At 37.0% G+C, this 257,760-nt stretch overlaps 43 protein-coding genes, 1 long non-coding RNA gene, 1 other non-coding gene and 1 pseudogene across 72 annotated transcripts in view; 23 read left to right on the forward strand and 23 right to left on the reverse strand.

The window, feature by feature from the left end:
• The first annotated feature begins 16,730 nt into the window (after positions 1-16,730).
• On the forward strand, positions 16,731-21,144 carry LOC103342122 (uncharacterized). The gene is made up of 8 exons (XM_008245703.2): positions 16,731-17,115; positions 17,948-18,445; positions 19,236-19,401; positions 19,550-19,847; positions 19,992-20,064; positions 20,135-20,225; positions 20,370-20,449; positions 20,717-21,144. The coding sequence occupies exons 1-8, from the start codon at positions 17,035-17,037 to the stop codon at positions 20,966-20,968; spliced, it is 1,539 nt and encodes a 512-aa protein (XP_008243925.2). The 5' UTR covers positions 16,731-17,034; the 3' UTR covers positions 20,969-21,144.
• A 471-nt stretch (positions 21,145-21,615) lies between these two features.
• LOC103342121 (putative catabolite repression protein creC) lies at positions 21,616-27,438 on the reverse strand. Its single transcript, XM_008245702.2, has 11 exons — positions 26,808-27,438; positions 26,008-26,322; positions 25,828-25,936; positions 25,651-25,744; positions 24,794-24,881; positions 24,603-24,686; positions 23,775-23,871; positions 23,583-23,670; positions 23,302-23,407; positions 23,125-23,217; positions 21,616-22,344 (listed from the first exon to the last, which is right to left on the reverse strand). The coding sequence occupies exons 1-11, from the start codon at positions 26,973-26,975 to the stop codon at positions 21,946-21,948; spliced, it is 1,641 nt and encodes a 546-aa protein (XP_008243924.2). The 5' UTR covers positions 26,976-27,438; the 3' UTR covers positions 21,616-21,945.
• Positions 27,439-28,969: 1,531 nt separating this feature from the next.
• Positions 28,970-29,949, forward strand: LOC103342120 (fasciclin-like arabinogalactan protein 11). Its single transcript, XM_008245701.2, has one exon. It carries the CDS (start codon positions 29,066-29,068, stop codon positions 29,801-29,803), a length of 738 nt encoding a protein of 245 aa, XP_008243923.1. The 5' UTR covers positions 28,970-29,065; the 3' UTR covers positions 29,804-29,949.
• Positions 29,950-30,361: 412 nt separating this feature from the next.
• On the reverse strand, positions 30,362-34,895 carry P58IPK (DnaJ P58IPK-like protein). Its single transcript, XM_008245700.3, has 9 exons — positions 34,646-34,895; positions 33,638-33,803; positions 32,726-32,927; positions 32,388-32,548; positions 32,213-32,306; positions 31,802-32,014; positions 31,600-31,680; positions 31,156-31,374; positions 30,362-31,003 (listed from the first exon to the last, which is right to left on the reverse strand). The coding sequence occupies exons 1-9, from the start codon at positions 34,770-34,772 to the stop codon at positions 30,794-30,796; spliced, it is 1,473 nt and encodes a 490-aa protein (XP_008243922.2). The 5' UTR covers positions 34,773-34,895; the 3' UTR covers positions 30,362-30,793.
• A 2,854-nt stretch (positions 34,896-37,749) lies between these two features.
• Positions 37,750-40,621, reverse strand: JKD (C2H2-like zinc finger protein). The gene is made up of 3 exons (XM_008245698.3): positions 40,072-40,621; positions 39,533-39,929; positions 37,750-39,345 (listed from the first exon to the last, which is right to left on the reverse strand). Exons 1-3 carry the CDS (start codon positions 40,223-40,225, stop codon positions 38,268-38,270), a joined length of 1,629 nt encoding a protein of 542 aa, XP_008243920.2. The 5' UTR covers positions 40,226-40,621; the 3' UTR covers positions 37,750-38,267.
• Positions 40,622-47,327: 6,706 nt separating this feature from the next.
• On the forward strand, positions 47,328-49,321 carry LOC103342117 (NAC transcription factor 29-like). Its single transcript, XM_008245697.2, has 3 exons — positions 47,328-47,465; positions 47,613-48,145; positions 48,397-49,321. Exons 2-3 carry the CDS (start codon positions 47,681-47,683, stop codon positions 49,000-49,002), a joined length of 1,071 nt encoding a protein of 356 aa, XP_008243919.2. The 5' UTR covers positions 47,328-47,465; positions 47,613-47,680; the 3' UTR covers positions 49,003-49,321.
• A 236-nt stretch (positions 49,322-49,557) lies between these two features.
• LOC103342116 (syntaxin-71-like) lies at positions 49,558-52,163 on the reverse strand. Of its 2 annotated transcripts, XM_008245696.3 has the most exons (9): positions 51,818-52,163; positions 51,493-51,618; positions 51,041-51,203; positions 50,834-50,919; positions 50,628-50,696; positions 50,500-50,544; positions 50,343-50,405; positions 50,145-50,221; positions 49,558-49,891 (listed from the first exon to the last, which is right to left on the reverse strand). In XM_008245696.3, the coding sequence occupies exons 1-9, from the start codon at positions 51,971-51,973 to the stop codon at positions 49,876-49,878; spliced, it is 801 nt and encodes a 266-aa protein (XP_008243918.2). In that variant the 5' UTR covers positions 51,974-52,163; the 3' UTR covers positions 49,558-49,875. The 2 variants fall into 2 exon arrangements, with proteins under 2 accessions (XP_008243918.2, XP_088900020.1); XM_089043894.1 differs by lacking the exon at positions 49,558-49,891 and having other exon boundaries at positions 50,141-50,221.
• A 2,972-nt stretch (positions 52,164-55,135) lies between these two features.
• On the forward strand, positions 55,136-62,581 carry LOC103342115 (RING/U-box superfamily protein). Of its 7 annotated transcripts, XM_089055093.1 has the most exons (8): positions 55,188-55,258; positions 59,091-59,127; positions 59,226-60,179; positions 60,340-61,100; positions 61,178-61,584; positions 61,747-61,845; positions 61,933-62,070; positions 62,205-62,581. In XM_089055093.1, the coding sequence occupies exons 4-8, from the start codon at positions 60,884-60,886 to the stop codon at positions 62,346-62,348; spliced, it is 1,005 nt and encodes a 334-aa protein (XP_088911219.1). In that variant the 5' UTR covers positions 55,188-55,258; positions 59,091-59,127; positions 59,226-60,179; positions 60,340-60,883; the 3' UTR covers positions 62,349-62,581. The 7 variants fall into 7 exon arrangements, with proteins under 7 accessions (XP_008243911.2, XP_008243916.2, XP_088911219.1 ...); XM_008245689.3 differs by lacking the exon at positions 59,091-59,127 and having other exon boundaries at positions 55,136-55,258; positions 60,011-60,179; XM_008245694.3 differs by lacking the exon at positions 59,091-59,127 and having other exon boundaries at positions 55,136-55,258; positions 60,011-60,179; positions 60,343-61,100.
• Positions 62,582-63,371: 790 nt separating this feature from the next.
• Positions 63,372-65,404, forward strand: LOC107881829 (polyubiquitin). Its single transcript, XM_016796701.2, has one exon. It carries the CDS (start codon positions 63,613-63,615, stop codon positions 65,215-65,217), a length of 1,605 nt encoding a protein of 534 aa, XP_016652187.2. The 5' UTR covers positions 63,372-63,612; the 3' UTR covers positions 65,218-65,404.
• A 3,057-nt stretch (positions 65,405-68,461) lies between these two features.
• Positions 68,462-72,320, reverse strand: LOC103342111 (MLO-like protein 6). 3 transcript variants are annotated; one of them, XM_008245679.3, is made up of 14 exons: positions 72,003-72,292; positions 71,603-71,905; positions 71,166-71,282; positions 71,024-71,084; positions 70,750-70,838; positions 70,553-70,627; positions 70,361-70,455; positions 70,163-70,212; positions 69,887-69,927; positions 69,595-69,768; positions 69,460-69,495; positions 69,302-69,369; positions 69,148-69,208; positions 68,462-69,059 (listed from the first exon to the last, which is right to left on the reverse strand). In XM_008245679.3, exons 1-14 carry the CDS (start codon positions 72,123-72,125, stop codon positions 68,613-68,615), a joined length of 1,740 nt encoding a protein of 579 aa, XP_008243901.2. In that variant the 5' UTR covers positions 72,126-72,292; the 3' UTR covers positions 68,462-68,612. The 3 variants fall into 3 exon arrangements, with proteins under 3 accessions (XP_008243901.2, XP_088911129.1, XP_088911098.1); XM_089054972.1 differs by lacking the exons at positions 68,462-69,059; positions 69,148-69,208 and having other exon boundaries at positions 69,298-69,369; positions 72,003-72,320; XM_089055003.1 differs by lacking the exons at positions 71,024-71,084; positions 71,166-71,282; positions 71,603-71,905; positions 72,003-72,292 and having other exon boundaries at positions 70,750-70,957.
• An 8,931-nt stretch (positions 72,321-81,251) lies between these two features.
• On the reverse strand, positions 81,252-81,323 carry TRNAP-AGG (transfer RNA proline (anticodon AGG)). The gene has a single exon. It is a non-coding gene; the product is annotated as a tRNA-Pro (tRNA).
• Positions 81,324-82,971: 1,648 nt separating this feature from the next.
• On the forward strand, positions 82,972-86,270 carry LOC103342260 (MLO-like protein 3). The gene is made up of 15 exons (XM_089054316.1): positions 82,972-83,150; positions 83,281-83,338; positions 83,434-83,684; positions 83,781-83,897; positions 84,001-84,070; positions 84,156-84,244; positions 84,358-84,432; positions 84,539-84,630; positions 84,724-84,773; positions 84,850-84,890; positions 84,967-85,137; positions 85,237-85,272; positions 85,387-85,454; positions 85,593-85,653; positions 85,784-86,270. The coding sequence occupies exons 1-15, from the start codon at positions 83,028-83,030 to the stop codon at positions 86,072-86,074; spliced, it is 1,593 nt and encodes a 530-aa protein (XP_088910442.1). The 5' UTR covers positions 82,972-83,027; the 3' UTR covers positions 86,075-86,270.
• Positions 86,271-87,736: 1,466 nt separating this feature from the next.
• On the forward strand, positions 87,737-91,630 carry LOC103337996 (MLO-like protein 3). The gene is given in 17 exon segments (XM_089054311.1): positions 87,737-88,061; positions 88,177-88,234; positions 88,311-88,417; positions 88,420-88,557; positions 88,559-88,597; positions 88,686-88,802; positions 88,913-88,973; positions 89,535-89,623; positions 89,731-89,805; positions 89,889-89,977; positions 90,071-90,120; positions 90,229-90,269; positions 90,354-90,527; positions 90,630-90,665; positions 90,756-90,823; positions 90,931-90,991; positions 91,128-91,630. Coding segments are annotated over 17 exon segments (1,629 nt in total). The 5' UTR covers positions 87,737-87,932; the 3' UTR covers positions 91,425-91,630.
• A 505-nt stretch (positions 91,631-92,135) lies between these two features.
• Positions 92,136-93,545, forward strand: LOC103337975 (uncharacterized). The gene is made up of 2 exons (XM_008241149.3): positions 92,136-92,486; positions 92,765-93,545. Exons 1-2 carry the CDS (start codon positions 92,217-92,219, stop codon positions 93,389-93,391), a joined length of 897 nt encoding a protein of 298 aa, XP_008239371.2. The 5' UTR covers positions 92,136-92,216; the 3' UTR covers positions 93,392-93,545.
• Positions 93,546-97,808: 4,263 nt separating this feature from the next.
• On the forward strand, positions 97,809-100,296 carry LOC103337963 (Peroxidase superfamily protein). Its single transcript, XM_008241139.2, has 5 exons — positions 97,809-97,961; positions 98,135-98,283; positions 98,394-98,582; positions 98,981-99,146; positions 99,812-100,296. Exons 1-5 carry the CDS (start codon positions 97,883-97,885, stop codon positions 100,216-100,218), a joined length of 990 nt encoding a protein of 329 aa, XP_008239361.2. The 5' UTR covers positions 97,809-97,882; the 3' UTR covers positions 100,219-100,296.
• Positions 100,297-103,579: 3,283 nt separating this feature from the next.
• Positions 103,580-106,051, forward strand: LOC103337953 (Concanavalin A-like lectin protein kinase family protein). The gene is given in 2 exon segments (XM_008241131.2): positions 103,580-104,965; positions 104,968-106,051. Coding segments are annotated over 2 exon segments (2,148 nt in total). The 5' UTR covers positions 103,580-103,725; the 3' UTR covers positions 105,876-106,051.
• Positions 106,052-108,286: 2,235 nt separating this feature from the next.
• LOC103337943 (DNA-binding protein S1FA-like) lies at positions 108,287-110,452 on the forward strand. Its single transcript, XM_008241120.3, has 2 exons — positions 108,287-108,450; positions 110,041-110,452. Exons 1-2 carry the CDS (start codon positions 108,397-108,399, stop codon positions 110,236-110,238), a joined length of 252 nt encoding a protein of 83 aa, XP_008239342.1. The 5' UTR covers positions 108,287-108,396; the 3' UTR covers positions 110,239-110,452.
• Positions 110,453-111,083: 631 nt separating this feature from the next.
• On the reverse strand, positions 111,084-114,734 carry LOC103337934 (protein IQ-DOMAIN 2). The gene is made up of 6 exons (XM_089043849.1): positions 114,485-114,734; positions 113,618-113,720; positions 113,200-113,523; positions 112,844-113,065; positions 112,328-112,447; positions 111,084-112,142 (listed from the first exon to the last, which is right to left on the reverse strand). Exons 2-6 carry the CDS (start codon positions 113,690-113,692, stop codon positions 111,447-111,449), a joined length of 1,437 nt encoding a protein of 478 aa, XP_088899975.1. The 5' UTR covers positions 113,693-113,720; positions 114,485-114,734; the 3' UTR covers positions 111,084-111,446.
• A 3,268-nt stretch (positions 114,735-118,002) lies between these two features.
• Positions 118,003-119,497, forward strand: LOC148921039 (uncharacterized). Its single transcript, XR_016122158.1, has 2 exons — positions 118,003-118,431; positions 119,284-119,497. It is a non-coding gene; the product is annotated as an uncharacterized LOC148921039 (long non-coding RNA).
• Positions 119,018-121,778, reverse strand: IRX9 (Nucleotide-diphospho-sugar transferases superfamily protein). Its single transcript, XM_008241096.3, has 3 exons — positions 120,852-121,778; positions 120,051-120,279; positions 119,018-119,395 (listed from the first exon to the last, which is right to left on the reverse strand). Exons 1-3 carry the CDS (start codon positions 121,553-121,555, stop codon positions 119,243-119,245), a joined length of 1,086 nt encoding a protein of 361 aa, XP_008239318.2. The 5' UTR covers positions 121,556-121,778; the 3' UTR covers positions 119,018-119,242.
• A 929-nt stretch (positions 121,779-122,707) lies between these two features.
• Positions 122,708-125,265, forward strand: LOC103338061 (Tetratricopeptide repeat (TPR)-like superfamily protein). Its single transcript, XM_008241247.3, has one exon. It carries the CDS (start codon positions 122,843-122,845, stop codon positions 125,120-125,122), a length of 2,280 nt encoding a protein of 759 aa, XP_008239469.3. The 5' UTR covers positions 122,708-122,842; the 3' UTR covers positions 125,123-125,265.
• A 215-nt stretch (positions 125,266-125,480) lies between these two features.
• LOC103337914 (P-loop containing nucleoside triphosphate hydrolases superfamily protein) lies at positions 125,481-129,958 on the reverse strand. The gene is given in 13 exon segments (XM_008241085.3): positions 125,481-126,007; positions 126,520-126,670; positions 127,103-127,225; positions 127,698-127,788; positions 127,866-128,060; positions 128,259-128,401; positions 128,403-128,492; positions 128,571-128,651; positions 128,848-128,944; positions 129,144-129,235; positions 129,331-129,452; positions 129,541-129,679; positions 129,767-129,958. Coding segments are annotated over 13 exon segments (1,737 nt in total). The 5' UTR covers positions 129,848-129,958; the 3' UTR covers positions 125,481-125,675.
• A 375-nt stretch (positions 129,959-130,333) lies between these two features.
• LOC103337903 (importin subunit alpha-9) lies at positions 130,334-135,235 on the reverse strand. Its single transcript, XM_008241077.3, has 11 exons — positions 135,051-135,235; positions 134,404-134,623; positions 134,036-134,189; positions 133,576-133,678; positions 133,117-133,301; positions 132,695-132,774; positions 132,421-132,571; positions 131,632-131,713; positions 131,452-131,510; positions 131,058-131,372; positions 130,334-130,781 (listed from the first exon to the last, which is right to left on the reverse strand). Exons 1-11 carry the CDS (start codon positions 135,103-135,105, stop codon positions 130,617-130,619), a joined length of 1,569 nt encoding a protein of 522 aa, XP_008239299.2. The 5' UTR covers positions 135,106-135,235; the 3' UTR covers positions 130,334-130,616.
• Positions 135,236-136,576: 1,341 nt separating this feature from the next.
• Positions 136,577-139,798, forward strand: LPPGAMMA (Phosphatidic acid phosphatase (PAP2) family protein). Its single transcript, XM_008241066.2, has 2 exons — positions 136,577-137,544; positions 139,498-139,798. Exon 1 carries the CDS (start codon positions 136,857-136,859, stop codon positions 137,523-137,525), a length of 669 nt encoding a protein of 222 aa, XP_008239288.1. The 5' UTR covers positions 136,577-136,856; the 3' UTR covers positions 137,526-137,544; positions 139,498-139,798.
• A 1,030-nt stretch (positions 139,799-140,828) lies between these two features.
• Positions 140,829-144,193, forward strand: LOC103338051 (POLAR LOCALIZATION DURING ASYMMETRIC DIVISION AND protein). Its single transcript, XM_089043850.1, has 4 exons — positions 140,829-141,410; positions 142,472-142,932; positions 143,404-143,644; positions 143,763-144,193. Exons 1-4 carry the CDS (start codon positions 140,960-140,962, stop codon positions 143,870-143,872), a joined length of 1,263 nt encoding a protein of 420 aa, XP_088899976.1. The 5' UTR covers positions 140,829-140,959; the 3' UTR covers positions 143,873-144,193.
• A 1,220-nt stretch (positions 144,194-145,413) lies between these two features.
• On the forward strand, positions 145,414-146,836 carry LOC103337883 (protamine P1 family protein). The gene has a single exon (XM_008241056.3). It carries the CDS (start codon positions 145,626-145,628, stop codon positions 146,616-146,618), a length of 993 nt encoding a protein of 330 aa, XP_008239278.2. The 5' UTR covers positions 145,414-145,625; the 3' UTR covers positions 146,619-146,836.
• Positions 146,837-150,202: 3,366 nt separating this feature from the next.
• On the forward strand, positions 150,203-151,198 carry LOC103337865 (uncharacterized). Of its 2 annotated transcripts, none has more exons than XM_008241046.3 (3): positions 150,203-150,436; positions 150,544-150,716; positions 150,872-151,198. In XM_008241046.3, the coding sequence occupies exons 1-3, from the start codon at positions 150,313-150,315 to the stop codon at positions 150,890-150,892; spliced, it is 318 nt and encodes a 105-aa protein (XP_008239268.2). In that variant the 5' UTR covers positions 150,203-150,312; the 3' UTR covers positions 150,893-151,198. The 2 variants fall into 2 exon arrangements, with proteins under 2 accessions (XP_008239268.2, XP_008239260.2); XM_008241038.3 differs by having other exon boundaries at positions 150,227-150,436; positions 150,541-150,716.
• A 1,035-nt stretch (positions 151,199-152,233) lies between these two features.
• Positions 152,234-152,848, reverse strand: LOC148921040 (uncharacterized). The gene has a single exon (XM_089047780.1). The coding sequence runs from the start codon at positions 152,846-152,848 to the stop codon at positions 152,234-152,236; it is 615 nt and encodes a 204-aa protein (XP_088903906.1).
• A 3,503-nt stretch (positions 152,849-156,351) lies between these two features.
• On the forward strand, positions 156,352-158,839 carry LOC103337856 (PLAC8 family protein). Its single transcript, XM_008241026.3, has 3 exons — positions 156,352-156,809; positions 157,817-158,019; positions 158,385-158,839. Exons 1-3 carry the CDS (start codon positions 156,497-156,499, stop codon positions 158,622-158,624), a joined length of 756 nt encoding a protein of 251 aa, XP_008239248.3. The 5' UTR covers positions 156,352-156,496; the 3' UTR covers positions 158,625-158,839.
• Positions 158,840-163,318: 4,479 nt separating this feature from the next.
• Positions 163,319-165,794, forward strand: LOC103337846 (mitochondrial import inner membrane translocase subunit TIM14-1-like). Its single transcript, XM_008241014.2, has 3 exons — positions 163,319-163,541; positions 164,111-164,289; positions 165,268-165,794. Exons 1-3 carry the CDS (start codon positions 163,539-163,541, stop codon positions 165,422-165,424), a joined length of 339 nt encoding a protein of 112 aa, XP_008239236.1. The 5' UTR covers positions 163,319-163,538; the 3' UTR covers positions 165,425-165,794.
• Positions 165,795-165,948: 154 nt separating this feature from the next.
• On the reverse strand, positions 165,949-170,000 carry LOC103337822 (alpha/beta-Hydrolases superfamily protein). Of its 3 annotated transcripts, none has more exons than XM_008241004.3 (7): positions 169,817-170,000; positions 169,086-169,515; positions 168,162-168,353; positions 167,793-168,032; positions 167,377-167,594; positions 166,857-167,111; positions 165,949-166,736 (listed from the first exon to the last, which is right to left on the reverse strand). In XM_008241004.3, the coding sequence occupies exons 2-7, from the start codon at positions 169,495-169,497 to the stop codon at positions 166,506-166,508; spliced, it is 1,548 nt and encodes a 515-aa protein (XP_008239226.2). In that variant the 5' UTR covers positions 169,498-169,515; positions 169,817-170,000; the 3' UTR covers positions 165,949-166,505. The 3 variants fall into 3 exon arrangements, with proteins under 3 accessions (XP_008239226.2, XP_008239210.2, XP_088908458.1); XM_008240988.3 differs by having other exon boundaries at positions 169,086-169,502; positions 169,817-169,999; XM_089052332.1 differs by lacking the exon at positions 169,817-170,000 and having other exon boundaries at positions 169,086-169,692.
• A 1,789-nt stretch (positions 170,001-171,789) lies between these two features.
• On the reverse strand, positions 171,790-172,747 carry LOC103338041 (uncharacterized). The gene has a single exon (XM_008241223.2). It carries the CDS (start codon positions 172,734-172,736, stop codon positions 171,798-171,800), a length of 939 nt encoding a protein of 312 aa, XP_008239445.2. The 5' UTR covers positions 172,737-172,747; the 3' UTR covers positions 171,790-171,797.
• Positions 172,748-172,989: 242 nt separating this feature from the next.
• Positions 172,990-173,465, forward strand: LOC103338031 (low temperature-induced protein lt101.2 pseudogene; annotated as a pseudogene).
• Positions 173,466-176,250: 2,785 nt separating this feature from the next.
• RIP2 (ROP interactive partner 3) lies at positions 176,251-180,815 on the forward strand. Of its 12 annotated transcripts, none has more exons than XM_089045999.1 (4): positions 176,251-176,648; positions 177,773-177,886; positions 178,523-178,706; positions 178,914-180,815. In XM_089045999.1, the coding sequence occupies exons 2-4, from the start codon at positions 177,867-177,869 to the stop codon at positions 180,549-180,551; spliced, it is 1,842 nt and encodes a 613-aa protein (XP_088902125.1). In that variant the 5' UTR covers positions 176,251-176,648; positions 177,773-177,866; the 3' UTR covers positions 180,552-180,815. The 12 variants fall into 12 exon arrangements, with proteins under 12 accessions (XP_088902125.1, XP_088902152.1, XP_088902133.1 ...); XM_089046026.1 differs by having other exon boundaries at positions 178,920-180,815; XM_089046007.1 differs by having other exon boundaries at positions 176,294-176,648; positions 177,813-177,886.
• A 209-nt stretch (positions 180,816-181,024) lies between these two features.
• Positions 181,025-185,550, reverse strand: LOC103337803 (uncharacterized). The gene is made up of 8 exons (XM_008240972.2): positions 185,290-185,550; positions 184,580-184,777; positions 184,206-184,466; positions 183,740-183,774; positions 183,567-183,659; positions 183,174-183,324; positions 182,408-183,060; positions 181,025-182,180 (listed from the first exon to the last, which is right to left on the reverse strand). The coding sequence occupies exons 1-8, from the start codon at positions 185,417-185,419 to the stop codon at positions 181,464-181,466; spliced, it is 2,238 nt and encodes a 745-aa protein (XP_008239194.2). The 5' UTR covers positions 185,420-185,550; the 3' UTR covers positions 181,025-181,463.
• Positions 185,551-186,289: 739 nt separating this feature from the next.
• LOC103337797 (PWWP domain-containing protein 5) lies at positions 186,290-189,887 on the reverse strand. The gene is made up of 2 exons (XM_008240962.2): positions 189,610-189,887; positions 186,290-189,492 (listed from the first exon to the last, which is right to left on the reverse strand). Exon 2 carries the CDS (start codon positions 189,460-189,462, stop codon positions 186,559-186,561), a length of 2,904 nt encoding a protein of 967 aa, XP_008239184.2. The 5' UTR covers positions 189,463-189,492; positions 189,610-189,887; the 3' UTR covers positions 186,290-186,558.
• A 1,072-nt stretch (positions 189,888-190,959) lies between these two features.
• Positions 190,960-196,373, forward strand: MCM8 (minichromosome maintenance 8). The gene is made up of 16 exons (XM_008241204.2): positions 190,960-191,296; positions 191,481-191,739; positions 191,840-192,062; positions 192,145-192,308; positions 192,458-192,715; positions 193,045-193,140; positions 193,237-193,389; positions 193,684-193,754; positions 193,836-193,954; positions 194,297-194,426; positions 194,888-194,939; positions 195,084-195,240; positions 195,379-195,553; positions 195,627-195,797; positions 195,879-195,992; positions 196,128-196,373. The coding sequence occupies exons 1-16, from the start codon at positions 191,111-191,113 to the stop codon at positions 196,179-196,181; spliced, it is 2,382 nt and encodes a 793-aa protein (XP_008239426.2). The 5' UTR covers positions 190,960-191,110; the 3' UTR covers positions 196,182-196,373.
• HCF152 (Tetratricopeptide repeat (TPR)-like superfamily protein) lies at positions 196,283-198,932 on the reverse strand. Its single transcript, XM_008240955.2, has one exon. The coding sequence runs from the start codon at positions 198,744-198,746 to the stop codon at positions 196,515-196,517; it is 2,232 nt and encodes a 743-aa protein (XP_008239177.2). The 5' UTR covers positions 198,747-198,932; the 3' UTR covers positions 196,283-196,514.
• An 801-nt stretch (positions 198,933-199,733) lies between these two features.
• On the reverse strand, positions 199,734-207,743 carry UPL4 (ubiquitin-protein ligase 4). Its single transcript, XM_008240949.2, is given in 18 exon segments — positions 199,734-200,193; positions 200,292-200,375; positions 200,472-200,492; positions 200,494-200,601; positions 200,701-200,769; positions 200,850-200,930; positions 201,041-201,145; positions 201,234-201,461; positions 201,567-202,799; positions 203,319-204,495; positions 204,591-204,712; positions 204,789-204,941; positions 205,358-205,519; positions 205,610-205,768; positions 205,853-205,969; positions 206,090-206,200; positions 206,314-206,988; positions 207,501-207,743. Coding segments are annotated over 17 exon segments (4,629 nt in total). The 5' UTR covers positions 206,947-206,988; positions 207,501-207,743; the 3' UTR covers positions 199,734-200,127.
• A 2,040-nt stretch (positions 207,744-209,783) lies between these two features.
• LOC103338011 (nuclear transcription factor Y subunit B-10) lies at positions 209,784-212,567 on the reverse strand. The gene is made up of 7 exons (XM_089043984.1): positions 212,416-212,567; positions 212,063-212,287; positions 211,834-211,963; positions 211,594-211,599; positions 211,407-211,481; positions 211,266-211,316; positions 209,784-210,147 (listed from the first exon to the last, which is right to left on the reverse strand). The coding sequence occupies exons 2-7, from the start codon at positions 212,278-212,280 to the stop codon at positions 210,109-210,111; spliced, it is 519 nt and encodes a 172-aa protein (XP_088900110.1). The 5' UTR covers positions 212,281-212,287; positions 212,416-212,567; the 3' UTR covers positions 209,784-210,108.
• Positions 212,568-213,413: 846 nt separating this feature from the next.
• Positions 213,414-220,262, reverse strand: LOC103337765 (Leucine-rich repeat protein kinase family protein). The gene is made up of 15 exons (XM_008240941.2): positions 219,738-220,262; positions 218,862-219,390; positions 218,160-218,665; positions 217,878-218,010; positions 217,703-217,774; positions 217,519-217,587; positions 217,373-217,444; positions 216,552-216,617; positions 216,095-216,249; positions 215,750-215,997; positions 215,233-215,359; positions 215,095-215,163; positions 214,796-214,982; positions 214,213-214,348; positions 213,414-213,936 (listed from the first exon to the last, which is right to left on the reverse strand). Exons 1-15 carry the CDS (start codon positions 219,802-219,804, stop codon positions 213,604-213,606), a joined length of 2,769 nt encoding a protein of 922 aa, XP_008239163.2. The 5' UTR covers positions 219,805-220,262; the 3' UTR covers positions 213,414-213,603.
• Positions 220,263-225,520: 5,258 nt separating this feature from the next.
• LOC103337755 (laccase-15-like) lies at positions 225,521-227,961 on the reverse strand. Its single transcript, XM_008240929.3, has 5 exons — positions 227,798-227,961; positions 227,466-227,617; positions 227,136-227,380; positions 225,980-227,053; positions 225,521-225,882 (listed from the first exon to the last, which is right to left on the reverse strand). The coding sequence occupies exons 1-5, from the start codon at positions 227,897-227,899 to the stop codon at positions 225,752-225,754; spliced, it is 1,704 nt and encodes a 567-aa protein (XP_008239151.2). The 5' UTR covers positions 227,900-227,961; the 3' UTR covers positions 225,521-225,751.
• A 5,359-nt stretch (positions 227,962-233,320) lies between these two features.
• On the reverse strand, positions 233,321-235,616 carry APX2 (ascorbate peroxidase 2). The gene is made up of 10 exons (XM_008240917.3): positions 235,480-235,616; positions 235,279-235,406; positions 234,998-235,172; positions 234,827-234,892; positions 234,319-234,367; positions 234,154-234,236; positions 233,976-234,055; positions 233,786-233,888; positions 233,605-233,663; positions 233,321-233,509 (listed from the first exon to the last, which is right to left on the reverse strand). The coding sequence occupies exons 2-10, from the start codon at positions 235,395-235,397 to the stop codon at positions 233,491-233,493; spliced, it is 753 nt and encodes a 250-aa protein (XP_008239139.2). The 5' UTR covers positions 235,398-235,406; positions 235,480-235,616; the 3' UTR covers positions 233,321-233,490.
• A 975-nt stretch (positions 235,617-236,591) lies between these two features.
• Positions 236,592-242,303, forward strand: LOC103337728 (uncharacterized). Of its 4 annotated transcripts, none has more exons than XM_008240901.3 (14): positions 236,592-236,723; positions 236,868-236,967; positions 237,300-237,427; positions 237,513-237,654; positions 237,807-237,916; positions 238,211-238,294; positions 238,373-238,421; positions 238,514-238,605; positions 238,768-238,906; positions 239,125-239,198; positions 239,278-240,155; positions 240,452-240,568; positions 240,648-241,665; positions 242,027-242,303. In XM_008240901.3, exons 2-13 carry the CDS (start codon positions 236,875-236,877, stop codon positions 241,178-241,180), a joined length of 2,439 nt encoding a protein of 812 aa, XP_008239123.2. In that variant the 5' UTR covers positions 236,592-236,723; positions 236,868-236,874; the 3' UTR covers positions 241,181-241,665; positions 242,027-242,303. The 4 variants fall into 4 exon arrangements, with proteins under 4 accessions (XP_008239123.2, XP_088901336.1, XP_088901339.1 ...); XM_089045210.1 differs by having other exon boundaries at positions 240,458-240,568; XM_089045213.1 differs by having other exon boundaries at positions 236,595-236,723; positions 237,300-237,431.
• A 5,071-nt stretch (positions 242,304-247,374) lies between these two features.
• LOC103337713 (APETALA2-like protein 3) lies at positions 247,375-250,921 on the reverse strand. Of its 2 annotated transcripts, XM_008240886.2 has the most exons (10): positions 250,112-250,921; positions 249,990-250,015; positions 249,836-249,866; positions 249,614-249,701; positions 249,378-249,523; positions 249,087-249,131; positions 248,880-248,983; positions 248,591-248,727; positions 248,356-248,472; positions 247,375-247,986 (listed from the first exon to the last, which is right to left on the reverse strand). In XM_008240886.2, exons 1-10 carry the CDS (start codon positions 250,585-250,587, stop codon positions 247,732-247,734), a joined length of 1,425 nt encoding a protein of 474 aa, XP_008239108.1. In that variant the 5' UTR covers positions 250,588-250,921; the 3' UTR covers positions 247,375-247,731. The 2 variants fall into 2 exon arrangements, with proteins under 2 accessions (XP_008239108.1, XP_008239114.1); XM_008240892.2 differs by lacking the exon at positions 249,087-249,131.
• A 5,755-nt stretch (positions 250,922-256,676) lies between these two features.
• Positions 256,677-257,760, reverse strand: part of LOC103338002 (protein NUCLEAR FUSION DEFECTIVE 4-like) — a 1,726-nt gene continuing 642 nt past the window's right edge. The window contains exon 1 of the mRNA XM_089054657.1: positions 256,677-257,760. This exon is cut by the window's right edge and continues 642 nt beyond it. Within this exon, the coding sequence (XP_088910783.1) occupies positions 256,812-257,760 (949 nt within the window). The 3' untranslated portion in view covers positions 256,677-256,811.

Consider the following 257,760-nt stretch of genomic DNA (forward strand, 5'->3'; position numbering starts at 1 on the left):
AAGAAATATCCCCTTCATCTCATCCCACATCTATCCTACAGAACAACAAAAGAGAAACTTTTTTTTTTCTTTTTCCACTTTTGCAACTCCAGCGAGAGGAATCTAATACCATAAATTGATCAAGGCACCCATGTGCCTTCTCCCTCAATCCTCTGCTCCCATTTCTTACAATTTAGCGGCGCAACAAGTCGGCTCCACCATTGTAATTTGTCACAGAGCTCAATGAGTGCCGCAACCTTGGCCATCAAAGTCGGAGAATTCATATTTGAATGAAGCCGCTGTCGTTGTCATCTCTTCGACGGCAACTGGTTGTCTTTCAACGCCGCTGTCATTTGGTTGTACAGGGAGGGAAGAAGAAGAAGAAGAAGAAGAAAAAGGGAAACGAAAACTCCATTATGAAAAAATCACATTTACCCTTCATATTCTCCTCACATGACTAAAACTCATAGAAAATGTAACGGTGAACCAATTCACTAAATAATAAAGCGTTGGTGGACCATTTGAATGAATAATTTAGTTGAGAGACCAAAATGCAACTCAGGTATGAGTTTGAGGATCATTTGAGTAAATAACTCATATAATGATATATAGTAGACATTGCTTGTCTCTTTTTGTGTTAGGAGACATTTCTCTTCTTGCAAATCATAATTTAATACATATACAGTAAAAATTTACATACATATATCAAACCGTGATTGACAGGAAAGTAGAAATTCCTACTTACAAAAGAAAAATATCATTTTTACTATATTATATATTCGGTAATTTTTACTATATTATATATCTTCAGCTTTCAAAGTGGGCTCGACAGGTAGCCAGACACTCCTACAACATTATTATTCACCTTAAACCATAATTCACTACAAGAAAAATGTTTATGAATGGCCATCAAGTTGGTCACAAAAAGTAAAGATTTTGGTCACTTAATATAATTAGTGTCCAAAAATTGGTGGTCACTTGAAGCTTGTCACAAATTCTATTCAGTTGCCAACTCCAAATATTGGTCACTAAAACGCAAACAATTAGTGACTACCTCTATTAGTCACTACTATTAGTGACCGCAAATTTCATCACTAACTCTCTGTTTGGATGATGGAAAATAACTCGGAATTTAGCTAAAAGTTGGGAATTTAAGAGGATAAATTGACAATTCCCTTGTTTGGCAACTTAAGCGTGGAATTTATTAAATGACACGTGAAAAAATCGTGGAAATTGGGGCATCAAATTCCCAAGTTTAATTTCCACCAAAATATGCGTCATTTCACAATTTCCATAGTGTCATTTACAAAATTATGTCATTTACAAAATTCGACATATATAAATCCAAACACTGAAATTTTCAATTGCCAGAAATTGAAATGATGGAGATCTAAATTCCGTCATTTTAGAATTCTATGTAATTTTCAATTCCTTCATCCAAACAGAGGGTAAAGGCTTTTAATTTAGTCACTAAAACATGCAATTTGGTCACTAAAACGTGATCACGTGCCCATATTGTTTGGTCACTAAATGTCCGTAGAACAATTGGAGACTAATTAGGTCCATTTACTCTTTATTGACACTATAAACTCACATCTATTTTTTTTTTCTTCATAAATAGTCTACTAAAGATAAAATCATGATACCCAACACAATGTGTATCATATATCATTCCAAAAACTATATAGGTATCAACATTCCTCCAACAAATTCACAAGATATACACCTCTCAAATACAAACTCTAAAAATAAATTGATAAATGTATTTCAACCAGCACATCTCTTGCTCAATATCTCGTGTTTGACCACACCTTCTTTGACTACTTCCTGAACCTGCATGAAAAAATTGAAGTAATTTAGACCATCAGAACACACAAATAAGAGAGAGTCTAAACCCAGTTCTACAATGTCCAGCAATGGAATATATGAGAAGATTAAGCATTGTACATGAAAAATAACATGTGTTAAGTAAAAGGTTCACAATCCCAAATTTCCCTAAACTTGAATGAAATCAATAATGACTTTTAATTCTTATGAGTGCGTTGTCTTATAAAAGGTTCAACATCCTAAATTGGCTTTTGCTAGTTAAAAAATATTAAAATGTGTTAGGTAAAAGTCAACCACAAGAGTCTAGCGGTCGAAATGCAATTACATACACAACACAATGCAAAGAAAAGAACCTGAAACAAGAGTGCTTTTCTAATCATCAAATTAGCACAACTTGCACTAATTACTCAAGCCAAAGCTAACAATCAACCTTATGTTCTGCATCCTGAATTAGTAAAAGTTTATCCATTGTTGAGAAGGGCCCTCTTGATGCTTTGCTATGTATTAATGCTTATGAGCGCATTCCAACAAACACAACCAAATACAATGAACCTTTTGCTCAAACCCTTCTCTATTGTCTACCGTACACATATTTATGCTAAATATGAGGATCAAATCACTAATCTGCACTAAAAGTGTGCACCTGGATCCGCTAACAGATATTCCGTGTATGGATGGCCAATGGTGAAAACAAAAATATAGAATCTGCATACCATCAAAGATAATTAAGACTTTAGTTAAGCATAAAAACAATATGATGAACAAACCTTAAAAAACCTTCGACTTCCCATAGTTGAGCTAAAAAGGGGACTGGATGAAAGGCATGTTGAAAAGAAACATATAATAAGAACAAAATAGGAGAAGAAACTGAAAGAACAAAATAGTATTAACATAACTCTTAAGATGATATTTCCTGATCAAATAACTATTTCACATCCACTACTAATTGATCATTTGACAATTTCATATTCCAAAAAATGACAGAATTTCATAGCAATTCAGCACATCAAGCATAATTTCCATAATTCAATATCAAAATTCATTTGAAAGAACCCAACTTGACCCATGTAGTTGCTCAACTTCTTAACCTCACACGCTCAAGAGATGATATTAAACGGACAAAAGATGGCTGCCTATACCACACACAGCATTAGATTTTTTTTTTAAAAAAAACAACTATAGTATAGCCGGCCGGCTATACTTTTTTTGACACGTGAGCCACTAGGCGTTATGCTGCTAACGTTTTTTTTGTCTCTGACAAATAGTATAGCCGCGCGGCTGAGCTCTTTAAAAAAAATCGTATTGCCGGGCGGCTATATTGGTTTTTTTTAATTTAAAAAAATATTATAGCCACACGACTATACTTATTTGACACGTAGCGCCTAATTTCTAGGGAGCCCTCTTTTTTTTTAAAAAACCCGTATAGCCGCTCGGCTATACTTATTTTGACACATGACCCCTAATCGCTAGTGAGCCCCTTTTGAAAAAAAAACTTGGGATAGCTGTACTGGGTTTTAATTTTTAATTTTTTTAAAAAATAAATAGTATAGCTGTATATATATATATATATTATATAAAGTGGGATCCTTTTTTCTTTTATATTTTTTCCCCTATTTTCGTTTATCGATAAGAGTAGTTTAGAGCGTTATCCATTACTATTAGAGTAATGCTACACTTATTACATTTTTATCCCACATTTCTATACCACATGATGTGACATGTCCATATTATGTGTCACATCAATTGAATCAATGAAGTGTATTTTAATTAAGACAATTAGAAAAACAAATACTAGAATAAATCATAAAAGAAAAAGAAATTAAATAATTTTAATTGATGTGGCTGTCCACAGCAGCTGCCACATAAGATTGTATAAGGATGTGGTAGACAAATGTGGTAAGAGTAGTATTATTCTTACTATTATACCATTACCCGAGTTTCTATTGTCCCCTTTTAATTTTTTACTTTTCCAGAGTTATTATCCGTATAAAAAATTTAGTAGTTTCACATTTAATACTCTATTATACACGTTCGTAAATATTTTTCAATAATACATCCTCGTTTTGTTCACATCTTAAAGACTTAGTAAAATTCATGAAGAATTAGTGACTCAACTCATAGATTTGGTCACTGGTTTGACACTAGTTGTGACCACTCATGATTTGTTCACTACTGACCTTTTTTTGTTGCAGTAATTTACATCCCCAACAGAAGAGAACTAATCCACCAACTGGTAAGAAAATCAATGTGAAGTGAGATATTGGTATCCCTATACTCGAGGTCATGTGTGCGAATACCGCTGCACCAATATCACTTGCATTTTAAAATAAAAAATAAAAAATAAAAAAACCAAAGGCCTTCATTGTTGAACCTTCAAGCCCATACATATTACTTCTTTAGGCTTAGAATTCATGCTACGGGCTGAGAGTCGTTTATTACTGCCCATTACTGAGACTGAGGTCAGGAAAAGAAGTAGGAAGAAAGAGACTCAAAGTTGAAAGCTTGAATGGCGTGCCTTGTTGTATCCATGACCCTCTCTGTACCTCTCTCAGCTTCACATCACAAAGGTAAGTTCACATTACCAAACTTGTCGTCAACAAAAAAAACCCTAGCTTTTATCCTTTAGCTGCTGAAACAATCTTAGAAAACTTGGGATTTGAAAGCAGGAGTGGGCATATGCTTCAGGAACAGGTTTTCTTCTTCAGTCTCTTTTCTCAATTGCCAATTATGCTTACTGTTATACTTATGTGATTAGTTTTCATAAGATATTAAAAATCGCCGGCCTAGGCGGCCTGGGCGGATCGGGTCTATTTTTCCATTTTCCCAATCGTTTTTTCCCAAGTAGCAAAAATATGAGCATTATTAGAGATCAATTGCATAATAGCATTAGGCTGAGGATGTATTTGAATTACTAGAACCTCTCAAGGTTCGAAATCGTATGTCAGGTTGGGGTGTTCCAACATGAGTCCAGTCAGTGTGAAGGATAACTTCAGCTCAAGTTTGCTGATTTTTCAGCAAGTTAGAATCTCTTCAAGGTACTAACAAGTTCCCTTTCCTTTGGATAATATATCTCATGAGTATAACAGATCATGAAAGAAAAGAAAAAAACTTAAAAAGGCATTCCATTTTTCATGGTAAACAGAGTAAGCCTCTCGAGATGCTAGAGTCATATTTTCATGGAACTCTCAACCATATTGTTCCTGCTTGCTCTGTTATTTTAATTGTATATGGCTGAATAGTGTGTTCAGTTTCTCTTCTGTTACATGACGTCTATTCGACTGAATCTTTAAGAGTCTTTCTTTGTTGAGTTGCTGCTGCCATCATTTTAAATAACAAATAGCCAGTCACAAACAATGTATTCCAAGGAATTTTTTGAGATTGGTAGTGCTATGTCAGTTCACTTCTGTCAAAGGAAGAACTCCGAAAGTCCCACTCCCCTGCACATGAGCCATATATCACTAATCAGCTTTGTGGCGGATAGGGTAACCTGGCTTTTGCTTAACCAGCTAAATATTTTTTTTATGGAATGTTTGTAGAATTTGCTTCATGCTGCAAAGATGGAAGTGGATAAAATCATGCTCACGGATGCAACACTTCTGTTCCCTCCTGGGCGGGTACGATGCCGTTCAAGCTTCTAGCCCTTCAAGCTCAGAATTTGGTCATTAATTTTAAATATCAAAGACAACTTCATTGGAAAGTTTCTCTAAAGAATCGAAATACTTAACCCATTTTAGGTTTGAGTATTAGGATTTGGTTGGAGAGTGCTAGGGTTATAGGAGCAGCAAGCATTTAATGAAATTTATGAGTTGGAAGAGAAGTTGGTCATTTCGTATCTAGTGAGATAGAGCCCAACCGAAAGATAAGAACAATAATATGGCCCTTACTGAAGTTCATCATGCTAGGTAGAGTTTGGATTTTGGATCGTGGTTCAACTTTTTGATCTCTCTCTCTCTCTCTCTCTCTCTCTCTCATTGGCTGCTTTGCGTAGTGAAAATCAGGTGTACAAAGTTGTTGGCTGCTCAAGTAGAATTGTTTACACATTGACATTAAATTGTTGGGATGGGGGGAGGGGGGTGTTTGTTGTTAGACGATACTAATAAACCTTCTTTCATGTACGCTCATTTCCAGATACCTGAGGAGCACTCTCTCTCGTCAGAGTTCTAAACATACCATTTCAGAGCTCGTTGAATTCCTTAACGCAATAGATTCTTGGGAATAAATGCAAAATCAATTAGTTCAAGAGGATAAATTAAAGCTAAGGACAAGTGATTAAGATGGTCTCCAAAAACTAATCACAAAAAGGTTCAAAAAACTCGTGATTAAGAAGGTTTAATGAGTCTAGTCCCATTATTGTTAAGTTCATCAAACATGAGTTAGAACACTCGTCCATTTTAATACAATATGTCTTAACTCGTCAATAACCGAACAAGATAATATCTGAATCATAGGACATAAACAACCCTCCTTTCCCCCTCCCCACATAGTTGGGGAATTTTTATTTTAGTTTCAGTTCTCAAACAGTCAGCTCCTTGGAAGTAAAGTGATCACCAAATCTTCAATCCTTGAGTGCATGAAAGGTGAAGCTAAATCTTGGCTTTGCTTTTTTCATGCGTGGGCTCTATACATAACTAAAGCTTAGCTAAGCCCTAGCTAACAATACTCATTTGGCACTCACGAAGTGGGAGGGACCCAAATCAACCCAAGCCAAGACTACGTGTACGGTCGATTTTCATTGTTCTTGCACTCACAATTTACACATATACTTTTAGATTGACAAAGGTTCTCCAGTTCACTTCTGAAAGTGCTATTCCTGAGTTGTGGTGATCACTAAGTAGCTTAGCTGTTGACAATGACATGCATTAAGATTTGGGTGTTTTTCATTTGAGATTGACATATACTGCCAAAGTGACATGGGTTCGAATCTGAGACCACTAACATGCAAATCAAGGTCTTTTTTTATCAAACTAGATCTCGTTAGCTATGGAAATATTTATTAGGAAACCAAATTTGCTATAAGATTTTGACGTCCTTGTCAAGGCCTGGCCAGCACTGGCAACAAAATTCTGATCTTTTGGACAAAAGGAGAAAGGTGGAAAACAAGATTCAATACATTCTTATATATATATATATATATATATATATAGAGAGAGAGAGAGAGAGAGAGAGAGAGAGAGAGAGAGAGAGAGAGATCCCTCAAATAAGCTTAGTTTAGGGACACCTCTTGTAGGGCCCACTCCGGATTGCATTTCACTAATCCAAACCGTCTATTTTGTAGATACTCATTCAAAGATCATTTCTACAAAAAATCACTTAAATTCGATATCATTTGACTATTCAATTGAGTTATTGAAAATTTAGTACTTTCTTAAAGCACCGTGTTCATTGATTTTGTAGGATACAATTGGATGTCGAAACGGTTTCTGATTTGTCTAATTTTTTGTAAGGATAATCTATGAATGAATACCTAAAAAATAAATTGTTTGGATCATTGGAAAAAAAAATAGTAGGTACTAGCGTTCTCAAATAATTTGAGGATCCTCAATAGAAGGGCTGATATATATATATATATATATATATATATATAAAACGACTTTGATGCTGCTGTGGCCATAGTGCCACATTAAAACATTCTAAGATAAACCACAGCCATTATTTCAAAGAATCTTTTTTTTTTGTACGTTGACTTCCACACGACATAAAATAACAAGAGGATCTAATCCTATAGCAACTGAGCTTTCAAGTTAAAATATATATATAGAGTAATGCTACACTTACCACATTTATATCTTATATTTATACTTATGTGGCAGATGAAGTGACAATCACATCAATTAAAAAGTGTCAATAAATCATAAAAGATAAGAAAACTTTAAATTAATTTTAATTGATGTGTTGTTCACCTTATCTGCCACATAAGATGTAATGATACAAACGCTGTAAAGTAGATTATTCATATATATATATAGGGAGTGGATCCGTGGCACCATATTTTTGACACAAGTTTTGACCCAATTTTTGGGCCATTAGATTACTTTATTTTTAATGGTTGAGATTAAATCTAACATGACAAATAGTTTTAATGTTTTAAATAAACAATCATTAATTTTATTCTCTCTCATAAAATAAAATAAAATAAATTTCTCTCTCCTCCCTTTTTTATTGAAAACTAATTTTACTTCCAATTTTAAATATTAAAAAAATGTTCTGAACCCATTTTCTCCAACCTTTCGCATCCCTCTCTATCTTCAATGACTCCTCCACCATCATCATCACCCACACCCTGCATTTACTCCTCTTTTTCTCTTTAATCAACCAGCCCACACAATCAATTTGTTTTTCAATTTAAAATTTTACAAAGTATTTTCACCCATGTTCTTCCTCCTCTCTCTCTCTCCCCCATTCCTCTTGCAGTCCCCAAAAAAAAAACAGTTTGTTCTTCTTTTATTTATGGTGTTTCATCACTTCCTCTTCAGTCACTTCTTTAACACCCACATATCATATATTGATTTCTTCTTCTTTTTGTCTTTTGCTTAATATATTTAACTGAAAAGGTGAAAAATGATAATACTTTATGATAATGGAATGACATGAGAGATTCCTTAGATCTGGAGAAGAAATCAATACATGGTGCGATTTTTCTCCCCAAAACCGCACCTTCACTGTTCTCTGACAGGACCCAAGCTCTCTCTCAGCTTCACCTTTCCAAATTTTCCAAAACTGCCCAAGAGATAATAAAATTTGAAGAAAAAAAGAGGAAGAGATTCCCCAAAAGTATATTGTTCCCCCACAAAACCGAAGCCAACCCAATATTTCTCAACTCCACCATTTACAAATTTTCCAGATTTCTCCAATAATTATACCTCACTAAAATTAAAACTGAGAGATCAATACCAAGAGTGGGTTATGAAGGATTACTGATTGAAGAGAAAAATAGGAATGCAGGAGTGTGTGGATGATGATGATGGAGTGACTAAAGTGAAGAAAGAGAGAGATGAATGGAAGAAATTTGGGAGGAAAATGACAGTCAGTTCTTCCACCTCTTAGACATTATAAAAAAAAGTGAAAGGAAGAAATTTGGGAGGAAAATGAAAATGATATGAAACCACAATGCAAATATTAATTAAGAAGCTGGTTTGGGGACGAGAGAGAGAGAGAGAGAGAGAGAGAGAGAGAGAGAGAGAGAGAGAGAGAGAGAGAGAGAGAGAGAGAGGCGTCAATTCTCTGTAGAAGAAAGAGAGAAAATTAATTAATTAAAGATAATTAATGAGAAGAGAGAGAATGAATTCTTAATTAATAAGGTATCAGAATTTTAATCACAATGTATAAATATTAATTAACGAGAAAAATATTATTTTTCCATGTCATGTTTAATCTCAACCATTAAAAGTGGAGTAATCTAATGGCCCAAAAATTGTGTCAAAACTTGTGTAAAAAATATGGTGTCATGGATCCGCCCCCATATATATATAGAGATTTTCTATTTAAACCCCACACTTCTCTTAGTTCACCCAATGTTCTAAGTTCACCCCAATTTTTAATTTAAATTTTCACAATTTCTAAGAAAACCCCACTATCTTCCCAAACTACCCTTAAATACACCCCAAACTAAAAAAATAAAAACTAAAAGAGATTTTCTATTTAAATCCCACAATTTTCTTTGTTCTCAGTAAAAAAACACAAACAAATGAAACCCCAAATCTGAAATTTAATATTTCCTAGAAAAAGAAAACAACTTTACCTTTCTCCAAGAACTGTAACTGGAATTCTAACACTTGGGTATTGTTGAGTTGAGAGAGAGAGAGAGAGAGAGAGAGAGAGAGAGAGAGAGATTGAAAACAGGAAGTTGGAAGGAGGTTTTTAAAACTTAATATAAAGAGTGGTGGGGTGTGTGGGGGTGTGTGTATAGATGTACTAGGGTTAATTATTAAGTTGGATGATCTTTTTTGTCTTTTTACACAATAATAAAACTTACAGCTTAATGATTTAAGTATTGGGGTGAACAAAGAGAAGTGCGGGGTTTAAATAGAAAATCTATATATATATATATATATATATAGTTGATGATACTTGGAGTAATCTAATCCCAATAATTACATTGATTATGATTAATAAGGTTCAAATATTGGCATAAAAAGATAAAGGCTCAGCTTCTTACTTTTTGCATCACCACCATATATATAATTCAGTGGAAGAATATGTGGCAGCATTTTCGTGAAAAAATTATGTCTTTAAAAGGCTACTCTAGATACTCACCTTTTGGTCTAATGATTAATTAGTCATTTCTTTTGTTTGATTAGGTTTCGAGCTCAAATCTTATGAATGATATTTTGGTACTTATTTTTCCCGGATACATGATGTAATAATCTAAATTACCCTTGGGTGCAAAGGAACAGACTCATTATCCTGTCCAACACGCGGCTATACTTATTTTGACACTTGGCGCCTAATCGCTAGGGTCACCCGCTATACACTGTTTTATTAATATTTCTTATAAAATAGTATATCCGGGTGGCTATACCTTTTTTTACACGTGGTCAACTAGGCGCTATGTGGCTAACTTTTTTTTTCATAAGTAGTCTAGCCGTGCGGCTATACTGGATTTTTTAATAAAAAAATGTTAATAAAAATTTAATACTATATATATATTTTTTAATAAATAGTATAGCTGACCGGCTATACTACATATATATATATATATATTGGGATCCTTTTTTTCTTTAAATTTTTTTTTGGATATTTTCGTTTATTGATACGAGTAGTTTAGAGCGTTATCCATTACTATTAGGCGCTTATTACCTGAGTTTCTATTGTCCACTTTTAATTTTTCCTTTTCTTACCCGTATAAAAAATTTAGCACTTTCACGTTTAATAATCTATTATACACGTATGTGCTTATTTTTCAATAATACATCATTGTTCTGTACACGTCTTAAAGACTCGGTAAAATTTACATTTTCTTTAAAAAGCAAACGTACAATACTCTTATTGTACATGTACGTACGTATTTCTCATGTTTAATACACATATGTTTTACAAAATTTTCAATAAAACACATAAAATTAATGTATTATATCAATAATTCTCACATATTATTGAATAAAAATAATATATATATTTAAATATTATGTAGTGGCCAATTGATATCTCCTTTGGATATGTTGAAATACTAACAAATTAATATCTATAATGCAACTAGGAGGTTCCTTTATTCTTAATTTTTTTAAAAAATTAAATAGTATAGGCAACTGGCTGTACTAGTTTTTAATTTCTTTTTTTTAAATAGTATAGCCGCGTGGCTATACTTATTTTGGAACATGGCGCCTAATTGCTAGGGAGCCCTTTTTTTAAATTTTTTTTTAATTTAAAAGTGTAGCCGCGCAGCAATTCTCGATATTTATTTTTTTAAAAAATAGTATAGCCGCGTGGTTAATAGTGGCCGATTAATATCTCCTTTGGTTATGTTGAAACTAACAAATTTATATCTATAATGCAACTAGGAGGTTCCTTTGTTCTTAATTTTATTAATTAAATAGTATAGCCGCTCGACTGCACTCCTTTTAATTATTTTTTAAATAGTATAGCCGAGCGGCTATACAAATTTTGGCATGTGGCCCTTAATTGCTAGGGAGCCCTTTTTTTTTAATTTTTTTCCAAAATGTGTAGCCACGCGGCGATACTCGGTTATTTATTTATTTTTTAAAATAGTATAGCAGCTCAGTTATACTTATTTTGAAACGTGGACGCCTAATCACTATACGGTCCTCTTTTTTAAAAAAAAACTAAATAGTATAGCGTCACAGCTATACTCGATTTTATTAATATTTCTTATAAAATAGTATAGCCGAACGGCTATACGTTTTTTAATTAGGCGCTACGTGGCTAACTTTTTTCATAAATAGTATAGCCGCACAGCTATACTCGTTTTTAAAAAAAAAAATATTATGTTTAAAAAAAATATTATACTATCTAGTTTTTATTTTTATTTCTTATAAATAAATAGTATAGCCAAGTGGCGATACTTTATATATATATATATAATGGGATCCTTTTTTTCTTTTAAATTTTTTCCCCGATTTTTGTTTATCGAATAGAGTAGTTTAAAGCATTATTCCTTACTATTAGGCTCCTACTATCTTAGTTTTTATTGTCCCCTTTTAATTTTTTACTTTTCTAGAATTATTACCGATATAAAGAATTAAGCATTTTCACGTTTAATACTCTATTATACATCCCTAATAGAAGACAACTAATCCACCAACTGGTAAGAAAATCAATGCGAAGTGAGATATTGGTATCCCTACACCCAAGGTCATGTGTACGAATCCCCTCCACCAATATCGCTTGTATTAAAATAAAATATAAAAAATCAAAGGCCTTCATTGTTGAACCTTCAGGCCCATACTTACTTCTTCTTTAGGCTTAGAATTCATGCTACGGGCTGAGAGTCGTTTATTACTGCCCGGTACTGAGACTGAGCTCAAGAAAGGAAGTAGGAAGAAAGAGACTCGAAGTTGAAAGCTTGAATGGCGTGCCTTGTTGTGTCCATGACCCTCTCTGTACCTCTCTCAGCTTCACATTGCTTCACAAAGGTAAGTTCACATTTACCAAACTTGTCGTCAACCAAACCAACCCTAGCTTTTATCCTTTAGCTGCTGAAACAATCTTAGAAAACTTGGGATTTGAAAACAAGAGTGGGAAAATGCTTCAGGAACAGGTTTTCTTCTTCGATCTCTTTTCTCAATTGCCAGTTATGCTTACTGTTATACATGGATATGATTAGTTTTCATAAGATATTAAAAATATGAGCATTAGAGATCAATTGCATAGCATGAGGCTAATGTATCTAAGTATAACAGTAAGCATAACTGATAACCTCGGAGCTAGGCGCATTAGAGATCAATTTGCATATTAAAATTCACCCGCCTGGCGCTAGGCGGCCTGGGCGCAAACATTTGTGAAAAATTATATATCATAAGGCTAGATGATTAAGTTCAGGATTTCACAAAATTTAATCTGATAACCTTTTAGTTTCATTTTCCAATCTGCTTTTCTTCCTGGCTAATGTATATGCAGGCAAGAAAATACAAGTTTCTTTCACACAAGGATCTCAAGCACATCAACAGAAAACTGAAATCTTGTTGGGGTTTTAATTCACATGACGAGTATGCTATTCCTTATCTAGAAATAGTCACGTTTAATCTGGTGCCCTTTTGTTTTGTATTAATGCCAAACTCTGACTGATTTTCAGAGGTAAGAAGCTGAAAGGTGAAGCTAAATCTTGGCTTTGCCTTTTTCATGTGTGGGCTCTATGCACAATTAAAGCTTAGCTAAGCCCTAGCTAGCAATACCCATTTGGCACTCACGAAGTGGGCGGGACCCAAATCAACCCAAGCCAAGACTACGTGTACCGTCGATTTTCATTGTTCTTGCACTCACAATTTACAAATATACTTTGAGATTGACAAAGGTTCTCCAGTTCACTTCTGAAAGTGCTATTTCTGAGTTGTGGTGGTCACTAAGTAGCTTAGTTGTTGACATGCATTAAGATTTGGTGCTTTTCATTTGAGATCGATATATACTGCCAAAGTGTCATGGGGTTCGAATATGAGATCACTGTATACAAATTAAGGTCATTTTCCACTGAACTAGACCCCATTGGCTATGAAAAGATGGATTAGGCTAAACCAAATTTGCTATAAGATTGACGTCCTTGTCAAGGCATGGCCAGCACTAGCAACAAAATTATGATCTTTTGGACAAAAGAAGAAAGGTGGAAAATAAGCTTTCAATACATTCTTATAAATAAATTGAATATAAAAGTTGATATAGATCCAAATTCTCATTTAGGAGTTCGGTTTAATCTTCGGATTTGATAACTTTGATATCAGTCTTTTGACTTTTGTGCCAAATAGGATTACATTCCTTTTTAAATATTGTATGATGTAATCTTTTGATTTTTATATTTTTAAAATCATTTTTTGTTCCAATATTGCCCACTATCTTAGATTACTTACCTTAATGAGATAATTAGCCAATATTATATTTCTTTCCTTATCCAATTTACCCTTTAGCACATAAAACGTAAGAAATAATGAAGTTATTAACTGCAACAAATTTTTATGGTGGTTTGATAATAAATTACTAAATTTATGGTAAGTAAAGCACCTAATTAGGAAGATTTCTTTTTTCTTTTTTTTTCTTTTTTTTAATATTTAAATGTTGTACATTGACATAAGAAAGAAATAATGGAGTGAGTTTAGTGCTCAAGGGAAGCCAAACACTCGTTAAAATAGATGAGAAAATAATGGAGATTCAGAGTTGTGGTTCATCCCAAGGCACAAATGACCCGCTGAAGCATGGTCTAATATCCATTTGCTATGCAGTCATAGTATCGACTTTTTCTTCTTCTATTATTATTATTATTATTATTATTATTTTATATTGAATATATGCTCAACTTTGAATCAGGTTCAGTCATTTTGTTCTTTATAGTTGTTCTTTTAAGTATAGTATACCTGAGATATAGGTAATATATTTTTTATATTATATTTTTCTTCATATTATATATATATATATCTAAATTATAGGTAAAATATTCCTTTAACAAAAAAAAAAAAAAAGTTATTAATTGACTTGTGTTTTTACATACATGAGATATAGGTACCACACATTTTTGCCTTTTTGTTTATGATTCTAAGTTATAGGTAACATACGATTTATCACTTATCTTTTTATGTACCAGAGATATAGGTAGCATATACTGTTCGACTTATGTTTTTATGAACCTAAGTTATAGGTAATTTAACATTCTGCTTGTTTATTTTTCCACCTTACTTATAGGTAAGATGTTTTGTGGTTTGTTCAGCCTATGATGTAGATATATTATCCCATGGTATAGATATATTGTCCTATTGTCCATCTCATAGGTATAATATGTAGGTCTTACTTTTATTGATTAAATGGTATATATTAGGTAAATATTATCAAGGAAGGAATTCAAAATTCAATTACAAGGAAATTATGCATTAAATTTAGATTTTCAATATGTTTTTCTTATTTACCTCAAAGGGTAAAATCGACACAACAAAAAAAGTAAATAAAGTCAAAGGACTTACATCTAAAACTAAAAATGCGTGGACTAAATCCAATACCAGGTAATCGTTTTGGACCTAAATCTAAGAACCCCTAAATTGAACGACTCTGATGTTGTGGCCATAGTGCCACATTAAAACATTCTAAGATAAACCACAGCCATTATTTCAAAGAATCTTTTTTTTTGTTCGTTGACTTCCACACGACATAAAATAAAGAATATCTAATCCTGTAGCAACTGAGCTTTCAACTTTATTTTCTATATAATATATATATAGTTGATGATACTTGGAGTAATCTAATCCCAATAATTACAATGACTATGATTAATAAGGTTGAACTATTGGCATAAAGAGATAAAGGCTCAGCTTCTTGCTTTTTGCATCACTACCGTATACATAATTCAGTGGAAGAATATGTGGCAGCATTTTCGTGAACAAATTGTGTCTTTAAAAGGCTACCCTACGATATTGACCTTTTGGTCTAATGATTAATTAGTCATTTCTTTTGTTTGATTTGGTTTCGGGCTCAAATCTTATGAATGATATTTTGGTATTTATTTTTCTTGGATACATGATGTGATAATCTAAATTACTCTAAATTATTCTAATATAAGGGAAAATGATTCGAACTTGGATGAAGGGAATAGACTCACTACCCTATCCAACTCGCCTAACCTACATATGCTATTTTTTTGGAATATTTAGACTACAAAAGGCTTATCTGCTTCTTCATTCTTTCTAATGTACATTACCCCAATGCCTACCTATAAGTGAATTTTCTGAGACTAAATTATTATTCCCTAAACCCTTATTCAAATGCTGGATTGGTTTGCTAATAGTCATTACTAAACAAAAACTATTTTTCCAAGTTATATATATATATATGGAATGATCTCAAAGACGTTGGCCGGCAGTTTCCTGAAAAATCATTTTGTTTTTCGTATTTGTTTTTCTTGGGACAGGTTATGAAAGAATGAAGGCAATCTCAATAATATACATACGAGAAAGAGGAAACGTGTATGCCAAGCAAAAAAAAAACCTTATGAATGTGACATTTTAACTCATTCATTTCAACATTAATTTTTTATGATCCGATCACAATACCGCCCTTGCTAATTTTAGAATATCCAACGTGATTATTGTCTAAGATTGCTGCCCAGCTTCAAGATATTTTTGGAACATTTGAGTGAAAACACCTGAGAGTTCAAACCTCGGCGGCTGCACATTGTTTTTCAATTACCACCCTTTTTTCTTCCTCCGAACAACACTATCTTGAAATTCTATTAAATTATTTATTAAAAAAAATAAGATAAGAACTTTTGTCATATTGTGAGATGTGACAATTAGGAAATGATATAGATGTCATCAGTGTCATTCAATTTTCACTTTGTTAAAGAAAGTTTTGAGTAAATCTGATAAACGACAATTGTTGAGTTTCTAAAATGAAATTCCCTAACCAAACTAAACTAAAAGAGTTCTATATCTATATTTAAATGCTTAGTTGTTAAGTAGAAGTTTATCTAACTGATTTGAAAGGATTTTGATTCTAAACTACATTGGAATCCTTTCAAGCTAAACAAGGAGATTTCAGTTATTTGAATCAAGTAAAAAGGGAATTCCTAAGTTTAGTTTTCAAATTTTGTAACGTTCCTGTTAAAAACCGCTTCAAAATTGACCGTCTGATAACATAACGCGGAGACATTATTTTCTTTATTATGCTAAAAATAGGTTATATTTGTTTGTCACCGCAAACTGCAAAGCCCCAACACGTGCTAAAAAGCTAAAACCCTTTTAAGCTTTTATACTCTGTCGCCGATGCAGCCGAACCATCTTTCCGATCCCCTGTTGCAAAATCTGTGGGCCCTTTGAATTGAAAGAAACACAAATCCGTTTTGGCATTTGCTTTGCTTTTCTTGAGCCTTGAGAGAGCTCCATGAGTCTGACTGTGAGCTGCCTCCTTCTCCTTCACTCTTCTCTCTCTCATCTGCCACTTGTCCATATATCTCTCTGCCTTTTCAGCTCCTCTGCACTGTCTCCCTGGTGGGTTTTGGTGGTTTTTGCAGGACCAAGAGCAGAGCTTTCTCAGAATTCATTTACGTGAAGAAAATTAAGCGGCCTTTGCTGGGACCGAGCTATGGCAACTGGAGAAGAAACCGTTGCTAAAGAAAATGATGGTGGCATTTCCACCAACAAAGCTGGCCCTTCAATCCAAAAGGTACCTCATTTTCGCTTCCTTGTTGAAAAATCTATGATGGGTTGTTCTGATATGTTTATTTCCTGCTCCATTTCATTACTTGTGGAATCAATTCATCTTGCCATATAATGTTTGTGATTATCTCTATGTTTGTGTTTAAAAACTCAAACTTGAAGTTTTTTTTTATAATTAACTGGGTGAACTATAGTTGATATGTCATACTCATATTCAGCTATGCAATTGTTGGTTTTAGTGCACAGCCAAGACAAAGTGCTGAAAGATATCAATTGATTTAGGGCTCCATAATCTGTCAACAACCATAATATCAATCTTCAGTTGATATTTGTATTAATATGAAATTCAAGTTAGAAGCTTCCAATTCCTTTTAGAACTAGTCAGGATTTATACTACTATTGTTTTCATTCTGTATTTCTTCTGTTTCTTTTTTTTGTTTTTTGTTTTTTGTTTTTTTTTATATATTTATAATTTTATTTTATTTTATTTTTTTGACAAAAGAACTTACTGCTGATTTTGGCTTAAAATTATATATTTTCATGTTGCTCTGAACAAAGGACAAATCACATGATTATGTTCTTTCATAAATCTGCTTCAATATGTATCCCCTTTGGTCTTTCCTTTATGCTGGCTTTGTCCCCAATCTGCCATACCTATGCAAGTGAAGTGAAATTGACTTGAGCTAGTTCTTCAATATTCATTTCTTATTTTTCCGTTCATCATAGATGTGCTTGTCTGAGATTGTTGTATAACTGGCATGATCTGGAAAAGATAATGTGAATGTAAATTGCGTATTTTTGCTGATCCTGGATGATTTTCTTTTGCTCTTCTTTTGCAGGGTGGAGACGCCGCTGAGATAATTGAAGAAGCTCCTCCTGGTCAACCATGGAGACGACAGAACCTCATCTTACAGATACCTTCAAGAAGTCTTGAGGATGCCACAGAAGATTTTGTGAGAATAAACATGCCCCCAACGCCGAGTCTCACTCCCAAAAGAGTAAACTTCTCCCCATTACCCAGCCCTAGTTTAGCCAAAATCAGTGGGTCCCCAGGGCCCTCATTATCAAAAGCTAAATCAACCATAAAAAGCCTCCTTCCAAAACTAAGTTTCAAACATCGGAACACTACTTCAGAGATTCAGAAGGCTGCCACTCTAGCCCTGGGAGGCTTACCTGCAGGGACACGTGAGAAGCCTTTAATTTCAAGGACATGGTCCTTTACAAAGCTTTTGACTCCTAGAATGAAAAATGCATCATCCTTGCCTGTAACTCCAATTGCTCACTCAAATCCAGAGTCTATGCATGGAGGGAACACAATTGATGTGCTCGGTTCTGTTGTGAGTGTCTATCACTTGTTAGCTTGAGAATAATTAATGCATCGAGAAGAATTTAAGTTGACCATATTGCATGTTTATATAATAAAGAAAATCTCAGATACGATCTGGGGGTCCTTTAAACTTACTGTGTAGTGTTCGATTTTATTTAAGGATCATTTAACTGATTATATTATCTACAATGGAGAGGAAATTGCTTTAGATTTATCGTATATCTGTGTAAAGTTTTGCTTATTTTGGCAATTCTACTTGCTAGTAGCGCTCTACAGAGCATTAGCAAAATTCCAAGATAAGTTTAAATCTAGATGATTTCCTCAATGTCACATGTACTGGTGGCAGTGCACCCACCCTCCTTGTGAAGGGTTCTTGGACTTTCCCCGTTAATTTCCTGTACCGATTCTACCGAACATATTACTTCTTGGACCAAAAAGATAACCTTTTCTCCTTGGTTCTTTACAACTTCTTGGAGAATAAATGAGAGGGGAGTTCATCACAATGGAGGATAGATTAGTTTTAGCAGCCCAGTTTTCTGTTGGTGCACCATGTATTTTTTTTTAAAAGCAAAAGCTATGTTCCTATTATTTCCTCTATCAATTTGAGTTCCACAGTGAGTTGTCCTGCTCTTTCATGTTATGATCCAAAAGTTTGTCACTTTTTAAATTATCTACATGAGGTGCTTCTCTTTGATCTTTCATCTGAGTCTAATAATATGTCTATTTTTTGCTTGCAGTTCAATTTTATTAGTATTGAGTATTTGTACCATTATTTTTTGTTTCAATTCCTGACTTTGCAGAAAGGAGAGGCCCAACTACCCATTCATCGTTCACAATCAGTCCCTGTGATTAATAAAGATGGAAGTATATATTTAAGTGGTGTCATTCGTGTAATTCCCACCACACCACAAATGCCTGAGAGGGCTGTCACGACAACTTCAAGCACATCCCCAGTAACTGACACTGGTAAATTTTGCGTTTTAATTGTCTTTTTCCACATCCACCAAAAAACCTCTCCTATCCCTGTGGGAGTACCAGTTGTCTGTATTTTCAGATTCTAGCTACCTTAACTTGTGATAACCAACCTATGCCTTATCTTAGTCTTGCGGTTCAGATGGAAGTGATGATGGCGGTGAAGATATTGCTGTAGAAGAAGCTGTTTGTCGAATTTGCTTAGTTGAACTAGGTGAAGGTGCTGAAACCCTCAAGATGGAGTGCAGTTGTAAAGGTGACCTTGCTCTTGCCCACCAAGAATGTGCTGTCAAATGGTTCAGCATTAAAGGTAATAAAACATGTGATGTATGCAAGCAAGAGGTTCAGAACCTACCCGTCACACTTTTACGAATTCAAAATGTTCAGACCCTTAATTCTCGAGCACGTAGAGCACAGCAGACTGAGGTTACTCAATATAGGCAAGTGATATTTTAACTGTTATAATGCACAGGAAAGGGAAATTTCTGTGCTCACTATGTCTGTTGTGTATGGTCTTATTATTTAATATGTTCAACACCACCTTCTAGGATGGGATAATTAATAATTAATGCAAAAATTTCCAGGGTTTGGCAGGATGTTCCCATCCTTGTCATAGTCAGCATGCTTGCTTACTTCTGTTTTCTTGAGCAGCTTCTGGTAAGTCATGCAAATTCTATGTTCTTTTTCTTTCTTAGCCTTTCAGTTTCTAAGTAAATCAAATGGACAGGTGGGCAAAATGGGATCGGGTGCAATTGCTCTCTCTCTTCCTTTTTCCTGCATATTGGGTCTTTTGGCATCCATGACATCAACCACAATGGGTAGGCTACGCTTGAAATTACTTATCTAGAAATATTTTCAAATTCATGAATTCATTGATTTTCTTGCGACTAAGAAGAAAAAAAAAAGAAAAAAAAAAGAATTCAATGTCTTTCTACTATACTGACTTAGAAATTCGTCCACAGTGAGAAGAAAATTTGTCTGGGTTTATGCAACTACTCAGTTTACACTGGTGGTTCTCTCAGCACATGTACTCTATTCATTGGTAAGAGTTTCTCAGCTACTCAAGTAGTGATAGGATTTGTGAAGTAACTGCTCTGCTACTCCATTCATGAAAATGTGATGATTCTCCTTGGTGAAAAAGTTTTCCTCTGTTTTGGGTTACAAAATGCTTAGAACGAGCAACTGCTGATCAATAATCTTATTGTCAAGTGAAAATCCACTAAATCTGTGATGAGGCTTTAAGTGTTGAATATTGGTGTTCACCTTCGTATCCATAACAGTATCTTATATGTTCTTGTTGGGTCTCCAGCTTCACATGCATGCAGTTCTGTCTGTTCTCCTTGCCACTTTTATGGGGTTTGGAGTTACAATGTGTGGAAATTCTATTATTGTTGAGGCTTTTAGATGGAGAGAAAGATGGCTTTTTCAGTCAAATCGACAGCGTGGTTCTCGGGGGGTGACGCAGCCGAATCAATCACCAGAGAATGCACAAGAAGCGCAAACGAATCCTCAACAGCTTGAAAATGAAACTCAAGTTGCAGAAGCTATTCATGGCAGCTGACTTCTGTACTTTAACATGCATTAAAACCATAGTTGCATACTAGGAGGGGCTGTAAATAAATATAGAACATGTTAAGAGTAGTTGTATATAAACTATTTCGCATGTATAGCTTGGCTTTAGAAAAGTTCAAATGACAACCCGTGGTGAAGCTTTTGGCTTCCTTGTATGCATGCGTATATATAGTGTTCTAGTGAGGACTCAACTTGAGAGCCAGATTGTTCGACTCATCCTTGATCCTTCAATATGGTCTAATGATCAAAATTGTTCGGATTTTAGGTCTTCCTTCCGGATAATCCTTTTTTCTTAGGTCAAGGGAGTTTCACTAAAACACCCAAAATGGAGGTTGAAATTATAAAAAAACCAAGCACCGAAAACACTTTATAAACACACCCAAAACTCATCATTACACACACTAAAAACTCATTTATAAACACACCCAAAAAGTTGACTTTGGAGTTGATTTTGGGTGTGTTTCTATGTTTAAATAGTGCTTTGGTTTTTTTATAAATACATGTCAAAGATTGGGTTTATTTATAAATTTGTAAAAAAAATTAAAACTAATCCAACAAATGGTTCATAGAAAGGGTAAGAATGCATTAAGGGCTGTAAAATAAATTACTACTCAACCGCACTGCTGGGACGAAACAGATCTCAAGGGAGCAACATCATATCATTCCTGTAGGTCAGTAAATATATTCTAGCAAAAGCCGTTTTGTACTTACAAATGGGGGTTTTTCTCCCTCCCAGCCTCTTACTGCCTTCAATGACATTTTTGTCTATACAATAGAATCAGTTGGTTGCATGGCAATGCCGGTCAGATTACGCTTACAAAGTGCTATTTCTGGAAAAACCAACTGGATGACAAAAGAAAATTGGCTACACAGGCAAATGGAACTGTAACCCAATGGGGAAAAAATGTCGAAAAAAAAATGTCGAAGCTTGTTTTGCATTTGTGTCTTGAATTGATGAGAGTCTGGTCATTGCTTGTAACTGGAACTACCAACCTTGCCTGAGGATAAAGGCTTCTCCTTCAAACTGGTGCTTAACATGGTTTCAGAGTTGTTTGATTGGCTTTCTGAAACCCCGGGTCTCATCCAAACTTTTATATGCCCTTCTCGGCAGACAGTGAGAACGGATTCTTGAGTAAACATCAAGCCAGAGAGGGGTTCAGTGTGTACACGGTGAGCAACCAGTGGTGAGATTTTTGGAACATCTCGCATGATTGGAGCAGGCTGAAGAGTACCCACTGGAAGTGCATTGTCCCAATGAGATGACTGGCTTCCAGCACTGTAAGTTGGGGAGCCACCAGGAGGGCATCGCCGCAATGGCACCACAATCTCATCCATTTCCAGGTCCCACAGAAGCAACTGGGTGTCCTGCACTCAAATGGATAAGTATAATGAAACAAATAAATATCATATGGTTTTGAACTTGGAAACTATTTTCCAATTAAATAACTAGTATTTTCAAAACTTTCGCTGTCTCATTTCCTTTCCCTATCTCCAATCTATATATACATTTTTAACTACTATGTTTTTATCCACCTGCAAAAAATATCCGCAATTGTAAAAGTAAAAGGGAGCAAAAGACAACCTACAAGTTAACTTTACTCTCTCTGTCCTTACCCATGTGTGGTGGACCATGGGTCAGAACTAACAATGAATTATCAAATACTTCATTTTCAACTCAAACCATTTTCCTTTCTAAATAAAACTTGCACCATATATCTCTGCTGTGGCGATTGGTCTGCATTACAGGACTGATCATCTCAGTTGTTGGCTAATTACTCAAATATTTTCTTTTCATAATCCTTTTAAGTAAACTACAGAAAGGGTAAAGGAAGAATACTGAGATAAGTTCATAACTTCTCTCAAATGCACTCATTTCAAATCACTATAATTTTTTACGTTGATTGTAAATCTTAGCATACCTTTGTAGGTTCACCAGTAATAGCTCATATTAAACTTTCTATTGAAAACTTCAAATGTCAAATATATGTAATGAATAAATAAAAGCAGAATTTTGGTAAGACGAGAGCCAAGAAACAATAAAAATTTAGAGAAGGAAATTACAATGGAATTATGGCATTTTTATACATGAGATATCTGATTATAAAAACCCAAAAATTGAAGACAAGACCAATATTTTTCTGATACCTGACCGACGGAACCAAACCGGTACATGACAGTCTCCCCCATACCATCTGAATTTGGTGATGACCAATATGAATCAAAAGCCACTCCACTGACCTGCCAACATCATCCAGTAAGAACTTAGTAAAACAGCCACAATCAAGTAATTATAGCAACCACGATGCTATTTAAGAAAACTACCCAAGAGTTGTGGCCCTCTCCCCATGCTACAACTTTCCGATCTTCCATGCTCCAAACTTGAACTAAATCATCTTCACCTCCTGTCAGTATGTATTTTCCATCCATGCTGTTTAGCAGCATTTTGTAATCAATCATACTATCATCTCAGAAGTATAATAATATCTTAATGCAAAAAGAGCCAAATACTACAGGAGTTTAAATTTAAAGGTAATCTACAAGATCGGAAGAATATTACAAACACCAGCAGCAAGCTTCAATGAAAAACCAATAAAGATGCACACCTCCAAGCACAACACAAGAGAGCACCGTAGTAACTTTTGCCGCCACATATAAGTTGCTCTTTTGAGTAGTCAAAAACGCGTAGATAACCTGCATTCGGTAATTAAATTTGCATCATATAATTTGCAAACGATAAAACCAACAGAAAAAGAGAGCAACTACACAATCCAAACAATACTATAGTGACATTATACCATCTCTTCCAACAGTTGCTAAAAAGGCCCCATCAGTTGAGAAAGCAATACTATTAATTGAACCATGGCAGATATGCCATCTGGCAATTGGGTTACTCTGCACAAGCAAAATAGGAAGTCAACATAAAATTGTAGGTGGAGAAGGAACCAGAAATTGAAATTCAGGTTGTCAGATGCACATATCTCCCTTCTAATTATCTGACATTTATCATAGTCATTTGGTTGATGCAAATTCAGTATTCAGCTAATTAACCACAGTGACATTCCAGTATAGCGCAAACCTGTAAGACCTCAACCAGATTACCTCAACAAATATATAAGGATTTACTAGAGGCCAGATCCGTAAAGATGCCTTGAAGAAATAAAGAATATTCAAAGGACAACTGATGCTTCGCTGCTCGACATTGCACAAGGGGGAACGGGCTTCTTCAAAGACATAATGATAACTTAAATAAACTAATAGACGGTTCAGACAACTTAACAAATGAGAATATTGTTGGTAAAACAGACTAGCGGATTGAAGATTGAGTCTCACAAGTCACAAGTCAGAAATAATCCCTGTATTAGACTAGGAATCTACACTTCAGAAAATTACCCAAACACAGCACCTAAAAAGACTTACATCTAAAATAGGATACAAACTGAGTATCAGAATAACAGCATAGTGTCTTATTCACTGTCAAAAGTGCCAACTAAATTCACCATAGTGACATAGCAGCAGCATGTACCCCTTACCTAATTTATAGACAAACTTGATGAGCCACTTTCAGAAAGAAAATAGCTACAAGGGAAACAAAGTTAGAAAAGGAAATAAACATAACTCAATACCTTACTGTAACGTGCATGTGCAACAGAAAATTGAGCTTGATCTTTGATAACAGGGAATGAAGAATCGCCTGCCCCATCTTTGCTCTAGAAAAAAACAAAGATACATAAAATACACTCAATTACTTAGTATGCAATCATGGAATACAAAATTTAAGCCAGCGAAAAGTGTTTTTAAGATAAAAGGGGCTTGCCTTTTCATATACATATAGATTCCCATCAGCGTGAGCAACAACAAAAGCACCATCACCACCAGGAACCCATGCAATACTGGTACAACGGCTGTGGAAAACAAGTATTAATCAAAGTACCCCACAGAATTGTACAAAAAAAGTCAAAACAGACAGAAGGCTCTCGAATGATGCCCATTGAGGAAATGACAAACACAAGCTAAAAATCAAGTATTGACAATTGCAAAATAGTCAAGTTACAGGGACTAAGTTTTCTGTTTGCTCACAGGAACGGGTGTAGCAACAGTTCAGTTAGCTCCCACGTAGCAGTTTATAAACCAAAGGTCCAAAGTGTACAATAAGGCATCAAAAGGGCACTGGTCAAACATCTAAAGAAACATAAGGTTCTGGAAACCAGAAGCTCCAGAATACACAATAAACTTCTGATCATCGCTGAAGTGAAGGAAAAACGAATTAGCCCTTTCAAGAATGATGAAACAAGACATTTACCCATCAACTTGCAGCCATATAGTAGAGAGGAAACTATACTGGCCAATTTGAAGCCTACTAATCCAGAACAAGACTAACATTCACAGCCACTTCTAGTGTTCTTTATTACTTTTTCGGCGGTTAAGAAACATTCTAGCCTCCACAGAAGCGAACTAAAAAAGTTAAATATATCAACACATACTGCATCAACTTATACTAAGCTTTTGACATACGGACAGAACCATGACTGGGTGAAACTTTTATACAGAACAACTTCTAATCTGCCTCTAATGTCACACAGAGAATCATCTTTGAGATAAAGAACCCTTTTGAAGTACATAAATTACAAACAAGTGGAAAAAAAGAAAAAAGAGATAGAGAGTTAATCTTGCCTGCTACTAACAGAGCCATCTTTGTTATAATGCTGAGCACCGACAAGCTTCTTTCCAACATCCTGCAATTGCTGTCTGAGTGACACTGAGTAGACTACAAAAGTACACATACAACAATTCAAAACATTGAACTTCAAAAACAAGATTGCGATTTCAAATTCAAACAAACATTTGTACCGTCGCCAGAATTCAACCCAATAATCAAATCATGACCATCCTTCGCGTCTTGATCAAATGCGTGGCACACAGGGTTTGAATTACTGAAATGTATAGACTTTACCGGATCCTACATGCAACAAGAAACGTATCATAAACCAATCTCAGCGCCTAAACCAACAAATGGAACTTCAAAAATACCTTGTCTTGAGAATTCAAATCACTAATGAAGATTGCATCCCCCACATTGAAGATCAAGAAAGTCCCTTTCCCATCAAAATTTGAAGTAGAAGTCGAACTACTTGAACTGGAAGCCACCAAAGACCCAACTCTACTACTCGCACTGACACTCTTACTCCCTCCATTCCCTCCAACAAAGCTAAGTGCCCGGCTCCCATTACCACCACCCAACAACCTTGCTGCAGCCGAACGTACACCACTGCCAGTGCTGAAGCTTGAAGATGGTGCAGTCGGGGTTGATGGAGCAGGCTTGTCTTTAAGATGTGCTAATGTCACCTGATAACCAACGACCCACAAGGCTCTTAATTCAGATATCAATATTTTCTTTTAAAGGCTTGTAGAGTAAATTAACCATACAAAAAAAGTACTATCATACAGGTACCCCAGTAGATGGACCTGAATATTCCATAAGTTCACTTATAATCATCCAAAACTGCACTAAGAAATTACATTTCAAGACAAAGTAGAAAAAGGGATAAATGGTTTCAAATACTGGGTCTTGAAACACCTCATATTTCCAGCATTAACATTTCTTTTAACACTTCAGTTAGAAAATCAAACACTCAGAACAAAACCCAGACAATAAAAATCCAATTTTCAATTCTTCTATCATACGGGTTATAACCATTGAGAAAAACCCTAACAAAAACAGAAAGCTATAAATAACAAAAAACATCTTCACAAAAATACCCAAAAATGGCTACGACACAGTGAAGTCCCGAAATGGATAATGAAGGAAATTAATAGCAGAAATTGAGTACCTGAGTGACGGTTTTGCCATGAGCGTAGTGAAGGAGACCCGAAGGGTGGGTTTTCTCGTAGTGAAGCTTGTACCTTCCCTCTGGGGTCTTGAAATAGGTCTTGAGACCCGGTGACTGAGCGTTGCTCGACGAAGTCGTTGACATCATACCGTTGGAAGTATTGATCATGGTGGCGATTACAATAGACCTTGAAGCATACGATCATGACCCCTAGGGTTTAAAATGCTTCTCCTTTCTTCTTCTTTTGAGTTCGAAATTGATATAGAAAGGTGGGTTTTTGCTCTGTTCGTGTTATTGTGCTCTGTCTTTCTGTTGTGGGTCTTCAATGGGATCAAACGGACTGTCTGGTTTGCGGCTTATGGGAACGTTGTGAGGAAAGTGTTTGATGGTAAATTTTTAACGGTTGGAGATTTGACGTTGTGCTGCCAGTCAACGCAGTGAACGGTTGGGATCAAAGATCTTTTTTTTACTTATTTTCTTTCCACTGAAACTTCAGATAGTGAAGAGAAGCGAAGCTATGAACCAGCAAATGACAATAACAGGAGCAGATTTGATTTCAACTGGGAAAAGGGGTTGGTTTGTTCACTTTGAGACTTTCCTAATTAAAAAAAAACAAAAAACAAAATTGGGTCTGCAGACTGCAATCAAAATTGTGTCTTTTAGATATTCTGTGATATATTCTTCTGTGGTACCCAATGTAGGCTTCATATCATTATGGAATCTATATAAGAAAGACTAATGCTAGAAATACCAAAATAAAATAAGTGTTTAGATTTCAGTTGACGTATACGTATTATCAATCTTATTCACTTTTAATAAATTAGTTACTTATATGTACTGGTTATCTTTTTTGAATCGTGATAATGTTTTATTTGTTCATTTTAAGTTGAACTTCAATCAGTTCTAACAAGAAAAATAACCATGTCACTTGCTACAACATTTGGTAACTCCTAGGAAAATTTTGTTGAATCTTGCATTATTGTATTTGGTAATTAGAATTTCAGAAAAGGTTTGGGAAATACTGGAATTATTTTTAGAAGAGAAGGGAGAATTGTTGCATTGCAATTTGCAAATTTTGCATCCATTGTGAATGCAAGGATGGCCCCTTGGGTTTTGCAAGTACATAAAGGGCTAGCCTGTTTTCGAAAAAGTTCAACATGAATCTGTCTGGGCCAAGTTTGAAAAGTATCAACAAGCTTAACAAAAGAGATTTACAACTAGGGTCCACTTGGAATATAGACCAGCCCAATTTGCTCCAAAACTTGACCAAATTTGGATCTCAAGCCCGCTTTGATATCATAATATAACATTAGTAAAATACGCAACAAACATAGTTGAAAAAGTTCTTGATTATAGAATTAATAGAGGACCCATTGGTGGTTATTGGATCTAATCTTGATATTGAAAGGATGTAACACATCAGAGGAAATGGTTGAAAATGATTGCCTGCTGAACTGTTTTTCTTCAGTTTGCTTAAAGAGGATACTTAAATTTCCAAGGGCCATGCTAAAAATGATTATGATATCAGTAATTAGTAATTAAGGTGAATATAGATGCTTATTGTCTGTTAATGAGAGTTTAATATCATCTAATCCTTCATTTACATGCATGTACCTCAAAGAGGTCATTTCATAGTTGGAGTTTCAAATTCTAGACTTAACCCTTGTTTAGTTGTTAATTAATTTGTCTCACATGTTATTTGAGCCAAGACAAATGCTTAGATCAGATTATGCTGGTAGTCAGAAAATTTACTGTTATCATGGAATTGTTCATGGCAGTGACACTTCCCCTTCCCTTTGAATCTTATATCGATTTCAAGGGTCACCAAGAATCAAAGAATTGCAGAAACTGGTCCCATCCTAACTGCTTATTATGAAAACTTGAACTTCAAGCTTTCTCTTTTGAAGTTGCACCAAACAGGAAGCAAAAAACCTTCATCATTCTCACTTATTGTACCCCACTCCCTTCAATCACATATCCAGCTATTTTTTCCTGCCCCACTAAGCAAAACTCAATCTCTCCTTCACTGGTCCTCTTACTTACCAAGAAAAAGATGCACATTGGCTTCAGATGACATTGTCTTGCTACCTTAAAATGACTCCCTTTCACCTAACTTCCCATTCTCTTTTAGTCACACCCACACAATATATACCCTCACTCCTCTCCAACCTTAGCCCATCTCCTCCGCCTTCTTCTCTTTCTGATCAAAACCCACCAAGCCAAAAACATAAAAATCTCCCCCAAAAAAGAAAAAAAGGATGGCAGTCTTATCTTTCTTTACATTCTTCACTTTGATCATCTTCCTCCACGCAGCCACAGTTTCTGCTCAGTCTCCAGCAGCAGCTCCTGCACCATCAGCAACCAATGTGACTGCTGTTCTTGAGAAGGCTGGTCAATTCACCACCTTGATTAAGCTACTTAAAAGCACCAGGATGGCTGACCAAATCGACACACAGCTCAGCACCTCAAACCAGGGCATCACCCTCTTTGCACCAACTGATAATGCCTTTTCCAGCCTCAAATCTGGCACGCTAAACTCCATTTCAGAACAGCAAAAGCTGGCGCTTATGCAATTTCACGTCCTGCCGAATTTCTATTCGGTCTCACAGTTTCAAACTGTCTCCAACCCTTTGCATACACAAGCTGGAAATAGCAATGATGGCCAGTTCCCATTAAATGTGACCACAGCAGGGAACCAAGTGAACATAACAACAGGGGTTGTCAATGCAACTGTGGCTAATACCATATTTACTGACAATCAGCTAGCTGTGTATGAGGTGGACCAGGTGCTCCTTCCTTTGAACATTTTTGGCCCAGCAGCACCGGCTCCTGCGCCATCTGCACCCAAAAAAAGTGTCAAAGGTGCTGATGCCCCTTCAGGGTCATCGGACACCGGCAGTACCCCGGATGCATCTGCTGCAATGGGGCTGAAACACCATGGAATGGTAGCAGTATCCAATGGGGTAGCAGCAATTCTTGCAGCAGTTTTCTTGTGATGTTGAGATGTTGAGTTGAATTGCTGTGGTCATCTGAACTTTTGTTTGGTTTTGTTTTGTTTTGTTTTGTTTTCTGTATTTCTGCTAAGAATTTTGTACAACTGTTATGATTTGAAATTAAATTGGACATTGTTCTTTTGAATAAACTCCTCCTCTCAACCCTATGCGTTCATGGATGTCTCCCTGGAGTTGCAGTAAGGAAAGCCATGCATCTTCATCCTAATGATTGTTATGCAGTAAAACTGTTGTAACTAGAAATAACATTTTCTGCTTCATCATAAGATATATAAAAAACTGAGGAATTCGATGCCACTAAACAGACATAGGGAAAGAGCAGCATAGCTTATAAGAGCAAACATCATTAGATTTTACAGCAATAGGGGATCAATCTATATTATTGATTGACTGCCTCCATTTTGTTGCTGCTAGCAAATTCTACTATTTTTGCTTTTGGATCTTCTTAATCATTCACACAGAGATTGTCCAGAGATTAATAAAAACTATATAATTTTGAGTTGCGCTAACAAATTAGGTGACAAAAAGTGACATCATAAAACGATTCGCGAACATATGCTGTGGTATAAACTAATCATCCAATAAAATACACTTTTCTGAGTATATACTAAATCTTTTGGTATTGAAAAAATTCACTAAATAAATTCAACTGCTATCCAGAACCATGCAGGTTCAAGTCTGATGAGAACCCATTATCGAAAAGGGTACATGCAACATATACAGATATGGTCTCACCAACTTCGTTTAATCAACTAATACAAGTTGTTCTAGACTCGTGATGTTCCGCGTAGCAAGTCTCAATGGAAAAAAAAATCCATGTAACAACTATGAAGCCCTTTTGGGGTGGCCGAAGTATATCCCACCAAAAACCTGTCATCTATTAGTAAAACTGCTTTGGTGCTCCCCTAGAATGACACAGTTTATAGCTCTCTTTTGTGCAAGCATGGGGAGAGGAGCCCCATTCTTTACTGGAAATCAAAACTGAAAGTCAAATCCACCAGGAAAGCCTCCTCCAAATCCACCACCGCCACCGCCAGGGAAGCCCCCTTCGAAAGTAAATGTAAATTGTTGTGAGCCACCACCAAAAGGGTTAAAACCGCCGCCGCCGCCGCCGCCGCCCATTCCTATATCTTCAATATCTTCACCTCTATCATATTTTGTACGTTTGTCTTCATCTCCGAGAACCTGTAAAGGATTATACAAGGGTAAGACGGAACCAAAAAGTCCACATATAAGATTCCTTTATTGCAGCAAATAAGTGGAAAATCTAGTAAAGGTTAAAGCTCAATAGGAAAGGAAAGGAAGATTAAAAAGAGCTTCAGAGAAAATATTCAGACCTCATATGCAGCAGCAATTTCTCTGAACTTTTCCTCTGCTTCTTGTCTATTCTCAACATTTTTATCTGGATGCCACTGCAAAGCAAGCTTCTTGTAGGCTTTTTTAATCTCTGAAATAGATGCAGTCTTTGAAACTCCCAAAATCTTGTACCAGTCTTTACGTTTGCTCATCTTTAAGGCTTTCTCAGCCTTCATCAATGCTTCTCGAATATTCATATCCTGCACAATAAGAAAACAATTAATCCGAGAAATTTATCAACATTACATTAATGGACGCAAGTGCACAGACACTCATGCACACACCCGAAGTTATGGTCGTATAGTGCACTTAACACACAGTTACATTGATATAATATTGTTAATGGTATACCTATCCACAGAACAAGACATAAAATACTTGGCTTCTAATCCAGCAGCTGCAACAGAGTAAACATAATGGCTAACCTGAGGTGATCGCTGAGCTGCTGATTTGAGATCTTCCACAGCTCCCTCCCAATCCTCTGTCAGAAGTTTAGCTTCACCCCTCTGTAAACAAAAAATTTAGTAAATAAACTTGAGGACAGCCATATTTTACACTAAATAATACACTAATATTAAATTCTATAAATGCTGAGGAAAACAGGGTATAACAGAAGCACCAGCAAACCTGAACTAAAGCTTCAAGAAGCTCCTCATCAATTTTAAGTGCTTCATTGCAACTGCTTAAAGCATCCTTTCCCCTGCCAAGCTTGACTAAGGCTTTACACAAGCCAAGATGAAGATGTACATTATGAGCAAGATGATTAGGGTCCAATGCTAGGGCTGCCTTAAATTCCTCTACTGCAAGGCGCAGCTTGCCCTTATTTACATTATCCTCTGCCTGCATAAAGAAAAATTGTCTGAAAGAGATCACCACATGATGCATAACATGGTAATGGTTCACGCAGGCTCTAAAGAAAGCCAACTTATGAAATAGTTTCACTACCATTGCCAAACTTCTCGACATGCCCTAGCCATTAGGGAAGAAGAGGAAAAGTTAAACAAAAAGAAAAATCAAAAAACAATTGTTAGGACTTACACTTTTAGTCTTCTTGAGTAAGTTTTTCAGTCCGAAATACGCTTTCTTCAGTTCACCATGCTCTGGATCTAGGCGGAGACCCTTTTGGTAATGCCTAAAGAAATTGTATATATTCATTTTACTCTAACCAAATTATAAAGAAATTACTCAAAATTTAACAGGGTGCTAATCAAACCTCTGAGCAACATCATGATCAGCTAAATAGTAGTAGGCACGGCCACGGAGTAATAATGCCTCCAGATTATCCTCATCTTCTTTGAGAATGTACCCAGCCTCAGCAATGACACCAGAATAGTCTTTAGTTGCTAACAACAATCTCACCTTCAGCAGTTTGGCCTACAAGAAACAACGTGCTCATGAGTATGAGGTCACTAAAGTATTGAATTTATAAGATCCTTAATACCAACTCTCTACAATCAGCAAAAGAGCTGTTTGGGTATGATGTATAACTACATGGAACTGAAATCAAACAAATGATAACGACCAAAATGGAAAGGAAATAGAATTGATTACCTTTGAGCATGCTGGAGAGAAAACCAGTACAACTTTTTCAACGTACTCCAAAGATTTCGCATAGTCGCCTGATTCAGAGAGAGTCAAAGCTGTCTCCAGAGCATTCTGAGACTGAATTAATTGCGAAAGCTCCTTTTCTGCAACTGATTCCCGTGGTTTTAGCTCCAAAAACTTTTTGTAGCTCTTCTCTGATTCCTCATATCTACATCAGCCAAAAAGCGCCTGAATCATATAATTTTCCAATCAGAAATTGGAAAGGAAAGGGAGAAGATAGGATTTTGAAAAGGTTCTGAAATCAATAAAAGCTATGTAAGTTATTGATATTTATTTTTTTCTGCCACTGTCTGTCTCAACTTACACCTAATGAAAAGATACAAAGGATAAAAGTTGAATCGACCATTGAGTTAAGCTCAAGATCAACAATTTTAGTCTAATCATCAGTATTTTGGCAGCTGACTAGCTGTAGCCCAGTTGTAAAATGCATGAACGACTATGGACAAAAGCCCATGGTTCAGTTGCTTTTGAGCACACACAGACATGATTTGGATGCTGCACTTTGGAAGCTTTGAGACAATGGGCCTCGGGACCATACTAATTATATCAAAGTAGATCGCAATGATAACAGCAATGGAGTACAACCACAGCAATTGGAAAAGAAAAGGGTTTTTTTTAATAATAAGGAACAATATAAGTTGGGGAAAAGTGGAGCTATAGATGTTAAAGGAATGGATGGATCAATCTTAGAAATAAAAACTTCTCATTAACATTCTTATTTTCACTGAAGATTTAAATAGAAAATGATAAATGCTGAAACATTCTTTAAAACAAACTAAATATACTCCGTTTCCTGAGAATGGTAATTATTTAAAAATTAACAATTCTGGTAAAGAAGTAACATAATCATAGAAGTACCTGCATATATGGCGAAGAACGGATGCACGATGGTAATATGCTTCTGAAAGTGTTGGATCTGCCTCTATAGCAGCATTAAGATCATTAAGTGCCTCACTATATCGCTTCACCTTTATACTCTGTGAAACCCTCTCAAACAATTCAGCTGCATTGCCTGGTTTGCCATCTGCACATGCGAGATTCACGTTATGTAAGCCATTATCAACACACGTACGTACCAAGCCACGTATAGAAACCTAACAAACAAAAAACATAGCAGGCTTGGCATCTGTGTAGTCACGGAATATTCAAACTAACATGCCAACTCCATACGAATCAATATTGTATACTTATTAAGACAACCATTCCTCTAGACTTCCATTTTCCCGATTTTCTACTAAAACTGTAGAATCGGGGAGTTAATTCCTTTTTTCTCCACCAATATAATTACCATTTCCATTATGTGAAAAAAAATAATTCTTAAAAGTGAATATTCCTACTGTTAAACATGTTGCTCTAACCCTTATTCAACCGTAGTATACTTAATTTAGGGTACTGCACTCATTTACATACAAAACTTCTTATCAACCTAATACGGGCCAAAAGAGGATCATAAACAAACAGAGCAATACCCTTCTAAAAGGGCTACACATAGTACAAGGTTCGTTCCCATCCCATGTATAAACATTGATTCTTTGATTGATATGGCTATGCTGCAATCTAGTTAAAGCCCAGAATGCAAAATTGACAAATACAAAACCACCATGTACTCTCTCTAGTACAATGGCTACCTACAGAGCCATTGAAGAATACAAGCGCAATGAATGCAAATATAGTTTAATTTTCACTAAAGCCCAGAACACTGCTAACCCTAAACAACCACAAAGCAAGGATCTTTCAAATTTGGCGCAACAAATAAGACCACCCAACTGAAAAAAAAAGTGCGGAATTTAACATGAAGCATTAGATCAATGAATAAATTCAAACAAAAGGCATGAAGATAAAGATCAAAGAGTGAGTGAAACAGACCTAGAGCTGAAACCAGAGGTTGAAGAAGGAGGAGCTGGCAGACAAAGACGAAATGCAGTATGAACCCCGTGTACATCAAGCCTCTCCAGGCCACCATATCCATGGCGAATGAGCAACTCCAAACCATCACCCTCTCTCTCTCTCTCTCTATCTCTCTCTATCTATCCCTCAATTCTGAAACAAAGTTTGAGCATAAATGTTATTTATGTGTATTTTGTGAACAAAATGATTTAATGTTAATACCAACATAAATTTGCCGAACTTGCGTTTAATAGTAAGCAAGAGGAAGAGAGGTGTATTCGTTCCACGTTACTAGGGCCTATCGCTTAGCTCCACGTGGATTTTCCTCCTTCGACTAACCGAGAGTTCTGTTGGCACCAGTCATGACCTGCCACGTCATCAAGAGGTACAAGTCCATTCTTCTTCGAAATTGCAAAGCCCAAAATTTGGTGGAGTTTAAACACAACCCTCATAGGCAAAAGCCCATATAGAAATCTTATTGGGCATATTTAAGGCCTCAATCATTTCTTAAATCTAATCAAGTCAATGTTTCCAACAAGTAACCTGAGACATACATGAGTTTAACGGGTGTATGGAGTGTAGTGTACTTCACTCCGCCCCAACATGAATTGCTAGACCTGTCTCTCACTTGAAACAGTCACTATGACTATTATTAGACTGTTAATCGAGATTATAAACCATCTGTAAGAGAATACTATTGGTATTAGAAGTGTAATGGATGAGAAGGACGGTGTTGTTAGCTTCACCGCCAAAGGGCAAAGTAAGTAATTTGATCATTTTGGTCTTAAAAGAGGAAAAAGAATCTCTATGTTCTTAGAATAACATGTTACATGTTCACCACGCATAAAGGAAATACTGGCATTATTTAATATTTATACATGTTCACGAATCAAGAAGTTGTTTTATAAGTTTGTGCTCAAAACTTGTTTCATAGCTCAAAACATGTTATAAAAGTAATAGAATGTTTACTTGAAATCAACAACTCGAACTTGAAAAGGGAAAAGCTCTCGACCCAGGTCTTAAAAAGCTGGTCATGACAAGTACCAATAAAAAGGTCAAACTCATTACACGATAAAGTTGTGAGATTGTTTTTAAAAATCGTTTTATTTTTGTGTTGGTGCAAATTTGCAGGACCATTGGGTTTGGGGGATTAAAAGTTGCAGCATTCTAAACAAACTGCTCTTTCCATCTCCCTAGTCCCTACTACGACTAGGGCTCTACCCCAAATTATTAAACAAAAGAAACAAAGATAGGGGAAAGTCAAAGGTCTTGTTTTGGTACACCAGTGCCCTGCAACGGTTTCATAGATAGGCCAACACTAGTGCCCTATGAAAGGACCTTTACCTGAAAATAAGGGTCACCGTTCACTCACTCACTCACTCAGTCTTTTCATCTCACCCGAAACAATATTGTCTGAGGAAACATTTCTTCGTATCGTCAACATTTCTGTTTTGGTGTTTTGAGTTTTTAAATTTTCCATGGCAGATGATACGATGAGATGGGGAATATCAAACAGGTTTGGTTTTTGGGACATCAACGACATTTTCATGATGCTTTTTCCGAGGATCCCACTTTGGAACCTAAAATATTCTCATCTATTATTTAATTTCCAAGGTTGCTGTTAAGTATATACACTTTCTCTTATATGTGCACGTCCGGATATTATTACCGTATAAATGTCAAGTATTTTTTATTATCCCTTTTAGTATGTGTACAGTAATAATGTTATAGAAGAACTGGTTAACTATGTATCTAAATTTCTCATATACATATTGGAAAGTTTTAATAAAAATATTATAAATAAATTAAATAAACGAACACCAACAAGATAGGAAACTAGTTTTGTAATGGCTGAAAAGTGAGACCTAAAGTCAAGCTCTCTTGTCATGGGCTTATCTTAATTCCTAAGAAAGTAGATTAAGAGGCTATTAAGGAGGCCATTTTCCACTTTGAATTTCAGCAATGCCACTGTGTCGACCCATCATAATGCTAAATGGTCGACAATCATGTGTCGTTTTCCTTATGATTAACAATTACAAATCAAACTAGAAAGAATCAAACTACAATCATCTTTCACATTAGATAACTAGTTAGGTGAAATAACTTATTAAGTTGCATTCATGACTTTAAGATAAAACCTCAAACCCTAAAACACAAGGTCGTTAAGTTCGGAACAATATCAATGTTATATTTCTCACACTAGAATGGAAAATGTAACCTACAATGTGATGCAAGTGGGTTAATATATTGCAACCTTGCAAGTAAGCTAGTCTCTAATCTATAAATAAATAAATAAATAAAATAAAAAAAAAAATAAAAAATTCAATAACCCAAAAATGAATGGATTGCTAAGAATTTTGAATCAAATTGTCCACGCATCAAGTGAATAATTGCCTAGCATTGAAAATATATATTTTCCTCACTTGAATTCGACCAAAAATAGTTAAATTGAAGAAATTATCGGCACAATTCAATAGGAGACTTTGAAGATTACCATCCACGCCTCAAATTGTCTTCAACTGTAAATCACGTGAGAGTAAATGTTTTGAACACGAGGTAATTCTTTATAAGAATTCATTCCGTGATTCTACCCAAGCCATCAAGTGGGCAATTGACAATGCAATCACACAGCTGTCCTGGCCCCAATTTTTTGTTTTCTTTTTCCTCTTTTAATTTGGCATCATGATCAATCCGGCTGCATGATCCCAAGCTAGATTCCGCCTACACCGTCACAAACAACCTCTCTCTCTTTCTCTTTTTTTCTTTTCTGCATATTTAGCTACGTCTCAATTGTTAGGTGTACCTGTAGATGTGAGTATAGGGTAATTGGTTAAGACGATATGTTTGGCCTCTGGTATTTGAGTTTGATTCCCTCTCCTTACGTTAGGGCAATTTAGTATATCATCTTTGTCAACCAAAACAAAGAAATTATTACGTGCCCTTGATGATAATCAAATGAATCAAACCCAAAACCATCGGTGCATGCACGTTGCCTTAAACAAATTGCAACAAAAGCCATCATCTTTAATAATTGTTATTAATTAGTGTCTCCTTTTAACTTTTTAAAGTAAAACCCACCAACGTTGACAAACGGTCAAACCATATATATGATCACTCACGTAGTTTTCTGTGCACTCTGTTCATTTTTAAAAAGAAGAGATTGCAGAGCCACAAAGCCACTGAACCAGCAGCAGGCAGCAGCACCACCAGCAGCAGCAGCAGCAGAAGAAGAAAAAAAAAGAGAAAATATCTCTCCATCTCTCAAAAGGCAAACCTAAAAAAGGCAAGAATAACAAACATACACAAAAACATAATGACTTGGAGTTTGCTTTTCGTTTTGTCACTTTCAGACATGCAAAAATATGAACATTAATTGGGCCCCACCCCAGAACCCAGAAACTCAATATGATCTCTCTAGCTGCAGCTGTAGCTTTGTGACCACAATTTGCCTGTTGCATCCAGAGATAGAGGCAGCCCCAACTCTCTCTCTTATTATTGATCCATCCATCCCCTTGCGGTCCCCAGCTGAGTTTCAAACTTTTCCGCTCGGTCCCGACTCAGTCTGAGTTTGCTTGAACGTGTCAAAAACATTAAACCTCCCCTAGTGGTTGCCAGTGAATTGGCTCATTGAAGATGCAAACTTGGCAAGCTCTTGTGGTGAGAACATTGGCCTGTTGTTATGAGATAATTGATCCGCTGCTCCTCCTCCTCCTCCCATGCCCAAGAAGTCTCTGGTTAGACTGTTTTGATGATCAAGATTTCCAATTGTGCTCGAACCCCGATGAGTGATGTTGTTCATGAGCTGCTCAAGAGTAGAACTTGTGTTTGAGTTTGCACCGCCTGATTGGTTTGCATTTTGAACAATTTGATGCAGCTCGTTTGATCGATTTTGGTTCATATTGGAGCTGAAGCTCCTGATCAAAGTGTTTGAAGAAGATGGTGATGAGCTCATTACGTTTACACCCAAGCTGCTGCTGCTGCTGCTGCCTTGGTTTTTGTTGTTGTTGCTGCTTCTGGTTGAACCCAATTGTGCTGCTTTTTGTAGAAGTGCTGTTGCAGACATTGGGGCTGCAGGCGGCTTTGATAAGCCTCCGCTGCCCACCAGATTACTGTTTCCCTTATGAATCCCACCTTCTTGAATTGGTGATGATAAGGAGAGATTATTTGCAGCACTTGTGGAAGTAGAACTTGAAGCACTGCCTGAGCCAAAAAGATTGATGTTTGAGCTTCCAAAAGTAGACATAGCGTTTGGCGAGCCAAAGAGCTGATTGAGATTGTTGGCTGATGGCATTTGAGCCATATCTGGAAAAGCAGTGGAGCTTGATGATGTTACATAAAGCTGATTGGGATTTGCTGCCATATTGTCCATGAGATTCAGCTGATGAGAATTACTATTTGCCTGCTGCTGATTCAGCCAAAGTGACAAGCTTGGCTTCTCATGCTGCTGATGATGATGATCCAATCCATTGAAATCTTGCCTGATCAAACCTTGGCCATACTGAGAAATTTGAGACACGTCATCTTGAACTGCATGACCATTATGCATCATGGTGTTGTTTAACATTGTTTCGTTTCCGAAATTGAGATTGGTTGCAGCTCCAGCAACTGAAGTAGTGAGCCTAGCACTCTCTTCAGTTAGGGCATCACAAAAAGCTCTGTGGGTGATGAAGCTATCTTTCCTGTTTAATTTCCACACCCAAAAAAAAAAAACAATTCAAACCTCATTTATTACCCAATCATATATATAGTTGCATTAAATTCAAACCCAAAAACGCATTAAATCCATATACAAATGATGAGCATTCAATTCTCATACATTAACATAACAAAACCCAAAAATAAAATTTTCAAAAAATATATATGTACCTGGAAAAGAGGGTTCCACAGTCACACTTATACTCCCTCGTCCCACAGGTCTTGGAGTGAGCTTTCCAATCCGATTGTACTGCGTATTTCTTCGAACACTTGTCGCACTTCCACTTCTTCTCACCGTGTTTTCTGCTGAAATGCTTCTTTATTCCGGTGAGGTCGCCGAGAGCTCTCGACGGGTCGTGGTGGACGCAGCTCTTCTCAGGGCAAATATACACCTTCTTCTTCACCTCTTTGTTCAATCTTTGCTTCAGTTTCCATGGAAGGTTGTGGCCCCTCCGATGAAGCTGTAAATTCTGGTCTCTCTGGAAGCCCTTGTTGCATATCTCGCAGACGAATCGGTTTGTGGCCATTAGGGTCGTCGGAGACAAAGCAACAACCTCAGCATCTGGATCTGTTCACACAAAGAAATCAAATAAAAAACTTAAAACCCATTAAAGAAAATATCAGTACTAGTAATTTGGAAATTGAAGAAGAAGATTATGAAATATTTATAACAAAAAAAGGGTAAATGAGCAAGCTTGAATATTGCTTGCCTGGTGTTCCTGGTAGATTTCTCTTCTTCTTGGCCACAGGGTTATTGGGATTGGGTTTCTGGCTGCTAGGGTTTGCATTCAGCTGATGTTCTTGAGCAAACCCATCAATGGCAGAAGGGATAATCGAAAACCCATCACCGGACATCATTTGCATATCCCTCTCTCTCTGGGATTTAGCTCAAAACTGTTCCCTCTTGTTGTCTAGTCACCACAAAAGACTAGCTTTGGAAAAGCAACAAAAAGAAAACAAAGGTTTTTCTGAAGACACACTCCGATTCTGCCAAAACCCAAGTCAAGTGTGTTGTTGAGAGGTACTGTAAATTACAAAAACCCTCACAAAAATATAAGACAGTAGAGGAGAGAGAGATGGCGATGATGGTCTGGTTTTTGTTGCCTTTGTCTGTTTGATTTCTAAGAGAAAAAACCAAAACCCATGATGGCTCAAAGAGAATATTTCTAATATATGTGTTTTATCTCTTTTCCTATAGCTCACCTCTCTCTTTCTTCTCTGCGTGTCTTCGTCTTACGCGTATAAGTCTCTCCTTTATCTAGCTCATATCCTCAAAGTCGGTCAGCCATATATTTGATGGGCCACCACCCTCTCTCTCTCTCTCTCTCTCTCTCTCTCTCTTTCACAGTCACACGTACACAAGAGTGGAAGTGTGTAAGAGGCAGAGTCATGAGCTAGCCTAGCTGCAAGGGAAAGCAGAATGTGTAGGGTAGTGTGCGTTTTGTTGTTTTGTGAGCTCAAACTCCAATTATGTTTAGAAATAATATAAAGAAATATGAATTTTTAAAAGGGTGTGTAAATTGAAAAAGGCATTGTGGAAGCTAACGAAGGCATAGGCAGATCAAAAAGGCTAATCTCTCAGAAAGTCACTTGCCTTTTGAATTTGATCAGCTTTAAAATGATTATTGTCATAATTAAAGCTGGAACAAAATAAGTTAATATTAATATTAAGAGAGGCATATTGTGCGTGAGGTTTTGCGTTTCCCGAGATATACACTTAGAGAGGAGAAAGGACAGTCCGTGACACCTCCTCTCCTCTGTCGCTCTCTCGCTGGGTTTCCCTGTGGGAGGAAATGAGGGACCCAACAAGGACGACTGTGGATGTGGATCATCTGTAACCATCTGTGATGCATGCTATACCTGCATCATCCGCCATCCATTGCATCATGATCATCATCATGGCAGTGATATATATACGTGTACATCATCATCACATGTTCCTGTCATTGATAGTACTTACTGATCATGATCATCATGCAGTGTTTTCAGATATAGTACTAGATCACTGCTGGTGTGTGGAGCTAGAAGACGTGTATGTAAGTTGAACAGAAGATCTTTGACTTATATCTTGTGATTATAACTTGAATTTGAACTGTTTCATTTGTATAATTTGGTTCCTATTTGGTTTTGAGATGTTTCATAGTTGGGACGTTGGTTATAATTATAACCTTAAATGACATGATTTCTAAATGTAATGTTATATTTTGCTTATTTTAAAAGGTTAGCTATGATCTACTCTTTGAGTTTTATGATATAGATATTGCTATGTATGGTGCTATATGATTCGCACCTAATTACCTAGTGTTTCATTATGAGTAAATTAAGTTTGTGTTTCTTTAAAAGAGAGATTCAATTATATGACTTAACTTGAAAGGACATATTAGTTAGGTTCACGTTACAATATGATCTCATGATTCAAAATTATCGATTCGTTAACAGTATAATCATTAGATAAGACTTAAAATGAATTATTCGGATTACGATATAAAAAGCACGCAACGGATAAGGCACCAAAAAATAATTGTAAGTGATGAACTTCATTAGGTTTCTTATTAACTTTGGATATGGTCAAGCTAAATTTAACCTAATTTTTTGAATTTTGTCTTGAATTCGAACAGTCGAGTAATGATGAGTTCTATTCGTAAGTTGTTTGCTCAAAACTCCAAATTCGAATTCATTATTCCAATTTTTTTTTGAATTGGGGACTGAATAGTAGGCAAGTTTGTACTAAGCCGCCCTAATTAGTAGGCAAAGTTGACTTGTGTTTGCAATGAGCTTATAGACTGGGCGACCATTTCACCACTCTATATATACGCATTCCAGCAGCTACAAAGCTGTTATTGGCCTTTTTCTTTTCTTGCCTATCGATCATATACGACATTAGATTAGGTACAGCTATGGAGTTCACAAATTCCTTTTACTATACAGTTTGAAACTTGACTGTGCCAGAGAGAGAGAGAGAGAGAGAGAGAGAGAGAGAGAGACTTAGATTAGAATATTTCCCAAACAATAAGTGGCCTGGTCTTGCGTGGCAAATTGGTCATTGTGTTATGTTGACGTCCTTATCTGAGCTGACTTTGAACAGACCCACGGTTTCGTCTTAATTTTCTTAATTAAGCAATAATACAACGAATCTAATGGAGAATAAAATTATAGAAAATCATAAAATAAAAAAAAATTTAAAAAGGAAATAAAATACACAATGCTTTTGGCTGCATGCATTCGGAGCTTCCTTCCAGACATTTGATGCCGTCTCGTCCCACTCCCCATTCGGTATCCAATGTTTAAGTATCTCCAATATCTCTTTCAAATACTGCATGCACACGTATATAGATATATATAAATACCCAAAACCCAATGTGTTGGTTCTTCAGATCAGAACCTTAATTTCCGGAGAAAGAAATTATAATTTATTTTATAAAAAAAAAATATTAAAGTTTGGATCTACGGTAGGTAGAAGAAGAGAATGAGGTTATTATACCCATGCAGATGTGTGAGTAAGGACGCCCTTTGCATAAATTATCCGCTCATATTTTGACATGTTATGTTGTTAGTCTTCATATTTAACGCATAATGCTATTAGAAGTTATCTGGTAAAATATTGATTAATACAAATGCGTTATAGGGTTAGAATTTCAAACATGCTATGAATCAAGATTCCCTTAACACATATTTTTTTGTTTCAATAACAAAAAAGACTCTATGATCACGATCACACCAAAAAGAACATGTCTAATGTGAAATAAGAAAACATATCTAATGTCTTGGACCAAGGACATTAAATATTGATGCCTCGATGGTCTTCAACCTATGTACTAAGTACATGTAATTAAGTATATGTAACTAAACTAACTAAACTTTACCAAATCAGTTTGCATTAATAATCCAATTTGAAGATTTGTGATCTATTGAGAATTTCCCATTAATTCTTCTGAACCAACAAAGAGATATAGGCAAATAAAATGTTTACTTATGGTCGTCTGTTTTGAACCAAAGATCAAGAAAGACAATGCTTACTCATAGTCATGGCAAAACATCTCATCAAAGACAACCTCCTTCTTTGGGAGTAGCCACCACCACATGGGGCTGTCTCGGGGAAAAATGAATATATATATTCTATTAATATTCCTATTTGAATCAATAGCGGAGCTAGGATTTTATGCGTAAGGAGCCTTTCACAATATATATATATATATATATAATTTGAACTCACAACATAGATGAGAAGGAGGTTGTCTTCGTAATTTTGAACTCACAACATATAAAAAATCCTGGTTATGATTTTTTATTTAAAAAAATTTCTTAATTTTAGTTATCAAAACCTTAATGTAAGGTAAGGAAAGAGCAGGAAAGAGAAATAATAAAAAAGAACAAAATTGATTAAAAAGTATTTAAAAAGCAAAAGGGAATGTAAGTGGAAAAAAAAGGAGTGAGAAAATTAGCTCCCTAAAAAAAATCAACTTATTTTCTTTGGTAATCTACACATAAATATTTTCTTTGGTAATCTACACATAAATTGGAAAAGGGAGTTTCACTAAAACACCCAAAATAGAGGTTGAAATTATAAAAAAATCCAACACCCAAAACACTTTATAAACACACCCAAAACCCATCATTACACACACTCAAAATCCATTTATAAACACACCCAAAAAGTTGAGAGAATAAATAAATACATGCAATTGGGTTTATTTATAAATTTGTAATTGGAAAACCCATTAAACTCAACGGAGAGAATAAAGCTAAAGTTCACAAACTCAAACAAACCATAGGTGGAGAGAACACAATAAATAAATAAAATTACAAATCCAAACAAACCGTAGGTAGAGAGAAAACAATAAAAAAAGAAGAAGAGAAAATGTAACGAAACTTAATTAAATGAATTAACTCAATTGAAACTTGATAATATATTATATGGAGAATAAGAGAATGAATTAAAGTCACAAACATGGTTGTAAAAGCAAGAAGGAAATATGTTGTGTCCACCAAAAAAGAGAAAAATATATGAAAAAGACTTAGATTTTTAGAATTTGTGTTAAAAATAATAATAATAATAATAGGTATGGTAAATTTAAGAAAAGAAGTGGGCATGAAAATGAGGTTCTTGAAATATTAAAGATATCATAAAATATAAAAATAAGGAGCGGGGGCCTGGGACCACACTGGTCCCTTAGATTTTGAATTATTTTCAAGGCTAATAGGATCAATTTGGAAATCTTTTGTAAGTGATAATAAGCTCCAATCAGATTCAGGTGTATAAACACAACATATAAAACCTATAATCTTAATTAAAATTATTTAAGAAAAAAGTAATAAAAAAAAATAGTATTATTAATTAATTGTTACAATCTAGAGCTTCGTTTATACTAATAAAAACTAATTAATAATAATAGTTATAAATTCAGGTTGTAGATGGAAAATTAATGATTTTTAAGATCAAGATTCAGGGTATTGAAATTTAATTCCCCACTTGAACCCAAAAAGATAAAAAAATAATTCCCCACCTGACCCACTTGCGTCCCTCCAAAATTGAATTAAAAATGGAAGAGGGCCAGAGGGCCAGAGATTATTATCTATTCGTATAAAAACAGATATTTGGTTTGTCGGAATTGTTGTCTAGACTCTAGAGATTTGTGGTGTTGAATTGTTTTTGTTTTTGTTAATTCTCTTGATGCCAATTTTAAATGAAGCTTTGGAGTTGGCTGCAAGCTGTCGGTGTATAGAGAATCCGAATAATGCGAGGTGCGAGGGGAATTTTTCTGCGTACTCTATTCTCACTCATCTGTTTCACAAGCATTTCAATACAATCAATAACTATTCATTAGTTTGCGGATGCGAGTTAGGCATACCAGTTGGTCATGACAGTATGTCCGGTTCTTTATTCTCGAGTTCGAATCTCTCTCTCTTTAGAGAAAAGAAAAATAAAACTACGAGGCTGCCTCTCCTATGTATTGACCACAAGATCTTGGCTATAATTAACCAGTGTTGTTGGGAAAACAATTAACCAAAAAAAAAATCTATGTAATCATAACACGTCATCATGCAAATGCGACCGGCTTAAATAACCACGTCATCATGCAATTCATAAACATTATAAGCCTTTTCTACTTTCTCCCTTTGTTAAAGAATTTTTCGTTGCTGCATGAATTGGTGTCAATATTGGACCTAGTATTTTTAGTCATCTTTGAGTACTTGAAACCTTGTACGGGATGTGGGATCCACCACCATCTACAGATTAGAAGCAATTTAAATCATAATCAATCTCCCCTTGGTCACTTCGTTTCAAATACCTTATGCTTTCTTCTATGATTAAGAATTAATAGGTAATTAATTCATTAATAAACTTCATAAACTTCTAGCACACATTGGATTGAATGAATGGACTGAGGATTGAAGAAGGTCGGTCAAAGTGTGCCACGTTGGGTATCTTTGTCCCTGCCATACATAAATGTAACTCCTCTGAAAGTGATGTTGGCCTTTTTTTTTTTTTTTTTTTCTCCATCTGTTTTTGGAAATATTTGGCCGCCATGAAAGTGTTGAAGCTTGCCAACAAATGAAGCGCCTCAAAGTTAACGTTCTGAGCCATGAAAAAACAAACCAGAAACCTCGGTCGATCCGATCCATGTGAAAAGAATGTTCATTTCTTGTCTTCAATTGCAACCACTTTAAATTTGTAATAAATTCTAATCAAAGTTTGAGACTTGGGTTTGTGTCTGTATTTTTCGAAAGTTCCATTTTCCACATTTATCAAAACATATATATATTCTAATCAAAGTGATTTTTTGTAGAGATGATCTTTGAATGTGTATCTACAAAATAGACGGTTTGGATTAGTGAAATACAATCCGGAGTGAGCCCTACAAGGGGTGTCCCTCAAATAAGTTTTATTTGAGGATCCCTCAATGGAAGCTCTCTGTATATATATAAAAGTCATTGTACATAGTACAGGTACGGCTATGAGTGGTAATTTGATTGGGTATTTATATATTTATTATTATTATTATTATGGAATTCCATGAAAATTCAAAGACGAAATAATTGCGCATGCAATTTCTGAAACTTCAAAGGGAAAAACAGGGGACGTGTTGTTGAAAGAGACTCCAAAATGGGGACGAAGAAAAATGGTGACAGTGAGTTTCCAAGGAGGAAAAGTCATGCAATCGAATCTTGGGGATCAAGTTGGCCTTTTTCTGTCTCTCCTCCTTTCTATAATGTTCTATTTCTTGGAGTTTTGTTATGATCAAGATACGTGGTATGGAATGCAAGGGCTAAAGCCAAAGACAAGACAACATCCCATCAAAACATTTTCCATGGAACTTTAATCTCGTGTTAATAAGTGAATTCCTTGGACTCTACACTAATTAAGCCACCTTGATCGAGCACCGTGAATCAGGACTATTTATCATATTGATTCTTGTTTAAATGTGTGATTCAAATTCACGGTCCGATAATATAAATATTTATCTGAGAATATAAACATGTTAAAAGAGAACATGACCCTTAAGAGAAGAGGCTAGAATTGCAAGCCATGTATAAACCTGTCAATGCTAGGAATGCAAGTTAAGAGGGAAAGGACACCTGGAATGCAGTCGAGTGCAAGCATGAAGAACAGTGTGGCAAGTGCTAAATGATTTGGGGGACAAGACAATCTCTCTCAGTTATGTTGGCCAACCCTCTTCCCCAAAAGGGAAATATTGTTGATAATGTTTTGTGGAATGATTGAACCATACATGCTATTTGTGCTCCACATTGCCAACATTACCACCTCAATCATATGCTCTTTGGTGTGCCAAAATAATTCAAACAAATTGAAGCACATGAAACATACAATGGTAATTGAAGCAATCAAAACTAAAACTTATCTGATCAAAGATTGGAGATGAGCATTAATATATTTTTTTTTTGGGGGTTATATTGGGAGGAAAGAAACCTTGGGGTTTCGATCCTGGGTGCCAAGTAGGGGAAGAAAGGGAGAGGGCCACAACCACTGTGGTAACACCGCTCGACAAGATGAAGCTTAATTTGAAGTCTCTGGCTCCTATGCACCTCTGATCGGATAAAGGATATGTGATATCCAACGGTTGTGATCAGTCAGGACAATCAGGTTGCTTTCCCTGACCAAATGTATCATCTACATAAACTTTATATAATATATGTTAACAAAATTGTCCTTTTCTGCATGAGAGAAACTCCCTATAAAACAACTGCACAGTGCAATCATACTTACAAACCATTTGGTCGATAATTTCAGGGCCTCGTTGATTCCCTAGTTTCCTCCATCACCAAGGAACAAGCAAGCCTCCCTCCTCCATCCCGAAAATGGAGAGGGAACAACAAACCTCTGATAACATTCAGCTTCCTGCTGGGTTCAGATTTCACCCATCTGATGAAGAACTCATCGTCCACTATTTGAAAAACAAAGTCACTTCAAGTCCACTACCTGCAACCATCATCACTGAATTGGATCTCTACAAGTATAATCCATGGGAGCTGCCAGCCAAAGCCTCCTTTGGAGAAGAAGAGTGGTATTTTTTCACCCCGAGAGATCGGAAGTACCCGAATGGGAGCAGGCCTAACAGAGCAGCTGGTTTGGGTTACTGGAAGGCTACAGGAACTGATAAACATATTTTCAGTTCTTGTGGAACAAAAAGCATTGGGGTGAAGAAAGCACTTGTGTTCTACACCGGACACCCTCCAAAGGGTGTCAAGACAGAGTGGATCATGAATGAGTATAGATTGCTTGACACAACCATGTGGTCTTCAAAGCAAAAAGGGTCTATGAGGGTAAGTTGCTTAATCACTTACTTCATATCCTCACAGAATACGGTATACGGTAGGTACAGGTAATTAAGCTTAATTATATGGATGACATATATAGGGTTTCTAGTTCTGAATCCTCTACTGTTGTTTTCATATTGTGCTTATGTTCAACAATCATCGTATTAGGTTTCATTTAATTATTTTTTTTCAGTATAAGCAGAGAATTGTACTTTCTTTCGATATTGTTAATAATTCTCTCATTTTCTTCATGACAGTTGGATGATTGGGTGCTATGTCGGGTTCGACAAAAATGCAACAGCAGCAGGAGCATTTGGGAAGATCAAAACAGTCCTCCTAGCTATAAACTAGGTGCCTACACCAAGCAAGCAGATGAGACATGTTCAAAGGACACAAACCCTAGCATCGAAATGGTCAGAAACTATCTGTACAAAGATTGTCCAATGTTGCCCTACATTTTTGCCTCCCCTGAACTTCCATACACTAAAACCACTTCAAGCATAAGCTTTCAGGGCAGTGGAGACACAAAATCTTGCACTACAATTCACGAGAACGATTCATTGAATAAGAACAACGGGCAGCTTTTAGCTTCTTCCCTTGAAAGTTTGATCAACCCTTTCAAGAGAAAGCCTGCAGCAGAAGGAAATGGACACCACCAGAGTTTTGTTACACCAAGCAAGAGGATATGTAGCAGAGAATATCAGGAGGAAGTTAGCACATCGATCGGCCGGGACGGTTGTGCAATGAATTCCTGGGGAGTAGACCAGTCTGGATCAGCTGAAAATAATTTCAATGCAGATCAATGGAGCTCCATGATCCAATATCAAGAACTCAGTCAATTAATTGGCTTTCAGTGCAAGTGAGTAGCTGGCTAGAGCAGTGAAGCAAGGTGTGGATTAATTCCGTTATTATGTAGATAAAGGGATTCAAGATCACGAACAGAGGTCTCCATGATTGTGATTTTTATGTAAATTAGTGTGCAGTTCTGAATTTTCTTCTTTTGGTGTACATTTGAGTGCAATTTTTATACCTATGAAGAATAAGCATGTAAATTAGTTTGGTGTTCGCTGGATGTAATTAGCTGCAGCATTTCAAGATTGTATGTATATTCGCATATATTCGTTGTAATAAATATCTTATAGATGTTGGGATGAGAATATAGAAAATTGCTTTACATTTCAACTTCTCCGTCACGTAAAGTGTTAATGTGGGTTATGGGTTTTGTGGTTGTTAGTTTGACATACATTGTTGACTTATTCTACATAAGAGTTCAGGTTTTTTTATATTCAGTGATTTTCTATTGGCAAAAGAGGCGTGGGAAAGCCTACAGACAGTAAATCAAAAGACAGTAATTTAGATACGTCTGATAGATGAAAACTAAATCAGGCCCAGAAAGAATGCATTAGTTCCCTAAGAAGTTTCATATAAAATCGAAAGGAAGCTGCCAATCCAATCTATTAACTATGGGTCCACAAAGGTTTAATAAATTGAAGTATGGATTCAGATACAGCCTCACAGAGTACCAACAAAAGCAAATTAGAGGACAACCAACTGCGACGTAAAACTGACTCATGTACTTGAAAAATACATTCATGGTAGTATGAACAGACACTCTTCAACATAAAATAAACAATCAAATAACATATATCAAGCACCAAACTGAGTCCTCAAAATGCAAAACAATACCGGACAAGCCAACAACTCTTGGAACTGATCAAACCGCTCTTTATGCCACCTCACTTCTTCAGTACACTGCGAATAAAGATACTGCGATCAGAATACAAAAATGACACATATCGAATAAAAAACACAGACATGCAAATGATCAAAGTTCAATTCTAGAGCATTGAAAAAATAATTCTGTGTATTTAAATCTGCATTTTAGGGTTGACGTAGCTATAAAGTCTTATCACATAGAACCATAATCTGAGCAGTGCAATGACATCTAGTTATAGACGTTTGTCTATCTCATCATATATGTTCATTGTATAGGATATGAGCTTACTTGTACAAATACGCAGCAATGCCCAAAATTATACACAGCAATATAATATCAATGCAGAAATTTCGGCTGGACCTCAGCTGTAACAAAAACAAAACATGCATTAGATCCAGCAACAAAGAGTTATTTATTTATTTATTTATTTATAAAAGGGACTCTAATGTGCATTTGTAAACTTAAAAAAGCTGCAAATACACTCACCTGGTTGACTGTGTCTTTCAGTCTGACATTGGTATTCTTAAGGTCAGCAGATGCCTTGTCCACCTATTAAGAAGGGAGGCAGCATTTAGTAATATAATTTTGAGAATTCAAACTGAACATCTTGGAAGCAATACTAGGAGAGGGCAATGTTTCTCACCTTTGAGTCAATCTCATCCATCAAAGGAACTTGCCTATCGAATTCCTACACATGGCATATGATAAATTAAGTTAACATATGTTTATATATTGCAAATGAGTAAGTAGCATCACACAGAAACAACTAACCTCATTCATATCCTGAGCCATATTTTTCAATGTATCCAAACCGTCTGATATCATATCCAAACCTTGATCCTGTGAGGCATGTCAAAATAAATAAAAATGCAAACCAATATCCATAACTCCTGCATCTAACTAGCAAGTATGCAATTTGCATCCTTTTAAAAGAAATCTCCATTGTAAACAAACACAACACAATATCTATAACTTGCCTGCTTAATTTTCCGCATTTCAAACTCTTGCCTGAATTGACTCGACTCCTCAGATTGTTGGAAGAATTCATTATCCAACCGCCCCTCTACCAAAATACATGAAACACATAAGTAAAGTAAACTGAAAATAATCAAATGGAACTGAGCTGTCCATACATTATAATCACTAAAAAAGCACCAAACAGCCTTCATAATGCAAAAAATTACCCGAATCAAATTTGATTTCAGTACGAGAAGCTGAAGCTGCCCAGCCGCCTCCAGTTTGTTTGGGTGCATTAGGAGTCCCATCTGGTATACCCTGGATCCTATCTGGCAATGCATGGACCAAGTCATTACGAGCCGCAAAATCTTGGGTTGAAAGCCCTTTCACCTGTAAACCAATTAGCATCAATTATGAATCACGCTGCCTATACCCCAAAGCAATCATGCCGCCTTGTGTTGTATACTAAACAAGCAAAATTGGCAACTTACACACACGCACAGGCATCTCATATACTCTTAAACAATACTAAAATCCCATATACAAGTGCAACCATCTTTCAATTTTTCAATTTTGACCAGAATGTGCTAGGCTACTATCAATTTCTCAAACAATTTGACGAAATGCACAATCACAAATGCGAACATTACCAAAAATCATTAAAACAGTAAATGCTGACCTTCTTTACAGCCAACCTCTGCAACTTGGGAACCTCCTCAAGCAATCGAGCCTTGGTCCTCCGAATCTCAGCATTCAGCGCAACAGCAGACGCCTTATTTTTCTCTTTCGAAGCAATTTCCGCTTTCTGCAAATAAAAAGAACTCCGGTTTCAGTTCAGCACACCATAGAGGTGAAAAACCCTAACTTCACTCCAAAATTCTAGTGAATTTCGTCCGACTACGTCGGGATCAGCTATTAGCCTCTTGAATTTTCCCGAGTTTTCTCAGGGACCAAACAGGGATCTCGTGGAGTGAAAATTGAGAAAGAGAGAGAGAGAGAGGGACCTGAAGAAGGGCTTCAATGTCGGCGTCTACGGAGGCGTATAGGCGAGCAAAGGCATCGTCGCCGGAGACGTTGAGATCCTTCTGCTTTTCGACGTCGTATCTGTCGTACTTCTGGCAGATCGCCTCTACTCTTGTCAAGATTTCGATGACGCTCATCTTCTTCTCTGCTTCGTCTCCCTCCTCCTACCTTCCTTTTTCGATTGCAGAGTTGAAAATAAGTCCAAAATCCAGGACCAGAAGATTAAGTTCGAAATTTTATTTTTTTGAATGTTTGTGTGTGTGGGTGGAGAACCAGTAAAGAAAGCGGTTTCAAAGAAGCAACAGCCAACAGCCTGTGCGAACTTCAAAAATAAATCAATAAAACCAAAATCAATAATTTTTTTCTGATAAAACATATAATACTCACACACACTACACGGATGTTAGGTCTCAAACCCAAGATCTGGACGATAGTTTTTTCTTTAAGAATTCAAATAATCCTTCTTAAGAAATCATAATTTTAAATGTTTAATTACTAATCATGTAATTAACGAAAAAAACAATGCACGCCAAAATTGTTTCATTCATGCATAAGGTTTTGAAAAGTCTTACTAAAGAATGAAATTTGACTTAAATCATTGTATTGTATCACATTTCAATGTGAAAATAGGTGAGGGGAAAGCAAAAGCAAAGTCTTGTAAGTCTATCTTTCTTGCCAATACTTTTTGTCAAAGTTAGGTTATTCGGGGCCAACTTTACTTGCTGATGCTTTCGTATTATAAAATTTTACTTTAATTTTACTTGGAACCAAAGAGAAGTAATTTTAACTATACTGGGAACCTCGCATAAATTATGCATGTAAGAGAGTTATTATTTTTGAAATTAATACAGAGAAAAATAGGAAGAGGCATTAGTGGGAGAAATACATTAGAATTTTGTTTTTGGTCGAATTTTTCAAATAATCGATAAGTACTAATTTATTCCTTGTTCTAGTATAATTTTATTTAGTACAAGTGATTGGGGGGATTTACATAAGTATTTATTGGGTGTCAAGGGTTTTGAACCTCTACCTGTAAAAAAAGAAGTGAAAGAGCTAAACTAATTCAGCTATATCCCACTGATAATTCTACTAGAGGCTTTGTCAACAACAGTATCTCATATCTACAATTACACCACTATAAACACCACCATCTCTATTTACCCAGCCTCACCCCTAGCCTCCTCCCTCCAAACCCATATTACCCAGCCCTCTAAAACTCGGAAGAACTCTCTGGCAACTCTCTCTCCTACTCCAAAGTTTTCAAATTTACAGACAAAGCTTCAATCTAGCTCCCTCTGAGAGACATCTCCATTGCTGCTGATTGTTTGAGCTTCTTCAACCAAACGTCGACTCATCAATTTAGAGAGAGAGAGAGAGAGAGGAGAGAGGTGCTGGATAGGGCTAGTTTTTGTATTTTTATAAATGTTATTCTATTTTCTTATTATTTATTTTATATTTGAAATTACAAGTATACTCTTATAGTTAAACAAAACATTGAATTAAATTCACAAAATTGACCATTTTAATTAATTCAGATATTAAATTAGTTATCTTTTTAGTTCGGGAAATTAAGTTCAATTGGAGTCCTAATTCGGAAAAGTAGACGGCAATTTACCTTTTATTATTTTGAAGTAAATGTAGAAAGGTGCCGTTCTGATTATGAAAAAAGAGGTAATAAATGTAAAAAGGGACGTCTCGGAACTTTATGAAAAGTAGATGACGACAAGTAGCATTTTTCTTAAATAACAGTATAGGTGTGTCGGTCTTCCAAAAATTAATATATAGGTGCATCGAATATGTGAGATTGTTATATACTAAACCCGTAAGTTATTCGCTCAAATAGACTTCTAAGCAAATGCATGATTCATATTGTTAGTGTACTTTATATGGAAATGTTTTGTATTTGGGATCACTAGAATGCAACGAATTAATATATAAAAGCTGATTTATTTTCTAATCGATAATTCTTTTGATTGGCAACTTAAGCGCGGAATTTATTAAATGGCACACGGAAAAAATCTTGAAAATTTGGACATCAAAATTCCGATTTTAATTTCCACCAAAATATGTGTCATTTCACAATTTTCATAATCTAATTTATCCCAAAATTCGACATACATAAAATCTAAATACTGAAATTTTCAATTGCCAGAAATTGAAATGATGATGAAAATTTAAATTTTGTCATTTTGTCAAAATTTTATTTAATTTTTAATTCCTTTATTTATACAGAAAATGTAATTATGAAGTTGAAGTGGTTCAGAATGTTGTCATCCATACTTAGCCACGTCATTTTCAAGCACATATCTATTTCACAAATAATGCATTAAAAGATAATACTGCCATTATGATAACATCTGTATCATTCTTTCACCATAAAAGACTGGAGGTCAAAAGTATAAAAAATTAAATAAAAATAAAGGCTGGAGGCCAGAATTAGATAATCTGCTTTTCTCCACCCCTCAATCACTTTTTTTTAAAATTTATTTATTTTAATACTTGTTTTGATCAGAATATCCATCTTTGATTTCTTCACATACACTGAACACTGGTGCACCAAATTGGTTATTTAGACAAATAAAAAAAAGTAGGCGTTTCATGTACATGCAAGCAAGGTAACAAATGCATCCTATGTAAAGTCCGTTTGAGAATACACACAACTAACTACCCCTTACGTAGTTGTTAAAATTTTACATTCTTTCATGCAAGCAAGGTTAGTCGTTCACATGCATGAGTTGTTTTTTATTAATACATACACATAAAAATTTATAATGCATCAACGGTTAAGATCATCCCAAGCACGTGTGGCTGGACGACTACAAGATGGCATCAGTACTTTTTAGATAGGTCATTAGTAGTATAAATTTAAGATTACAAAAAGAACAAAAAAGAAGAAAAAAAAGAAACGTCTGTACAAAGACATGCTCTTGCTACACGCGTTTGGTGACCTCAAACTCAAAGAAAGATCGCACTTGCTTGGGAGTGGAAGATTAACTAGTTGGATAGATAAAAGCACCCTACTCTAATTAAAACTATTATTTTATTATTGGTTAATTAATATTTAATAGCTCTAATGAGCAAGGACAAATGATTCTTATCTCCCGCGAAACGCACCTCACAATTCACCGTCGCTTGTCTCATTACGACGTCGTGTTACGTACGTCCTCTGATTTTTTTAATTTTATTTAACCTTATTTTAATAATAAAGTAAAACAAAAAGAAAAGAAAGAAATACAGATTATGTCGGTATCCGGTAACATTGAGCAGTCCAGACAATTTCTCCTCCGCTTATTTCTGCAAACAACGCACCCAACCGCTTTATTCATCTCTCTCCTTCCTTCCTCAAGAGCAGAATTATCTCTCTCTCTCTCTCTCTCAAAGTTTGTTCCTTTTTGCAGAACCAGCCCTTCATCGACTTCAAGGTATGCGTGCTCTTCCATTTTTTGTTACCATACTTTCAGTTTTCCAAGCTTGATCGTCATTTTTATTGTTTCTACACAATTTTTTTATTTATTATTTTCTTCACATGTTTTTTGATTTTTTTGATTTTGAGGTCCGATCGTCATTTTCTCGATCAATTCATGTTCCTTGTTTCTGATCATCATTTTCGGTAGTCTTTTGTTGTTTCTGATCATCTGGCCTCTGATCGTTGAGGTTTGTTTGTTTGATGCTGGTGCATAAAATTTGGATGATTTTCTTATTTATTTTTCTGCCTGCCCTGTATTTACGTTTTTCTGATTTTTTGGTAATTTTTCCTTTGTGGTAATGTGGATTGGTGGGTTGTGTAAATATGTTTGTCCGATCAATTCTATTGTACTTGGCTATAACATGTGTATAATGAGCCGGGGCTTGTAATTTGATCACGGTCATGATGATTGATTGTTGTCATAAAATAATATGTTCTCCTGGTAAGAGATTGAGTGGAAATAGTTCTGCTTAATAACTATTACCATCAAGGCCTCTAATACTGTTTCATAGCAAATGATTTTCATGCTTTGGGGTTTATATTTTGACCAAGGTTTGCTTGGTGGACGAGGGTCTTTTAGATAATGCAGTGTTCGGTCTGGATTACCTTAGCATCGAGTAGGTTTAGATGGTTCTTATTATGCAGGTTTTGGTTTGCTGACGGTGTATCAGTATTGCATACTTCAATACTTGTATTGAGTTCGAACTCGAGATGAACAATATTTAGTACCCAAGTTCTGGAATGATGATATGACTGCACCTACAGGTGAGAATTTCTTGGAGCCATACCTTTCTGAAGTAAACTTAGAAAATTATACAGTTGGACTTTAGCTGTAGCTCAGTGTAGTGGTCGTGTTTCTTCATATTTCTGAGGTCGTGTCTTATTATTCCTAAATATTTTTGAAATATTAGTTATGACTTACTTTAGTTTTGTTTGCAAAGTTGCAGGTTATTTTGTTAAATACTTTTTGTCCCTAGTACTTGTTTAGGGTATAAAGGTTGGGGGGTAGTTCATTTCATGCTCTGAATTATGAATGGTGTTGCAGGGACTTTTTGGTCAATTGGACTTCTGAAAACATGGATATCAATTGAAGCCATGTCTTATCTTCAAGATTTATTAGCACGATCTTCTGCCATTTTCTGAGAGTCCTAGTCAGCTGTAGTATTCTGAGAGCTACTTTATATGGTACTAACCACTAAAGACTCCATTTTTAACTTGCTCAGGTAGTATTGAATTGGAATTTACATTAAGAACTGGATCCATCCACCTGAGGTAGTGGAGGCCATATTTGAGATGGAAAAAAAGGTTGCCTTGATGGTGATAGTGTCATGATGTTTAGATTGATCATTCTCGACCCTTTGTTTAGTGATGGAAAATGTCAGAGTTCAATGCAGTCTAGTGAGGTCATTGATCTGAACTAAGCACAAGTATGTTCGCTTTTGTGTTTACATTGTACATACTAAGGTGACGGAGAGGCTGGCTAAGTTATAATGCCATGGGCAATTCCATTGACTTCGTAAATGTTTTGGTGGTCAATTCATTCTTCTCATTGCCCTAGTATATGGAGTTCTGTGATGTTGCTGTATGTTGGTGTTGTATAGAGCGGTGAGCTGATGGATATACGGATGATTGTGTGCTTAGGTGTTGTCAATGAAAAGTTATCACGGTGACCAGCTTTTGATACATTGACACATGTCATCTCTGGATAATCTTGTGCTTAGGTGATGGGACTGAACCATGTAGTTTGGTTTGCAATATTTGACAGGCGATGCTTAATTAACAAGTGGAGATTTGGATCTAGTGCCTCTTATCATTAGCCTTGTGGTGATTGATTGGTAAGTAGAGGGCAATCAGGTGCTGATGTTTGTATCACTGAAACACAGAGCTTGGTTCCCTAAGATTGGTGTAGGATACCAGGGTGGAGGGAAAAATTTGGTGTTGCCATTGCCTGGATGTTAGGCAGTGGGCTGCTTACTCATTGTTTGGTTTCTTCAGATTGGCGTAGCTGCGTAGGTTATCAGGTTTGATGGCACCCTCGACTTGTTGTACGGTCTTTTCTGTGCTTTCACACGAAGAAAAGTTTCCAGATTTCAGATTTTTGAGAATATCCTGGTTCCTTTTTTTAGGACATCTTCTTGTTGCTGACAAGTCTCACTGGAGAGAATCTTAACAATACTAATATCATGCTTCTTTCTTCTGAGCTCTCCAATCTCATCTTATAGGGTGCGAGTATACCTCTTCTTATAGGGTACAAGTATACCTCTTTATTTGTACTCTATAGCTTCAATTGCAAACTTTCTCAAGACGTGTAAGGAGACAACACCATTTAAGTCTTCAGAGGAAGATTCTCTTCATATTGAGCGAGGGATTTGTAAGTGTAGAAACTTGTTGTAGGCTTAGAAGGCTCCAGGTTTAAGCAACATGTATATTTTTTTGGCTATGCTAACCTGATCTTGTGGGTTTACAGTTTTCAGAATCTGTATCTAAGTCTTACTTTTTGTAATCAGTGACTTAACCTGATCTTGTGGGTTTACAGTTTTCAGAATCTGTATCTAAGTCTTACTTTTTGTAATCAGTGACTTAACCTCAACTTGGTTTTACGTGATAGAAAGGTATTGTAGGGCAGCAATAAAATGTAAGCAATGTTTTTATTATTATTATGGATCTATGTGCAATTACCGGATTATCCTTTCTATTTGACGATTGATATATTCTCTTAATAATATCACAGATTTATTTTGTTGGGTTTTTTAAACATAACTACGCCTTCTTTTTTTTTTTGTTCTAGGGTTGATTACTTCTATTTGTTTCTTCTTCTAACAGAAGCAACGCATTTTATTACGATAGTTTTAAAAAAAAAAAAAATTACGTTGTCTTCATTTCAATATTATCATATTGTCGGAATAAAATACCATGTTACTCCTTTGTATCCATAATCTTTTTGACTTTTGCAGCTTCATGCATGACAAGTATTGAGTTATATACTTGTTCTTCTCATGAATTTTCGTATTTTTCTTTGAGTCATGTTTATGCCTATCCTAGAATTGCCCGTGACTTCCAAGTTTTATATGTGCTGCATGGTGTACAGTTCATCTATGCAGTGATTATCAAAGGATTTTTTGTGTTCCACTCTTTGCTCCCCATGAACATTTTTCAGCCAAATGGCACACATTTCATTATATTAGTGCTCTTTTTCCTTGGTAATACATTTCAATTTATTTCAGATCCTTTTCTTAATTGTTTCACCACAACACTTGAGGAGTGTCTGGTACTTTTCTGTCTCATTTCAGCCATTGAATACACTGCCTCTGATCTTCAATTTGCCCCTCCTTAGTTTTGGAGAGAGCAATCTTTTCTTGTATGTGAATGGCAAGTCATCCATAGTTCATCTGATAATTTTGGGTAAAGAAGGGTTGAAACTGATAATTTGTGTGTACTGTCTCTGAAGGTGTATCCATTTATTTATTTATGTATCTTACATTTTTCGCATCTATGTACTAATTTTATCTTTCATTCATAAATATCTTCAGCTTTCATCTGGAACATTTCCAACCACCTTGAACGTTTGACCTTGATGTAGAATATGAGTCTTCATAAATATTTTAGAGCTGAAAGTATTAAGAACTGTGAGTTTTCAGAACTTGGAAGCTAGGGGGGATCTGGTAGTGGTTTTTCTGGTCTTAGTTTATCCATTTATGATTCTATAGCTGATATTTGAATTCAAGAAAATGCTAGTGCAAATTGATATGGTGTGTTATTGAGATTGTTACATCTTTTACACCTGCTAGGTGATCTCTAATCCTGTGATTCAAAGTCCAAACCCAGGTAATGTCTTCAAGGAAGGTCCTGTTTCCATCTTTTTCACTCCTCACTTTCAGCTAATTGTTATGTCTTTACACTTTCCATTCTGTTTTATCCCTCAGAAAAAAATGGCTCCCTCTATTTTCATTGGAAATGCCTTCTTATTGGAGATGAAAGCGAGTGACAAGGGAGTTGGTTGACAATGACATAGGGTGCTAGTGGGTGTGCAATTAGGCTTTGACCGGTCCTCTGGAGCAGTATATTTTTTTAAACAGAACAACCTGACTTTTACTTCAATTTTTGGCCTTGATTAAAATGGAGATTGGTGGATCAAAGTGTGAAAGCACATTTATAGGCACGGCTCTCTTGGTCAAGTATCTATTTGGTGATGTTGTGGCATATACTTCATACTTAGTCAAACTGTTTTGAAAATTTAAATTGGTATGTGAAGCAGGAACTTGGTGGGTTAATCTTCCTTAAAATGCATTTTGCCTTGCCATCTCTGGAAGTTAATTGTCATCTTGCATTTATATTTGTGTTGGTTGCATTTTCCATTGTTGGAACTTGATGACAAGTTTTAATTTCTTTGAAACTTGTCTGGTTTTGGTTTGAGGGGTCTTCTCTTATCTTCTGAAGTCTGTTGAAGAATTTTTTCAATTAGAATTTGTAACGAGCTTGCTACTTTCTTTCTCCCATCCACACTCTGAATTGCACAAGAATTCTCCTTTCTTTGTTTAAAAAAGAAAAATTAATTATTACTGGCAATATTTATATAAATTTTTCTTTAATGGGCTACTTATCAAGATTTTATGGTTAATGGCAAAAACACATGGGGGCCCTAGGCTTCCTGTAGAAGTAAAATACAATATTAATCAATGTTTTGAGATCCCTTCCCTGTTTTGTGCAGGTTGTGGGTTTGTTTGGTAGATTCTGTTCCAGCTCATAACTTGTTCGTGGCTGTAAGGTGACGAAAGTTATGGGACATAGACATCAGTTCAGCACATCTCATGTTTTTGAGGGTGAAAATGATCAGAATTGGAATCATATGAACACGGAGCAACCTTTTGGGCATTTGGGTACTGTGTCTTGATAGTCCTTGAGTATATTCTTTTAATTTCCTTTCTTCTGGTCTATAATTTGCAAAATTTCATCATTTACTTATGAATTTCAATCTTGTATATCTGATCTGCTGAATATCTTTTGTTTTCATGACTAATTAATTTTAATTATGGACAGCAGCCAGGGCTGGCACTGGAGAGAACGGTTCTTTCTTATATCCTGTGGAAAATATGTTTATAGACGGGATGCCTTTTGCGTCAAATTGGAATCCAGCTCTGAGGTCATATGGGTATTCTAACTTGAACCACAATGTTGATGTGCCACATTATCAACCTGATGCTTCTGGTCCATCGCATGATCCTTTTCAGCATCCATTAGGTGCTGGCACCTTTGGTACGGTCGGTGGAAATTATGCTCACCATGCACCCTCTTCCAGTTATGACCGGAGGGCATTCCATGGTGTTGAGGGTGGTTTTGTCGATCTCACAATGAGCAATGGAAGAGGGCCTCACAAGAGAAAAAGCCCAGGGATCCCTTCAGTATCTGAGAGAGGCAGCACAAGCAGATACTATAGTGCTGGAAGTAGTTCCTCTGAGCTCCCTAGATCTTCAGAATTACAGCAGGAGAAAGTAAACATGGATACCCCATACATGCCTTGGGATCACATGTCTATGATGCCCAGTTATAGAGGGAATGGACTCTCAATTAGGGTGAGGGATCCATGCGAAATGTGAGAAGCCGGTCTGAACATGATTTGGAGTCCAACTTAGCTAGGACACATTTGTCGAGCAATCCTTTACATAGTTCTTATTCTACAAATCTCCCCCCTATTGACCATTCTAGTACGATGGATCTTTCTGGCCAGGGTTCTATTGGTTTGACCCATGAGTGGAATCATATTAACGTGTCTCCTTCTCATGGAAGGATTATAACTCCAGGTAAATTTTGATTAATTCCATGTCTTCTGTCCAGGTTCCTGTTATTTGTTACTGATTAAATTGCTTTTAAATTGCAGATGCAAGTGGTTTCAGTCATGATCCCAACCACTTCCTTGTAGGAAGCAGTGTGGGTAATGCTTCTGTGGAAACAGGGTTATACCATCATGATTTCATGTCAAGCAGAGCCACTGCTGTTCCTCAAAGTTATCCTGGTGCCTTACCGCAATCTGTAAGGGGAGTTCGTAGTAGCTATTCTCAAAGATCTGCCCCAACCTTCAGGGCTTCTTCAAGCAACTTGCGAGTGGGACATGCACCACATTCAGAAGAAGGATTGCAGTTGGCGTCTGAAAGTTATCCTAGACATCCTAGGCCAGTGGCCACGGTTGGGTGGCGTAACAGTGATAGGAGTGGTAGGTCGAGGATGTCTAATGAAAGATTTCGGGTCTCTGAAGAGACTGGTCTCCAGGATCGGTTTTCGTCTGAGGTATGTAGTCCTTTCTGATGCATGTTTGCTTATCTTGTCTATTCCAGAAGGTTGCAGCTCCTTTGTGATAATTGCGAAAACGCTTCATCATGCTTAAGTATAGCACAAACCTTGTTCAGTCCTGAATATCGGAGATAAATTGTTTTTCATTTTGTATTGCAGGGTTTTATGATTGTGGATCGCCCAGCCTTGTATGGGTCCAGAAATATGTTTGATCATCATAGAGACATGAGGCTGGACATAGACAACATGAGTTACGAGGTAACATTGATATTCCTGCCTAAATTATTATTTTTCTTCCTATGACTTTAAGGTATCTGAATTTCTTGAAATGTTTGGAACAAACAGGAACTCCTAGCGCTGGGTGAAAGGATTGGGAATGTCAGCACAGGCGTGTCTGAAGATTTGATACCAAAGTGTTTGACAGAAACGATCTATTGTTCGTCAGATCAAATCCAAGAGGAAGGCACATGTGTGATCTGCCTGGTAAGTATCTTCCAGTTGAAACAGAAAATCATGAAATTGAAATTCCAGTTTCAGTTAGTGTGGCTTTTTAGACCAATTGGAATGTAAATTGCTTAACTGTTAAATATCTAACTAGCACTGTTCCTAATTGACAGGAAGAGTACGAGGACAGGGATGATGTGGGGGCATTGAAAACTTGCGGCCATGATTACCATGTGAGCTGCATCAAAAAGTGGCTGTCAATGAAAAACTCTTGTCCAATCTGCAAAGGTTGTGCTCTCCCTGATAATATGAAGTAGAAATAATTTAATCGCATCGCTTGTGCTTCATTACATTGGCATTCTTGTATATATATTTAGGGATAATCCTCAAAATGGAGGAAGCAGACTTGTTTTGTGTATTGTAAAGGGAATGCTAGCCAATTTCAATCCATTTGTTTCATTTCAGGCTTCCATTTAAATATTGTGAAGCCTTTTTTAAACCCTTATTATTTTCATGGGGCTTTAGTGCAAAGAATATTTTATTTTATTCATGATTCCAAGCTTCTGCATCTTCTTCCTTTGGAAACTGAGAAGCTAGTTCATGATGTAAAGGAGAAGACATCATATTCTTTGGATTTCTCGTAGGTTTTCCAGCTCTACAAGTAAACGAAATAAGGGGAAAGAGAAACTTCTGATTTTTGTTATTGGCTTTTAAAATCTTTTCTCATCTCACCTGGTTGAAATAACAATAAGTTTGGTCAAATTGGCATTATAGTGAAAATGGCACAACTCTTGACAACAATTCAATAGTCAACTGTCCTCGTTTATGAAATGACAAAGGTAAAGTGTCGTTTTACCCCACAAACCCATCCAACTAGATAGTCAGCCAATTTAGCCCAAAAAAACCCGTAGAATCATTGTCTCTCTCTCTCTCTCTCTCTCAATAAGAGAAACTCTCAATAACGCAATGATATGCACGATAACTTTTTCACTCATTGTGTTATTGATTAATAATAAGAAAATAGTGTTATTTCTTGTCATTGTGTTATTGATTATTAATAGCAAAACAGTGTTATTTCTAATACAAGTAAATTTTTTTGCCACCAACCTCAAACAGAATCCGCCCGACCCAATTCCCACAGAACCAAAAGCAACCACCGTCTTCTCCAGCTCAGCGACAACCCCATAACCCCATATCACCCCCCACCCGTGATCCAGCCCATCGGCCCTGCACCCAAAATTACCGAGAATTCTTTATTTATTTTTTCTTACTTAAAAAAATCATTTTTCAATTTTAATAATTAATTAACATCCACGTACACCGAACAATTATTCCTTCTATCTAAAGGATCCAAAATAAAGTAAGTCACTTCTCCATTTTCCTAGAAATTTATAGACTTTTCTTATCTACCGACTCTTGTTGGAATCCTTTTCGGAGTCGGCTGATCTTCCGTATATAATCCACCTCCCCTCTTCATCTTCTCCACACAATTCTCTCAAAGCCTTTTTAAATCGCTCCTGAAATTCTCTCTTCCAATTCCAATTTCCTATTCGATTTTTTTTTCTTCTGAGATTGACAATCATGCAGGTCTTCGTCAAAACCCTAACCGGCAAGACAATCACTCTCGAGGTGGAGAGCTCTGACACAATCGACAACGTCAAGGCCAAGATCCAAGACAAGGAGGGAATTCCCCCCGATCAGCAGAGGCTCATCTTCGCCGGCAAGCAATTGGAGGACGGCAGAACCCTAGCCGACTACAACATCCAGAAGGAATCAACTCTTCACTTGGTTCTGCGATTGAGGGGTGGTATGCAGATCTTCGTCAAAACCCTAACGGGGAAGACCATAACATTAGAGGTCGAGAGCTCTGATACGATCGACAACGTGAAGGCCAAAATCCAAGACAAGGAGGGCATCCCCCCAGACCAGCAGAGGTTGATCTTCGCCGGCAAGCAATTGGAGGACGGCCGCACCCTTGCCGACTACAATATCCAAAAGGAATCGACCTTGCACTTGGTTCTCCGATTGAGAGGTGGTATGCAAATCTTCGTCAAAACCCTAACCGGGAAGACCGTAACCCTAGAAGTCGAGAGCTCTGATACCATCGACAACGTGAAGGCCAAGATCCAAGACAAGGAGGGCATCCCCCCAGACCAGCAGAGGTTGATTTTCGCCGGAAAGCAATTGGAGGATGGCCGCACCCTTGCCGACTACAATATCCAAAAGGAATCGACTTTGCACTTGGTTCTCCGATTGAGAGGTGGTATGCAAATCTTCGTTAAAACTCTAACCGGGAAGACCATAACCCTAGAAGTCGAGAGCTCTGATACCATCGACAACGTGAAGGCCAAGATCCAAGACAAGGAGGGCATCCCCCCAGACCAGCAGAGGTTGATTTTCGCCGGAAAGCAATTGGAGGACGGCCGAACCCTCGCCGACTACAACATCCAAAAGGAATCGACTTTGCACTTGGTTCTCCGATTGAGAGGTGGTATGCAGATCTTCGTCAAAACCCTAACCGGGAAAACAATTACTCTGGAGGTCGAGAGCTCCGATACCATTGATAACGTGAAGGCCAAGATCCAAGACAAGGAGGGTATCCCCCCAGATCAGCAGAGGCTTATCTTCGCCGGTAAGCAATTGGAGGACGGTAGGACCCTTGCGGATTACAACATCCAGAAGGAATCAACTCTTCACTTGGTTCTGCGTCTGAGAGGTGGTATGCAGATTTTCGTGAAGACCCTCACAGGGAAGACAATAACTTTGGAGGTCGAGAGCTCTGATACGATTGACAATGTGAAGGCGAAGATTCAGGACAAGGAAGGCATTCCTCCAGATCAGCAGAGGCTGATCTTTGCTGGGAAGCAATTGGAGGATGGAAGGACTCTGGCGGATTACAACATCCAGAAAGAGTCGACTCTTCATCTGGTGCTCAGGCTTCGTGGTGGCATGCAGATTTTTGTGAAGACCCTGACTGGGAAGACCATTACACTGGAGGTTGAGAGCTCTGACACTATTGACAATGTCAAAGCTAAGATTCAAGACAAGGAGGGGATCCCACCGGACCAGCAGAGGTTGATCTTTGCTGGGAAACAGCTTGAGGATGGTCGTACCCTTGCAGATTATAATATCCAGAAAGAGTCCACTCTCCATCTTGTCCTTCGTCTGCGTGGTGGTGATTTCTGAGTTATTCTGTTGGTTTTCGTTAGTTTGTTGGTTATAGTTTGTGTTCTCTAGTGATGGTGGTGTGTTGTGTTGATTGGCCGGAGGGCCAATTTAGTATGTAATGTTTTTGGGTTTGTGGATGGGTTCCTATATTTTCCGATTGTTTAAACTCAGTTTCGTATTATTAAAGTAATTTTAGTTCCGTAAACTCCGTATTCAATTCCTTTCTTTTTAAATGTGTTGTGGTTGTGGATGCAAATTTGCCTTTTTCTTCTTCTTTAATATCTGTCTTTCGATCAATGTTTTTGGATGTGTTCTAATTGAACTGGTGAAGCATTCACCATATTTATGTTCCTATTATGGTTGTGTGTGATTTGCTAATGAGCATTGTTGATTTTCTTATCTTGAAGAAAGCCAGATCATAGAAAACAACTAACATTGCCTCTCATGGTGAGATAGTTTTATGAATCATTGGTTCATCAGCTAAAGATCCCTTTTCTCTTTTGTCCGCATCCCATGAATGCAAATTTGTCACCAGTGCCCTTCATGATAGAAGGATGCTCATGAAGGTTGTCCTGGAAGTTTTGAGATTGTGATGAAGCAAATATATCACTCAGAGTACTATGTGCCGATTGGGTAGAGGTGACTTCTTTCTGGCAATCTTCTGAGGTGTTGGTCCTAAGTCTTTAACAAACAACGTCAAGCTTTCTGTGTAACCAATATCCTGCTGATTCACCTACACAGAAAATTGATTGTTCTCATGGTAGTTTTGTGACATCAATCAATGAAAAACGACAGTAGTTTTCTTAGCCTCGCAGGAAATTTGGCATTAAGTTATCGAGGACCAACGAGATGTATGTGTAGATAAAAAAACACGAGAAAAGAAGACTTACATGCTCAACTTGTTTCAAATTACTAGGTAGTGTCAAACCAGTTGAGTCACTTTCATTGAGGTAAGATGTCCAAGGTCTATATATGTACAGCGTGGATCTGCTTCAAATGATCTAGATTTTCTACCATCGTGAGTACCTATTATTGACAAGCACAAAGTTCCAAATTCTGACTCTGAAAATAGATAGGACATATCTAGATTTCATGATAAATTTGAATTCAGATTGTGTATCATGGAAAACACAAAATTGAAAGTAAACATAAATCTAGGTCATAAACCATTTGTCATTTACAAAACTCAGTGTGCTGGAAGTTTGAACTTTTGATGACTTTAGAATTACAAAATTGCCGTAAAACGTAACATATATTTTACTTCTTACCAGAAAGTACTCTGCTGTCTTGCATCAATAGTGCCAGAGCACACAGTCGTTACTTGACATCTTCTGATATTTGATGAACCACTAAGTGAGCATGGAATAGCTTTAGAGGATTCAGCTACCTTCATGCTAAGGATTTCATGTTTGTAGCAATTTTAGGATATGTGCTAGAATTTGACCTCCCAGCTTCTCCTCGCGCCCTCCTACCACTTCTTTGTCTTGTCTCTGAGAATTCTAATTCAAAGTTCTCAGGATAGGTTTTCAAAACATGAAATACCTTCTTAGTGAGCTCATGTATGGCACAAGCTTGTAAAAACGAAGAAGTTTCATTCAGTTGATGGACTTTATTTAGATTTTCTAGTTGGAGAATTCAGATTAAACTTTCCGGAAGTTTTCATAAGATTGAATTAGCATACCTGTCTAAAATAAATGGCAGTTGGAGAATTCAGATTAAACTTTCCGGAAGTTTTCATAAGATTGAATTAGCATACCTGTCTAAAATAAATGGCAGCTATAGAATTAAAATGCATTGCATTTTCTGTTATTAGAAATGCATCATGCTGCAAACAGTTCATTAATTATCCGTTAGATGACAAATTTGGTGTGGCGTCTGTGTGTATGGGCAGGATTTGTTGGACTGTAGGCCAAGTTGTGCCTGGCAGGCCCCCTGTTTGTATGCACCTCAATATTTGACAGGATAGTCTAGTTTCTAAATACTAAAGCTCTCAAATGTTATGTCTTTTTCTAGCTGTGTGCTTGTATTCCATTATTGGTGTTGAATGTCTTCTGTAATTATATTTGAATTTCAGCAATGTTGGACATGGTGGGTGGTTTGTATTCTTAGTTTTGAGATTAACTTTCCCCTCTCAAGAAGCCAAATTGCTTAGCTTGGGGCTTCTGCTGTCACTTAGATTTCAGTTGATTCTTTCAGATTTTCAAACTCTGCTCCAATTAGAAGCCTAGCAATGCATGTCAATTTAATATGTCCATGATATTTATACCGTGAAATTTTAAGGGTCTCTCTTCAACTGCTGTTTGGATGGGTTTTGGCTTGGAGAACCTTGATCTGGGGAAGCAATCAACTTGTTTTCTTATCCGATAAGAGAGACTATTCTGGTCTAATCTTGAAGTTATTGGTTATGTGTGAATTAGTGAGTTTCGTTAATAACTGTTGTTGCTGGAAGTCTTTCAGTTATGTAAAATTTCTCTCTGAGCCTTCCTGGTTCAATTGTGTTTTATGCACTGGTTTCTGTTCAGTGATGCAAGGTTTACTCTATCTCTTTATTTTTGCCTTCTTTCAGTTTGGTCTTGAAGTGTTATACTTGGAGAACCTTGAACTGGTGAAGCATGCACTCCCATGAGGTTATTGGTTGTGTTGAATTGCTCATGAACATTGTTGATCTTCTTGTCTTGAAGAAAGCCAGCTAATATAAAACAGATAGACTTTGCTTCGAATGGTATGATAAATTTCAGCGCGTCTGTTGTGGCTTAAATATGTGCCCTTGCAAAAATCCGAATTGGCTGTTGTCACTTGGATTTCTTTCAATTCTCTTAGCTCGATTTCTGTTCTTGTTAGAAGAATTTATGCCAAACGTGAAAAAGGAGTGTGGTTGAGCAAACTTTACTCTCTAACATTATTTTTCTAGCTTAAGCACAAATGCTGATATCTGTTGACTGGGTTGAACCAGTGAATTCAATACTTAACTTCAATGTTTTTGACATTGTGAAATTGAAGGGGGCTCTGTTCCCAACCTTGATTATCAAAATTAAGTGTTCTTGATGATGCATAAAACAGTAGATTAACTTGGTTGCAGTAGATGATTACTCTTTTTAGGCCTAATGTTGAATTTAAGATTCTGTCATTCCATCTTGGTGGTGATTTGCTGCGTTCCTGTTGATGCTTTCTTGCTTTGTTTTAGTTTTTTGGGTGCATTCGTACCGTCTTCTTCAATGGTGCTTGCATATTGGCATATGAAGTTCTTAAATTGGGAAATTGATTATGCAGAAGGTTTATTTTAAAAAATATCAACTTTGAGTTACAATTGTACAACTAATGCTTATCTAGCAGACTGTCTTCATTTACAGTGACCTCATTGGAAAGCTCATCGAGCTTTAGTGTTCATTGTGGTGTTGCATGCCGCCTATCATTTACTTTTTAATCTCTGAACTCCTTTCTGATTTCTCAAATGTGAATTCTGCTGAATGAATTTGAATTTCATGTTGACTCCGAGAACCATAACCAGCTATCAGATTGTTCACTGCGTTAGATTCATGAGCACTAATCTCTTCCTCCTGGCCATGGCTTCTACCTTGGTTAGACCAAGATAGATCATCTTGGTGAGGAGATGGCGAGGAGTTTGGACCGTCGGCATCAAAATAAGACATTCTCTGCAATGTGTGCACACTGTCAACGTCGTGCTCGGATTGATAGTGTCGCAGCAGATGGACAGGGGACATGGAATGCAAGGGAGTGCCTGGTACACTGGTTGGACTATTCTTGTTGTGTTTTAAGTGCTTCTTCGCCGAGAGGTGCCATTTTTTGATAGCATTTGCCACTCTCTCGTTAAAGATGGTAGGCTTCATAGTTGAACCCATCTGTTTGTGCACAGCATGTACAGTTAGAACTCAGTTCATATTTCCTAGTTTTTAGCATCTAATTTTGCATAATTGGCACCATTTTTACCTGTGTTACCAAGGCATAAAGAGGAAGAGTTACATAGCTGCATAGTATTTGTATGATGACCCTGCACAAAATAACATGAATCAATGGACTTTGGTAAGTTAAATTCTCATAATAAATTGGTTTCTCTGCAAGTTACAAGTAAGGAGAAACTCACCCCATTGATACTCTCAAAATGACGTCTTCCAACTTCTCATGGAAGCAAGACTTCAAGCCAAATTCATACTGTAAAAGAAGAAAGATGAAATCAATTGTGAGCTTTTTCTGGATGAAGCAAACCATGATGAAACTAAATATAGGTTTAAGTTTACTTACCCAAGTCCATGCAAAGAAAGCAAGTTGAAATGCATTCTGTGAGGTGAAAAAGAAAGAAAACAGAAGAGAGTTAGCAAAATTATGAGGTAAAAAAACATGCAGAATATATATAAACCCAAGTGGAAAGAATTGAACCTGAAAGAGAACAAAGTGGATGAGATGGAGAATGAGGCGCGGGTTGTTGAACCAGAAGAGATGGTCACCAGGCTCAACCAATGGGGTGCCCTTAACAACTTCTCCCCTTTCTTTCAACTTGAGGCCCATCTTGGTTATGATAACTTGAAGCTTTGTCCCTACTAATAAGATCATCTGCACAAGCCATATTTTTATAAATTATTAGATATTTTAATCATATAAATATCCATCTTGTCTTGGAGGGACCTTGGAATTTGAAGAAAGGAATTGGATGGTGATAATTGGTGCTTACAATCAATGGAAGAAAGGGCAGCCACAGATAAGAACGGGAGCCTGGAAACAACAAAAACACATTATTAAGAAACCAAATATGTCATATATTTTTATAATGTGAAGCAGAATGTTTTTCCATTATAATAATTGTAAATTTCCCATTAAAGGGTTTCAATCATGAAAAAACAGAAGGTTAGCAACTTAAATTTGAGGGCATAATTAAGTAAAACTAGTCTCTCTGCATGTGCTTCCCGTGCACGAGAGACATAGTCAAGTAAAACGAGGGCTTACTTACCATGGGTATTAGACATCAGGAACACTACAGCAAAGAACCAGATAGTTGGGCTGCAAGTGTGGAAAGAAGATTGTCAAGTCTCAGAACCATTATTTTGAAAGTGAATTAAAAGTCATTAGTCTTCCATAAATGCACCAAAGTGCGTAATTAACGGATTGGCTTGAAATTCTAAGTACAGTGAGCACTGATATAACCCACCTGATCCCCACCACAACCTTGAAATCTTCTTCAAGTGACCTGTTAATGTACTTTTGGAAATCAAACTTGGCTTGGCTCTGAGGTGCCAAATGTGCCTGCAGATAGAACAGAAGCAATATTACATAAGTTTTTATGCAGAAACCACAACACATATAGATATATTTGACTTTGATTTGTATAGAGAGAACTTACAATGATAAATCCATGGCGCAGAGTCAGGTAGTCAACCTTGGGCACAGATCTGACAAACTGTCTGAAGAAGCAAACCTGCAATTTTGTTGATTAAGAGAGGAACATGAATTAAAATCAAATAAAAGTCAAACAGTTGACATACACATTATGGTACTCTGTTTGGTAAAGAAAAAGTCATGGGATTTTTCAATACTTACAATCCATAAGCTGATGGGAGACCGGCTCCAAAAGCTCAAGTGTCTTCTTCCAAATGATGTGTCTCTAGCAAATCTGAATCTTTCTGGGTCTGCAAACACAATTTCAAGCACACCCCCCATTAATTAATTAATTAATTACCTTTCAGTAGGTGATTCACTCTAGCTATAATAATAATTTTTTAATTTTGAAATAGGTGGTAAGGATAATTGTTAGAAGACTGCTGGCTGCTGGTCAAGTAATCAAATACGTGTGAAAATAATGAAGCAAGCGTACCGTGTGAGAACTGGTAATCAGCTGTCCTTGTTTCCGACTCCCATATTTTCCACCTCCTCATCTGCAGACAAAATTTGAAAATAATTATAAATTTGAGAGAGACATGGAGAGAAAATGAGAGAGAGAGAGTCAGAGTTGATACCTTTGCTCTGCCCAAAACCAGAGTGATTATGCAGTATAGCACGTGGAAGACGGCTAGCACGAAAATGAGTATGTGAAGTTGGTGGATCCCATAAAATGACACAAATGGAACTTTGTTCTGCAGGAAAAAATAAAATAAAAATTACCACATATATACTTCTTGAGCTAAAAGACTAAATTCATGCTAAATTTTGCATGAACAAAAAGATATGCTTTCAAACATAGTCCTATATTAACATCTCCATGCCAACTAGGTTGATGTTAGATTCGAGTAACATTTTCTTGTCAGACAATTTTGTAAGAATAATTCGAATAGTAATTATCTAGATTCACGATCTAACAATATAACATAACAAATGATATATATCCGTTTTCTATATACACATGTATACCAACTTGGGATATTTTATAAAAAGCAGGGAGAAATATTCAATGTACCTTGGCCGCACATTTGTCCTTTCCAGCAGCGGCTAAAACCCGCCGGGCCCCTGCACCGGCGACTGAGAGAAGCCGTCTACGGTCGCCTCCATCTGAAGAAGAACTTTTGTCTTTATCATCGTCTATCTCTTCCTTCTTACTACATGGGTGCCAAGTGGCACCAACAGCCTTTGATATACAAATATCCGAAATGGGTCCTTGCCCTACTGTTAGGAGCAACGACAGGAACCCCAACAGCATGAGCTCTGACTTGATCTTCTCAAGTGCTTCATAGAGAGCTCGCTTGTGTTTCCTTGTCAACCACTGCAGAGGTGCAAAAACAAACCCCATTCGATCAGTCAGATTCATTCATAAACCAAAACCCAGTTATATTATCTGGTTTTAATTAATATTTACGCACCTTTCCAATCAAATGAATGACATATTCGATGAGGATTGAAATCAAAACCAGAACAAAGCAAACAAGAGCAACTGCCCAAGTTGGTGTTTCCTCCAAAGATCGTCCTTCTTTTCCACCTGCCATTCTAATTAAATTGGTATAAATGAACCTTTGATAAGCATGTAGATTTACGTAAATGTATATATAGGCAGTAGCTACAAAGAGAGCCAAAAGGAGAAGACTTGACGTTCAATCTTCAATGGGATGGGATATAATCATATAACAAAGTGGAGGACTTGAGACTTTGACTGAGTTTGGATTAACAACTGCGGTATAGAAGAAAAGTGCAGAGAGACTACTGTATATTGGAAAGTTGGAAAATGAAGAGAGAGAGAGAGAGAGAGAGAGAAGGATCATGGAGCTTGAGATTGTCTTAATCTCTATATATCGATAAAATTGCAAAGAATATTTGACTCCAAGCATATGTTCTTTGACCGTGTACCATAAGGCTTTTGCTTGCACATGGTCATAATAACATCATAATTCAGACCTCAAAAATTTGAAAATGTAAATTTTTTTTAATTAAAATTAAAATAAAATAAAAAAAAAAAAAAAAAGAAGAAGAAGGAAGAAGATTAATTTGTTGGTGCAGACAACTTTGTGTTTTTCTTTTTCATGTGAATATAAATACATCATAATCGTATTCTGGTGAGGATCTTAAAATATTCACGCGTAACCATGCAATTTGCAAATTATATATATATATATATATATATATATATATATATATGCCGGTTTCTAGCCGTGGCCTTTGATCGACGTGCAAAGTCCATTGGGAGCGGGGGCCAGTTCTAGATGAAAACCATATCAAAATTATTATATTAATAATTACGTATTTTATATGTATATCTTTTAACTCCTATCTATTTCCATGTGATAATTAAAAGACACAGAATGCTGACTAGATAATATTTGTATTCCAGCATGTAATTTAACGTTAGTATGGAAAAGTTGTGTAGGTATATAATTAGCCTCTATTATTTCATATTTGGAACCACTCCGCAAGTGGTGAATTCAAAATAATACCTCTACGTACATTTTCAGGATTCCACCACGTTAGTCGGTCAGAATTATTAATTTTTAGTTTAGTGATATTTTTCTATTTCTAATATTATAATTTATCATAGACCGTTCGGATTTGGAATGTAAGCACACAATCAACAAAAAAAAAGAAAAAGAAAAAAAGATATGCAAGAAAATTAGAGTTAATGGAAAATGACGCAAAACGTTTGCCTGGGGAAACAAAGCGTGATGAGTGGGAACAAGACCTTGAAAAGAAAATGGAGTTGCGGTATGACTAGGGTGGGCGACTCACCCTCTGAGCGTGCTCTGGTAAATTGTGATCATCGTGAAGGTGACGCCTAACTGTCTCATCTCATCCACTGCCATTGATTGGTCCATTTCTCAGTCTCATACTTAAAAATCCCACAAGAAATGCCACAAATTCAATGACAGCAATCATATACAATTGAGCTCAGTAATTTTAAAAAATTAATTAACTTAATTTAGTCATCCTATGACTCATAATTTTCTATTTTTTATATTACTAATTATAGTTATCTTATTCACAATTTTCAACCTTGCCAAAGGTGGCATCTGGGGGTAGTTTTTTTTAGCTAACGTGTACTACCGAGTACCAGCTTGTGCTTTTTTCAGTCTTCATTTTTGTTTTTTTGTTGTTGTAATGTTTTGAGAATACCGAAGGAGCTGTTGTTTTCAAGACGCCCAAATTAAAATAGTGTGTGTAATATATGATGTTTTTCAGGCATAATGTAGCAAAACGTGTTGATTTGCCCTGGTTTGGCGGATGAAGTATAATTATCAAGCACCTTTGACCACCTCTAGAAATGAGCACTTATCAAATTCATAACAATTGTTAATTTTGACAAAATATACTTCATTGTACTACAAATCTTCATATTATTACGTCGGAACTTGAAATAAAGGGAAGGAACATAGGGGGACAACGTGAGATATGTCAACTCTTAACGTTGGTCATATTAACATCGCGACGACTCTCAATCATCAATGTAGATGGTTCACACTACATCAACGACTGAAATAATTTACATACATGCATGAACGATTGTTCTTAACGTATTTTATATTAACATTTGTCATTGTAACACTGTTAGGGTTATAGTTCTTAGATTGGGTGAAATAATATTTCATTGATATTTTAATGTATAACTAATTGGATAATATTAGGTTTTGAAATTGATTATTATATTTATTACTTATATTTAATAAGCTTTAATTAGATTTACTGATTTAGTTTCATTATATTTTATTATTTATAATTTTTCTTTGCAAAAAGCTTACTCATCATCACTTTAAGGCTTACACTTCATCTTGCGGGACCAAAGTTACTTAGCATCTTACACCTTGCCTTTCAAAACTTTGGTACTATTTAAATTCTAAGGGTAATTGGTTATATGATTTTTATTTTTATTTTTGCTTTTAGTCTTTTAAATATTGACCCTCCCCTGAAGAATTTTTGGATCCGCCAAGAATTTTTGGATCTTGATTAGGAATGTACAACTCATTTGACACTTCCCCTCAAGTTGGAGCATGTTGTCGTCAATGCCCAACTTGCTAAATGAGCTGTGAAATACTTTGCATGTGACTGCTTTGGTAAGGACATCTGCAAGTTGATCTTCAAATTTAACAAATGGTACCTCAATGATATTTGCCTCGAGTTTCTCCTTGATAAAATGTCTGTCAACTTCAACATGCTTGGTTCTATCATGTTGCACTGGACTATGTGCGATGTCTATTGCGGCTTTGATGGCACAATTAAGTTGCATGGCATGTCTTGGGTTTGAATCCCAATTCCCACAATAAATTCCTTGTCCAAAGTAGCTCACATACTCCATGTCCTATACCTCTATATCCTGCTTCAGCACATGATCTTGACACCACTTTCTGTTTTTTACTTTACTAGGAGACTAGATTGCTTCCTACAAAGGTAAAGTATCCAGATGTAGATGACCTATTAGTAACAGAACCCGCCCAGTCTGCATCAGTGTGACCCTTAACATCTTGATGGCCATGTTATGAGAACATTAATCCTCTTCCAAGAGCTGACATCAAGTATCTCATAGAATTCGGTTTACAGCATCCATATGGGCTTCACTTGTTGCATGCATGAACTAACTCACCACACTTACGGCATATGCCATATTAGGTCTAGTGCATCCTAAATAGATTAACTTACCCATAATGCGTTGATATCTTTTTTTGTTAGTGGGTACTTGATCAGGATATTCACCAATCTGATGATTCAACTCCATTGAAATATCTGCTATTTTACTAGCTAACATTCCAGTGTTAGTCAAAATGTCAAGGATATATTTCTGTTGTGATAGAAATATTCCTTATTCTGAACGAGCCACTTTGATGCCTAAGAAATACTTAAGAGCACCAAGATCTTTCATTTCAAACTCACTTGCCAAGTAGCGCTGTAATGCTGCCTTTTCCTCTAGGTCATTCCCGGTAACTACCATGTCATCAACATATACAATAAGAGCAGTGACTTTACCTTTCTTATGTTTCAAGAAAAGAGTATGATCTAAGTTACTTTGCTTGTATCCAAAATTCTTCATTGATTTGCTGAACCTTCCAAACCATGCTCTAGGTAATTGCTTCACTCAATAAAGAGACTTTCTCAGTTTACACACCATGTTGCCCGTATTTGGCCCCATCTTGCATCCTATAGGGGAATCCATATAGACTTCTTTTTCTAAGTCACCATGCAGAAAGGCATTTTTAACATCAAACTGGTGTAATGGCCAGTCCAGGTTTGCTGCTAGAGAAATGAGTACATGAATTGTGTTGATATTGGCTACAAGGGCAAATGTCTCCCCATAGTCAATCCCATAAGTCTAAGTGTAACCTTTCACCACTAGTCTTACTTTGTATCGTTCAATGACGTGCCATCTGCCTTGAACTTTATTGTATATATCCATCTACAACCCAATGTTCTCTTCTCTTTAGGAAGGATAGTCATCTCTCAAGTGAAATTCTTCTTAGAGGGCCTCCATTTCATCATTCATCGGTTAAGTCCACTTGGGATCTTTCAGAGCTTCCTCTACATTACTTGGAATAAATATAGTGGATAATTGACATACAAATTATGCATATAACGGTGACAGCCTATGTAGAGACACATGATTAGCAATATGATATTTAACTTTTGCTTTAGGATTAGGGTCATATTGTTGTCTATGGATCCCTCTATTTATACGAGAGGGTAACTTATAACCTTTGTTTCCTATATGATTTGATGGTAAAGTGCTTAAGTTGGAGTTTGAATGTTCAGTTACTTGTGGGGAATCTTCAAAACCTGATTGGATGATTGGTAGGGGTACTGTAGTAGACGTTGTATAAAGGAAAGTATCTAAACCACTATCTAGAGTCTCAAGCCCTTGCGACTCTTGATCTTGTTGCACCACTGCAGTTGGGTGCTAGGACACTGGCTGCTCTAAAATATTTTATCAAATTTGGATGATCTAATTCTAAGTATCTTCTGCAAAGATAGAGCTCTTTCCCTGCAGAAGATGCTCATAAACTCCTCCTAAGTAATAGAATTCACTCTCGTGGAAAGTCACATCCATTGTAACATGCAATGTCTGAGTAGGAGGATGGAAACACTTATAGCCTTTTTAAGTGTCAGCATACCCCACAAAGACACAATGTAGTGAGCACGGATCATGTTTGCCACGCTGAATATGGATATATATGAACATAAGCAACACAATCAAAGAGACGTGGTTCGAGATTTGGTGTGGACAATATGGTGATGAGAGTGGTCAATGTCTGAAATAGAGTTTGATATTGAAGAGTGCTAGATGGTGTTCTATTTATGAGGTAAGTAACAGAACAAAGAGCCTCCCCCCAAAAATGATAGGGCATAGGAGCCTCAAATAAAGAGGCATGAATAACTTTTAAGAAATGACGATTCTTACGCTCTACAACACTATTCTGTTGTGGTGTATAGGCACATGTGGTTTGATGAACAATAACATGTTGGCTCAAAAAATTATGTAAGTCATGGTTGACATACTCTCCTTCATTGTCAGACTGAAGTGTTGTGATTTTCTTGTCAAACTGAGTAGCAACATATTGATGAAATTGCTTGAATTTTGCGGTGACTTCACGTTTCTGCTTTAAGGGAAAAACCTAGGTCATTCGGGTGCAATCATCAATAAACATCACAAACCATTTAAAACCACTAATAGTAGGAACTTTGGAAGGTCCCCAAACGTTAGAGTGGACAATCATGAAAGGCATAAAACTTTTATTCAATCTTAATGGGTAAGAAATACGAATGGCTTTAAGCCAAAATGCTAGTTTCACAATGAAAGCCTGATTCAGTGAACTGGGAAAACAAATATGGAAATACAAAGTTTCAGATAACCAAAAGAAGCATGCCCTAATTGTCTATGCCATAGCTTAAATTTTCTTCATCCTCATGGACTCGTCTTCTCACACATGATATGCGTGACTCAATCTCTTACTGTCGTCTTCTGTCAAGTCTAGATAATACAAATTCCCCTCCTAGTACCACATCCAATTATGGCCCTAGTGAGAAGATCCTGAAACAAACAATACAATGGCAAAAAACACACGGTACAATTAAGGAAATCAATGATTTGAGAAACATATAACAAGTCATAATCGAGTGAAGAGACAACTAAGCCATGAGGATGTGCAAGAGGTACCTGAGGTGGCCACGGCCTTTGGAGCAAGATGTACCTTATGGAGGTTCTGATGCAGTCTCCTAGGATGACTTAGCGGATGCACATGAAGCTCTGGTCAAATCCTTATTTCACCATTTGTGAATCCATCCTTCTAGATAACTAATAATCTCATAACAAACCTTAATTGTGTGGTTATCTAAACCACATTTGGTGCACTTTATTGGAGGCCGGTTACGAGGTCGGCACTGTGATTGTTCGGCCGAGATTGCTTGGACTTGGCAGCAGCAAACGCTGTGGCGTCGGAGGTTACACCAACTTTAGACATGGTTCCTTGTCGGTTACTCTCTCTTTTTATATGTGCATATGCTTGCCTCAAGTTCAGGTTTAGGCTCCATCCTTAAAATCTCTCCTTGGATTTGATCGAAATTATTGTCCAAACCTACAGGAGAGATATAAACAAATCAATCTCTTTGCGTCTAGTTTCAATGTCTTTCAGAAATTTTTTAAATCAAGCTCTTAAAAAATCTCAGAAGCCAAAATGGACAAAATTGCCATTAGCTCTGAATATGAGAAATCATAACAGATAAACTATTTAATCTAATTAGGTTGCATTGCATCAAACAACCAACTTTTGACTACAATGCACGCCATTGCAGGTTGGGTAAGATCACCAATCAAGTGACCATGTTTTTTCTCACCCGACTATCTCTATCTCTATTACTTGATGCTATAGAGAATGCTTACAAATTTAAAAGAAAAAATATTGAGCTGAGGGGAAAAACAAAGAGAACGGTGAGATTTGTAAAGTTTTTCTGTCTTTTTTGCATACGTGAAAATGCTTTTTGGCGATTTATTCCAAAAGTGAAAGTTTTTTTATGGCTAAAACTATTCTAAATTTACTTAATAGAAACAAATAGTATTTCTAAACTCTAATTGATTTCACATGCTAAGCACTTCTATTTTTTTATTTTTTTTTTATAATATTGTGCAATATGTTTCAATTTATTTTTTTCTAGAACACCTACTGAAAGCTTGAGATACAAAATTCTTTTCCTTGTTGATGAATCGAGGTGTAAAAATAACAAAAACAAGGAAAAACACAAACTTCTGATGAGGATGTAAAAAAAGTTATGAATTTTTTGATCTGTGGTGAGGGACGTAAGAGACTCTTTCTTTAAAAAAAAAAAAATGACTCCCCTCTCCTTTTCCGTCATCATTTTTTTTCCCTTGGTTCAAAACGACGTTATTTTGGCTAGAGCTTTTTAAAAAAATATATACAAACAAGCATAGCAAACAGCGAGCAAATAAGTTGGGACTTTTGTCAAGCAATCGAAATTCCAGTGTCCAACCAATTATAATAAATTAATAATAGCTCTCTAAAAATAAGCCCATAGAAAATAATAAACATCAATCCAAACCTATATAAATTTGATTAAAAGCAAAACTCACGCTAAGGCTCTACCAACTTGACCTATTCTAATCGGACCCGAAATCAAAAAAAAATTTCTAGCCACCCAAAACGCCATATTTGAACCTTGAGAGCCTAAGAAAATAGTTCTCCTCCTCTAAAAAATTGTACCAACCTGTAGTTCTTCAATCTTGGTAAGTTTTTCTCTTTTTTTTATATTTGATATTTTCACCTTGAATTATTAATTAGCATATATGATTTTTGGTGTCTAGTATTTCTTGACCATTTCTACGGTACACAGAACAAGCATTTTCAGTTATGAAACATGTTAAGACTATACATTGCAACAAAATGGAGGATGAGTATGTCCCTCGTTGTCTATAATTTTTGAGGATATTGATTTAGATTCAATAATCAAAGATTTTCATACACTCAAAGAGAGAAGGGTTCCACTTCACTAGGTAAGGATCGAACAAATTTTTTTGAAGTTGGACAATGTGTTTGATTTGATATTTATTTACATTTTGTACTTTTTTGTGTTATATTTTCTTGTAATGTGACTTTGTTTGATTTATAAAATTTTATTTTCCTTTTTTATTCATGAGAAAAAAGACTTATAATATATCTCCTCTAAAAAAAAAAATTATTTAGCCTACTCCTATAAAAATTTCTGAATCTGCCATTGGTATCTATAGGGATTCTTAACGTATCATTTGTCTATTCTTAGGGTGAGTATAGTCATTTCATAATTGATTTCACACGCAATGCTACTTCTACAGAATATTGTTGGAGGAAATTCCTTCATTTGGATGACTTATTTACTCAGAGGTACGTATTAAAATACTCCTTTTTCTAATATGTACAGTGGTTATATCACAGTAGCTAAGCTCCCCACTAATTGGGAACAAAATGGATTCTTTATTAATACATTTGTTATATATATATATATATATATAATATTGGGTGTTACTAATGTTGTTAAAATTTGGGTGGAATATGACTTACTTTTTTTTGGGTATAGCTGTATTAATCCTCAAGACAAGCCACTTCCCATGCATATTAGTGGAGGCAATGCCTACATGATCAACTATCATTCATAGATCATGGAGAAAACCATGGAACATGAAACGGGAGATTTTGGAAAAAGCAAAAGGAGAGAGAAATTTTTTAAAAGAAGCAAAATGGACAAAATCTTATTTATTTTTAGATTTCTGTTCTGATTTATAAGTTGAAGGTTTTTCTGTCTTTTTTGAAAAACTTTGGCTTTTTCCAAAAGTGAAAGTTTTTTTATGGCAAAACCTAAATTTACTTAATAGTCTAAACTCTCCTGCAACTTTTTGAACACCTACTGACTTGAGTGTCGAGGTGTTTTCTTGCAAGTTCTCCATCCATGTTGGTGGCAATCGAAATAGTGTCCAACTTCTCAACATAGAATACAAGATTACTTGTTGAATTTTATGCTTATGCAACACCATTCATAATACCACCACATACGGTGTTAGTCCTACAAATAATATAGTAATACTAAAATCTGATGTTACATAAAAATAATTTGTCATAATGCTAAACTCAAATTCAGAAGCAACCCTGGCTGCTATTGGAAAATATCCTATTCAATTCAACAATGGTTTGTTTTTGGCTGGAAAATCATTGTACAACCTACTAATTGGTGGGTTCTAAAAACAAAATATTTGGATCAATTTCTTCAAACTCTTCTGTTTGGAAGGGAACATTGTCGGTTAGACCTATTCTTTTCTAAAACTTGAGATGGAATTTCTTATGCAAGCATATAATATTAAAAAATATTTTGGGTGCCTCTCTCTCTCTCTCTCTCTCTCTCTCTCTCTCTCTCTCTCTCTCCGCAAAGGGACACAATTAATCAGACAAGAGAGGAAATATTATTAACTAAATTTGGAAATCTTTGTCATTGATTATAAAAATTATGTAGATTAGCAACCTAGAAGGAAATGGAGTTTTTATCAAAAATACTTGGTAAAGTATTTAAATGAGCCCAAAATACACACAAAAAATGGATGGCCCAATAGTTTTCAGCCCAAGGTGTCAATAAAGGGCGAAAAGTTTAAAAATAGTTCAAATTGAGGGGCATTCCGAGAATTGAACTCGGGACCTCTCGCACCCTAAGCGAGAATCATACCACTAGACCAAATGCCCAACTTGACCTTTAAAGCTTTAATGTTTATAAATAATCTGGAAACTGTAAAAAATGTGCAGAGGACTTGCCTAGTGTAAATGCTTTACTTCTTACCCACAAAAAATGTGTATACTTTACTTGTAGCCCACAGTATTCCTTTAGTAAAGATGTTGGATGCTAATCACTAACATTTTACTAAAAATTAACAGAAATCAAGGGCAGTTTAGTTTGGATTGGATTATGTGTCATAGATTGTTGAGTGTAAGATGCGTGTAGATAACTATTATCAAATTTTTTTTCCATTGCAGGAGAAATAAGAGGAAAATGATTAATTTGAACTTTAGCCTTTTTATTTATTTATTAAAAACTATAGTAATTTTATTGATAACACAGAAAAAAAAAGTACAAAGTAGCCGCAATGCCAAATATGAGTATAACATCTCTAGTCACCAAACACAAAAATAAATTGGTTTGATTTGGAGAGAATTACACATGCTAGAAAAACCTAAAAACTTCAATTCAGCAGACAAAAAACACATGTACTCAAACCTACAATACAAATCCACCGCGCAACGGCAGTAACGGCAAATCCGCATCGAAAAGTCGAACACTGCACCAGTACATGGCTAAACCTCTTATTTTGCACATGCAAAACCCGATCCCACACAAACCTATGCAACAATCACTTTTCCAACTCCAAACACTAACTGGAGCAAATTCCATATGAGTGGACCAAAAGCTGCAACAAAATCATGGCGTCTTTGGTGGATTGTAGTACTTGCTTCAAAAACACAACGAAAACCAAAGAGAAAAGCTGGGTTGACAACACCACACCACAACCATCCCAGTGATAGCAAGGCACATCCAAGAACAACAACAAAAGTCACCAAGGACCTACAACATAAAACACACAAACAAACAAACAAAAGACAAGATCCAAATAGATTTGGACAAGAGAACCCAATATCCAAACAAATCTGGGGAGAGAAGAGGAGAAGGGAAGAAAACTTGGAACTTCAGCCTTAGGTGTGGGCGTAAATGCTTTTTATTATGGAACTACAAGCTTTTCAAGTGGTTTAAAAAAAAAAATTAATTTGGTTAAATTTAATGTGGAAGTTGATGTGGACTTATTACGTTAATTATTTCACATGTAATGGGTTAACTATCGCATAAACTAATTTAATAGCCTCCATTGAAATAGAAGAAAATTCAATGTACTAAAAAAAGTTTCTTGTTCAAAATGTTATGGATAGAGTTGCTTCAAAGTCTGAAAACTTGACCTCAAATATATTTGTTCCCATTTTGAGCACATCGAGTAAGAACAGCCTTCCTTCTACATCTTCATTGGTAGCTATCTTTCTTGTGTTTATCAAGAAAACCCATGGATGCCTAAGTCTTTTCCTTTTTATATTTTTTTTATAACATTTTTCGTGACAAGATTTATTCTTACTTATAAAATATGGATTCAATGACAGATAAGAGCTGGTTAGAAAAGCATTAAAAAAATTCATTTTGATGCTATCTTCTTACATTTTCCTTCATTGTATATAGTGCCCGTGCATATATAACATGTAATACTGTGTAGTTGGTCCAACTGTGAGTGGGAGAAGAAAGGATTTGCAATTATCAAAACTTCAATTCCTTGTCACATTCATCTCTCAACCATAAATTAACGAAAAATATTAGTACAGAACAAAAACACAGAAAAAGAACAAAGTATTGTCATGGCAGTAGCCTCTGAAGGCACCTCTATGGAGTACACGCCGACATGGGCACTTGCCACTGTCTACTTCTTCTTCATTTTCACCGCCGTCTTCCTCCGGTACTCCATCCATCTCCTTGCCAACGTACGTAAGCTAGCTCTTCTGATTTGTCACGTTAATATATTGTTCACTCTGTCTGTTGAGAGTATATTCATTTCTTTTATATGTACATATATGATTAATTTCATGCTAGAACACATTAACTTTGGTGCAGTGGCTCAGGAGGCATCAAAAAGCTGCCTTGACTGATGCAGTTGAGAAGCTCAAATCAGGCACCGTATTAATTAAACTAAACTGATATTTCATTTCTTATGTGATACTTGGCATGGGGTTACCCGAAGTTTTTTGTTTTGTAAATTTGTTGCAGAGTTGATGCTTCTGGGATTTGCATCACTTTTATTGGCAGTAACCCAAGATTCTATATCCAAATTCTGCATACCAGCCAAGCTAGTAGACACCATGCTTCCATGTCGCAAAAAGGTTGCACCCGAATCAACTCGAAAAGAAGAAGATGCTGAGCACTTTGGGGCAAGAAACTTCTCGACAGGAGCAGGTGGTTCGTATGGTGAAATTCATAGGTTACTTGCAGAGGAAGCGGTTTCTGATTCTTGCAGTGATGTAAGTGCATAGTTTGATATATAAAAGGGGGGCAGCGGGAATAATTAACACGGAAAATTTGGATGCTTAATTATTAATTCAGATGAAATTTCGCAGGGAAAAGTACCTTTCATGAAAAAACATTCTCTGCATCAGCTTCACATACTGATTTTTGTGCTGGCGGTAATGCACATTGTGTATAGTGTTCTCACCATGGCTTTGGGAAGGGCCAAGGTGTGCTTTAGCTTTAGCCATTACAAAGCTGTTCTAAAATTTAAGTGCAATTGATTAAACAAATGAACTTTTTTGGTGTTTTCATTTTTGAATCTATATGCAGATGAGGAGCTTTCAAGCTTGGGAGAAAGATGCTCAAGCTCAAACAATGGGCCAGCACCAAGTCGCCCATGGTATGTGCCAATACATGAGCTATATATTTTCATGTAGCTAGCTACACATTTTCTCTGCTAATTGCTGACACTACTTAGCTTGCAGATCTAAATCTATTCAGATTTACAAGGCAAACAATAGGTGGAAGACGGGACATGAATTCCTGTACAGAGAATAGAGTTCAGCTATGGATTGTGAGTCCCTTTGATGATCTTGAAGAAGGAGTTTTACTTTGTTTTAATCTTAAATAACGACAGAAGCAGACGTTTCTAATGATTTAGTTTTGGATGATTGTCAAATGGAGCAGAAATGTTTTTCCAGGCAGTTCTACAACTCAATAGAAAAAGCTCACTATCTCACCTTGAGACATGGCTTCATATCGGTAATGAACTCAAGTCCAACCAGACAGATTGTTAACTGTTTGATGGGAAAAGTCTTTCTAAACTAAATCCAGTTAAGCCTAATAGCGATGCTGAATCGTTCTGCAGACTCACCTGTCAAGCAGGCACAACAACTTCAATTTCCAACGGTACATACAGCTATGCTTGGAGGAAGATTTCAGGATTATGGTTGGCATCAGGTTGTTGATTCTTATGATGCATTGTTGCAACATGTTTGATCATCACGGTTATTATTAGTGACAAACTTAATGCGGTCTGTTTTGTCTCCACAGCCCTTTAATGTGGTTTCTAGCAGCTGCTTTTATGCTGTTGGATGTATATGGTAAGAATTCTTATTTCAGTATGTATTGGGATTGAGATTTGTTATTCACTGCATTGTTTGAACTCTTAATTACCAGGCTGGTATGTGTATCTCTGGATATCCTATGTTCCAATCTTGGTAAGTCAATTGCTTTATGCACAAAAAATTAATGTGTTTGAAGTTTCAAATACAATCATTAAAAATTTTCTGGTAGGTCGTTCTGGTGTTAGGAACCAAACTTGAACACATTGTTGCAACAATGGCTCTTCAAATTAAAGAACAGAACAGTGCAGTTTCCGAAACACCTCTTGTTCAACACGATGATCTCTTCTGGTTTAGGAAACCAAAATATGTCTTGGTGCTGCTACATTATACTCTCTTTGTGGTGCGCCCTCCCTCATATCACATATGGAGGAAAATTTAACTATAATTGATAACCTAACCCACCCTGCTTACCTAATGTTATTTTCTTTGGACACTTCAGAATGCTTTTGAGTTTGCCTTCTTCATTTGGGTTACAGTAAGTGTACTTTTCCCATACATCCTCCATTTTCTGCAGAAGTTCTACATCAGAAATTTTGCTTACCTTATGACAGAATATCCCTCTTCTGGTTTTAATTATCCTGGCTCTTAGATCCAGTTCGGGTTGACATCTTGCTACCACGAGCACACCGTGATCATTGTTACAAGGGTTTTCTTAGCGTAAGTCCACCTGAAATTCTGCATTCAGATGAACTTCAAAATTATTTTATCATACTAAAAAAAACATTATTTTTATGAATTAATTTTATTAGCAAGCTTTGTTGGCATTAGTGTTTGTAAATTCTTTTGATTTCTCAGGGTGACAGCCCAAGGCCTCTGCTGCTACATCACTCTTCCTCTCTATGCACTTGTGGCACAGGTGAAGCATATCTGAATTGTTTGATCATAGCAACATTTACTAGAAAAACTTTAGAAATGAGTTTTAAGGATCAAACTATTAATTAATTTAGTTGATATCTGAATTAGTAGTGTTGTTTATATACAAACAGATGGGCTCACAATTCAAAAGTCATATACTAGAAGATAAAACAGCAGACATTTTAAGGAAATGGAGAGCTGAGGTGAGGCATACAAGGAAGATGGAACAACAACTTTCACAATCTGAAGTCACATCTTTCTCCACAGAATGGAGCTCCATGAGAAAGAGTCTAACTAGTACAGAAGTCCCTTCTAATACAAGGCAGGCTTCCAAACCAGCTCAAAGTATCCAGTTGTTGTCTAGCAGATGGGAGATCAAACATGAAATAGTAGAACAAGAGGGAAGCTCATCAAGGGCTTAGAGATTTAGGAATGGAAATTATGGGAATTAAGTAAAATTTTAAATTTTATTGGTTTTGTTCTGAGAGTACTTTTGCATCTGCAATTTGGATTGGGGAAATAGGCTATGATGCTCCTATTGATTGCACTAATTAATGAATCTTAGTCTAGTTAGGGATCCCAGTTTTGTGGCTCCAAAAGTACCATTGAAGAAACACCTCATGCTTTAAATCTCATCATATTACTGATTTGTTGTATATAATGATGCAAGATTAAATAAACTTGAAGCTACGAACCATTCTTTTTTATTTACATATCACAATTTGACACGAGCACATAAAATTTCCTTACTCAAGAAAATATGATTCTCTTTTCTTGTAATGAGCCAAGAAGTTTTTCAAAAACAAGACAAGTGGCTAAGTAAGTATCACTTTCCCAATCTTAAAATACAAATGGTAAAAGAGATCATAGGTCATACACAAATTGTTATGTTGATGACTATTCTTAACAAATAAAGTCGTCTCACGTGTGGAACGACAAAGACCCTGGAAAGTCTTCAGTTGGAGAATATACCCTCCTCCACCCCTAACTTATTATTAATCCCTAATTTTTGTTACCAAAACCACCCCCCAGCCCCCCCAACAAAAAAGAAAAAGAAAAAAAAAAGGGGGCTCTTGCATGTGTCATTTATTTCTGCGAACTTTTCTGGTTCCAGGGAAGTGGGTTTGAGGGTAGAGCCACCACCAACATATATATATTGTTTAATTCTTGGATTAGGTCAAAATGTTACGTATATATACGTATTTGTCTTCTAGATCCCCATGCCAAGTCAAAATAAGGTAAAATACAAACCAATTGCTTGATTCTGAACATACAGTCAAACAGTGTCCAAGTGTAACGCGGTAGAAAGAAACAGGAAAAAAAAGTCTTTTGATTCTTTGTTTGTTTGTTTTTTTCGTTTTTGCTTAAACAGTCTTTGATTCTTTGATTCCTGTTTTATTTATTTTGATTGAACCGTCTTTGATTCTTTGTAGATGTTGATTTCTATGCTTCAAGGTTAATTTGAATTTTTGGATTTCAAGAAACTTGCAACTCAAGTGCTTATGAGATTTATATATGCGCTTGAGGTCCTTTGTTAGAATAGAATCTCGTCTTCCTCAATATCCCTTTGTATATAAAAAAAAAAAGAAAAAAAAAGTAATTGAATTTTTGGATCAGGTGGTATGGATTGTTATGTAAATTTACTGTGTTTTTATTATTAAAAAGAAAAAGAAAAATCATAGTTTATACAGTGAATATAAAATATCATACAATATATATATCAGAAAAGAACAATAATGAACATGCTAAAAGATTTTTCTTGTCTCACTATTTATACAAATATCTTTTTTTCTGGTGCCAAAAATACCTATTAGAATAATATAATCAGAAAAAGTTTTAAAATTTTTATTTTGTTGTCCCACATTTATTCAGAAAATAATTTTATATATGATCATCAGAATTGACCGATGTCTAGAAAGTCACAAGCTCCAATTGCTACGCGGTTGTCATGTGAAAGAAAAAGAGAAACGGTGGCACATCAAAAAGTTGAATTTTTTTTTAATTTCTCTTTCATAACATATTTGACGGTTGACTTACACCATGATATAGCAGAGACTTATATATAAATACAGTAGCTTTACATGACAGGTATTTGGGTATATAATCTCAAGTGGGAATGGGAGAGAGACAACGATTTCGAATTATCAAAGTTTCATTTCTAGAAGTCCGAAAATTTTCAGCCATAAATTGTTGAAGAAATTAGGAATATCACATAAAGATAAGACCAAGAAGAATCAAACAAGAACAATCACATCCAGTTGAGAAGAGATTAAGGCCGTCATGGCAGCGGACTCCGGATCCGGCGGTGCCACTCTCGAATACACCCCGACATGGGCACTCGCTACCGTTTGTTTCATCTTCATCTTCGTCTCCATCTTCCTCGAGCACTCCATCAACCTCCTTGTCAACGTAAGCTCTTCTTTTTTCTTTCTTTCGTAATAACAGTATGATAACATAACATGTCATGAAAAAGTATGTATGACGATGAATTTGATATGCTAGAACACGTTTGAATTTGTTGCAGTTTCTCAAGAGGCATCGGAAAAATGCCTTGACGGAGGCAGTTGAGAAGCTTAAATCAGGTGCAATATCCACCAAACTATTTGATACTTGTATTGGGTTAATTAACTGAAGTTTATTGTTCTGTTTGTTTTGCAGAGCTGATGCTTATGGGGTTTGTGTCACTTTTACTGGCGGTAACCCAAAATTCAATATCTAAAATCTGCATACCAGCCAAGATAGGAGACATCATGCTTCCATGTCGAAAAAGGAAGCAAACGAAGAAAAAGAAACAGAGGATGTTGAGCACTTTGTGATTGTGAATAAAATTGTGACGAATTTTTCGGCCGCCGCAAATGGTCTGTATGATGAAATACTAAGACAAACAGTGCATAGGCGGCTTGCAGGAGGAGGACGATGCAGCTGCTTCTGATTCTTGCGGTGACGTAAGTGCCTTGATGATCATGGAGTTAATTGGGTAATTTGGGTGCTTAATGATTTATTTAATTCACATGAGATTTTTGTTTTCCGCAGGGAAAAGTAGCTTTCATGACGAAGAATGCTCTGCATCAACTTCACATACTTATTTTTGTGCTGGCGGTTATGCATATTCTGTACAGTGTTCTCACCATGGCTTTGGGGAGGGCCAAGGTATGTTCATTACAAGATCATTCCAAGCTTTAATTTATTAAGGCAATTAATTATGTGAAAATGATGTTATATTTTTTTATTTTTTATTTTATCTTGAATTTTATATGCAGATGAGGCGCTGGGAAAGTTGGGAGCAAGAAACTAGAACAATGGAGTACCAAGTTGAGAATGGTATGTCCCATTAAGTACAAGTGGAAAAAAAAAGTACCAATAAAAGTTGAGCTGAATTTTCAAAGGAATTGAACCAGATTCTAGACATGTTTTTATTGACTTTAAAATATGTTCCTTTTTTGGGTAGGTGAGATGACAGACTCTTACCGAATTCTTTTCTTAGAAAGGCTGCTGAGTTCATATTAAAATCCTCTAAAATATCTCAAAATGGTTGCAAAGTCTTTGTCTTTTGAACTCTTTTTCATTTGTTTTTTGGCCTGAGCCACCTGTAATTGGAAGATCTTGCACATGAGCTTTGGCTGCATTATGATTATACCATTATGTTTTACATTTCTATACGGCTCTAGATATCTTTGACCGCGACTCGTTCATAATGACTTTAAGAATGGGCCTATTTGTGAAAAGCCCTTAATCTAATCATGTCAAAGACGTTGGAAGGGAAAAATTGTCAATCTTTGTTTATGTCACCTGAATAAGCACTTTCACTGTGTGTAGCACAAGGAAAAGAAGCTCAAGTATGAAATTTTCTTTGCTAGCTTATTGACACTGGTTTGCATGCAGATCCAAATCGGTTCAGATTTGCAAGGCAAACAACATTTGGAAGAAGGCACTTGACTTCTTGTACAGAGACATCGTTTCATCTCTGGTTGGTAAGGCCCTTTTGATCACCTTCAAACATGAGCTTTTACTTGTTTAAATTATTCTTAAGCACACTTCTAATAATGGCTTGATTTTGGATGGTTGTGAAACGGAGCAGAAATGTTTTTTCAGGCAGTTTTATAACTCAGTGGCCAAAGTTGACTATACCACCATGAGACACGGCTTCATAGCGGTATTGAACTCAAGTCCAGCAAACCAATTTCATAACTGTTTGATGGAATCAGTTAAGTTTATTGCTAATGTATCTTTCTGCAGGCTCATCTGCCGAGCAGGCACAACTTCGATTTCCAGAAGTACATACAGCGGTCGTTGGAGGAAGATTTCAAGGTCATGGTTTCAATCAGGTTGCTAATTACACTAATTTCTTACATATTTGATCATCCTTTTTTTTTAATTGTTAATTGATAAACTTAAAGTGATCTCTTTTCTTTGCACAGCCCTCTGATGTGGTTTGTGCTAGCAGCTTTTATGCTGGTGGATGTGTATGGTAAGAATTCTTGTTGCTCATAATGTGTGTATTAATTTCTTTTTGAGTTTGTGTTGAGATTGAGAAATGTGTTATTGATAGGCATTTGTTTGAACTCTTAATAACCAGGCTGGTTTGTATATCTCTGGCTATCCTATGTTCCACTCTTGGTAAGTAAATTGCTGTGTGTATACATAGCAAATAAAAGTTCATGTGTTTTCAAATACAATCATTAACTTTGTTTTTGTTTGTAGGTGGTGCTGGTTCTAGGAACCAAGCTTGAGCATATTGTTGCAAAAATGGCCCTTCAAATTAAAGAACAGAACAGTGTGATTGTCGGAACACCTCTTGTACGACTAAACGATGATCTGTTCTGGTTTAGGAAACCAAGATTTGTCTTGGTGCTGCTACGTTATACTCTATTCGTGGTACGCCTTTGCTCGTCTCACAACGAAGAAACATTTATCTAGAAGTTTATAACTTAGTAGACCCTACTTAACTAATTTTACTTCTTAATTTGGACCTTGCAGAATGCATTTGAGCTTGCCGTCTTCGTTTGGGTTACAGTGAGTTTTCTTTCCCATATATAGTCTGCAAGAGTTCAATTTGGAGATTTTGCTTAACTTATGACAGAATATACTTCTTGTGGCTCTTAGTGGCAATTCGGGTTCACATCTTGCTACCACGAGAACACCGTGATCATTGTTACAAGGATTTTCTTAGCGTAAGACTACCTGAAAACTTGCATCTGATCAATTCTGATGATACTGATACCTAAATCAGCATATGCCTTGTTTGCATTAATGATTGCAAATTCCTTTGATTTGTCAGGGTGACAACTCAAATCCTCTGCAGCTATATTACTCTTCCTCTCTATGCACTTGTCACACAGGTGAAGTATATTGATCTCAAGTGTTGTTCATAGCTATGTTGACAAGACCACAAACTTCGGTTGTCACCAAAATAATTTGAAGGATATCGATCAAACTTAGTTGATCTCTGAACTTTTGTTTGTTATATTCACACAGATGGGTTCACAATTCAAAGGCAAGATAGTAGAAGATCAAATGGCAGACATTTTAAGGCAATGGCATGCTGAGGTGAGAAATAGGAGGAAGAAGGAACAACAACTTTCGCAATCAGGACGCTCATCTTTCTCCATAGAATGGAGCGCCATGAGGAACAGTATAAGAAGGGCTTTCAGACCAGCTGAACCAGCCGAAAGTGTCCATTCTTCTAACAGATGGGATACCAGAGATGAGATAGGAGAACAAGAGGGAAGCTCGTCAAGGGGTTTCAGAAGAAATTCAGATGCTGGATCTTGAGTAGAATCAGAAAACTGTTAAGTATATATAGGAGGGTTATTGGCTGGAGGCCTGCAAACTCAGTGATTGCCACTTTGTAGCCAATTGCAGGGAAATACATACACATCATGGGATGTTGCAGCTTATGCTTCTTCCATTATTTTTGTTTGTAAATTGACAAACCACTATTACATTTATCTATACAAAAAATTGTCTAGAACTTCAAATCATTAGAATGCTTAATGGCCAATTAATTAGGATAGCACTAATCGGTCCAAGATATACGACCCCGAAGTTGAACTTACACGCATTTCCTCTCTATCTTTTAATGAAAAATAGAAACCGAAAACCAAAAATGAAAGTGTTACCAAACGGGTTGAAGATTCACACTCATGCTAATCTAATCTAGTCAGGGATAAGGTTTAGAGTCCTGGGATCCAACTTCGGTGGCTCTATGTGGTCCTCGGACAAATTTAAAAAAAAATTGGACAAGGCCTGAATTTTTGTTGTATTCCCAAGTATATACTGATCATCACAACATTATGTCTCATGGAGGGCTTTGCCGCTCTTGTCAATTTGTCTTTAAAGATGTGTGGAGTTGATAGAATCCAAGATTTCTGACCACATCTTCTAGGACTGTTGGAGGTTCCACCACTTCTACGCTTATTTGCTTCACTTGTTTTTGTTCTTTCCCCGCAATCACAACCACAACCACCCACTATATATATTTTTATATTTCTTTTGCTAATACCTCCTTCTCTCTCTCTCTCTCTCTCTCTCTCTGTGATCACCAGGTAGCTCTAGCTAGTCCCCATGGCCAACAATTACAGTTTCTTGTGTCTTTTAGGAGCCATAGATCGTCTATGGTTTCACCATACCATTCTTTTCTCCGAGCCCATGTCATTATTTGGCCCCAAAAGTACCATTGAAGATCAAACACCTCAGGACTCAATCATCACAGATTCTTTTACATACCCATCATCCAGCGTCTCCTTCACACCTCTGGCAGATGAAGAAATAGATTTCTCACCTCTTTTGTATGAAGAAAACTCATCAGATTCACCACAAACCGCTACTCCACAGGTACTTTTAAAAACAAAAAAGAAGTCAAAATTCATTTTTGGAACTGGGATTTCAATTTGGTCCATGTTTTCAATTTGACCAAATTAAAAACACAGTTGCTGAAATTTAAATCTGAGCAAAACCCAAGTACTAAAATTTATGTCTAATAACTTTAATTCGAACAAAGAACTGTAAAATATTTTGATCTCTGAATTTTAGGCACACACTTGTCCTAGCTGATGTTTCTTCTATTTCTAAACTTCTCCCATGTCTCATGCATATGCTGCAACAATGATTAGGATGACTCCAACAATGAAGAGGAGGATGAGACCAACTCGACCGATTCAATCAACCCGAAAAATAAGAAGAAAATCAGACCAACAAGATTAAACCTGCTGGCCAACAGAATGTTAAAACGCTCTCATTCATCTGATCAGCAAAAACGTCCCCAGAAAAACAGAACACGCTCATCAGCATCAGCAACATCATCACCAGGCTATGCTGCAGCAGAAGCAGCAGCGAGAAAGCTACAAAAATCCATGAGCTGCAGGAGCTTGGGGGAGCTGGAGCTCGAAGAAGTTAAAGGGTTCATGGATTTAGGCTTCACGTTCAAGAGAGAACACTTGAGCCCAAGAATGATGAGCTTAGTGCCTGGCCTGCAGAGGCTCGGAATGTCCAATAATAAGAAGTTACAGAACGGTGAAGATGATGATGATTCTGTGGAAGTGGCAGCTGACAAAGATGAAGATGGTGAGGGAGAAGTTGAAGTGACGAGGCCATATTTATCAGAGGCATGGCTGATAAAGCGACCAGATTCACCGCTGCTAAATCTGAGGCTGCCAAGAGTCTCTGCAGCTGCTGATATGAAGAAACATCTGAAGTTTTGGGCTAGAACTGTTGCTTCAGAAATTCACCAGGAATCCTAACACAGGTTTTGGTTTTATTTGCCGACAGCTTTTGCAACTGTAAAAATGTAATGTTTTTTGGGCGTCGTTAAAGAGAGAGTGTGGTGTGTAAATGTTCACGTAAATATAAATAAAGGAGTGCAAAGGCAAAAGGCCAGAGCACCCTTTTTTTTTTTTTGCTTTTGGCTTTTTGCTTTTTCATTGTCGTTATTGTTTCGAATTTGACCTTTGGAAGGCTTGAATATGAAAAGCTTTTGGCATTATAATCGTAAAGTAATATTTAGATTTTAGTGGTTAATGCCATTTTTACGTGGAATGGCGGCTGCCGGCTGGCCAATTGGCAAAGAATTAGTGAACAAATTTATCTTATGCTCGTATAAAACAGCCTAAACATTATCAGATTGTGGTTGTTCTTCATAAAGGAAGCTTGTTTATTTGTTATGCAAACGATATTGAAATGGCAGGTACTCGAACTTGAATCTCAGATATATGTGTAATTATTCTTAATCGCTTGAGCTACAATTATTATGATTGTTTAATTTGAAGATTACAAAGTAAAACAAAATTTTGAAGTTTCTCAAGGCTTCTTATGATTGTTTCCAACCCTGAACACAATCATTCACTTTGGATAATTATGTACCTTTAGTGTGGGACTGGCTTCATTGATAATTATGGTGCATATTTGACCGATGCTATAGAATTCTCAAGAGGATAAGTACTAATAGATAAAGGGATCTACCACTAGCATGATGTGAGAGTTTGAGAAAGAATAACAAGGAGCTGGCTTTCAACATCCATTTTCAGCCAAGATCCTTGTGACATGTTCCACTTTGGCTTGTCTTTTTTATGTTCTTTGGCCTTTGAGGGCACCAAAACTTACCTACGCACAGGGTTATATATTCTGTTTTTTCATGTTACCCTTTTCCCTTCACGTGATTAATCACTTAAAGAGAAATATAGAAAAGAAGACATGTAACCGCTAAATAGCAATGGAAAACGATAGAATTAGGCCTAAACCCTAATAGCAAAGCCTGATAACCCCTAAACAACTTTGTTTTGACCTAATAAACAATAGAATTCAGTCTTAAAAATTGATATTTTACGTTGAGTTGTATTCGTCTCGTCGTTCCTTTCAAAACAAATGTATCTTGTGCCCAAGTCGGAACCCAAATCGGGAACAATTAAATTTTGTTATTTCTAGACTAATTTTGCATGAGAGAGAGAGCTTTTGAACCCTATATTTTTTCAGTCTTAGGATACTTGCCTTTGGGCCTGTGAGTGTTTCCAAATTTGTGCATCAAGGTATGGTTAAGTTAATTTGGGCCTTACTGATTTACTTAAAGCATGCGCCAAGCACCAAGCACCAAGCACCAAGCACCAAGCAACACAACAAACCATCAAATCATGTTTTGAAGTTGTTTGTACGGAAATTTGAAGTTTTCAAATAGATAGTCCATTTCTTATTATTATATCACAAGATTAGCAGCAAAGGACGACCTCCCAAGCAAGGTCTAAAATATCGGTGATATCGGAAATATCGGTAGTTTAAAAACACAAAAATTTCGATGGAAATATCGAGATATTATCGATATCGATAAAAATTGTATAAAAACCACGGAAATTGTAAGAAAAACTTGGAAATTTTTATTGAAATTTTGGAAGATGCTTATTTAGTCAATTATCTATTAGTTTATCACAAAAAATTGGAAGGAAATGCATTGCACGATGAATTTAACTAATTTAAGTTGATTACATAGCGAACTGACAAACACCGTGAGTGTAAAAAATATGTAGTAATTAATGAAAAAAGATTAAACACAGCACAATCATTTATATATAATGATTTACTACAATATTTAACATTTTATACATTACATGGTAAAATACATAAGTGACTTAGTACCACAGCATGGTGAATAGTTGAAAAGTTGAAACTTAAAAAGCAGCTCGCAAGTTTTATATATACTAGATTCCATAATTTATAATCACAAAGTTATGAGCAACGTGGTGGTAAAGTGGCTACAAATTAGAACTGGGAATGTCCAATTATGTGCTTCTCTAACCAACCATAAACCATCTGAAACTTTAGGAAACCCTCGTCTCAATCTTTCAACTAATCTGGTTGTTACCCAAATTAAAAATTTAAACTACAAGATATTGCCTAAAAAGTACACCCATAAAATATAACTCTACGCTGGCAAAGGTTCCCTTCTCCCCTCCTTTGTCCTCCTTTTTTCCTTTTCCTTTTCTCTTATCTTCCTCCGCACAAACCCTGAGCTCTGAAATTTTCCTGAGAAACAAACAGGCAAACCCAACAACTATCAGAGAATCCCAATCCCACCATCATGTTTCAGCTGATCTCGCCCTAACCCAACACATCTCTTTCCCCATACACTCTTAAAGTTGTCTTCTTTTTCGAGCTTGATGGGTTGCACAAGCTCCAAGCTTGACGATCTTCCTGCCGTGGCTTTATGCCGAGAGCGCTGCGGTTTTCTCGACAAGGCGATTCACTAGCACTATGCTCAAGTCGCGATATTATCGATAATATTGTGATATTCTGACCATTTAAAGCTGAGAATAGAACGAAATTATCTTACCCAAAATATCGGCGAAATTATCGAGGAAAATATCGATAAATTGACGATATATACTTGGAATTGTGCTAAAATTTCGCTCCCCCATAAAAATGATAATTTCGCCTAAATATCGGCGAAATTATCGAATTTTGGTACTATGCTCCCAAGTTCCAACTTCCAACCACAACTTGTGCTATTATTCATTAATTAAATATTTACTGGGAATAAAATAAAAAAAGATTTACCCACTAATCGTTCTTACTATGAAGCGTGTTGGCCCTTAATCTATTAGTGGCTTTGAAGTGGATCTAATCTACAAGCATCTGATGCCAATTACCACTCAAATCAACTGACAATCCAAAATTAGAGGCTAATATTCTTCAACTTGATTATCGTGGGGGGCTTTCATATTTAGTGGCAAACTCCCAAATTCGCCGTATGAGTTCGATCTTGTCATATAGTATTAATTGAAATTCTCATCATACAACGGACTAATTATATAATGGGAAAAATTTAGCAATGCTTTTGAATTTTCAACCTTATTCCACTTTACCCTCTAAATTTCTAATTTAATCTCGAACACTCATAAATTTGTAGTTCATGCAAACATTCGCTCAACCGCCAATTACGTCGCATTTTCAGTTAGCTTCTCTTCAGAGTAATGGGCAAAAGTAAGTCCTAACTTGAATAGACTAAAGCGACTCAATTTGACAAAATAATTAATATAACCAACGACAGAGGTGGAATAAGTTTATGGTGCTCATAACCAAATTAAAAGTTAAGAAGGAAAGTGGAACACGACCTATAACTGAAAGAGACATTACAAAGTTTTTCTTTATATAATTTATATTTGCCACTCCTAAACACACTCACATGAGCAATGAAAACTCTTTCTTTCTTTTTTTTGGTCATATAGCAATGAAAACTCTATGAGAAATATAGTAATCCAAGAAAATATTATCCATACGTATGCCTTCAAGTGCTTGACATATTCTCCATGGATCTTCCAAGCTACATGATTAGATTTGCCAACACCAAATACGTTTCTCAACCATCCACTTTCGTGCATTATCTTTTTAATTAAATTTGAACATCAGTGTTTGACGAAGGCATATATTAACTCATTTGTTGGATCTCCGCTACCCTCTAGCTTGCACGATATTCCCTTTAATTAGAAATTATTGAAGCCCCATTTCATTATTATTTTTAATTGCGTTTTTTTATATAATTTATATGGAAAAACCAAGTTTATTATGAAAAATTGTTTCATACACATCATCTTCTTGGTTCTCGACTTCTTTGCATGCCACGTATATTAAATCCATATCCAATAATATCTCTAGAATTCTTACTCCTCCAATGAAAATGAACTTGGTCTCTCTTCCATATAAAATCCAAGGGATCAACCAAGGACGTCACTTTCATATACTTTCTTACATCTCAGTCCATTTTAATTTCCTTTTATTTTCTTCTTTACTTCTTTGAGAGATTGAGTGTGTTAGGTCTTGTGAGTGAATATTCAAGCACATTGTTATCCTTTTTTATTGCTTACGCCGTGAACTTAAGAGTCGAATCGCATAAATTCTCTTGTGTTCTATGGTTGCATGATTTTGTATTTTTTCGTAAGGTTGATCTAATTATGACATCATGAACGATATAATAAGGTGGTATTATTGATGGACCACAAAATTTAATTAATTTGTGTTATATATTGTGATTTTGAGAATTATATATTTGGTTTGAGTGGGCCTTCACGCGTGGCGTGGGACAGAAAGGTCAAAGAAAGTGGCTTGGTGGAGAGGAGGCTTAGAAGGTCTCTATTTCGATCCAATCCTCCCAAGGCACACCCCACCACATCCCAATATAAAGGCCACCACAATAGCTCACATAGATCACACAAGCAAAGCAAGCAAGCAGCCAACCAAGAACTAGAAAGATGGCTGCCTATAAGCACCATGCTTTCTCAAGCTTCATCATCCTTACGTTATTTCCATTGCTCTTGCAATTTCAATTTGGTACATATTCACCACACTTTTCCATCTTGTTTGTGCATTTTTATTGTATACATTGCCAGTCAATCTATCAATCTGAATTATTGATCATATAAACTCTTGTATGTCCAAATTATTATGCCGTAACCTAATTATTTAGGTCGAAAATGTTATATGTTTTAATTTGATTGGGATAGGTAAAAGTGAGCTCCAACTAAACTATTACTCCGAGAGTTGCCCAAAAGCTGAAGAAATCATCAAGCAAGAAGTCACCAAGCTATACTATGAACATGGAAATACAGCCGTCTCTTGGCTTAGAAATCTCTTCCATGATTGCTTCGTTCAGGTATGAGTTGTGCCCTTGACTTTGAGACCTAACTAGTCAATTTATTATTAGGTAAAAAAGAGATCAAATAAAAAGATTATACCTTAATTAATTTGTGGCTATATATGTAGGGATGTGATGCATCTTTATTGTTAGAGAGTGTGAATGGGATAGAGTCAGAGAAGGCATCTGGAAGGAGCTTTGGGATGAGAAATTTTAAGTACGTGAACACAATCAAAAACGCTGTTGAGAATGAATGCGCTTCCACAGTTTCTTGTGCTGATGTTGTTGCTCTTTCTGCAAGAGATGGTATTGTCATGGTATGTATAGTAATATATATGCATGCGTTTCGTTCTCCCTAACTTTTGTTCTCTCTCTTTTTATTTACGATGCTTTGTTATAAAGCTTGTTTTTATTGACTGTTTCTATAAAAAGTAATTCTACTCATAATCGTTTTTATTAGAAGCACGTTGAAAGTATTTCCTAGAAAAGAAATACCTAGCATATGCTTCTTTCAAAAAACGTTTTTATGAGTACTTTAAAGTTTTTGCGTTAAACGTTGTCAAGATGCGCTTTCAACTCTTTGTCCCCGGCTAGTCAGGTGTAATTTTTTTTTATTTAATAATTAAAATTCAATAGATCTCCACTTGAGGTTTTTTTTTAATTAAAGAGAGAGGTTAAGAAAATTTAGTGGTGTGAACATGATAATTAATTGCAGTTAGGAGGGCCACACATTGAGATGAAAACGGGAAGAAGAGACAGCAAGGAGAGTTATGCGAAAATCGTGGAAGAGTTCATTCCTAATCACAATGATTCATTGTCTTCAGTGCTCTCTAGCTTCCAATCCGTTGGCATCGATGTTGAAGGAACAGTTGCCCTTTTAGGTATGTAAATGCATATTGCATTATCTTGGACTTTCTTAATTGTATGCAACTTATTAAATAAACAAATATACATGGGGTGGGACCGCAGTGGAGAAGTTATCTAAACTCTCAATCTCACCCCAAGTGCACTCAGGTTTGGTTCACGTAAGATACAATCTTGAGGCAAAGCAACCGAATATAATACTCTTCATTCCCCTCCTTAACGAATTACATAAAAATAAAAAATAAAAAATAAAAAAACAAATATGGAAGACTTTAACGTTTACATATACAATCCTTCAAGAATAGCTTAATGGGTCGGCAAATATCTTATTATATATGAGGAGAGTAGGGGCCTCCACACGTGCCTAAAATATAATTCACCAATATTTTAGGTCCAAAAGATAAAATGTTGTACAAAATCACACTTAATAGTTAATCATTCTATTGGATTAGAATCATAAAATAACTAATTAATCAAAAGGTGATCACTAACCCAATGAGCAAAACACAATTGGGCATTTTCTAATCCGAATTCATTATAAATTCTAAATAAATGTAGCCTACATTACGATTTCGGTTCTTATAGTTTGGGCGAAGTTCCTTCTTTTTTTTTTTTTTTTTTATACATATAGTTTCTATTTTTCCAATTTTAGACTTGTAGTTTACTAATTGTTGTAATTCAGGAGCTCATTCCGTGGGACGAGTCCACTGTGTGAACCTTGTACACAGACTCTACCCTACCGTCGATCCAACCCTAGACCCCGACTATGCTGAGTACCTCAAAGGCCGGTGCCCAACCCCAATCCCAGACCCCAGTGCAGTCCAATACTCAAGGAACGATCGTGAAACGCCCATGATTCTCGACAACAATTACTACAAGAACTTGTTGAAGAACAAGGGTCTGCTCATAGTGGATTCAGAACTGGCTTCTGACCCAGCTACATTGCCGTTTGTGCAAAAGATGGCTTCTGATAATGACTACTTCACTGAGCAGTTTTCTAGGGCTGCCCTGCTTTTATCTGAGAACAGTCCACTTACCGGGGACCAAGGAGAAGTTAGAAAGGATTGTCGATACGTGAATACAAATTAGTCATGTAATGTTTGAGACTAATAGCCAACTTCTTGGGGTGGAAATGTGATCCATTTAATAAAGAAGGGCTTGTGGAAAGTATGGGCTTGGATGTGTGTTTGATTCAAGTTTGGTCCATTGAAATTAATTAACCCAGGTTTAGTCCACTTAACCAAACTTCAAAATCAAAACACATCACCATTATTTCAAGGGTATAATGGTAAATTAAACCCTAAATGTTGATTGAAGGAGAGATATCAAAATGTTGTTTTATTCTAACAGAAGGGCCTAAATTATCATTACACACAACAATTATGGAAATGTCCTCAATTCATTATCATCTTAACAGAAAATCATAATGTCCATAATGTCAAAATGTGTAAAATTTACACAAAAAAATCATTTTTAACAGAAAATTGAAGACATTTTGAGAAGTGTGTAAAGTGATCATGAATTTGAGTACATGACCATAATGTCAAAATGTAATTGTTCATGGACGTCCCATTGATTGAGTGATTTTGAAGTTTTAAAACTTTTTTGTTGAGTTTGTTATTGTTCATGCGCCTGTAGCCATAATTGATTAAGAAAAAAACTCGTTTAGGTAAGTGCAGTTCAGTTGATTAAGAGAATTCAATCATCATCTAAAGTTCCGTGTTCAAGTGCTCTCAAAGAATATCGTTTGTTTAAAGAAAAAAAAGTGATGTTAGAACTAGCTCCATTATTATGCCTCCCAGCTGTTGTTAATCTACCTTGATCAGCTGTTCAATATTATATATAATTTTATGTATCATATTTCTACCGATCAAAGACTTCCACAACCTTATCTTTAATCATCATATTATTATTATACATATACAAATGTATTATCTTTATATATGTACAGTGGCTTAGACTTATATTATTAGTGGACCGTTTAGATTTTCTGGATCTATATGATCATATACTATTCATATTGATAGCCGTCTGATGTCAAGATTTCATCATTCATGACTTCATTAGTTAATTGATTAATAGTAAAACAGCTACGATAAGTAAAAGCATCTTTACTTATCTTCAATCGAAATGTTGAATTGATACGTGAACATGAAATGATAAAAAATAAAGATTGAAATCAAAGGGATGTGTTAATAATAATATATAAAAAAAGCTTGAGATGAAGATGCTCTAAACGTAAGCACGTGCCCGAACTTGGTAACCAGCACAATTGAAGTCATAAAATAATGGGGAAAAAGAAAAGAAAAAACTAGAATGAAAATGTGAAACGCACTCAAACTCAAAGTCTAAAACTGAAGCTGCCAAACACATGAATGGTCTTCTTGTTCCCGGAGTCCCACTGCCCACTCATATATATATTATCTTATTATCACCTAGACGTAGACCTCCCTTTTCCGATGGAACCACCACCAAGACAAGATTAAAGTGATTAGATGTCTCTCTTGCACGTCCACCAAACTATATGGGTCCCCATATGCCATAGCACGCCAACAATACCATCCAATTTTCAAACTATTCCGTTGAGAGATGATAGCTCCACATTCTTGTACGCCCTAGTATTACCATTATACCAATTTGCGTCATTTGGCACAAATTCTTACATAAGAGGACATATTTTCGATTACACGACATGATCTCTTATTATTTAAGCATAAATAGCTGCAAAAATTGACGTTGTGATATTACAGTCACACGCGACCAAGGTTAGCCTTTAGATTTTAAAGGTTATGTTTGAACATATATCAACAACGCACTCTATTACTGAAATATAAGCAACAATACCATTTGCGGCGGGAGTTAATTTTGCATGAAGTATAAATATGATGCAAACACATACGGATAATACATGTCATATAAAATATGAGGATCTTACAAATTTACAAACGTGTACGGTGATACCATCTACACATCCTTAGAGCTGGCCTTGCGACTAACGGTAGCATAATTTTAAGGGTAGATTGTTAAGCAACAATTTTATTGTGTACATGATTATAGTGCATTGCATACAGTGTCTACACAAGGCAACTCAACAATTAATGGCCCAAAAACATAGGAATGGAAGTATGGAACAACCCTGAAGGCGTGTGGTCATGTGGAAGCATGATGAAGGTGACGAGGCCAGTGTGCTGTATATGCCCCAACGGGCCGCGTATGTCATGCGTGCTCAACAGTCAACTTAAATGACGTGCTGATTTCCAGTCAGAAAAATGGAGGTGAGAAGGCCAAAAATAAATACATAAATAAAGAGAAATTAGAAAAATTATGGTACAAATATAAGGGTGTGAATGTGAAGCTTATATTCAACATGTGAAAACTAAGATTTGTACGTTTTTCGAAAAGATTGCGTTGTTGTCAAATCCTAAAACAATAGCATTATAAGAAAAAAATTTCCAATTATGATACACTATTTTTATTCGGAGGAATACATACGTCATTATCAAGCAGAGATTACAAAAAGCCCAATACAAAATCAAAAAAAGAAAAACAAGAGTTCAACAAAAAATAAGAAAAGAAAAAGCCGACTCCAAGTACAGACCCAAAACAACAAACAATCCAAGAAATACAAAAATCTTAGAATCATATATCCTACAAACAATAAGTCGTCGCTGCTATCTTATTATAAGGAAAAAAAGATCGAAGGGAACCAATAAATGAGATCTATAGAACATTTCATTACACTATTAACATAAGACTTGAGCCATCGCCACTCTCACACTATACTAGTAATGTTGTTGCCTTTTGTAGTCATCGTTAACGCCCATCACCTACAACTCTGCCATACTTTACCACCACCATCACCATTGCTACACACCGTCACCATTGTATATAACGTTGTCGTTGACACACACACACACATTAGTACCTGATATTACTACCACGTAAGTTGCATTATTAGTAAGGATTGTGCCGAGAAAATGACAATCCAAATTTTCATAGACTTCTATGTTTTGGGCTAACAGCAACTATATATTATTATGTCACTATTTAACATTAGCTTAATCATCACTAATTAACAAATTTTCCATGACAAATAATGGAATTAGCAGACAATTTTTAGCTAAGCATATTAATTAACATTGCGGATTGACAATTAGGGCTCACGTTATTGACTATCATCAAGCAACTAATTGGTTTTAAAAGCGTGACAAATTGTCGTTACGTGCGAGCAGAAATTTCCCGTAAAAGCTAGTGGCGCGAGCTCAACGCCAAAAAGTAAAAGAAAGCCTAGCTTTATCTACGATCACCGAAAAAATAACCGTTACGAAGGGACACGTGGCGCAATGCCCACCCACCTGTCTCCTTTGGATTCTGTATCCCCCGCAACCCCCTCCCTCTCCCCATTAGTATTCCTTGTTTGCTTCCCCAGCTTTGTTCTGTTTTAAGGCAAAGAATACAACCTCCCCATCACTCTCTCTCTCTCTCCCCTCACGCAAAACCCCGTGATTTCATTTCACTTCATAAATTTCTTCATCTCATCTTCTTCAACCCTCCACTAGCACCACAGAAAATTCTGATGGCTGCTCATCACTGATAATGTTGGATTTTCATTGCTCAACTTTCTCACTCGTTGTCTTTTTGCCCTTCTTCTTCCTTGTTATTACGAATGCGGCCACTGAGTTCGACTTCGGGACCCTGACTCTGAGCAGCCTCAAGCTCATCGGCGACGCCCACCTCAACAATGGCAGCGTCCGCCTCACCCGCGACCTCGCGGTCCCCACCTCCGGCGCCGGCCGGGTCCTCTACTCCAAGCCCGTCCGCTTCCGGCAACCCTCCTCCCCCTTTCCGGCGAGCTTCTCCACATTCTTCTCCTTCTCCATCACCAACCTCAACCCCTCCTCCATCGGTGGCGGCCTCGCCTTCGTCATCGCCCCCGACGACGCCGAGCTAGGCGACGCAGGCGGCTTCCTCGGCCTCGAGTCGGGCTCGGATGCCGGGTCGGGTTTCGTCGCCGTAGAGTTCGACACACTCATGGACGTCGAGTTCAAGGACATCAACAGCAACCACGTCGGCTTGGATCTGAACTCCATGGTGTCGACACGTGTCGGCGATCTGAGCTCCATCGATGTCGATCTCAAGAGCGGCGACCTGGTGAACTCGTGGATCGAGTACGACGGGTCGAGTCGGGTCATCAACGTCTCGGTCTCATACTCGAATCTGAAACCCAGAGACCCGGTCTTGTCCTACTCGCTCGATCTGGGCCAGTACGTCAGCGATTTCATGTACGTGGGTTTTTCCGGGTCGACCCAAGGCAGCACGGAGATTCACAGCGTCGACTGGTGGAGCTTCAGCTCGTCGTTCGATTCGATGCTTTCGCCATCTGGGTCTTCTTCACCACCTCCGCCGCCTCCGACGACCACTCTGATGAACCCAACTGCCAATTCGGTTAAATCTCCGCCGCCTTCAATGCCTCCAAGTGGGTCCTCGGTGTCTAGTAACACTAGCGGTACGAATCAGAAGAACAGCAAGTCGTCTTCTTGCCATAACCACCTCTGCAGAGAAGGTCCAGGAGCTGTAGCTGGCGTGGTGACGGCTTCGGCTTTCGTTTTGGCTCTGTTTGCTGGTGTGTTTATCTGGGTTTACTCTAAGAAATTCAAACATGTCAGGAAATCAGATAATTCTTTTGCTTCGGATGTCATCAAAATGCCGAAGGAGTTCACTTATAGGGAGCTCAAGGCAGCCACCAAGTGCTTCAATGCCAATAGAATTATTGGGCATGGCGCTTTTGGAATTGTCTATAAAGGTATATTACCAGAAACAGGTGACATTGTTGCAGTGAAAGATGCAGCCACAGCAGCCAGGGGAAAAACGAGTTTTTGTCGGAATTATCTATAATTGGAACTCTCAGGCATCGAAATTTGGTGAGGCTTCAAGGATGGTGCCATGAGAAAGGTGAAATTTTGTTAGTGTATGATTTGATGCCCAATGGGAGTCTCGACAAGGCCTTGTTTGAGGCAAGAACGCCTCTGCCTTGGCCTCACAGGAGAAAGATTTTATTTGGGGTTGCCTCTGCTCTGGCCTATTTGCATCAAGAGTGTGAAAACCAGGTGATCCACAGAGACATTAAGACCAGCAACATAATGCTGGATGAAGGGTTCAATGCCAAGCTGGGAGATTTTGGATTGGCGAGGCAAATCGAGCACGATAAGTCGCCAGACGCCACGGTGGCGGCCGGAACAATGGGGTACCTGGCGCCGGATTACTTGCTGACCGGCAGGGCGACTGAGAAAACCGATGTGTTCAGCTTTGGGGCGGTGGTGCTCGAGGTGGGCAGTGGAAGAAGGCCAATTGAGAGAGAAGTAAGTGGGGTGGGGAAAGTGGGTGTGTGTAGTAATTTGGTGGAGTGGGTGTGGAGTTTGCACAAAGAAGGAAGGCTGTTAATGGCGGCTGATCCAAGGCTTGAGGGCCAATTTGATGAGGGAGAGATGAGGAAGGTGCTTCTGGTTGGGCTGGCTTGCTCTCACCCAGACCCTTCTGCAAGACCCACCATGAGAGGTGTGGTTCAAATGCTGGTGGGGGAAGCTGAAGTCCCAATTGTCCCCAGAACAAAACCCTCCACGACTTTCAGCACCTCACATCTCCTGTTGAGCTTGCAGGACAGTGTTTCTGACTGCAATGGCATGATCACCCTCTCCACCTCCTCTTCAGAACTGAGCTTTCATGGCGGCGGTGATCACATCGTCTGATTAAATCATAATTAACGGTGTATATTTAATTTGATATATATATATATATTATATATATATATTTCATTTGTTCTTGTATGTAATTAGTGACACAAACTTAAGCAGCAAAATTTTTGTGTTAACTAAATTATTTGTATACATAAATAATTACACTTAAGAAGTCGGAAATTTATTTATTTTTCAGTGTAACGGTCACACCGTCCCGATGTAGAGGTGGGTGGGAATAGGATTGCTTTGTTGGACAAGCAATGTCAAATCTTATAGTCAAAAGTAGACAACCATAGAGTTTGAGTAGGAGATTGGTAAAGTATAGCATAGGAAAAGGAATGCATGTTTATTATTGGCTTTTTGGAAACTCTTCTTTCATAGTGACTGGTGGTGGTGGGTGTAGCGTACTAGTGTGCAAGGGAGGACCAGATTATCTCATAATTTTATCATGCAATGCAATGCAATGAATGGACAATCTTCCCTTTCAATTCAAGCTCTAATTGCATCAAATTAAAGGCACACTTTTCTCTCTTTTGTTTTCTTCTCCAACTTTTAGCTTGCTTTTCCATTTTTATTATGTTTCTATAATTGGGTCTGTTTTGTTCTTCACACCCGACTCGTTTTTATCCGTTTACTGCCTCCTACTACAAGAGAGAGTGCCTCGCAATCACACACTTTTACCTTTTTTACTTCCCATCAAGCTTTGCAGCCTTAATTTAATGAAAATAAATGCTAGTTGTAACCTGTGACAACATCGGATCATGGTAAAAGCAGTAAAAACCTCAATCCACCAACCATGACGTGCAAAATTGCATGGCAATTTGTTTGCCTAAAACTCCTCCATGTGGCCCCCATCCAGCTCACCATGTCGGGATCATATTTATTTATAATAATAATTAAAAAACAAACTGCCCATTTAGATTTTTTAAATAAAAATATTTTTGTCTCAACTCCGAACTGAACAAATATGAAAGGCTCAAGTTAAACTCCTCTACGTACTTTTCACGAATATACTTTTGCCAAAATTCCACCTGGTGCGTGTTTTCCCGCGTCACATTTGTACCTCTCTGTAATAAAAAATTACCCAGCTCTACTTTTAACTTTTTGTTTTTTGTGAATTTTACAGAAAACGAAGAGCGAAGCCAAAACCACCATTTGCTGAAGTGGCATTCAGCAATTGGATGAAGAAATAAGCACCCTTTAAAATTCGTACCAGTTCAGTTCATGCATTCAGAGAGCCCAGAATCTTAGATACTGTGCCTTCTACCGACCATATAAAATAATTATGTTTAAACATGTGTAACTAAGAATCTTGTCAGCACTGAAAACTAATGAGCTAAAATACATGAAAAATTTATGGATTAGGTGCGTTAGAAAAATAAAATGCCAAGTGGTATGTGGGCCGCTATGGCAGCTAAGAGGAAAATGGGCCTCACCCGAAGGACAGAGACTTACCAGAATTAAAAAGAGAGCCATTATTAAGGCTTGAGGACGAAGCATTCCTAACCACCTTTGATACTCGATTTGAAATTTCCGTGGGGTAGACCCTGTTTCATTGTTTCCTCCATATCAACCCATGTGCTCCTAGTACCATACTCTGTTTGCCATCCCCAAGGTTAAAGAATATTTTGAGTTTGATAAGTGATGTTTGTATTTGATGGGAAAAGGATTTGGAGACAACCTATGAATCACGTGCCATCTAGCCAATGGTTTTGGGTGCCGTCTTAGTTACAAGAATACATTTTTTAAGATTGGGTTCGAATAAGTCCAAGTTGTCTGAATTCGGTTGATTTGCTAATCAATGATCTTATGTTCGAATTCCTATGACATATTGATAGTGTGTGTAAAAATTCATCTCCCTATTGTAGTTTAGACTATTATTTGTATAAAATAGAAAACATAGTTTTAGTCAATTCGGATTCGGTCATGCAGACTCTATGTCTTTGTGGAAATAGAACCAATGGGTTTAATGACAAAGTTGTGATAAACTCTAATTGGGTATTTGGCCATCTAGGCACCATGTCAACATACAAGGATTTTATGGATGAAGTTCACAGAATTGGGTAACGTGGAACACATACTTACAGCTTCATGCAAACTGAGATTCAAATTAAAATTTCGGAGGCATAGCAATGCATAAAAATTTATCGGCCTTTTAACAGATCCATATAGAAGCCCAAATAGCTCTGATCTGCAAATTCCAATCCTCCGTCATCCTCTTGGAAGCTCCAAGCTTTGGTTGTCAATGGACTGAGTGCAATGAGCAATTCCAAGCCCATTTCAACCCCAAATATGAACATGAGAAAAAACCCATTAATGGGCAAATTGGCAATCATAGAAGCAAGTCAAACCAATAGGCCATATCTGATAGGGCCAACCACCTCACTTTCCAATTATAACAGACCCAACTCCATTCCATACGTTACCAGATCTCACCATTCGTATTTAGTCTTTCTGGAATCTTCTCTCTGGTCCAGAGTTGATACAGCGAGCCGGATCTCTCGAGTCTCAGGCTCAGAGCGATAGGACAGCCATGGCTGATGAGTTCGAGTTCGCGGACAAGGTCCCCCCTTCGTTTGATGGCGTGGTATGATTTCACAGGAACCCCAATTATCTCCTGCCGATTTGTGCTGTAATTTTAGATGTTGTATTTGTGAAATCGGAATTTAGATTGCTCACTTTGAGCTGTTATGAGGTTCTGTTGATCGAATATTATGCATGCATGGCTAGATTGTTTGGAATATTAGCTCTCTGGCTTTGTGTTTTGGTTGATTAGATAGAAATGCATTTTCTGGGAAAAGATTTTCATGATCTGAGAATTGGTCTTCCAAAACTTGGATAAAAATGCAGATTTTAAGCTTTTTTCATGATTGAATTTGGAAACTCGTTTGCACAGCCTTAATTCTGCAGGGACTTTTGTTAGCAAATGCTTTATTTCCTTGTTGATGCATTTTGTTCCCTTCTTGTAATTATCTGTGAGCTCAATGAATGAGATCAGAGATTCAGATGCTGAGGAATCTGTCTGCATAATTAGGTGGAATGATTGTAATCGTTTTATCTTGAAATGCATGTAATTAGGTGGAACCTATGTGCATGTAATTGGGGTTTTTGTTATCAATATAATAGATTTACCATTTAGATATATCATATGTATATTTTTAGCTAACCACCCAGTGGGTGGCTTTGGTGGTATTGAACTCAAAGCATTGGTTTGAGTCTCACCAACTCATGTGATGGGTCAGGCTAAGACCGAGTATGGCTTGCCTTCAGAGAGTGTCTGTAGTTCTTACATGTCTAGGCTCCTCCTCTCAGCTGATAGCTGGTATTTGTGGATATTGGATATCTACCATATCCCCCTAAATTTTCTTGGCATTTATGAGTCACTTTCTATGTCGCTACGAAGTTTGTAGTTGGGCGGGTGGGTTGCATTGCATGTATGTGCTTGTCAATCTGAGACATTCTTCCAGGTGATATCCATATATATTTGATGAATTATATTTTAAGACTTTATTGGGATTGAATATCATTATTTCCTTCTTTATGCAAGCTTTGATTTAATCCAGCTTTTGTTTATTAATGAGGAAACTGTGAAAAAATTCAGTCCACTTGCAATGTTTCCTAATAAATCAGTTTTTGTGCATTTGTTTGTTCTCATAATACAATTATGCATTTAATGCGGACTTGTGACTAAGAGAAAGTTCCTTCCAAATACAGGGTCCTAGCAGGCAAAGTTTATGGTCATTAGTCTCCGTTCTGAAATTGTTATATTTAACTAGGTTCTTTTTTCAAAACCCCTTTTCATTTGTAATTGTTGAAGCAATAGCAGGACTAAGCCAATGGAATCTTCACTAGTTTTTATATGCATATATCATGGGCCGGGAGTGGGATGTAACCAGTTTGAAAGTAAAGGGAAAAAATTCCGCTAAAGTTGAGTTAGTTCTGGATCTTGGATGCCAACGCATCTCTGCTAGGTTTTACCATGTAGGGTATGCATTTAATATCCAGTTAAATGAAGAAAATGAATAACACAACAATAGGTAGGGATAACAGCGTACTTGAGGCAAATGTTGATCGGTGTATTGCACTAGTCCTGGACATTTTTCCTTGCTTTTATTTTACTTTTTCCATTTGTATGTCTGTCTGTCAGGAAATGTAATTTGCTTGGGTGATTTTGCAGGCTGCTGCAAAAGGGTTTAACCCTGGATTGATAGTGTTGCTTGTTGTTGTTGGACTACTGGTGATTTTCCTGGTTGGAAACTACGCACTTTACGTGTATGCTCAGAGAACTGTTCCCCCTAAAAAGAAGAAGCCGGTGTCGAAGAAGAAGCTGAAAAGGGAGAGACTGAAGCAAGGCGTTTCTGCTCCTGGAGAGTGAAAATGTTGAACTGTGGTGTTGGGAAGTTTTTCGAAACACCTTATGTGTTTGGGATTGAGAAGTTTTTCTTTATTTACCTTAATACTTTCGAACTTTAGTTGGAGCTTTGGAAGTTGCAAGTTAACCCTGTATCAGCGTAGAGACCAGGGAGTGAGTGAGAATGCTGTTCTTAAAATACAGTTTTATCTCTTTAATTTTAGAACTTAGAAAGAAATCTCTTGCCAAAGCTATTTTAATTATTTTTGTTTGTTGGGTTTGTTTCTTCAATGCTCCCCATCCACTCTCGGGTGGCAACATCTGCTAATTTCTTTCTAGTTACCCAAAAAAAAAAAAACAGAAACAAACTTGAAAAGCACATTAAAAATAATACTTCTTCAATGCTCCCCATCCACTCTCGGGTGGCAATATCTGCTAATTTCTTTCTAGTTATCGAAAATTAAAAAAAAAAAAAAACAGAAACAAACTTGAAAAGCACATTAAAAATAATACTTCGACATAAGGAACAATACGAATGTGGTTCATTTGTTTAATATTGTTTTTATACTTCAAGCTAAAAATCTTCCGAGAAAAAAAAATACAAATTTATAAATAAATCCAATCCTAGACATGTATTTATTAAAAAACCCAAGCACTATTTAAACATAAAAACACACTCAAAATCAACCCCTAAGTCAACTTTTTGGGTGTGTTTATAAATGGGTTTTGAGTGTGTAATGATGGGTTTTGAGTGTGTTTATATGTTTAAATAGTGCTTAGGTTTTTTTATAATTTCAACCCCTATTTTGGGTGTTTTAGTGAAACTTCCAAAAAAAAAAACACTATAAAGGGTAGTGACCAACACCAAATAAACAATAATCCATAAATTAAATTACATATATTACTCACCAATTCCAGAAAACAAGAAATTCAACAGAACACTATTAGTTCTCTATGAATTGGGTTCTGGTATGTTGTCACAATGATAATTATAGCAGATACAAATAAACAAATATAAATAAAGAACAACAAATTCCCACAGCTTGCAGCATGGCAAAACCCTGGGACTAATTTTACCCCACACCACCAACTTTTGAGGAATAATAAATCAAAGAAATTAACAATTCATTTCACAGATGGAATAGACCTTTATTTCTTTCTCTTCTAGGCTTTCATGAACTCTCCAAGTTCACGAAACAGCTTTTCTTCCACTCTTCTGCTGCTGAACATAGTTAGCTTTCCACTCCAATGTTGGTCACTTTGTTTTCTGTAATTATACTGCTGTCCACCTTTGGTGGACCAGAATGCCGCCTTGTTCTAGCCGGGGAGGCTGGGAAGGACAGCCGCTTCTTAGCAGACTCGGGCAAGTCCCTCTCAGTGATCCCATTCTTCTCTGATGGGCTTTGCAACCTGGACTTGGCTCTTGCAGATTTTGTTGGTACCATGTAACTTGGAATTGATGGAGAACTATCAAGGCTCTCATCATCCCTCACAGATGAGCCAGCAATGCTGTGCCTCCTAAACTGAGCTGATTGCACACTCACCATGCTTTTTGTGTCATCATCCGGCACCCTACTACCCCTTGGGCTTGCAGCTGGCTTTAACTTTCGAGCTACTTTGGAAGCTGACCTGGAAGGAGTTGAAGGGGACCGGAATCCAGGATGGCTTGGCTTTTCACTGGCTGTTGGCGACTGCTTATCAGAATTGAGGAGGTAGCGAGCATAAGACTTGTTAATTTCTCCAGCAGAAATACTGCGACTTGCACTCTTTACTGATGCATGGTCGTCCTGCATTTCTTTATCCATTATGACACGACTCTCCCAAGGCCGGGCAGCCATCCACCTTTCCAACCAGCTCCAACCCCAGGTGGGATTGCTTGGATCCATGAACATTGGGTTTACAGATTTCGTAGAATTCTTCCCGTTTTTCTGTGCAGTGATCCAGGAGTTAGACCCAAAAGGATATAAAAATACTCATGAATAATCAAAAAGCATAGTAACATAACTAGTTGAATTTTGTCCCTATGACTTTCATCATTACGCCATAATTTGGCACAGAATAAAATGCATAAGCCCCTCCCTTTTTCAATTCATTTATCTTATAGATACAATACCTGATGCGAGAATGCATAAGCAAGTGCTCTTTCCCTTCTCATTGCTGCCTCGTGCTTGCTTAATAGGTTTGCTTCAACTTGCTCCTTTGACTGTATGCTATCATCCCATTCATCCCCAAGCTGTACCAATTTTCAAAATGAGTTAAACGACTAAATGAGGTTCTTCTGGATGAAAAGTATAAACATCCAAATAAGAAACTGTTTGGGAATCTGAACTTTGATTTCAACCTTTGCAATTGTCCCATTTAACTACGGTGAGTAAACAATGCAAAATCTAACTTGCATATGCCACCAGCAAAAGGAATAATTTGAAACCAACTTTTAAGTTTAATTCATAAATGAAACTTTTGGAACGTGGGGTTCAAGTTAAAACCTAGCCAGTGGAATTTGTCTCCGAAACAGTTCAGAGAATTTCAAATACCATGGAAATAAATTGCATGAATCCAAATGACAACAAATTAGATTTGGTAACACCCAACAAATAAAGTATAACAAACTAAGAGTAATAAAACAGACCCGCAAAGTCTCAAGCTCTTTTGCATGTTTTAGTAGGAGTTGCCTTTGGAGAGCCTGATTCTCCTCCAACATCCTAATCCTTCTGGAACGTATCTGAGATTGCACACGAGATAGAGTCTGCATGCATCGAAGGGTATTTGTGGCTTGCCGTTTAACAACAGATCCCTCAATCAATGACTTCAGCCTGACCAGCCCTCTTAAAGCCCTCAATGCTCTTCTCGCCTGAAAATTTCAGAAATCAACTCATATTGTGTCAAAATATTTCCTGCAGGTTATGTGTTAGCATCCATTCATCAACTTATATACACTGACATAAAAAATGTCAAAGACCAAGATATGAATTCATAAACTCATACCAGGTATCCTCGAAATGCCGTTTGAATCTTGATTGCTGCCACTTCCTCCCTTGATTTTCCAGCATACTGAGTATTCGTAGGGAGTCTGACGACCTGCGCAACCGCTTGAGTTGCAGGAGCCACATAAACTGCAGGCTCAGCCACTGCAGTAGTGGCGGTAACTGCAACAGAGTAAGCATCATTATTCTGCTCATTCTCCACATTGGTCAATTTCACCTCTTCCGGTTGAGGACAAGGTGGCAATGTGGCAGGTTGAAAAGAGGTAGACTCGGATTCCGGGTATTTTTGCTTTCCAGACCATTTCTCTTTTAGTTTATCTGAGTTCTGAAGAAAAAGAGTTAACTAAAAACATCAGAGACTCATAACAGAAAATATAACAAAACACACTTACTGCTAGCCAAATGGGAATTATTCAAACCTGTTCTTTCTTCTCCTTGGACTTGGGGCTCAGAGCCTTCTTTACTGAAGAAAACCAATTTCCTTTCCTCCCCATCTCCTTATCATTCCTCTAATTGAACCCCCTGTGGAGTTTAAATTCCACAAAATCAATTGCATAGAAAAATGTTAATGCCCTTTCTAATTGTACAGATTAGTGGAAGAAAAAGAGAATATGAGAAATCGTACACGGCACGTCCCTAGAAAACCAGCATTTACAATGCTCAAATCAATTTAGTGAAGAAAATCTTGGGGAACGAGAAAAGGAAAGAAATCTCCTGTGTTTGAACATTTATAAAGCTATGGAAAATAGAATGTACAGAAATTCCTACCCTTGTAAGCAAAGGAAACAAAAAGAAAATCCACTTAATTAAGCTACATCATTGCCATAGCTGAGTAGAAGTTTTCTGCTCAATGCAAGTAAAATTTAAGCAATCAGAAAGGAAAATTTCTCACAATTATCAAGTCCAACTGGAAACAGGGGTTAACTTCCAAATCAAATTGGCAGAAAACCCAGATGTTAATTTTTTTTTTATAAATTTCATCCAAAATTAGTATGCCAACAGTAGAACAATTACAACGAAAAATAATGTTCAACAGCAACCCACAATGAAGTGAAATTGAAAAAACTGCAATTGTCAAGTTCAACTAGCAACTGGGTAGCTTCGAAATCAAAATGGCAGAACACCCAGATGCTAAAGTTGCTTACTTTTATCCAAAATTAGAAACCCAATGCCAAAACTAGAAGAACTACAATGAAAAAACACAGCATTCAACAACAGCCCACAATGCATTCAAAAAGAAAAACCAGTAATTGGGGAACCAAGGAATGAGCAAATCAAGGCATTACCCTGTAGACAAAGTGGCAGATCTCAAATGGCTTGTTGCCTTGAGAAAGAGAGAGATGGCCCTCCTCCTCCTCTTACTTTTTCCCACCAAACAAAAAACAAAAAGATTTTAAGAGACACGAAGACTCCCGAGGGTATCAGCAACAGGCGATAGGTCACCTGCCCTCCGATGTCTTTCCCTTTGTAAAGGGAAAAGAAAAATTAGATCTTGACAAGAACATTTCAAGGATTGGTGGCAAAGAATATGATATGGAGAAGACCAGCTGGGTTTGCCTTAGTGTAGGCCCCACATCTTGGGTTTGGCAAATTGGGTCCCACGGATTTAAACAAAGACTTTTATCTTGCTGTAAGGTCCTGATGCTCTGCCTCCGACACTTCTGATCTGTTGATCACTTCCCCACTGTAACGGGTAACGACCTTACCGCAGGTAATTCTTTCTCTCTCATTCTCACTGTTGCTTTGTTCTCACTTCACTTCTTCTTTCTTCTCACAGACCATTTACCGCGCAATTCTAGCAAATTTGTAAATCTGTTTTTTTTGTTTTTTTGGGTAAATAATTTTGAGAATCTTTTAGGCTTGATGAATGATTAGCAAAAAGCATAATTATTTACACAATTAATTAACAAATTTAGAAGAAAAATGAAATTCATGCGAGGGGAGGGTGGAAATCGAACATTCACCATGTCACTAAGAGATAAATACTCGTTTAGACCACTTGTTATAGTAAAAAATAGACATTAATTTGAGCTAATTAAACATGTTACATGCAAAGGAGAATGCTGAATGTGTTTAATTTCATCTAGTTATGATTTCCATCAATTTTAGTTACCAGAAAAAATGAACATATATACTTAAGGGCGGAGTCACACTTTTGACCCGAAATGGCCGTGATCCTCTCAACTCTAACATTGTGTGTAAAATTTATATTGAACTTCTGTAACTGTTGGAAAAATATTGAAATATCTATATTGTTGGCCTTCCAGGAAATAAATATGTATTGTTGGCCTCCTTAGGAAATGGAAGCTTCCTTCCTCCGTTGTGTTATTACTACTAGAAAGGCCAAATAAGAGTGTCCGATTGTGTGGTTTGCATTTTAAAACTCACAACTAATCAATTAAATTAGTATTCAAGCTGGTTGAGGAGTGGACCCCCATTTGCTTTGAAATAATTAATCCGACTTAGAAAGTGACATGTTTGTTAGCAACCCAACATGTTCATCATGCTGCATAACGCGTTAAGGATCATTTCAAATGCCTTGCATGTTGATTGAATTTGAAACGCAAAATGTAGTTAAGCATGAAAACTAAAACTGTATTTTCGGTTGCTCTTTTAAAGGAAGCATAAACTTGAAAGAAATTAAAGAAGAAAGACGAACTCTTGTCACGGAAGTAAAGATAAATGTTGGTATTTTTTCTTTCTCTAATAACTTTATTTTTTGGTGATTTTTGGAATCTGATTCCTGCATTGTTTTTTAATTAAAAGTTGAGTTGGTTTGGTGGCTTAATAATGTGAATTATTGATAAAGTTGAGTTGGTTCCGATTACACTATAATTAATTTTGAGATCCAACAATATACTCCATAATGCAAAAAGCAATGGCTTAAGGGTCTTTCTCTCTCCCAAGCCAATGGGAGGAGTGTTGGCCGCTGCCTCCTCCTCCCCATTTTTCTCTTCATTGTTTCTTATTTGTTCACTTTTTCTACTGAATTTGTAAATGCTTTTGCCGTAATTAATTAATTTTTCATATTGGATGTCCAGAGACAACTTTGGGGTGTAAATGAATGTCTATTCCGCTGGGTTGGGCCAAGCCTTTACTTCTTTACAACCCACAGTCACGAGCAAAAAAGGAAATATCTTTTAAAAAAACAATACACAAAAAGAAAGAATGGATTTTGTTGTTATTGAGACCAAGGTCTTAAATATCGATAGTTTCGGAAATATTGGTGGTTCAAAAACATAGAAATATCGATGGAAATATCGGGAAAATATCGATATCGATAAAAATTGGATAAAAACCATGGAAATTTTTAATGAAACTTTAGAAGAAGTTTATTTAGTTAATTATCTATTATTTTGACACAAAAAATTGGAAGAAAATGCATTGCATAGTGGGTTTGAGTGATTTAAGTTGATTATATTGCGAGCCGACAAACTCTGTGACTTAAAAAATATGAAGTAATTAATGAAGAGAATTAAACACCCCATAGTAATTTATCGATATCGTAAGTTTTTCAACCAACTTGCTTTCACTAGCCATTACTAGAGCTATCATCTCTGACTTTGTTATAGATTGAGCCATAATAGTTTGTTAATTTTATATGGAGGTTAATTATTTTTAACTTAATATCAAATATTTTTTAATTAAATAAATTGACGAAATTGAGGCTTTATACTGAATTTATTAACTACTGCAATTATGGTGACGAAATTGAGAATTTAAATCATTGTGACCAAATATGATTTTGAGCCAAACTCTAGTAACCAAAAGTGTAATTAATTCATTAAAAAAGAGAAAAGAGAAGAACAAAGTCAATGTATTGTGATTAGGGGTGGCATTTTAAACAGAAAAATCGCAAAAACCAACCGATAATTTATTGCAATGAAACCGCAATCATAGTAAACCGAACCGCATTTGTGGTATTAAGAACCGAACCTTATTTGCAGTTGCGGTTGCGGTATTTAATTTTCAAAACTTGCGGTTACCGCAAACTGCAAAGTATAGCCGCACGGATGATGAAGTTGAATTCTATAAGGAAATAGAACATATGACAACTTGTAAGTAATTAGTTTATTTATGCTAATCTTCTTATAATAACATGTACTAAACTATGTTGTTTTATTTGTAAATAATATTGGTGCTCAAACTACACAACTGGGTTCTTCAAATCAACTCACCACCAATACTTAAGTTTGTAACTTTAGTATGTAACATTGGTGCATTGCATTTTCCTTTTAGTTTGTAACTTTAATTAACTTTGAATTGGATTTTTCTTTTTGGTTGTAATTTTAATTCATTTTGCTTTACATTTTCCTTTTGGTTTGTAACTTTAAAGAATTTGAAATTGGAATGCTTGAGAAGTTTAACCTTAATTGGAATGCTTGGAATTGTAACTTTAATTTTCTTAGGTTGTGAATGCTTGAGAAGTTGAGGAGATTGTGAATTTATATATGTTTGAGAAATTGAGGTTGTGTATTTATTTATTTAGGTTGTGAATTTATATTTTTGTGAATGCTTGAGAACTTGCGGTTTTAAATCTGATTATGATCGCATTTTGCAATTTACATAATCGAGTAAACCGCAAAACGCGATCGGTTTGCGGTTTCAAAATCACCAACCCGCAAATAGTCGGTCGGTTTGCGGTTTGAGTAAAAATTCGCGGTTACCGAACCGTAACCACCCCTAATTGTGATATAACACTTTGAGATTTGGGTATTTTATGGAAATAAAAGGAAACATTGGGAGAAATTAGAGAAGTTGAAAAGTGAACTTTTATACAAGCCTATATCTGCAAAATCAAAAAGCATGGTTGGTGAGCCTCATCCTTATCTTACCACAAACTCCAGCACTATCTTCCTCGTGTTTCTTATTTTTATGCAAAATAAATTAAAAAATTCATGTTCCCATTTTATTATTACGAAACTTGCTTTTGCAGGCAAACCCAAAACCAAAAATCAAACTCTCTCTCTTTCTCTCTCTTTATAATTCCCTGCATCTCTCTATCTTCTTCACCTCGATTTTCTCTCTCTGGAAAACCCTAATTTTCTCTCTACACTTTCGAATTCCGATCACTCCCAACATGGCATCTAGATCATCGGGTGGGGACAACCCAAGCACACAGGGCTTCGATTTCGCGTCTGACGACATTCTCTGCTCGTACGAGGACTACGGCAACCAGGACTCCTCCAATGGCAACCACAGTAACCCAGTGATGGGAAATAATCCCAGCAAGGTACTTTTACTGCTTTCATCTATAGATGTTGTCGTGAGGCTTTGGTTCTGGAGGTTGCACGCGAGCATGAGTGGGTTTTAGCAAATTAATTTTTGAAAGTTCATATCGCGATATTATCGATAATATCACGATATATTGACCATTTGCACTGCCAATTGAACGAAAATATAATAGCCGAAATATCGGCGAAATTATCGATAAATTGACGATATATATATGGAAGGGTGCCAAAATATCGCTGCCCCAAAAAAATGATATTTTCGCTGAAATATTGGCGAAAATATCGATTTTTCATATTGTGATTGAGACAAGGGCGATATCCCTAAAACTAAAAGTAAATTTAGGTTTTAGCCATAAAAAAACTTTCACTTTTGGAAAAAACCAAAGCTTTTTCAAAAAAGACAGAAAAACCTCTCAACTTTCAAATCAAAGACATACAAATATAAATGATTTCTTAGGAAATCAAACTAAATAAGGAGCAAATACACTGTTTTAACCAACAGGTATAACCCATGTTTGGGAAGAGAGGATATTTTATATAACCAAAAGAATAAAATAAAAGAATATCCAAGTTGACAGGTAGCTATAAATTGGAACAAAGGTAACTCGTATAACATGGATTCAATGGTTTTAAGCTATATTTTTTGGTAACAAGAAAGTACTGGAGGTGTAAAAACCTATTACAAAACTAAAGAAGAGAATGAATAAAATTATAACAATTACACGACAAAGAAAAACAAAATGATCGAGTATTTTCTTTTCTTTTCTTTTTTTTTTTGGTAATTTTCCCACCGACTAAAACTTGCCTTTTTCATTGATTGATTTGGTGTTTGGTGGTTGTGGCTCCTCCAGCAGCATGAAAACGAAGAGACCAAAGCATGATCTTGGAACAGTCTTCTGGTGGGATTCCCTTCAGTTTTGTCTCATCTTCAAGAACCACTTCTTTCACAAATTTGATTGAATTCTGTTTGGAAAACAGCAATCAAATGAACATGAGCTCACAATGTTTTTTATTTTATTCTATAAAAACAAATAATAAAAATAAATAAATTAATTTGGTCAATAATATATGCTTATAGATACGACTGGTTTAGATATCTTATTCGTTCTTATAATCTTTTGTACTTTGCTTTAAGCATGATTAATTAATTGAAGAGTAAGCTTTCGTAACATTTCATCCAAGTCTTGGTAAAATAATGGTTCAAAAAAGGTTGGAGGTTTGCCAAACCTCTACTGAACCATTTTATTTATTCAAAGGGAAGAAATATTCTAACAGGTTGGTGTGACAGGACAGGACCCAGCTCCACCATATTAATGACATATTTCCTTTATGATAATGACTTTCAAAAACATAAGTATATGATACATGTTTGCGTGGGTAGGTACAAAATGTCAAAAAGTTCCCCTTTTTACAAGATAAGATAAGAAAACACATCGACGGTTATAAGACATGTTATATTATCAGATTGTAAATTAAGATACTATTTATATGCATGCACGATTCCATATAAATAGCGATTCTAATTTGAAACCATAGAAAACTACTCTACGAGATAATGCGACATTCAACCTCATGCATGGACTTGTTAAACTTATAAAAATTTAGATGGAATGAATACCTGAGAGGAGCTTTGAAGCGATGAAGTGCGACCCCATCTCTCAGGGTCCCAAAGAATTGAACTATTGAATGCAAAACTTGAAATGTGAATGGGAGGTCTTGGATCTGTTTGGTTGTTCATTTTCTTCAGATGCCATCCTATGACTTGTGAAGAATCACACACAGGTCCTTCAATGATCACTTTCTCTCTGTTTGCTGCAAGTAGTGCCATGGGCCATGTCCCAAAAACCCTACAAATGTACAAACGAAGCATTGTTTAATAACCCAAAGATTCTTTCTTTCAATAAGCTTCTATTACCTCACCATTGCATCAAAGATTTTTTTAATACCAATCATGTAGTTAATCTTTCCATTTTGCTTAACTAATAAACTAGAGAATTATATAGTTGAGTCAGAATCAAATGATTAGACAAATTGTCCTTCCTTAGCAATATGTCTTAGTATAGTTAGTCGTCCGACATGCACATGAATAATTGTCAACCGTTAATATATAGATCCCACTATAAGAAAACTAGACATGCGTCATAGTATATTGGTAAAGTCCCAAAAAACTTAACAAATCACAACTTGTTAGTCCATAGGGATACTTTTTTTCCCTTTTCCGGCAAGCATACCCAAACATTTTTTTTTCTCTTAAAAGCTACTCAAAACTTTGAAACCTCCATCTCTCCAGCCATAGAACCATACGTTCTTACGTCCAAGAAAAAAAAAGAATGTAAGATCATAAAGCTAAGAAAAATTCATAGCTAAAGAATTTTAATTGAACGAAAAGAAAAAAAGAAGGAATTAAGAATTTACGTACTCAATTTCTCTGAGCTGGTCGAAAAAGCCAAGATCATAGACATTAGAAAGGCCAGCAAAGTGAACAATCCCACTAAGTTTGTGCTGCTCAATGTGCTTTAGTGCAATGTTCCTCTGATGATCCATTTCCGCCTCTGTGTCTGTGAAATTCTCCTTGAAAACCAAATGCCTATACATAATCCCTGTTTTCCTGAGAGCTTCAGACACTCCATTTGATTCTGTTTTTGCTTCCACCACAATCCACAACAATGGCTGAGGAACCAATCTTATAGTGTTAGCCAATCTTCTCAAAAGCACACTTTTAAATTTGTTTTTTGTGCTTGTTGGAGTCACAATGATTATGAACCTTCTTGGTGTCAACTTGGGTTCTTTCTCTTCTTGTTGTTCTTCTTCTTTCTGTGATCTGAATCTCGAGTTTTCGGTGTGCTCTTTATGCCTTGCAGGGGCAGCTGTCATTGCCACAATTGGTGTCTCTGCTATCAAACTTCTGTTAACATCTGCTGCTACTTGTTGCGGCGATTCTACTGGCCGCGGCGATAGGTGGTCTGATATATTTGAGGAGATCACAGCAGGTCTAGCGAAAATCGAAGCCTTACCCGTTGGAGCAAATCCTGTGAAGAACCCCATGACAAAACACAAAGCAAAATGGACCACAGCTTTCTTCCATAGCTGGACCCTCTTCTTTGATCTTTCTGTGATCCCCATTTCTTCAAAGCTTAAACCAGACCAGCTGGTTTTCAAGGCTTAAAGCTATTAAATTTGGTACAATGGTTACTGAATTTTGGTGGGTTTTGGTCATAAGCTATATAGAAATTAGTATATCAGTAAAATATATATGAGGTGGGAATTTATATTTGAACATTTGATCAGGTTGGTTTCTACAGAAAAGGGGTTTATTTATTAGAAATAAATAACAAAGACCTAACTTCCTTATGATTGGTACTGGCAAACACAAAGTGCATTGTTTTTGTTTTTGAGGAATTTGCTTCATGTTGTTGTCGCTTCAAGTAAAAGAAAGTTGGAGAGAAATAGAAGTGAGGGCTTGAGTTGCTGTCTCTGCACCAAATAGTTGTTGGGATGTTACCTATCAACTAATTGGTATCAAAATTCAACCGATTGCTCTTGTTTTGGGATTTGTTTTGTAATTTGGAACCTACCAATACCATAAAGAAGAAAGAAATAAAAAGAAATAGAAAGTGATGAAATAAAAAGGGATCAAAGTGACTATGAAAGTCTGCAAGATTAAATTATCTGATCCATCATGTGGTACTTCAGAATTTGAGCTGTATGCTTTTGGATTATGGGAAATGTTAATTAAGTTGATGAAATTCAAACGTGTGGTTCCAAGCCACAGGGAACTAGTAAACAAAACTGATTAAGGTGTTTTTAAACATTGGATTATGGATATCATTTTAAACAATGGGAATAAATTTGATTTTTCTTTATTATACTGGTTTCTATTTGGTATGACAGAAAAATGTTCACGGAAAATAATAATGATATTAATCCGATGATGATCAGGAGTCACAAGGTTGATAAGGACAAGGGACAGATGTCAAAGACTCACATATGACATAACATCCAAAGTAAAACGTGGTGTTAATGAGTCGTAAGAATTTTGCAAGACAGAAGAATATTTCACTTCATAACATCAAGAATTTTAGGAGGATTAGGACCCTGTTAATGATGGATTAATTGAAAGTCCAAGCTCAATTGGTCACTCATTTGAGAGACAAGATGTTAATGATGTTTTTTTGATTATGGACCTATGTCATTGTTATGGGTTTGCTGATAAAAATTCTACCACACATTCCTGACATCTGAAGAAACCATTAATTAGCGCTTACTGAGTGGGTCTGCTGAGTTGAGCTTGTATGGTTCATTTTTTTTATATGTGTTTCAGTTTCTGATTAAATTTGGGTGTACGGAGAGTGAACCTGTTATTTTTATCAGAGCTAAAAACAGACAGAAAATCTTTGTCCTCCTTTGACCATGATGAAAAGATTCAAAGCCCCACTGCCGTTGATATTCCATTATAGTCAGCCAAGTCTACCTTCGACTCTTTTACCAAAGTTCAAGAACCAACAGTGTAGCAATGACTACATAAGCTCCCTGTGCAGGCAAAAGCTTTACAAAGAAGCTCTTCAAGCATTTGAATTTTTGGAAGGGAACACCAATTTCCAAATATTTCCCAGTACTTATGCCGATTTGGTTTCTGCTTGCTCATTTCTAAGGTCTCTTGACCATGGTAGGAAAATCCATGATCATATTTTGGCATCCAAATGTGAGCCAGACATTATTCTTTACAATCACATTCTTAACATGTATGGAAAATGCGGGTCAGTCAAGGATGCAGGAAAGGTTTTCGATGCAATGCCCGAGAGAAATGTGGTTTCTTGGACTTCACTTATTTCTGGGCACTCACAGAATAAGCAAGGGGATAAAGCCATTGAATTGTATTTTGAAATGCTGAGATCAGGTTGCAGGCCTGACCACTTCACGTTTGGAAGCATAATAAAAGCTTGCTCTGGTATGGGCAATGCATGGTTGGGGAGACAAGTGCATGCTCATGTTCTTAAATCTGAAACTGGTTCTCACCCTATTGCACAGAATGCCCTTACTTCAATGTACACAAAGTTTGGTCTAATTGCAGATGCCTTTGATGTATTTTCTCATGTTCAAAGAAAGGACTTAATTTCTTGGGGCTCAATGATTGCTGGGTTTTCCCAACTTGGTTATGACAAAGAATCTTTGGGTCATTTCAAAGAGATGCTATGTGAGGGTGCTTACCAGCCAAACGAGTTTATATTTGGAAGTGCTTTCAGTGCGTGTAGCAGCCTTCTTCAACCAGAATATGGAAAGCAGATGCATGGGATGTGCATAAAATTTGGTTTGGGGAGAGATATTTTTGCTGGATGCTCACTTTGTGACATGTATGCAAAATATGGGTATTTAGAATCCGCAAGAACAGTATTTTATCAGATAGAGAGGCCTGATTTAGTGTCTTGGAATGCAATTATTTCTGGGTTTTCCAATGGTGGAGATGCTAATGAAGCAATATTGTTCTTTTCTCAGATGCGGCATAAGGGACTGGTCCCTGACGAAATTAGTGTTCTCTCCATACTTTCTGCTTGCACAAGCCCTTCAACACTCTATCAGGGTAGGCAGGTTCACTCCTACATTATCAAAAGGGCATTTGATGGTATTGTTATTGTGTGCAACGCTTTGTTAACCATGTATGCAAAGTGCTCAAATCTCTATGATGCGTTTATTGTGTTTGAAGATATAAGAAACCACACTGATTCAGTTTCGTGGAATGCTATTATTACCGCATGTATGCAACACAACCAGGCTGGAGAAGTTTTCAGATTGTTGAAGTTAATGCGTAGTTCTGAAATTAAGCCTGATTATATTACTTTGAAGAATGTCATTGGAGCATGCGCAAATATAGCATCTCTAGAGGTTGGGAATCAGATTCATTGCTTTACTGTAAAAAGTGGCCCTGTGCTTGATGTTACTATCACCAATGGATTGATTGACATGTATACAAAATGTGGATCACTTGGAAGTGCCCAAAATCTCTTCGGTTTTATGGAGAATCCAGATGTTGTCTCGTGGAGTAGTTTGATTGTGGGTTATGCTCAGTTTGGATATGGAGAGGAAGCTCTTGAACTTTTTAAAACAATGAAAGGATTGGGTATAAAACCAAATGAAGTTACAATGGTGGGTGTCCTTACTGCTTGCAGTCATATTGGGTTGGTAGAAGAAGGGAGGCAATTGTATAAGACAATGGAATCCGAACATGGAATTGTACCTACAAGAGAGCACTGTTCTTGTATGGTTGACTTACTTGCTCGTGCTGGATGCTTACATGAAGCAGAGGCATTCATCGAGCAAATGGAATTCGAACCGGATATTTTGGTATGGAAGACTCTACTAGCTGCCTGCAAAACCCGTGGGAATGTTGAGATTGGAAAACGAGCTGCAGAGAACATACTAAAAGTAGATCCCTCCAATTCTGCTGCTCTTGTGTTACTTTGCAACATCCATGCTTCTTCTGGAAGTTGGGTTGAAGTTGCCAGATTGAGGAACTTGATGAGAGAAAGGGATGTTAGGAAAGTTCCAGGTCAGAGCTGGATTGAGGTTAAGGATAGGACCCATGTATTTTTTGTTGAAGATAATCTGCATCCTGAGAGGGGTAAAATATATGCAATGCTAGAAGAGTTGTGGTTGCAGATGCTGGATGATGGTTATGACCCACTTCAGGCGTAGGCTTCAAGTAACAAACTTGAAGTCAACTTATATCTAGCGTTTCCAAAAACGAAGGAAAGCGATACCAGGATCATCAGAAAGTTCTAGTCTACACAAGATTGCATCAGTCGAGAAATGCAGCATATCAATAAGATAGATTTTCTGGTTCCCAAAGTTCAAAGCTCAAAACTATGAACTTCAGAAAGATGCTTGGTTGGGGACGACGTGTGCAGGTGAGTACATTACCGTCAGTGTAGTAAGTCCACAAGGACATGCACTGTTTTACCCGGTTGAGTTGACTATCTCACTTGTGTTGGTTCTTCTACAACTGTTTAATGGATGTACTAGCATCTAATAGTTTGCAACTATTAGTGGACCCTTTTGTTTAATGGATCAATTTTGTTTGCAACTTCAATTTGTAAATAAAAATCGTTATGGACATTATCATCCGTAACAGTATCCCAAACTCTCCAATAGCCAATAACAAATATGATCATCCGTTTTGCCAATGAAATTCATCTATAACAAAAGGTTGCCTCGAAGTCAAAAAATGCAAATCTGGTTTACAAGAAATCTATGTTTTGGAACTGTCGACTAAAGATAACTCCCTAGCTCCGACAATTGCTCTATTCTTGCTCATCTTTCTTTTCTTTTTTTTGTTGGTAGATTCTTGCTCATCTTTCTTTTTTTTGTTGGTAGATTCTTGCTCATCTTTCGGTTGAGTCGATATTGATTCTCTTCCGGGACGGTGCTTTTTCCACTTCTGTTTGCGCAAGGCCATGGCCCAAGACGGAACCTCACAACCTGATGCGGACATCACATTAGCTATATTCCGTAAATATGGAATATCTGCCTCTGTGTAGAAAGTAATAGCTTCTCCACTCCTCCCTGCTCTTCCACATCGACCTTCATGGAAAATTACAAACTCAGATTCAATGACCCCATAAATTATTTCCCCAAAAACCAAATCAACTAGTTTATTCAATAACATGAAGTAGCCTAGCACTACTTCTGTGGGGGAAAAAGTGTAATATGACCAAGTAACTACGTAAATCATTTAAAATAAAAGAGTAGTTGCAAAACATAGGCAACAGATATTCATGCATAAATTTCAGAGTTAAATAGTAAAAAAGAGAAATGCTTCAATTTGATTAATAAACTCTGCAAATGATGTACTGATGGTATAATCAACCAAAAAAAATCGAATCAAACAAACCCCAAAACCTATATCATATTTGTTATACGGGTTTTTAAACTAATTATCAACTAAATTTTCTCCCAATACGTTCCAGAAAGTATTCATGATATTAATTTTCTATAAATTTCTTGTCTAAAATAAATTATTTATCATTATAAGCTTAACATTTCCCAAATTTATGTACATAGGTTACATTCGATGGGATAAAGGAGAGACATACCAATCCTGTGAATGTAAGCAGCAGCAGAATCTGGAAAGTCATAATTAATCACACAGTTGACACCTTTGAAATCCATACCGCGAGCAATAACATCAGTGGCAATTAAAACCCATGTTTTTCCAGCTCTGAAGTCATCAACAGCATTTTCTCGCTGCATTCCATTCAAGAATTAGCATAAAGGAGATGGAAATTACTGTTCAAGTATATAGAAATACTATAGTATATTAACGTGGGCTAATGATATACAGTTATAAATGACTAAACATTACATGGGCCCAAGTACTAGTAATGGAATTGGAATTCAAACGCAACAAGAACATGTAAGAAACACAACGTCAAAATTCAAGTTCTTTCTTAATTCCACACAAACCTCACCAGGGCACACAGATATCTAGGTCCAGCCTTTTACATGAGGCCAGAAAAACAAGTGCTTAATCAGGTTTGACCATCAGTTAATAATTTTCTTTCATTTATTATACACTTATGTTGAGTGGAATGGTATGCAAATTATAACAGGGGCCGACATAAGTAATCCATATTAGGGTTAAGGCTGGTCATCTGAAAACAGATGGTATAGAATTACCTGTGTTTGCGACAAATCAGAATGTATGGCACTAACTCTTATGTTCTCAAACAACAGTTCTCCATAGAGTTCCTTAGCTCGCTCCTTGCTTTGTACAAATATCAACACTGGTGGATTCAGACTCTACTAACAAGATAAAACAATAACAAGAAATTGGTCAACAGATTGAATTGATACAACTGAAAGTCAGGAAGTGTTATACTAACAAAAGATATATGCCTACTACATATATATAGCATGCTAAGGAAACTTAGATAATTGGTGCACGCATAGTAACTAATATTTGGCTAAATCTTGCAAAAAATTCCTAGTTTGGACATTCCACTAGAGCCCATAGCATTTTTAAAAATTGCCTCTCTTATACTCCATTATCAATTGTGTATTCCAGGGCAGGACCTACATCAGATAATGGCCTTATTTAAATAACACAAGGTACACAATTGTACGAAGTACCCTTTAAAATACTATTTGATACACAATGAGGACTTGTAAAAAAACTGTATTTCATATCATCAATAGGTCCTCTATTTGCTACTTAGAAAAGGTTGTGAATATAACCAAGCTTTCTCAATAGCACAAACAAATAAAAGCATACCTCTGCAAAGCTTTGACGAAGTGCTAAAAGTTTCCCTTCTTCACTTCCAGCAAAAACCAGTTTTTGCTTGATAGTCTTAGAAGCAGTATTTCTGTATGAAACGTACAAAGAAATATGTAAGTCAATGGAACCACTCAAAGATTTTCAACAATATAAAGTCGAACTTACTTCCTGCCAATGATAACTCGAACAGCATCATGCATTATAGTGCGTGCAAGCTCTTCAACGAAATCAGGTAAGGTAGCACTAAACAAGGATCGTATTATTGAAGGGTTTGAACATGCTTTGACCACAGAATCAATCTGCTTTAACAAGCCAAGCTCAAATAACTTATCAGACTCATCCAACACCAGATACTCAACCCTGCACAACATATAAAAAACTCATGAGGAAAAAAAACAATGCATCCATGGTTTTTGAGATTAACTAGTCTTGTCATTCATTTCAAATTCATTTGCTCATTTTGGCACCAAAATCATTAATTGTACACATTGATTTCTTGTTTCTACCAGCCTCTTTGAGTTTGTATGAACAAAATAAGAATAAATTCATCAAACGCACCTGCTTAAATCAACCTTTTTTTTCCGGATAGCCAACCGTAAACGAAGTGGAGTAGAAATGAGTATATCACAAGGTCTTTTTGAAAAATCAGAATTTCTTGCAAGCTCTTTAGTCATTAACTTGATGTAGAATTTATTTCCTTGTTGCCATCTTTTTGCACTCTCTGGTTGTCTGATCAGCTAATTCACGTGTAGGGCAGAGAATAACAGCTCGGATGCCATCCTTAGATGCATGCTGGTTATATGGAAAACTTTCATCAGAGAAACTAAGGCATCAACATTTTGCAGAAACAGTTGAATGCACGAGCAATACCTTAAGTTTCATAAGCATGGGGCAAACAAAAGCAAGGGTTTTTCCAGATCCTGTTGGAGCACAAGCAAAGCATTCCCGGCCCTAATAGAAAATGATGACAAAACTGCTATCAGTGCAGACAATAATTATTATAAAAACATCTTTTAAAACCAGATGTCAACTCATGCTGAAGTTCTGCTGAAACTAAAGCCTTCATAATCAACTGGTGATTTCTTTTAAAAAAACAACGAAGTAAAATCCACAACAGCAGCGGATAGCATAAAATAAGAGACCATACAGATAAGAGGACTGGAATAGCCTGCCTTTGGATTGGTGTTGGTTCTTTAAATCCAAGTTCAGCCAAATTGCGAAGTAAATATGACTCACATCCATATCTGTAAATAATCAAGACTAATTCTCATTTCCAGTCATATTGGTTAGTAGATCAACAACTAAAAACAAGAAAGGGTATTCAGCATTCACAACAACAAATCATCTACACAAGAATTCTCTGATGTTGAGCTCAAAAAATGGTACAATATATGCATGGCATACTTAAAACTACAAAAAGAAAAAGAAAAAAGACAAGAATACCTTGAGCTTAATTCCGAAAAATTCTCAAGCGGCGAAGGGATGTTATTCCCGGACACATGAATGTTATGATCCTTTCTCAATAATGAATCACGCTGAATCATGAAGAAAAGGAAAAAACCATGAACTTTAATTTAAGAACACAAAGAAATTAGCAATCCGGAAGAAGATTGAGGGAGAGAACAAGAACCTCAAGTTGCTTATTTAACTTCTTTTTCTGCTCGGAGCGTTCAATGAGAGGTTTCTCTATCTCTTTCTTCGCTGCCTTAGCTGATTTTGAGGTCTTAAACACACTGATTCCCTCCACAGGCTCTATTTTCATCACAAAACCATACAAATCATAAGCACAAATCCTAGGGCTTCAATTGCATAAAAATTCAACACCAAAAGCGAAAATTACCGGAAACCTCCGCCTTCCGCTTCCTCTTCTTAACAGGCACCACGGGCTCCTCCTCTTCCTCCTCCTCCTGCTCTGCTTCAGGCTTTACAATTTCAAGGAAGCTCAAATCTTCTATCGTTTTCTCACTCTCTTTCTTCTTCTGAATCAAAATTGAAAATTCAAATTAACAAATGAGTAGAAAATAATAATACAAATACTTTTGTTTTCTAGAAGAGAAGAATCGGACCTGGAATCTGGAGAAATCGACGGCGAATTTCTTCCGGTTGAAGCTGACGCCGGCGAACAAAAACGAAGTGCCTTCTTCCATGAGCTTTAGCCTCTTTGATTCGTTGTAGGTAGCAGGCGGCGAGTTGGCGACAGTGAAGCAAAGGCTCTGTTAGAATTTGCGGGTTTATGAGGAGTCGTTAAACCCTCGCTCTTCTCCGCCAGCGTCTTACTACTAAATCGTTACTTTTCGTAAATTACATGGACATCCTTTAACTTTGTAAAATTACCATGCTGGCCCAAATATTTACTTGAAATTGCATTAGCCTATTTTAAAATTTTCTTTCCTTCTTTTATTAGGGGAGAAAATAAATTCAAACTTTGAACATCTTTGAACACTAGAAAGAGAAATATCACTGGATTAATAACCATTTGAAGCTTGGTCCTAAGTATTCGCTCACATTCTTTGATGGGATTTTTTTTTTGAAGGAATGTGAAAATTCATAAACAGTTTCTAGAAGCTCCACTGACCATGGCTACGAGTCTATGGTCAGCACCATCAAAGACAAATTCAAGATCACAAGGGCGATTAACAATAGAAAATTATAATGATACATTTATAATTCCAACTTATACACATTGAATCCTTGTTTTGAAACTTGAGAGCAGAAAATGTTGAAATTATCAAAGGATAACTGGGGAGAAAAGTTGTGGAGAAAATTGAAATCCCTCTTATCAAAAGATAAAAGACAACAGAAATTTGAAACAAGAAAAAACAAGAAGCTTTGTATTCCTTTTTCTCGCATTTAACGAGAAACCACTTCATCATCAAAATTTTACATCACTTACAACATTACATCATCACTTTCTGCCTATTCATCAAGCCCATAGTCCTCCCCAAAGTACTCATCCACCAGACTATTTGCCATATTTCTCAAGTCTTCGTTTTCGTGGAACTGAAACCTTTCCATTGCTTCAATCCCATTCTCTTTCTCAACAAGCTTTGGGCCCTCACCATGTGGCATCCCTCTCAAAACCTGCATGAACAAGTAATTTAACAATTGTTATTTGTATTCACTTCTTTTTTTAAGATGAAGTACATTTACCATGGGTAAGTTGTCAATAACTTCTTTGGGAGCGGTAGACACTAATTTACGGTACAACACTATGACATACAACATTGAAATGAAAAGTAACCAATAAATCACCATTCAGTATTAATACAACCAATTTTCTGATGTACCATATTATATAAACTTGCCAACAAGTAAAAAGTATAATTCACCTCCAAATTTAAAAAGATGTCTCCTTACCAGTTCGGTGAATTGCAGTCCTAGTCTGGCAGCTTCAGTATCAGCAGAGTTAACCAAATCAATGAAACCAGGAAGGCATCCTCTACCAACAAGTGAAACCAGGTGCTCCAGAATCAGGTTTGGTTTTCCATCACCTTCTGTAGGTGAAATAGGAGCAACACAGAGGTTTCCTAGTACATATGCTACTTCCTTTCTTATATCAAATGGTGCTGTGGAAAGAAGGCGTAATAGCAATGGCACCGCCGCACTTGAATATATCAGCCGCTTGTGTTCTATAGAACCAGCCGCAATATTAGATAGCACCCAAGCTGCTTCCTACATTAATGGTTGAACTTTGAATAAGTACGAGTCATAATAAGATCCATCTCATAACATTAAAGACAAGCTGATATACCTTCTTCAGGACCCGGTGCTCACTGTTCAAACATTTCACCAGGACTTCTATGATGTTTCCTGAAAATGTCATCATTATACATAAGTGAATGGTCTTATTTTTTCTATTAAAAAAAGGTCTTAAATAAATATGTGATCAGAATTAAATTCCCCAGCAAAGAAGCAGGGGTAGTTCACTGGCCTGTGACTTCATGCCCAGGAACAATGACAGCATGGGTTGTCTGTGAATCACCAGCTATAAGATTGCCCAAACTTCTTAGCACCTAGATGGAAACCATTTGTCAGTACAATCCATTTACTAGAAAATATTAAAACATCTTAAAACCATGTACCCAAAAAAATTATACAATGCCATGTTCTCATGAATGGATGAACCCAAGATTGTAGATCATACATTATTGATGCCATACCTTACAGTAAGATGAACTCTTAAGGTATGAGACATGGTAACTAAAAGCACATAGTTGTAAAGAGTTCAACAATGGAACCATGCCATACTTCTCTATACTCCCTTGGCAATTCCGCATTAAGAGAGATATAAGTACACAAAAAACAATGAACAATTAGAGACATTGACCTTGATTCTTGAGCGCCCATTTTTTATAATCTATTACCAGGATAAAATAAGGCAGCATCTTAGAGGTCAAGAAACACATAGAATTTTCTTCTGCGTTAGGGCAGGGTAAGGGACAATGGGTACTTCATAGACAATTTGCATATGGTACACAATTTCCAAAGCAAGGGGGGATGGGGGAAAATTTCTGCATATCGGAACAAGTACAGCCATACAGATAAGAAATAAGAAGCAGCGAATGAATAACTTGGACTCTTACAGCAATTACTCAAATATAACATTAAAAATGCAAATCATTTAACCTACAATATGATACAAATAGTTGCTCCACAGCCATTATCTCAAGAAAGAGAAGGTCAAAACAGAGCTTATCTATTCAATTATATTCCACCTTACCGGAATAAGCAACTGCAAACTATTGGATGTTGCCAATCTTTCCACAAGCAGTTGAAGGACATCACTCTTCACTAGCATACTGGTAGCAAGATTTGAAAGGGCTGATAGATACACAACCACCCATGCTACTTCAGTTGCTAATTCATCATCTCTGAATATAAGAGGAGCTTATCAGTAGTACACTAGTCATAAGCAGGGAAGGTGATCCAAAAGTTAAATAGCAACAAATCATGATGACCAGAATTAACTAATATATATAAAGTGATGAAATTACGCTTTTCTCAAATGCAGAATAATTGCATCCAATACCCCGTCAACTCTAATGAGCTCTGCTGCAGCCTTTGGATTGGGTCCCTGCATTTTTAGCAAACAGATATTATATTGTAAGTTGTACTTGAAATTTGAAAGACTTTGCACCTAGAACTTCACCTGGCCATCCATCCACTCACTCACACATAATATGTAAGTCCACAGTGATTGTGATACGTTATTAAGAACTAACAAAAAATACAGTGAAAAATAAAATGAAAAACACACACTAACGGTGGGAAACAAGTGACCCTGAATGTCACACTAATTTGAAGATAAGAATCAGGCAAGTGGGAAAACAAGCCATTGGAAATCGAAAGAGTGTGACTTGTGAAGAACATGTGCATGTGTGTTATAAAATTGTTCATGAGGTGAATGGTTTTGAACCTTGATTAGGTTTGAGAGTGCCCAAGCAGCTGTTCTCATGGTTGAACCCTTGTCTGGAAGCATCATTCGGGCAAGAAGTGGTAAGGCACCTTGAGAAAGCAAAATATTTCTCAGCTCTTCTCCTTCACCAGCAACGTTTCCCAAAGCCCACGCACACTGCTCAGCAACCGGCAATGAACTCTTTTCTGCAAAAGAAGCGCAACTATAGATGCAATATCAAAAGCAGCCATCTGATAAAAAACAGCTTAAACTTGTGAGCTAAGTATCACATGTCATGATCTCAACTTTGAAGTGCTGCTTCAAAGATTAAGTGGTACCTTACAATCACCTAAGCAAATATCAGACTATGGATGGCAAGCATAGCCAAAAATTTCAGTATAACCTATCAACAACGATAAGAAAATTAAATAGGAGAGATTAATTGTTTATTGGTATCTCGGGCACAAGGCCATTACAAACCTCCAAGACGAGCAACAAGCAATGGCAAAGCAGGCAACAAGGTTTTCGTTTCCTCAGGTTTCCCTGCCGCTATGTTTGTAAGGCACCAAGCTGCCTCAAGCAACTGCATCAAATCAAGCAAAGTTGAAACAGTCATAATATATCCTCAATTCTTCCTTAAGACTTTACTAATTCCAAATGATTGCTGCAAACATGCTCCGGAAGATGTGATATACTTTAGTGCACAAACTCCATAGTGTATCTTATAGGTTTTAAGAAACCAATGGAGTACATTGCAAGATTAACCAGAACTTCTGAAGCCTTCTGTATAACTAGAACCTAACAGAAAATAAAATCGAAATTCTTTCTGTCTCTTTCATTCTTAGCAAACTTCCAAACAAGCACTACTTATCAGCACTTTATGCTGAGAATAATATTCCCATACTAAGAAGAAACAATAAAATCAACTGAGTGGCTGGACCTGTTCATCTGGAGAGCCAAATGAAAGACATTGCACTAGTAAAGGTATTGCTCCAGCTACAAGAGCAGCTTCAACAGGAGGGAATTCTGATCTTGACAGTAAGCGTCTGAGCTCACGAAGGGCACTCACCTTCTTTTGCAATGCACCTTTCCCCCTACAAATTAAACAAAATGGTGTTAAATGGGCTTGAAGAAACCGTCAAAGAAGATCATGCTCACATAATCCAACATCCATAGAGTTTTAATGAGTGGATCCAAATTTCCATAACACAAAATAGAGCCTCATATTCCTCTAAAATTCTCGGGAGGTTGTCACCCTTTTCATTTTATATCCCACAATATTCATGTACAGAAATTAGATTCACGTACTGATATGCAACTGCAGACTTCAACTCTTCCACTGCTGAAGAAGTTTGAGCCTCCAAGATCGATTGCTCTTCATCAATCATCATTTCACTGTTGGAGGGAACATCAGGATCACCACTAGTCCCCACTCTGCACAAGCGCTTCGCACGCACCAGCGATTCTCTTCTTTCCTTTCCTATTGTAATTGCTTGCTGCCGCCTTCGCTGTCCCGCAACATTCGCAACTATATACCATATAATCAGCACTTTGCAACATAGCTCAATACAGCTCCAACAGTATTTATAACGCATCAAAATTTGTCTGTTAGGTCTCCTATTATCTAATTCTTAAGTGGTTTAGGACGCCTAAAGAACAGAACCCCAATAAAACTAATGCCTTTGTCTTCTTATTTAACATTGAATTGCTTCCTAGTCTGCTTGGACGACGAGAAAATTCTTTATTTGGTTACTCATAAACCATAACCAACACTCCACTCAACTGCCCCAATTCCAAATATGACTTACATAAACCGAACCCATAAATCACAGAGACCTAATACAAGCATAAAACATAAAGTCCAAGAATTTTTCTTCTCCTAGTTATTTCCCTAATTTTCTCAGCAACCCAAGAGAGGGTTTACAGCAATTAAAGTAATGCGATGAAGAACGCACCTGAAGACTTGACAGGTTCCCTTCTGTGAGGAGGAGCTATATTATCATCAGCCATTATAGAGAGAGAGAGAGAGAGAGAGAGAGAGAGAGAGAGCGTCGAATTTAGCTGAAGACTTCGAGCTAATGTAGGAGGAGGGTTTTGAATGTGAAGAAACAGAGATTTAGGAGGTAATGAGGTGCGCCGCGCGGTGAGGCTGATGTGGATGTTCTACCTATTCAAAAGTGTTCATATTTTAACCCACAAAATATTTCTCACAAAAATAAATGAAATGACTAATGTTTCATTTCAAATTTGACCAAAAATAAGACAACCCTTGCTTCTGGTTAGGGTGTTATTTTGTTGCAATTGAAGAGAATGTTGTTGAGATGATGCTCTATAAAAAGTGCACTTCTCATCTAGAGACGAATTTGCAAATACAATTGATGCATACAAGTATACAATTTTCAGTATGACCATTCGACGTATCTGGCCATTTGAATTGATTTAAAACTCACTAATTTCCATGGTGAATAATATGCTAGATGAACACAATATGTATTTTTGTAATTAATTTGGTATAGACTTTAAAATATGCTTCGTTAGGATGAGGTGCGGATGATGTTGTTGGCTATAAGGTGTGGTTGATGAGCCTACAATAGAAAAAAAGAAAAAAAAAGAAAAACAATTGCTAATTATATTTATCTTGTAATGCCATGTGAAGAGAGTGGACTTTAGAAAAGACCAAATGAGAGAGAAAATTTTTAAACGAAGCAAAAATGGATAAAATTACCCTAATTTATTTTTGGAAGGAATCCTTTATGGCCCGTCTGGTAACGTTTTCGGAGAATGTTTTCTTAGAATATTTTCAGAGAATGAAAACAAGAAAAAGAATTTTCATTTTCAGGAAATGAAAATGCGTCTGGTAGATTAATTAAAAAACATCTTCAGAAAACAAAACAATGAAAACTTGTTTGGTAGTACAATTTGAAATAATAATATGTAAGTTATTTTTATGAAAACGTTTACCATGAGAATGAAAACAACTTTTTTTTGTTTTCTACAAGTACACATGAACTTGTTTTCATTTGATGAAAACATTCCCAGTGTTTTCTATTTTTGAGTCACCGAACGTGTTTTTGCCTTATTCTTGTTTCGAAAATAAAACAACCCCTTAAAATGATACTGAACGGGGCCTTATATTTGCATGTTTTTGGTTTGAAAGTTGATAAGTTTTTTTTTAAAAAAAAAAGTTTTGGCTTTTTCCAAAAGTAAAATTTTGTGTGTGACTAAAATCTAAATTTACTAATTATATATAACTGATAATAGAACAATAATTACTCCGGTCGTCGAGCCGTTGTGAAATAATGAGGCCCTAAAGTTTTGAGGAAATTTTGATGGGCTGGGCCTAAGGCTTAACCACAAAGCCCTAATCCATTACGGGCCTCTCCAGTTTCCACTCTCTTTCCTCGGTCCACGAGTGGTGGCGGTTCTTTTCCCGACCGTTTTCAAAAGCAAAAGATAAAAAAGTTACGAGCGTCAACGGTTTATCGAGAATCAAACAATCCACATCAAAATCCATCGTCTTCACCAATTCTCCGCCACCACCATACCTACTCAATTCCCATCCAATTTCTCAACTCTCTCACATCCCCTGAGCTCAGATTTTACTCAATTCCCATCTCAAATCCCTTTCCTTTCTCTTAAAATTTGCACTCCTTCACAACTCAGATCCGATCAAACACCTTTTCTCAATCACTCTTCCCAGAAACTTGGATTCCATTTCTACCCAAAACCTAGAATTCTGTGCCTCTTTTGGGTTCTCCGACATGGCTTTGCCATCACACAAAGCTGTGACATTGACCCACGTGAGGTACCAGAGGGGTGACAAACTGGGTTACTTCCTGGCATGGATTTCTCTGGTCCCAGTCTTCATAAGCCTCGGTGGGTTCGTCTCTCACTTCATCTTCCGCCGCGAGCTCCAAGGCATGTTCTTCGCTCTGGGCCTCATAATTTCTCAGTTCGTCAACGAGTTCATCAAGACATCGGTCCAGCAAGCTCGGCCCGAGACCTGCGCTCTGCTTGAGATGTGTGATTCGCATGGATGGCCTTCGAGCCACTCTCAGTACATGTTCTTCTTTGCTGTCTACTTCACCCTCATGACGTATAAAGGGATTGGGCTCTGGCATACGAAGAACAAGTTTGCTGTTATTTTTTTGCCTTGGGCTTTGGCTTTGCTCACTATGTATTCGCGGGTGTATTTGGGTTACCACACTGTGGCTCAGGTGCTTGCTGGTTCTGCTTTGGGAGTTTTTCTTGGGGCTCTGTGGTTTTGGGTTGTGAATTCTGTGCTTTACTCTTACTTTCCGGCTATAGAAGAGAGCTGGTTTGGGAGAGCGTTTTACATCAAGGACACTTCTCATATACCCAATGTGTTGAAGTTCGAGTATGACAATGCCAGGGATGCTAGGAACAAACTGGCTGCCAAGAGTAACTGATTGATGAAAACTCATCTAGGTATGTGGAATATGAACATGTCTTTGGGTTTTAAATTCCTGAATTGTGCAACTGAAAATTGTGTTGTGATTTTCACCAACAAACAAATTGTGTTATTGGTTCGACCTTGGGCTTCAATTCAAGATGTAATTATATGTAATATCTTTGTATAGAAATTGTTATAGCAATCCTAGTGCATGCAGAACCTCAATGGTTATAAAGATAAGCTTCACAGAATACCTCTTTTGATATTAGATTTATCTTACTGCATTACATTGTATATTTTTTTGTGATTCATAACCCTTTAGCTTCAGAGGGGGTCTAGCAGCAAAGATGACCTGTAGTGTGTGTATATATATATATATATATATATATATATATACCGCACTGATTTTATGACAATCTTGGTAAGTGATAGAGCATTTCGTATGCTTTTTGATTGTTGAGGGTAAATGATGTAGCACCAACTAGACAGTTATCAGGACAAGAATCAAAGAGAACAAGAGGTTTGAAAGAAAAGGTAGAGGAACTGAAAAAGATGAATTAAGGAGAAATGCAAGTTAAATTTTAATTTTCTACAAGAAAAATGTAAATTTAATTCATTAACAAGTTTGCATAACCTGAAATAGAATAACCTAGCTATAGAGGCCACTGCAATTTGGATAAACATTTATAAATTAATCTAAGATAATCACTAAGGAAATACCTACAATAAAAACAGAAAACTTCATCAAATGATCCAACTTATTGTATCTTCTATATTGAGAAGTACCATAACTGAAATGACTTTACAGTAAGGGGGTCACTAAACATAGATTGTGGAATTAGTTTTTTTTTTTTTGTTTTGGTCAAAGATTGTAGAATTAGTTGGGGACTAAGATATCAGGTGAAGGCAAGATGGACCTACACCTCCTGTACAATGCTGCTAGGCCTTTCTCAGCATGCAAAGCCTTTTTATATTCCCATCTATGACCTTTTTTGCAGGCTTATTTAGAGATTGAAATTGTTACCAGTAGTTGATTTATAAGTTAGTATGCATTATTTTCATGGTATTAGTTTTATTATTTTCTTTCTTGTTGTCCTCTGTATTTTGGGGTTTTTTTCTTTGTTTTTGTGGAATATGGTTCACTTGATCATGACTTGTGATCATAGTGATAATTGTGATTCAAGAAGGATGTTCAACATAGTTTGTATGCTGAAATGGATCTTCACCCGTTCTCATGCTATCTTCTCAAATATAATGGTGATTCTTTAGTTGAAGTGTTGAAAGTGTAAGTGTTTAAAGATTGGTTCCCAACAATTTAGCAGAATAGATAAAGAATTTTTTATTAGGGTTTAGGATAAGAGTGCTGAAAGTTATGTTCCATAATCCATTAAGTAATTGCATTTTGTTTGAAATGGTGAAATGTGGTAGTGTGCCCATTTGTTCATATTATTATTTAGGTGTTTAATAAGTCTGCTGAGCTGAATGCGGCAAGTCAAGAAAGATTAGTATTAGAAACGGATGATTTTGTGACAAGTTAGTGTAGTATCAAGGACCTAATTGAGGAATTTTAGTAATTTGCTTTGTTCATCTTCTATGGGGTGAAACCGTGGGAACAGAAATCCAAGTTGAATATACTGTAGGCTTTTTAGATAATGATAATGGCCTATGAGTTGAAGACACTGAGGCTATTTGTTCATCTACTATATTATGAGTTGAGTTCTAAGAAATATATAATGGCATATCTTAAATAATTACATATATGACATATGATTATTGGGTCTCCTATGCAGTTGATTTGAAAGTTTAAACTTGCTTGTGTCATGGATGACTAAGCAATTATTTATATCTCCTTGAGATCCTTTGACAATGTTATTCATGTTGAGAACATTAAATATGTTGTTTGCTCTGTGTGGGTGTGTCTATGTTTGGTTAAATATTTTGGTATTCACATATAACATTAAGCGCTTTTCTTTTCCTTTTCTCTCCAGGTAAGTTGCTCAAGATCTCCGTCCTGGCTACTGCGTGTATCAACGAGATGATTAAATATTTATCATTCGGTTTGCATCACTTGATTCAGAAAATAATTGTACTAGAAGTCAGTTGGATGGATCGCTTGGATTTCAGATTGCTCCAGTATTAGAAAAAAGAGAGCATGTTGTGATATCTGAAGTTCTACCGTGTTGCAACACTGTTATAGATTGAGAAACTTTAGTTACTGTTAGTGGACAATTTTTAACATGTTTGTTCATCACACACATGAAATAGAAGTTGCATAAATTGTTTTCCCAATTGCATGGTTCATGAATTTGTGAATGCATTATCGTTCTCTAAGCCTCAGAATCTAGTTGCTTTACAGTTCTCTTGTGCTCGACTCCAATGCAGCTACAATTTTAGCATCCATTGATTATTTTGTTTTTCACATGTGAAAGTTTTTCCTATGAGAGACATTGACGGAAATGCCTTTGAACTAGGGTGCATGTGATACATTGGACGAAATTTTTACATAAACCAAAAGTGGCTCGTTAATGAGGGATAAGGAGGCCATCATGTCAAAAGAATCATGTGATCGTTTGGTGCTTTGACTGGTATTCTTGGGCTTCCTTTTTTTTAGTACAAAAGTAAATTACAACGAGATTTTGTGATGGACTTTTAGATTTCGAGTATCATATAAAACTTTACAAATTACAAAATTAGGAAAAATGTGAAGTCCAAATGGTTGGTTGAGGTTGAGAATGACTCAAATCTGCTGTAAAATAGTCTCTCGATAAATATGGTGGAAATTTCGAAGATGAACTTGTCCGTCAAGATAACTAATGTCCTGCAAAATTGACAAAATTAGTTGCGGAGTAGAAATTCCTTTATTAACAAGAGAGTTGAGAATGTCCTTCAATAATTAGATTTGTATACCCGAAACATAATGTCGAAGAAATTCCAAATTAAGATTTTTATATTAGTCCCAACTCTTAGAGAGGGAACTCGTTCTCTCTCATATGTGACACAATTGTGTAATTTAGCTAGTAGTCTAAATTTCACAGAGAAAACTTGTCAAATATTAAAAATAGAAAGAAAAAATATATACCGTCAAAATAAATTTACTAAATTAAGACCAAAATTTCACTGTACGGCACCACTGAGGACTATATTGAAATTTGAATAGACCGGATAAAGATTCAAAATTTCCAAAAACAGGGATCCAATTAAATATTCCCAATCGGACAGCCCGTGAAAGCGGGAAGCACGTGGAGTGCCAAAACTACCCCCGCCTCGTCTCCACGTGGTGGTAGGTGACCAGTGTGCGACTGGTAAATTGGTAAATAACTCTTGGACTTGCAGAGAAAGAGAGGCTTCACTTCTTCAGTTCCAGTGAGCAACACACTGAAGAGCGAAGAGCCTCCTCTTTCAAAAAGTTTCTAGCTTGTTTTTGCTTTGCCTTCTTCTTCTTCTTCTTCAATGTGGCAAGCGGTTTTTGCGGCAGCAGTAGCAGCCTCCACCGGGCTGCTTGCCAAAAATCACATCTTCAACTTCAAACCCGCCACCGATTCTTCCGATCCCACCGCCGATCACAATGCGGAGCCTCACCCAAACACTAACCCTAATCTCTCCATCGCTTCCGCATTTCAGTCTGAGCTGCCTCCCTGGGAGATCAGCGACTGCGAGGAGCAACCAGAAGGGACGATCTTTAGGTTTTCCAGCGAGGGTCGGGGCGAGAGTGGGACCCGGTTTCGCTTGAGGAAGGGGACCCGGTCGAAGAAGAAGAAAGGGGTTGGTGTTGAGGCTGAGAGATCTAATGGTGCTGAACAGAGGAGGACTGCTAGGAAAGTTGGTGTTTGCTTGAAGAAGAGGAAGACTGGGAAGAATGTAGCTGCTGCCAATGCCAAATGTGGATCGTCTTCTTCCGCAGGTTAGTTTTTCAATTGTCCCTCTCTCGTTTCGTTTCTGTTTGGCTGCTGAGATTATCGTATGAGGGAAAGGGAAAAAGGATTTTACTGTTGAACATAAAAATGATCAATCTTTATGATCCTGATTGCTGAATCATGTAAATTTGGTCGGAAACTTATATCTAATTAGGCCTTCAAGAGCTAAATTATTGGTCGCATTATATTCCCAATTAAATTTAACATTTCAACATCATTGTCCACCACGATGTAGGGCCGAGGTTCTTGGTATTTTTAAGTTCAATTTTTTAAATATTGAAAAGCTTTACTTTACAACACATATCATGAGCCATGACCCAGCATTTGAAAAAGTAGAATATTCTGGACGAGTATATAAACTCTTGCAAGTATAGAATATCTTTGCTAAGCCTTGAATCTTTCATTTGACATCTTATTGCTTTTGAAAAGGATTTGGTGGACCCTGATAGGTTTTTTGCTTTGGCACAGACCCTATTTAATTAAACATATCCAATTCTCTCTTGTGGTGATATTCTAGTTAAGTATAGGGCTATGGTCTTGCAGGCTATATTTTGTAACATGTTAGTCTTTCCTACAAAAATACGGTGATGCTGGTTGTATGTTATGTGCAATACTGTTTGTTATGTTCAGAAAAGCATATTGAACAAGTTCCAGTAGGTTGAGTTCTGCAGGCAGGCAGTCTTGTATGAATTGGTACTGATGGTGCTAAGTGGTTCCGAAAGGATAAAGAAGAATGTTGTATTAACAGATGATTCTTTAAGAAGAAGTGAATTCCATATTCAATTGATTAAGTGCTGAGCATAATTGTCAAGAGATCTTTAAAGTTGATCTTGAAATTCTAACAGAAATCTAAACGTGCATTTGATCTTAGTTACTGCAACTTTAACCCGTCAGCATTTTTGTAGTAGTCTTCTAGAAGATTTTCCATGGGCTCGAACCTGTGTGGATTTTGTTCGCTTGTTTTAATTTTAGTGTCATGATTCACAAACATACTATTTCTGATGCTGGGAATTTAACATTTCAATTTAATCTTGTATATACTCTTCAGATACCTCCTTATTTAATTGGGGACTTAATGTTGGGATCATGTACATGATGTCTGCTGGAAAAGCTGAGATCAATAAGCTGAACACAGCCATGGATGAGACTGCAAGAATTGTACATGAATTAAAATCAGAGCTTCATAAAAGAAAATCACCACAAAAGCTGCAAGCTTCAGGTTCTGCTAGTGAAGACAGTATGAACGATCAGACAACTAGTTACAAGCTTACTCATCCAGGCCTAAACAAGTCAAGTTCAGAAAACAGAGGCCCCAATGATATGAGAATTTCCAGTTTTCCTGTATCTGATGGCGAATGTGCAAGTAGTGTTCTTACGGAGGAGCAGGAGCCAGAGCCAGAAGTTATGGACATGGATCAATTGGAAGCAGAACTTGAGTCTGAACTTCAAAAACTTCCATGGTGCATCACGGAAGCTCCTCGCCAAGAGGGATTGAGTAATCTGGGTGAGGTCAGTCTTTTAACATCATTATAGTCTCCTTGAATAGGTTGATTTACCTTGAAGAGGTGTGCCATTATGCTGTTGCTATAATCTACAGCTAACACTTACCGATCATATGTCGCATGCTATTTAGTAGTGTTTTTAAAATGCCCTTACTTAATAAAGGATGCTGAACCAACAACTTTATCCTAGTTATTTACCAAGTAGAAACAACTTTATCCTAGTTGGATTGCAAAATCTTCAAATGTACAATTTCCACTAAGATTTTAAGTACCACCCTTGATGTACCAAAACTGTGTTATATACCTTACTCTCTTTATCGTAACCTGATCACTATGAGATGTATGGATTGTGATTTTGTTTGTTTCTTTGGCGCAAAATGAAATGGCAAATGCTACTGTAAATGCCTAAATGGTGAAATTCATGTTATGCCTGCCTCACTGACTTTTCCCTTCTAATAAAAATGCATTTCCATTTTAGGATATTGTCCCTGAGCTAGAGGGACAGGGTGTTGATACTCAGCAGTTCCATGGAGTATTGCCAGCTCAACTGGATCAGAAACTATGTCATGTGCTCATCGAACAGCAGGAAAGCCAAATTGTGGAGCTGGAATCTGAACTTCACTCAGCTCAATCAAAACTCCAAGAGAAAGAAACTGAACTTCAATCATTGAAGGACTGCGTTAGACGCCTGACCGAGTTATCTCTTTCAAATGTCTCAGGCAAGGCTTCATTATTTCCTTTTAAGACCCTTTTTCTTTAAACAATTTTTTTTACTCTATTTGGTTCTTTGGCAATGAGAATTTTCTCCAAGACTCTAACAGAAGCATTGTTTCCCAGATGATGAAACCGAGGCACGCAATGGACAAGAGCAAGCCACTGATTGGAATTACAACATGCAGAGATATGAGTCAACAAAACCAACGGTTGGGATGAAGAGACCTTATTGAGTCTGAATCCAATGCATGATGAAACTGCTTCATATACAAGTAAGAAGGTAACTTAGTAATTTACTGGTAGACCATTGTGGGATGGGGGATGCAGGCGGGCAGCAAACAAAAATGTCATGGGTGGGCCCCACCGATTCAGATCACAACAACCCTACATTTCCTGTGTGTACAGACATGCAAGTTATTACATCTTGTGGGCACCCTACATTTCCTATGTCAACAGTGTCAAAATTTGCAGCTGTTTTTCTTGCATTATGCAGTGCAGCCACATGTAATGTTAAATTCTGATATGGTTTATTTAAAAAAGCCTAATTGTCTAGAGCTCAACACTCTTTTTTCAGTCTTTACCAAGTGATCCTTAAAATCCCGTCTGACTTGCTTTCCCTGCCTGCTTCCTTTTTTGAGTGCCAGAAAAAGGAGTTCTGAAACCCAAGTTGACTTTTTGTTTTCTTGTTGGGGAAAGGATATCATTCAAATTTAGTAGCCCCCAGCAGCATTTCAAATTACCATATTGCACTGAGCAGACTGTAGGTTGGTGTGAAATGTGTAAGGGCAAATATGGGAAAGAAGTGTGAGACTCTCTAGTGCGATGGTGGTTGGGTGGTCTGGCTGTGCAGAGAGACAATTGAATTGATAGGAAAGTGGAGCCACTAAAGTGGCGTGTTGGAGAATTGGCTTTCCCTGTCCTATGAATGAACGATGAATTTTTGTGCACGTTTCGAGTGTCTCTCACAGAAAAAAGTAGAGTTGGGTGACGCCTTACCTCACAATAATTAAGCCCCTATGATTGTCAGGATGCATGTAGGTATAATTTTGACTTAATGACATCTCTTTCTGTTGTTTAAATTTAGAATAATTATTACGAGGTTTGACCAGTTGATTAGGGCAGTTAGTCTGTCTTTCCTTCATCTAAGTTTGATTTCTCTCCTTTTATGTAGATTAGGTTAAAAATACATTGAGTAAACACTTAAATTTGTCCAAAGTAGAAGCCAGTTGTTTGTGAATTGACCATTTCCATATTTTCATAAGGTGGAGCTGATGATGTATGTGTTTGTTTTTGTTTGTTAATTGGAAAGTCTTCATAGATGGAAATGTTTTCTGACCACCACAATCAAACCACATGTTCATACATGAATCCAATTGGATCTGAATGGTAAGAAAACATTGGGTTAGGCCTTTTATTGGTAGCTGATTAAGCAAGAGACTTTTTTGGTAGGTTATGATTTTTTTCCTTTGAAAACAGCGGGATTCCATCACCATTCAATCATAGCTTTGTTGAGTGAGAGACTTCGAGTGGACAACCTCTGAAAATATAATTCCATATATTTAAGATCCAGAAAGAAAAACCCAACTTTCATGAAGATCCAACGGCTCAGATTGCATGAAGATATACAGCACACATATCATCCACATGGGCACTGTATCACCTACGCTACAACAAAGTCCCAAAAACAACAGTTAAATATTGGAAAAACTGACCTCGAGAGCCAAACACAACCCTACAAAGCTACCCCCTTGAAAGATTGAAAAATCTTTACAGTCGATTCATCCATCCGTGCGAGGATAAAATACAAAATTCACACAGAAAAAACCCAGCAAAAAAAAAAAAAAAAAAAAGAAACAAAAAAGGAAGAAACAAAATTGAAGCTAAAACAGAGCTCCAGAGTCACCCATTTACAGAGCCTTCTTCCTCAATCTCAAAAGCTGAGCAAACCCCAACCCATCATTCAGATTATTCGGTTGGGTCAAAAAAATGAAGCTATCTGCAAAACCCATATCGAGTCCGGGTCGAACCGATAAGTTCCCGCCGCCATTAATGAGGTTTCTGAGGACCAATGTTGGGAGCAGAAGCAGAGGGCGGTTACGTTCGAGCCCAATGTTTGTGAGGAAAAAAAACACCCCCATTGAAACCCAAGAGCCCTCTTCTCCTAAAGTCACGTGCATGGGGCAGGTCCGAGTCCGACGATCCTCCAATCAAGGCGCGTCAAAACCTCTAAGAGCCCGGCGGACCGGAGTTCCGACCCTACGACGGTGTAAATGGATCCAAAACGCCCTGCTTTGCCGCCATTTTCCAGGGAAAATCAAGCCCAAGTCTTTTGGACCCGTTTGGCGTAAGTGGGTACCGTTTTTTCAAGTGGTTTTTTGCAGGAAAGGCGAAATTAAAGAGGACGACGCGCCAAAGATTGAGTCGAAATTTGGAGATGGAATTGAAGTTTCAGATGGGGAAGAAGAAGAAGAAGACCAAGAATATGAAAGAAAGGCCAAAGCTTTTGTTTCTTCTTCTTCTTCTTCACCACCAAAGAACGCTTTGCTATTAACTCGATGCAGATCTGCGCCGTACAGGTCTTCATCTTTGGCCAGTAGATTTTGGGGCTCACCTATAAGAGCTGAAGAAACAGAGGAAGAACAGAGCACAGAGACCCAAAACGGAGGAAATTGCACCGAGAACGAGAGACCCATATCAGAAAGAGAGTCCATTTCGGATCAAGAAGCGAAATTAGACTCAGAAAGTGAAGAAAAATTGAAATTTTTCATGGAATTGGAGAGTTCAATCAGAGAACGAATGGCCAAATCTGCAAGTATCGAAGATAAAGACGAGGACTTTGGAGGCTCTGCTCGACCTCTAATACTCACAAGGTGTAAATCAGAACCAGCAAGAACAGCAGAGAAGCTCGACCCGGAGCTGAGCTTCTGGAGAAAAAGAAGGTTGGGTATTGTTGATTCGTGCTCACCAAGTGTTTTGTGATTAATTAATTCAATTGTTAACTAGTCTCATTAGTTTTTTCTCTGTTCTCTAATTCTTTTTTAAATACTGCACATAGTTTCTGAACACAAATTTTTTTAGTGATTAAAACTTGAAAAGCTTGTATTTTCTCATCTGTGGCTGTACGGGGGAATCTCCATGGCTTTTTTCTCAGTCTTCCTTTGGTAATATAAAAAGGTTAATCTGGTCGCACAGTTGAAGCTGTAACAGTGAAAATCTGCTTTTGCTGTGTGTTTATTTTTGTTCATCTACTGAGACTCATAATCAACAACAACAGCAACAGCTCATGGTCGTGGGTAGCTTTATTTATTGCCGTCTTTGATGCCATTGAATATTGAACGCAGCTTGGGTCTCGGATTTCTCAAAAACGCTTTTCATTTCGGCCTTTGATTACCATTGGATACTCCTGACCTACTTTTTTCTATTTGATTAGCAGAAGCTATTGACTAAAATAGTAATTAACATAACCAGAAGGTGACCTAGTTGTTCATTTAATACATGCTGCTTGATGTTGTTGTGGTAATGGATTTGGGTTTGTTTGTTGAGTTTTATAATAAGATTAGTATAAAATTGAACTTCACAGTTGAAGAGCATTGTAAATTGGTTAATTGTGAAGTTTGTCTCGGATTCTTGGAATGTAGTTGAGTTATCTGGTGGTGGTCCTTGTTTCGCAAGCATGTGGGTGAAAGGATCTTTAAGACTTTTCAGTTTATGATACATGTTTAATTCTTTCGTGAAAGATACGTGACAAGTTCCAGTTGTAGGCTGTGAGGGTCCTCTTCATTTATTATTTCCAACCGGGTAAGGAAGAAAATCAATAGCTTATTATCGGATAAGACTTTAATAACTCAATATTATTGATGCACTGCGTTAGACTCTAATAAAAAGAACGTGTGTGCGAAACACATTTTTAATAGTGAACTTCACAATTTATGTGTGACACTCTCAATTCGGTTAAAGTATCAATCATATTCATATTTCTCGTAAAGTGCTTGGATCAATAATGTGTGCCTAATCAAAGTTCATCAAAACAATGTATGACTAATCAAAATTTCACAAATCGAGCCCTAAGTAATATAGAGGGCTTGAATGAGTATGTAGATTAATAAAGAGTGCTAGTTTCAATCATGAAGGTAACCATAACTTTAAATTTGGATGTTAATTAAGCCAAGTATAATAAGATGTCACATGAAGCAAGCAAAGATAAGAGCATTAGGTCTTGAAAGCAAAGTGTGAGTGTAAGATCAAGCTCGGTTGAAGTAGTGGCCGACATTTGACTAGGGTTATGAATTCAATCCAACAACTTAATCATGCCCACCAAGCCGTCCTAAATGTAACGTCTTGACATATTATATGCAGTACTACCACATTATTATGAATCCAATCATGAGATTGTGGCATTACAAAAGCTTTTTTGGTACTGAAAAGAATTGGTTCTGCCCCTTTGTACCATAAAAACGAAGAGGAAGTCGGTTTCATGTTTGGGCATGGGAGATCATAAGATACCAGTATTTATTGGCCTTATTCACCAAGACCCCAGATATGAGCAAGCCTCCTAAGAGAAATCTACAGTATCATTATATAATTTATATGTGCAGTCTGCAACTTCCAAATGTAATGTATTTTCAGATCATATATTGTAGTTGACTTGAGAGAACCCATCTATATGTTCGTTTCTTTCATCTTGTAGATAGAGGTTTGGTGTTTCAAGTAACGTCTTCTCCCAACTCTAACAAAACAAAATCCAATTTTCAATTTTTCTGGCCCATGGCTGGTACAAAATTTGAAACCCCGCCTCAAATAGACACTCAAAAACACACAAAGCAAACTTGAGGTGCATTTAGAAACCCCCTCAAATAGGAGAAACACTCTCTTGCAATAGCACTTAAAAAGCACAAAGCAAACTTCTAGAAGCATCCTACGGTCTCACATGTAACTCAACTAGTTCATTGGTGCCCAAGAAACATCCTAAAGTACAAAGGCTTGCCACTTTGGTGAACCCAACATCAAACGGGTCATTTCTACTCCTTAATCCATAGTTTTCAAAAAGGGGTAGGTTAGGATGTGACAAATCAAATTCAATATAATCGTAATTTTGGAAAGGTCTCAATTAAGATGTAGCATATATACGCGTATATCTTATGGTTATAGTATCTCCATTAACTCTCTTATGTTCTTCCAACCACCATTAACTCTCATCAAATCCGAATAACAATCAATTGATTTGGTGTAGTTAAGTCATAGACTTGGACCCAATTATGCAAAGTAAGATGGACGCCACAAATTAAAGTGCAAATCTCATGACTAAAAAAAGGGACACACACTATGATCTGAGAGAGAAGAAACACAAGAAGTATGAAATATACATTTGGTATCTTTATTTTTGAGAAACTTTGACAATACGAAGAATTGGTTATATAAACTTATATTATAGGTTAAGAGTGTTTCGATTTCTACTTACGTAACTTCATTTGCCTATTCTTTTTTTCTTTTTCTTTTTTATAAAAAAATTAGTTGCACAAAAGTTCAAATATATATATATATATATATGCCGTAAATTTGATTAAAGTTAAGAAAATAAAATAGTTGCGTTTGATAGCCAAGCATTTGAAGTTGTGACAAGTGTCATACGATTTGAATATTGAAGAAGACCCATCCCCCTCCAGCCATGATATGGATGTTGACATTGGACCCAACAAAACGCCAAGATATACAAAACCTAACTTTATTTATGAGCATGTGCTCTTCATAAATTAAACACTAATATTCTATTTTATTCATATCTATTTATATACACCACAAGTATCCAATATATTATTCTCTCGTATGCAAGTTAAGGGTAGTTTTTATTTTTTATTATTTATTATTTTTTTAAATCAAAAGAAAATTTCATTATTTTTTAAAATGAAGGCATAAACAACCAGTACAATGTTACGTAACAAGAGAGCAAAAAGAGTCGGTACAAGTTAAGGGTTGTCAATATAATTTTCCTTTTTTGCTATAAACTTTAGAAATTATCCATTCATTTACATATTTTTTGGAACCTATTTAGGCAACTAATTATTGATCATGAAAATGACTTGAGCTTCCTTTGACCAAATTATTTTTGTTTTCTTATTCATTGTGTCAAATATGAAAAGCAAAAATATTGTCTGCTAGCTGTGATGAGGTTGATTGGTTTGATCGACAAATGCTGCACCAAACCATTTCTCTAAGCTTCTTGCCATGAAAAAGAAACACAAATTATTTGAGAAATTATGTGCAAAAGGGTTTTTTTTTAAATTTACTTCCCATTTCCCAAATGAATTTTTAATGTAAGAAATTAAGAGAAACACGAAGTCCAGCCAATGGGGGGCTAAATGGGATGTCGACATTTCAATTATACACACATGGACTTGTCCCAAGAAAAAAATACAAATTAAAAACAAAAAACAAAAAAACACCAAATTAATATAAAATAAACTGAAAAAAGAAATTAAATTCTATGCATATGTGGTATGCCATTAATGTTTCCAACCCTACACATCCATATCGGCACCTCACAACTTATTGCTGTGTTGGGTGGTGATGGTTTCAATTGTGAAAAGCTGATAATTAAATACAAATTAATTTATAAATAAAATAAAATACTCATGCCTTGCTTCTTTCTTGAACCCTTTTTATATATAAATGTGAAATGATCATTTGGGTTATTACAGAGTCTGCTTTGAGCCTCGTTGCCATGAAAATGGAGCTCAAGAACTCTACAGTCCTCACTTTCCTTCTTCTCTTCTTGCTTGCCACACCTTGTTTTTCTAGAGGTTTGAAGTTCTGCCTTCATGATTTATATTCAAAGTTGATAATATGGCCATATTTAATTAAGTTGATTAATTTTTTTTGTTAATTTTGTTTTGTTGGGTTTTAGTAGGTGGATCAGATGTAGTGGGTACTGAGGTTTATGAGATTGATTATAGAGGTCCAGAGACCCACTCATCAATCCCACCACCTGATCACTCTCATGGGAAGCCTTTGATCCACAAAGAAAGTGCCATGGCAAGTCCTAAACCTAAGAGCTCTAGGGCTTCTAGCATGGGAAGAAAGGTAAGAAAATTACATGGATTGATTTGATTTTCTGGGGTTCAGCTGTTCTAGTGGAAAATTCCATTCAAAAGTTCTTGCTAATTTTAACTTGTATGATTAATTAGGCGTTTAATTACTTTTGCATTGATGTTTATGCTTGTAATTTTCTTTTGCAGGCCAAGCAAATGCATGGATGAAGATCTCTGGCAGTGAGAGTGATAATTTTGGTCAAAGTTTTTAGTACAGATATATCAATTAAGAACATGTTGAGATTGATCAATTAATATATAAATGATTGATTAGCAATCTTTAATTCATTGTATGTTTTAATTGCCTTGTGTAAATGAGGGCTGTGAGATCTTTTATGTTTGGATCAAAATCTATTGTAATTACCATTAGTGCTACTTTAATCAGGTTTAAGAATTAAAGAATGCAAATTGCAATAGGAAGAGTGTAATTTCTTCAAACTTTTATGTTATAAGAATAATGTTTAGCAGCTGCTATAATGATCTTAAACCTTTCTTCTTTTCCTCTATAATTTTATTTTTTTTGTTTTAAGAAAAAGTGATAATAGTTTATTAGATCAATTGAAAAAGTACAAAGAGAAAAGCACTTTCAGTAAGATGTAAGAAAAATGAAAACCCTAGCCGCTCTCTCCTTCTGTGAGTCCTAAAGGAAAATTCCATAGAGAGGGGAGGAGGAAGAAGCGTCATTGCCCATCCTCCCCCTCTTCTCTTCTCGTCTTTTCCTTTAAGGTTAGTGAATAATTCCACTGGGGCAGTTTGAATAAAAAGCCTCTTATGGTGGTTTCTTCTAAGCCATGACTAGATTGAAGTTCCCCATCATTCCTTTTCGTTTATGTTCTCAATCAAATCCTACTCCAAAAACCCGCTCCCTGACACTGCTTATGTTCTTTAAATTTGATTTTACATCGTCTTTCATGGAGGTTGCTGCAAATCACCCAATTGTTCTTTGGCAAAGTTATTGTTTTGGTTTATTTGTTTGCTCTTATGCGTAGGTAGATCGTTGAAAATTATATTTTCCCCAAATCTGTTAGGGATGCGGTGGTGGATGTGGCTGCGACTGCGCTTCTTCAGGTAGTGGTGGTAAGGTTTGTTTAGGCTCATGGATTGATTTAGGGTTTTGGTTATGTTGGGTTTGTGGGCTTTGTTTGAGTTGATGACTAATTGAGGTGATGTGAGCTAATAATTTTAGTGTGGCTTTTGTTCGCGGTAGTTTTGCTTTTAGCAAGTTAGTTTTTGCCCTTTTGGGATTGATATTTTAGATTTTTGTTGATGTCTTTGAATTTTATCGTTGAAGTTTATCTAATGAAGTTTCTATTTGTTCCCAAAAAAAAAGTACAAAGAGAGCCATCCAAGTAGCAGTACAACGGACATGAATAAAACTTCTCCACTAACTCGTGCCATCTCTATAATTTGTTTTTTAAACAGAAATTCTATTTAACCCTAAATGCCAAGGCAGTGGGATCTTTTTTTTTTTTTTTTTTTTTTTTTGGGGTCGAAAGTTTGGAAGTTTTATTAATTCAAGTCATCGGTAACATCAAGAGCTAAAGCACTGTGGAGCCACGCTGGGTCAGATTGGTCCCAGAGAAGAGAGCCCTCAACTCTAGAGAAATAAGCAGCCACCTTATGTGCTGCTTTATTACGAAAGTATGGTATATGTCGAAACACCACCCGCTGAAATCGTCGAGCTAAAACTTGGATGCCAAAAAGAATACCTTCTATTTCTGCCACACTCATACAGTCAGCTCTTATCATCCGAATAATCTCTTGTGAATCAGACTCTACTTCTAAGCATATGAACCCATTATGCAGACAAATACCCAACATATCACGTATAGCCTCTGCTTCAACCGCAAGTGCTGTGCCACAACATCCAATCACTCGACCACCTGCTCGCAAGAGCTCACCCCACTCAGTCCGGATAACAGCCAACCCCTCTCTTTTCGTTTGTGCGACCCAAACCCCATCACAATTGGCTTTAAAAGTTCCGGAGGGGGGTTTTTGCCAAGTTCTCCTGTGGGGCCCTATTTTGTCTGGTGGTCTTAGCAGTTCACGTATGAGCACCTTGGTTGTCGAATGAACCTCCCTATATTCATTAGTCTGCATGAGCAAGCACCTTACCAAATCCATGGGGTCCAAAGACTGTCTTTCAAAAACTACTAATTTCTCCCTTTCCAAATTCTCCACAATCCAAATGCCATAATTTGAAGAATCTCATCCATCTCTTCATCATGTGCAAACTTCTGAAGCAAACATTCCCAACAACTAAGGAAATCTTCTCCTTCTACCCCATGCACATCTAATTGTAAAGGACTTGCAAACCAAAATAACATGGCTATTTCACATCGAAAAAATAAATGGACCTTTGTTTCTCCATTGTTACCGCATAGTGGACAGTCAACCTCCACATGGACATGTCGTCGTCTGAAGTTCTCGTGGACAACTAAAACATTTCGGCAGCACCGCCAGATGAACATCCAAGTTTTAGAAGGCACTTGCAAAGCCCAAATACATTTCCAGGGACAGCTGTGTCCACTTTGGTTGCTGCATTCACCCTCTCCCTTTCGGCTAATCACTCCATTTCTTCTCAATTTGATTGCCAAGTCGTAACCAGACTTAACGGTATACCTGCCATGTTTTATAAAGTGCCATATTTGTCTGTCTGGACAACCCCACCTGCTAATGACCATGGGTAGGATAAGTTGGGCCTCCTCAAGAATAAAGTATCTTTGGATTAGATCACGTTGCCATATTCTAACCTCAGGATCAATAAGGTCCATCACTCGATGAGGCATATCCAGGTGTCGAGAGAGAACCTAAGCGTACGGCTTGGGCAACCATCCATCTTTACTAATACGCACAATCTTCCCATTTCCAATTCTCCATCTCAAACCGGCTTCAAGCACCTTACGCCCTTGGATAATTCCTTTCCAGCCCCAAGAAGAACCTCTGCCACAACTAGCCCCCAAAAAAATTAAAGCCATAGTGATGCTTATCATGCAAAACATGCGCAAGTAGTGACTCAGGATGCTGCACAATTCACCATCCAATTTTAGCTAACATAGCTAAATTAAAACAAATCAAGTCACGGAATCCCAGGCCACCAACATATTTCAGCGAGCTCAGCCGTTGCCAACTAACCCAGTGAATACCCTTTTGTTCCTTATTACTGTGCCACCAATATCTTGCAATGTCCTTCTCAATCCTCTTGCATAAGCTAGCAGGTAGTTTGAAGCATCACATGGCGTAATTGGGCATTGCCATTGCCACTGCCTTAATAAGGATTTCTTTACCCACTTGCGAAAAAAATTGTTCTGACCAGCCCATCAATTTCGAGCCTATTTTCTTATTTGCATAAACATGCATGTGAGAGACACATGTAATGTGGCAGTGCGGCTTGGCAATGTTTCTGCATGATAGTAACGCATAATTACTATGATTATACACTTGGATGCTATTGGGGAAACCAAATTTAATGCCTTATTAATTTGCTCAACCTACTTATAAAATTGGGCCACATTTTCTTTTTAGAGTTTTTCTATTTAAACCTCATGCTTTTCTTTATTCATCTCAATACTTAAATATTAAGCTCTTACGTTTTATTATTGTCTAAAAAAACAAAAATAAAAGTCATCCAACTTAATACTTAACCCTAGCACACACATTTCATCACTCTCCATATTAAATTTCTTCTCCCATCTTCTACTCAACTCTCTTCTCCCATCATTGCTGTCAGTGTCACTATCAGTATCAACATCAACATCATCTTTTGCCTTGGTAGCATATTCTAGTTTATGCTCCCATTTCAAAGGGGCTTCTTTCTTCTCCAAAGCTGTTTTCTTCTTCTTCTCATACTTCATTTCCCATGATTTCTTCTCCTCAAACTTCATTTCGCATGATTTCTTCTCCAAAGCTCTTTTTTATTTCACACATGTGACAACAAAGTTTTTATCTCTTTAGGGCTTGGAGTGTTGGACTGGTTTGACTTGGATTGGAATGGACTTTAATAAGTTGTTCAGCACAAATCATAAAAGGGGTCTATCTTATGCCAAATTCACCAAATTGAGATGGGTTTGTTTCTCTTTACCTTGTCGTTCATCGGTGTTGATGGAGTCGGAGGCGACTACGTCATTCATCGGTGTTGCTGGAGTCTCAGGTGAAGGCGTCGATCAACCCATTAACCAAAATTAACAACATAAAATAAATAAATAAAATTGAAGCCAAAAGGAGATAGAGAGGTGGAGAAAATTTGGGATTCTTATTAGGACCAGAAACAAAAGAAGCAACAAAAAAAAAAAAAAAGAGATAGACAACCCTTATCAAGGGCCCCAATTCCGAGCTTAGGCAGAACCTAGAAAATGAGAAGAAAATAAAATTATGGTCAAGATTTATTTTCCCTTCTCTTCAAACCTACCCTTTCCTTCCTTTTTTTCTTTCTTTTTTTCTTGTTCCTATTTCCATGAGAGAGAGCGAGAGAGATTGAAGTGTCAGATTGCTTGAAATATGTGGGAGAGACAAAGATGAATAGAAGAAGAAAAGAAAGACGATGAAAAGAATAGGAGGTTTCGAAACCCACTTGGGTTTACAAACCCCTCATTCGCTGGATTGGTATCCTATCAAAATATGAGGCATAGCCAGTCCTACAGTGTATTTAGGCCTACCAAACAACAGCTAGGATTATAGTCCATTTTAATTGAAAAAGTCTGGTTCAGTCCAGCCCACCAAATAGGGCCTTAGGTAATGTGGGGTTGAGGTGAATTTAGAGTAGTGAGAGGCAAGATAACCGGGTGTGAGATATCAGGTTAATGCATTAAAATATATATTTTTTCCTTTGTTGGGTGTGTATTTAGGTGTAGTTTGGAAAGATAGTTGATTTTTCTTAAAAATTGTGAAAATTTGAATTAAAAGTTGAGGTGAATTTAGAATATAGAGTGAATAAAGAGAAGTGCGATGTTTAAATAGAAAAACTCTATTTTTATTGGGGTTTTTGTTTTGTTTTTTACCATAGACTTCTACTGTTGTTGGACTTGTTAACAGGGAAATGCCAGCAGTTAATATTTCATGGGGGGGGTAACAAGAGCCAAAAATGGTAAGTTTTGGCCAGGGATACCAGTCAAATAGCAAATGTTCTTACTTATCTACATAGAGATGTGTCTTTTGATATCTATCATCAGATTCAGATCAATTGTTTTAATTGAATCACAGGGAAACTATATCAATGGTGATGAATCAAGATCAAATCTTAAACCACATCAATGCTAAATTGTGGGATTGGGCTAAAATTGTCAAATTCTACGTCACCATGAGCTTATCGAAAGTTTGTAAAATTTGGATTATCTAAATAAATAAATAAAAAAACCCTTTAACTTAACCGAGCAGACAACACTAGCGCTGAGAAAATTATGCCAAATCACGATTTTAATTTGTTGTCATAGATCCGCCCGCAAATAGCTGGTTGCCACGCAAGTAAGGCAAGTGGAGATGGTACACGTGGTGAGAAAATAAAGCGGCAGTAGATGTTTTACTCTAGTAGGTGCCGCGGCAGATTAGAACTACCAAACGTCATTCACTGAACTTGTGACGTGGCCGAGGGTAAATTATTGATGGATTATGCGGTTTACGCGGTTTGCTTGTAGCTACAAACGACTCTGAGACAGAAGGAGACCTCGTTTTCTTCCCCTTTCATTTCTCTCGATCCAATTTTAGGGTTTCAAAATTCAATCTCTCTCTCTCTGCGATTCAAATTTTAGGGTTTCTGATTTCTCTCTGCGATCAATTATGGCGATCAACAACAGGGAGAGCAACGTCCAAGAGGAATCGAACCCTCTTCTGAGCCAGCAATTCGAGGAGCCTCAGAAGGATGCTGAAAAGCCCGCCAAGGCCTCGCCGGAGACTCAGTCGTCGGAGAAATCTCAGGCAGAGATGGGCCATGTGAATGGCGGTGGTAATGGCTGCGGCTGGACCGCCGATGGGCTGCCGTTGGGGCACGGGAGCGTGATGGGTGAGCCCATGGGCCGGGCCCAGTGGGACTCCGGCCTTCTTGCATGTCTTGGCCGTAATGATGATTTCTGTAGCAGCGATCTTGAAGTTTGTAAGTTTTTTCTTTCTGGTTTTCTTTTTCGGTTACGTTTTCTTTTTGATTTTTCAATTAAGATTTTGGCATCATGCGATGTTTGAATGTCAATGTTATATTGTGCCCTCAGTAGCTCTGATTCATTGAATTTTAGGTGACTGATTATTTAATTGCCTTTAGGCATTTGAAATGGTGTAAAATTAGCTCGATCGTGGCATTGAATAGAACTATGACATATTTTTTATTTATAACAATACCTCTCAATTTTACTGGATGCAAAATCGATTAATCTTGACTCTGTATTTCTATGTTGTTTGGAATGGATGTATTATGTTATTATATAATACTTGTACGGTTTACGCTGCCCTGCCTTCAATCATTAATACAAAAAAAAAAGGGGGAGATATTACACATTTTCTGGAATAATTATGCATCTTGTTGATTACTATACTGACCCAAGGGGTAGGGTGAACCCAATGCCCAAAACGTGTTTTTAGATGTACCATTCTCCAATTTGGTATACGTTATTAATTGGATTGGATCACAATTTGCAATAGCCTTTTGAATATATAACGATTTACCCGACACAGGGTTCTGGATGATTTTTCATTCATCATATGCCTGTCCCTGTTTTGTCTTTTGAGTTTCTGTAAGCCACAGTCTTGAGAAGTGTCTTTTATTTTCTTTTGGTACTTTTCCCTTCTTTTATAAATGTAAGGTTTGCCACTTAGCATCTTATCAAAACTCAAATTCATATTATCCCTAAATTCAGAAAACATGAGTGGTTAAAAACAAGACTGTTTGTTCATTCAGCTTTTGCTTTAGTGGAATTTCTAATTTTTTTTCCCACTGGAAAATCTGGCAATTATGTACCTGCACGAAATAGTTGGATAAATTGTTGGTTAATACTTGAAAATCAGGTCTTCTGGATTATAAGATCATATTTCTTTCTAGATATGTTTTGTCAGTGTTCTTTCCTACATGTTATTGACATTTTTCGTACTGACGTTGATGTGATCTGCTAGGCCTTCTTGGAAGTGTAGCTCCTTGTGTGTTGTATGGAAGCAATGTCGAGAGACTTGGATCTACTCCTGGGACGTTTGCAAATCACTGTTTGTCTTACTATGGTCTATATCTGATTGGTAATACCTTTTTTGGTTGGAACTGCCTTGCACCATGGTTTTCATATCCTAGCCGTACTGCTATCCGCCGCAAGTTCAACCTAGAGGCAAGTTATATTTTTCCTCCCAAAATGTTTATGGTTTTGATTCAGATGAACTTAGCCTGTTTTCATATTGTTTTGATTTGTAGATTAAATTTTGGTTATGTTTATATGTCTGTAATATTTTGCATTGCATATGATTTTGATTCAGTTACACTTTACATGGTCCCTTTCTTTAGCATGGCTTTGCAATGAATCTAATCATCACACACATTACTTTAGTTGTCCGTCTCAAAGCCTTACATAGTGAATGTTTGGCATTGTTGTGTTAGCCTTACATAGTGAATACTTGGCACTGTTTGATATATTCTTACAAGAGAATTGACGAGAGGGTTTGAATGTGTGGTTTCCTGGTTTTTGATGGTGAGCAGGGTAGCTGTGAGGCGCTTCATAGGTCATGTGGATGCTGTGGCAGCTTTGTGGAAGATGAGGTACAACAAGAACAGTGTGAGACCGCCTGTGATTTTGCGACTCATGTTTTCTGCCATGCATGCGCCCTTTGTCAGGAAGGTCGTGAGATCCGTCGCAGGATGCTTCATCCTGGTTTCAATGCTCAACCAGTTCTGGTTATGATTCCTCCCGGGGAGCAGGCCATGGGCCGTGGAGCTTGAGAGTATACTTTGTGGGCACGAGATGCTTGTACTTTGTGTATACATACTTAAGTGTGTTTTGATGATATTAAGAGCTGTGTTAAAACTGCATTGACTTATCCGAACCACATCTTTTACTTGGTTTTTTGCAGTCAAGTATAAATAAGATGAGATGAAAGTATATAGACTTGTGTGTATGTAATACTTGATATCTATGTACGTGCTTGTTCATTGAATACTCACTGCCTTAGTTACAGATTAAAACTATTTTTCTATTTTTCTATAAATATAAATATAAATATAAATTGTGGAAGTTTGTAATTTGATAAGACAAATATGTCATTTTAAACGAACTTAGTAATAGTATTAGCGTGACGATGGAGTTATTCTATTCAAACCCATCATCCAACGTTGGCCTGAGATATCTATGTCATCCAACTTTGGCCTCACCTTCTCTTTATATATAGGCATCACTTACCTTACCACTATCATATCATCAACCTCTGGTGGTGGCTTCTGTTGGTTTCGGTGAATTGGAAACCGCAGAGCAAATGGCAAATGGTTCAAGATATACAATACATATGATATCGAATTATAATCTATGTAAAACAACTTAAAGAAAATGATCTAATCATTCAGAGAATCAAAGACAATGGGTTTCACCCTGACCTGGCCACTTATGGCAGCCTTGCCAATGGAATTGCATTGGCCAGAAAACCAGAAGAGGCACTCTTGTTTTGGATTTGGAATGAAGTGAAGGAGAGATGTAGGGTGAAAAAGGGAGGGAAAACTTCCGATCTGCCAAAGCGGAAACCCGATGAAGGTTAGGAAATATAAACGTGACAACAAATATTTAGTATACAAATTTATAAATAAACTCAATCATAGACATGTATTTATAAAAAAACCCAAGCACTATTTAAACATAGAAATACACCCAAAATCAACCTCAAAGTCAACTTTTTGGGTGTGTTTATAAATGGGTTTTGAGTGTGTATAATGATGAGTTTTGGGTGTGTTTATAAAGTGTTTTGGGTGGGGTTTTTTTATAATTTCAACCTCCATTTTGGGTGTTTTAGTGAAACTCCCTATTTAGTATCAACATGCAATGAAAGTTAGGAAATCGGCCCTCATCAATAGAAAATGTGCGTAATACACTAGATTAAAAACAATCGACAAGTTATGCAATCTAGGAAGGACGAAATTTCTTGCATAAGCAATATATATGTTCCATAAAACTCTGTTTACTAGTACTTTCCTAGCATACTGAATTAATGTCATTGCAAACACGTTATATCAAAAGAGGTTAGAAAATACTCGATTTAAACTCGAAAAAGGGAAAAATAAATCAACCCTGCAAGCTATCTAGGCTGTTTCTCAGCAGTCAATCAGCCCTGCACCAACAACAAAAAGGCATTTTCCCCCTTGCTTAACTTTGCCTTCTTCGGTCCAGGAAATGTTCCTGCACCTATGTCATCCAACTTTGGCCTCACCTTCTCTTTATATATATGGGCATCACTTGCCCTTATTGATGTCATAATAGTCAAAAACTTAAAACCACAAATAAATAACAATGAAAACCCTCAAATAAATATTAAAGTGACTTTTGGCCAAGAAATATTATGATCAAGGTGTGAGTCTGAAACAGTCTTGACCAAATTCCTTGTAGAATAACTTTTGTATACGTTGTTTAATGTGAAGCAGGGTTTGAGAGTTTGGATTGTGGAGGTGGAGGAGTTTTCACTGATGATCTGGGTCTTGAGTGGACTTCTGATCAACTTAATTACGGCGAAACGAGCTTTATATCCGTTTCGAATGAGACGAGGAAGCAATGCTCGACATTGAGGCACTTCCCTGCTGGTTGAAGAAAATATTGTTACAGTGTATGTCACAAGTAGGACTAGGTACCTTCTAAGAGCGACATTCTTGTATGGTAACTTTTTTGAAGCTAAAGATATTCTGCTGCTTGGAAGAACCAAAGGCACCGGCTCTGCATTTTGATGGTCTTGACTTGTCCTAATGCTTCAATGGCCATTGTTTGTGAAGGTTTCACATAGCGAGTGCTAGATGTGTCATCTCCGTTTCGGATCAATTACTTTCGGTGTATATCAACGGGCAATTTATGTAGCCATAAACTTATACATTGAGGAAGGGCAAAACTAAGCCAATGGGATGGGATCTAGCCAATTCGAAAGTATTATTAAAGTGGAAATCTCTCTCTTCTTATCTTTTATCTCTTTTCATTCGGGGCCATTAAGAAAATGGAAGAACTAAGAGCTCATGCTAAAGGTAAAGTTTCAATGGTTATTCATATAAAGAGGGTGGGCTGAATGAGGTTTAACTCAAATCAACAAAACATATATCTAGATGCATAATTTTGTCAAAGCTAGCTCAACAAGATGAGGATCCTATATAGCTATTCCCACATACTGCTTGTTGCACGCATAGAGCGAGCGATAACAATAAGCGATTTTGGTTCAAAATGAGGGGTACCTCATATCCGGCGATATACGAGAGTCGAGATTTGCAGAAAGCAACACCAAAATAAAGTTGTGTTGATGTTAAGTGGATGTTGCTAAATTTAATTTGCAATTATATCTAATATATTAATTGAGCTTGTGTAGGGTATCGATGCTAGAATATGTCCTTCGCTTTCTAGTTATTTTAGCGGCATGTACGTAAGACCAAAAACAAGCTGGAGATCTTACCAAATTTGTCTCCCAATAAGTGCTATTTCATATATGCATATCTACACTTAAAATCGAGTGCTGCTAACATGTTGTAGGACATTTTACAACATCAATCACATGAGCTTGTTTACTGATTACATGGTCCATTTGAATGGGGTAGTTGTCCTCTAATATGCATCATTTTGTCATGTTTAATTTTTTTTATAGGGCTACATCAAACTGATGTGGAATAATTGTGCAAAAAGATCTCCTTCTTACTGAGCTGAAAAATGAGGCAGTTGTTGCTATGAAACAGAGATGAAAAATGTGTTGCTAAATATGCGATGTTGTTCAAAATGAGGGGTTATCACTCCCCCTCATAATATACCGTTGTGTTGATTTCACACAAGAACTAATGCTTCTATGCAACTATCAAATGTTCAACTCAAGCTTTCTTGCATGGTAGTACGTCTGGCTAATATCGAGTCTTTTATGGTTAAGTGGAAGCCACATACTTTAGGCTGGCTATAAGTTTATAAAAAGAAAACCAAAGATCAAGTAAGCTGGTTATGATCTATAAAAGCTTTCAACAAAATGAAAGTTTCCCCTAACCTTCAACATTGGCTTCCTTCCTACAAATCACAATTTGAATGTGATATTGCTATTGGTAACTCCTACTTACATGATAAAGAGGCTAGTATTTTTCAGAAATAAATGTGATAAAACAAATTAACCGATTGAATTAAATTTGATTATTTGAAAATAAGAAAATAAGTGAATCGATGCAAACTCATGCTTTCTTGAATTTGGAGGTCCAATTCGAGTCATGTATGGAGCCATTAAAAACTTTAATAATTTAGATATCATAAATCAAGTATTTTGGTTTTGAGTTTGGAGAATGGGTTTTACATTTTCTTTTGTAATAGGCCAATAAGGAAGGAGGCCAAAATTGAATGGGCCCATTTAAATTTATCAGGGAAAAGACTATTTTGCCGCTTTTATGTTAAGAATGCACCACCATAACATGTACTACGGCCGCATCGACCGTAGCCCAGACCCCCACCGGCCACCACCTTTACTTAAATTAATAATTAAAAATTTAGACAAAACACCATGCCATTTGTAGGATTCCAACCCACAACTTCCATTATGCACAAATTCACTTGACTAACAAAGCTAGGCCACACTTTTTGCTTATCTTGGATTTTAATTTTATTTATAGTTTAACTTTTATTGAGTGGCACGTAGCGTTTTTAATTAAATATTTTTTTTATTAAAGTACAAAATTAAACTACTAGTATTTCACCTTATTCTTTTGTATTGTTATTTCTTTTTTTCTTTTTTCTTTTTTTTTCTTTCTCAATTTTCTTAGCAATTAATTTCATATCATAACTAATGTAATAATTGATTATTTCGTTGTAAAAAAACATATAAAAAAAAGTTAGCATTTAACTTATAATACATAAAAATACATATTGTGTTGCAAATTCTATTATATAAACATAAAAAGACCAATATAATAGTAACATAAAAATACAAATTATTTTGTAGTTTCCATTTATAAAACCAAATATACCAATATAAGAGTAACATAAAAATAGCACCTTTGGCGGGTACTGGCGACCTGCAGTGGTGATGGCGGCAGGCGATCGGTGATTGGCCACTGCCGGAGTTGGGTCGTCGGACATGTGGCGTTGTGTGATTAGCTTGAAATAAATTTGTTAAAATATTGGAGTGGCAATGTTCGTAATTTTAAAGTTTTTAAATTATATTATTGTAAAATTGGATACTATATTATAGTCATTGATCTTATCTAGATTAGGTAAAATTAAATTATCATCTACCACAATAGTAAACTTCCTATTAATTTTCCAAGATCCCTAATTTTAAACCCAATAGAATTTTCCAATTTTACCCTTCTTAATCTTTTACATTCCCCACATTATGTTTCTCTTTCTCCCTTATAAAATTCCCTTCAAAATATGATAAATAACAACAATTAATTAACGTTAAACACAAAAAAATAAGAAAAGAAAGTCCTTTTCCTTCTACAAGTTACTAAGGGGCTGGACCGCGTATAAAACCTCCTCCTAGTTTTTTTATTCCCCTTGGCTTGTTTGACAAGTACCTGGGTTCAGTTTATCGGCGGAGTTCTTCGTTTGTAATTCAAGTATCAATTTTGTTCCGGACAATTACTTTTCGAAAAGACCATAAACCCTAGCTTGGCTGACGGAGCAGTTTCTTCGACCTCGAAAGATTTACAGATATGGTGAGTATTAATATCTCACCCTTTCTCATATATTTTTCTTTTGATGTATCAAGCTCTTTCTCATTCGTTGTTGTATTTAGAGGGTTCTGATTATGTGGGAGATTCTGAAATAGGGTTTTGCGTCTGATTTGGGTGTAGATTAGGGCTTAATTAGCTAAACCCATTTTCAATTTCCCGATAAATAGCTATGGGAGCTGAAAAAAATTGAAGCTTTTGATATAATAATAATAAAAAGAAGTCAATTTTTAGATTATATGCTTTTTACTGCGGTGTTAAAACTCCAGTTATTTGTGCCCAATGAACCAAGGAGTTTAAGAATTTTAGTTTTAATGGGCTACAGGTACTGATCATGGAACACTTTCTATCTTTTTATGTTTTGATTCATTAGAACTTAGGTATTGTACGATCCATGTTTGAGTTCGAAATTTCTGCTTTGTGTTATGTTTAATTTATAACTGTTTGATAAATTCTCAAGAAAGAGTTAACTTCACATAGTTGCGAGTTAATTTTTTTGCTTGCACAATATTGTGGACGCAACCAGTGAAGCTTATGAATAAAATTTGCAACAGGTCACACCTTTGATCGGAGGAATTGCTGTAGCTGCAGCAGCTTATGCTGGTAGATATAGCATTCAGGCTTGGCAAGCATTCAAAGCAAGACCACCTACAGCTAGGCTGCGTAAATTTTACGAAGGTGGTTTTCAATCTACCATGACACGAAGGGAAGCAGCTCTCATACTTGGAGTGAGGTACCGCCTGGCCTTTTATATACATATATATATGAATCTATATTGTGTTGTAAGTCGTGAAGTCTAGAAACGATGTTTAATGTACTTCATGGCGCTGATGGCATAAACATTTCTTTCATATGTTCCCATTGCTAGTATTGTCACAAATATGGCCTGTTATTGGGGTTAGGGCTATCTTATCTTTCAAAATGTGCCCTTGGTAGGTTTGAGCCTAGGCACAACTGATTGTTAAAGGGATGAACATGATACTTTCACCCTTCTGTGCAAGCCTGTCTGTTATTTAGAATCGAGAATTTTGTTAATTTCCTCCTGCAAATATGTGCCCTTATTCTTCAACGGTCTTTTAACAATAGGGTTGGTTTTAAATTTAACTGACTATGTCATTGCTTGACACTTGAGGCGCTGCTCAGTGACATCCAATAGATTTTAGGCTCACCTTGTGCTCAAATAGAATTTTGGAATGCTTGTTGGTGCTTACACAAAGTTGATTGTCTGTGGTCGAGTTCTCTGCGACTCCTGAACAAACTCAACCTTAGTACTTAGGCCTCGTACATGCTTCCCTGGTTCTTGACGAGAATTTTCTTAATTGGAGTAATTAAAAGACAGGAAATTACAAATTTTCAAAATTAAAAGAGTAAAATGGCATGTTTCTGACATCCCCTTAGAGGGCTATCTCTATAGTACTAGTAGATTTCCCAGTAGCTTAAACCATATTACTTTGAGCTCAGCTTGTTAAGTGAATGAGCTGAACTGTTGATCTTAATAAGCTCATTCTTTTATCGAAAAATCGTACTTGAATATCTTTACAACTGGATGAACTGAACCCATGCACAGTCAGCCCTGCTCAATTAGAGCAAGTCTCAGGCAGTAAGTCTAAGACAAAATGCAAGCTGTAGGGTGCTGTTTCATCGTCTTATTGCATTTATCCTCTATTCATGATGTATTTGTTTGTATATATTTTTATATTTGTTTTCTCAGGGAGAGTACCCCGACAGACAAGGTCAGGGAAGCGCATAGGAGGGTGATGGTTGCTAATCATCCGGATGCAGGGGGTAGCCATTACCTTGCATCTAAAATTAATGAAGCTAAAGATATTCTACTTGGAAGAACCAAGGGCACGGGCTCTGCATTTTGATGGTGTTGACTTGTCCGAATGCTCCAAAGGCCATTGTTTGTGAAGGTTTCACATAGAGAGTTTTAGATGTGTCATCTCCGTTTCGGATCAATTATTTTCATTGTATATCAACAGGCGGTTTCAGTAGCCATAAACGCATTAAGGATCCTGTAGTTGGACCCTCTTTGAAAGTCTTGTACCTTTAATTTCATGAACTTGCTTAGCATCAGGCCGAAGTTTGTATTGAGAGGTTGTCAATTATTTTAAAGTACGTGAACACATCTTCAGACCTAGATGTGATTAACAAACCTTTTCCTTGCGACTGTAACCAACAGACGATCATGTAATGGAATAGCCAAAAGACTCCACTTGGCTTGAGTCATTTTAGCGATTTCGGCGCTACCAGTTTAGTAGTTTATAATTTCTATATAAACTCGCATTGGAAGTGCCATAAGCGAAATTGAGAGTATTAAGCTGAAAGCTGCATTGCATTTAGAGTTTTATAATTTGTATAAAAGCACTACTTTTAACAGTCAAAATCTGCATTGCATCCAAAGGAAAGCTGAAAGCTTTACTTTTTATTTTTTTCGAAGAAATGAAATACGACATTCATGGAATATGTCTAGCGAACACCACTGAATTTGAAACTTGGTTTTGTTTTTCCTTTTCGTGGCCTTAAAAGTTTAACAGTTAGCTGATCCGGCTGATCATGCTAGTTATCAACCCAAAAAAGGGAAAACAAGTCTCAACGGTAGAATCAACTTTGATTTGATATTTGCTGTTGCCTAGGCTGAGCATGAAACATAGGTCACTCGTGAATTATGGCTGGTGAGAAAAACCGTGCCACCTAGAAGAGAACGAAAAAACCATACACATTTGTCGCACTGTTGCTTCTCATCATCTTATCGTCCAAAGCGAAAATCCTCCAAAACTTTCCAAACTCTATTTCATGCTCAGCCTCCAAAACTATTTGAGCTCTATTTCGTTCTCCCCTGAGCAGAGGAGTAACCTGCAGTAATTCTATGGTATTTACATCAGAATTCCAAGTCAAAAGAACCAATATATCATAAACGGCCGTGAGAGAATCAAGCATTTGTTGATATCATATCTCTTCTGAATTGCCTTCCGATGGAGTTGTATCTGTAGCGACTTTTTTTTCTACTGGACCTTGAGGGCTTCCAAAAAGTGTAGTAAAAATCTGTCTGTGGCATTCAACACAGAAATACAAGTAGGAGAAGTGGCCTTCATTTGGGAGCTTGTGCACATAAGCTCCAGGTAAAACCCGTGCTATATAGTCGGTCACCGTTGGCGGGACTATCATATCACCCATTCCCTGTGCAACATTTATTAGAAATATATCATTATAATATAAAAGCCAAGTCGAGTTAATGAATGCGTTATGAATTAGATTAATTCTATGTCCTTGGTTGGGAATTTCAGCTTTTGCACCAACCTGCCATATGTGTATTTGGCCTAGAAATCCAGTCAGCACGCATTCTGCCTCACTGTACATAGACCTGAATAAACGAAGAAAGCCTCTTTGTTGACACTGTTTCTGCACTTGAAGATCTGCCAAACTAAAACCCCACTCTGAGACTTGTAGCACAGCCTCCTCTATGAAGGGTTTGATACTCCCTTGGCGGATTGACTCCTCGACATCCCTTTGCAGATACCCTTCAATTTTTGGATCTTCAATTAGAATTTCATCCTGCAAATATCAAGATTATGAAAGTTGAGATCTTGTGCACTCAACTCAACTAGACATACACAAAGTGGTCTGTCAGTACTTGTCTTAAACGGTGACAAAAATACGAAATTACTACTCAACCCAAGGCAGCAAAGCAGTCTCATCAACACAAAAATATCTTGGCGAGTATGATCAAAAGACAAAACTGCATAAAACCTGGGACTGATTCTGGGGAAAAAAGTGTACAATAGTGCAGACTATTTGAAGATGATAATAATGAACTCACCTTCTTCCCCAGTGAAAGAGACAACCACCTATCAATCCTGTCATGTTTTCCTGATAGAAAGCTTTGGCGATAAAAAGATGAGAGAAATTTTGGAAATCTACGAGCTAAAAAATACATCACTTTCCTTCTTAGAACCCATGGTTCCCAAATTTTCTTCCTCTCTTCCTTAGTCATGCCCGGCTCATAGGGATTGATTATTGGGGCCACCATGGCTGCACCTGCAAGTTCATTCAAGATTCTTAACAAAACAATTAATCCCTGAAGAATTCTTTAGAATAGGAGGTGAGAGTAAAAGGGTCAGCACAAAATAAGACCCGGATCTTTAAGGGCTGTTAATTAAGATTATGATGAGCATGTAAAGGACCCACACAGTAGTTAAACCAATATTATAAATTTGGATAAAATAATTTATATACCTGCAACTCTGTCAGGAATGTATCTGAGAGAAGCCCAAGCATGCATTGCTCCACTTGAGTGGCCCAGCACCCAGAACTTGTCATCAAAACCAACACCATTGGCCAAGTACAGAATATCCAATGCTGATGAGTTAAGATCCCTGCCTGGATGAGGGTCACTCTCCCCAAAACCAGGAAGATCATATGTGACCAAGCGGATACCAAACTCTTCAAGCAATGATATCTTAATTCCTGGAATACCTTTTGATGAAAAAGAAGACATGGCGAAAAAATGGGAGTTAAGTTTATAAATTTATATCAAGAGCATAGACTACGGTCCCAAGATTATAACCACCTCAGATAATTTGGCATTGCTAGTAATTCATTTACCTGCAAGTCGGGATGAAAGGAAAGAATGTGGAGCAATCAATAAAAATCGAGTGCGCTCAGCTGGGACACCTTGTTCATGATAAGCCAATCGTCTCCCATCTGGAAGCAATACATGACTAGCACTAGGAGGATGTATTTGCACTTTCTTCACTGACCGAACCAAGCTATCATGTTCGGTACTGAAATTCATAGCTGCACATGTTCAGTAATGTAGACACATCATATCATGCTTGTACCACGAAGGAAGATAAATGAATAGTGCAGTCAAATTCAAGTTTTGGAGATTCCACTCACAAAATGCTCGCAGTTCATTGAAAAACATTGACCAATCTAGAACGACTTTGCAATTTAAAACACAGCACATCAATCTAACATCAATCTATCCTGGCTGTTAATGAAATCATAATTCTAACACATACAAAAAGGCTGGGAACAAGAATATCAAAACCACTCCATAGAGGAATTGAAGTGAAGATCTACAACTTTCCCTATACGAACAATCCTTTGTCACACTATTTCACAAACTTATAAAGAAACTTCTTACACATATAGAAGTTTTCCTTTTGGCATAGAAAGAAACCCCTTTTTTTGTTGGGACAGTAAATGAAGGTTTTCCCTTCATTGGATACTTTGATACATTTCTACTCTTAGTGTGTGATATATCAGTCCTCTCCGTATTAAGATTGCAGAAAATCTACTAAAAATCCTATTTATCAGTAACAATTTCACAGATCAAAGAGATTTATCATACAATTTCGCGAACTTAAAAAGAAATCATTACTTTACCAGTAACAATTTATTGAACAAAAAAAGCATAAACCTTTATAAAATTATCACACACCACTTGCACAACTGCATAACCAACTAGCTTTGAACATTCAAAAGTCATCAAACACAAACCAATATGAAGCAGAAGCAATATACCTGTAAGTGCAAGAATAGAAACGAAAAAGATCACCGGCCAAGCGTGAGCAGGATCGCGATCCTCTGGCAAAAACTCATTCAAGTATCTCAATTTCGCCGAGGCTTTGGCGCAGGGCTTCCGAAGCTTTCGCACAATGTACGAGTCCTCAGTCAGAATGTTCTGCTCCACAATGTCCTTACAGCCTCTCCCCAAATCCATAAGTATCTCACCCCAAGCGATCGCGAAGCCCTTAATCTGATCCCTGAAGCTCTCCGATTGCTCCAATTCGCCGGAGCCGAAATCGGATGCTTGTGCGTCAAACGAAGCCGTCGGAACTTCGATAGGATCGGCCGCCGCATATCGTATCCCCGAGTCACTCACCAGACTCGCTAGCTCGTCCCGCCATGAGTTCGATCCTCTTACCTCCGACATTTTCACTGAAAACACAGTCTATTGAGAGCTCAGAGAATCATTGAGAAGTTTCAATGGAGTTGAGCACTAGAGCAACGGCAATGTGCATATACATACAGATATATATAATATGAGAGATGGAGAGAGAGATGCAGAGGTAATGATGTCAAAACTGCAACTTTTCAAGCGTGAAATTCAAGCAAGTTTTGTTTATTCTCATTTTTGTTATTAAAAAAAAAAAATGAACCGACCACCATTCAAACCGAATCGAAACCAACACAGAAAAAGTAAAAAAAACAAAAATATTCAATAAAATAAAAAAAAGCAAAGCCAAAAGCACCTCTGCTCAGCTCAGCTGCGTTTATCTTTTACTTTCCAACACTGAAAATGTTGGTTGTTCCTCTGAAACTCTTGATCTGAATCGTATATCTACGGATACATATCATTCAACTTTTCATTGAAATTGACTTACTAACTGATTTTCAGCTCTTCGCCATCACTGGTCCTCTGCAAGCTCTCTTTATACGGAAAAGCTCTGTTCAGTGCGTGAAGATGAAGGTGAAGAGTCGAAGAAAACGAGAGCCGTTGATGAGGTCACTAATTGGGTGTGAAGCGGGGACTGACAGTTGCGATGCGTCCACGTCAGCAACTGCTACGCCGTGCTTTTAACGGCTGGCAACCGGTTCGGGGGGCGCGTGTCGTGTGGTTCTGCGCACACTGTCCACCTGGAATTGCCGGTGCATTGTACGTTGCTGGGCCCATGTGACATGGGAATGTTCTTTTTAATCTTTTATTCTCCTCTAACTTAAGGCCTGGGTTATATTTTGTTCGATCTCAGCCGTTGGTTGTGGCAAAGTATAGTCTTCCCTGCACTTGTAGTCCCATCGGACGGTGTTTAGCCCATGTTGTGCTTTTATAGGGACGTGAGTAAAATAATTTGCTCTTTAGTAAATGGAACGGTGAGCAGGGAGAGATTAGATGAGTTAGCTAAGATAATGAATTTACTATGTTTTATTTGATGACGCAGAGACCAGAGAATATAAATACGTGGAGATAGAGAGACTTTTGCTTTTGTTTTTTTCCTCTCAATTTCACAAATTTGCCCTAACCTAAATTTGTTTAGAGTAGTTTAGTATTTTTTTTTTAATTAAATGGAAGGGTGAGAGATGACGTGGAGATGATAGGCTTTTGCTATTTTATGTTTGTCTTTTGCACCTCATGAGGGGTGTTTAGAAAATACGCCTACAGTGACGAGGAATTGTATTGGGACGAGAGCTCGAATGGCAAACTTGTAACAACTCTAGTGTTATCTCCGTCTTAACCAAACGGCGCGTTTTGGCTCTCAGCTTCTCTTAAATTTAGAGTTCACGACTATATTGGGCTGAGCCGAACATACATGGTTCGATTCTTGTTTTTTGGTGGGTTCTGGCTTGAGACCCAAAATCAATTTTTTTATTTTTTCAAAAGCCCAATTATTATTATTATTATTATTATTTTCACAATATCACTTTTTCAAACAGGCCATCAATTAAAGCCCATTTCGTTTTTCTTGCTCAAATTATGTAAATTCAACTATAACCTGCTTTTTTTCTTTCAAGTATCTGAACTATCAAATTAAATTTCACAATTATCATCCCAACTATCAAATTAAATTTTACAACCCATGACCAAAACAAACAAAAAATACAAATAAAGCACCAAATATATTCACTTGTATCAGTTAAGGGAGCTGCAAACAAAACATGACCACATGTAGCCCAAATGGTATTAATTTCCATTAACAATATATTCAACATGAGGAGCCACTCCATGTACCACATCATTGAACAATGGAGAATGAGCTAAAATGTTGATATCATTGTTGGATCCAGCGGTTCCAAAAAAGGCATGTCATATCCATGTGTTGTGCGAAGCCACGGCCTCTAGCACAACAGTGGGGTTTTTTTTTTGTGACCGGTAAACTGGCATGCCCAAAAAGATGGGCAATTCTTCCATTCCCAATACATGCAGTCAAGACTTCCTAACATGCCTGGGAAGCCTCGACTGCTTTCCTTGTGCAATATTTTGTAAAAGTCAGTTGGATTTGGAGACCTGAGGTACCATTGGCCATACACGGCCTGGCCTTGTATTTGAACCACAACAGAATGGGAGGAGTTCCTTTTTTGGTTAACAAAGATCATGATGGTGTATGGCATTCTCATAAATTTAGAGTTCAGGATGATATATGAGCAAATAATGAAGGCATAGAGCTATTTGAATATAAATCTATCTTTGCTTGTGGAAAACATGCATTTCCAGTCATAAGAAAATCTGTTATCTTCCTAAACATGGAGAAGATTTTTATTTTTGACATTATATATGATTACAAAGCATGGAAGCACAGCCTCCGAATTCAAAACCACAAGCCTTTTGGGCTTACTAAATTGCTCCCCCCATTCCATGGCAGAATCAAATTCACCCTCTTCCTCATCCATGAGCCCATGTGCATGATAATGAGCAATGCGCCCTGCAATCACTCTACACACCACAATGGCCTTCCTTGCACACTCTCCTTTCCCAGCACATTCCTTGGCCGCCTTCTCGTGTGCCTTCCAACTGTCGTGGACGAACGATATAGTCCCATCTCCGGTGTCAAACCCAGAAGCTATTATCCTGCAAACTTGGCAGCATTTCTTTTTACAAATGGTTGAGAAACCATTGATCCCTAAAGAACAAGTAATGGCGGCACCATGGAATTGCAGAAGCTCATTCCCATCAACCACCAACCTCTCCACCCTCTTACGAATCCGATCCTTTTCGTACTTGGATTTCACCGTCTTCCTATACTCTTCAAAACCATGAAGAACATCCGAACTGTGGTGCACCCTCAACACCTTCTCAATTCTGAGGCCTACTTCACCAACCCAACCTGAGCGGATAATACTCTCTACAACACCAAAGGAAGGGTCCCCTCCAACAAGCTCCGAGATCAAGTTAATGGGTTTTTCTGCCTTCGTCTTTGTGTTTTTTCTGGACTTGCTTGCAGAGGAAGAAGAAGAAGCTGCCTTGGGGCATGGTTTTTCCTTGGGTTTTGAAGGTACTTCCTTTCCAATTACAACACCATGTCGTTTTGAACCCTTTGGTGGAGAAGCAGAAGGGTCTTCTGGTTTTTGTTTCTGTGGGGATCTGGGTCTTGGCTTGGGCTTGAAACACTTTATGGTGGAGCTGGGATGGCAAACCAGAGCAGCCAGAGAAGCAGCAATCAGGCATCTTTCCACCATGCTTTTCTTTGTGAAAGTAACCATTGCTGTGCACCAAAGTGCACTCAAAAGATTTTTAAATCTCAAAACCCAAGATTCTAGTCCCAAAATTACGTTAACTTTAAGGCAAAATGGGAAAGTGGCTGATTTAATTGCATGATTTTGGGGTACCAGACCAGACATTACCGTATCATATATCACCAATAAAATCGCATGCCATATACGTAAATACACCAACCGTTAATGGGCCTTCTAGCATTTGGGCCCAAACTCCATGTTGGGCCTAAATTTCCAATGGGCAAAACCCACCAGCATTGACCTTTATTGGGTGAGTGCACTCTGCGATTTTCAAGTAGTAAAAACTGCAAGGCTTCTTGAGTGAGAGTTTAGAGAGAGATTTAGAGAGAGATCAAAACGTACGGGCGCAGCAGCGACATACATAGAAATCTTGTTGGCTATAATTCTTCCACCACTGGCTGTTTTAGGTACAGTCACATTGTCATTTATTCAATACAAAAAATTGGTGTGTTATATGTTTAATATTTAATATTAATGCTGATTAATTATTACTAATCATGATAAATATTTAATGCTGCTTTAATTTTTGCGTGTGGTTGTGGGTTGTTTGTGAAATTGCAGGTGCAATTTTGGATCAACTAGTTGCTGACGCTGTTGGGTTATATACCAGGAATTATATTTGCAATCTATGTCTTAGTAAAGAAAATGGTTAATCATTTTGTTAGTTCCTGAATTTAGACTCAATTTGCATTTGAGTCCCTCAATTTCCAAAATCGTTCCCGTGGTCTTTTAACTTCATTTCAACTAGGACAAATGATTCTGTCGTCAATTTTGTTAACTTTTTCTGTTAAATGCAGGGGCAAAATAGTATTTTTATATTAAAATAAATAAATAAATAAATAATCATATCTTTAAAATAACAATAAAAGAAAATCAAATAAAAACCAACAAAAAAAATAAAAAATAAAAATCAAGTTTGGGGGAGTAGAAAACGGGATAGAGGGGGAGAGAGGGAGTTTAATTTTAATTTTTGTAGTTTTTAAATTTTTTATTCATATTTTAATCAATTAAATACAAAAATACCATTTTGTCCCTGTATATAATAGAAAAGTAAACAAAATTGACGGCATGACCATTTGTCTTAACGAAACTGAAGTTGAAGGACCACAGGAACGATTTTGAAAATTGAAGAACTCAAATGCAAATTAAGTCTAAATTTAGGAACTAATAAAACGATTAAATCAAAAAAAAAAAAAAACTAACAAGCTAGCTAGGAGCTAGGTTTCGGTTGGATCAAATGTTTACTTCTAGACTTCTAATGCATCAGATCTTTTATTAGTCGTCTGTTTGTGTAATGTGTAAATCTGATAGCCAATTGGACATATTTTAAGATCAAAATGTTGTGAATTTTGATCTTATTTTATTTATTTATTTATTTTTATCATTAGTGATGTTTTCGATTTCCCATAGTTTTATGGATAAATCAGAGCTTCCAAAACCATTTGATGCATAAAAGGGTAAGGGGCAGAGTCAATTTGATTTGATCTGTTTGATTATCAATATAGTATAACATTTTCTCTCTTTACAGAGGAAAAAAAAGTATACGACAAGGGATAAGTAAACTTCTCTCTTGTTATAGACGCATATTTGTGTACAAACGAGGTTGAGAAATGAGAGAGTTTTGGGGCTAAAAATATGCTTTAAAAGAAGTTTTTGTTGATGTACATCTACATGTTGTGTAGCTAGAATCAGCACGTGAATATTAAGAAGAAAAATACCACTAAATTAAGAGCCGGTTCTTTTATAGTATGATGGTGTTACAAATTTCCAAATTCAATAAATTGAAAGAGGAATAACACAATACAGTCAACTCCTTCATAACATTAGATTAACCAAGTGATGACCACTTACCAAATGAGTTCCACAAACTCCATACTATTGGGCATCAGACGTGTTGTAATACCAATTTAATATTTGTACTTGAGTAGTTAACATGATAAAATAAAATATATTGCAAATCTGTTAGTTAAGCAAAGGCAATATTATTTCCATAGCAATTTGGGAATGATGTAATTTACAGACAAAGATCCCTGTCTCCCTACCCTCTCCTTATCTGATTTTGATAATTGTACAAGCAACAGATTATTAATTGGATGCCTAGCGAACCTAGTTTCTGTAGACTAGTAGCTGTTTAAAAATGCTATCAGTGGAGTCTACAACAACCAAAGCCATGTTTTCTGATGCATTTTCAGCTATGAGTGTGACTTTCCCTTGCTTTTAAAGGGTCTTGCTTTTGTGAGTTGCTTTCCTCTTCATGTTCAAGGAAATGATCAAAATTATAAGCTATTAAAATAGCAACTTGCTTTTATTGCAAACAAAGCAAAGGCATAGACTAAACATATGAATATATTAGTGCCCTACAATAGAGGGCATGTGCCAATACATGACCTTAAAACCACTTACATTTACACTAGAAGAACACTTCACACCACTTATGGAAACTATCTTCCTGTTTGCACATATGCTCAAAATGATTGATCATGGAAAAGGAGGGCCTACAATTTGGGAACATAAATAACTGCAAGTACAAAGCTGTATGGCTATATTTTATCTATGTTTATATCTTAGTTTTGGTGGTTCATTGATGTAATTTTGGGGGAACCCCATGAAGCAGGGACCTAGCTCATTACCACAAAGCAGGTGGCTTGGTGCATGTCATGGTTGAAAATACGGCCATGACCTATTTAAACTATGTCTCATTAGTCAATACATATTGATTGCATTGACCCAGCATGAGTCCCAAGTCAAGGGGAAGGTAGTTAAGATTCCAAGTAAAGCTCGGGGATCAATTAAAATGGGATCTGCACATTGGCTATGGAGTCTCAAATCATGAAGAAAACTATAAAATGGAAGCTTTGAACAAACCCAAGTGTGTCCCAATGCTTGTGCAAACCAGCTGTTAAGAGGAAGATACGTGAAGGATATGCTTACTTCAATGAACCAATTTCAAAACACATGGAAATTGAGAGAACAACAACTCTTTCTTATTTTAAGTAATTATAGCTTCAAACTCTGATTAATTAATACTTTTAAAATGGATCATGTGTAATCCCAAAACCTATTAAAGCACCAGAGCATTTTTAGCATTATTTATTTCACAAATCCTTATTGTATTGTTGGTTTATATCAATCAACGACTAACAGTTATATGTACATGAATAATTTACGTTAATATTTTTTAAAGCGTGATTAGTTATACATCATAGAACACACCTAAAATTCGTTTTATACTCAAAAGAAACTAAAATATAAAGGGATTGAGAGACCAACACAATTATGGATAGGCAGACCTAATAGAAACAAATCATTGGGGATTAGTTTAAGATGGAGCACAGGATATTACTATAATAAGTAAATTAACCATTTGTTTTGTATGTTGGAACTTTGGTTAGTGCTGGACATAGACCTTTGCTCTTCACCCAAAAACTATTTAGGTAGCTGTAGCAATCACATTGGTAAGTAAGAGACCCATCACCATACCCATGTGATTGGGAGCGTGAAAGAGAGCGTTGAGTAATTGGAGCGTGACGCCAAAAACATCTTCTATAGCGAAATAGCCATTGCTTTGCTCTGTTGCTATCTTCCCTCCCTCCACTGACAAAAACAAAGATATGAAGAAAAGTAGTCTCACTCACTTGGGAAGTGGGCACACAGAAACAGCTGCTGAAGAAGCTACCAAACCCTCCCAATGCTGCAACACAAAACCAAGCAAACACCAAGGTTTTCTGCCATTTTGAAAACTCCTTCTTTTTTTCTAGTTCATAAACCCAACCGTTCATAAACCCAACATCAGCTAATTAGTACTAACCAACCTGAGGTATATAGCCACCCCAGTTGGACACAGAGATCATTCTGGTAAGAGCAAACTTTTGGTTCTCATTTCCAAACATTTCCCATTTTATATTATCATCTTTAAATTTATTCTTCTTTTTGTTTCTTTCCTTCTATTAAAAGTGTGTTAGCTTTTGTGGGTTTAAAGGGCTTGTCTTTGTCAATTTCTGGGTTCTCTTGCTTTTAGTTTGTTCTTATGTTTTCTCAAATACTTAAATGTCTGGGGAACTTGTGGTTTTGAATGAAAATGTGGGTTTCAGTTGAGCTGAAAGTTTCTTACTTTGCAACCTCTGGTTTGTAAAGCAGTCTCTGGATTTTGAAGGTTTGACAGTGAAGAAGAGCTGAAGTTTCTTTCTTTTCATGTTTTGCTTTTGAAGTGTTTTGGCTTAACCAAAAATGTCATTTTGTGTGTGTGGATTTTGCTAAGCATAAAGCTCCAATTTCCAGTGTCTCTCTTTGAGCTATTCATGTGCTAATTTGCTTTAGATCTGTGATAGAACCCAGTGTTCCACGGATCTAAGCGTTTCATCAAATTGGGGCGGTACTTAGTAATTTAGGATAATTGAAGAACACTTCAAATCATATTTGCTTGCATTGGTGCATTTCCAAAAATATTTTGTTATTGCTTTTTAATTTCAAGAAAGATTGGATGTCATCAAATAAACAGAAATGGTGTCCATTTGTGCTCTGCTGGGTCCAATATGCCCACAATCAATTACTTATTAACATAAGGGCCCTGCTTTCATCATGAGCATTTATGCAAAATAAAAAATTAAAAATTGCCAATCCTACGTGGTTATTGTTGTCATTTTATAACCCTTCTTGCCCCTTTGTGTCTTTAATCATTTGTCTGGGACATAGTATAAGTACTGAGTAAAAGGGTGGGAAAATGAGAAAAAGGTAGTGACATGGTTTGCTTAATGAAACTTGCAGGTGCAGCTTTCTTTTATTTTACTTCTGAATATTTTGTGGGTTTGGTTGGTAGTAGTGGTGTTAGTTTCTGTGGACTTTCTTTTAAGGCAGGTGTGTTGTTTGTTTGCTTGTTAGGTTTTGTACTAAATACGGATCTAAGGTGGCCATCCTTTGTGACCCCTTTGCTTGTGTTTTTTGTGCATATATAAGATATTCTCTTTAATGTTTCTTCTCAGCCAAAGGTTTCTCTGAACTGCTTCGGGTGTTGTGGGTCAGGGGATTTGAAAGGGAGACAACACAATCAGCACTTTTACCAAATAGATATACAAGATGCAGACACCAAAAGCAAAGTAAGATTAACGTTTATTGGCTTCTTTTATAACTAGATTAACATTTATTTGCTTAACTTGTAGTGTTCTCATAATCACCATTAGTCTTCGAATTATGCGTAAATATGCAGATAAGTTGTAATAATAGAAAAGCCATAAAGTTTTGAGCAGTAATTTACTTTGAGGTAGTAAAGTGTTCATAAAACTAATGTGAGTTTTAACTGAACACAAAGTATCATCAAAATTAAAATGCTGATTTGCAAGTTATAATGCTATAGAAGTCCATATTTTCTCTGCCTAGATTGTATATCTCTCTGCATCTGAAAAGTAAGACAGACAAATCAAAGAAGGTGCTTTGGAGAATGTTGGTTATGCATCATATCCCTCTGGGTTTCAAAGCAGCCCGCCCAATGTTGTAACTTGTGATTATAAGGTCGGTACAAATATTGTTGAACCCACGTGAAACAAAATTGTATTAGCTAGAGTTGCCTAATTTAGCGCTGGTGGTATAATTTCTGAAAGCATAATTAAGTCAAATATCTTTTTTCAATCTTTCATGTTCTTGATGGGTTTTTGGCGTCAACTTTTGCAACTTATCATTTACTCTTAATGTTTGATGCATGTCTTTAATGTGTATATCCCTTTCCTATTTGACAGCAGAATTGGATCTTTGGAAGTTCCTCAAAGGAAATCTCCAGCAACACCTCGAACTACTCATCAACTCAAGACGCCTGGATCGGAGCCTGATTCGGTATCCTCTCCTAATGTGGCAACTAGGACGCCGAAAAACAAAAGCCCAAAAGTCATTGAGCGCAGGTCACCACGAAGTCCAGTAGCTGAGGTATTCCATGATAACTTCTGATTTATGACCAGAAGGCTCTCTAGTGTTTCACTTATCATGCTTGCCAAAGCTAATGCGTCCAATACTATTCAACTGTTTTTGATCATCTACCTTCTTCTTTTTTTATCTATGAAGATATCATAGTTTCTTTTATGCCTTATTTTAGTTGTGGATTTCTCATTGACTGCCCCTTTTCCTGGGTTTGAGCTTCAGAAGAAGCAACCAAAAAGAGTGTCAGATTTGGAAGCACAACTTACTCAACTCCAAGAGGATTTGAAGAGGACAAAGGACCAGTTGAACTTATCTGAGTCACTGAAGAGGCGATCCCAGCAGGAGGCTGAAGAAGCTAAGAATCAGATAATGGCCATGTCTGCAAAGCTTGAAGACTCCCAACAGCAACTGCAGGAACTTTCTACTTCTGAAGATGCTCGTGTGCAAGAGCTTCGTAAACTTTCTCAGGATCGGGATAGAGCATGGGAGTCTGAACTTGAGGCTGTCAAGAAGCAGCGTTCAATGGATTCCACTGCCCTGGCTTCTGCCATAAATGAAATTCAGAAACTAAAGGGTCAGCTGGAAAGGGTGGCTGAGTCTGAAGCCACCCAAAGCAGGCATGCCGAGTCAGCATATGCTGAGATACAGACCTTGAGAATGGAACTTTCCGAAACTCTTTCCCTCGTTGAGAAATTGAAAACCGAGCTCAATGATTGCAAAGACTCTGAAGCCCGGGCCCTTGAAGTTGTACAAAACACTCATATGCAATTGGAAGCTGCAAATGCAACCATAGAAATGCTCAAATCAGATGGGATCAAAGCCACTGAGTCTGGCAACTCCTTATCACTGGAGTTGGAGCAATCCAAAGCTCGAGTTAAATCACTGGAGGGTCTTGTTAGCAAGCTTCAGGCAGAACTGATTAATAGGAACAATGTAAAACCTGTTCAGGAAGATGAAGAAAATGAAGAAAGAAAACAGTTAAAAGCAGAGGTGAATTCTTTGAGATCTGAAGTGGGTCAATTGAAATCTGCATTAGATGCAGCTGAGGTCAGGTACCAGGAAGAATACATTCAGAGCACATTGCAGATTAGAAGTGCATATGAGGAAGTTGACAGTGCAAAATCTGAATCATCCCAGAGGGAAGCTGAACTGACAGCAGAACTGAAGAAAACAAAGGCTCATATTGAAGAATTGAGAGCACAGCTGATGGATAAGGAAACTGAATTCCAGAGTATATCAGAGGCAAATGACGGGGTGGCGTTGAAAATTGAGAAAAATATATCAACTGAAAATGAATCTGAACTTGCACTGGAGCTAAAGAAGTCAGAGGCTGCAGTGGTAGAGTTGAAGGCAAGTTTATTGGATAAGGAGACAGAATTGCAGAATATAGCTGAGGAAAATGAAATGCTCAAGATGGAACTTGAAAATAAGGAAATGGAAAGGAATAAAGTTAATGATGAGGGTGTTGTTTGGGCAGAAGCAGCAAAGGCTGCCGAGCGCGAGGCTCTGATGAAATTTGGATATTTAACAGAGGAAGCAGATAAAAGTACCAGGAAAGCTGAACGGGTGACTGAGCAGCTGGATGCGGCACAGACTGCAAATATGGAAATGGAGGCTGAGTTAAGGAGGTTAAAGGTGCAGTCAGATCAGTGGAGGAAGGCTGCCGAGGCAGCTGCTGCCATGCTTTCAACAGGAAACAATGGGAAACTTATGGAGAGAACAGGTTCTCTTGATAGCTCCTACAACCCCCTGAGTTCACCTTATTCAGAAGACCTGGACGATGACTCACCGAAGAAGAAAAATGGGAACATGTTAAAGAAGATTGGGGTGTTGTGGAAGAAGGGCCAAAAGTAGATGGAATTATGTTGCAGGTTTGCTTGATTCAGTATGTTCTGTTTTTCTATTGTTCTCTTAGTTTTTATCTTGACAGGCATTTTGAAGGATGCTAGGCTGCTAGCACCTGAGTTTCATATGGCTATTAATATGGATATGGATAGACTCGACCAATGTTGTATCTTATTTTGAGTCTTTCCATTTATGTTATAAAAGCAGTGGGGTAATTATGTATGAATCAGTGACAAATAACATGAAGATTGAAAGATACATTTTATTATGCTATTTGAGATGTGATATGAAACTCCGTCTGGTGTATCAATTGGCTAATGATTTTCACGTGATGTGTGAGAACCGATAAGCATTTGGCTAATTTACCAAATGAGCACGTTTGGCCCAAGACTTTAAAACAAAAATTTTACCTTGTTAGATACCTAATCGCTTAGAAATGCTCTTTTATGCATCAAATTAACCAAAACCAAAACGAAAAAATGTGCATAATGAAACAGACAAACGCACACTAACATTTAATTTCCAGTTGAAGTGCGTTGTTGATATATGCACCAAAGAAACAATTTACAATGCAAACGGGGGGACACATCCAATTGCAAAGTCCTACAAGACAATCCTTCCTATGTGACAAGACCAACTACAGTCATAACATTTCACCATGCACCATCAAGAGACAAGATGGCAACATAAACATGATATAACTCAAATATAGCTTCTACACTGCTGCACTATATCAGCTTATTCCCTTTTGAGAAGAGGCATGGTGATCATTGAAACGCCGAAGCAGCCCACATGTTGCGAAGTAACTTATAATAAAATGATACTCTTTTGGTGGCCTTAAATAAAAGACACAATCAATAAACACCCTCTCACATCACAGCTCAAGAAACACCAGCATTATCTTCACTGCTGAAATTGAGTTTAGGAGAGAGAATCAGCAGCAAGCATTTGCTGAGTCTCCGCCTTTATGTCCATAGCTCCGACTTGTCTGCTCAAGCCATCAACCAAATCTTCGATATGAGATCTTTCCGTCTCCTTCGCTTTACGTGGTTCATATGTTGCATCTTCACTTACTTTATCAGAAGGAGTTATTTTGTCAGCATCACAAGTGGAACTTGAATCAGAGATAGTAGTAGACCCTCCATCAATAGGAGTGACTTTTGCAGCCTTTACATGGGAATGGCCCTTCAATGCTGGGCTCACTTTATCTTTTGAGAAAACAAGGCAGTCGTTCGGCCCTGCAGCACAGTTTTCTTGCTCATCAATGTCAATACCATGTCCTTCAGTTCCAACTTTCTCATGCTTCAAGTGATTTTCTCTACCAGATTTACGAGACCCAGTACTTGGAACTTTTGGAGATATGCTGTTCCTTGAGGGACTAAAGACCTTCTTTGCAGCATTTGATGCTTGCTGAAGTGGTTTTGGAGACTTCGGTTTCATATTAAAGGATGTATTTTGAGCATCAGGTTTTTTATTCCCTAATTTTGCCACAATTCTAGCAGGTTGAAGCTTTCCCGGCTTTGCCTTGTTTTGGCCCCCACCATGGGTAATACTTCGTGCCCCACTTTTAGGCAAGCCACTAGGTACGACAGGATGAGGCTGCATACTTCCATTGGGAGAGGGCAATGCTGACTTCACCTGCATAAAGTAAAAAACTATGTAGGTTATTTAAAAGAGGAAACAAAAGAAAGATAAGAAGGTTTGCTAACATAAGTTTCACCACATTCACCAAATATTACTTCTAAGTTATTTAGCCTAGGCCTTCTAGTAGCGGTGTAGTTTATCTTATTCAACTTGGTAACTGACTTGAAACAATAACTTCCCATCTAGAACACAACGATCAAAAGAGGCAAGGCAAAACGAACCCCGTCAAAGAAGCCAATTTTTGGTGATGGCAATCGTAATCCGGAAGGTTTTGAAGCTAGAGGAAGTGCACCATTTTTTTCGATTGGAGCTTTCACCGCACACTGACTAAGTAACTCAGCGACCTGAGTCTCATCTCCAGTTGAGCTTTGATCATAAGCATAGTTCTGCAAATCCAAAATCTCCGATGGATCACCATCTACAGAGCCGCTTTTGGAAGATCTTATGTCAAGGCTAGCTCTTGGACTGTATGACATTTTTTTCAAAGTCGAAATTGATGACGATGACTCTGAGGACCATTCGCTGACAGAGCTAGAAGGTGATGTGCAAGTGAGCAGCTTTGTCTCCAGCACCATATTAGTTGACAGATGAGATTTCCCAGACTGACTTTTATTTCTTGGTTCAATTCGTGATGGTGTTTCCCAGGTTGAACCAGAGGAAGGTGGATTACCAGTCCTGGAATCAGTTTTTCTTTTGGAGTTGAAGGGAGATTTACCAATGTTGTTAGATGAAGTGCTACCAGAACTTTCAAATGAGGAAGAAGCTACTTCTCTCTTGGCTGTGGGTGAAGAACCCAAGGATGATCTAGATAATGGTCCAGGACGAGGCACAAGTCGGGAACTTAAGGGTATTTTTGGCAATGGAGCCCCTCTACCTGTAATGATTAAATTAGGTTCAGACAGTGACAATTTAGACCACAAGTAAAAACTGCTCTGCCTCTAAGGGAAAAAAGATAAATAAATCTGACCAAACAGAAGTTCTTGTTACCAGTTGTGCTTTTGACATTATCCTTTTCCATTTTCATAAGGTTGCCACCCAGAGAAGCCCTCTTGGTTAATCCTGTTGGGCTAGGATTAGGCTTCCCTAAAACCTTTGTTCGCTTCAAAAGAGATGTAGTTGACTCTCGTGCGGAAACAGACTTCATTTAAAGAATAAAAGAATTGTGTCAATTACACAATATCAAGGTCAGAACTCGTTTTCATAAAGTTTAACCATCTGTTAATCAGCATAACAGTCAAGTATTATCTCTGCAATTTTGGATCTAAATAGCATGAATAGCTTCATAAGTCGGTTGAATTATCATTATATTTTAGGAGTTATATCTCAGTAGCATATATTACAGTTTTAACTGCTTATTACTACAGTGAGTCATTTACATACCTGTGATATTTGTGGACATGTAGATAAATTTTTCATTTTCCTTGGTTTTTGCACATTGATACTTGGCTTCTTAGATGGAAGTCTAGGAATCACCTGAAATTTTACACCATTATCTCAGATATTCATATGATCTTATCATTACAATGAAGCTTCCAGGCATTAACTAAGCTTACCTTATCTTGAGAAGCAAAATCTACCCCCTTTGAAGCTGAAAAACAGAAAATGCCTGGTTAGTTTAAGGAATAAGTCTCCAAAGAAAATATAGGCTGGTAAGAGAAGTGTGAAGGCAATGGCACCATGAAGGTTTCAATAATTCATATAAGTTCCCTTAATATTGGCATTATCTATACCAACACCACCATTATTCTCTATAGAGAGAGAGAGAGAGAGAGAGAGAGAGAGAGAGAGAGAGAGAGAGAGAGACCAAAGTAAAGAAATCAATTAAATTTCTCCTATCCTGCCAATTTTCTAATTTATTTCTAAAATCACATTGCTTCAAGAATAGGGAAAAAATAGAAGAAACAAGTAAATTTGCGGGGTCTGCTCTGCAACCAGGCAGAAAACTTCGAGCATATCAACCAGACAAAGCAACACTCTTTTTCGTTATATACCAAATACAAGTTATAGAAGTATACTTACAACCACTAATTTTGGTTGCTGTTACTCTCGAACCCTCCATACTTTCATCCACTACACCGGATGCTTTACTGGATTTCTGGATTGAAGCTCTTACATCTTCAAACAAATTGACCTCAATACTTTCTAGTGTCAAAGTATCACTTCCTAATGTGGAGATTGAATCACTGGATCTATGAATTTCCTCTTGAATTCCAGGTAACCTATGTTTTCCACTCTTTTCTCCTTCAATCATGGTTGACAGCTCTTCAGGATCCAGAACACCTGAATTCACAAAATGTGTATCCCCCGCTATGAATTTGAATGTGCAAGACAGAAATGACCAAAATGACATTGACTTATAAACTTCTGAATATCAAATCTAAACACAAGCCCACCTGCACTGGTGAAAAAAGCACTATCCCAAGCTAAACTTTTGCGCAAATTGTACTTGCCACTTCTCTTTGTCATTTCTGGTTCCAATGACTCAGAGGGTTGAGTTACTTGCTCGCTTAGCTCAAGGTTTTCAGGCACGTCCTCCAATTTGTTAGCAACCATAGCCTCAAACAACTGAAAACTTCTGTTTTCCTGATCTTCTGAATATCACATTGCGAAAAATTAGGTTAGATGTCACATCAACCTTGCGAATAATCCAAAATCATTGGATAATCAGGGCAACAATATAGAAATTATAATATCACAAAAGGGAACTTTTATTTTCCTCTCATCCCTTGGGCCTAAGCCTCTGCACAAGATACTTGTATAGCATCATAAATGCAAGACTTGAAGAAAATCATTTTGAGACCAGATAGAAAACCAACAAACATAATGTGTTTCTGCACTAAGAAATCAATTTGTTGCTCTCATACAAACTTAAGCTTTCATGTTCTGATTCAAAAAGTAAAAATGTACGGCGCAAGAACAATTTGCCATTTTTGTCATTTCAATAACATTAGAATCAGCTATGGCCTACATATGGCAACCCAATAAAGTATCCAAAACTTACACATCGAAAGCGAAAAAAGAACAAAACTTGTCTACCAAAACCAGAAATAAATTGTAAAAAAAAAAAAAAAGAGAAGCAAAATTTGCTAAATTGCAAGAGCACCTGAAATTGAAAACCGGAGGTCTCCAGCATAGGAATTGATGAGCGAATCGTCCTCAGACGAGACGTCGATGAGACTGAGGCGTCTCTGCTGCACATCGGCCTTCTTGTTTATCAACTCGGTTTCGTCCATCTCGGAGCTTAAGCGAAATCGAATCGGACTGGATCGGGGTTACAGTGATGGAAGGAAGCGCAGGTCGTTTTTTGTGTGGAGAAGGTGAAATATTTTGAACTTCACAGAAGCGGCGGTTCAAATTTGGAAAAAAAATCGAATAAAAAAATGGAAGTTTATATATGTGTCGCGAAAGTGAGATGATGGGAGCGTGTCTTGTGTGTACTTGGCTCACACTGGAATAATCGTGTTTACTTATTGCATGGGCACTGAGTGATGGGCCCTGATAAGGCCCATAGGCCCATCTCTTCATTTGAGAAACTTTTTTTTTTTCTTTCACATTTCTTACTCTCTCATTCTACTCTCTCTCTTTAAAAAATAAAAATAATTTATAGATATTCTAGCACTTCAAAATAGTTATCCCACATACTTTCCTCTTTCATTTTTACCGATGAAGTAATTGAGATTTTGAGATTGCATTCATAATTCAGTAGTAGCTCCTTTAAAAAAAAAAATTAAAAACGAGAATAACCGTTTTCATAGTGAAGAAATATTCTTATATTATGTGACTAATTTTATGAGACCATGATTATAAAGAAAGTAAAATAAGAAATGGTCTATGGTCACATGACCAGTTTTATGAGACCATGATTATAGAGAAAGTAAAACAAGAATTTCTCTATGGTTGTATTCAGCCGTGGTCCCATGCCTAGATTTGGCCATGTCCATGGTTGATATCACTTGTTCTTCAATTTGTTCTTTATCACTTTTTACTTTCTATTTTTGGTCAACTAATAATTTTACTTTTAAATAAAAAAGAGAGTGGAAGACAGAATAAGTCCTTTTAGGTGTAATATAAAAGATTAAATGTATTAGGGTTCAAACATCTGATAGACAGAGCAAGAGAACTGTAATATTGCACCAGATTAACTGATACTTAGAGCTGATTAGGAAATAAGCTACATGGATTAGGGATGTACATATATTGGTTTGGCCTTCGTCCCAGCAATTCGCACAAGAATATTGAGTCAACTACCCAAAACCCTATGGTTTCTTGCTTGCAAATTTGGTTAAAGAATAAATTGAAAACGAAAGGTAACTTCATTCATGAGATTTGATACAAAGCGTGAGCTCACTCATTTCATCAAAGTTGAGGCATCTTACTTAGCTGCATTGCCTTCCAGATATGTTGCAGGTTTTCTGCCTCGCTTTGTCGCATTGGGAGAAGGAGATACTTTACTTGGTGTAGGCGGCAAAAACTTGAGCCGGTAACTGACAAGTGAAGGTCCAAACGTACTGTATTTTCCGGTACTGCTGAAAGCTGTTTCAGCATCAGATCGCCTCCTGAAAACCACTGTGGCCCGGCTACTCTTCCTCAGCACTTCAGTCAAAGGCCCAAAGCAGCTAAATATTTTGTTCAGATTCGCTTCTGAAGGAACAGACTCCAAGTCTGTAAATTTCAAGATCAGGGCTGTAGGTGAGAGATCTTTCTCACAGCTCTCATTCATGTGAAGAGCTGGCTTTGACGTTTCCAAATCAAGATCTCCACCACCAATTTTCTGTTCAAAATCCAAATTGGGATTCAACTCAAGACTTGATTGTGGTTCAACGGTAGAGGTATCCTTATCGGTTGGAGCTCCAGGCACTAACTTTCCATTTTCATTTTGATTCTTGAGTGATGGTTGCTCATGAGGAATTGCTTCTGTCTCAGATTTTTCAGTAATGCCTGAGCTGATTGATTTCTTCCCAGTCCTGGCTGATTTCTTGCCCAGCTTACCACCAAACAATTGGTTTAGAGACAGTTGATGCTCCTCTAGACCAGGACAGTCCAGGCATATGGTATTCCTAAATTCCGAGAAGCAAGTTATCGTGGAAGTCAAGAAGCTGTATCCGTTCATGGGATTGATGGCAGCCAAGTAGAGCTGAGACAGCATCTCATCAGGAGATGGGTACTCCCTTCCAGCCAGCTTTTCAGTTTGTGCTTTCTCTGATACAGTTTTTACTTTGCCTTTATCCTGAACTGCACCTTCTGTGGACGTTGCATTGTAATTCTTGAGTATCGGACTCAACCCACTTAGTTGGCTTGCAACCCTACAGATCCTATCTCCAACTCTAAAAGCCTGTTTATTTTGTAGAGAATTACTATCAGGCCCTGTTGATGAATCACTTCTCCATTGCTTGACTGCCGAGTCACCAGCCAAAGAATCAACTGCCTTTCGTTTCTTACTGGAAGACACTGAAATCAAATTACAGCCAGATTTCCCTTCTGATCCATTCTCACTCGTTGAAGTAGACAAATACTTCTCAGCCGCTACATCAGACAAGCTTTTCTCCTTTTTACTTGGGTGCGTACTATCTCCAGATATGTGCTTGCGCTTGCGTGATGAGTTATCTGTACTTTTTGATTTCTCCATCAAATCATCATCCTTAATTACTGGAAGTGCATTTTCAGTTACTTCACCATTGTGCTTCTTTTCCAATAGCAAAATGTCAGCATCATCCAGCAACCCACCAAGCATATTGAACTCTGGCAGCTGAGAATAACCCTTCCAGCGATAGAAGGCTGATAATTGGGCCCGTGATGTTACAAGTTCTAGTCTATCAGCTCTGCTATATGGAAACTGAGCCAATTCTTTTATGAACCTAATGAGTTTCATAGGTTCAAAAGAAGCCGCACTTAAAGAACTGTCACCACCATCTTTTCTACTTGCTTCTTCCCTGATCCCAGCATTACAAATTATCTGAGTTTTCAGTTTCAAATATACGTCTTTGGATATGCAAGAACAGGCCAAGCCAAACTCTATCCGTCTTGAGACTTCATCCAAAGCACAAGCAATTGCATCTTGGAATTCTTCTATATCACTCTGCTTCTCCAACTGAGAGAAGTGCTTCAAGAAGGGCTTAATCTTTGGTGCTTCATTCCAAGCAAATGTTTGATCCCAAAAATATGCTATCAGATAAGTGCCTTTTTTAAAATACTTATTTGCCTTGTCTGATGAAGCCGAAGGATCACAGATCTGACCAGGCCACCAGGGATGACTTCTTACTTTGCCCCATACTAGATCAGAACCATGGAATTCTAGTTCTGAGGAAGTAGAATTTCCATTTACATCCATTGACACATTCCCATCTGTTCTCATACTAGGGTTTGAATCGATAACCATACTGGACAAATTAGGCCCCTTTTCAGTATTCTTAGAAACCCATGGAGCATCATCACATTTCAATTTATTTTCATTGGTCTGCGCTTCTACATCAACTTCCAAGGCCTGATTTTCTAGTCCATCACTGGTTAACATCTCAGAGTGAGAACTTAAATTCAAGTCTTTGTGATGCAAAGACTCATTGTGGTTGACAACTTTCTGGTCCACAGCTACGATTTCATCTGTTACTTGTCCAACAGATCCTGTAGTTCCCAAAGACTCAAGCTTCACATTGTCCTGCATAGAACTTGAAGCATCAAGACTCTGCTCTCCAGCTTGGCCCTGCTCCACATTTTGACCCCTTTCCTTCTCAACATAAGCTATCTCGGCTACTAGAGCAACGTCCTCTGTTTTGTCATCTCTCATCGAGTCATCCGTTCCATGAACTGCTGCATTCAGCTTCGCCTCATCTCCATCCACAGCACTCACAATTTCACTTTCTGCACATTCCCTCGAAATCTCATCTTTCCCTCTATCCTTTTCGAAACTGAATGAACTTTCGACAGTCCTAAAAGTATCCTCAGATTCCAAAACCAACCTTTTATTATTTGCTGCAATCCCATCACCCCCAGCACCAAATTGAGCTCCCTCCAAACCCTCTCTACCTTCCCCGCCATTAATCCCCACATGTGACGAAACAACGCTTCCTTTCTCCTCAGTATCTCTATCTAAAGATCCTATTTTCACTTCAGAATCTTCAACTATATTTACCAATTCACCTTTTGGTCCTTTTCCTTCTAAACCCTCATTTGTTCCACCATCCCCAACTTCAAGGCCCATATCATCAAGTTCTACTGGCTCAGAGAGATTAACCCCATCGTCACTTGGGTCAGACAAAACGACGTCGGCGTTCAGGTCCATAGAGTCAGATACAGTCAAACATATAAAACCCTAGAAACCAGAATGAACGAATATTATGTCTATAAATAGTCAATAAACCCTAATCATGGAGAACTGTACACAAATATCGAAACCCAAGCTGAAGAGAAACGAATGGAAACAAAGTACCTTTCGGGCTTGCTCCGTCTGGTGGCTTGAAATCCTTCAATGTGTCAAATGTTTGAGGCCTCCATTTCAGAACCGAACGAAGAATTTGTGGTTTTCCGTTTCAAATCGATGACACGAAGACGACCCGGAAATCTTCCGAGGACACGTGGTGGAAATCGGCGGGAGTTGTGTGGTTTATTTTGGGCGAAAAGTTATAAGCAATAAAATCTGCTGCCGCCTTGGTTTGGAAAGTATAAAGATCAATTTTTGGAATTTAAAGTTTGACGGTTTATAAGAGTGGCAATTGTCGCTACTCGCTACACTTGTTATTGTTTGCCCAAACAAACCCAAACTTCTAACTATATTAATTCCCTACAATAGTATTTAAAATCTAGTCTATCACGATTTCCAACCTTAATCAACCACATAAGATATTCAAACATAATAGATAACATTCAAAAATTATAAAAATATATGAAGTTTCACATCATTTAAAACTATCTGTCTTATAAATAAATCATTACTATGTGAGTAACAATTAAAACAGTTACAAACAATTTTCAGAAGTTGTTCGAGTAATAGCGCAAAGTAAGTTGCTTAGTAAACCACCAAGAGTGGCCCGGTGATTTGCCCGCCATTTGGGTAAGGCTTTCGGGTTAAGTTGGGTTTGCTCCACAATTTGAGTCCCGATAGTTGCAACACATGGTGACTAGTGGCAGGCTCAGTTCTGCGAGTGTGGATTAGTCGAGGTGCGCGCAAGTTGATCCGAACACCTCATGGTATTTACTAAAAAAAGTAAGTTGCTTAGTAGTGTTACGTAAAATAATCTTAAAATGTCACTTAACAGTACAAAGTAATCCGTCAAAATTAAGTTTAAACATATTAACAGTGGAGTTCCAAAAAAAAATCTTCTCAAAAGGCCTAAATATCGAAATTGAAAAAGTCATTACATGAATTTTTGTCACAAAATTGTTAAAATGCTACAAATACCTTAGCATAGTACAAAGAGCTATGTGTAAGGTGAGAGCCTAAAACCATCTCAAGCCTACGTGTGACTCCGCCATTGTTAGAGCAACATATAACGTCACTCTTAAAACGACAACGACCCAATCATTTTTTATCTAAACAAAAGATAAGGAAGGACTTAGCATTTTTGTATATAATTAAAATTGTCTTAATCCAACCAAATAAGAAATTAAATTTATAAATATGCGACATACATTTACAAAGGACAAAAAACAATTAATACTATACAAGTGAACATTTACTTATATCAGGTCCTAATCTAACAAAACCATGCAAATTAGGTCCTAATCTAAGTCAAGACAAAAAATAAGCCCAACCAAAGCAAAATCACAGGTGTAAGAGCGACCGACATGTCGGGTACCGACAAACGACTTCAAATTCACTACCGTATCGGCGTAATCTTTCATTCATTTCTCTCCCGCCAAAACCCGGGATTTTTTCAACGAGCACCAAAAGCGCGTTAGCAAAACCCGAACTCCCTCCACTCTCGATCGTCATGTACGGAGCACCAGGGAGGAGCTCGAGCTCGAACAACGGCTCCTTGTGCGCACCTGGCTTCTTCAGCATCTGGTCCACCTACTTGGCTCAAATCGAGCTCGGTGACGACAAGCCATGGCTCAATCTCACACATTCGCTCATTGGCTTCTTCACTACGACACTAGGCCAAGTTCTCCTTTCTCAGGTCAAATTCCTCTCCTCCTTCTGCTATGAAATTTGTCAATTCCTAACAAAATGTATAATTTCATTAGATTGTTGTGCTTGGTTTTGGCAATCAATTGTATTAGTTAGGGTTTGCGTTTGTGGAACTTTGAATTTTGAGTAGAATTTCATAATCTGGCTTATAATTAGAATTATACTTGGTGCAGCTAAAGGACAATGGTGGTGTTTCTGTGCTGTCGATTGACTTTGAGAAATTTCGGAAAATGTGTGATGTTGAAGATTTGTATGTAGCACTAGAGGAGAAACCCAAGATAACCCTCTTATGTATGAGCGTTGCAGCTCACCAGGTCCTGTTGACCCAGTGGGACAATAACCGGGTGGAGGACGATATCAAAGTTAATATCCGATTGCATAACTACCCCGAGTCCATGATTGCTTTGAAGAATTTAAAAGCTGCATATATAGGTATGTAGTCTGGGCCTTTTCATTTTTCATTTTAACCTTTCATATGTTATATATTTAGAAGCATTTGAAGGTAATATTTGATTTATTGGTGGCATGACAGATAAGCTTGTATCTGTGCGTGGCACTGTAGTAAAAGTTAGCACTGTCAAACCTCTTGTGGTGCAAATGGGTTTTGACTGTGTGAAGTGTAAGACAAGCATTACACGCATGTTTCCTGATGGGAAATTTTCACCACCATCAAAATGTGATCTAGATGGGTGCAAGAGCAGAAATTTTAACCCAATTCGATCTACTGCACAAACGATAGATTTTCAGAAGATAAGGTAGGTGCTTTGAATATCAAGCAAATTCCAATTTTACATTTACCTCCATTGACCTTGTTGAAATTCGTTGATACCACTTAAGGATACAGGAGCTACTAAAGCCTGAGGATCATGAAGATGGCCGGGTGCCTCGCACAGTAGAATGTGAACTGCTTGAAGATCTTGTTGATGCATGCATTCCGGGAGACGTGGTGACTGTCACTGGGATTATAAGAGTCATTAACAATTACATGGACATTGGAGGAGGTAAAGAAATTCATCCTAATTCATTTCAGTACTTTATGCATCCAGTAACAATTTTTATCTTATTCCTATGTATGCAGCGGACCAGAAAAGAGGACAATTCCAATTCTCCCCACTAATGTAACATGGATAATTTGTTTTGATTATTTCAGGCAAATCGAAAGGAAAGAGTCAAGGAATTTACTATTTGTATCTAGAAGCTGTTTCAATTAAAAACTCCAAGTCACAGTCTATGCTTGAGGATGTACAAGATTCTAATTCTAATGATATGTCACTTGTTGATTTTTGCTCATTCTCCCCAAGGGATTTGGAATTCATTGTGAAGTTTTCAGAGGAACATGGTCCAGATATCTTCAGGCAACTACTACAATCTATTTGTCCATCCATCTATGGTCATGAGCTTGTTAAAGGTAACCTTATATACTATTTCTTCATCTTACAGTGTCTCCATAAGTCTCATGCTAATTAATCTTTTTGGTTCTCTCCTAATTCACCCTCCTCATTTTTTTCTTGTATTTTATCACTGTTATTGTGATAAGGATCATATTATAAACCATATGAAAATGATAACATTCCTTAGATTATATATGAGATGCGAACTATGATACAAGTTACTTATGGATAATGGTACCTGCCTGGTTTCTCAAGTTCTACATTTAATTTTCTCCTCATTAAGCATATCTTTGGAATTTGATAATGAATGCGGTATAACAATGCTAGTTTACTTGTTTTTCACCAGCGGGCATAATATTGGCACTCTTTGGGGGTGTGAGGAAGCATTCAAATGATCAGAACAAGGTTCCTGTTAGAGGAGACATTCATGTCATAATTGTTGGTATGGTTGAACTCCATCATGCTCTTTTAACGGTACTAAACCTTGAAAGTTGTGCATGGAAAGAGAAGATGAATTTGTACCACCTCATTTTGTTAGGTGATCCTGGACTAGGCAAGAGCCAACTACTGCAAGCAGCAGCAGCTGTTTCTCCAAGGGGCATTTATGTGTGTGGTAATGCCACAACCAGGGCTGGTCTCACTGTAGCTGTTGTGAAGGATCCTATGACAAGTGATTATGCTTTTGAAGCTGGTAGTTATTTTCTTTCTTTCTTTCCTCATCTTCTTTTTGTTTTTCCCTTTTCTTGTCAATAAAGATAGTCTAATGCTTTTGCTAACTTATATGTAATATCTGCTTATGGATGTTGTACTTATGATTAATTTCACAGTTGATTGGTGAAATTTAACTAATAACCCCCTCCCTTCTTAAAGGGGAAAGTACATATTAATCTTACAATATGTATGCTGTTTTTATAGCTTCAAAAGAGTGATTATATTAAGCTATTGTCTCAATGCATTCATCTATAATAACCAAATTTTGGATTAGGTGCCATGGTACTTGCGGACAGTGGATTGTGTTGTATTGATGAGTTTGACAAAATGACTACAGAGCATCAGGTTTGTCCCAGTGGTTTTATATTAGTTTCTATTATCTAACTTCTAAAAGAGTTGCTTGTGCTTATATTGAGATTGTTGCAGGCCCTACTGGAGGCCATGGAACAACAGTGTGTCTCTATTGCAAAGGCTGGATTGGTGGCAAGTTTGTCAGCACGAACTTCTGTCTTAGCAGCAGCAAACCCTGTTGGTGGTCATTATAAGTAATGTTTTTAATTTAAATTGTTGGTGAGAGGACTATTATGATTCTGGTAATGGATAAAATGTTCTGTTGTTGTAGACTTTGCTCCCTCTGTCATTGCTTATATTTTACTGAATGAGTCCTATTTCATATCCCCTATAGTCCTTTTGGAGAACTCTGTCAATCAGCAGATTATCTCACTCTGTCTTTCTCTCACTTTCTCCATCCTCCCCGCTCTCTTTTGCAATTTCATTAATCTGTTGCTTATGTGGACTAAATACTTCATCAATAACATATCTGTAGCTGTGATATCATGACATTTCAAACCTGCATTTTATGATACCAATAACATTTCCAATGGCAGCCGTGCAAAAACAGTGAACGAAAATTTGAAAATAGGTGCTGCTCTCCTATCACGATTTGATTTGGTTTTCATATTACTTGACAAACCTAATGAACTTCTGGATAAGCGAGTCTCGGAGCACATCATGTCGGTAAGTTATCCTCTCTTGGCCCTTCATAATGTACATATTTTTATTAGTTACATGCTATTCTTATCTCATTTGATGGTAATTGTGCAAGACATACCAACCATTTTCATGACTTGCATAAAACTTGTCATGTGTCACGGTGTCAATTTGAAAATCGTTCATATTGGCACTACATGGAGTTTCAAAATTTATCTGGACAATGCAAGTCATAAACTGTGATACAAAATCAACATTGAGATGTTAAAACCAAATTTCTTTTAGGAATTACAAGCAAATTTTGTCCTAGAAAAATAGAGTATTTGCTAATCTCTTTTGATATTACATGTTTGCAATGACATTAGTTCAGTATGCTAGGAAAGTATTAGTAAACAGATTTAATAGAACTTTGTAATGCCAGTTGCCAAAAAAACAAAAAGATTCTTTGTTCAGTGCGTAATTCAAGGATTTGGTTGTCGATCATGTAGCTTCATGCTGGATATGGACAACATTCACCAGCAGCAAAAAGGATTCGTGGAGGTATGTCCATATAGAACCAGACTTATTAATTATTTCTTGCAAAGCATTGCAAAGCAAGTAGCAATTGCATGTTGTGAAATACAGTTCCACTTACAAAAGATTCTCTCTTTAACAAAATAATGCCTTCTGGTTCACAAAATACAGCATCACAGAGTGCAGAAGGCATAGATATGAGAGGAGAAGGTTGTTCTTTGGTTTCAAGGTTGAGGCTTGACCCGAACACGGATGGTGATTTTGTTCCATTACCAGTTCAACTCCTACGCAAGTATATTGCTTATGCAAGAAATTACGTCTTTCCTAGGTGATTTTGGCATGACCTTTGCCTTGTCACTCTTGTGCATCTGATTGCTCACGCAGGAATTGTGATTCATTTCTATGTTTTTTTTCTTTGGTTTCACATTTTCTTTTTGCTCTCAATTTTCAATTTTGGGTGAACCAGGATGTCAAAGCCTGCAGCAGAAATCCTGCAGAAATTTTACTTAAAACTAAGAGACCATGCTACATCTGCTGATAGCACACCAATAACAGCAAGGCAATTGGAGAGTCTGGTGAGGCTGACACAAGCTCGAGCTAGGCTAGATTTAAGAGAAGAAATAACAGCCCAAGATGCAATGGTTAGTTCTAATTCTGCTAAGATGAGTTTGGACAAAGTTCCTGGATCATTCTACCAGAGTGTCTTCTTTGCAGGATGTGGTTGAAATCATGAGAGAATCCTTATATGACAAGTACATTGATGAGCATGGTGTTGTGGATTTTGGTCGAAGTGGAGGAATGAGTCAACAAAAGGAAGCAAAACGGTTTTTAAGTGCCCTCAATAGGCAATCGGAGTTGCAGCAGAAAGACTGTTTTACAATATCGGTATGTCACATTCTTTTGTGTGCTTCTGCAATTATCATGCTCCATCAGTCACCCACGTATTCATGTACTCTTTTATTTCAGGAAATATACAGTTTGGCAGATAGGATTGGCCTAAGAGTTCCAGACATTGACACATTTGTTGATAACTTAAACAGTGTTGGTTATCTGCTCAAGAAAGGGGCAAAGACGTACCAGGTACTATATAACCTTCTATACTGCGATCTGGTAGTAACTATTCCAATGTGACAACACAACAATAGTTCCATGTAAATCTCAATATCTATAATTTTATATCATGCAGCTTTTATTTAATCATAATTTTTTGTTCAGGTACTGTCGTCATCTTATTCTCGGAGTCAATCGTCATCAAGGTCAAGAGGCTAAGGTTAGTGCAGCAATTCAGAGCGCATTGAAAATTTTACATCTTGCATCTGAATTTTGTTTCAGAGTTCTGCTTCAAAAATATTAGTACTGGAAAAATCTAGTGCCAAAAACACCATAGTGGCATAATTTTGTATATAATTTTGTAATGTAAACAGCTCAAGGACATCATTTTCAATCACCTATATGATAACATAATTATATTACATTGGAATATTTTCTCACTTTCTCAGATTTTGTAAATACCCTAGAACTGTTTCTTTTCTACCTTTTTGAGTAACGAAGTATACATTGACATGCCAAGTGGTTCAGCTGAACCAGAAGCATAATCATACATCACTCATCTCCATCTATAGGCTCTAACCTCCATTCACTCCCATAGTAAGAATTGGGCAAACCCAGCCAAAATTTGAAAGCCTCAGCTGCTCTCTTCCTCTCAATCCTCCTGTCCTGCCTGGCTTGTGAGGCATGCTTACTAGTAAACATCCTAGAATGCATCTCCACATAAATTTTAGTGAACTTTGTCTTATTTGGAGGGATCCCATTCTCTTCCATACAAGCCACAATCTCCAAAGCCTTCTTAAAGAAAGCAGCCCTGACACATATATCAGCCAAAGTATCTAATAGCCCTTCATCGGGTTTCAGCGTTGGCGGATCGGAAGGATCGGAAGGATCGGAAGTTTCCCCTTCCTTTTTCACCCTACATCTCTCCTTCACTTCATTCCAAAGCAAGAGTGCCTCCCCTGGTTTTCTAGCCAATGCAATTCCGTTGGCAAGGCTGCCATAAGTGGCCACATCAGGGTGAAACCCATTGTCTTTGATTCTCTGAATGATTTTCTTGGCTTCTTCGACTAACCCCATTCTGCAATACGCTTCAACCAACATATTCCAAGCAACCAAATCAGCCTTTACCCGAGGATCGTTAAGCATCTCATCAAACACCTTGTTAGCCAGCTTTGGCTGACCCGACAAGGCAAAAGCTTTCATCAAAGTGGTGTAACTGATCTTGGTGGGAGCAAGTCCTCTTGTTCGCATCTCATTAAAAAAGCCAAGAGCCCCAGCACTGTCATCAACCAGTATGCATCCATCAATCAATATATTATACGAAACCACATCAGGCTCAATCCCAGCATCATCAGCCATCTCCCTAAGGAGCTCCTTGGCCTGGTCTATCTGCAGCTGCTGGCAATAACCTTTGAGAAGAATATTATACGTGATCCGATTTGCAGGCACACCAACTCTTGTCATCTCTGCAAGCACTCGCCGAGCACGGTCCATTGAGCCAGCCTTCACAAATGCAGAAATAACAGTCGTATAGGTTACATGGTCAGGATGGCTTGAGCTATCATCCTGGTGCCTCAGTGCCTCTAGCATCCGAACGGTGTCGGTAACACGGCCCACGTTCATATAACCCTTCATTAAAGTAGTGTAAATCCTAGAGTTACAAGTGTATGCTTTAGGCAACAATGGCGGCTCACAATCATTTGCTCTAACCGAATTAGGAAGCAACTTCTCAAACACATCCCCATCCCTTAGACTCGACTTTGAATTATTCGAATTTGAATCCCTTAAAATCTTGCACAGGTCTCTTCTCCCTTCCCTCATTGCTTGAACCATTTGCTCTGCGGTTTCCAAATCACCGAAACCAACATAAGCTGCCACCAGCGAATTCAACGTTGTCATACACAAGGTAATGCCCTTGTCAAGAATCTTCTCCAACACAAAAACAAGCAAATCCTTCCTTCCAACTCTGGCGCACAGCTTGATCATAACATTGTAAGTGAGCACATCAGGCTCAGCACCATACTCAGGCATTTCATCGAACAGCTTCAAGAATCTCTTAGTATCCCCCAAATTGGCACAGGCATTCAGCGCAGCATTGAAGGCTGCCGTGTCCGGCCGCGAGTCAGCGACCAACTCCCGCTCCGAGAACCGCCGGACACGGCGGGTGACTGAATGGAAGAGCTTGAGAGCGTCGGCAGGCCCGTCATCCCCAGTGGCGGCGAGCCGGCTCACGACGGCACTCCAGGCCTTGACGTGAGGGAGGAAGCCGGAGCGGAGCATGGACTTGACAATGGATGCAGCATAGCGGGTCTGGCCAGCCTTGGCGGCAGCGACGGCGAGGAGACCGAGGGAGTTGGCGTCGAGGTGGCGGAGCTGGCGCTCATTGCGGAGGCGCGTGAGGATGGACTGGGCGCGAGTGAGGCCGGAATGAGAGTTCTGGTAGGAGAGTTGAGAGAGCAAGCGGCTGAGGCAAGTGGGATTGGGCAAATGGGTGGATTGGGTGTAGGCAATCCAAGCCTCCTCTGTTTTTCTCTGGCGGAGGAGCGTCAGAAGCTTTTGGTCTTCATTAGGTAGTGCGGCGGTGGCGGCGAGAGAGAGGTCTGAAGTTGGGTTGGTGGGGGGGTTGGCCGTGGCGAGTAGGCGAAATGGGCGCGTGGGGCTGGAGATGGAGGAGGGAGAGTGTGGGGGAGAAACCCAATGGAGGGTGAGAGAAGAGTGGGTTGCAGGAAATGGGTTGTTGGAGTTAGAGGTTAGTGGTGAAGAAGATGGTGGTTTGAGGTTCATGTTTGCTCCATTTGGGGAGAGAGAGAGAGAGAGAGAGAGAGAGAGAGGGGGTCTGATTAATTAAAATGATTGAAGGAAGAAGAAGAAGATAATGGAGATTGGGGTAATAAGAAGGGGAAGGGGGAGGAGATAGTTGAAGTTTTGGGTGAGTGGAAGTGGTAGTATGTACGTCGACTATATTCTATCCTCTTGTTTATTTGTGTTCGCAGTAACTTGCAGATAAGATCAGTTTCTATTTTTGGTGAGCTACAGTTACAGTTAAGTAAAAGAAATATTGACTATTTTTGTAAGGAATTAAAAAGTTACTCGACACAAAATTATGTTGGTAATTTGATGATATCGACAGAAACGGTTCGTGGGGTTTTAAATAACTTCTTCAGCCCGCTCGAATTTAAGCTCAAACCCAAAAGTCGTGGTCGGAAGAAAAAAAAACGTTATTTGTTAGTTAAATTCCAAATCCATGAGTCGATTAGATGACAGATTTGCTTGTGATAATTCAATTCAGTCTAATTGATCTCATTAAAACTGAAGAGTTCATCCTCAATGCAAATGGGATTTTGACACTTGTCAAATTCAAAAATAAAGAAAATTAAATGAAATAGACAAGTGTGAAAAGCCCATTTTATTTGGGAGGGGCTACTCTTCATCTTTGAGGAGCCAAGCTTTTTCCAATTTTATTTGTTCATCGCACCAACGTCTTTCAATTTGGCTGGAAGAAGTTTCGATGTTGAAACTAAACTTGGAATGACCCAAAACTGGGAACATATTAGAATCAACCGAAAATTCTTCCATTTGATACAAATTTCCAATGTTTACCATCATCCTCACATCTTGATCACCATTTTTTTTGGGGTGCAGAACCAGGCATTTACAATGTGGTTTTATCACATCACAATAGGAAAAATTTCCAAGCAAACCTCTCAAAGATGGAATTAAAAGCCAGGAATTGGCAAAACAAGTATTGATTGGAAAGAGATGACCATTCAATTAACTAATTCAATAGCCCAAAGAGGAAACTATTTTCCATTGCAACTAAAAGCATAACTGCAATAATGAAGATCTCTGTACACAGCTTTGTACTAATTCCATGTTTAAAGTGCTGCAAACCATCCATCTAAACTTTCCCATCTTTCTTTTGTACAGCTCCCCAAGATTCCCCAACTACCTAAACTTTTCCATGTATCTACACATCCCACCAATTAGTCAGTCAACAGAAGCCTACTCTTGTTTCATCAGGATCAGCTCTCTTCATCAATGAATATACCACCACCATCACCATTCAGCCACCCATTCATTTTATCTACACACCAGCAAGACCTACTCTAATACTTACAAGTTCACAGTTAAGTTAAACTGATCATTTGGACTGAGACACTGAATGTTATGAAAGGTGGAATGATCCTTGCCCTTCTGTAATGGCATATAAGAGCTTATCTTTCATCCTCTCCTGAAAAAAGATATGAAAAATATGTAAACATCTAGCTTGTGCAATGTTTCCCTAGAAAAGACTTGTAATAAGATAAGCTATAAAGAAATAAAGCTCACTTTTGAAGAGTAAGGTGGCAGCTTAAGATAATTTGCACAAGTCATCACACTTGGTAGGTCCAAGTCAGCACAATTGCTAGAATGCTGTAAAATAGACAAAGCAAACAACGAGATGATCAAACGATGCCTAAACCAAAAATAAAAAGCAACTAGGAAACAAGATGCTTTACTGATATGTACCTTTCGAACAATAGTTAACTTCCGGACTGAGAGATGCAAAACCTCCTGGAGGTAGGCGAGGTGCCCCAGTCACAAACTGCAGAAACGCTCTTCGCTGTTCTTGGTCAAACTTGTGTATGATTTCCAGCAACTGAAATTGCAAAAGAATAAAAGAAAAAAGCTGATAGTAAAATTTCTTAAATTCGAGTGAAACATTAACAACACAAAACAAAGATAAAGCAAAACTAACATTAACAATGGGAGGACTGCTAACAGTGTAGCCATGGTCGAACTTGATATGATCAAGGAGCTCATTGAACTGCCAAGAGAAATATTTATCACTTAGGAATATAGTCAATAGTCCTAAAACAATTAAAAATGAAATGGTTGCACACATACAGCCCACGAATCGCGTTCTCCACATAGTAAATGCTCTAATTCTTCTTCAGTGAATATCTGAAGATGTTCAATAGGGAAAACCTGAACCATCATAGATAAAAGAAATCATTAATTTATACTGAAATGAAAAAAGCATTGAGGTAATTTAGCCTCCCTCCTTGCATAAAAAGACATTTCATGACAGTACACACCTGGTTGAAACCAGATTTGAAGGCTTCCACTTGTCTAGTAATTCCAGCCTTTACAGTTGCATCCGCCACAAATGAAACATAATCTTCCAAGTTTGTTACATTTACCTGAAACATGGGGTGTGTTGAATCTTCGGTTCACCAAATGAAAGAACTCAGAACAATAAATGGGATCATAGTTAGGTGTGCGACTTACCATTTTATTATCAGGCCTAGAAGAAAGAACAAAATCAGGATAACCCGGAAGTGTAAAGTCAAGGCAAAGATCCTCAATTTTGGTTTTCCGAAAGCATGAGTCAAATTCGACTGTTGTTCCTCCATGTACAGATTCCATAAACTTTTTTCTGTCTATAAGAGCCTTAAACTCTAGCAGTGTCCTGCCAAGCTCAGGATCAAATGACTGGATGTCATACAGACCAAGTTCCTAGCAAACAAATGAACATATGTTTGAGACAAGAAATTGGTAGTGTGCAAAATTGTTAACAAAAATCCACTTCCAACAATAAATAGTTCAGAATTGGGAGAGCACCTGCCCAAGAATAAGTTTATAGAAGGCTTTGGAGAAATGCAGATCCAAGACTCGCCCATCCTGAAGCGCTTTTCCTACAATTTGCCCCAAAAGGACAAACTTCTTAATTACTTCACTGAACTGTAGCCCATCAGATGTATCCAAAGTGGATGACCATGGACGAGGGAAAAGACCTAAAGGACATATCAAAATTCCAGTATCCTCAGCATGGGTTGTACCAGATATAAAAGACCCATGATCCTCTCTCCACATGCCCAGACCAGACTTCTGAAACTCGTGACTAACTAGGGTATAGAATTCCAATGTTGGACCAAGGCCAGTACCAACTTCTTCGTTGTATTCCACCTCAAGAAGTACCTTATGACTGGCATGCAGGTCCATCATTTCGGCAGCAGAATCAAGAATTTGGTTGCGGAAAACCAAAAACTTCTTTCGAGGCATGCCTCCAGAGCTTAGACGCCTGTCACTTGCCACCCCTGAATCCCTATACGATGGTGAATGAGGTTGAACTAGTAGTGAACCAAATGCTGCCAACCGAAAGTACTTACACTTGACCTCAAAACTAAATAAAAAAGGACAGGATGTCATCAGCTGATTACACCACAAAGGCATACCACCAATGGACACAGCTAAAGCATCCCGCATCTGCTGTTCCAGTTTTTCTGTCAATTTATTGCTTACAAACTCATTCTGTGGCACTGGAATAACTGACATCTGAAAATTATCCAAGTCATTGATTTTCCCTTCAGCAAAAGCACATATTCTCTCATGAGACATCAGATAAAAGATGAACTTGTTCATGCTTTCCAAGCTTTTAAGAAGATATATTATATCATAAGTAGGACTTGACTTCTCTAAGTCAGAAGCAAGCTCACAAGAAAACATGCTGGAGAAAAATGAAGTGTACAATTCATACACCCCAACTTTATCTGATACAGCAGAACTTTCTGCTGAATAAAGACATTCTTTACGAGTACCATCTTGTCCTTCAGCCTTTCTATATGTTAACGTGTATACTTGACTCCACAGTTTTGCACCAATGACAATTTCATGTTCTTTCATTTGTTGTTGCAGAATTGCTTGGTATAGTGTCAATGCCGGCTCCAGCTGTTGCCCATCAAGGTAAAGTAACAGTTTCGAAGAAGAATCTTCATTGCTACAAGATGCAGGACACTGTTCTTCCATCTCAGTATCCTCATCAGATGGACATTGCACTAGTTTCTCCACAGTTTCCTGAAACATACACAAACCAACAAAAAGTAAGGTTTTGGCACCATCTTAGAGCTGATAAGAAGAATCAGCCATAAAATAGGAGACAAGGAATGCATGGAGGAGAGCAGGAATATAAATAGAAGGAATGGTATTCTATTTATGAAGCTCATAAAAATTATGCAAAAACAATTATTATTCCATCGCTAGGCATAACATGAAGAAAAAGTTATGTAAGGTGACCAGACAGAACATGAGCTGATCAAAACCACAACTACATTTCAATCAGAAAAACAAAAGGGAATTTTTTCTTAATTAGTTTCATCCAAAGATATTTGAGGCCATGTATGTTATAAGCTTATTGCTTGTCCAAGTGCCGACTGTGTTTAATTGACCTCATCTGGTTGGAGAGAAAGTAAGACTGAGGATGAAGAAATGCACCCTACATGAACTCATCAAATAAAATAAAAAATACAAAGAATTTATGCTCTCTAAAAGAATCATTATCAGTTATAATTAATTGAGAGACTGCAAAAGAAAAACCTGCAACTCAGGTAAGTCCATTGACATGCTCTCAGGGTCCATAGGATGCGGGCTTCCCCCTTGACTAGAGCTTGCATTAGATGGTGATCGAAGTGGTGGACTTTCAGATTGCCGCTTAACTCGTGTAGCTGATTTAATGTGGTTGGTTCTTTTTGCATTGACTTTAGGCCACAGAAATTCTTGAATGGCATGCAATGAAGAAAAGGGGTCAACAGTCAGAACATCTTCTGAGTAATCACATAGGTATGTATCCCCTTTGTCTTTCACAAAACGAACTCTAATACATGTATACGTTGTACGACGTCCATATGGAACTGCAGCATATGAACTTCTTAACTTGGGCATATGGCTCAAAATAACAGGGAAATTTTCCAAAGAAGATAGTGCATTTTGCAACTTCCGTATTAATGTTATTATGGGTACGTCCGCAGAGTGCAGGTCTGAAGGAGAAAATAATAGCCTTGCAAACACCTCAAATCTTTTTTCTACAGAATAGATATCAGTGTTAACAGCACTAACTTCCCCCTTTTGTCTCAAGTACTGACTATTGGACAGGTAAGTCATTAAGGACTTCAGAATTCCACTTTCAATAAATTCAAAAGTGGAAATGGGTTCTCCTCCACCAAGCTTTTCCATTACTTGACGCATTATACCATAGAACCTTTCTTCATGCTGATCAAGAGCATCATTATTCATGGATGTGTTCAAATCACTTAATGCAGCAGAAAATTTTCTAAGCTTCTGAAGAACATCAGTTAATGCTTTCCCAGGGTCATACAATTCTGGTGCAAAGTACGTGGTCCTTATATGCTTTGCAAGATTATATACAGAATCCTTTTCAAGCATGCAGCTTCCTGTCTCTGACACCGATGGTGATTTACCAGTAGCAAAAGCATAACATAGGCATCTCAGGATCTCCCTTGAAGCAGACTTCTGACTAGGATCAAACAAAGGCTGTGTGCCACTGAACACTGGGAACACCAGCCTCGAACATTTTTCCAGGGTTACCAATTGACACTTTTCTGGTGTTGACAGTGCATCAATGGCAAAAAAGACGCCCTCTTTTATGAAAGAGTCCAAAAAATAATCAGAAAGCTTTTGCAGGAGGAGCTCAGTGATCCGTAGAGCTAAAATCAACACATGGGGATCCTTTCGTGTAAATACTCCAGCCAAAAAACTGCCACATTTAGAGGATATATTAGCATCAGCAAGAATTTCTTCAAGATTTGCTAATCTCTAGTCAAAACTCAAAATACAAAGAGACCAAGTCACCTTGAAATGTTGGCATTCTGAAGCAGTTCCACAAGCATGGCAGATGTGCTCAAAGAAATTAACTTGTTGATAACAGATAAGCATCCATCGCAAATATATAAATTGGCACCAGAATTTACAACCTGTTGAGAGTTGAAAGAGACATTACAATACTATTGGGATGGTGTGCAAAAGAAGTGCTAATAGCAGAAACAAAACCTGAATCAAGAAGGGAAGTATATCCATCCCAAACTTTTGCAGTAGATCAGGTTGATTAACTAGAAAAGATTCCTTATCTGACAGCTGTGGATCATCTTGATCTCCAGCTGAAGTAGGTAGAAGCTCATTTAGCAACTTCAAAACTTCATATACCTGAGGGGAAAAAAAGAGGAACAATAATACCATTGAATTTCCTCTAGTAAAATATAATATAAAGCGACGAGTGGGGTTACCACAGTGGTTGTGTCCCTTCCCCTTCCCCCCTACTTGGCACCCAGGATGGAAACCCCAGGGTTTCTTTCCTCCAAATGTAACCAATATATACATATATATAATATATATATAATATAAATAAAGCACATGCTTAATTTTGTAACCAGGACACGAATATACAAATATATACTTGGATTTTCTTAGGAAGTGAACTTTTATTATAATATATATAACGGGTAGTTAAGTCACAACATTGTCATGGAAAAAAAATTGACACTCTAAAGAATTGATAAGAATCAGTAGCCCTGAAAAAAGAACAGAACTTCAGAACCACTTTTACAGGTCAAGATGTGTACCTGATTGCAATGCCCATCCACCACATGACTAGACGACATTCCATGTGAGAGTTCATATGTAGATAATATATCCCTTAAAGTGCTGCTTATATTGAGCTCATATAGAGTCCTGAAGGCTACAACTGAACCAGAAGAAAGTTTTCCAAGTAGCCCTATCAAACCCTACCAACCAAAGTACATTAGTCAGAACATACTCCAAGGCAGTAAAATACAAAAGAGGCGGATCTCAGGAACATGATATTGAATGCCTACATTACAAATTGGTTGGGATAGACTTGTTCGGTTATTCAAGTTCATAAAATGCGTGACTTGACGAATCAGCCCGTGCTTACAAAGTTCATCCAGCATCTCAGTAGACTGACTCACTCGTTCTGTAATTTTAATCAAGCAAACAGCAACATTTTCGACAAGCTGAGAAATTAAAACAAAACTCTGAGTTAGAAGGTCATCTGAAATCTATTTAAAAGCCACAAAAACACACTTCCCAGTTCGTACCTGAGGATCCTCGTACTGGAGAAGATTGCATAGTATAGGAACAGCCTCCATGAAAGGTGAAGGGCATTCAGAAGGAAGTTTCTTACAAACGTTCACCACCGTGGAAAGGGCAACTCTCTGATGCAGATAAGATATAAATAATATAGGAAAAAAACTATTTATTACAAAACAAAATCTTCCTTCCATGAAGATAACAACACCAATTTCCAATCAAGAACACATCAGAGATTGAATTACCTGTATGCTTGTCGAAAAGAAATCAATATAATTCAGAACAGCCATTATTGCCCCAGCCTGTAAGCACGCAAGTGGTTGCTCCCGTGACATTTTCTCCAATGCTTGTAGACACTGCATAAGAACAATAAAAGAATCCCATGTATCCCCCAATCTTACATTGTATAAACAATACCATAAAGATCATGCATTGATGACATAAATATGACCATGTAAAGCAACATTACCTGCTCAGCTACATCCAAGTATTCAATAGCCATAAGTCTTTGGCAAAGAGCTGGAACTGCATCATGTCGGACAAGGAAGGCCGATGATCTAGGATGCACATCACATAAATAAGTTATAGCTCTTATAGCCAATAGCATGATATCTGCGTTAGTCTCGTGCCTAGCGAGACGAACAAGAAGCGGTGATAATGAGTCTGATGTCATCCCGGATAGTGAATCCTCTGTACAAAATGATAGGACTTCACATAGCTCGGTGAGCACAGCTAACTGGCCAGAAGGATCAGTCTCTTCACTTAAAGATGATAAGATCCTCTTAAACTTTCCATGATCACCCGAAGATCTCCGTCTCTGATAGTCCCGGAGTTCACTGTGTCTAGGGTCTGCATCATCAGAATCACAAGACCCATATGCTGAATCCTTCTCATGTTCTCCCTCGGACCGGCTAGACGCTGAAGCAGAGGATGTAGTGTCCATATCATGGTCATTGGTTTCAGGTGTGGAGTTCATAGAATTCATATGGGTTTGAGCAGAAGAGTTCGATGAACTCGGTCTAAACTCCAAAGAACTACATGCTCGCTTATCCGCCGGCAATTCATCGTCAACCTCAGTACGCTTTTGGCCACGACTTGCCATTTATAATTCAACCTTTAACAGAAATCCAAAATATATCTACTCCTGCATGATCAGAGCATGAACTCGCAGACTGAATCACCTTAACTCTAGTTCTAAAACTGGGTTCAACCCAGAAATCCAATTCAGAATTACCAAACAATTAAAATTTTAAACTTTAGCATTAGAAAACACCTAAAACAGAGAGCAAGAAGCTTATATATTCTAATACAGTAACATCGAAACCCAAATACAGATGATCGTCAAAAAGCACCCAGATGATCATCAAAAATCTGGAAGCAAAATGTATTTTATTTATGTGAAAGCTTGCATTTTTATATCATACCTGACGCTCTCATGTTCACTGGCAATAGAAATTGTGCAAACACAGACTCATCCAACAAAACCGACTCATAAAAAAAATATCCAAACAAAAAAGAAGATAAAAAAAACAAAACAAGATTTGCGTTAACACAAACACATCATCAGTGTTATATAGATGTGAATATCAGTGTGCCTGTGTATTTATCGAAAATGATAATTTATCAGAATTGGGAATTGTGGTCGTTTAATTGTACCTGAGGTGCTGTAGCTGATGATGTTGTTGTGGTTGCTGTTGTTAATCGGCCTTCGAGGGAGTCGAAGACCTGAATTATAAAGGAAAGCTTCGTGTAGGGTTTTCGTAGGTGTAAAGGCTCAAATGGTCTCTGGTTTCGCCTCTGGAAAATTTAAGGACGATGACGATGATGATGAGGGTACGGAAGCTTAGGGGGAGAGATATATATGGGTGATGAATCTTATTAAACAATGTGTGCTATGGAAGATGTCGTAGAGTTGAAGCTCACTTGTTTTATTTATTTTATTTCATCCCTATTTTTTCACATTTTATATAAGTTGTGTATATTTTTATAATAATAATAAAAAGTTATTTGTTCTGTTCTATTCTTTTAGGAAAATAAATAAATTGAGAAAATTTTGTGGCACTCTTGCAATTTTATTAGAGTAATTATTACTAGAATATGGTCATGTAATAAATCATTTGCACATTATCATATAAATAAATATTTTAAAAAAAAAATATTTATTAATACTATATATTAAAATATCAATTTATCATTCACTTATATTATAACACGTAAATCAATTATATTATGTAATCATATAATCGTATTTTGGTGCTGTACAATAATTTCTCATATTATTGTTGAATTCAAAATGTTGGGAGTATTACCTATATGTGTAAAATAAAATAAGTTCATAATTAAATCCTCAAATAATATAAAGTTGTTTCCAGATAAGAATTTTTTTCTAAAACACCATTATTTTATTTTATTTCGTAAAACAATAATATATTAAAATGTTAATAATTAAAAAATAAAGAGGGAATTGTGTCTTATATCGAACACAAAATTGCTATAAATATTAACAATTTTTGTTTAAAAAAAAAACTTAGTATGCAATTAGCATGGAACATATTTAGCAAGAAAATAATGTACACACTTATATTTATTTATTTTCTTCATAAGAATTGCACTTCTTTATTATTAACAGGCCTCTTAAGTATGCAATTAGCATGGAAATAGATATTTGGAATCATTATCTCCTGTTCCACAAAAAAAATAAAATTATTATCACCCCAAAATCTCGGAAAGATTCTTTACCCAATTTTCCTTCCTTAATTAGAATTCTATTTCTATCGCTGGCAGTTAAGATATAGTGTGCACAAGGTGCATGGTGGCTGATGTAGGCTCGAACCTGATGGCTCGCGCGGGACCCCCTGGTGGAATATGATTGGGATGGATTTGGACCGTCGGATTCAATCACACCGCTTTATGAGAGCCTTTAGATGGGCCCTAAGTCCAATGCTCGATCATAAAAGAATGGAAATTGTATGTTTTGTGCACAAAGAAAATCACACATTGTTTAATCCTCGGCATATCTGAACCTGGTGATGGTTGTGATTGATCAAACATGGAAAACTAGGCAACTTTAATCATTATATTGGGCCATTGGTCAATTAAGGAACCGAATCTTAGGTACCACCATTTGCCAAATTTGCCGCTATGTAAATTATGTACTAGGTCAGAAGCCAAGGAGTAATACCAAGCATGGCCTGACATGAAAAGGCCAATGCCTTGTTTGCTACTGCCCAAAGGCAACAAACCCAACATTTTACCAAGAAATGACACCATAATTGTAATTTGTACTTGAAAGTTGGAAAGAAGTTTTGGTAGGTACGAACCGGCTATGAAGCGCACATCGGGCAATTATGGGTTCTGAACGACACTAACGAGTGGTAAAACAATCTAATAAAAGGATGACGTGTGCTATTTACACCGGAAACATTAGGTACATAAGCATACAAAACATGGGAGGCAAAGAAGTTTGCTAGTCAACTTTTCTATGCTGCTCTCTACTCAAAAGAAAAAATAAATGATCAACAGGTATCTTCCACTAGGTTTAACCACGTATGGGTGAAGAAAGAGCAAAGATTGGTGCAGCGATAAAAAAAGCCTAAAGTCGATTGACGTGAAATTTGGGCGCGCAAAAGCAACAATTCGACGTGGAATTTGGCCAGCACACGGCGAAAGGGCAAACGACACTCTCCTCCAGAGACTCCACTCTTTTTGCTTTCTACTTTCTATCTGGATTCTTTTTCCCTTGTCGTACAAATTCCATCGAACAATTAACTTAATATTGACTTTAAAGTCTCGACTCAAATTCTTTTGAGGTTTATTATTCAATCAATAACATAGATAATTATGTCAGGCATTTATCAACTCGAATATTGATCCATCTAAATAATTTCAAATCAAAAGCAGGTTAAATTTTTGGGAAAATGATCAGTTAAATCTATAACCTGTCGTTCCAATTCCGCATAAAACGGACTAAAATAATAATATAACATAGAAATTTGAAGGGCATGAATTTCCTAACCAGTTTGATTAACACATGTTACAGATGAGAAGAATGAAGGATCCTCATGAGGTTTACAATACTATCATGAGAGACATTCAACTCGAAGAAACTCCTAACTTACACACCAGAAAATATTACTGGACACAGAGCTCTAATACTCACACATTATGTCATTGACTAGAGAAATAATTTAATATGTTCCGGGCACCGAATATGATCTCCTTAAATAGGCAGCTAAATTATTGCATCGACTGAAGACGACTGGATCTACTCTGTCCCTTGCATAGGAACCATCATATGTTGGCTCTGCAATAACAAATCATTCATTAGACCATGTTGAGTACAAGAACCAGAAAAGCAGCATACTCACCACTAGCAAAAACATTTCAATAGTTTCATAAACAGCACCTTCCAAAACCGAAAAATAAATAGAACTGTAGAACAAGCCAAACATACTAATATAATGACACTCCTATTCATCAGTTGCTTTGCCACTCCCACATCTCATGCTCTCCCTATCGAGAAGTTTGAACATTGTACAGTAGTCTCAACCATTGGAAAGCTAAGTTGAAAACACAGTGCCTTGTGTTGCTCATATAGATCCACCAACATTGCATGCTATAATCCACCAACATTGATATAACCCACAAAGCTATAATGCTATAATCTTACCAACATTGTATGCTATAAAGAATAATATTATTGACCCAATAACCGCAACTACAACTCTGCAGCAAAGCACCAACTATAAAGCAACAAGTAAAAAATTTGGTGAAAAGCAAACTTGGAACTTTCCAAAAGAGATTCCAAGTGGGTGGGGCAAAATTTACATTGCTGCTTCAAGGCATGCAAACGTTAAACTATGGAACAAGTACAAGAAACAAGAGCACCCACACGAAAACCATATATGTTTAACGGTTTAATGCACCCTACTACTGTGCAGCTTTCACTTTATTCTGCAAAGTAAAAGTCATCGACTTTCCACAGACAAATGATCATTGAGCATATCATCACAATTCTACAAATGACATGCACAACTATTACATATAAAATTGAAAAGCACAACTTTTCAAACATTAGGCACTAATGACCACAAAATTTTAACTTAAACCAAAGCGAACAAAACCAACCAACGCACGCCAATAATAAGATAAATCCTGCTGTGAAAACAAATTGTGTCAATGATTCTGTCTGAAGGGCCATCATTTGAATATACAGAAATCATGCTCAAAATATCAAAGGAAAATGGTATAGTTTATACATGGATGGAAATGATTATAACTTATAAGTCATACGGAAATGTGTTGGCAATAAAGGAATCCGGTTAATATTATAACACTGATAAGTACTGCACAAACATGATGAAGAGAGATAATAATATTTTAAAACAGATAGGTATAGAGAAACAAAGAGAAAGAAATTACTTGAGAATTTGAGTAATTCCCTCCTTGGGAGAAAGAACCTTGGCGAGAAATCTGCCAAATGAAAATAAGACAAATTAAAACCCGAGAACAAAACACCAAAAAAGAACCTTGCTTCACTAATAATACAAAATCATACTCAACCTGAGCATTTGAACTTGGCTGAGCATCTTTCTTAGAAGATGAATCTCCACCCTTCCCTGAACCCTTGGTGTCACCCTATTAGACGTCACAAGCCGAAACCCAAAAGTAAGTGATAAGGTTAAATAAAAACAAATTGCAGAAAGTAAAATAAAAACCCGCGCATAAATAGAAAACAATTGTCACTCACCTCCATCTGCAGTGTCCGAATAGACCCAGAAGACAACAGAAAAGAAACAGTGTATTAGTCAAAACCCATTAAAAATCTTGTCATTGAATAGTTAAACAAACCCGAGCCTGCAACACTATTGAGATGAGCAAACACTCATTTCTCAACAAAATCTGAACTTCGGAGCTTAATTGGATACAATAACTCGAAATTAGAGACCAAATTAACAAAAGGCGAAACCAAATAGCAAAAATGCGTTACCTCTCTGTATCTAGTGAGGTAAACCTTAAGGGGGTCGATATAATCTTCAAAGCCCAAAGTAGCCATTGCCCAGAGCAAATCATCGCCATTAATTGTCTTCCTCTTCTCTCTCTGGCACTTGTCACTCGCCCTACACACAATTCCACCCAGACATCAAAACAAAAAAGGATAAATACAATTTCCAAACATAATCATGAATCATGAACAGAGTTACGAAACGGCGTCGTACTCGCTAGTGATGAAGCTGATGAATTCAGAAACGCATTCCTGCACGGTCTCTTTGGCGTCCTTGGCGATTTTGCCATTAGCAGGAAGCGCCTTCTTCATGATCCGACTAATGTTAGCGATCGGAAGATACCGATCCTGCTCCCGAACGTTCGAGCGCGGGCTCTGGTCGCCGCCGCTCTCGTGGCTCCCGCCGCCTGGACTTCCCGGAGCTTCGGCCATGGAAACCCTAGCCCAACAAACACAAGAGCAGAGCCGTCACCGAGCAGAATCAAAATCAAAATCAAAATCGAAACCAGAAACCCTAGCCCCGCCATAACTGGGAGAATGAGAAAATGAAATAGAGCGCGAGAGTACCTGTTTGTATTTAGAGGGCTTTTATTTGGCGCGAGAGACTCAGATTTGTGGGGGAATTTGATCGGACGCTGGAGAAGAGAGGAGAGAGGAGACGACTGGGATGAGAGAGTGAGGTTTATCAGCACCGTTGGTTTTCTTTTTTGGGGGCTCTCTCTCTGGATTTGCCTAGCTTTTTATTTTTGTATTTGAGAGATGAGAGAGAAAGAAAGAGAGAGATATAGATTCCGTGTTCTTCTGCGGTTATGCTTCTGGCGTGGTGTGGTCATAACGATTAGACCACGTGTTTGGGGCCGTTGCAGGTGGATGCTACATCTGTGCGCTAGACGACGTCGTTGTGTAATCCACCGGCCTCGCTTTGGATCATCATTTCATTTGTGTGTTTGTTTGTGAGATAGATGGATAAACATTGCCCCTGGCTACCTATGGGCCTAGGTCTGTAATTATCCATCCAACCGACAAGACATCGTTGCTAGTAAATTCTTTTTACAGCTCCTCATTCTAAATTTCTAGTTCAGCGCAATTGACAGTCTAGAGTAATTCCACCGCTAACTAGTTATTAGTTTAGTGATATCTTTCGTCCAATCGGTATGGTTTTGCGCAATTTGTAATGATTTCTAAAGAGACACTATTAAACGGGCCCTGAAAAAATAGAAGAAGTGTACAAAAATAAGAGGGGTTAATTAGTGGAGAAATGTTTGTTCTGGTTAACGTTTGTGTTAGCTCTTAATCTCATAGGTAATTCTATGTCCAATTCGTTGATTAATGTATGCAAACCCCACCTTGCAAGCCCTTCACATTAGATTGTGGCTTTAGTCCAAACGTACTAATGGCGTGACTTGGCTATAGTCCAAACTTGTAACGTGCATAGCACGTGGAGCACTTCATGCAAAGCGTGAGTTTCAAAGAACAACCAAACATGTATTATTAGCAGCCCATGGATCATTTGGGCCCATGGAGAGCATAATAACGATGAGTAAAATTATGATCTGTACACCTTCTTTTTGCAAAGGGGTATAATGGCCATTAACAAACCCAAAAAACCCAGACCGCCCAAAGAAAAATCCAATACAGCATCCATTGTGCTAATATAATTTGCAAGATCAAAATTTGCAACTACAATAATACCTATTTTGATCCTCTCCTAAAAAAAAATTATAATGTCATATATACATTGCCAAGAAAATCGCACTATCGGGCAGTTGGCCGTGCGATAGACTCATCAATTGACAAGAAGTTATCTGTTCCACCAAGATCCATGGAACCCAAGTTCAAGGAAGAATGAATTGAATTCCTTGATGCGTCAGAGGTACCATCTCTTGCTGCTCCAGCATCCCTTTCCATTGAGATTGCATCTTGGATTTCCTTGAGAACTTCTGAGATTGATGGCCTCATGAATCCATGTGCTTGAACACACATTAAGGCTTTCTCTGCTATCTTCCACATTGACTGGATGTCATATTCACCGTGCAGTGAGGGGTCGATGATGCCTTGAATGTCACCGCTCTCGATGTGTAACTTTGCCTGTGACAGCCATTTTTCACAGGTAACAAAGGAGTCCACAATTATATCAACAAACTTGCAATGGTGGCACATAAGTAACAGTACAAATTGAAGAGAAACTCAAAATAAAATTGGGAGCATGTCGACTGTCAGCATGAGGGTATGTGAAGTCATAACATTATTAGCCTCTGAAATGGATTTAGTGGAATTGTTCAAGGAAAATAATCGATAATGTACATACGGTTAGTGATCACAAGTTTTAAATACTTCCTTGCAGCACAAGCAAACTACACTTACCCATTGGACTATGTTGCGGCAATTAACACCAAAGTTTTCATTAGATATCGCTTCTTGACCGGATATCAGCTCAAGAAGAATGACACCGAAACTATAGACATCACTCTTGTCTGTCAACTGCTGGGAGATGTAGTACCTGAACGACAATGAGGAAAGAAAGAAGTAACAATAATTAATGCTCGCTAATCTGGGTTACAAAATGAAATTGCAAACATAGTTTGGGTTCAATTTTGGTTGGCATGTGCATGACTGAAAGAGCTCTCAGTATTACGTAACACAGAGAAGGAAAACACTGATTATAGCTGTAAACAGAAACATCCCTGCCACATTTTATTTTAAATTTTTCTGATTGCATTTGTGAATAATAAGAGTCATTAAGTACAACTATTGTACCGCGTTTATAACCTATCTCGTAAATCTGTTGTCCATTTATGACACAAATGAATGACCAATTGGAGCACTCTACCAAAGGAAGGCATTTAGTGCTTCACAAGGCAGTAATAACATATTTGACTTACCTCAATATGATGTTAGATTTGATCTCAATGAAAAACAGATATGTTTATGGAAAAGAAAGCCTTACTCGGGATCCAGATACCCTACAGTCCCCCGAACTATGCTTGACACATGGGATGCTCCATCTACTGCAAGTTTGGAAAGACCAAAATCTGAAACCTTTGCTCTCATGTGATTGTCGATTAAAATGTTGCTGCTTTTCAAATCCCGATGAATGATGGCCGGAACACAGCCTGTATGAAGGTATTCAATTCCTGAACAAGCACAAGAAAACCCATGAGTCAATTTAATACTATATCCTTGGGGAGAGGCGCCTTCTCCGTCTGTAAAAACGAAAAGAAGTAAAAACTAACAGAAATATAAGACCTTTTGCTGCATCTTCAGCAATCTCAAGGCGCTTGATCCAATTGATACTCTGTTCACGTGTTAATGGGCCTACAAATAATTCAAAACTCGTTGGCAGCCCAAATTTAAAAAGATTCATTCAATAAGTTGCAAGCTTACCATAAAGATGTTCTTTGAGAGTTCCATTATGCATGAACTCGTAAACAAGCATACTTCTTCCATCTTCTTGGCAATACCCAAGAAACTGTACCAGATTTCTGTGATGTATCCTTGAAAGAAGAGTTACCTAGATCATATACATGTGTCAGTCCATACGATTACATTTTTTATGTCCGACAGCAATAGGTCAACCCAAAGTAGGTGGGAAATCCTTCCACTTCCATGTCCTACTTACATTCTGTTTTATTTTTCTTTTACTAAATTGGTAGAGGTTTCCAAGCAGTCATATGCCACTAGTTTACATTTCATCTTTCATATTAGGGGGAAGTTTGACGAAATATTTATCAAAATTTCAACCCAAAAAAAAAAAAAAAACAAAGCAAAAAAAGGAAAAAAGAAGAATCATCCACAGTTCGACAAATAGAAAGATACAGACAGGGTTAAGCATCGTGAAAGAAAGAGGAAAACCTGAAATGTCAAAAATGTAAAAAGAGGTTCCAATCATATGAAAACTAACCTCATTTGAAAATTCTCGTTTTCCCTGGTACGAATTACTGGTTAGAACTTTGACTGCAATTTCCCTTTCATCCTTCATTCTACCATAGTAAACAACTCCAAAACCTCCAGAACCTATTTTCTTCTCAAAATTTCTAGTAGCCTCTTCAATTTCAGAGTAAGAGAAGCAGTGTGCAGCTTCAGTGGGAGCAGAATCACTCTTGGAAGAGAGTAGGCCTTGCCCAGGCAGAGGACGCCCAAGTTGGTGGTCTATGGCAAGTTAGTATAATGTCAGCACGTTCAAGCAACTGAAAAAAAAAGAAAAAAAAAAGACATGTAAACCACTAAGTCTGTTTCAGACTCACACCTTGATCATAATATTTCTTCTTTCCTTTGCGCAAAAGTACGCAAGATACAATGGTAACCATGACCAAGACAGCAGCCCCGACTGATGTACCAATAATAATGTTTACACGGCTCCCACTTGTTTTCCCTCTTCGAAGATTAACGTTTCCAGTGTAGCTGTCAGAATTCAACATCGAGAAGCGGTGATAAGTACATTGGAGTAAGTCCTAGACAAGGAACAGATGACTAGAATAGAGAGATAAATTAGACAAATTTGGGGAAGAGATAGATTTGATGAACCAAGATAAAGATATATCTGTGTACACTATAAACAGCATGCAGGATATAATTTAAGACCTGCACTTAGTGTAGGACATTCGATTACTATAACTGAATCAGACAAACATTTTAAGCTTTAGAATTAACATATGGCTTTCTTCTTATGTACTTCAATTTTAGCTGTAAAAATTACCACTCACTTCAAAACCACTTTATTGAGAAGACCCAACGGCACTGTTCCAGATAACGTATTATTTTGCACATACCTGAAAACATAAGATTCACCAAGATATAAGATCTTATATTCAAAGAAGCATGTCAGACATCCCTTTGAAAATAACAAAATAAAATCAACCTGAGCAGCATAAATAAATTCATAGGGATTTTCCAAATGCTGAAATATAATAATCATTGGTCTAATTCTTTTTTTTTTTTTTTTCCTCAAATAGACACGCAAAAGGTATGAGATATCTTAGAATATCTTTATACATATGCAAAATTTCATAATTTGAAAAACTTAAGCTATTAGGGAATGGGCCAAGCTAACATCTTCTCTCATGTGTAGCTATGTAGAGATGCAGATAAAGAGAAACATATAGTTATAACTCTCTCATATCATGGACCTTGAAATGAACTAAAAAGAGGAGACTGGGGATTGGAGGTTTTGAACCCAGGACCTTCAGCAACTCGAACTCTAAACCATATTAGACGGACTACTGCTAGAGCCAAAAACTTACGTTGTTAGGGAACGGGCCGGCAATATATATCAACCTAAGATTTGCAACACACTGACACCCACACATGAAGTCTTCTAAACACACTTATATAACTTGTTCCCAAAAGCATGTGGAAGCCATGAGTTAATGCTAACCACTATTCAGTAAAATCATTTATGTAAATAATGAAATTATACACCAAGTGAGCCATGTGACTCATTGTTTGACAAGACAACTGCTACATAGTTTCACACACATTCTCTCTCCAACTTCAGTAAATGATATGTGTGTCCCAGAAAACTTACAGTTCCTTCAAACTTGGTAGGTTCGTTAAAGAAGAAGGCAGTCCACCCGTCAACTGATTGTTCTCGAGATGACTGTATAAAGCAAAGCCCTTTTGTTAGTGTTAACTCTGTAGGAAAAAAATCATTGGAGGAAGTGTCTAACTTACATGATCTTCAAGTCTACAAATCCAGTGAAATCAGGTATTGGACCAGTCAGTGAGTTTCCATCAAGCCATCTGTAATTAGAAGACAAATTAGTAATGACACTGCAATGAACATCAAGTTTTATGAAACTAAACTTGGAAATAGCTGACACCATTCAGAAAAGCAAGAATGCAATATGAAACTTACAACTCAATTAAGCCGCTCAACTTTGTTAAGTCGGAAGGGATATCCCCTGTCAAATTCTTACTAGATAATTTACTGCCAAGCAAGGGATACAAAAGCAGTTGTCAGCAGGGGACTATATGTATGCAGAAGCAGTAATAATTTGTATGAAAACTAACAAAAATTTCTTAAGCTTTACATTTTAACTACTCTTGGTTGTGGATCTGAGTTACACTCAACCCAAGACCAAGGAACCGGAAGGCATGGATCACCACCTTCATGTGCCCAGTCTGCTGATGAATAGTGTGAAGCAAAACTAGAAATAACAGCTCCTGCAACTCATACAAGCCCAGTATCACATATAGCTGGAAAGCTCCAAAGGATTCATTTCAGAGAATGATGAACAAGAGGATACACTTCATAACCATAAAGAAACAGAGCCCAAACATACATGCACTTAAGATACCACTATCAAACTTACCATCTTGAGAACCATCATTCTTTTCCAGATACTTATTTATCTCCATTGCATTCAAGAGTGGCCCTTTGGAAGAATCAGACGTTTTCCCAAATCTAAAAGATAATACAAATGGAAGGGATAAGTTTGTATATCCTGGTTCATACAGACGATATTTTCCTTGAGCGTTTTCTTCGATATTAACAATAGGTTTGCTGAGTTCAGGATTTCCCGGAAGCACTAGCCTAAACTTTCTGGACTCATCTGGAGCCAAATCTTCAATTTCTGCAAAGTAGGTGACTGCCCATCCGAAACCAGGAAAACCATCCAGGTTTAGTCGGTAAGTCAGTGATCCGTTTGTTCCAACGACAGCTGTCTGCATCACTTTTTCAGGTGGTCTTTCATCCTTATTAACATCAATTGGCAACTTAGTTGACACTTTTTTGGTTCCATCAGCAATGTCAACGAGGAAATTTGCTTTCTTGACAGAGTCTGATAACCATATTCTATCAAAAGGGTCATCAGGATACCTGAAATTTACAGAAATAATATCCTTTAAAATGACAAATCTTTGTCAAGAGAAAAGACTTCAGACTGCAAATGCGTATCTTCTTTGACAAAACCAGTAAGAACCTAGTACAATTTTCCTAGCTCAGATTTTCTAATTCAAGGCATATTACAAAGTTTTATTTTGCACTAATTTGAAACATACATTCAGAACAATACCTGATTGGAGCTTCATCATCTGCACCAAAATTAATCCTGGCAGAGACACTGAGATAGAACTGTTGTTCAAAATCAGTATAATACACCGAACCATTGAATTGTCGAAGCTCAAGAGTTGATATAAAAGGCTGCCCAGTCGTAGCATTGGATAAACACACACTGGCAGTAGGACTAGTAGCCAAAAATATTAGCTCTCGCATCTCTATGGTAGTGGCATCCGAAATGACAATCGTAGACCAATGGGTTGCCCCAAGAGAAATGTCAAATTTGGGATAAACATTATTGTTGTCAAAGTTACCATACAAGAATGTCGCTCTTAGAAGGTACCTAGTCCTACTTGTGACATTCATTGTGTAACAATATTTTCTTGAATCAGCAGGAAAATGCCTCAATGTTGAGTATTGCTTCCTCTTGTCATTCACAACAGATATAAAGCTTGTTTCGCCATAATTAAGTTGATCAGGAGTCCACTCCAGACCCAGTTCATCAGTGAAAACTCCTTCACCTCCACAATCCAAACTCACAAACCCTGCTTGACACAATGTTTACAAAAGTATTATACAAGGAATTTGGACTAATTTGACGACAACCACAACATATATTTTTCTTACAATCAGAAACTTGTAATCAATGGTAGAATTCATTAAAGCTTGTTCTTTAGCAATAAAATTGTCTCTTGTTCAAGAAAAAAGTTAAAGCTTGAACTGATTTGTTACTTATAAAGTCTTTTTATACCATATATGAACAGGGATTTCTAAAAACTAAGATAACAAACAATAAATACAATAAAAGTACATGTATTTGATTAGAATTGTTGGGATTCAATTCAAAGAAGAAAAAACTACAAACAAAAATATTTAAGAGAGAGAAGGGTACCTGGCATTTGAGCAGAGGAGGAAGCTATGAGAAGAAGAAGGGAGAAAAGGAGAAAGGAAATCTCCATGGCGTTGTGAAAAGATGAAGAAGAGAGAGGAGGAGACCATAAAAATGGCTCTGAGGAAAAAGCAAAGTGAGTGCGAGCGTGAGCTACAGAGAGATAAAGTTGCAAAGACAGGCAACAGTGAGAGAGATTAAAAATAAATAAAAAAGGTGCAAGGTGAAAACCCAACCAACAAACCCGAATAATGGATAATAAAATACAGAGAAAATAAAAGAAAATAAAAAAGAAGGAAAAACAGAAAGGAGAGAACGGTGGTGGACGGGAGGGTAAGTGAGGGAGTCAGTGAGAGTGATTTGGAGTGAGAAGGAGTCTTTGATGGGGGCAGCAGGAGGTCTAATGTTTTTCCATCTGGGGAAGCGAGAATGGTTGGCCACGTGGGGGCCCACCGAATGAGAAAAAAAAGGGCCTCTGGTCTTGCGACTGGCAACTGCTGCAGAGCTTCAAGTTGGTAGAGAGATGATGATGATGAAAGTTGCCAAGGAATAGAGATTCCAACATGAAGGCGTGGGTCCCGCCATTTGTTTTTGCACCATGACACATTCGCATCGCACGCACCCTTTTTTCTTTGGCGCTTTGCTTTTGTCAATAATTACAAACTTTTATAATGTCGACATATAATATTTTTTATTGTTTCAAATTAAATAAAATTTACTCTAAGATCATCGATAAAAAGGAGAATGAGATAACGAGTTAAAATTTTGATAGGTGAGTGATTTGGGTTCATCCAATGTGACAAATAAATAATCATATTGTTCTAGACTAAATAAATAAAACAGTGTTCTCTTTGTATTGAATTTCCTTTTAAATCTTCAAGTTCATCATGATTTAGTCATACATCTTGATTCAAGAATTCATAGTTGGTTACATAATTTCTCGATTGATCTTTTTAAATCTTTTAAGTACATCATAATTTAGACATAGACCCTAACCTAAAAATCTTGATTTTTTATGTAAATTCTCAATTGTTCTTAATGAAGTGGGCTACATGTGTTTTGTATTGATAAGGATCGATTTCCGAGCTTCACTACATGACATGACATTTTATTAAGTTTGGTGAATGACATGATGTTACCAAAGTAAGAATTGATGTTGGACATTCCATCTACTTCACTGTTTTGCAATACCTGCCATTCCATGGTTGATCATAAACCCATCTAAAAACATTTTAAAAAATAAATGAAATGAGAAATAAGAAAATTCCAATCTTGCTGAATAAAAAATTGTATTAATGAGTTAACCAACCAAAATGGACTAAATGTTCACGCGCAGACATTTCAACTTCTTATTAAGTGGCTCGAAGACTGCGGACCAGAACGTGCAAGTTGCAACTACTCGTGGCATGTGCTTCCGGGACTACGGGTTGACCAAATCGTTGATCACATAGTCCATGTTCGAGAGAGCTCGGGTTTTCTGTCACATTTATAATTGTTATAGGGTTAATGACTTAAATGGTCCCGTAACTATCGTGCGATTATCATTTTAGTCCACTAACTAAAATTTTCAATCCAAACGTCCTTAAACTTTTTATAATGTACCAAAATCGTCCTTCCATCAAAGTCTGTGTATTATTTCGTTAAATCGAGGGACAAAACCGTATTTTTAGGTGAGTATATTTAACGGAATAATACACAGACTTTGACGGAAGGACGATTTTGGTACATTATAAAAAGTTTAAGGACGTTTGAATTGAAAATTTTAGTTGGTTGACCAAAATGATAATTTCGCGATAGTTGGGGAACCATTTAGGTCATTAATCCATTATTATATATTTAGTTATATATCCATGTTTAGTACTATTGACATAGATAAATCTTACACTATTTACCAATAAGGGTTAGTTCAGTTGGTAAAGTTCATGTTCATGTATTATGTGTAGTCCCATCAGTATTTAAGTCTCACTACCAGCAATCTTCATTGGTGCACGATATGTAATTTCCTACATAAATCTATACTGGTAGAGTTAACAGCTAGGTGCCACGCATAAAGCATCCACAATGGGCTCCCTAAATCACTTCCTTAGATAAATTTTAGGGAGGAATGATAAAAATGCAACTCCAACCACGCTCCCTATCCACCTCCTAAAATATGGAGTCCTCTAGGAGCTCCTAAATCTGAGGAGAGAAAAAGGACTCCTAGTTGCTCCCTATAATTTAATGCTGCTTTATTTAATTGAGTATTTCAAACCTTTATTTAATACTAACCATTTTTTATTTTATTTTTTAATAGAGATGGACCAATCAAAAAAGAGTTATAGCATTTATGACTCTTCAAATTAGGGAGTATGATTGAAGTTGAAATTTTTTAGAGAGCTCATAAAATAACTTTCTTATATTCTTAGCCAAATTTTAATTAAGAAATAGAGAGCATCATTGTGGATGCTCTAAGTCCTTATAGGTCGAGGTCGTGAGTATGTCCTGGTGCTGGTGGTGAAAGTAGTTAATCTTTTCCTAAACTTTTTGTCATTAAAAAAAAAAACTCTACACCATTTAATTTCTATAAATAAACTCAAAAATGACAACTAGTCCTATATTGGATATAATAGTAAATCTCTCATAAAACTATTGAGAATTTGTCTCCTTACACTTTTAATTTTTTAAAAACAGAGTTGCCCCGTGAATCATGCAGTGTTTTTAAATATGAGATAGAAAAGGACTTGACCTGGGTTTTATTAGTATTTTACCATGCTTAGGTATTAGAATATTAGACCTTAATTGATGTCCGTAATATAAGAGATTTACTTAAAATAGTCACTTTCACACATCGGCATATATATATATATATATATATATCTGTGATTATCCATGGACGTAAACTTTTTCAGAGCTATATTATATAAACGTAAAATTTCATGTCAAATCATTTCTTCATTTTAGACCAGTTCAAAGAATTCGATATTTCAAGTGTAATAAATGCCAACAAAGGTTAATGCTCGTAGCAGCAATAATAGACCTAGAAGGAAGCTCTACGGCTCCTTCCTTCCTTTTCCTTGCCTTTTATATCGAAGTGTAATGTAAGTGGAGCTCTGTCCAAATTAGCTTTACAAAAAGATAGCTGTTTTTAGTGCATCGATGTATACCTTTGCTTGTTGGACTTTGGAGTGAGATCAAAAGCTACAGACACTCAGACAGGCAGTCAATACATAAAAAAATAAGGCCACAACACATTTCTTAGGATCTAAGTATACAATACGGTCCCACCAGTATATAAAACAAGTCCAAATTACACTTGTAAATGGTAGGTGTTTGGTGCCCAGAAAACACAGAGCAGCAGCACAAGCATCAAAGCCCCGAAGTCAAAGGGAAGCCTAGATTGAATCAATAACAAACACAATGGCCCAACAGCACCATTGGATTAAAACGAAGCTTGTAGGAACCCTTGTATTTGGCTAGGTCATTTTCTTGAAGGTTTTTTACATATATAGATTATAATTTGATACGTATGGCATAAAGCTTGTACGGATCTTCTTTGTAAGATTTTCGTATTGTTAAAAAAAAATGGATTAAAACGACGATGATTATGATAAACACCAAATATGTAAGGTTTTCGAGGATTATCTTTGACATTAAGTGTCATATTAAGTATAATGCACAATCAGATACAAACCGCAACATAGGTCTCGACAAGAGTACGAAAGACTGAATCTTCCAGAAGAGCCTTATCTAATGGCAGCTGGATAAGGCCATTTTTCTCTCCACTAAGAAATTCCCTCGTGGAAAACAAAAGAAATTAAGGTCCAACTTGGGATTGCTATTATTTAAAATAAAAATAAAAATTGTTTCTTCTGTGCTTTGAAAATAATCAATTGTAAAGCAGTTCCATGTTTGGTAAATAATATTTTTAAAGTGTTGTTAGTATAAAAGGCAATGTAAAAACCGTTTAATAAATTTTAATATAAAACTAGTGTAATTGTGGATATTGACATGATGTTAAAAGTGTTATATACTAACCATGTGGTGGTGGGAGAGGGAGGTATTGGCGGTGGTGATGGTAGTAGTGGAGGTGAAAATAAAGGTGAAGGTGGGCGGTGGTGATAAAGGTAGAGGTGAGGTGGTGGTGATGGTAGACGTCATTTTAGAAATTAATGATGGCATTATGGGAATTGAAAAAAAAATTATTAAAGGCTCTTATCTGCTTCTTGCGAAAGCATTATTGAAAAAGCAACCTAGATGCTACTTCTAAAAGCTGCTGTCAGAAGGTCATTGCTTTTAAAATAATCATGATATTTTATTTTGACTAAACACCTTAAAGTGCTTAACTTTAAATTGAAGCAGATTTTTGGCCAAAAAAGGCAATCCCAAAAATGTAGAATGATACCCTAAACCTCAAGAAATCATTCATCCTTCAAGATAGAGTTTACAGAAACTCAGGTAATGCATATCAAGTGTTATGTGGTAAGGTTTCTACCTCCTCTTTTCCCATATGAAATTTGTCAGGTTTGACATTATTATTTCCACACTTTTGGTTTAGATGAATTTTAATAGTATCCATGTTACACATATTGGTGAAAACAATGAAGTTTTTTTTAATTTTTGGGATTCTTTCTATACGTGTGAGTAATTATAACAGACGATTCCTAAATTTGTGAAATTAAATGATATTTGGTTCTATGAAAAGTCATGGCATGTTGAGTTTACAACTTAGAATGGTGCACCTAGAGATAAGAATTAAGTTTTGTATTATATTTCGCTTATTAAGTTTTATTTTCAAATTTTGTTCTTCGGTTAAACTACCAAGCTTAAGTCTTTACCCATTAATTTTAACAGGCAATTTCTTTTCTTAGACTAAAATTTTCATCTGAAAATAGAGAACGGTTGTTGCGAAAGCCTTTGATTGTTTCCGGAGGTTATTAATGGATGATCTGGGTCGGGTTGATGGATGTTATATGTATCTAGATTACTTATTTCAAAGTTTCTTGTTGAGCTACATCAGCAATTGTAGTTTCCGAGTCCAAAAGCAAAATCATCATGTGTTTGCTAGTTCCATTTGATGAAGTTTGTGTTCGAAAACAATTATAATATAACCAAATAACAGAATAATAACAAATGAAATATGCTTTATATACAAGGACGGTCCCTAGAAGGGACTAACCTGAGCTATAGCCCAAGTGAGTTGTTATTTTATCAGCCTAAAATTTAATTTAGCCTACTTATGCCTACTAATGACAATCATGCTGCGTTTACATTCAAAGACTCATAAGTTCATCGCTCATCCAACAATACACTCAAGAAAAAGAAGATGAGACAAACTAATGAATTGAATTCTCTTTGACTATTCCATGACATTTTTGTGTAAGAGATATTTGTAAAGTTCTCTCTAAAATGAAAAGTCTTTCTATCTTATTATTACTTTTTTAGCCTACTGCCAACTTCTTGATATATATATATATATTATGAATAGTTTATTGCTAATTTTCCTTTCACTGATAACCCTCTTCACATATTATCCCCTTAAGTGAAAAAATTAAATAAATAAATAAACTAATTGGTATGTTGCAGTAGCTACACCTTATGTTCCACTCTTTGGTGTGTATATAAAGTAAATTTAGCCCACTGCATTTTAAAATCCTAGATCCGTCTCTGTTTATATATATAATCAAATAATAATCTCACTTCTTTTGGAACATATAAACTATAATGCAAGATCGGTTATGACGCAGCACAAGCAACAAAGGTTTCAAACGAAAACCTTGAGTAACAAGATATCTGGATTCCACCAGAAATTGAGAGTAATTCTCTTGGTATAATTTTATTCAAATCTGAGTTACTAAAAAAACGTTCACCAAACCTGTCTAAATACACATCTCTCAACCCTTGAGCTGCTAGGGGAGTTATTATATTAAAACTGAAAAGTAGAATTTATTCCAGAAATTAACTACGAAACTTTGAATGCAGTTTTGGAATGCCAAACGACCTCAAGATGCCAAAATCCACACAGAGCTTTATAGAAATTATTAGCATGGAGGCATTCCTGGTGGCGGAGCTAAAATTTGGGCTCCTAGACCCTTTCCATTTTTCACAATGAACGTCACGTCCATGCCCCATGACATATGCCGATCCAGATGGCAGTGCATAAACCAAACTCCTGTGATCAACCAAAAAGTCATTGACATCAAATGATCAGCATCATTCATTATAACTTTATTAATTCAGAAGTTAACCAAACCAGAGGAACGTCTTACCAGGATTGTCTGCCTTGAATCTAATGGCAGTCCAGCCATTTACAGGGACAGCGATGGTGTTTTGAAGAGGAGGGTCAACAAGATTATATTTCAAAGGGTCCTTATCCTCGTCAAAATTCCCAAGTCCCCATCCAACAACATAGAAACTGAATCCATGGAGATGCATTGGGTGGTCATCCCCTGCAACCAAATTTGTCCCCTGAAACACAATCTCCACCGTCGCGTTGTACTCCAGTATCTTCACTTTCGTCCCCTGTTTCGGGGTCTGTAAGTACAATGGCAAGTTCTGAGCCGTAAAATTAAACAGAAAAGGTGGGAAATTCGGAAATCGAGTTCCAAATGCCCCATTGACATGGTAATAGTAAGCCTGCAATATGTCAATGCTGGGGTCGACAAAGCTAATGTTGTTGACGCTAGCGGCCAGACGTGTCCCATTAGGCCCTGCACATGAATTATTTAGGCATGGTCTTGTGTTGACAGAAAGTGTGTAAAACAATGGAGTTGTTATGTTGCGCGGCACGTCAACGGGGTGGTTTTTGTCAGCTAGACTTCTGAGACTACCAGTAAAATGAACCGATGCTTTGGTGTCGTTATGGGAAGGAAGATTAGGCAAGGAAGGGGTTGAAGTTGAGGTATAATTTCCATTGTATTGTAGTATGGCGGTGGTGGTTGTGTTGTCATAAAGAATCCCAGCCCCACCGACGTAGGCTTTAGCAGCAATGTAGTAGTGGTTGGGGCTCTGGTCAGCAGTGAACAAGAGGTCAATGGTTTGGCCGGGTGATATTGTGACATAATCTGATGAAAATGGCTTGGTGTAGCTAGCATCTGAGCCCACAACCGTGACCTTGTGATTGGCAATCGAGAAAAACAGAATCTCTTGCGCAGCTGAATTGATTAGCCTTAGCAGGTAGGTCTTCCCATAATCAACCATCAGCTTGAATGTGTCTGGTTTTGAGCAAGGATAAAGGTCGCCAGGTTGACCATTGATGAGGAAAGCACTGGAAATGTTAGGGTCCCCTCCACTTTGAATAGTTTCATTATAAAGCTGTCCTATATCTTCCTTCCACCACTCCCCTACAATTTTCAAGTCAATTTGTTGAACATGTATATATCCAATAACATTATATTATTGTCGAATTAATTTTGCATTACGTACCTAAGATGATTGGAAATTCTGCATGAGGCTTGGGGAAAGGGTAAGTGGCTCCTTTCTTGGGGAAGATGACCATAGCGCCGTGGACGGTGGCTCGATCCCACTCACTATGAGCATGCCACCATAGGGTGCCTTCCTCTGAGGAAAATATGATGGTTTGGGTAAACCTGCCTCCTGGTTGGATTGGGCACTGCGTGATATAATCAGGACCGTCCGACCATGGATTCCTTGGTTGCTTAGCTCCATGCCTGAAATGAAATCCTTTAATTATATATCACAAGTCACGATTACATAAAAATAATACATTTAAATAAATAAATAAATGAATATTACCAGTGGATAGTAATGTTACGATTGCCCTTGTTATAGACATCGACGATGATGGTATCTCCCGTGTGAGCATACAGTGTTGGTCCAGGAAACTGGCCGTTTACAGTCAATATGTTCTTTGTGCTACAGAGTCTTCTGTATGGAGTTTCATCCACCTACGATGTTTACAAAGATATCCTTCATTAGTTTTGTTTATTTCAAGCTCTGAATCAATCAACATGATCATATATACATAACCATGCATGCATGCATGCAATTGATACACACACACACACACACACCACTAGAAAATATCAGAGGAGTTAATTAAGATGATATAATACTATACTAATTACCACAAAAGTGTAACGAGGCCAAGCTTGGCAATGGAAGATGCCAACACACAATAACGTCAAGCCTAAAAGTTGCAAGCTAATTAAAATCTTCATGGCCAACATGAGTCTTTCTCTTCTGGCTTTTTTCTATGACTAGCTGAGCTACAGCTAGCTGATGCAGTTCAGATGAGTTCAGGAGGCATATTCCATAATGCCATGCCACCTATATATACACACACATAGAGAGAGAGAGAGAGAGAGAGAGAGAGATAAACACGAGCCAACAAACAATTAGACGTAATCGAAAATTTGCTGGTGAAGGTACCCTAAAGCATTTCAGTCATTGCGAGAATTTCGCTTTGAATTGAATTCAAGGATAAGCTAGTTTGTTCTTGGCTGCTTCTTTATTGTTATTAACATGTTCAGTGAGAGTTACCTAGCCCCCATATTCAATGAATGTTACTCATCGCTTTTCCTTTCACTCCCTAACATTCCTTCTTATATATTCTCATTCATTCCAGTCACAGATGAATGAAGTTTCCACTGACCATCAATTAATCTTGGATATTGTAATCATTATAACAACTCATTAATCTTGGATTATAATCATCAGCAATTAATAAGCGAGACTAGAGTAGTTTTTTTTTTTTACATTTACCAGCTCAAATATGTATATGTATATATGCCTGCAGACTGCAGCCATTTTAGATATATATATTGAATTCATTCCCCCACCCCCACCCCAGTCTCCATCAACGGCCCAGAGCCAGCTGAAATAAGGATACCTAATCCAACATAATTAAGAAAGAGGAAAGACCACTTTATAAACAAACTATCTGATCAACGGTAGCAGTTGATTCATACCTCACCAGCAAAATTCCAACATCCTGTATTTTATTGCCTGACTTGAGGCTTCATTACGGTACGTAACACTTTCAGGAAACCAATAACAATCAACAGATTTATTTATCCTAGTACATCACATTGCACGATTTACTTTGCTTCTACTTTTCTATTTCTGGTGCTTAATGGATAAAATATTTACCCTAGTGCTAGTACCTGATAACGAAATTTGAGCAACAACCAAAACCAAACAGTTTGGTTTTGGCCTCTGTATAATATTAATAGCATGTGAATCTTTTTACCATCCTCACCCCGGAAGGAAGGAAGAAAGAAGTATGGTAAATCAGAAAAAATACGTATTAAACAAAAAACACGATCATCACATCACATCACATCACATGTGATGTGAGAAGACAATGATAAAGCTCTGGTCCAATGAATTCTCAATTTGGGATCAAAGACAAACAACACGAAGGCCATTGTTGCGGGTTATTGGGTTAGGTAACCAAACCAAAACACACGCCACTCCACCACTTTGGTCCAATGGCTGTGAGATCAACATCTTACACAATAAGGTCAAAGGAACTCACTCCCACCTGGAGGTGGCCGCCGCGGCTCTTGCATTTTGGTCTTATATATATCGTTCACACGTCACACCCTCAACTTTCGATTTAACTGTCACACATTATAACATGTGTTAATTAGTAACAACACAACATAATTTAACTGCCACAAGTATTATAATATGTGTAAATATGACCGTCACATGTATGTAATATGCCAAGAGTTAAGAAAATGGGGCCTATTATATGACATATATACGGGAACTATATATTAGTTTGATTTACGGTTCTTTTTTCAGTGTTTTAGAACACACCTATTTCCTGACACACAGTTGCATTCAATGGTCATTGGTTTGTCACTGACTCGCTAGAAAGATGTTCCTCCGTCTGCTATGTTTAGATTAGAAATCAGACAGGCTTTCCCAAGTTGAATCAATGCATCGCTTTGCATAATCAAATTTTAGCATTGTTAATGTTCACAAAGAAACAAAAAAGAAAGAAAGAGCTATTGACGTGAGTCTCCTAATTAATCAAGGAGATTTATTTCATTAATTAATTAAGACATTTACTTTCTTATTTTATATAGTTGACAAATAATTGTATAATTAGAAGATATTATCTTAATTGATTACCGTATCTATTTCCTTGTAAAACATTGATATAAATTCCTATATATACCTCCTTATGGAGAAGAATAAAACTTAACATAAAGTATTCAAACCATATTCATATTTTAGCATGGTATCAGAGCAATCGATCATAGGTTGTCTTTAAACCCTTATCTCAAATTTCTCACATTCAAATCCAAAACCCTAAATCAAATTCCTCACATTTTTCCCCAAATCCAAATCCCTCAAATCTAAAGTCCTCAAATCCCTAAACACATACCCTCAAATCTTATACACATACATCTCCAATCCAATTCCAACATCAAATTCCTCAAATCAAATTCCTCCAATCAAAATTCTTCACATTCTCATATCATATCTTATTTCTGATGCGATGTCAAGAACCCCTACGATTCTCCCTCTTATTGCAGACTCATAGAAGCATGCGGTCAATCCTGCTGACCCAACTACCCAGCCTCATGCTTCTATCGCCACAACCAACGGTTCTGCTTTTCATACATCCTCTCAAAAATCTGCATGGATTAATGACTCGGGTGCTACGGATCACATGACATTTGATCATGTCCAACTTATTAGTCGCAAATCATCAACTCCATCGGTGGTGTCTAATGCTAATGGTACCCCCTCCCCTGTGGTTGGGGAGGGCTCTCTATCTCTCTCTACTTCCCTACATCTAGATTCTGTATTGCTTGTTCCATCTTTGGACCATAACTTGTTGTCTGTTGCACAACTTACTACTACTTTGGGGTGTACTGTAACATTTTGGCCAAATCATTGTGTTTTTAAGGACATCCTCCCAATTAAAATCATAATCACCACACCAAAGCTTTATAATGAATGAATGAACCACTGTGTCTTACTAAAAGTCCCATTTGAAACCAAAAGAGCGACCATGAAACATGGAACATGAAACCACCAATACTAAAAACTACTGAAGCCACAAATTGCAGTTTATTGGTGCCTTCCTTTTTCTCTTCCTTTAGTAATGATCCTTCATGTATAAAGAAAAAGGAAATGTATGTTTAAAAGCTACAAAGTTAAGATCCCCTAACACCAATTATCAGTCCTTATGGTTGTCACACAGCAACTAAAAGCTACACACAAACTGCAAACCTCAGAAGATTACCCTGTTGATGAGCATCGGACCGTGATCCCATATGCCCTCCAGCTGTACTTGCGCCATTTTTTAAGTGTTGTTAGTATAAAAAGTAATGTCAAAACTGTTTAGTAAATTTTAATATAAAACGAGTGTAACTGTGGATAATGACTAAAATGGACATGATGTTGAAAGTGTTATATGCTAACCATGTGGTGGTGGGAAAAGGGGTATTGGTGGTGGTGATGGTAGTGGTGGAGGTGAAAATAAAGGTGAATGTGGGTGATGGTGGAGGTGAGGTGGTGGTGATGGCAAATGTCATTTTAAAAATTAATGATGGTATTATGGGAATTGAAAAAAATTCAATAAAGGAAAGCAGCGTTGAAAAACAACATAGATGTTGCTTTTAAAAGCTGATGTCAGAATGTCATTGCTTTTAAAATAATCATGATATTTTATTTTAACCAAATACCTTAAAGTGCTTAACTTTAAAGTGAAGCAATTTTTGGCAATAAAAAAGCAAACCCAAAAATGGAGGATGATACCCTAAACCTCAAGAAATCATTCATCCTTCAAGATAGAGTTTACAGAAACTCAGGTAATGCATGCCAAGTGTTATGTGGTAATGTTTCTACCTTTTCTTTTCCCATAGGAAATTTGCCATGTTTGAAGTTATTATTTCCACACTTTTGGTTTAAATGAATTTTAATAGTATCCATGTTACACATATTGGTGAAAACGATGAAGTTTTTTTCATTTTTGGGATTCTTTCTATACATGTGAGTGTTTACAATAGATGATTCCTAAATTTGTGACATCAAATGACATTTGGTTCTTTGGAAAGTCATGGCATGTTGAGCTTAGAACTTAGACTGGTTCACCTAAAGATAAGAATTAAGTTCTGTATTATATTTTCTACAGCGAGTGTTTATGACAGATGATTCCTAAATTTGTGAAATCAAATGACATTTGGTTCTCTGAAAAGTCATGGCATGTTGAGCTTAGAACTTAGACCGGTTCACCTAAAGATAAGAATTAAGTTTTGTATTATATTTTGCTTATTAAGTTTTATTTTGAAATTTTGTTCTTCTATTAATCTACCAAGCTTAAGTCTTTACCCGTTAATTTTAACAAGCAATTTCTTTTCTTAGACTAAATTTTTCATCTGAAAACAGAGAGCAGTCGTTGCGAAAGCCTTTGATTATTTTTGGAGGCTATTGATGGATGATCCGGGTCGGGTTGATGGATGTTATGCATCTAGATTACTTATTTCAAAGTTTCTTGATTGAGCTACATCAGCAATTGTAGTTTCGAGTCCAACAGCAAAATCATCATGTGTTTGCTAGTTCCATCTGATGAAGTTTGTTATCCATCTTCCCTTTCTATTGTTTCGATTTTAAAGTACGCATTCTAATATTCTATATTGTTCATCTTCAGCCCCATCTATTTTTGTAAGAGCATCTCCACCCACAAGGGCTAAGTCTAAGGCAAGGGCAAGCAAAGGTTGCAGCTATTCACATGAATAGTGTCAGCCTTTGTATTTGTGGTTCCACCTATGAGGGCAAAGTCTAAGGCAAGTCAAGGGCAAGAAAAAAATATATATATGCAACAAAATATAAAATTGTTATGTATTTATAGGGAAAGTGAATAAAATTGTTATGTATTTATAGAGAAAACATCCATAATTTTTTGATATTTTTTTTATAAAAAATTGAATTTTTTAGAATTTTTTTGCTCACGACGTCAAGATAACACCCACGTCAACGCCTCGGTGAAGCCTGCAAAATCTACCCTTGGGCTTGCCCGGGCTGGTGGGACCCAGAGATTGCCCGTCTTTGCAAGTGATGCTTGAGGTGTATTGGGCTTGCTCGGGGCCTTTACCCTTTGATAGCAGCTGGAGTGCTCTAATCAGCATGAACAACTTTGCTAGAAAATCTCTCTCTCTCTCTCTCTCTCTCTCTCTCTCTCTAGATGTGAATTCTCTTGCAATCACTTTAGAGTCAGCATTTCTTGTAAAAATGCAGACAACAATGACCCAACACCGTTGGATTAATCTAACCATTTCCAAGTAAGATACAAATATGCAGACAGCATTTTATATCTAACCATGTCAGATAAAATAACCCACAGAAATAAATATTACAAAAGCAAGCAGCATATAATTAAGGGACATTTTGGAAAAAGCAAAAGGAGAGAGAAATTTTTTAAAAGAAACAAAAATGGACAAAAATGCCCTTATTTATTTTTAGATTTCCTAAGGAATCCAATATATTTGCATGTCTTTGATTTGAAAGTTGAGTGGTTTTTTTGTCTTTTTTGAAAAAATTTTGGCTTTTTCCAAAAGTGAAATTTTTTTTATGTCTAAAACCTAAAAAACCTTATAAGGGTAATGGTACTATGTGGATCATTATGATAAACACAAGTTTAACTCATATTATTACCACACTCACCAACAGAAAGGCTTATTGGACATAGCCAGAAAACCACACACCAACAACTAATACAATTTACAAGCATATATTCAGCCTGATCTTGAAGAATTAACATCACACAAGCCACCGCTGCCTTATTTAGAATCCCCCTTTACTCGGCATCAGCAAATCTGGAAAAAAATAAACATTGGCATGTTACAATGTGAGCAACTATGGAGAATTATGGAAGGAAATCAATAAAAAGTGAGGTGTTTTTCATACTCACCCAAGCTCTGAGAGTCTCAAATGTGCTTCAGCATAATCCGCAAAGAAAGCGTCCTCGTCCTAGTTAAAGCAAAATCACCACAACCGAAAACGGGATCAAATTAACATCAAGACATAAAAAGAGTATAGCTAAGCTATAATTTAGTGATCACATTAAGTATAAAGCAGGATCAGATACAAACCGAGGCATAGGTCTCAACAAGAGGACGAAAGACTGGATCCTCCAGAAGAGCCTTGTCTGATGGCAGCTGGATAAGGCCTTCTTTCTCTCCACTAAGAAGTTCCCTGTTTGGGAAACAAATCAGATTAACTATCTAGAACGTGGTATAAATTCAACAGTGTTATTATTGAAGAAGATGAATAGGTCTTTACTTGAAATAGGAGTTGTCAAAAATGAGAGGGTTGGTTGTCCAGGGTCCCTCAAATCCAGAACGTTCCTTGTGGCACCTACCCTGAAAACAGAATTCCCAAACACACAATATTTAAAACGCTAAACTCCACCAGTAAATGAAACAAATAGAAGAGTTTTGATGGTCTTGCATGAACTGACCAATGTGTGTCCACCGGATAATACAACAATATCCTTGTCACTAAGACCCATGTGACCAAAGACATCCCTCAAATGATCCGAACCTAAAAGGAACAACACAAAGAAAAATTAAGCACATTCATCTTACAACCATACACTAGTTGCAAAATCTGGCCGCTAACTTACCTTTGGAGCCATCCGGCAAGCGACCTTCTGGTGGCGGTTCTTGTTTGTCCTGAAATTAGTACATGACTTGAACCAATGAGTACAAGTTTAAAATAAGATCACATTTTAAAACAATCTTCCCATGCCTGCATTGTTTGAGAGCCGAGAAAGGCACTGTAAACAATCAATATCATCACATATTGTATTGTCAATGTCAATAACCTAAAAAACCACCAAATCAATCAAGTTTCATTAGACCAAGCTATTTGATCCTACATAATTTCCAATTATTCGACAACACAAGGCTAATTAAAAAAAGGAGGACAAACAAATGTGAACTACATGTACTATAGGAAATAGGTTTTCGGCATATAATAAAGGAAACCTCGAGACAAATCACAGTATGACATACGTGTATAAACTTTCAATTTATATAATTTTAATGAGTTACTTTTGCGTATGTTTTATATTGTGATTTGAACGACAAGAAATGGGCCAGTAATTGAAAATAGGCCACGAAGGCACTTACCGGTCTACCAGGGTGGAAAGGAACATCAGGCCCCCCGGTAATTTCCACAGCAACAACTCCGGCCAACTTCAAAACACAATCAAATGAAAACTCACAACATCAATCTACAAATTCAAACTAAATACCAAAACCAAAACCCAAGCCAAATATTATCAACAAATATCTATATACCTGGTAGAAATCTGCGTATGAGAGAATCGGAAACTTCTCCTTGATCGGCTCCAAAAGCCTGACCGCAATATCCAGGCCATTGTTTGCTTCATGAGCAAGCTCCTCCGGGTGCCTGATGGTCCCGAACGGCCCTCCTGTCCTGCTTTGCACGTCGAAGGTACCAGCCGAGTGCCATCTGCGATCATCACCAAACATCAAACACAAAGCAAACACCAATCGTTACCAACAGATGGGGCTCTCAGATCATTAAGTATATGGCAGAGAGAGTTCTTGATTCTTACGCTAATCGGAGAATTATAGGAGCGCAGTGCTTTTCAGCGATGTGTCCTCGGAGCTTTCTCTTGCATTTATCCACTGCCTTCTTATATTCCTCGCTCACAGCCGGGTAGCATTTCGCCATGGCGACAATCTGTTCCACCCTCTGATTGGTTAGTGAGAAAATTAGTATATGAAATTGAAGAGAAGGAAAAGTTTTTCCTTACACGATCGAAGTTGCTAGAAACAGTTGAAGCTTGCTTGAAATGGTCGAAGTTATCAGTACAAACTGCAGAGCACAGAAGCAGGGGAAATTGTATATATAGGAAGCGATTCTGTTTCGGGACGAAGGTTCTAGCGCTCTCGTTTTAGTCCTCGGGTGCTAAACGTACGGCTAGGATCGTGCTCCGTCGGCGATGTGGGGTTGCGATGCTGTGTGCTTTATAAGCGGGAAATGAGACTTGGAATTGTAGAGCCACGTGTCATACGGAGACTGGTGCATGGTTGACTTGGCGGGGCTTCTTCTGTTGTTCAATCCCGTGGGTTGCTACTAGCTTGGTACCGTCGTTTCGAAAAGATACTTTGGCGTTGTTAGGTGTAGGGTTTGACTAAAATTCGATGGGTCATTTTAGCGAGTTCTAGATACCCTTGTATTTAATTTCTGACCAAAAAGAAAAGGAGAAACCATTGTATTTAACAAATGGCTTAAATTAAATCTCGAACATTGTAAACTAAATTTACTTAAAAATAAATAATATTAGCAGTTTTATAATTCTCTTGAACTGCAAATGAGGGTTAGGATAAATTACTAGATAGTACTGTATGGCATTTGTGATATGATAATAGAATGATACTTGGACCTCAATTACTAAGGAGAGAAGAACTAGCGTTATATGTGAATGGACGTTAAGTCACCCGAAACTCTTTTCGCCCCGACTACTAGTTAGCAAATGCCATGTGGTTAGGATAGTGTGCCCGACTGGCCCATTGCACCTGAGTTCGATCATCTTTTTCATACATTAGAGTAGTTTAGAATGTTGTTCTTGTGACAAAAAAAAAAGAAAAAAAAAGAAGCCCCATTTAAAGCAATTTTAATTGTGGGCTCGAAACCCAACTTGTGATATGTATACAAACGCTAAGCCAAGCCCAAAACCGATCCAATATTTTCAGTCAAAGCCCAGCCCAGAAACTATTGGTTGTTCGGGGTTAGGGCAAACATGTATAAACGCGTGGTGGTATTGAAATTAGCGCGAAGTCCAAGGGCGTTAGGTGACACGTCATAGAGTCCCAGTGACACAGGTCATGAGACGCGCAAAAAGGCCACCAAAAAACGCTCGTTTCCACTTTGGCCTACACATCCAAACCCTCAAGCCCTGTTTTTCTCTCTCTCTATTTCGTCGTGCTTTATCCTATCCAGGGTTTCATCTCCACACTCTATTCGGTGCTTCTCTCTCCTCCTCCATCGCACACTGTAAGTCCTCTCTCGAATACCTCAGGAGCAGAGTTGTTTGGATAATTTTTTAATTTTGCATAATACAATTGCAATGCCAATGCGCTATGATTTAGGTCTGCGGGTGCTGAATTTGTAATCGCTGTGGCGTTGTTTGTTTCTCAGGAAAATCATGAGTGACAAGGGAGAAAAAACGTGTCCAATTTGCGCTGAGGAGATGGATTTTACGGATCAGCAGCTGAAGCCGTGCAAATGTGGTTACGAGGTCTGAACGAACCAACACTAGCCTTGTTTACTTGGTCGTTTTGTTTGTTTGTGATTTCTGCTCTTCTGGCCATCATAAATTCATTGTTTCTGCTGCTGCTTCCTGTGTGAATGTGACAATGTGTTTAGTTACTCGCCCATTTAAGTGTAAAAACCTTTGATATAGAAAATTGGATAGAAGGATGTGAAAATGTGATGACATTGTAATTCATATAAATGGGGGTAAGTTTTTTTTTTGGGGGGATATTTTTCCATGGTAACTGTTCAAATTTTTTGGTAGTTCCCTGTGAGCTTACTCTTTGTGCCTTGCTTGATCCCCATTCACCGTCACAGGTGTGTGTTTGGTGTTGGCATCACATTATGGAAATGGCAGAGAAGGATGGAAAGGAGGGTCGTTGTCCAGTGTGCCGTACAACTTATGACAAAGAAAAAATTGTCGGAGTGGCAGCAAATTGTCAAAAGTTGGTACAGTTATTGGAAGAGTTTCTTGTTAATGTATAAAATTGTGTGACAAGTTGAGGATTAACTTTTCCCCTCCTTGAACAGGTTGGTGGCTGATATTAATCTGAAGCGGAAACAGAAAAAGCCCAAGGGACCTGAAGCAAAGAAGCAACTTACTGATGTTAGAGTTCTCCAACGGACCCTAGTATATGTGATTGGATTACCTCTTAACCTTGCAAATGAAGACGTGAGTAGCTAGTGTCTTACTGTGTGTCTCATTTTTGTTAGGTATCTAAGTGGAACCTAGTGCACAACTAATCTGATGTTTTATGGAACTTATATAAATCTGTACTTTTATTGATGTAGATTCTGAAATATGTTTTTGTGGGGTTTTACTAGCTTCTTAAGCGCAGGGAGTATTTTGGCCAGTATGGAAAGGTTTTGAAGGTTTCTGTTTCTCGTACAGCAAATGGGGTTATTCAACAGTCTCCAAACAACGGTTGTTGTGTGTAAGCTGGCTTACTGCTTTCAGTGTCTTAAGTTTAAACCTGCTTGATGTGGAATGCACAGTATTTGGTTCACATTTTCTTTTGTGCCTATGTTTACTAGTCATTAATGATCCCTAATTTTACATAATTATATGCCATTTACAATTTTGATTGGGCTATAGGTGTCTTTCAAGGCTGTAAATGTTTGTCTCTTTATTAGGCATGGTAGCTGGTTATCAAGGCTATATATTTGTTTTTTTTGTTTTTTTTTGTTTTTTTGGTAATAATGGATCATGGTTCCATTCCTTGTATTAGGTATATATCATACTCAAAGGAATATGAAGCAGCTCGATGTATTCAATCAGTACACAGTTTTATGTTAGATGGTAAATCCTTGAGGTAAGCCTGCCTTGGTATCCATTAGGATTATAGTGCCTTGATTGCAGTTTTGTGGCTGAATGAGTTTTGCATTTTCAGGGCTTGTTTTGGAACCACAAAGTACTGCCATGCGTGGTTGAAAAATGTAGTAAGTACTTAACTTATTTCATCTGGGCGAGTTCTTTGCACAAGAAAAACTTAATTTTGTCATCACTAAGAAGAATTCTTTTGCTGGTTCAGCCTTGCAACAATCCAGATTGTTGGTATTTGCATGATTTTGGCTCTCAGGAAGATAGTTTTACCAAGGATGGATTAGTTTCAGCCTTTGAAAGGTATATAAAAGGAGCAATCTCACGTGCCTTCTGTGCATTTGAAATATGCATTAAATGTTGTTATTTTTTTTACTGTTTGGGCAATCTCACTTGTGACTTGGCCCTTATCTCTTTGGTAAATATCATATTGTAGTTTATATCTTAAACTCGACTGTTTCGCAGGAGTAAAGATCATCAAAATATTGGTGTTACAAATAATCTGCATCGGCGTCCGGGGAAAGGTTTACCTCCCCCGATGGATGAGTATAGCAAATGTGAAAGATCAACAGAAGCTAAACCACTTGTTAAACAACCATCAGATGTAAGGCTCTGCACATGTTTTGGTTTATTTGCTTAGGATAGATAATTATACTATAGTGGCAGAAAGGTGCAAGGTATTTTAAAATCAAATGAATGATGATCATTGAGATGGAAGTGTTATAGTCAATAAAATGCATGATTTATGCAGATAAGCTCTGGATGTTATCTATGCAGTGCATTTCAGTTATGTTTAACCTTTTACTTATCTTCTTTCAACAGATTGCTGGGAATGTGGTTAAGAGTTCTTGTGCAGATTCTGACTTTAGAAGATCTATTCCTGCAAGAGCACCTTGGTATCTAATTTTATGATCTGTGGTTTCATGCTTTTGATTGTGTGTTCGAGAACTAATGTCATCTTGGTTTCTCTATCAGGGTCATGGAAGTCTCCCCTAGTGTGCCCACAGCAAGTTCTCCAGGTTCCGAAAGGCTACCCCATCAAAATCCTGAGACGTCTAATGATCTTCATCCCCTTTCATCTGAAGTTGTTAGGAATGAAAGTTCTACTCACAATGTAAGATCTATTATATCTGCAGAAGGCTGTAAAGGGCATTTTAATGGTTTGGATCCACTGGTACTGAATGAACAGAATATCAACAATAATGGTCAAGTAGCTGTATCAAATACTGCTTCAGAAGCTCTAGTAGATAGAACTTCCATAAAAGACTTAGGTTGTCTATTACCAAACAATGGTATTGGTCAAGGGATTAGAGCAACATCCACTGACTTAACAAGTAACAAAAACATATGTCATCCATCGTCAAACTTGTCAAATAAATCCGTTGATAACAAAGGCAATAGCATCGGTGAATTTGATAGGACAGTTGAACCTACCAGTGTGTTACCCGAGATGGGATCAGGCAAGTACTTGGGAGGGTCTGACACCAATAAGCCCAGTATTGACTGCAGTCTTGCTTACGATATAGGAGAGAGTGGCATAATCTCAAATATTTTGGCAATGGACTTGGATGCACCTGAAGGCTCTCTATCTCCTTTTCACAATCTCATTAAGTTGTTGAGTGAAACTGATAAAGATTGCAGTCTCCTGAAAGTACAGAGTTCAAGAAAACTTCTTGATAAAAAGCAGTCCAGGTTCTCATTTGCTCAACAAGAGGACTCTTGCGATAATGTATGGCATGCATCAAATGACTACTCTGCATTATCTGATTTGATGGACAAGAAGGATTCCTTCGTAGATCTTGAGTCTAATAAATTTCTCAGGATTCCTTCATATGCGTCTTCTAAAATTCCAGGTTTGTAACTTTTAATAAGTTATTGTAATGATGTTTTCTCTCTGGCTCTTTTTTCACTCTTCACTTGTTTATTTGTTATAGGGTAAACAACAGGTAGAATCTGCTTTTTGGTAGTTCATGATTTGTCATTTCTCTTGAATCTTGATCGCAAATTTTCACTAGGCATAGCCTTTTATGGTGCTTTATTGTTGAAAGTTTACTCTCACTCGGTATCTTTTAGGTTCTCCTTTTTTATTTAGCATATATGAATCTATAAATTAACTTCTTTTGTCCATTGCTCTGACATTTTCCGACAGTTACAGAAGCTCCTAGTTCAGTCCCGCCAGGATTTTCAATGCCAAGCAGAGCACCACCTCCAGGGTTTCCATCTCATTTGAGCAGCAGGAGGGCGAACCAAGCTTTTGACAGTTCTGGTATGTTGTCTCTTACTTATGTTGTTTTGTGGGCTTTCTTTTGTAGACTCATTCTAAGAGTACTGCTTGTGCCCTCCAGTGAATCATTTGTTGCAACCATCTTGTATATCGACTGGTAATTCTGGCAACACAGGGGATGTTAAGAATAATGGTCAGGCAATTCTGGAAGTTGGTGAAGGAATATTGGCAAGAGGGTTGAGTAGGAGAGCAACTTTATCTCAGTTTAATACTTCTGAGCCTGATGCAAGTCTTCATTTTATGAGGCAGCAGCCAACTTCTACACAACAAAACTTAGGATTTCAAGACCACTTCAGTACTAGGTACTCTTCCCTAAATGATGCACATAGAATTTCTCCACAGCATCAAGATCAATTCCAGCCCAACAATACATCTTCATTTGTACAGTCCAGCACTCAACAATTCAGTGACGTGCATGTATCAAACAGTCATTGGGCTCAATGGAATGAGGTCAGGAGTGTGAGCGATCTTGGTATATCAGATCTACTGAGAAATGATAGATTGGGATTTACCAACCTCATTCCCTGTTATGAGAATATGAAGTCTCCAGCAGGTTGCTTCAGCCATCTAAACAACAGAGCATTTGAAATGTGAGTTTTTATGTAGCTGGAGTTTCTCTTTCGTGCTTGACTGGGGGTCAAGTGTGACTGAGTGGATTGCTCTTTTGATGCTAATTTTCCCTTTTGAAGTAGCTTCACCTTCTGAGTTATATCCACAGTTTATTAGTATCACCTAGTAAGGATCAACCTTTGTCTTTCTCTTTGTCGGAAATTGGTTTTTCTTGAAAAGACGAAGTGATAGGTTCAAGGGTTACTGCATTCTCACAGAATGGAAATTGAGTGAGGGAATTCTATGCATTCATTTGCTAGTGAGGGGCCTCGAGTTTCGACATTCCCTGTCTGTGTGGTAAGTGTCAATGCAGTGACTATAACTCCATATAGTGGAGACATATGTTCTCGAGGGAGGCCTGTTTTCACACTTTCTTGAGTGGAAAAATATAAGGATATCGATATGCTATGATGGGGGTATGAGGGAACACGGATGCACCTATACAATACAACCATTCTTCTAAAAGCGAGGTGAGATACATACAACACAGATATTGGAACACATAATGTCTATTTTCTGTATATTTACGGTAATCAGATTTTGAATATATACTACTATAGTCAAATCATACAAAATTCATAACTATATAGTTAACTTTTCCTGTATGGCTATATCTAGTCTATTGAAAGAAGGTTGTATTTAGATATTAATGCATGCATGAGATCTATCCAAATCTATCAACGAAAATCAGAATACGATCCAAATGTTGGGAAATATCTTTCTCACTGTTGGAAACTTGTCTTGCTTTCTTTATTGTGAACAAATTAAAGTTTGCATAAAGTTCTTCACTAGTGTAATGAGTTATTTGTTTGTCTTGTTTTCTCTATGCAGGTAGACTTGAGGAAAGTGGTTCTGTCGTGTTTGGTTGACCTAATGGATGCATCTAATGTTACCCAATATTGACCTCTGTTAATGTTTTAGAACTCTCACCAGTGATCAAGTGTATAATGACAATGAATGAAATGCTAAATTGAAAGTCAAGTCGGTGTTAATGACATTGCTGGATGTTGTTTACGGAACTTGTTTTGGTTGTCCATAGAGGTATGAATTTTTTAAGAAATTAACTGAAAGGGGATGGAGATTCAATGAGCACCCATTTTTATGTTTATCATCGGTGTCATTACATGTGCAAAGTTGAAGAAACTTTAAAAAAGGCACCCTTGCATGCTTTTGCCTGAGGCATTTAAGGGTCAGATTAGGCAATTAGAGGTGCATTGTCTTCTTACTTGCATGATGTAGGCCACTGTAGTTCTTTTGGTGAAAGATTGTTTTTAAATTCTCGTGTGGTTAGGTTGCTTTTGTAGGGTCGGAACAGGGCTCCGCAGTCTAATCAGTTCACCTTTTCTAGGTCCTTTGGGTACCAGAACGTGCACGCTTATTTTGTATATATAAAATTTTCTGATTTATCAGCCAAATGGAACCCCTACAAAGAGATTAAACTTTGAACTTAGAATGGAGAAGCATCACATGACAATCTGTTTCAGCCCAACTCAACTCAACCAGAATAATTATCGAACAGTCATTAATTAGTGCTTAGAACTGAAAGCTCGTGAGAACATAAGCTTTTGAAGCCCTAGCTAGCTAGACCTTTCTCAACTCTCAAGGGTGTGGTCTGATGGACGTCCTCATGAACTGTTGCTTCAATAATTTCAACTGGCCTCTCTATCGCTCTCTCTCTCTCTCAAGACAATAGTATCCATCCGGCCGCGTGCAAATTAGTTCACTATTGGCATCCCTGTTTGCTTATAAAAAGTGAAGTCTCTTCTCTTGCAGATAGAGAGAGAGAGAGAGAGAGAGAGAGAGAGAGTAAATAAGAATGATCCAAGGGTAAAAAATCTCACTCTATAATTCTGGCAGATACAGAGTGAAGATTAGAATGGTAGCCTAGGTAGGCAGGCAGGACTTTGACTGTGACTCATCAACCTTATCATCCCCTGAAGATTCCATCACATACAGTTCAAAAAGGTACCCCCAAAAATCAAAATATGAGCCTGAGTTGTTTTGTGTTGTATTCTAGTGTGTATTATTGTGAAAGGGAAACCTAGGAACCCAGGTTTATTTACATGCAATGCAATGCAATGCAGAGAGAGAGAGAGAGAGAGAGAGAGAGGATCATGAACATGCCCAACGCCTGTTGACTGGACCACTCTATATATATACATAGTCTACTTTAGAGTAGTAAAACAGCAAATCAGTAAAATAGTAAAAGCAGTTGTACTCCTCTGCACACTCTCGCTCTTTCATTTCAAATAGTTGCAGTGCAGTGGCGTGTACTTACTTGATGCATTCCACACACACAAGCGCTGTGTTTTCTGGTGTGTGTTTGTGAGGGAGAGGAATATACGGTAAAGTTGGGTTTGACTGTGGATCTTCTCATTTGTTTCTAGTAAGTAAGATATAGACACGTGGGAAATGTATTATTTTGTCGAATTAAACAAAATATTTATGTTGTCAAACTGTAAATTTAAACTGTAAATTAAATTGATTCTTATTTGAATCATTAAATGTGTGGCCTAAACTCAATCCAACTTTATAACATCATTACACGTGTAATCTATTTAGACCAAATTTATTGAACATGTAACAAAATATACTCTCATTCTCTTCTTGCATTTATCAACTCAATAAACCAAATATTCTCTGTCAATTTAGTTGAGAAACCAAATGTAACAATATCATGAGTGGTAATGATGAGAAAATCCTGGCTAGCATTATCGAATTCAGTTTGCCAAAATAAGAATTTATTTGGCACATTAAATAATGTGACAAGATAACATTATTCATCACATTAAGAAATTAAATACACATACACTGTGAGTGAAAAGGAAATTCCCAAAAGAAGGGTTTGAGTTATAATTAAGTTTCAGTAGTGATTTAATTTGGTTTAAATGTTTGTGTACAAGCCATGCATATGCATAAACAGTGCCATTGAAAGGAAAGTAAATCTTCCAACCGCCCATGCAGCAAATAAATGCAGAGAGTGAGAGACCCCTTTGTGAAGTCGCTATTAGCCTTAGAGCATCCAAAATGGGCTCTCTAAATTATCTCCTTAGACAAATTTTAGGGAGGAATTGGAAAAATACAACCCTAACTATGCTCCCTATCCACCTCCTAAAAAAGAGAGACCTCTAGGAGCTCCTAAATCTGAGGAGAGAGAAAAGACTCTTAGTGGCTCCTATAATTTAATGAGTATTTCAAACATTTAATTAATGTTTATTATTTTTTATATTTATTTTTTAATAGAAATGGACCAATTAAAAAAGAGTTGTAACATTATGACTCTCCAAACTAGAGAGCATGATTGAAGTTTAAATTTTATAGAGAGCTCCTAAAATAACTTTTATATGTTTTTAGCTAAAATTTAACTAAAAAATAGAGAGTATGATTGTGGATGCTCTTATATTTTACAAGAAATACAAGTTATTAAACCCTGTTTCGAATTTATGTTTTAATACTTAAAATAGTAAATTGAGCCTAATTCCTTCAAATCATTTTTCCTCAACTACAACCCATTTCTTTATTTTTGTTTGAATAAAATTCTGTTTTTTCTAAATAAAATTCAATGACTAGGATCCAATTCGGTAAGTTACATAATTAAGTGCAAAATCGAATTTATTGTACTTTTTCGATTCCTAAAATACCCCAAACTAAGCCATTATTGTATATTGTATATTAATGTAGGAACCAATGTAGAAACAAATTTTAATTGGATTGTAACTAATGACACGTTGAATTTGGAAAGATTTCCAAATGGATGTAGGAATTAATTTGAAATTTTTTAAAAAAAATTTAACAATAAATTTCCTCCCTTCTCTTCTTGACATGTGTAACTTTTTTTACACTTCAAACAATGTCATTAATGCATCACACAAACTAAGTTTTGCCTTTCAAATTTAACCTTATTAAATATATTGACTTTTTTACAAGGGTAGTTTTTTAAAACTTTTTTACCACCTTGTTAAAAAATCAAATTAAAAAAAACGTTAGTTTAGAGAAGAAAAAAAAGTCACCTTTTCTTACCACCTTTTAACTCTAAAGGATAGTTTTTTTTATTTATATATATTTAATTTATTTAAATTTAAATGTTTAGTTTTTTTTTTTCTAGAGAAAACAGATTTTTTTAATTAACTATTTTATTAATAAACTTGTTTGATTTTTTATTTTTATGACAACTAGTTTTGTAAAAAAATCTTTTTTTATTAACTATTGTGAAAATTACTATGAATCTGTTGTTGCTAATAAAATATTCTATCACTTTCTTTTTTAAAATTTTTATTTTTATTTTCAATGGATATTGGTATTATTGATATTTATCTTTTACTGTTATGTTTTTTTTTTTGGGGGTGTGATTATCTTAACATTTAAATACATGAAAAATAATAACTACAACATATCTTTTCCTCAAATGACTATAAATTTGTTATCATGGAAGTGACATCGTTTTTGTTGTGGAAAAAAAAAATTCTCTTCGGAAATTTTTTTTTAATAAAAAACAGTAGTTTTTCTTATTTAATTTTTTTAAATAAGGTGGTAAGAAAGTTGTTAAAAAAAAAAATCAATACATTTAATAAGGATAAGACTTGGAAAACAAAAATTAGCTTGTGGGATGCATTAATGACCTTTATTTTAGTGTAAGAAAATGGAGAATGTTCAAATGAGAAGGTTAGAGAGAAAGTTGATAGCATTCCTCTTTATATATTTTAGTTTGAATTTAAATTTTATACATAGATTTCAAAATTAATAGATTGATATCTAAGAAATAGAAATTATAAGAGCCTATATTAGACCAGCCCGAGAGCAGAGAAGTAAAAAGAGGCTTGAGTCAGTGACAGAATGAAAGGGGGGCATCCTAAAAATGATAGACAAAACGGAGAGAGAGAGCATTGAATTGTTTTGAAAGAGTGGTTGAATAACCAAAGTGGAAGGAAACTGACTATATATGAACACACTTCTGCAAATCACGAGGTCATGCTCTGCCCCCATGAACAGAAATCTTGTATCTAAGTATATATGACATGCATTCACACTGAGACAGGCACACAGCTGTGAACTGCCCAATAAAGCTATCAGATTACATCAGGTTGCACCAAACACAACACTAGGAGGAGGAGCATGGCAATTATAGCCCACATCCTCCCTATATAACCTTACAGGTTTCTAGTGTGAAGAGAGAGAGAGAGAGAGAGAAACATAGTTAAGTTCTTTTTAAAAAAAAATTATATAACTTTGGGTTTTACATATTGTTTTTCTCATCATTCTTATTGGTGGTGAGCATTAACACCAAGTCAATTGTGGTTTGATGAGTTTAATTTTTTAGATACGTGTAACATGTAGGTTAAATAACATTATAAATATACGTTAGGTCGGTTAGTCAGAACAATGAGTTAATCTCCTTGCACCTAATTTTGAATTTCCCTCTAATCATATTTGGTCAAATCACATTTGTGTACAAATTCACTTGGGTAACTGTGGGAGCAAAATACTCGAGAACATAAAGGAACAAGTTTTTATAGAATCTTATGTACAATTTGTATGTGAAAATGATTAAAAAAAGAAGTGAAAAAGGTAAGTATGAAAGGGTAAGGTACGCTGAAAAGGCTGGAGGTACCTGGCCTGAATTTTTTTACTTTGGAGACGTATGAAAGTACAAACGGGCTTTTCACGCTGCTCATAAATCACAATGCAGATACACAAAATTACAAATATTATTACTTTATCATTTACAGACAGGTCGACGACCCTCTTTCTCCATCTTTGATCCTTTTCAAATTTGCAGTGCATGCAGTGCAGTGCAGTGTGTAACAAGTACCTGCTTCAGCCTAAAAGCCGAGGATTGCGGATCCTTACATTGCTACTTTTCCTTTACAGTCTGCACAGATATACACGTAGCTAGCTAGCTCCAACCCCAACTTGTCCACGTCTCCTCCATTTGGCAACCAAAGAACAACCCACAATTCCTAAAACTAACACATCATGGGGAAAGTTTTTTTTTTTTTTTTTTTTTTTCTCAAATATAAATTTCCTTTTCTTTGTTCTTTACAAATCTGAAAATTTGCATTGCTGGAAGCTGTGGTTATGTAGCTGCCTGTTAATGTGTTTGAATTTTAAGTTTGTTTTGTTTTGTTCTAGCTTTGTGCTTGGTAGCAGAGCATGTCAAGCTTTATGAGCAACTACCAATCTGGGAATCAGAAATAAGATACCATTCATTTCACGCTAAAGTACAAACTATTCAGCAGTAAAAAGAAAAGGCATTTGAAATTTAACTGTTTTAAGCTTCCAAATCAGATTTTGCTCCACCTGCTTTTCAGCACCCCTCAAAGGAAGGAGGCATGCAAAAGAATGTGACCACAAGTTAGAAGAAGGCAAAACTACCTCAATTTTACCATGCCTCTAGACCAAGATCCTCAAGTTTCATAAGCTTTACATGATCATAGCAAAACAAATTTCATTACCAATCTTTTTCTACTCCTCCCGTGACTACATTCTACACTAAAATACTAATGTGTCGTGGTTTATATCCTATCTGGTTCTGGTTTTCAGCTCCTGCAATAGAAACCGGGTATGTTGTTGGTGACTGTCGATGGTGAAAAATGGTGGTGGAGAATAGTTGTGTTAGGAAAATGAAGTTGAGTGACAGCAGCTGGTGGTGAAGTGGCTGTTGAAGAAGGGAATCCTGATGATGCTGCAGCAGAGAAGAGTGGCATTGGAGTTGCTCCACCATTAAGGCCTTGGAGTTGCCATGCCCAATTTGGGAAGGAGTTGACATCCATTCTCTTTTCCGTTGCTCTTTCCTGAAAATACAAAAGAAGTCGAATTGTTAACAAACGCAGCAAAACTAGAATTGTCAGTGATTGGTGATAAACAGGAAATAAACCCTCTTTGCAATCAAAGAATTTGTTCATATTAGGGAAGCCTGCAATGCTTCTTCCAAGGGTTAAGAAAACAAGGACCAATAAGGGAATATCGAATGTAAAAAAACAAGGAGATTCTTTGTAAATTGGATAGAAGATTTAACATAAAAAATTGAAGTGTACACCAATAACACAATCAAAATGAAAACATTGCAAAGGTCAACAAGAAAATACTTCAGGCAGAAAAATTAAGGTTTGATAACTTCTTATAATAAATTATGATTGTGACTAGAAGTGAATGTAAATTACCACTTGGATGGGAAAGAAACTGGAATTTATGTTGCTCATTATAGGAGGCTCCTCAGACGCCACCATTGAGCCATGAGACAGTTGAGCCCTCATAGGTGCCGGAGCAGAGTTCTCATTCTGTAAACAGAACAATAAAATGCTTTAAAGGGAGTAGCTTAAGTTGCAAAGGACTTCTGTACAATAGCAAAGGTGAATTCAGCTGAGTGGGGCTTTCAAAAGTTGATCTCAACATTACCCTTGTTCTCATGTGAATAGGAATATCATCGCAGCCTAGCTGAACAGGGAAGCTGCTCAAATTGCTGTTGTTCTTTTGGAGCTCAGAAACCGAAGGGGGAGCAATTCCCAAGTTCAGATCAAGACTTTTGTCACTGCCTGTACCAAGAGGGTTGTAGATAGATGATGTATTGGTAGAAATAAAAGAATAGTTCGATTATTTTTTTATTTTTTTTTTTTTTGCTCAACTAAATTGACAAAGGATTACACACAAAGATCTTACAAAAATGGATTCTCTATCAACAATATACCTCCATTGTGGGCCTCAGACATTATCTGACCATCATATGAGTTTGGCTCAAAGTTGGTGACTGCTTCTCTTCCATTGCATTTGATGGCAGCCTTGTCATATGCCCTGATTTCAAAGAACAAATACTGACTTAAATGAATCCCATGGTCAGTAAGATCTCAAAGCTTAGATATCGAGTAAAACAGTGCCTATATAATATCGTAAAGACCTTGCAGCTTCAATCTCGCTATCAAATAGGCCCAGGTATACATACCTGCAGGCAAGCAATGAAATACCATAGCCAATGAAAACCAATTTCTCAATTCATCCGAACAATTTACTTTACAAAAACGAAGTCCCAACTATTTATTTGGTCCTTGCTGAACACAATTCTTTGTATTGTTCCCTTGTTCACTTATCATAATCACTTAGACCACATACATAGATGAATACTCAAAATCCATATTCAAACACACTAACACATAAAATAATGACAGTAAAAACAGAAAGGGGTTCTTACTTCTTGCCCAGAAACTGGCCCATACGAGCTTCCCAGCGGCCACATTTGTGCAACGTGACTCCCCTGTATTTTGAGCTTCCTCTAGAGAATCCGGTGCTCTGGCGACGCAGGATATGCACAAACTCTTCCTTTGTAAAATTGCTCATCTGCGTCAGTCAAATTCAACCCCAGAACGAAATAAGACAATGCCAGGAAAAATCTTCACCATATTGTACACATAACACTCCAAAACCGACCTGCTTAATATCGTCTTCATAATCACTAACATTGAAATTAATATCAGCTTCAGTTCCACGGAACTTGATCGCAGCTCGATCATATGCCCTAAGTTCATGTTTACCAAAACACCCACAAATACCCGAAACGTTAAAAGAAAAAAAAGAAAAGAAAAAAAACATGCACTAAATTTTTTATTTAAAAAAACATTTATATGAAACAATAGGATTCTTATTTCTTACCTAGCTGCAGCATGAGCAGTGTCAAATCCTCCTAAAATTTCAGAACAATAAACAAAAGACAAAAAGAAAAATATAATCAGCCAGAAAAAGAAAAAAGGAAAAAAAGAAAAAAAGAAAAAAAAAGGACTAAGCGGTGGGTTTTGATTTTTCTTACCCAAGTACACCTGTTTCCCGCAATCCCTACACAAAAAAGAAATGACAGAGCTCAAATTCATGCCACAATCAAAGTATCCAAACAGTGTGTTAATGGTGTTATCACCGTAGCCAAACACTAACCAAATATGAGATTCCCATCTCCCAGTTCTCCGATAGAACGTAACGCCCCGATACTGAGAGCTCCGAGACCTGGGTCCTCTCCGGCTCTTCTTCACTTTCTGCTGCAGGGGCACGATCTGCTCCGCAGGAGCATAGTAGCTCGGCTCCACCTCCAATCCGGAATTGGACGATAGTCCCAGCCACTGCTTTCTCGAAGACGATGACGACGAAGAAGAAGAGAGTACGGATTGCGCGAGCGGGAAGAGCTGGATGGTCCGAGCATCACAGTGAGCGTTGTCGTCTGCAGCGACGTCGTTTGGGGAGAGGAAGTTGAGGGTGGACGAGTCTTCGTCGTCGCCGGCGGCAGTGAGGTTGGAGGAGGAGTTGAAGCTGGCTGAGCTCTGGATTGGGGAGGTGGTAGCGGGAAGGTGAAGAAGGTTGTTGTCGGAGCTGGAGACGACGTCGTTGCAGACGAAGCTGAGGTTGAGATCTAGCATTGCTTTTGTGTAAAGATTTGGGCTTTGTTTGGGTGGCGTGGTGGGTTCGGTGTTTGGGACGTGAATTCACAGAGAGAGCAATGGCAGTGGGAAAATGGTGAGAGAAAATGATGAGAGTGGAAAAAGCATTTTCATTTCGAGAGCTTTGCTTTGTTTTGTACGTGTTTGTTAAAAGGATTGAGAGAGACGAGAGAGGAGGAGATGTGGTTGAAATTGAAGTTGGTTCTGGAAGCGCCGGCGTGAGAGAATCATAGTGAGGCCGACTTTGTGAGTCTCTTCATTCATGCAAACCCATCGAAATTAAGAAGTTAATAAAGTTGTTAGAGAGAGAGAGAGAGAGAGAGAGTTGTTTGTTATGGAGCAAAAGAAAAAGGGATTAAATTGGAAGGTAAATTCACTACACACATTTGGCCCACTATTCATTAATTTCAATCTTGTTAGAAAACTTTACACAATTTATCACAAAACTCTTAATTTGGATAATTAACAAAAATGTATTTAATTATTAACTGTAAATGCACGTGAATCTCACAGTGGAATTCATATATGTCGGTCTAAATCTGAAATGCATATACTTCTACGATCCACAATCAATCGCACACACAAATTTCTAATTGATTAAGTGAATTCATATTTTGGTACCTATTAGTTTAATTTAACAACATATAAGATACTCGATAACAGAACATTCATTCATGAACTTAGTAATATTTGGCACCTACTTCTTTAGAGTGAATGAATGAAGAAGTTGTAGGGTTTGATGGCGGGCTGAGAGAGAGGAGGATGAGATAGAGTGGGGGGTTCAATCAGTCAGAGAGCGGTGGGAATATGGGGGTGTGTGAATGTGTCACATCTCATATGTGGGTGACTAGACCATTCCCTGGTTCATATTGCCCCCTACCCCCCCAACGCTCTCATCTGGCTGACACATAGCCACTTAGCCATAGCCATCAACATTTATCAATAAAGATAATCAGTTTTTATGATTTGTTTGTTGGGACTAATTGGCACACACTTGCCTTTGAAACTCTCAGTTAGACAAACTTGTCAATTTCTGTTCTTTTGCCTTTTGCTTTTCCTTTTGATGTTGCTTAGGATATGACAGCATATATTATAAGAGTTAATCAATCATTAAGTTGTTACTTGGGTTTAATCACACCAAGCATTTGAGACAATGTGATAATGTTGTGAATATTATTTTCAATAAATTTTGAAAAGTTGTTTGATTCATCTTTATCAACCAAGAAAACGACACGAACATCATATTTCAATAGGAGTGAGATTATTTGTATGAGTAAACTCCACTTCTGTATGAGAAGCGATTACTCTCACACTCAGTACGAACATCATATTTTAATAAGAGTGAGATTATTTGTATTAGTAGACTCCAATTTTGTATGAGAAGCGGTTACTTCTCACACTCAATATAAATGTATCACAACTTTATTAAATTATTAATGATATCAACAATGTGATACATAAATTGGTCATGTAGAATGTTACTCAATATATTACTAAAACAATTACTATATGTATATATTACTAAAACAATCTGCAATTCCAAGTTGGTGTGTGGCAGTATCCGTACACGTCTTCCTTAAGTACCCAAAAACGACAGAAGCCGAAATTAGGTAGACCCAACCCAACTGGGCCCATTGCCTGCCCAAAATGACAATTCTTCTTCTTCTATTTTTTTTTTTTTTGTCTCAATGACAATTCTTCTTTTATAAAATACAAGAATATATATTTAAAATATTATTTGTTTCTGCCCTCATATGATTCGGTGTCGGTACCATAAAACACAGCTATCTCTCATTCCTCGTCGTTTAACTCGTTATATACAAAAAGCGCAAAACACCCGACGTGTCCTAAACCGTCGGAGAAACGCACAAAAGAAAAAACGAATGGCACAATCCGTTAGTTTTAAGCCTCATCGTCGTTAACCACTCAACATGTGTTTTGATGATAACCGCGTTTTCTCGATACGTTTTTAATTTCATACTGTGCATTGCTTGCGCTTAACTTGAACAAAAAGAGTGTCCAAAAATTCATAGTCGGAAGATATGTATGTGTGTCTTTGTATTTTGTTTTTTCTTCTAATCTTAGCTGGCAGCCATACATGTTTATTGAGGTGGGTTGGGGGTTGACTGGGCTGGCAAGCTGAGTTGGTTCATTTTCATGGGATATATAGCCCATGCAAATTTTGTTTACAACATAAAATTATGTTATTAGAAATCAAAGTTACTTGTAATAAGTTTATGTTAATTGGTTACATTAGACTTCGTCTGCCGTTGTACCCCCGTCTGCCGTTGTACCCCCCTCCTTCACTGATGGTAATCGGAATGGTGTCCGACTTCTCAATATGAAAATCAAATTACTTGTTGGAGGACCCGAAATTTTATGCTCCAATAATTGACGCCGTCTGTGAAAAACGTACAAAAAGTTACCTTGAGAAGCAATTGACACTGTGTGATTGAAAGCTCACTTGTGCTACAATGGGGGCACGAGTCTAATCCCCTGAACAAGGAAGAATTTCTAAACTCTCTTTTTAGGATTTCACGAATTGGCTTTCGCTACTATTGTTTTCCTTTGCGTTTGTGGCTTTAATGGGATTTCTCAAGTCTCTGATAAAGAATGAAAGGAAAAAGTAACAAAGGGAATGTATAATCCCTCGCGGCTCTAGAATTTAACAAGACAATTTCTTCTAAAACTTCTTCACTATTTTCAAGTTTTCCAAATATTTGTATCAATTTTTATTTATTTATTTTATTGATTTATTGGTAGACATGCAATCGTTTGGTGCTAGGGGAACTCAACCAGAGCCGGTCCATTGATTTTGGAGGCCTGTGCAAATATGGATGTCAAGGCCCTATATAAGTAGGAAAAAAAATCCATATAGAAACAAAAATTTCTGATTCGGAAAGAGCTTCCCAAAAAAATTTATTTAGTCACCCTTCAAAATCACAGAGCTGATAAATTGATTTTCCAATTTCAATGCATGGTGAATTCTCATGTGAATAAGAGAGGGAGAAAAGAACTGTGATTTTGGGAAAAGGGCTAAAGTTTGGGTTTTTACAATCCAAAATTTGATGGAAAAAGGTGGTACACTGGTACTGAAGAAAAATGGCTTTATTTTGATGGAGGAGAGTGAGAAAGACTTACTGAAAGAGAAAAGAATATTAGAATGGTTTTGCAGCTTGAGAGTTGGGAAGATGAAAACACAGGTTTCAAACCATAATAAATAAATAAAAAGAAGAGTTGCAGCATGAGAGTTGGGAAGAGGAAAATGAATTAAATTAGGGCCTCTATTCTCTAAGTCGTAGAATTTGTTGATAATTAATATTCAATTCAATTTTGGTTTTGGTGCCTTGCATGTGGTGTTGTGGGGTGATATTTAATATTTCATTTTTATTTTCGTGTTTTAGTTAATTTAATGGGTTGACATGGAAAAATTTGAAGGCCCCTCAATTTTAGGAGCCCTGTGCGGTCGCACACCTTACACACCCCATAAGCCGCCAACGTTGAGTAATCTTTGAATTGGCTAACAACCAATGGAATGGGGCCACCAGCTAAGTCCCGCATAAAAAGGATTTGGAACATTTACATTCATCGAAAGATGCTCATAGAGTATGCTTATTGTCAATTAACTTTGCCTAGAGGCATGTTTGCCTCAGTAAAATTATAGTTTTGAATGGAATGCTACTAATTGCTACAGTGAGTAATAAAACAATTTTGACATGATGCCTGGTGCATGTATAACTTGGCTGGTCTCCAAGTCGAGATATGCTTTATTTTGATTACCTTTCTTTTAAAATGATTTCTATATGATTTTATCTATGTGAACAACAACTCTGTCAACTATTTGCCAATGCAATGGGTTATTCTCTCCGCTGCATATGTTATTGCCCAAGTCTATCATGGAAGTTATATCCTAATAATTTTTGGTTATCTTTTCAATATAGTTAGCTTCTACTGTCTACACGTATAGACTAGCTCAACTATTATATTTCTTGAAATTCTTATTGTAATGCATTAATAATCGTATATTCATCAAGTGCTTACGCACCCAATTTGAGTCCTGCAAGAATTAATTGTTCATCTCGTGGAAGACCTTTTAAATGTCTCATTTTTATATTCATTTGGTTAATCCCAAGTTCATTTTTCAATTTGCATGAAAATTGATTATAAATCTAAGAAAATTATATTCTATGCCTCTTTAGTCACCACAATTTATGATTTTGATAATTGACAAAAATATGTTTATATGATTTGAAACTCAACGTGACATAGGCAGGTGTAATGGGAACGTCACGCAAAGTTTGCAAACTGGAAGAAAATCCAAATTTTATTTCAAAGACCAACAAAACTCAACTAACGAAGTTGATGATAAATTAAAGAAAGGAAAGGTGTGTACCAAAGCCAACACGCTCCATGAAGTGGTGCTTGAGCGACAATTTAGTCATTATCAAAGCACAACAAATATGGTATGCTTCAAAATTCCACAAACTATCTTCGTTCATATCAATTGTTTAACAATATTATTGGATCCTTTGTCGATCTCCAACAAAATTTCACCTAAGGCCTACAATACCTTGAGGCAAAATTAGATTCATGCCGATCCCTACATCAGCCTGGGGGCAATCAATTGGATCCATGTCGATCCTTACATCACCCCCGAGGATTACCAATCCCTTGAGGGCAATCAATTGGATCTATGCCGATCTCAATATCACCCCGAGGTTACCAACCCTCTGGGGGCTATCAATTGGGTCACTGTCGATCCCTACATCACCTTGAGGGTTATCAATCTCATTGGGGCAATCAATTGGATCCATGATGATCCCAACATCACCATGAGGTTACCAATCGTCTTGGGGCAATCAATTGGGTCTGTCGATCTCTACATCACCCTAAGGATTACCAATCCCTAGGGGCAATCAATTGGATCCATGCCGATCTCAACATCACCATGAGGTTACCAATTCTCTTGGGCGATCAATTGGGTCCATGTTGATCCCTACATCACTCTAAGGTTACCAATCCTCTGAGGGCAATCAATTGGGTCCATGTTGATCCCTACATCACCCTGTGGTTATCAATCCACTAGGGGCCATCAATCAGATCCTTAATCGATCCTAATCAATTGGATTCTCTGTTGATCCCAATTAAAGTTCATCAAATTTGACAATACATTATCACAACTCAAGGACTTGGATTTCTCAAGTTTTGGATTTCTCAAGGTAATGTTTTACTCATGAATCTTTGCATAGTCGTGGTGAAAAGGTAACAAACTTGGTTTGCTTATAAATTCCAAAACTTATATTTCCTCATGTTCGTTAGTTAATAAATGTATTTATTATATTACTTGACACTTCTCGAAATCTCACATGGAACAAATTCCTACAATGAATATTTTCTTTCTCCACACCCGAGAACGAAACGTATATGGAGAGAGAAAAGGGGGCATGTGGAGGAGCAAAATTTACTCCATAAACAATAACCCACTACCCATACATCCTAAACTTGAGGGAGTGGAGAAAATCAAGTAACATGACATTCATTATCTTGAGTCATGGAGAAAAATGAGGAATGTGAGAGTTGGAGCCCAAGACTCCATGCCTATAAAAGACCAATTAACACAACATCCCAAAAAAAAGGAGAAAATCAGGTTCAATACTATTCTAAACTCTCCTGCGATTATACTCTTATTGACTTGAGCGTCGGAGTGTTTTTCTTGTAGGTACCCCCCTCCTTCACTGATGGTAATCGAAATGGTGTCCGACTTCTCAACATGGAAATCAAATTACTTGTTGGAGGACTCGAAATTTTATGCTCCAATAGTTTATATTTTACTTTTCAGTGAATCATTGCATTATGATAGTGGTATTTTTCTTCTAATTTGGATGAATACAATATAAGAATTGCGAAACGATATGAAGAAACTCGGTGTATTGAAAAAATGTTAACTCATACTAAAGAATTGAATGTGCGCCCATGTTTACAAATTACAAGGATTTCTTGATGTCTACAAGGTCAGCGGTGACATTTCCAACCTTTCAATAGACAATTTAACAACATAACATAAGTATGCTACCAAACTGTGCTAGATTCCCTTTTAAATATAAGGTGTTCAAATTTACAGTTTGACAAAACACGAATTGTTGCATTGCTAGCCTGTCCAACAAGAGAGAACATTACCCATAGAATCGTCCTTATCCAAGTGATCATTTAAATCCATTAGAAAATGACGGTGAAGCCATTTCTTCTACCTCTTCAGCCTTGACTTGCTCAGCATTCTCTCTTAACTTTTTGTATATGTTACCTTTGTAGAATGGCTTGGTTCTCTCGACCAAAATAAATGAAACGAGAGCCGAAAAGAATGTGACTGCAGCCAAAATGATGAAAGCCATCTTAAAACAATGAGTTCCAATGCAGGTGAGGTCCTTCACTTGAGTCCTAGTCTGGCCCAACTTTGCAAAGTCCTTCCTTGCCTCTTTGTCATAGATCATTCCAGTGACCTTCACAGTGAGCAGATAAGAGCCAAGAGGACCTGCCAATTGGCCAAAGTTGAAAAGGGTAGAATAGTATTTCAAGCCAAAGATTTCAGAAATGATAGAGTAAACCAATGGCAACTGAGCCTCTAATGTGAACCCAATGACCAGTGAAGCAATGTACAAAGCACCGGGGAATGGGAAAGCAATGAGAAGGTAGCCTGTGGTTGCTATGACAAGGACAATTGTGACCATAAGGGGTCTGGGAATTTGGTCTCTCATGAGTAGGATTTCTGAGACAAACCCAGAAAAGACTCTACCAAAAAAGTTCCATATGCTGATGAGTGACATGAAAGTATGAATGGTTTCAGGTTTGTAATCCAATGACTCACCAATTTGGCCAAAATTGGCCACAGCAGTCAAGCTTGAGCCAAGTCCAAAGAGTGTTGCAATTAAAAAGATCAGCGTATCAATGCTGAAGAGGGTTTGTAAGATTGTGTAGTCATCTCCTCTTGGCGGCTTGTTGAAAATGTTGGAGAAGAAAGGTGTGCATCTGGGATGGGAAGAGGAAGAAATTGACAATGTTTTTGGTGCTGAAATGGCTTGGTTTGGTGGGTTTGTTTCTAAATGGACAATGGATATCTGAGTAGGAGGTTTCGGGTGTTCCTTGAGCTTAAAGTTA

Source organism: Prunus mume, linkage group LG1 (assembly GCF_029339155.1).
Source record: "Prunus mume cultivar Tortuosa linkage group LG1, ASM2933915v1, whole genome shotgun sequence".
In the NCBI taxonomy this organism is placed as follows: Eukaryota; Viridiplantae; Streptophyta; class Magnoliopsida; order Rosales; family Rosaceae; genus Prunus; species Prunus mume.

Bases quoted from the DNA above. Each gene is read 5' to 3' on its own strand.
- LOC103338061 (XM_008241247.3), top strand. From the start codon at position 122,843: ATGATGAAAAGATTCAAAGCCCCACTGCCGTTGATATTCCATTATAGT.
- LOC107881829 (XM_016796701.2), top strand. From the start codon at position 63,613: ATGCAGGTCTTCGTCAAAACCCTAACCGGCAAGACAATCACTCTCGAG.
- LOC103337822 (XM_008241004.3), bottom strand. From the start codon at position 169,497: ATGTCGGAGGTAAGAGGATCGAACTCATGGCGGGACGAGCTAGCGAGT. The intron at 167,595-167,792 runs GTATATAAATTA...ATGAACTTGCAG, and splicing joins CATTCCTGACAGAGTTGCAG to GTGCAGCCATGGTGGCCCCA. The intron at 166,737-166,856 runs GTTGGTGCAAAA...AATGTTGCACAG, and splicing joins GCCAAATACACATATGGCAG to GGAATGGGTGATATGATAGT.
- APX2 (XM_008240917.3), bottom strand. From the start codon at position 235,397: ATGGCGAAATGCTACCCGGCTGTGAGCGAGGAATATAAGAAGGCAGTG. The intron at 235,173-235,278 runs GTAAGAATCAAG...TGATGATCGCAG, and splicing joins CCTATAATTCTCCGATTAGC to ATGGCACTCGGCTGGTACCT. The intron at 233,664-233,785 runs GTTTGTATCTGA...TGCTTTAACTAG, and splicing joins TTGTTGAGACCTATGCCTCG to GACGAGGACGCTTTCTTTGC.
- LOC103342120 (XM_008245701.2), top strand. From the start codon at position 29,066: ATGGCAGTCTTATCTTTCTTTACATTCTTCACTTTGATCATCTTCCTC.
- LOC103342121 (XM_008245702.2), bottom strand. From the start codon at position 26,975: ATGATCAATACTTCCAACGGTATGATGTCAACGACTTCGTCGAGCAAC. The intron at 23,872-24,602 runs GTATTGAGTTAT...TTGCTTGTGCAG, and splicing joins CACATGCACGTTACAGTAAG to AGTAACCCAATTGCCAGATG. The intron at 23,671-23,774 runs GTATAATGTCAC...TACCGAATGCAG, and splicing joins AGCAACTGTTGGAAGAGATG to GTTATCTACGCGTTTTTGAC.
- LOC103337865 (XM_008241038.3), top strand. From the start codon at position 150,313: ATGATCATTTGGGTTATTACAGAGTCTGCTTTGAGCCTCGTTGCCATG. The intron at 150,437-150,540 runs GTTTGAAGTTCT...GTTGGGTTTTAG, and splicing joins CACACCTTGTTTTTCTAGAG to TAGGTGGATCAGATGTAGTG. The intron at 150,717-150,871 runs GTAAGAAAATTA...TTTCTTTTGCAG, and splicing joins CTTCTAGCATGGGAAGAAAG to GCCAAGCAAATGCATGGATG.
- LOC103342260 (XM_089054316.1), top strand. From the start codon at position 83,028: ATGGCAGTAGCCTCTGAAGGCACCTCTATGGAGTACACGCCGACATGG. The intron at 84,245-84,357 runs GTGAGTCCCTTT...CAAATGGAGCAG, and splicing joins ATAGAGTTCAGCTATGGATT to AAATGTTTTTCCAGGCAGTT. The intron at 85,273-85,386 runs GTAAGTGTACTT...CCTGGCTCTTAG, and splicing joins CCTTCTTCATTTGGGTTACA to ATCCAGTTCGGGTTGACATC.
- LOC103337975 (XM_008241149.3), top strand. From the start codon at position 92,217: ATGGCCAACAATTACAGTTTCTTGTGTCTTTTAGGAGCCATAGATCGT. The intron at 92,487-92,764 runs GTACTTTTAAAA...AACAATGATTAG, and splicing joins CACAAACCGCTACTCCACAG to GATGACTCCAACAATGAAGA.
- LOC103337963 (XM_008241139.2), top strand. From the start codon at position 97,883: ATGGCTGCCTATAAGCACCATGCTTTCTCAAGCTTCATCATCCTTACG. The intron at 98,284-98,393 runs GTATGAGTTGTG...CTATATATGTAG, and splicing joins TCCATGATTGCTTCGTTCAG to GGATGTGATGCATCTTTATT. The intron at 99,147-99,811 runs GTATGTAAATGC...GTTGTAATTCAG, and splicing joins AGGAACAGTTGCCCTTTTAG to GAGCTCATTCCGTGGGACGA.
- LOC103337755 (XM_008240929.3), bottom strand. From the start codon at position 227,899: ATGTTGGCCATGAAGATTTTAATTAGCTTGCAACTTTTAGGCTTGACG. The intron at 227,618-227,797 runs GTAATTAGTATA...TAAACATCGTAG, and splicing joins GGCCTCGTTACACTTTTGTG to GTGGATGAAACTCCATACAG. The intron at 227,381-227,465 runs GTAATATTCATT...ATTTCATTTCAG, and splicing joins CGTAACATTACTATCCACTG to GCATGGAGCTAAGCAACCAA.
- JKD (XM_008245698.3), bottom strand. From the start codon at position 40,225: ATGCAAATGATGTCCGGTGATGGGTTTTCGATTATCCCTTCTGCCATT. The intron at 39,930-40,071 runs GCAAGCAATATT...TTGTGTGAACAG, and splicing joins AAATCTACCAGGAACACCAG to ATCCAGATGCTGAGGTTGTT. The intron at 39,346-39,532 runs GTACATATATAT...GAAATTAAACAG, and splicing joins TGTGGAACCCTCTTTTCCAG to GAAAGATAGCTTCATCACCC.
- MCM8 (XM_008241204.2), top strand. From the start codon at position 191,111: ATGTACGGAGCACCAGGGAGGAGCTCGAGCTCGAACAACGGCTCCTTG. The intron at 191,297-191,480 runs GTCAAATTCCTC...TACTTGGTGCAG, and splicing joins GCCAAGTTCTCCTTTCTCAG to CTAAAGGACAATGGTGGTGT. The intron at 191,740-191,839 runs GTATGTAGTCTG...GTGGCATGACAG, and splicing joins TTTAAAAGCTGCATATATAG to ATAAGCTTGTATCTGTGCGT.
- LOC103337856 (XM_008241026.3), top strand. From the start codon at position 156,497: ATGGCGATCAACAACAGGGAGAGCAACGTCCAAGAGGAATCGAACCCT. The intron at 156,810-157,816 runs GTAAGTTTTTTC...GTGATCTGCTAG, and splicing joins TAGCAGCGATCTTGAAGTTT to GCCTTCTTGGAAGTGTAGCT. The intron at 158,020-158,384 runs GCAAGTTATATT...GATGGTGAGCAG, and splicing joins GCCGCAAGTTCAACCTAGAG to GGTAGCTGTGAGGCGCTTCA.
- LOC103342115 (XM_008245689.3), top strand. From the start codon at position 60,884: ATGCGAAATGTGAGAAGCCGGTCTGAACATGATTTGGAGTCCAACTTA. The intron at 61,101-61,177 runs GTAAATTTTGAT...TTTAAATTGCAG, and splicing joins TGGAAGGATTATAACTCCAG to ATGCAAGTGGTTTCAGTCAT. The intron at 61,585-61,746 runs GTATGTAGTCCT...TTTGTATTGCAG, and splicing joins AGGATCGGTTTTCGTCTGAG to GGTTTTATGATTGTGGATCG.
- P58IPK (XM_008245700.3), bottom strand. From the start codon at position 34,772: ATGGTTTGGAGTTGCTCATTCGCCATGGATATGGTGGCCTGGAGAGGC. The intron at 31,681-31,801 runs GTTTGCTGGTGC...TTTTGTTTACAG, and splicing joins TTCTTGAAGCTTTAGTTCAG to AGGGGTGAAGCTAAACTTCT. The intron at 31,004-31,155 runs GTCTGAATATTT...AATCCTTTACAG, and splicing joins AAATTGCTGCTGCATATGAG to GTTCTCGGAGATGAAGACAA.
- LOC103337797 (XM_008240962.2), bottom strand. From the start codon at position 189,462: ATGGACCTGAACGCCGACGTCGTTTTGTCTGACCCAAGTGACGATGGG.
- LOC103338041 (XM_008241223.2), bottom strand. From the start codon at position 172,736: ATGGTGGAAAGATGCCTGATTGCTGCTTCTCTGGCTGCTCTGGTTTGC.
- LOC103342111 (XM_008245679.3), bottom strand. From the start codon at position 72,125: ATGGCAGGTGGAAAAGAAGGACGATCTTTGGAGGAAACACCAACTTGG. The intron at 70,839-71,023 runs GTACGCTTGCTT...TTGTGTTTGCAG, and splicing joins TGATTACCAGTTCTCACACG to ACCCAGAAAGATTCAGATTT. The intron at 69,496-69,594 runs GTTCAATTCTTT...TTCACCTCACAG, and splicing joins TCCACTTTGTTCTCTTTCAG to AATGCATTTCAACTTGCTTT.
- LOC103337713 (XM_008240886.2), bottom strand. From the start codon at position 250,587: ATGCTAGATCTCAACCTCAGCTTCGTCTGCAACGACGTCGTCTCCAGC. The intron at 248,984-249,086 runs GTCTTTACGATA...CTTTGAAATCAG, and splicing joins AGCGAGATTGAAGCTGCAAG to GGCATATGACAAGGCTGCCA. The intron at 248,728-248,879 runs GTATATTGTTGA...CTCTTGGTACAG, and splicing joins GTCTGAGGCCCACAATGGAG to GCAGTGACAAAAGTCTTGAT.
- LOC103342116 (XM_008245696.3), bottom strand. From the start codon at position 51,973: ATGAGCGTCATCGAAATCTTGACAAGAGTAGAGGCGATCTGCCAGAAG. The intron at 50,697-50,833 runs GCAAGTTATAGA...CATGCCTCACAG, and splicing joins AAATGCGGAAAATTAAGCAG to GATCAAGGTTTGGATATGAT. The intron at 50,406-50,499 runs GTGAGAAACATT...CCTTCTTAATAG, and splicing joins TGGATGAGATTGACTCAAAG to GTGGACAAGGCATCTGCTGA.
- LOC103338051 (XM_089043850.1), top strand. From the start codon at position 140,960: ATGTGGCAAGCGGTTTTTGCGGCAGCAGTAGCAGCCTCCACCGGGCTG. The intron at 141,411-142,471 runs GTTAGTTTTTCA...TATACTCTTCAG, and splicing joins TGGATCGTCTTCTTCCGCAG to ATACCTCCTTATTTAATTGG. The intron at 142,933-143,403 runs GTCAGTCTTTTA...TTTCCATTTTAG, and splicing joins GATTGAGTAATCTGGGTGAG to GATATTGTCCCTGAGCTAGA.
- LOC103337903 (XM_008241077.3), bottom strand. From the start codon at position 135,105: ATGGCTGATGATAATATAGCTCCTCCTCACAGAAGGGAACCTGTCAAG. The intron at 134,624-135,050 runs GTGCGTTCTTCA...TATGGTATATAG, and splicing joins GGAACCTGTCAAGTCTTCAG to TTGCGAATGTTGCGGGACAG. The intron at 133,679-134,035 runs GTCCAGCCACTC...GATTTGATGCAG, and splicing joins TTGGCTCTCCAGATGAACAG to TTGCTTGAGGCAGCTTGGTG.
- LOC103342122 (XM_008245703.2), top strand. From the start codon at position 17,035: ATGGCAACTGGAGAAGAAACCGTTGCTAAAGAAAATGATGGTGGCATT. The intron at 19,402-19,549 runs GTAAATTTTGCG...CTTGCGGTTCAG, and splicing joins ATCCCCAGTAACTGACACTG to ATGGAAGTGATGATGGCGGT. The intron at 20,226-20,369 runs GTAGGCTACGCT...ATTCGTCCACAG, and splicing joins CATGACATCAACCACAATGG to TGAGAAGAAAATTTGTCTGG.
- LOC103337934 (XM_089043849.1), bottom strand. From the start codon at position 113,692: ATGGGGAGGAAAGGAAATTGGTTTTCTTCAGTAAAGAAGGCTCTGAGC. The intron at 112,448-112,843 runs GTCTGTTTTATT...AAATTGGTACAG, and splicing joins AAGAGCTTGAGACTTTGCGG to CTTGGGGATGAATGGGATGA. The intron at 112,143-112,327 runs GTATTGTATCTA...ATCACTGCACAG, and splicing joins CTTATGCATTCTCGCATCAG to AAAAACGGGAAGAATTCTAC.
- LOC103338011 (XM_089043984.1), bottom strand. From the start codon at position 212,280: ATGGCCGAAGCTCCGGGAAGTCCAGGCGGCGGGAGCCACGAGAGCGGC. The intron at 211,964-212,062 runs GTACGACGCCGT...AATTGTGTGTAG, and splicing joins ATCAGCTTCATCACTAGCGA to GGCGAGTGACAAGTGCCAGA. The intron at 210,148-211,265 runs GTAATTTCTTTC...TTGTTATTGCAG, and splicing joins GGAATTACTCAAATTCTCAA to AGCCAACATATGATGGTTCC.
- IRX9 (XM_008241096.3), bottom strand. From the start codon at position 121,555: ATGGGGATCACAGAAAGATCAAAGAAGAGGGTCCAGCTATGGAAGAAA. The intron at 120,280-120,851 runs GTACGTAAATTC...GTACATTTGTAG, and splicing joins GACCAGCTCAGAGAAATTGA to GGTTTTTGGGACATGGCCCA. The intron at 119,396-120,050 runs GTATTCATTCCA...TTTTCCAAACAG, and splicing joins CGCTTCAAAGCTCCTCTCAG to AATTCAATCAAATTTGTGAA.
- LOC148921040 (XM_089047780.1), bottom strand. From the start codon at position 152,848: ATGGATTTGGTAAGGTGCTTGCTCATGCAGACTAATGAATATAGGGAG.
- LOC103337765 (XM_008240941.2), bottom strand. From the start codon at position 219,804: ATGGAGATTTCCTTTCTCCTTTTCTCCCTTCTTCTTCTCATAGCTTCC. The intron at 218,011-218,159 runs GTAAGTTTGATA...TATGAGTTGCAG, and splicing joins GAATGATGGTTCTCAAGATG to GAGCTGTTATTTCTAGTTTT. The intron at 214,349-214,795 runs GTAAGGCTTTCT...ATTGTCGTTCAG, and splicing joins GTAGGGTATCTGGATCCCGA to GTACTACATCTCCCAGCAGT.
- LOC103337846 (XM_008241014.2), top strand. The intron at 164,290-165,267 runs GTACCGCCTGGC...TTGTTTTCTCAG, and splicing joins GCTCTCATACTTGGAGTGAG to GGAGAGTACCCCGACAGACA.
- RIP2 (XM_089045999.1), top strand. From the start codon at position 177,867: ATGCAGACACCAAAAGCAAA. The intron at 177,887-178,522 runs GTAAGATTAACG...CCTATTTGACAG, and splicing joins ATGCAGACACCAAAAGCAAA to CAGAATTGGATCTTTGGAAG. The intron at 178,707-178,913 runs GTATTCCATGAT...CCTGGGTTTGAG, and splicing joins CACGAAGTCCAGTAGCTGAG to CTTCAGAAGAAGCAACCAAA.
- LPPGAMMA (XM_008241066.2), top strand. From the start codon at position 136,857: ATGGCTTTGCCATCACACAAAGCTGTGACATTGACCCACGTGAGGTAC.
- LOC103337803 (XM_008240972.2), bottom strand. From the start codon at position 185,419: ATGGACGAAACCGAGTTGATAAACAAGAAGGCCGATGTGCAGCAGAGA. The intron at 183,775-184,205 runs GTAAGTATACTT...TCTGTTTTTCAG, and splicing joins AGCAACCAAAATTAGTGGTT to CTTCAAAGGGGGTAGATTTT. The intron at 183,660-183,739 runs GTAAGCTTAGTT...GTAAAATTTCAG, and splicing joins ATTTTGCTTCTCAAGATAAG to GTGATTCCTAGACTTCCATC.
- LOC103337943 (XM_008241120.3), top strand. From the start codon at position 108,397: ATGGCTGATGAGTTCGAGTTCGCGGACAAGGTCCCCCCTTCGTTTGAT. The intron at 108,451-110,040 runs GTATGATTTCAC...GTGATTTTGCAG, and splicing joins CCCCTTCGTTTGATGGCGTG to GCTGCTGCAAAAGGGTTTAA.
- LOC103337728 (XM_008240901.3), top strand. From the start codon at position 236,875: ATGAGTGACAAGGGAGAAAAAACGTGTCCAATTTGCGCTGAGGAGATG. The intron at 237,655-237,806 runs GTGAGTAGCTAG...GGGTTTTACTAG, and splicing joins TTAACCTTGCAAATGAAGAC to CTTCTTAAGCGCAGGGAGTA. The intron at 238,295-238,372 runs GTAAGCCTGCCT...TTGCATTTTCAG, and splicing joins TTAGATGGTAAATCCTTGAG to GGCTTGTTTTGGAACCACAA.
- HCF152 (XM_008240955.2), bottom strand. From the start codon at position 198,746: ATGAACCTCAAACCACCATCTTCTTCACCACTAACCTCTAACTCCAAC.
- LOC103337883 (XM_008241056.3), top strand. From the start codon at position 145,626: ATGAAGCTATCTGCAAAACCCATATCGAGTCCGGGTCGAACCGATAAG.
- LOC103342117 (XM_008245697.2), top strand. From the start codon at position 47,681: ATGGAGAGGGAACAACAAACCTCTGATAACATTCAGCTTCCTGCTGGG. The intron at 48,146-48,396 runs GTAAGTTGCTTA...TCTTCATGACAG, and splicing joins AGCAAAAAGGGTCTATGAGG to TTGGATGATTGGGTGCTATG.